This window comes from Ruditapes philippinarum, unplaced genomic scaffold (assembly GCF_026571515.1).
Source record: "Ruditapes philippinarum isolate M1 unplaced genomic scaffold, ASM2657151v2 ctg468_1_1_1_1, whole genome shotgun sequence".
Taxonomy (NCBI): Eukaryota; Metazoa; Mollusca; class Bivalvia; order Venerida; family Veneridae; genus Ruditapes; species Ruditapes philippinarum.
The window spans coordinates 375,093-628,074 of record NW_026857880.1 but is presented as its reverse complement, the minus strand read 5'-3'; the positions used below and the strand labels follow the sequence as shown (position 1 = coordinate 628,074).

At 32.7% G+C, this 252,982-nt stretch overlaps 16 protein-coding genes and 1 long non-coding RNA gene across 19 annotated transcripts; 10 read left to right on the top strand and 7 right to left on the bottom strand.

Moving 5' to 3' along the window:
* Nucleotides 1–1,463: 1,463 nt before the first annotated feature.
* On the bottom strand, nucleotides 1,464–9,618 carry LOC132751376 (uncharacterized; the record flags this gene model as incomplete). The annotated part of the gene is given in 7 exon segments (XM_060741539.1): nucleotides 1,464–1,804; nucleotides 3,701–3,896; nucleotides 4,270–4,412; nucleotides 5,639–5,903; nucleotides 6,541–6,707; nucleotides 7,292–7,391; nucleotides 9,428–9,618. Coding segments are annotated over 7 exon segments (1,242 nt in total), but the record flags the coding sequence as incomplete, so codon positions are not given.
* A 10,743-nt stretch (nucleotides 9,619–20,361) lies between these two features.
* On the top strand, nucleotides 20,362–28,875 carry LOC132751366 (fibropellin-1-like). The gene is made up of 15 exons (XM_060741529.1): nucleotides 20,362–20,445; nucleotides 20,762–20,837; nucleotides 20,990–21,085; nucleotides 21,388–21,501; nucleotides 22,147–22,260; nucleotides 22,506–22,619; nucleotides 23,018–23,131; nucleotides 23,803–23,916; nucleotides 24,177–24,290; nucleotides 24,662–24,775; nucleotides 25,707–25,817; nucleotides 26,256–26,369; nucleotides 27,269–27,364; nucleotides 28,105–28,170; nucleotides 28,745–28,875. Exons 1-15 carry the CDS (start codon nucleotides 20,362–20,364, stop codon nucleotides 28,873–28,875), a joined length of 1,572 nt encoding a protein of 523 aa, XP_060597512.1.
* A 310-nt stretch (nucleotides 28,876–29,185) lies between these two features.
* LOC132751375 (CUB and sushi domain-containing protein 3-like) lies at nucleotides 29,186–30,664 on the top strand. Its single transcript, XM_060741538.1, has 2 exons — nucleotides 29,186–29,306; nucleotides 29,745–30,664. Exons 1-2 carry the CDS (start codon nucleotides 29,207–29,209, stop codon nucleotides 29,975–29,977), a joined length of 333 nt encoding a protein of 110 aa, XP_060597521.1. The 5' UTR covers nucleotides 29,186–29,206; the 3' UTR covers nucleotides 29,978–30,664.
* Nucleotides 30,665–36,357: 5,693 nt separating this feature from the next.
* LOC132751357 (organic cation transporter protein-like) lies at nucleotides 36,358–43,752 on the top strand. The gene is made up of 10 exons (XM_060741521.1): nucleotides 36,358–36,543; nucleotides 37,698–37,917; nucleotides 38,569–38,672; nucleotides 38,921–39,075; nucleotides 39,817–39,985; nucleotides 40,269–40,499; nucleotides 40,958–41,181; nucleotides 41,785–41,966; nucleotides 42,278–42,429; nucleotides 43,308–43,752. The coding sequence occupies exons 1-10, from the start codon at nucleotides 36,401–36,403 to the stop codon at nucleotides 43,399–43,401; spliced, it is 1,674 nt and encodes a 557-aa protein (XP_060597504.1). The 5' UTR covers nucleotides 36,358–36,400; the 3' UTR covers nucleotides 43,402–43,752.
* On the bottom strand, nucleotides 43,480–52,768 carry LOC132751358 (uncharacterized). The gene is made up of 2 exons (XR_009628673.1): nucleotides 50,166–52,768; nucleotides 43,480–49,870 (listed from the first exon to the last, which is right to left on the bottom strand). It is a non-coding gene; the product is annotated as an uncharacterized LOC132751358 (long non-coding RNA).
* Nucleotides 52,769–54,814: 2,046 nt separating this feature from the next.
* On the bottom strand, nucleotides 54,815–82,012 carry LOC132751355 (probable C-mannosyltransferase DPY19L1). Its single transcript, XM_060741519.1, has 21 exons — nucleotides 81,734–82,012; nucleotides 79,811–79,835; nucleotides 79,343–79,430; nucleotides 77,280–77,417; nucleotides 76,127–76,247; nucleotides 75,412–75,505; nucleotides 71,922–71,979; nucleotides 71,114–71,205; nucleotides 70,599–70,671; nucleotides 69,774–69,878; nucleotides 69,005–69,091; nucleotides 68,424–68,480; nucleotides 65,431–65,511; nucleotides 64,397–64,498; nucleotides 63,842–63,913; nucleotides 59,739–59,837; nucleotides 59,156–59,275; nucleotides 58,620–58,794; nucleotides 56,336–56,435; nucleotides 55,878–56,003; nucleotides 54,815–55,043 (listed from the first exon to the last, which is right to left on the bottom strand). Exons 1-21 carry the CDS (start codon nucleotides 81,903–81,905, stop codon nucleotides 54,887–54,889), a joined length of 2,142 nt encoding a protein of 713 aa, XP_060597502.1. The 5' UTR covers nucleotides 81,906–82,012; the 3' UTR covers nucleotides 54,815–54,886.
* A 93-nt stretch (nucleotides 82,013–82,105) lies between these two features.
* Nucleotides 82,106–100,273, top strand: LOC132751356 (protein SPMIP7-like). The gene is made up of 8 exons (XM_060741520.1): nucleotides 82,106–82,777; nucleotides 88,159–88,223; nucleotides 88,960–89,051; nucleotides 89,720–89,858; nucleotides 92,215–92,282; nucleotides 92,917–93,066; nucleotides 93,760–93,873; nucleotides 94,922–100,273. Exons 1-8 carry the CDS (start codon nucleotides 82,246–82,248, stop codon nucleotides 95,061–95,063), a joined length of 1,302 nt encoding a protein of 433 aa, XP_060597503.1. The 5' UTR covers nucleotides 82,106–82,245; the 3' UTR covers nucleotides 95,064–100,273.
* Nucleotides 100,274–103,068: 2,795 nt separating this feature from the next.
* On the top strand, nucleotides 103,069–108,321 carry LOC132751353 (uncharacterized). 2 transcript variants are annotated; one of them, XM_060741515.1, is made up of 6 exons: nucleotides 103,071–103,224; nucleotides 103,559–103,618; nucleotides 103,981–104,127; nucleotides 104,756–104,857; nucleotides 107,118–107,304; nucleotides 107,712–108,321. In XM_060741515.1, the coding sequence occupies exons 1-6, from the start codon at nucleotides 103,222–103,224 to the stop codon at nucleotides 107,786–107,788; spliced, it is 576 nt and encodes a 191-aa protein (XP_060597498.1). In that variant the 5' UTR covers nucleotides 103,071–103,221; the 3' UTR covers nucleotides 107,789–108,321. The 2 variants fall into 2 exon arrangements, with proteins under 2 accessions (XP_060597499.1, XP_060597498.1); XM_060741516.1 differs by lacking the exon at nucleotides 104,756–104,857 and having other exon boundaries at nucleotides 103,069–103,224.
* Nucleotides 108,322–111,361: 3,040 nt separating this feature from the next.
* On the top strand, nucleotides 111,362–115,134 carry LOC132751354 (uncharacterized). Its single transcript, XM_060741517.1, has 6 exons — nucleotides 111,362–111,401; nucleotides 112,471–112,536; nucleotides 112,959–113,108; nucleotides 113,398–113,499; nucleotides 113,763–113,949; nucleotides 114,539–115,134. Exons 1-6 carry the CDS (start codon nucleotides 111,399–111,401, stop codon nucleotides 114,601–114,603), a joined length of 573 nt encoding a protein of 190 aa, XP_060597500.1. The 5' UTR covers nucleotides 111,362–111,398; the 3' UTR covers nucleotides 114,604–115,134.
* Nucleotides 115,135–117,891: 2,757 nt separating this feature from the next.
* On the top strand, nucleotides 117,892–128,555 carry LOC132751350 (uncharacterized). Of its 2 annotated transcripts, XM_060741512.1 has the most exons (8): nucleotides 117,892–118,117; nucleotides 122,930–122,989; nucleotides 124,402–124,441; nucleotides 125,321–125,386; nucleotides 126,671–126,820; nucleotides 127,107–127,208; nucleotides 127,475–127,661; nucleotides 128,166–128,555. In XM_060741512.1, the coding sequence occupies exons 3-8, from the start codon at nucleotides 124,439–124,441 to the stop codon at nucleotides 128,231–128,233; spliced, it is 576 nt and encodes a 191-aa protein (XP_060597495.1). In that variant the 5' UTR covers nucleotides 117,892–118,117; nucleotides 122,930–122,989; nucleotides 124,402–124,438; the 3' UTR covers nucleotides 128,234–128,555. The 2 variants fall into 2 exon arrangements, with proteins under 2 accessions (XP_060597495.1, XP_060597496.1); XM_060741513.1 differs by lacking the exons at nucleotides 117,892–118,117; nucleotides 122,930–122,989 and having other exon boundaries at nucleotides 123,883–124,441.
* An 8,831-nt stretch (nucleotides 128,556–137,386) lies between these two features.
* LOC132751352 (uncharacterized) lies at nucleotides 137,387–145,988 on the top strand. Its single transcript, XM_060741514.1, has 6 exons — nucleotides 137,387–137,508; nucleotides 140,947–141,012; nucleotides 143,673–143,822; nucleotides 144,290–144,391; nucleotides 145,031–145,217; nucleotides 145,647–145,988. The coding sequence occupies exons 1-6, from the start codon at nucleotides 137,506–137,508 to the stop codon at nucleotides 145,682–145,684; spliced, it is 546 nt and encodes a 181-aa protein (XP_060597497.1). The 5' UTR covers nucleotides 137,387–137,505; the 3' UTR covers nucleotides 145,685–145,988.
* A 2,443-nt stretch (nucleotides 145,989–148,431) lies between these two features.
* Nucleotides 148,432–150,799, bottom strand: LOC132751365 (uncharacterized). Its single transcript, XM_060741527.1, has 3 exons — nucleotides 150,782–150,799; nucleotides 149,834–150,082; nucleotides 148,432–149,406 (listed from the first exon to the last, which is right to left on the bottom strand). Exons 1-3 carry the CDS (start codon nucleotides 150,797–150,799, stop codon nucleotides 148,432–148,434), a joined length of 1,242 nt encoding a protein of 413 aa, XP_060597510.1.
* Nucleotides 150,800–155,966: 5,167 nt separating this feature from the next.
* Nucleotides 155,967–160,078, top strand: LOC132751374 (uncharacterized). The gene is made up of 6 exons (XM_060741537.1): nucleotides 155,967–156,084; nucleotides 157,417–157,482; nucleotides 158,064–158,213; nucleotides 158,652–158,753; nucleotides 159,062–159,248; nucleotides 159,659–160,078. Exons 1-6 carry the CDS (start codon nucleotides 156,082–156,084, stop codon nucleotides 159,691–159,693), a joined length of 543 nt encoding a protein of 180 aa, XP_060597520.1. The 5' UTR covers nucleotides 155,967–156,081; the 3' UTR covers nucleotides 159,694–160,078.
* Nucleotides 160,079–164,845: 4,767 nt separating this feature from the next.
* On the top strand, nucleotides 164,846–177,901 carry LOC132751364 (putative amine oxidase [copper-containing]). Its single transcript, XM_060741526.1, is given in 4 exon segments — nucleotides 164,846–166,070; nucleotides 166,126–166,955; nucleotides 174,358–174,565; nucleotides 176,522–177,901. Coding segments are annotated over 4 exon segments (2,319 nt in total). The 5' UTR covers nucleotides 164,846–165,077; the 3' UTR covers nucleotides 176,810–177,901.
* Nucleotides 177,902–186,655: 8,754 nt separating this feature from the next.
* Nucleotides 186,656–197,195, bottom strand: LOC132751349 (putative amine oxidase [copper-containing]). The gene is made up of 3 exons (XM_060741511.1): nucleotides 195,129–197,195; nucleotides 187,545–187,752; nucleotides 186,656–187,214 (listed from the first exon to the last, which is right to left on the bottom strand). The coding sequence occupies exons 1-3, from the start codon at nucleotides 196,994–196,996 to the stop codon at nucleotides 186,924–186,926; spliced, it is 2,367 nt and encodes a 788-aa protein (XP_060597494.1). The 5' UTR covers nucleotides 196,997–197,195; the 3' UTR covers nucleotides 186,656–186,923.
* A 5,747-nt stretch (nucleotides 197,196–202,942) lies between these two features.
* Nucleotides 202,943–204,631, bottom strand: LOC132751373 (insoluble matrix shell protein 3-like). The gene is made up of 3 exons (XM_060741536.1): nucleotides 204,474–204,631; nucleotides 203,823–203,959; nucleotides 202,943–203,390 (listed from the first exon to the last, which is right to left on the bottom strand). The coding sequence occupies exons 1-3, from the start codon at nucleotides 204,504–204,506 to the stop codon at nucleotides 203,141–203,143; spliced, it is 420 nt and encodes a 139-aa protein (XP_060597519.1). The 5' UTR covers nucleotides 204,507–204,631; the 3' UTR covers nucleotides 202,943–203,140.
* Nucleotides 204,632–208,059: 3,428 nt separating this feature from the next.
* Nucleotides 208,060–227,244, bottom strand: LOC132751363 (failed axon connections homolog). The gene is made up of 9 exons (XM_060741525.1): nucleotides 226,932–227,244; nucleotides 224,720–224,763; nucleotides 223,738–223,819; nucleotides 222,554–222,686; nucleotides 212,134–212,266; nucleotides 211,397–211,602; nucleotides 209,872–210,071; nucleotides 209,343–209,462; nucleotides 208,060–208,681 (listed from the first exon to the last, which is right to left on the bottom strand). Exons 1-9 carry the CDS (start codon nucleotides 227,236–227,238, stop codon nucleotides 208,599–208,601), a joined length of 1,308 nt encoding a protein of 435 aa, XP_060597508.1. The 5' UTR covers nucleotides 227,239–227,244; the 3' UTR covers nucleotides 208,060–208,598.
* Nucleotides 227,245–252,982: the final 25,738 nt, after the last annotated feature.

Genomic DNA, 252,982 nt, shown 5'->3' with positions numbered 1-252,982 from the left:
TTTTAAGGTTTTTATTTTTTTCCAAAAAAGGTAACTCTGTAAACCCTTGTTTGTTTTTTAATTTAACTTTGTGTGAATTATGACCCCACACTTTTTCTATTGCCATCATAATTTCCCCTCATAAATTTAGGGTATTGGGTCATTTTTTTTATAAAAGTTTTGGGTCATTGTGACTGTAGATTGTTATTTTACTTATTAAAAAAGAATATAAAATTTTAAGAGGTTTTGGATTGAGGATTGGTTATTTGTATGTTTTATTCATTTGTTCTTTATAGTTATAATGTCAACTAAATGAAGAATTATAGTAATTAAATACAGTTGTGGATTTGATAAAAGTTATTTTGATAAATTTTTATTAGAATTCAAGATGGCTGAGCATGTTCTTATTTTATAGTTATTCCTAGAAATCACTGTTTCTATTTGTTATGAATTGATCAGTTGATAGAATATTAGATTAATGATAATCAAGGAATTGTAATATCTACACATGTATAAAACTATTTATTTCATGATAGTAGGGAATGTTTGAGATTTATACTTTCAGGGCTTGATGTGATATGATGTGTATGTTGCATGATGTATGATACATGGTGTTTGATGTTGAGTTAGAATTATATATAGTGTCCTCTACAAATTAAATTCACGAACCAGTAACCCTTAGTTTTGTTCTTTAGTTATACAAGGCAAAAAGACATTTGGGTCACAAAAGTACTTTGTGACAAAAACCACAACAAGCCTCAACTAAAGGTCATTATTCTACCTTTCCAGTTTACCTCTCCTTAGCAGTGCTTAATTTTAAATTCACAAATATAATTGTCTACATAGGTTTTGAGTAGAACTGCCAAATCACATACAAAGCTTTTGAGTAGAACTGCCAAAGCACATACATGGGTTTTGAGTAGAACTGCCAAAGCACATGCATGGGTTTTGAGTAGAACTGCCAAAGCACATAAATGGGTTTTAAGTAGAACTGCCAAAGCACATACATGGGTTTTGAGTAGAACTGCCAAAGCACATACTAGTAAATGGGTTTTAAGTAGAACTGCCAAATACATACATGGGTTTTAAGTAGAACTGCCAAATCACATACATGGGTTTTGAGTATAATTGACAAAGCACATACATGGGTTTTGAGTAGAACTGCCAAAGCACATCCATGGGTTTTGAGTAGAACTGCCAAAGCACAAAAAGCAAGATGTCACAGTAAAAAAACTTTCAACTTGTTCGGGAAGAAAATGTGTAAGCAGCCAGAGCTCCAAGTCAGTAGAGCTGCAGAAAGAAAGTTGGAAGGTTCTGGGTTTAATTATAAGCAAAGGTGCACATTTTTCTCACTCTGAGTGACATCCTAAGGCATATATGAAGGCTTCTAAATAGATCATGCCTGACGTTAGCTAAAATTGTTTTAAAAATAACTCACAAGAGAAAGCAGGTATAACAATGATAAGTATATATTCATTACATACTTTTTCAATTTGTTGTTCTACAGATGTTAATGAATCTTGCACTAACACCAATCTATTCTTTTCTTGTTTAACTTCTATTTCATGTGTGTAGCAATTCTTCTCATATTCTGTCTTGTGCTCAGTTAATTGCTTTAGCTTCATTTGAAGCTCTTCAATCTCCAATTCTATTTCCTCCTCTTTCTTCTGTATGCTGGCCACCTGGTGCTTGTCTTGATTCAGTTTCCGTGTAAGTTTCTGAACATTTCTGGAAATATTTTCAGATTCTTCCCGCAAAATCTCTTGCCTAGTCAACAAATTTTGGTACTCTTCCTGGTAATTTTTTCCATGAACTGAACTTGAAACTGAAAAATGCAACACATCTCTCATAGCTTAACAAAACAACATGAATAAAATGGAATACAGTATGGAAAAGAGTTGTGTCAAGGCAAACAAGGGCTTTCACACAGACAAATCTCTTGAGAATTGCAAGTACTAATAATACAACAACACCAGTCATTAAGTGTATCAAGGGGAACAATTTAGTAAAAATCAATGCTAGAGTTATGTGTCTTGGTAAAAAAGTTGGTTAGACACCTACAATTATGATGCTGATATTGTTTGCAAAGGTTCATGTGAACTGAATTTCCATGCAGTATTTTGACAAGTGTTAGCCAATGCAAGGGTCTGTAGTACAAAAGATTTGTCTGTTTTTCTTCTTTAGTAAAGCTAAAACAATAACTGTCGGAGGACAGAAACGCTCGACTATTCAAAAAGTTCTCACAAGGGTATTTCATCGAGTATAATTAATGCTTACTTACATGAATACATAAAATTGTCCGAAAAGGTACAAAGGCTTGTTATTAAGATGTTTTATCCAGGAATTCGAAATCACTGCTTTATTATTATGATTCCATAAAATTGTCCCAAAAAAGGCACAAACCCTTCAGTAGTTATGGAGATACCAGCTTCCAAGCAAAGCCTTTACCAAGAATTTCTAAGCTGAAAAAGGGGCATAATTATGAAAAAAACAAATCAAGAGTTATGGGACTTATGCCAATCATGTTGGATAATAACAGCAAACAAGTATGTGAAGTTTCAATCCATTCCCTTCAGTAGTTATGGAGATACCAGCTTACATGCAAAAACTTAACCAAGGATTTCTAAGTGGAAAAAGGGGCATAATTATGCAAAAAAACAAATCAGAGTTAAGGGACTTATGCCCAACATGTTAGATAATCACAGAGAACAAGTGTGTGAAGTTTCAATCCATTCCCTTCAGTTGTTATGGAGATACCAGCTTACACACAAAAACTAAAAACTTAACCACAGGGACGCCAACAAATGGGTGACTGCATTAGCTCGATTATTCTGCAAAAAGTCGAGCTAAAAAACTATATGACAGATGGTAGAAAATGTCATTCCTATTAAATTATTCACAACATTGCTATCATAGCTGCACATTAAGAGCTATAGATGGCAATGGTTAGAGCATTATCCTCTTCTCATGATCTATTTTCTTTTATATGAAAACTAGGAACACTACTGTGCTAACAAATTTCAAGACTTGCATTAAATACAAAAAGCAAATATGACTTATGAAATCAAGCTCATTTCATACATAAAATGTGCATGTCACATGATAAAAGAGTAAAAAAGCCATGTTACATGATTGTTTAGAGAACATTTCATCAAAAAAATGATTGTATAAAGAGGTTTAACATGTGTTTGACTCAGTAGGATAATTATAATAATTATTATGATTTGCTTGTTTTCTGTTTGATTTGGTTAAAGTCACACAGACACAGTATAAGTCAAATGGCCTGATGTTCCAGCTTTACTGGTGGAGGAAGACCTCACGTGCCTTTCCGTGCATTATTTCAGGCATGAACAGGCACCGGAGTAGAACACTGACATTTCCTTAGCTAGCTGGATAGCCTCCTCACATGAAATATTCCAAAGTTCCTGTTGGGATTCGAGCCCAAAGGAGTGAGGGGCAAGAAGTTTGACCTTAACCACTCGCCCAATTCCTACTTTTCATGATAAAGATGGCTAGCACATACACATGGTTAAAGACAAAATGAACTGTAATAACTCTGTTAACTGAAGCACAAGCTAAAGTTCAATCTGAAAATTTTAATTTGAAATTGCAACATCTTAGCATGTAAAATTCCAAATAATCCAATATTGTGAAATTATAGAAGAATACAAAATGAGAAATACGATAGATATATTTAAATGATTTTCTTTCTTTCACAAACCTGTTGATTTTCTAGTTGTCTGTCTATGTGTCTGTTTGGTATGAAAGTTGGTAATTATTTGTTGCAGCATAATATTGAGCGTGCTGGACTGAACAGCACAGCCACATATTGCACAAAATTTAGTCTTCTTACTGCATGTGCTACATAATGTATGACCACATGGTATTAACAACATTGGGCTTGCATTTGGTGGCATCTACAATGAAATATAAATATAACTGGTAAGACATTTTAGTTGTTGTTAAAAATTATAAGAAAAAATCATTTTTGAAGCTGGTATCAAATAAATTGGAGTAAATGTGATTTTGTCTTGAATTTATTTTTGTGATATGTGAAAAACAGTTTTATATTTACAATAATTTAAAAACTGTTTTATGACGGGAATGACAAAAACGTTTTTACTACTAAAAGAGAAGAAACAACATAAACTTGGCTAATATATGTACATGTTTTTTAGTAATATATATATATATAGCATATGTTTAGCATTCTTGTTAAGATACGACAAAGAAAGACAAACCAGTAATATGTTAACCTGTTCAATTACATTTCTTTACTATATACATTACCATTAGTTTTTCACAAGTTGGACACACATGACTGGACAATTCTTGTTCAGCTGGTTTATCCATGGAGGTTTCATAAGTGTAATCTATATGAGAGTTTCTCTTGTAATCACTGTTTGTTTGTGCCAGATCACCTTTCACTCTTGCTATAAAACAGGAGAAAAATAATAAATAAATCACTAGTCATCCTGCAAATATGTTGCCTCTATTAAGCTTATACTTGTACTTGTTTACTGTATAAAAGAAATAAATTAATTATCATCAACAATGATTTTATACTAAATAAAATCACTGTGTCAAGTTCAGATGCGAGGATTTATATTTTACTGCATATCCAATGACAAAGAGTGATTTCACATGTATAAATTGATAAAATCACTGCTAGGGATGTAATATTTTGATTCTAACACAACATCAACAAATAAATGCTGCTATACATGTATCTGATTTCAAGCAATATTGTGCCTTATTAGTTTCCAAATTAATTTTGGCATATCACATTTTTAATGGTTATATCACATGTATAAAAATAGATCGTTAACGGTGATTTTACTGCATATTTACACACACTTTTGGTGCTTCAATATAAATGCAGGTTGTGCTTGAATCAGATTGTGCTATCATAAAGCTAAGATTTCTTTTAACATAACTCAGAACATGCTGAATTTCTTAAAATAGGGATATCAAGATGAAAATTTGAAGTTGGTCAGCAAACAGCACAGAGCCTGGTCAGACTGCATGGATGAACCGATGTGATTTAACGGAGATGAATTCATATATAAATCTAATAGTATCTAATAGTTATACATGTTTTCATATCCATTTCCATAATCATCAAGATATATGAAATAATAACATGTGATATTTGTTTATATTTATGTTATCGTAACTCAAGTTTGAACACAACTTTTTGCGTAAGCAGAACTTAGGTATTTATTTGCGTTTCACTTTCTTAGCTAGGCATTTGCGTGAGTTTAAACATACTGTAAAGCTCACTTATAGCTGGTGTAAATTGAATGATCTGTTAAGTGAAACGCAATTAACATAAATTTATATTTTGCATAAGTTCAAATTTAGGTAAAAAGATATGCAAAACTTACAGAATGTTAATGAAACACTCGCCTGTTTAAAATAAACTTATAACATTGGCTAATCACTTTCAGTTTCAGCAGGGAAATCAGCTTATGATGCATTAAATAATGCATTTCAGTGAGTAAGTAAAGTTGCCTGATCACTGTTATTTGTTGGTGTGATTTTAAACTGAACCCAAAAATTAGATATAAAGTAGTATGAAATGACAGTTTAATGGTAAAGAAATTGACTGCAATTTAGTCATGTGAAGGTATTGATTATTTGATAATTAAAACACTACCTATTATATCGTCAGCCCTTGAATCAAAGTCATCAGGTGATAGTAACTGTGCTGCAGTAATCTCCCCTGTTTCATCATCACTATTCCAACTAGGATCAGGGGTAGCAAACTCTGGTGACCTTGTACTTGGAACACGTAATACATTAACACTGGCCGAACCTTTATGGTCCCTGTATGGCTGGTCATTGTAAAGATTGTCAGAGTATTTATCACTGTTATATAGATTGTTGTTATGGTTGGTATCTCTGGGTGGGGTGTCATACACCTAAAATTATAAATTTACTATTTCAGTGTACTGATAAACATAGCATGTTGTCCCTTTGAGGTTAAAGTTACTTAATTGATGAATTTATTAACACATCAAGTCAAATTATATAAAATTATATTATTACATATTTTTATATTATATTTTTTAACTCTATAAGCATTTAATTCAAAAGTTACAAAATTCTATCATTAATTTTATAGTTCCATATCTAACATTTATTTTGTATAATTCAAATCTTATATGATGCATTATTTTTTTGATCCTGTGAAATATTTAAATTGCATCTCAAGAAAATAACTGAATTCAACTTGTGTAAAAAGTGGGTTCCATGTGTATGTTATCACAAAAATGGTTTGCATGAACATTTTTATTTAACAATGAAAAATATTTATTTGGTAATTTAAATCTTGGGATGGAACATAAGATTTTAACACTGGATTATCATTGGGTATGAGTTTACAGCATAGAGAGTTATTAAATTAAATTTGAAGCATACAAAATATATATTGGATATAGAAGAACAAAAGTCTGAGAAAAGTGTATGTAAAGTATAACCTTATAGTTTCCTAAACAATCAAACTAAAATAAATTCTGTATGAACCAAAAAGGTAGAGAAATAAATTGCAATTAATACCTCAATATTTCCTCCTGACTCTTTTGCCTTCAACCAATTTTGAAACTTTGCCTTTGATTTGTTTGATGACATCAAGTTTTTGACAAGTGATTGTGTATCAGTTTTAGGTGGTTTCTCATGGAATGAAGCACTTTGTGATTTAGTTGTTACTTTTTGTTGAGTCCCTGCTGTAAAAACACCACAGATATTGATTTCCACAATAAAATGTCATTATAATTTACATTTTAGATGTAAAAGACATTTGAAGAATAAGTGTGTAAGCATTTGGTTATTCAGGTCATTAAAGAAATATTTAAGTCTGCCAAAAGCTTAAGTCTTCTACTTTAAAATTCAAGTAAAATATATACATATGAGTTCTAAAGTAATCAAAAACTTCTAAAATGTTTAAAAACCAAAGAATTGTCCTCAAACTTTATTTCAAAAGTGAAACTATTCAATATTGTAGTAATATCTTTTTTTATTTATATAAATTAAATAAACTTCATATAAAACTCTCATTAGAATTTCCCTTGATATTTTAAATATGCAATGCTATATGAAATAATAAGTATAAAATAAATACTGTATATAGTTTAATAAACTGACCATCCCAAATAAATGCTCCCACCTTGAGTTATTGATACAATACATGTAGTAGTTTATTGTAAATCCAAGGAAATAAGTACAATTTTAACAGTCAGGAGGGGGGGGGGGGGGTGGTGGAGGGTTCAGGGGGGGAGGGGGGATTTATTTACAATAATCCAGATACTACCTGATTTAGCAATGCTGGAAGTTTCTCTGCCTGGACTGTTTCCATGACTTTCTGCTCTCTGTTTCATCCAGTTTTGCTGACGTTGCTTGATTTCTTTAACCTTTAAGATACATAAGATATAGTAATATATAAATAGGATCATGGATGTATCATGTATGTCACGAGGGTAGTTACTGACATGTTAAATGTATTGTTTGTACATATGTCTTATGTATTGTGTCATTATATGTCCCTGTACTTTTGTCAATTTGTTATATAGTATGTGTATATCATATAATAATAAATCATCCTATCATTTGCATATAACTTTTTCCTTTTGCTATCCTATTCACTCATTGCAACATGTAACTCTTAATGTCATTCTATAATCCCTAACAACTAATTTCTTCTAGACATATGTGTTTAATTTTTGAGGCATGGAGGAGCACATGACCTGTTTTGGTACATGGAGTAGCAATTGTGACCTGTAAACCATACTTGATTGGTTAATCAACATTGTAAATTTCTTTAGAATAAATTAATAAACTCTATACTTCATGCACATATGGTACATGTAGTTTCAAATCAGAATACGAAAGAATATTCAAGTGCTATTAAAACACTGTTTTGGTACATGGAGTAGCAATTGTGACCTGTAAACCATACTTGATTGGTTAATCAACATTGTAAATTTCTTTAGAATAAATTAATAAACTCTATACTTCATGCACATATGGTACATGTAGTTTCAAATCAGAATACGAAAGAATATTCAAGTGCTATTAAAACATTAAAAGAATTAAATGTAAACATGAAAATAGTATTGTAGTCTGAGTATCATCAAAACGTTTGCAAGGGAAATCTTGTACGGTATCTGTATCTGGACGATCAGGGTGTCCTACTAATCAACACTTTCTGGTTTCTGGTCTTTGATGGTCACCAGTCTCCAAAGACTTTCATCTATTGATCAATTAAATTGTCAACTATAATATTCTAGATACAAACGTTTTTTTTTCCGAACAATTTTGAAAACAGTTAAATAAGATATCATTAAGTTATTAAAACTTTCCCAGGCAGAAAACCTTTTAAACTTGTTTACCTTTGGCATGTCCAATCATTTCTATCATATCTTAATATTCCTCGACCATGTTTACATTATATCAATAGTCAGTGATTTTCCAACTTATATAACAGACTCCGAAAAAAGACCTCTTCCCAATTGAAATTTTCTTTAAAATCATGAAGTTTTCCCAAAAATCTGAACTTAAACCAGCTTTCTTACTTCCCAAATCAGCAATTTTAGCGATAATTTTTCCCAAAATCAAGAGGCTAAGGCCTCTTCCCAATAAAGTAAAAAAAATCACTGATAGTATGTCTATGTCTGTTGCGGTTAAGCAAATGTCAGAGCACCTTTACCAAGATTAAATAGCCACACTTGAGATGCCTAGATCATTTGCTAAGAATGCCCAGTGAGACAGTATTACACTAGACACCACCATGAAAAAGGAAGCCAGGAAGACCTCGGACAACCTAGCGGCAAACCCTCCAATGGGAACTTTAAGAGCTCTGATACACATGGGGACAAGCTAAGCTAGCATCTGGCAAAGGACAGGGAAAATGATGAAATCTTTTTGATGCCTTATGTCCCAGCTGGGATGAAGACGTAAGTAATGCTTACGTCTCTGCGAGGGGTTTGACATTAAAGTGGATTCCACATGTCCCTGCGAGAGGTTTGACATTATAGTGGATTCCACATGTCCCTGCCAGAGGTTTGACATTATAGTGGATTCCACATGTCCCTGCGAGAGGTTTGACATTATGCTTATAGGATTCCACATGTCCCTGCGAGAGGTTTGACATTATAGTGGATTCCACATGTCCCTGCAAGAGGTTTGACATTATAGTGGATTCCACATGTCCCTGCGAGAGGTTTGACATTATGCTTATAGGATTCCACTGGAAGAGAGATATTAGTGCCTTTGGAAATAAACTTATGTGTGTTAAAAGAAAATGTTAAAAAAATACATTTTATGTTTAAAATCAGACATTTCTTTTGTTCCAATGTTTGCAAAGCTGCGTGCTGGGATTCCTAAGGCTATGCCTGAAAAATTATATCCGAAATTTTATACTATCCGAAACCATTAAGTATGTACAAACCTTTTCTCTTATTTCTTGTTTTTTATTCATCGTATTCAGCTATTTCCTTTGAGGAAATCGTCTTTGATTGTAACTTTATATTATTCGGCAAATTATCGTAAAAAAACTGGATGTATAAACCGACTAAGCTCTAAATTTAAGAATAAAATATTTGTCACCAATGTAAATAAAAGGTCGACAACTCTGTAGGCATCCGGATGACTAGAAACACGAAAAAGGAGCTTTACACGAAAAGAACGTAGCATTTGATATCGGGGTATAATAATGTAGTGTCGTTCGTGGAAGGACAAATTCTATATTGTTAGTTTATTCTATAAAGAATAAAACCTGTAATAGAACAAATATCAATAAAGTTAATAACCTAAATCAATATCTAAATATCTAATTTCTAAAACAATAGAAAAGTGGGAGTTGGAGTGGAGTTGACCTGCAAGTGTCAAGTTATCTACGTCACAAAAAGGAAACATCCCAAACCAGTATTACCTTCATGGAGTCCTATCAGAATCGGTTACCTCAGCTAAATACCTAGACATGGATATATCAGAAACCCTTAAATTGGATGCCCACATAAATTTAACAGGACATCCAAGAAAACAAACCAAACCTTAATTGTGATTCCTAGGCAGTTCTTAACGTAAAGATTAAATCCCAATCCAATAAGTCAGTTGTTTACCAGACGTTAGTCAGACCCCATGCAGCTTGAATATGGCTCTGAAGTTTGACTCCCCCCCCCCCCCCCCCCCCCCCCCCACACACACACCAAAGAAGAGCAGCTCGGTGGATCAAGCTAGATTATGGTCAGACCTCTAGCGTCACGGAATATTAAGCTTAACACATTAAGCTTCGAAAACTGAAACTCAGACTTCAGATGCTAGATTATCCCTGTTCTACAAGATTCACCACGGTCTGGTTGCTATTCCTAAAGAAGAATATTTACCCCCTCTCACGAACATATATATATATATTTGTGTCAAGAATATTATGAAGTTGAAAATTTTAAGTTTAAATGATTTTTGAAACATTGTTATTATATATCTTATACCTTAAATTTGGCACAGACACTGGTTGAAGGCTCACTCCTCTTTAATAAAATATGATAAATTGAGCAAAATAGAAAATGGATGAGATCATTTAATTTCTTCTAAGGAACATAAACGAAACTTCAAAATATGAATTAGAATACAATCCTCCCATCGGGACCAAGTTTGATAGCCAGAAAAGTTCCTCAACCTGTTTCTTCTTAATTATGAGAGTTTAAATGTGTCACAGGACATATCTGCCTGCATCTGACCCAACTTCTAAGATAAGCCATTTAGAATCGGAGTACATAAAAACTTTAATATCAGCTCATGTATTTGACTTTATTATGATCGTAAACAACATAATATGTCTCCATTTTATTCAAAAGAATTTCCTTTTTTTATTCGAAAATAAAGGTTAACAACATTAAATTACTTTAAACCTTATGCAGTCATTGAAACTCAACTATAAGCTCTATTAATCACTAAACCAATATGGTTGTTTATTTTGAATAAAGTGGACATAGTTGTTTAGCTTGCACGCAGTCTGCGCATAAAACATCAAAATTAGTTAAAAATTTCTATTAAATTGAACTGCTTCAATAGATAAAAGATAAAAGAGTTGCAATGAAGACATCCCATTAATATTTTTATAAACCGTTCGAAATAGATGTTTTGTTATTTATATGATTAAATATAATCTACACTTTCAACAAAAGTCCTTATAATTTTCAAGTTTAATATCCGACAGAAAATCTAATAAACGAAAGGTAAACGACTGATCATTCACTGATTTAAAAGGATTTTAACCTTACTTTATTAGTGATTTTATTTTGCATATGAGCAACATCTGTTTATTTTTTTTTATGATAAACTTAAATCACCAAAGCGTTCAAAAAAACCAAGCAAAATACAAAGTCAGTATTGAAAGTCAATTTTTTTGAAAAGAAAAGTGTTCAGTATTGCTCAGTACTTGTACTTTTAAGTGATTGTGAAACGCGTTCACAGGACACAAACTTATCTATTTTTTAAATGACTTCATTTAGACTCAAACCCATGATTTCCGGCTTCAAAACATACGCATTAACCAAAAAACAGCATAACCCATAAAACAAATATGAGCCGCGCCATGGCAAAACCAACATAGTACGTTTGCAACCAGCATGGAGCCAGACCAGCCTGCTCATCCAAGCAGTCTGATCAGGATCCATGCTGTTCGCTATCAGCTTCTCTACTTGTAAAAAGGTTTGTAAGTGAACAGCATGGATCCTGATCAGACTGCGCGGATGCACATGCTGGTCTGGATCAATGCTGGTCGCAAACGTACAATATTGGTTTTGTCATGGCGCGGATCATATATTGGTAACCGAAGTATTATAGTAACATCATCAGGACATATAATATAACCATTGACATAAAGCATTGCAACTAGAAAAGGATACCAAAGGGAAAATGGCACACGGATAACAAGTAAAAGAGGGGAGTCACATTTAATTCAGAGCTTACATCTAACCGCAACATTTTTGTATCTTTATCTTGAAAATTAGTTTTACTGGAGAGGAATTGATATTAGTATTGTTTAACTTTTTTTTCCAATCCAGTCTGAATCACATTGTTGTGCAATGTTTGTAAATGTCATTTTATGTACAATTTATTAAATAAATAAAGTTTAAACTAAATTTCCTCCTCTGAATTCGGTTGATATCTTTAATGTTCATTTGATACAACATGTCTTGTTTTTGACGAAATATTTTAAAATGTGTTATTTAAGCATTATATTTTTTTTTGAAAATAAAGCACGTGTTTGTTTTGGGTCAATAACCATTTATTGATACGTTAATTAGGAAGTCTTCCAAGATGTAAATAACAATATCATCACATATGTTTTTTCTTCTTTTTTTTTCATTACCAGTAAAACTTAACAATTTAAACACGCTTGTGGCTGTCGGGTAACCTTTAAGAGTTGGGGCATCAGAATTTCAGCCACCGTTTTTCCCTGCGTGATCGTAAGAGGCGACTAAATGGGTTCGAATAACTGACGTCTATGCAATTATTAGCTCCAGCAAGTAAGGTGGTTTTTTTTACCCCGGTGATTTTTTCAGTGGTTAGCCATTATCATCTTTCATGTTTCGGCGCCATATGCCATGCATTATGTTGGTGCGCTGTAAAACCAAACCAAACAAATAATAATTAAAAGTATATAATATAAAAAAATAAAACAAACATGTATTTTAAACAATTGTCTTCCATCGATTCACACCATTTACATTTGATTGACGATATAACTTATATGTTTTATAGGTTATATGGCCTTTTGGTTCATGTGTATGTTTAACCCCTGAGATTATGTGTTTGAGTCTCAATAATGTCACGTCAAAAGAAATAGATAAATTCATGTTCAAAAACACTTAAAATTACAAGAACTGAACAGTACTAAACAATTTTCTGTTGTAAATGACTTTCAATATTGACTTTGTGTTTTGCTTGTACTTTTGAACGTTTTGGTGATTTAGATAAATCATGTATAAAAGATATTAAAACATATGTTACTCAAAGGCAATAATCACAAATAATGTAAGGTTAAAATCCTTTTAAATAGTTGAATCAACTGCCGGTTACAATTTGTTTAAATGATGTTCTGATAGATATTAAGCTTGAAAATTAAGGACTTTTGTAAATAGTGTAGATTATGTTTATAATAATTGTTAAGGTAGCACTCCACACTAAATTTCAAGTTTCTGCCGTCAATGTCCTACAAGCAATATGTCTGATAAATCTGATCCCAAACTATTTCACCGAGCATGCTGTTTAAAAGCAAGGTTTACAAACAATGGCGGCCTTGACATCTATAATTATCAGCATGTGATTTCTAACCATGTTTTCGAATTTGCCAATGATCATATTACATGTCACAAAAACAGATTTGATGCTGAAAATGCATTTGAAAGACAACCAGTCATTTAAATCCACAATAGTCACTATATCCATGAAATCCTCCCTGGCCATTCGTAGCTGTGGCTTCATTTAGTGTGGTGTGCTGCCTAAATAGGAACACATCTACTTAGAACTGTTCATAAACATATTGGTGTGATGTCCTCATATTATCTTTACCAACAATTAAATTTAATCATAAGTCCAAACCAATTGTGAGGTTTCATGCGCAGACTGTGTGCTAGCTAGTCAATCATGTCCACTTGATTCCAAATAAACAACATTAACAACCATATTGGTAAAATAATTGATAGAACTTAGTTGAATCCCAAGGACATGATAAGATGAAACGAGATTTAGGGTTGTTTAACTTTATTTTCGCATTAAAAAGGGGAAAACTAATTTGAATAAAATGGAGACATATGTTGTTTACGATAATAAAGCCTTGAGCTGATGGTGTAACTTTTTGTACTCCGCTTCTAAATGGCTTACTTTAGGCCGATATGTCCTGTGACACATTTAAACTCTCATAATTAAGTAGATATAGGTTGAGGAACTTTGCTGGCTATCAAACTTGGTCCCGATGGGTGGATTGTATTCTTATTCACATTTTGATGTTTTGTTTATGTTCCTTAGAAGAAATTAAATGATCTCATCTATTTTGGTCATTTTATCTTATTTTGTTTAAGAGGTGTGAGCCTTCAACCAGTTAGTTTCTGTTTCCTATTTAAGGTATAAGCTATATGAATGACAATGCTATTTAAACTTTACTATATAAAACTTCACAATACTCTTGACACAAATACCTAAAAAATTACTAATTTGTTTAATAAAATAGTGTAAAGTATAAGAAAAGAATGAACATTCTTCAGTTCTGCGTTAGACATATAATGCATTTAATCTATTTTTTTGTAAATATGGTCATATAAAGGTTTCTGCATTTTTTTCACTTTTGATCCTTAAGCTAGTTCTATCTTAATTATTTTATTTTTCATGAAAATATTGACTGACAAACAAACACAAGCCGTTACGTTGTTTTGATCTTCAATGAATATTATATTAGCATATTGCTCACCATGTGTTCAAAACCGGATAAAATGACAGAAATTTATTATAAAAAATACATAAATATACTTGCTTTGTATGAGTTTATGAAATGTTATAATTCAATTTCTTGATCAATACTGTTGTTCTGAAAGTTAAACGAAAACATGTACAACAAAACTTTCATACTAATTACCTTTGGACCAACTGCTCCTGAAAAACGTACCTTGACATAAGAAGCCTTAGAAGCCAAAAAAGTCATAATCTGTATTGGCACAAAATATTTCTGAAAGTCTTCGAGTGCCCAATAATCAGTCGCAAACCAACGAAATGTACTTCTGAGAGTTACCAGAAATATGTTATCAATCCATTCCTACCACAATCCTGGAAGTCTTCGAGGATGTCAGTCATAGGCGGAGACGCAAACCAGTGAAATAGATCTAGCAACAAAAACAACAATTTCAGAAGCAATTGTTTTATAAGAGGATGCCTATGGAGTAATGATGACGAATATTAACTCTGTATTTAGGAATGCCCTGCTACATTTTTCTGCCAGCTCGGCATTTCAGCAGAACAATTTTATACTTGAATTAAGAATGCCCTGCTAGTTTGCTCAGCCAGCTCAGTATTTAAGCAGGTCATTTTTGTACTCTGTTTAGGAATGTCATGCTAGATTGTTATCCAGCTGAGCATTTTTACACTATAATTTAAGAATGCCCTGCTAGATTGCCTAGCCAGCTGAGCATTTTAGCAGGACATTTTTACACTATATTTCAGAATGCTCTGCTGTATCGTCTAGCAAGCTGAGCATTTTCACACTATTTTTAATGATGCCCTGCTAGATTGCCTAGCCAGATGAGCATTTTAGCAGGGCATTTTTACACTATATTTCAGAATGCTCTGCTGTACTGTCTAGCCAGTTAAGCATTTTCACACTATTTTTAATGATGCCCTGCTAGATTGCCTAGCCAGATGAGCAATCCAGCAGAGCATTTTGACAATATATTTCAGAATAGCTCTGCTAGATTGTCTAGCCAGCTAAGAATATTTGCACACTATATTTAAGGATGCCCTGCTAGATTGCCTAGCCAACTGAGCAATCCAGCTGAGCATTTTCACATTATATTTCAGAATGCGCTGCTAGATTGCCTAGCAAACTAAGCAATCCATCAAAGCATTTTGACACTATATTTCAGAATACTCTTCTGAATTGCCTTGCCAGCTGAGCATTTTTCACACTAGACCGGAATTTGGGAATGCCCTGCTAGATTGCTGAGCCAGCTGCGCATTCCAACAGAGCATTTTTCACGCTATATTTAGGAATACCCTGCCCTGATAGATGAGTAAGCGAACAGAGCATTTTTTACTTATTTATAACTCTGAAATGCCCCGCTAGATTGCTGAGCCAGCTTAGCATCATAGCAGAGCATTTTACTCTATATTTAGGAATGTTCCGCTAGATTGCCTAGCCAGCTGTGCATTCCAACAGAGCATTTGACTCTATATTTAGGAATGCACCACTAAATTGCTTAGTCAGCTGAGCATTACAGAAGATCATTGATTTCCCTATATAAATGGTAATGCCTTTTTGCTTAGCTCATTGTTCACTGCTGAGAATTAATGACTTTTGTTAATAGTGTAGATTATGTTTATCATAATTAATAAGTAAGAACACATCTACTTCGAATTGTTCATAAACATATTGGTGTGATGTCTTCATTTTATCTTTAACAACAGTTAAATTTAATTATAAGTCCAAACCAAAGGTGAGGTTTTATGCGCAGACTGTGTGCTAGCTAGTCAATCATGTCCATTTGATTTAAAATAAACAAAATGAACGACCATATTGGTATAATAATAAACATGATAAGATGAAACGAGATTTAGCGTTGTTAAACTGTACATGTGTATTTTCGCATAAATAGAGAAAAACTAATTTGTATAAAATGGAAACATATGTTGTTTACGATAATAATGTCATTTACCTTTTAAATATCTAGTAAAAAAACTATCCCATTTTCATTCGTTTAACTTTAAGAATTTCCAAAAACGTTATTCGTATACCATAATCTACAAGAGGAAGAAAAAGAACCGGAAATAAAGGTTAGGTTGACTCCCGGTAGAGCTTGAACCCACAACTCTGCAAAATCTGTATCCTCACCGAAAATGATCATTCTTCAGTTCTGTATTAGGCATATAATACATTTAATCTCATTATTTGTATATATGGTGTGTAAATTCATAAATTTTACATATGTTATAGATAGTTTATAGGGAACGTCTTAAAATTTATATAGAGATTCATCCTTGATTCCTGCACTGTCATATAGAGCTTTTTGTCTTTAATTTACTTTTGATAAACGTCCTTAAACAAGTCCATTTTTTACTTTATTTTCAATAATTTTATATGAACATATTGAAAGACAAACAAGCACAAGCCGTTACACTGTTTTGATCTTCAATGAATATTACATTAGCATATCACCCACCACGTGGTGAAATAAATAAGTAAATATATTTGCTTTGTATGAGTTTATGAGATGTTATAATTTAATTTCTTGATCAATACTGTTGTTCTGAAAGTTAAACGAAAAATGTACATCAAAAGATTCCTACTAATTACCGTTGGACCAAATGCTCCTGAAAAACGAACCTTTTGACATGAATTGAATATTAAAATAAACATTTACCAATTGTGCTATACAAAAGTCCTTCAACAAACACTTTCATACGTATTGCTATCCATCTTATTACTTCAAGCCGTTAGTACATAGTTAATCATAGACTGTTTTTGATCAATGTTGTGTTTCTATAAAGAGAGAAAAAAACAGAACCCCTAAAGAATGCCCATCACGATATAATTGAAAATGTTGCAGGCTCGGTTTCATTGAGCCTGTTCATGGACGATAGTGGTAATTGCAAGCTACTGTCACCAACTCCTAGCACCGCTAAAGCAGAATTCAGCATTTAACATGAACTCGTAAAATTTTGAAGTTCAAAACATCCTTAAAAATGTTGTGATCGAATGGTCTAAGACATGCAATTCTAAAGTTGATAACCTTGTTATAAGCATCACAGCTTTATGTTTACCTTTACAATGCTTTGTATTTGAACCTTTTGGTTTTACTTGTTTCGTTTAAAATTAAGTTATTTAGCAAAGAAAAAAACAAACAACAACTACAAATCAACATACTATTGATTTAACACGATAGTAGAGTGACTTCAATAATTACAAGTATTTCACATATAAAAATCAACAGCTGTGTTCTTTATAAAATGTGTTTCTATTTCTATGTTAAAAACAAAATATTTGTCAAAATTTGATTGGACGATATAGTAATAACAAGGTTTGTCAAGACCTTGAAAATAAACGAATATAGAACCTATAATGAATGATTGTTAACACCTGTTTCAAAGTTTGCTTAATAAATACTGATGACTCTCTGGTGTTATTATCTTCTCTTCGCCTTGGCGGAACAAGGGGTAAGTCTTTACTTAACAGAAATTAAATTAATTAAATGGGATTTTTCATCAAGCTTTGGTATAGTGAATATTTTATATCATGTAGAGGATATTTGTTTGGACAAATTAAGGTAAGTAAGTTTCTTTTCAAAGTTATTTTTTTTGTTTAAATATTAATTTTATATTCAAAATAACATCTATTGTCTTAGTTTCGAAAAACTGACAACAGTTTATGTGATAGAGACAAAAGATTGTTCAAAGTCATTTCGATAACTTTGAGAAATTCTTGACAAAAAAGTTAAGATAAATCATGATAACAATAAATTGATAGATAAATATACACACATATAATGAGATGGTTTAACATGACTTTATAATATTTTTTGACGCAAATACAAACAATAAATATGTACCATTTTGTTTATATTGTTAAAACCGTATGTATTCTGTTGTTCAGGCATTAAAAATAAAAATCTGAATTAAAAAGTTTAAGAAAAGATAAACTTTAACTGACTATACTATTTTGATTAAAATTAATTTCTTTCATTAAACATAAAAAAAGAAAAAAAGATCGTTATAGATGGCATGCTTATATTATATATTTAAAAACTTCATATCTTATTTCAAAAATCTTGAAATTAAATAAAATGAAATGAAGTCAGAAAAAAGTGTTATATAATTATATTATAAGTTTTGACGTTGAATGTTTCATGACTTAGTACAATCGTGTACAATATTCTGAATGGTAACCATAGGGTATAAACACTATATGTGCATATTGTAAATCACACTTGAGTGTATCAAATATCACCTTGTTATTTGTTTTACAGAAACTTAAAATATAGATAAATTAATGAATGATAGAAGACATTGAAATTAAGAAGAAGAATAAGAAATATAAAAACGATGTGAAGTTTCTAGATAAATCTTACCTTCACATTATTATCAGTTATTTCTTACAGAGTGCAAAACCTTTAAACACATTTTGAATTCAAAGATATTACAAATTTATCAGTAAATATATTTTTCCTTCGCCTAAAATAAAACACAAGAAATATTAAAGACAAAATTTAAAGAACTGTCCTTTATAATGTGATAATTTTTTATCACGGGCGACGATAAACGTCGAGATTTAATTTTCGAATTTTGTAATGATTCGAATTTCTATCAAAGTGATTTGTTTCTAAACCGTCTTAAATTAAATCTGTTATACACGTGTTTTATATGGTCCGGTATATATAATATGAGACAATCGGTTATAATAAAACTTATATTAATAACGTATCAATGCTTAATTATATAGCATGTGAAACAAAAATATAGTCAACATACTAGCAAACTAACTAAAAAGAAGAAATAAATAATATGATTTTTAAAACACTTACAATACACACATGGGAATAAAAATTAAAAACTGATAGAATTTGCAGTGCTCATCAAAAAGTCTTAAAGACGACTAGACTAATTAAACAAACAGAACAAAATGAAACTTTAATTGATCTTATAAACGAATGATAAACAATTCTATTTAAAGTCTATAAAACACAATTCAGTTGCGAGATATAATGGTAATTGTATAAGTGAAATGCAAGAAGCTTGTGTCATCTAGTAGCATGGTGAATTTTGCATAATCGAAAGAATTTAAAAAACGAATAACATTGTTTTAAAGTATAAATCCTCTTGCATACAGACACTGTCTTTTTTCTTTTTACAGGCAGATAGTATTAAAGTATTAACGATTTCAAGTCTAGTTTGAAGGATGAAGGCACACCGCTCTTTCTCGTGGAAATTTTTAAATTTTCGCCATTAAAAAGCCCGCAACACGGTTTTTAAAATGTTTCCTGTTCGTCATTCTTTTCAATACTTTCATTATTAATTCTGCTTCAGATATGGTTTGATGTGAGGTAATGAAACCTTTATAACGTCTCTCAACACCGGATTAAGCACTATTCAATATTTAAATTACATAAACAAATGTAATAAATGACGACGAAATATTATAACATTGTAATGACATGCGAGGCTACATTTTACAACAGAGATATTGTATATAAAATGTTATTCTGGATTGGTCATTTTTTGTAGTTGATATTTGATTTAGTTATAATAAATTCAGAATAAACTAGGACATGGAAATATTGCTTGCGTTATGTTTACAAAAAAAGCCCAGTATATGAAAAAAGTAAAGTATTACAACAGATGCACTTTCTTTGAATAAAGAGAATGCTGAAAGCCAGGAAGAAAGCATCAAAGAAACAAATAAGCGTCAATGTAATGCTACGTTTGTGAGCGGTGTCGAATACCCATGTTTGATTGTGTAACTATACCCATTTTTGATACGTCGTGTCATGCTTTATAATGATGCTTTTATTTAATATTTTAAAATACCGCATTATTCATAGGATGTGTTCGAACTGTCATTTATCTTAGATTTATAAAAACATTAATTTTTTTAATTTCCAGATCAATTTATGCGTAATGGCGCTTTTTATATCAAAGGCAGACACGTCATTTCTATCGAAAGGGAAACCTTATGTAAAGAATTGCGACAGCAACGATGAGGTAATACTTAAACTGAAAAATAATTATCATTTCGTTTCATAAAAGCATTAGCAGTTGAAGTAGAAAATCAATTGCTTTAACTTGATGCTTATGATTTAGTATTTACAATTATCTTATTTTGAATTACAACTGTAGATACTTTTATGTTTTGACATTTAATTTTAACATTTTTTAATGATGCTTACAGTTTGACTTTTGTCTTCTTATTAAAAAAGTATAATTCACAAACTATTATAAAATATTGTTTGTTTTGATTTCTTTGTAATTGTAGTTATTATATTGCTGAGTTATTTGTTGTTCAATAAAAAAATTTCAGTGTCCAAACGGGACTGCTTGCCTGCTTCCAGGCGCTGTCAACGCAAATCCTTCAGCACAGAGAAAGTGCTATATGTGTAAGTTGATAAAATGTTCCATTTTTAAACATGTTTCAATCATTTTTTCTTATCAATTTCATTTAGACAACCAACTTTGAATAAACGCTTTTTGACTGCTGTTTATTATCATATGTGTTGTGTAGTATGCAAATGTGATTAATATTTTTCAGGCAACTGCACTGAGCAGTCCCAGTGTTACTTTAGCCACCATATGATGTTTTGCGATTGTTCGGGAAATGGCTTCACAGGAGTGAACTGTGAAATTAGTAAATAAAATCATTATCAATATACCTTTTAAAGAATTGAATTTCAACGTCTTTTAAATGTTCTTAGTGCTGTGCTTTTAACTTGCTTTTAAATTTTCGAAGTGTCACTTTTCACTCGTTTAATGCAAATTTACATACATTTTATCTGCAAATTCTATAAAGTGATATAAGAAATGCAATGCAATGCTATCTACGTTAAGGTGTTTAATACTATATCAAAATGAAACTATTAAGAATGTGTTGAAAAGATTCAACATTTAGTATGTGTTGATATGTTATAACATATTCTATCTGTATTACAGATATAGACGACTGTTGTCCAATGCAATGTTTGAACGGTGCAACATGTGTTGACGGAATAAATGAATACTCATGCATATGTGCTCCGGGATATAACGGCACAAATTGTGAAATTGGTAAGTAAATGTTTTACTTGTAACAACCGAAAATGGAGTTATAGCCAATGCTGTAAGACATCTGGAGAGTCATTGCCGTAGCTATGTTAGTCTACCTTATAGTTGATAACAGAATAGCCATTATCATAATAATTTATTGCGATCATTGAATTTGCCTATTATGACAAACATCATCCACTTTTGTCTATTTATCAATGTATTTTACATTAAATTAAGCTCATCTAATCGTTAAATAGCTTATATTGCTTAGTTTTACTAAGATAGAAATAATGAATTCTGCCGTCTTAAAAACTGGAAGAATAACACATTTCAAATATTATAAAAGATACAGAAATTAGAAGAAATATGGCATTATTGAAAAATGACACAAACATCAAAACTGATAAACGTTTCAGGCTTGATTTGAATGAGTCTTGACGGTAGATGGAAGAGCAAGCTACCATCCATGGTTACTCCATAGCACCAGCTCATTGGTTCAATTTACAATGGTATTTTATTTTTAATTAAGAAATGACCACACGGCGGTTATCAGTGACGATTCCATGAAAAGCGGCGTATGGTCCACATGCCAAATAACGCTTGTGTCCTAAACGAAAAATTTTGTAAACCTGATATCAAAATTGTGTATAACTTTTGCTGTTTTAGATATAGATGAATGCATGAATGGTCCATGTTTGAATGGTGGAACATGTAACGATGGTGTAAACGAATATACGTGCACTTGTGCCCCAGGATTTACTGGAAACGATTGTGAAATAAGTAAGTTGACATTTTACCTTATATTTTGTTAATCTGAGTTCACGAATGGTCTTAAGTGTATTTAGTTTTAGTTAGTTTTGGACGAATGATGAAAAAGTGTCAAATGAAAATTAAATTATATTTTTAATTTGTTGGTTTGATGTTGAACTTTAAAATAATCAATTGTTTTGTAATTTACATAACTTGTGGGAAAACAAAAGAAAATGATGTTGTCTACATTGATTTTATTATCCATGCAATTATAGACATAGATGATTGTTCCACTGGCCCATGTTTAAATGGTGCCACATGTAATGATGGAATAGATGGATATACTTGTACATGTGCTCCTGGTTATACTGGTTACCACTGTGGCATAGGTCAGTTGTGCTTTTGTTTGTTTTTTTAGAATAAATCAATTATTGAGCTAGACGAAAATTTATAAGTAAAGCGTATTTGTAGGAAGTGGTAGTTGCTTTAGAGAGCCCGGTTCGATGAAATAATAAATTGTCTTTTAATTAATTAATTGATATGACAAAAAAGACACTGTGCTTGTAATCTTGTTCATTTACCAAATATCTACCAAATATTTTACAGCCAACGATACAGGTAAAGAACTGACAGAGTCCGTTGTCATAGAAGACATACTTGATTTTAAGTTTATTTTCCAAAAGTATATGGTCTTATATCGCATATTTCGAATTGCACATTTGAGGTTATTTGTTTATCGGTTTGTATGAAGTATTTTGATTGTTTAGTCTATTATTACCCTAAACAGATATTGTTGAATGCTACCCAATGCCCTGTTTAAATGGCGCCACATGCAATGATGGTATAGATACGTTCTCGTGCACGTGTGCTCCTGGTTACACAGGCACCACTTGTGAGATAGGTGAGAAACGTTTTGGTCATTACATTTATAGATTTTTGCTGACATTTGAAGGATTTTCCTTCAAAGACTCTACCGTGAGATAACGCAGAACACTACTCTGTTGTCATGAAAAGAAAAAATATAGATTAACTGTGACACGAACAAATATTGTAAAGTGTATAAATCTATATATCTGCTACAAAAATATTTTCTGAATTTTGAAAACGAGTACTTTCAAATTGCTTCTACGAGAAAGCTATGGTGAAACATGTATATTGCCTTTTAACAAATGGCGCAACCACGAATTCAACGCTAAATGGTAAAAACCATATATTCAAATGCTAAAAATAGCGGCAAAATATTTTGTTGTGGAACATTTAAAAAAAATATAGTATTCTTGAATGTTAAATTACAGAACACTCTTTGTTATATTTTTTTTGAGAATCGACGGTAGATGTAAGAACAAGCTACCATCCATGGAATGTCATTAGCACCTGCTCATTGTTTCAATTTATAATAGTATTTTATTTTAAATCAAGAAACATCAGCAGATATTATCACACGGCGGTTATCAGTGACGCTCCCATGAAAAGCGGCGTATGGTACACATGCCAAATTACGCTTGTGTCTTAAACGAAAAAAAAAAAATGAAAACCTGATATCAAAATTGTATATAACTTTTGCTGTTTAAGATATTGATGAATGCATGAATGGTCCATGTTTGAATGGTGGAACATGTAACGATGGTGTAAACGAATATACGTGCACTTGTACCCCAGGATTTACTGGAAACGATTGTGAAACAAGTAAGTTGATGTATTACCATAAAATTAGGTAAAGATTTTGTTCATATCAGTTCACGAACGGTCTTATGTGTATTTAGTTTTCAGTTAGTTTTGGATGAATAATGAAAAAAATGTTAAATGAAAATTAAATTATATTTTTAATTTGTTGGTTTGATGTTGACCTCCATAATAATCAATTTATATGTAATTTACAAAAAAATGTGGGAAAACAAAAGGAAATGATGTTGCCTACTATAATTTCATTTTCCATGCAATTATAGACATAGATGATTGTTCCACAAACCCATGTTTAAATGGCGCTACATGCAATGATGGAATAGATGGATATACTTGTACATGTGCTCCTGGCTATACTGGTTACCACTGTGGCATAGGTCAGTTGTACTTATGTTTGTTTTTCTGGAATAAACCAATTTTCGAGCTACACGAAAAATTACAAGTAAAGCGTATTTGTAGAAAGTGCTTTAGAGAGCCCGGTTCGATGAAATTATAAATTGCCTTTTTAATTGATTGATATGACAAAAATATTGTGCTTGTGAGCTTGTTCAGTTACCAAATGTCACGAAATATTTTTGTGGTACAGAAGTGACAGTTTCCGTTGTCATAGAAGACATACTGGATTTTAAGTTTTTTTTCCAAGTATATGATCTTATAGCGCATATTTCGAATGGCACATTTGATGTTATTTGTTTATGATATTTGTATGAGGTATTTTGATTGTTTTTTCTATGTTTACCTGAAACAGATATTTTTGAATGCTACTCAATGCCCTGTTTAAACGGCGCCACATGCAATGACGGGATAAATACGTACTCGTGCACGTGTGCTCCTGGCTACACAGGCACCGATTGTGAGATAGGTGAGAAACGTTTTGGTCATTACATTTATAGATATTCGCTTACATTTGAAGGATTTTCCTTCAAAGACTCTACCTTGAGATGACGCAAATTATATACATGTATATATATATAACTTTTGCTGTTTTAGATATTGATTTTTTAGATATATATATATATATATATATATATATATATATATATATATATATATATAAGTAAAATCTCTAACTTGCCGTATATAAGCAAAAAACGCTATTTAAAATTTGCCGTAGCTTTCGGCCTTGCGGCCTTCTTCAGCAGCATTTATTTCACATACCATGTGAAATAAATGCTGCTGAAGAAGGCCGCAAGGCCGAAAGCTACGGCAAATTTAAATAGCGTTTTTGCTTATATATATATATATATATATATATATATATATATATATATATATATATATATATATATATATAGCAAAAAGTATATATATATATATAATAATATATTTCATTAGATATAGCTATAATCTAGGTAGTTAACATATCACCCAATCAATCAATCAATCAATCAATCAGTCAGTCAGTCAATAAAAACCATTGATCAATCAATCCATCGAGTAATGTTTATTTTTGCGCAAATTACATACATCATGTTATGTTCACATTTCGTAAATAACTTCTTGCGAAATTTTCATGTATTGAAGTCTTAAAGGAATACCAGTTTCTTGTAATACCCAACGCTACAAGAAAATTTAGCATTTATATTTCACATAAACAAAAAAATACATCTAGACAAATATAATGTTGCGATATCGACGAGAGTTTCTCATATAAGATGCAGGAACTTGTTTCGGAACCGAGGTAAAATAAATATGTTTCAATTTGTGTATTTGTAAGACTTTTCTCTTTACGAAAAAAAAAAAAAAAAACGTTTTTGAGTGGATGATATATTTGTTTCATTTACTCCATACAGATATCAATGAATGCATCCCAAATCAATGTGTTAATGGCTTATGCACTGATGGAATAAATCAATACACATGCACATGTGATCCCGGATACACTGGCATTAATTGCGAAACAGGTTTTTTCCGCATATATATTCTGTCTTATGAATAAGTGGCCGATGGCCATTATTATAAGATCACCCGACTAATAGGCCTAGTTCTTAACAGTCAAACAGTTGATTAATTTATTAATTCATTCATCCATCAATTCGGCAATAAGTCAGTCAAGACATATGTTTGGCCGGCAATGCTATCCGCTGTTCATGTTGTTTTTTTCCAGACTGTATTAGGTACCACCCCATTTCAGTATTGTTACTATAATAAAAAGATATATTTATCATTTAATAAGTCTTTGCATGAGGAATATTAAATATCTTTTAAATGACTTTTAAGATTAATGATTTCTACAAAATACAATAAATATGAATTTATTTCATACCGACACAGCTTGACTTAAAATGAATGTTCCAAATAGTATGGTTTTAAAGGTTAGATTCTATTTACATGAATTACAGAAATCAACGAATGTATGTCTCAACCGTGTTTAAATTCTGGGACTTGTAATGACCTTGTTAATGGATTCACGTGTACATGCCCACAGGGATACACTGGTATCGTGTGCGAAGTCGGTAAGTTTCAACTTATTTGGAATAGCTTAAAGGAGCTCCACTATGGTAAAAATCCAAAAACATGAAATATCCCAAAGATACTTAAAACAGTAAAATTTCCGAAAGATTCCCAAAGTGTCATTATGCCCATCAAAGAGTATATAATGAGTGGACAGGTGAAAATCAAATTTAGATTTAATTATATTTTGACATAATGTCTTTTAATATCATAATTCACTTTGCATGAACGATACTCACATTGCCTAAGGAAGGTTTTCTTGAAATCCATCGGAATTTACCTGTAACATTTTTTAAAAGAGTGGAGCAGTCTGTAGGCAGATTATATTTTACGCAATATTTTACAATATCAACTGTTTGTGGATTTTTGCACAATTTTAATCTGGTTTGAGTGAAAAGTGTTGCAACTGTTGTGGTCATTTTTCACAATGAAAATAACTATTCCTGTAAAACGGAATTAGAGAACGATCTGAAATTTTGCACACAAGTCATCTGTTCAGACCTACATCAAATGGTACACAAACCTCGAGAAAATGTGTCCAGCTTTTGTATGTCAGAAAACCTCAATGGAGTCCCTTTAACAAAGGTTTGAACCCAGATAAGCTTTTGTAAAACTTAAAATGTATCATTAAATAATGATTGTTTATATCACTTTCTACGCACGTCATTCTTATTTTATGTAAAATTAGCTTAAGCTGTATTTTTGAAACGAGTTCACGACATTGATTTGATTTGTACTTGATTGACGTCAGAATCTGAAGAAAAAAATGAAAAGAGTTGAATATATATACATGTTAATTAAATGTTGCTTTATCATATGCTTAAGTATGATACATCTAAGAATCTCTGTACCCCAGGCACTTATGAGTCAATATGAAAAATTCAATTTATTTCTACTTTAGATATACTAAATGACTGCAATCCATGCTTTAATGGCGGAACAGTTGACTATAACTGCACGTGTGCCCCTGGCTACACTGGATCCAATTGTGAGATAGGTAGGCGTTTCCTTTGTTTAAAAATGCAGTAACTTTAGAAAACCGATTGTTTGTCATTGTCACAATAGCTTTTTTTTCAATTATTTATGGATAAATTATAATCCGTTCATAAACATTATATCCATATAATGAGAATTGTATCAAATTATGTATACATTTTACAGACACAATCAGTGTAGATTTTTCCCTTTAAACTAAGTTAATGATGATTTCTAACCCTTTTAAACATGCAAAGCTATGGTTTAGCCATGGATAAGATTATTTACATCCATTCTCATTGGTGAATTATTTAGAAATAGAGATTTGGACTTTACCTCCTCAAAGATGATGAGCTGTGTAAATGTCTTTGACCTATGTATTGGCATCTAGTATAACCGTTTTAACATTTCTTAAAATTGCTCGGACTCACTCGACAGTGAATTTATTTTTGCCATTGATTTTATAAAATTGCATAGCGTTTTGTTATCGTTTTGGTCCTTTTAAAGCTTATTCTTGTTTTCCTTTTTTTTTAAGCTTTCACCATTCTTAAATGGCATAACACAAAATAGTTTAACGCATATGCACACACAATGGAGATTATATTATCTAAGCAGATACTAGCATATTAGGGTGAAAAAATACACCTGAAATTTATTAAAAATAAATAGTCAGGAAATGTTAATTTAGCGGAAAACTATTATCAAGGTTCATAGTAAATTTGCAAATAAACAATACCGATCTTAGTTTTTTTGTTTCCATAGATTGTGTTAATCAGCCTACCTCATATTTGTGTTGTAATCCCGGATATGTTGATGCAGATTTTCCACGTGAGTACTGTTAAAAGTTTTACTTAAATAATCAATAATTACCTTGCCATAACAAATGATTCAGGAAATATGTTTGTTTCAATGTAGAACTTCTTTTATTATCAATAAAAAGTTTGCTGTTAAACTCACCTTTCAATCGCTTTTAAAACAAATCCAAGTTTTGCATTACATTTGTACATGACGCCCATGATGCATGAATACTTGTAAGTTGAAAATTTATTTCCAACAATAGTAGGAAATTGCTCTTCCTATTTATAAATTTTCAATGAAATAAGACAAAGTACATACTTAGGTGCATTGCTGAATTACTTGATGTTGTAACATTTGAATATTGACACACTATACCTGTATATTTCTTGACATGTTACAATATGTTTGATAAATATGTTCTAATGTGTTTCACTACGTCACAATATTTAACATCATACACTGTATATATATATTATGATATTAACAAACAATAATATGCCACAATAACTTAATTTGTCACATTTTGTTCTAAGGTGTCTCAATATTGAAATGTGTCACAATAAGTTACAGTCAATGCCATTAATTCTTATATAATTACTTTTAGTTCAGCCATATACATGTATAGTACTAGGATGTCAAAGTGCAAGTCAATGTACATGTACACCAGGATACACTGGGCCTTTTTGCAAAAGTAAGTTAAATATAACTTTGTTCATGATAACCAACCTTGGATGATTTTATTGCTGTTTTTCTTGTCTTTGATTATTGGTACAAACTAAACAAAAAACTATGAAAATCAAACAACAGAAACTGCAGAGTACGATACGGTAGTCGAGGATTGATCTAAATATTCGAATAACTCAAATTGGAATTTTATCATTTTTACGAGGACCAAGAAGATGAATGTTTTAGTTCAAACAAACATCGTTCCCAATAAACTCAGAAAGATAAAATAATGTACAATGATGTAATTAAACCAAATGTTTTAACGAAAACGCCCACTCTGCGTTTATGCACCTATATTTCACGTCCCCGGGCTCCCATTCGTTATTTTCAAAATCTAAATATGAGATGGAAAATCATTGCTCCACCAGGCAAGAGGGTCAAATTCTGGATCAACGACTTTTCTATCGATGAAGGATTCGATTTCTTCTACGTTCACGATGGTGAGAATTCAACTTTATTAAGCTTATTTAAAAATGGATCAAACTGTATGGTCTAATAAAGTTCTCCAATTCGTAATGTAAAAATATTCTTTATCTAAATGCTCGCGTATTTTTTTTATTATTACTAAATATATATGTTTCACAAATATGCCTAAAATATAACATTTAGATAGCCTGATATATTTCACATCTAAATGATCACACATGCATGTAATATTACAGTGATAATTACTAGGTAGTTTAGTTAAATGAGTTGGGGTATTTTGTTATTTTATGTTATGTTACATGTTTTTTGCAATAATTGAATCGGCCACATGTTTTTAAAACGTGTATGCAAAGAATCACATAATTGCCTCTTAAACTACAAAACAAGTGTATTTTTCATGGCAGCTTAACTTAATACATGAATTCAATTCCATCATGTTTTTACCTTTGCAGGTGATTGCTATGGCTCTCCTTCTACCTGCTCCAACCTGGGAACATATACTGGAAACACCATTGACTTCTTCTACCACGAATACGCTCATACCTATTTTAACTACCGTGCAGATCTTGATGCAACTTTGTCAGCACCTTTCATAACTTCCTCGGAAATTGCCACACTTACTTTCACTACCGAGGGAATCATCGCAGGCTTCGGATTTAGAATTGTTTACATGTATATAGATTAACCGTTTTGCTTTTCTTTGCTGAAAATGTTATTTGACTTATAATATCCAATTTTATCAAAAAGAAGATATTATAACTGTAAATCAACTTCCTTGGTACCTAACAAGATTCAAAGGTACCATGTATCTGGTTAGGTACCAATCGTTTTGCAAATGGAATTGTTATTGTGTATCATTTTACATATCAAATATAATATTTGAGATTTGGGTAGCATTTTTAAAGGTCACCTTTCATTTCTTGGATCTTGATTTAAATTGTATGTTCTTGTATCTATTATTTGTAAAATTTGGGTTGTTTTATCTTATAGTCTTTTTCATATTATGTGGGGTTTGTATAGTTTTAGTCAGTACCACACACTGTTTTAGTGAACGAGAATATGCCCTTTTGTGTCTTCCATTGTGAACATATGTATGGTTTATCAAAGTTTGATTGTAAATCGCTATTAATATCATTGGTGTGAGACCTTTTATTCATTTAATAAGATATCGATGTTTTGTCAAGGGGCACATATCAAATACTTCTGAATCGAGACATTTTGATCAAATATAATGCATATTACAAATTCAATTGACTTCCACCCTGGGTATTCCAATAACATATGTGTATAATATATGGGAAAAAAAGACAATAAATTAAAAAAAAAATACAAAAAAAAAAATAAATAAAAACTTGTTCTTTTATTTTGTGGATTGTTTTGAGGTAATAAAGGTATTTCTTTGATTTAGTGTTGCTTTGTTGATTCATTTCATCATCAACACCCATTGTAGCAAAATAAACAGACGAGATGCTATTAAATCAAGCTACCGATCCATTTTATTTTACAGTGTCTACTCGTTGAAATCAAAACCAAGTAATACGTGATATTTGAAGAAAAAAAACAACTTTTGTCTTACCTGAAAACAGTTATTTAATCTTTTTATCTTCATTATCAATTTTCAGAAACATGTTCTGTGCCTTATTCAGAGATTTACATTGACACTGTTCAATAAAAAAAAGAAATAATGGCTTCTATGCAATTGAAACCAAAAGGCAAGGACTAACATGTTCTAGACTTATTATGGTCAAGCATCGAAATCACCCGAACATCCCTTTGTTGGCTGTAAGCTCCTCTCCTACTTCTAAAGGAAAGCGATCGCAAACAAATGTGGCAGTAAAAATGTATATTTCTAAGGTTTTCACTCCAAGTACATTTGAAGCAATACTGGGCCAATTTATCTGCCTTTGTGCATACAAAAACATGAACATTATGTCTGTTTGTTTGTTTTACGGCGGACCAACGCAGTAGATCATTTATCTATCGTCAGGTGTAACAATTTCATAACAACACCAGGTTTCAGAAGACCACAATTATGTAAACACAATTATCCTGGATTACTACAAAGGAAAAGACATAGTATGTGGAGGAAAGTGTCTGATTATTATGATAGTTTCTTTAATATTTCCGACGTGTTATTTATTTCCTAAATAACATCTAACTTGTCAGATATGTTAATAATATGTTAACAACAACAACATTATCATTATCATCACCAATAATTATAACAACATCAACATCGTTCTCATCAGTTAACTTATTTTCTTGAAACTACATTTGGCAAAGAGAAAATCATTATCAAATAAAGTAATTTTACAACTGTATTTATTGAAACGCACGGTACTTTCACGAAAAAGGTAATTAAGATAAGTTATCATGTGCAATGATATAAATGGCACTTAATCGGTACACACATAATTTTACACATTTGTTTATCAATATATTTATAAAGCAATGATATGTTGAAACACAGATGAACATGGGAATACAAGAAAATAATAAAAAAAATCATTCAGTTCTTGTGTATTGTTTATGACACAATTAGCATGGATAAAAGGGATTATACTATTCTTATATCTGCTAATGAAGATATATGAATATAGGCCTATTTGAATTATTCAGTAAACCTTTATATTCAGACATGACTCTTGTGACATACCATAATACTTGTCACCGCTTATGTTCAGATTGTTAATAAACTTTAACTTATTATCAAAATGATTTAAAATATTTTTGATAAAGTCTAACAAACATTCAAGTTTAAAAAAATGATTATTTTAACCAAGATAAATGCTTATGTCGTGAATTTTTTTTTTTGAAAATGTATTAACAAGTATTATATTGTGAAGTGAACAAACAGTAATTTACACATTACAAACGACACTTACAATACACGTATATTGCATAACAACAACTTTAAATAAATAGAAAATAAAGAAAGAGATCATTATATGGAAAAAAACTTACTGCGTTACTCACGCAACTGCATAAGACAAACACTAGAAATGTGGTGATAAATACTACAAATTCATTCATAAATCGCACATTATATGTAAATCATTACTTGAATCTTAAATCTGTTTAATTTTTACCTGTCTTAATATTTTTGTACATTCTCTTAAAGTTTGATGGTAAGTTCTTGAAATATTTTGGCTCATCTTTAATACACAAACAATATACAACTTGTATGGAAACTGTTTGTTGTTTCATTATGTTGGATTTCAAATGTATTTTAACTGTAAAAGGTCGAACTTTAAAATTCTAAATGAATAATTTTTGAAAATAAAATCCATCTGCAAAATTAAAAAAAGGGTTTACCCCGGGTTTAAAAATTTTCTTACTGTAGAAAAAATTCGTTACTGTATTTTATTTTTCCCCCACTGCGTTTTTTAAAACCTTTTTTTACGAAAATTAGTTTTTAATACATGTAATCAAGCTTGTAAAATATGGAAAGAAGAACGTTTCCGACGATGGACGAAATAAACAAAGAATCTAAATTTAATGCACGAGAACTAACGAAAAGTAAATTTAAACTGGCGGTTAAGATAGCGCTGCTCCGAAATATTTGACAATTCATAAATATATTATTTACTTGGACGTTTTTGTGGTTTGTTTTGTTTGTTTTGTTTTCAAGTATTCTAGAAACTTTAAAGAATGTAGTTTTTTCTTGTTAGTTTTTATCTGTATGCAATTAAGTTTTTAAGTGACGTTAAACTTTCCATAAGTTTGTACACCTGCTTGCTTTCTGAATATGGTACTGGTCATGCAGTCGGTAAGCCAGCTTATTCTTGTTTAAAGTCATACAGATGCATTGAACATTACAGTGTATGTAGAAATTGCCACTTAGTCCAGGTCAAAGATTCTAGTCAAAGAGTAGATCACACTAACATCGGCTTAATTCTGTGTGAAGTTTGACAATTATGCAAATGAAATACTTTTTAAACTTCTGTTCTCGGTGATAAAAAAAAATAAATGATCAGCATGTGGTCAAAATCAATATTAAAAAGTAGCGACTCGTTTACGATGGATGATCTAAAATAGTATCTTTTTACTATCAATATATCAAACAAACTATTACAAACAAAACAACATCAAAACATAAATGGAAATATGAACAAAATATTCTTGCCAAAATAAATCATTCCATGAAAACTACACACAAAACAAAATAACCATTGTGGTGTGTCAGGCGCATGGCCATGCCGATTTTGTAATGTCGTTGACATTGTTACGTTGTTTACTGAATAACCCATGTGGACTTTTCTGCTGAGGTTACGCAGCACTAACGCTGTAATTATCATATGATGTTTTGTTAGCTTTATTTGGTTTGGGACAACATCAGGTGCCCTTGCGTGCATTATTTCAGGCGCCAATGGGACCATGAGCAAAGCAGCACGTTCTAAGTTATGAAAACTTTATCACATGAAAAAAAAAAAAAACCATTACGCTCGAATCAAAGCGGTGCCCCGGGGGAACCCCTCTTTTAAAATTTCTTTGTAATTTAAATATAAAATATAACGTACACCCAAAGTTAAATTAGGTCAGTTATTATAAAAAAGGTAACTTTTTTAAATTTAGTCTAAAATTTTTTTATCTATAAAGTTATTGCTTCTTTATGAAGATAGAACTGATACCTTTTGCTTTATAAAGACCAGAATCAGCTTCATTTGTACTGTCATCTGACTGGTGAGTGGATAAAAAAACATGTGGATTATAAATAAATATAAATTCTACACGATCGTAATTTGTTCAGCAAGTATTATTTGCGTCGCATTGTAAACAAATATAAATTATTCAGTAAGTAGAATTTGCGTCGCATTATAATATAAATTATTCACGATTGTATTTTGTTCAGCAAATAGAATCTGCATCGCATCGCATCAATTGTATCATAAATGAAATGTTATCAAATAATTTACATCATCTTTATCGAGCTTAGAATTTTTACTTTTTATGTTTGTTATTTTTTATATTTTATTAAGGACAGTGAGTCCTACTTTTTGTAAATATTTTTTTACAGATCATATATAATTTAGTAGTTAGAATAACGTAAAGTCATACACACGATCAATTGGGAATTTCGGCCCAAAATTAAAAAAATTTAAACCTTTTTTTTGCGATTTATGTTTTTTTTAAAAAAGCCTTGGGCATTGAACCCAAATCTATTTGTTAAAATGATTTTAGTATGAAATTTCGCCCCGCATACAGAAAAATTTTAATTCGTTAATATGTAAGTAAAACCTTTGTTTGTTGATGATTTTTTAAAGCCTTAATTTTGTTTAAATGATGTAAATACCCAAATTTGATATTCAGGTTAACAAAAAAGCCCCTTGTTAAAAAACCCCTGAAACGGGGATTTTTCCAATTGTATAATTTATGAAGGAATTTAATCATTATTTTAAAATTTGTAAAAATTGAATTTTAATTTACTTTTTGAACTTGGAAAGTTTTATTAATGTTAAAATTGAGTCTTATATTTGTGAAATGATTTCAGGTTTTTAGATAAAAAAATGTGCTGTAAAATTATGTGTGATTGATTGATTGATTTTCTGAAGACCGGGCGTCAAGAATAACCTACGAAAGTGCAAGCACTTATTTCCAGTATGGTCCTTACCTCAGCAGACTCTAGAGACAGCTATGAGACACAAGGGAATCCGGGAACAAGTCCCTAGCTCTAATTGAATAGATTCCTTGGTTCTTGTACATGCCCAGTGTATAGAAACTGATACATGCGAGGATCACCTGGATTTCGTACAAGTAAACCTCTAGTTAGGTGGGAAACACTGAAAGTGTTTCAGAAAAATCCCAAGGGTGTTACCCAGGATCGAACCCGGAACCTCAGGAGTGACAGTCAGTGATCTAACCGACTGAGCTATCGCGCCACCTAGTTTAAGATTTCTGACAGATTACATGACCGTGTTTTAACCGTTGCTTACCTAGAGACTCGGGTTCTATAGGCTTGTAGTCATACATTCAGGGTCATTAGACTCATATAACCTGTTTATATAACTTTCATTTGTGTGACGGTAAGGTGACATAACTCGGAACATCGAAAATATCTTATTTATCACATGCGCACTTGATAGTTGAATCATTTTGATGCCCCCTGATAACAAGAATATTTTGGATGTCATGTATGCTACCCTGGCAGGTCTACTGTTTTAAAATGTTATTCATTTGAACCGTCATTCATAAAACAGGAAATTATACCTTACGTGCAATTAAGTGTGACAATATAATTAGTTATATATCACTAAACTCACACGTTGAGGACGCATGTCATTAGTTAGCTTTATTTTAAAGAAAATTATCAGTAGAAAATAGGTAAAAAGGAAGCAAGAAAAAAGGAAAACAAATTCGGTACATCATAGGCAGAGTAAGGACTATCTGGAAGTGACGATGTTGCAGTTATTATCATTATTTACAAGCCTTACTTGTTTGTACTTAGTAACTTATCAAAATCTCGTTATGCCTCAGAGATTATTTTGTTTCTATTTCTCAAAAGATTTAAATGTTTAGTGTACTTTTATACTTTCCAAAACGTTTCTCATAGGCCAATCACCTGAACCATCTTCTTCGTATTTTGCCCTTGGAAATTAGTATAGTTATAGTGATTCATTGTTTTGTATGGAAGGCAAAATACTATTTTGTACAGAATGCCTTTTTATGACAAATCGTTTTACAGTTGTCGTTACATTCCATAGGCTACAAGTATCTGACATCCTCTAAAACTATTATTTAAACGTTGTAACATTCATGTTTTTATTTTCTAAAAAGCTACTTCTTTAGAAAGGGCAAACGGAATTTTTTTTCAAGTTTAAATAAATGTTTAATTTTAAACATTCAGTCGTTTCTGAGGCATATTGTGTCTATTAGCATGGATTAATTAAGTTGATGTTTACAGTTCTGAACTCGTTTCATTGCTTCAACGACATTGCCTCATTAAATCAGCATAACCCATTGAACAACATACGACCTAGAGATAACCTTTGGGAGAGAAAATAGTTTACACATAGATAGTGCAAACAAACATGTGTAAATCTAGTCAAAGATGTCATTGTAAGTATGTCACACATTGGGGCATTTAAACAGTTTGTTACAGCTTGAAACGATGCAATTTGATTTGATATACGAGGAAATAGGGGACTACGGGCGTTATCAAAGATGGGTTGTATGGACCTCAGCGTCAACGGGATTTTACTCTGGACTTCTTATACTTACATCATATTTTGTACTGGCTGTTCCGGAACATAGGTAATACTGTGAAGTCAGAATTTATTATATCAGGTATAGACGAGTATAAACAGATCAATTTGAATATATTACATGCAATAAAACTGTATCAACAGATTTTGCATAAAAGGAACGAGGTCAACTGAGGTCCAAAGTACATTTGTATTTATAAAAATTAGTTTTCTTACATCGATGAGCTGGGGAACTAAAAACAGAAAGCTATAATTTAAAAGATAATTAAGAAATATACACAGAAGTAAAATGAAAATCGTATCTGTGCAATTTGAGGAACGTTTTTAGATTTTGGGTCATTTGTCCTAATTAGCATAATCATCTTGGAAAAACGAAGTGAGCGAATGATTTGAAATTTTGCACAAAAGTTATTGGTCTAGACCTAGATCAAATGGAACATTAACCACGAAAACTTTCAGTCCCGTTATTTAAAAAAAAAACTCAGTGAAGTGAGTCACTTAGATATATTTTAAACAAGAGCCCATCTTTAGATTAATAATCGTCATTAAAGTTATATGAAAAGGTTAAATGACTTTTCACTTTTTGATTGAAGCAACAAAATTGTTTATTCAATTAATAAACCTATGAATCCATTTCAATTTTTCTTTAAGATGTCTCCAATATGGCTGCCAAAAACAATAAGTTTGAACGAAAAGTATGTTTAATACATTCACAAATTTTTATTGAATTTAGCTATTTCATTTTTTCAAATTTGTTGTAAATGTGTTTATTACTAATAAAAATTTACTTAAAATGATGTGTTTTACCAAAATTGCTCTCAAAATAGCCGCCAAAAGCACAAGAAGTGTATTAATTGTCATGTATAAATGTATAATCTATATACAAATACAATGCAGGTTACATCCTAGGAGACACAATCTTTACCCCTGCCAAATAAAACATGATGTAATGAAAAACAGACTAGGTATACCTAAGGTGCTTAGACAGCTCCAAGAAAGCACCAGGACCACCAGAACTGCAGCCTGGCTCGATTGCTTAAGGGTTTGGTCAACCAATCCGCTCATTATTTTTGCATTATCACACAGAAATACCCCACATTCTACATCGCAATTATCGGAATCGCAACGTTAGTCTTGAGAAAGATCCAATTGTATACAGCGCCAACAAACGCGTTGATTTAATTGCTTTCTGTTTCATTAAAGATGTGCAATTCCGGGCTTGGAGAATGATACGTTTGAGATACAAAATGACTATCATCGTGAAATCGTCAATAGAACAATACCCCTGGCGACACCTAGCGACGATTTCTACTACGATCAATGTCACTACAGGCTTGTTAATTATGATGGCCATGACATGATTGACAAATGTAATAAATGGGTCTATGACAAGTCAAAATTCACGACGTCTCTTGCTGCTGATGTAAGTACATGTATTTGAAGCAATATGCATTCCATCACAGTGCCTTAAGAAACAGTTACCCTTATACCTAAATTTGTCGTATTCCTGTCGTATATTGCAGGTGTTTGGGAGCTCGATAGTATGTTAAAACTAAACTTCTTAACAGTGGTAAAACTTCAATGTTGTATGTAAATATCTGCGTCTTTGTTTTGCCAAATTTATCAAAATTATTCTAAAAGGTTTTAGGCCAAAGGCAATGTCAACACCTTTTGGTTGGGTTTAACGTTGCACCAACACAGTATTGTTCAAATGGCGGCGTTCTAGCTTTACTGGTTGCAGAACACCTCGGGTGCCTCTTCGTGCATTTTTTCAGACACGCATGGGCATCTGAAATAGAACCACCTACGTTCCGTTACTAGCTTGCTAACTTCCTTATGAATCCACATTCCCTGTTTTTGTTTAAGTGTACATGTGTATTGTTTGTCAATGGTATACATTAGATTACATTTAGAGTACTTTGTCCAAACGTGTTTTGTAAGAACTCACATATCCTTTAAACATAACGAACGGATCAACGCTTACAAGACTGTGCTAAATACTCGTAAACAAATAACATGTTATGATAATTTATGAAATTGTATGTTTATCCTGAAAATTATAATTTAATTTTAGTTAGATATGGTTTGTGATGACACCATACTGAAGTCCAATGCACAGATGGTAAACTTTGCTGGAATATTTGTTGGTTCCCTTCTTACTGGCGTTATTTCAGATAAGTAAGACATTTGTAAAAAAACAAATCATTAGAAATTTCGTTCGAAAACAAGGAAAACAGTAATAAATGCATAGTGCAATTTTATTGTTGATACAAACAATGCAATTATACGACCAAGTTAAAACATTGCTGTACATCGATTTGGTTATAATACATTTAATGCGCGACAGATTTATCTTTTAAGTAAAAGTATATTACATACTTTGTAACCAAGAAACCGTTTATATTAATAAAAGAATACTGTTTCAGATTTGGACGGAAGCTTACAATGTGCACGTCGCTTACTCTCATTTTTGCATGTTCTCTTGGTATGGCATGGAGTCCAAACTATATTGTTTTCATCGTTCTAACATTCCTTGTTGGGTTTTTCAATGTTGGACAGTGGATGCCTTCATTTGTTATACGTAAGTTTCAGTTGTGATTTCCATTGCACACAAGCTCTTATTGAGACTTTAATCAAAATATTATGAAAAAAGTGGCTGTTAGAAATGGGAATTGTCTCCAACAAATAATATTTCTCTTAATCGAAATGGGAGAATATAAATATATTGAAATCCTATACCAGTAACATACAGTAAGATCTATACACTTAAATATCGTACATGTATTGTGAAATAGTCGATTGTTTGGAAAATATTTAGCTTTGAGCAAAGTTTATAGCTTTGGTCTCATGGTATCCAAATGGTCGACAAAAGGCATATGAGAGTGCAAAATTAAACCACATGGAAGGAAAAAATCCCCATGGGAGTGTTAAACCCAATAGGGATTTAAAAACCTCCCAACGGATGCTCATTATGCCTTCCTAGCACTCGGTTTCTTTTCTACATTTCTGAATTGTAAAATAGAATTCTTGTTTAACTCCGAACGGCATGGGTTTTTGTGGCCAAATGTATTCCTGAACTGCATTTAGAATAGTTAAAGCCATGTTTGAACAGTCTGGATTAGAAAAATAAATTTAAAAGCTGTTCTATTCAAATTACTTCTGATGCCTATAACATTATACAAAAAATGCAATATAGATAACTGTTGACTGACGCTCGATGTGTTTTCTTTACCATGGTTGTTTTATAAAGAGTTTCACTATGTTTTTGCATAACCATTACTTTTCATTCATTGATTTACAAACATGATTTATTTTTCGTTAGGGGTCGAGTTTGTTGGTCCACCAGAAAGACGATTTGCCGGATTTTTAGATTCCTTTTTCGCTTTATTTGGTCGCGTGGTTCTGACCGGTATGGCCTTTTACATACGAGATTGGAAAACGTTGCTGATAGTTGCCTCACTCCCAGGAATCCTCTACTTGCCGTTTTGGTTGTACGAAAACAATTTATTTTCATAAGTTTGTTATATTTCATTATATTTATAATAAAGGTAAAGGCATGTAGGTGATTCTTTTAAAAGATATTTTTTGGTTCAAAATGATATGATTTCTTTAACTTTGTTTGTGCGTTGAATAACAAAAAAACGTTTGATATGAATAAACTGTTCTAGTTTACCGTTCATACCTCTGAACCTATACATTTAAATGAGATTAAATGTAAAATAAATTGTATGTATGCCATAATGCATAATTATCTGTTTCTTTGCCGACTTTTAGAAAACAAGTGTTTCCCGAATCTCCGCGTTGGTTGTTTTCCCGCGGTAAAATTGAGGAAGGCAAACAAGTAATATACCGTTGGGCGAAATGGAACAAAATTCATCTACCTGACAGATTTTTCGAGAAGGTTCTAGCTGAGAAAGAAGAAGAAAAACAAGATGAAGGGAATTTGTGGAATTTGTTTTCATCCAAAGTTTTGGCTATACGGACTACACTGATTTTTATAATTTGGTAAGACTAGTAATAATAACCGATGTTTGTAAAATAACACATCCATTAATCGTTCCTTACAAAGTATCAGATTATTTTCTGCATAAAACAATTGTTTATAATTGACAGCACAACTTATAGGTAGAATTGTGTTGTTGTGCCATATCCCAAAGGATATCGTTAAATATCACAAATTATGGAATCATTAAAGGGCCTTCCAGTAATGTGGGAGAATGTCTTTTGAAAGTTATAAACACTTGTCTTTTTGACAAAAATTCATCTAACTAAAAACTTCAATGATTTTGAGAAAATGTGAAAAAAAGGTACTGGTACATCCATATACCACTTTAATTTATAGTTTTATACCTCAAATATTCTGTAGCTCTTGCAGCGGAAGTTTTCAATTCGTCTTTAGATATATTATTAAATCATACCTTATACGCTCATACATACTCATACTTACAACTATTTTATTTCAGGTTGAATGTTTGTTTAGGATACTATGGGCTTACATTTAACGCCGGTGATTTGGGAAGTGACCTTTATCTAAATTTCTTTTTACAAGCGCTTGTCGAGATACCGGCACTTATAATTTGTATTCTGATACTTGACAGAGTAGGGAGGAAACCCGTCTTGGTCGGTAGTATGTTTCTGGGTGGAACGGGTTGCCTAGCAACGATATTTACGTTGATTTATTTGCCAGGTGAATACTTATTCTTTATCTTTGCCGAGAGAAAAGGAAATTTGACAAAATAGTTTGTACATGCACATTCTCTTCAATCCGAGAAGACCATAGACACCTTGGTTGTGTCCATTAAATATATGTACAAGTTCCTTAATACTCCTTACTGTTATATGTTGAATTCATGACATTAAGAAAATGCGTTTATTACGAACACGTGAAGCGATTATTCTTTACCGATGTTTGACTGAAATATTTGTAAAGTTGCGTTCATCTGTACAAGAACTGTTTAATCTACATTAATTTGTATCAAAAGCTTCAAGAGCTGTGAAACCATGTTGCCCGACTAGAAACCGAAGACAGCGAAAGTGCATGCAATATACTATTTCACACAGCCATTTAAATGACTTAAAAAAGGTCACATGTTATAGAACCTTACATATTATGATCTCGGTTGTTTCTCCTTGAATTGAGATATATCTCTATCAGTTGCAGAGTACTGGAAAAAAAGAATGACATATCTCGGGTGTACGTCGACAATAATTTGAGTTTCTACCAATCTTAAGCCTCAATATCAATAAAAGTTATCTTTAAATATTAAAAGAACATGTTCGATCATTTCAGATAAGCCCGTTGCCACCACGATATTTGCGTTGGTAGGTAAAATGGGACTGGGTGGCGGATTTACTACACTGTATGTTTTCTCCGGTGAGCTATTTCCAACCGTTGTGCGTAATTCCGGTCTCGGTGCAAGCTCTTGCATGGCAAGAATTGGAGGGATGGTAGCTCCATACATTGCCGAATTAGTAAGTAACTTTCAAATACGAGTAAGTATCAGTTATATTTAAGTCGTACTTCTGAGTCACATCAGAACGTCTTGGTGGTCAACGGTAACTGATTTCAGATAATAAAAAAACAACAACAAAACAAACAAAAAAATAAGAAGAAAAATCAAAGGAAATAGTGTGAAAAACGAAATGATTATGAAAATACATAACTGAATACTATTTACTCATGCATGAAGGTTTTCCACATTTATGTAATCGTATTAAATTGGCAATACGACAATAGTAAGAATGTATTTCTGTAGCTTTAACAATTTTTACATCAATTTTAGGACAGTTTTGTGGACGGCAGGTATGGCAAAGCTCTGCCTCAAGTTGTGTTTGCAGTCTTGTCATTTGCTGCTGGAATAGCTGCATTATTTCTACCGGAAACGTTGAACCGGTTTCTTCCGGAAACGATCGAACAAGGAAAAGATTTTGGAAAGTAAAAATAGTTTTTCTTTGCTGATTCGATTGTGATCTCACTTCAAGTTTCTTCGGTTTTGAACTACATTTAATTCACATTTACTAACCTGGTACATAATTATTATATTTTATTTCCAAAAAGTTGTAATTGTCAATCGTATCCTCGTCTAAACGGAAACGATGGATTTGATTTTTAGATAAAAACCCCTCCCACCAAATAGTTAATTCTTCGATTATCCTTATTCCTCCGAAATGAAAAGGAAAACTGCAACGAACGTTCTCAAATGTATTTACATCAGATTCTAGTCTTATTTCTACTGATCTAAATATACGGGTCACTTTTCAGAGTGACGTCGGTATACTGACGTCATAACTTACGTCAAGAGTCCGCCTACGTTCTCTTTGCAATTACGTCATTTGGTAAAGCATTTAAAGTGACATTATGCCCATCAAACAGTATATAATGAGTGAACAGGTGAAAGTCAAAATAAGTTTATATTTTTGCCACAATTTTATAGTTTACTTGCAGGAATGATAAATAACTCGTGTGACCCCGAGGAAATTTCAATCAATATCCGTTATAAATTACCTGTACATTTCAGTAATGTTCAGTTTATCAAAAGAGTGGGGCAGTCTTTTTTATATTTTAGTAAGAATTCTATTTTTTCTCAAACATTTTCCAATATTAACTGTTGGTCAATCACCATTATAAAAGTCAATCTTTTGAAATATATAATCAATTCCACTCAACAATGGCAAAATGGGCATAATGTCACTTTAACAGCTATCGTTACTATAATTCTTAAAATCAAGTAAAATCTTGTCAGACGGCATTTTCTAAAATTAAACATTTACTTTGCTTTGGAGTACTAAACTTCAATTTGTGTTTCCTTTCAGAGAAGACAACGATAAGAAAGCAGTGGACAAAACCGAGGTTATTAATATTAAAACAATATCAGAGTCTACAGACATACAACACGGAACACAGTGATATAATTGTTGTCTTGGAGAGGCCATTAATTTTGATAACATGATATCAACTTTATCAAAAAATGAATAACACTAAAGATTGAAAATAAAATATTTTTATTTTTTATTGTTGACAACATCATGTGAACAAAAGTGGTTATACTCTATATAGTTATGTTAAATGCATAAAGGTAAGGCAAGATCTCAAATGGTATTATATAAATATAATTAAACACTCATAAAATATTGTTAGATATTAATAATAAACAAACGCTGTTTCCATATATCGTTACTCTTGCATTGTTTTTATTATCTAATCTAGCATTTGTTTTTCGTTGGGGTTTTACGTCGCTACACACTTTCCAGCTTGGTGGAAGAAGACCTAAGGTGTAACATCAAGAGTAGAAAAACCGACGAATCTAGCAACTCAAACTGGTACATAGAGCTATATACAAAAGCTGTCCTATCAGAAAAATGCCTGCCAAGAAAAATGCCCGCCAAGCGCATGCTTTCAGCTGGTATAAAGACAGGCAGTAACTCTGTAAAACATTCTGAACTGTATTGTAAGGGAAGTAACTCAAATATTACCAAACAATATCAAATGTCATACACTTGCTGTTATCAAAACATATCCTCCTTACATATTGTTTATCAGTAAAATGATAAATATATAGAAGTTAAACATTACAATACAATAAGTAACAAGGAAAATACAGACAGGTGCTTTAATTTAGTGCCATAGATAATTAGATATGTCACAAGCTGCCGTGTGTTACATTGTACATTGTATTACCTTTCGTCATGGAATTTATATATTTACACACATATCAGCAAAAACAACATAGACTGTATTCGAACCATACAAAGTGAAAACTTCTTTTTTTTAATTCAAGCATATAAATAACTGAAACAATAGGAATATATAAGTTAAAGCAATATAAAATATGTAAATAATACAACCAATAACTCTTTAACAAACAGATAAACATCAAAATAGTTATATCATATAACTAAATCACTTTAAACAAAAGATAATTAACTATATAAGAAACAAACTATTTGGTAATGAAATTTTGGCATATGCTTTTAAAAGGAAGTTAATTTTTTCTCATTTCCAAAGCTTTAATTCCTAAAGGGAGATCACTGAGGCAGTTTTGGCATGACGAGACTGGGAAAAATATGTTTCCGATATTTGTATAACAGTTGCTTGGACAAGCAGTTAACCTGTATGCAAATTTTCAGATCATTTCCCCACCCCGTTTTTTTAGCATAATCATTTTTAATGACCCTAAAATGAAAAGCATTGCAATGCATTTCACTCAAATAGGTTTTCACTCAAATTGGGCAAAGTAAGAATCCCACAAAAATCGATATCCCATTTAATACTGATTATATTTCTTTATTACCCATTGCAGATTTTTTGGTAAGTGCAGCACAAGATCATTGTAGGAATTTTAAATCATATGTTTATAAGACTTTTTACATCAGTGGAACTCTTTAAGACCAACTTCCATTGCCATAGCAACATTATATAAGAAAAGTACGTGACAGCATCTGCCTTAATGTTAAAATATCTGGTATATTTTATATTATCATGCACTACATGGCTTTATGATAAGAAATCATGTTTTACAATCTTATTTAACAATGTTACAGTAGTTAAAATACACAAATAGTTGAATAGGAAATTACTATTCTATTCCTTATCAGAAATCATATCTGTTTTGTTTTTTTTAATTTCACAAAATTTCTCAAACTAAACAAAAAAGTTTATTTTGTTAAAGAAGTTGTCAAAAGTCAAAATCAGCATGGACGCTCGCATAGACTGTAATAATACTTTATTTTATTTTGGTGCTGTAATATTTGAATTTTTACCCCTGAAAAATAGGTATTTTTTTTAAATTTAATTTATTGTAAGCAATATATAAAGCATCTACAGTTTCTATGCTAAAGATGGTATAATTGAGGTTTAATAACATTATTTCTGTTTAGCTTGCTAAACATAATCAGATAGAAATACTCAAACAAAATGCTGTTCTATTCAAGATTGTCATTACGTGTATATAATAAATTCTATAAATATACATTCTCCCTATTTCTACATGTATTTAATGCAATAACCGATAAAGGTGTACCATTAAATCTTAAGCAATTAACCTAGTATAAGCTACTGTACAAACATAGGATTACTAATTACTCCAATTATTTTTAACAGGGAAATAATAAGCTTGGTTTGTACCTTCACTTAAGCTAATTACGACCCACCCTTTCCCTCAAAATAACCAGAAACTTTTGAGTTCTGTATAACTACAATTGCCAAATTTAAATGACGAATAGTGATAAAATAAATTATCTATACAGTGAGCTAAATGGTGTACAAAATACATGTATATATACAGCTATAAAGCTTACATATATATTAACATATTTATAGAAACTAATATAACAGGTTAAAAATAACAAAAACAATTAGAGTGACTAGACAATTAACTTAATAAATTTGATTATAATAATAAAAAAATATAAACAAGATATGTTTGTAAAACATGTATGCCCCCTATCAGCAGCCAATTAGTCATGTGATAAGGTTATTATGCATGACTTCTGACCCAGTGATCAAACAATTAATAAGGGTTATAAAGTATCTACTGGTCATGACCTTGACCTTTGACCCCTTGACCCAAAACTCAATAGGGGTCATCTGCTGGTCACGAACAATCATCAAACAAAGTTTGAAGTTCCTAGGCCTAGGCGTTTTTAGTAAATTGATCAGAAACTGTTTTTACCTACAAGGTCAATGTGACCTTGACCTTTGACCCCTTGACCCCAAAATCAATAGGGGTCATCTGCTGGTCATGACCAATCACCATGCCAAGTTTGAAGTTCTTAGGCCTAAGGGTTCTCTTATTATTGATCGGAAACCGTTTTAACATACAAGGTCAATGTGACCTTGACCTTTGACCCCAAAATCAATAGGGGTCATCTGCTGGTCATGACCAATCACCATGCCAAGTTTGAAGTTTCTAGGCCGAAGCGTTCTTTAGTTATTGATCAGAAACCGTTTTTACTTACAAGGTCATTGTGACCTTGACCTTTGACCCCTTGATCCCAAAATCAATAGGAGTAATCTGCTGGTCATGACAAATCACCATACCAAGTTTGAAGTTCCTAGGCCTAAGCGTTCTTGAATTATTGATCAGAAACCGTTTTTACTTAAAAGGTCAATGTGACCTTGACCTTTGACCCCTTCACCTAAAACTCAATAGGGTCATCTGCTGGTCATGACCAATCATCACACAAAGTTTGAAGTTCCTAGGCCTAAGCGTTTTTAGTTAATTGATCGGAAACCGTTTTTACCTACAAGGTCAATGAGACCTTGACCTTTGACCCCTTGACCCCAAAATCAATAGGTCATCTGCTGGTCATGACCAATCACCATACCAAGTTTGAAGTTCCTAGGCATAAGGGTTCTTAAGTTATTGATCGGAAAGCATTTTTACGTACAATGTCAATGTGACCTTGCCCTTTAACCCCTTAACCCCAAAATCAATAGGGGTCATCTGCTGGTCATGACCAATCACCATACCAAGTTTGAAGTTCCTAGGCCTAAGGGTTCTTTAGTTATTGATCGGAAACCGTTTTTACCTAAGAGGTCAATGTGACCTTGACCTTTGACCCCTAGACCCCAAAATCAATAGGGGTCATCTACTGATCATGACCAATCACCATCTCAAGTTTGAAGTCCCTAGGCCTAAGGGTTCTTTCATTATTGATCGGAAACCGTTTTTACCTACAAGGTCAATGTGACCTTGACCTTTGACCCCTTAACGCCAAAATCAATAGGGGTCATCTGATTGGTCATAACCAATCACCATACCAAGTTTGAAGTTCCTAGGCCTAAGGGTTCTTTTGTTATTGATCAGAAACTGTTTTTAATTAAAAGGTCAATGTGACCTTGACCTTTCACCCCTTGACCCCAAAATCTATACGGGTTATCTACTGATCATGACCAATCACCATACCAAGTTTGAAGTTCCTAGGCCTTAAGGTTCTTTAGTTATTGATCGATAACCGTTTTTACCTACAAGGTCAATGTGACCTTGACCTTTGACCCCTTGACCCCAAAATCAATAGGGGTCATCTACTGATCATGACCAATCACCATACCAAGTTTGAAGTTCCTAGGCCTAAGGGTTCTTTTGTTATTGATCAGAAACCGTTTTTACCTACAAGGTCAATGTGACCTTGACCTTTGACCCCTTAACGCCAAAATCAATAGGGGTCATCTGATTGGTCATAACCAATCACCATACCAAGTTTGAAGTTCCTAGGCCTTAAGGTTCTTTAGTTATTGATCGGAAACCGTTTTTGCTTTCAAGGTCAATGTGACCTTGACCTTTGACCCCTTGACTCCAAAATCAATAGGGGTCATCTACTGGTCATGACCAATCACCATCCCAAGTTTGAAGTTCCTAGGCCTTAAGGTTCTTTAGTTATTGATCAGAAACCGTTTTTGCTTACAAGGTCAATGTGACCTTGACCTTTGACCCCTTGACCCCAAAATCAATAGGGGTCATCTACTGATCATGACCAATCACCATACCAAGTTTGAAGTTCCTAGGCCTTAAGGTTCTTTAGTTATTGATCGGAAACCGTTTTTGCTTTTAAGGTCAATGTGACCTTGACCTTTCACCCCTTGACCCCAAAATCTATACGGGTTATCTACTGATCATGACCAATCACCATACCAAGTTTGAAGTTCCTAGGCCTTAAGGTTCTTTAGTTATTGATCGATAACCGTTTTTACCTACAAGGTCAATGTGACCTTGACCTTTCACCCCTTGACCCCAAAATCTATACGGGTTATCTACTGATCATGACCAATCACCATACCAAGTTTGAAGTTCCTAGGCCTTAAGGTTCTTTAGTTATTGATCGGAAACCGTTTTTACCTACAAGGTCAATGTGACCTTGACCTTTGACCCCTTGACCCCAAAATTAATAGGGGTCATCTACTGATCATGACCAATCACCATACCAAGTTTGATGTTCCTAAGCCTTAAGGTTCTTTAGGTATTGATCGGAAACTGTTTTTACCTACAAGGTCAATGTGACCTTGACCTTTGACCCCTTGACCCCAAAATCAATAGGGGTCATCTACTGGTCATGACCAATCACCATACCAAGTTTGAAGTTCCTAGGCCTTAAGGTTCTTTAGTTATTGATCAGAAACCGTTTTTGCTTACAAGGTCAATGTGACCTTGACCTTTGACCCCTTGACCCCAAAATCAATAGGGGTCATCTACTGATCATGACCAATCACCATACCAAGTTTGAAGTTCCTAGGCCTTAAGGTTCTTTAGTTATTGATCGGAAACCGTTTTTGCTTTTAAGGTCAATGTGACCTTGACCTTTGACCCCTTGACCCCAAAAATCAATAGGGGTCATCAACTGGTCATGACTAATCACCATACCAAGTTTGAAGTTCCTAGGCCTTAAGGTTCTTTAGTTATTGATCAGAAACTGTTTTTGCTTTCAAGGTCAATGTGACCTTGACCTTTGACCCCTTGACTCCAAAATCAATAGGGGTCATCTACTGGTCATGACCAATCACCATCTCAAGTTTGAAGTTCCTAGGCCATAAGGTTCTTTAGTTATTGATCGGAAACCGTTTTTGCTTTCAAGGTCAATGTGACCTTGACCTTTGACCCCTTGACCCCAAAATCAATAGGGGTCATCTACTGGTCATGACCAATCACCATACCAAGTTTGAAGTTCCTAGGCCTTAAGGTTCTTTAGTTATTGATCGGAAACCGTTTTTGCTTTCAAGGTCAATGTGACCTTGACCTTTGACCCCTTGACCCCAAAATCAATAGGGGTCATCTACTGGTCATGACCAATCACCATACCAAGTTTGAAGTTCCTAGGCCTAAGGGTTCTTTAGTTATCACTCGGAAACCATTTGGTCTACGGACCGACGGACCGACAAGTGCAAAGCAATATACCCCCTTTTTTTCAAAATGGGGGCATAATTATATAAAAGCTATACACGAGCACCTAACACTTAAATTAATAGCTAGCTAATCTAACTTTACAATTCGATTCTTTTACCTAGGATAATTATGTTTTGTAACATATTTCAATTGTGGTATGTGACCTTGTATAATTGTGTTCTGTAACTTAAAATGATTGAGTTTTATAAACTATAGTACAAATGTATGATTGTGTTCCGATCATTAATTTGTATTCTGATACCTAGTTTGTATTTTGAAACATAGTTTGTATTCTAAAACCTATGATCTACCCTGTGTTCTATAACCTACTTTGTATTGTGAAACATGCAACCTAGTAAGTGTTCTGTAACTGAGTGTGTGGTGTGTTCTGTAAAATAACTTGTGTTCTGGAGTCAATAACCTTTTTTGCTTTTCTATGACCTAGTTTGTGCAATGTAACCTATTTGGTGTTCTGTAAACTATTTTGTGTTCTGTAGCCTAGTTTGTGTTCTGAAACCTAGTATTTAGTATGACCTAGTTATGTGTTCTGAAACCTAGTATTTAGTATGACCTAGCTATGTGTTCTGAAACTTAGTATTTAGTATGATCTAGTTATGTGTTCTGAAACCTAGTATTTAGTATGACCTAGTTATGTGTTCTGAAACCTAGTATTTAGTATGACCTAGCTATGTGTTCTGAAACTTAGTATTTAGTATGACCTAGTTATGTGTTCTGAAACCTAGTATTTAGTATGACCTAGTTATGTGTTCTGAAACTTAGTATTTAGTATGACCTAGTTATGTGTTCTGAAACCAAGTTTGTGTTTCATAACAAAGTTTGTGTTCGTATCCTAGTTTATGTTCCATTATCTAGTTTGTATTCTGTAACACAGTTTGTGTTCAATAACTTAGTTTGTATTATGTTACCTAGTTTGTGTTCTTCTACCTCATTTGTATTATGTAACCTGTAACTTGGAAGCTGTTACTAATTGATGAAAACCCTAATAGCTCCTCTGTGCATTTATCAACATTTTCAATAATTATTATGAACAATAAATATGAAACATTTCAAAACAAGAAAAAAGAATCATCACCAAAATTTAATTAAGAATAAAAACAATCAATAGATATAATCAACATTACACCTTTCCCAACAATTAACTTTATATACAAACTAAACACTTCTCCAAAGTTGGAAGACAACACTTTGGCATTTGAAATATATATATATATTCAAATTATATTATGACTTTTATACTAAATGTATGAGAAATAAAAGCATGTTTTATTTCAAATGTGGCATCAACACAATGGATGAAGCCCTTAAAGCATAAAGATACAGATATGTTCTTCAATGACATCACAAAACTCCAAAGGGAGCTAATAGAAATAGTTGACTAAAATACTTACAGTTTTTGATAGTCAAACAAGAACAATGTGCAAAGTGAGCTAATAGAAATAATTGGCTCTAACATTTACAGCTTTAGATAGAAAAATCAAAAACAATGTAGAATATTTCTTATAATCATATACAACTCATACAAGAGGTATGGGCCTTGGTAAAATCTGTGAAATAATGATTGAAGTTTTAAGAGAATATGTTAATATCAATTAAGAATTGAAGTTGCACACACAATCAAAACCAAGTGTTGCACCTATTGTCTAATCAATTATTGGCAAGTGTTATACCAATATCTATTGGCCGATATAAGACCTGGGGTGTCTAACAAGACACATTGAAAAAAAGACTTCAAGCTATAACTTAAATGAAATAAACTAGTTTAGTATAAAGATAATTTGCAACACTTAACATTTATATATATATAGCCTTGTCTTAAACCATATTTTATAACATAGATATGTTTGAGCAAAGATGTTAAAAAAATTCATCTGTAATATGAACACTTTAAGAAATTATGCATTTTTTATTTTTAGAATTAACAATAAAATTAAGAATATTACATAGATTCAAATTTCATATCACTTAAAAATAATCAACAATACTATTAAACAGTCATTAATAACATCTTTGAACACATATAACTAAAAAAATTTTTATCAAACACTGGAAAAAAAATTGTTAAGTCAAGTAGACTAAAAATATATATCAGATATAAATTTAAGTAATTCTGATATGTTTTCTGTTTATTTTACAGAAGTTATGAGATCAATGGAGGCAAATTTTCAGCCCAAAATCTCTATATTATTACCTCTTCTTGTCTTACATAAAATAGTAAAAAAAAATTGGAGACAGCCTGAGATTATGGCACAGTTTGATTTGATTTGAAAAGGTCATAATCCTTATATAGCTAGCACATGTAGCAGAGTTGATAAAGTATATAGGACCCCCTTTTTTACTAGCGTAATGTTTCCATTTAATGGCTTAATAACACTTCAGTGCCTTTTGTTAATGTGATAAATATATTTATGTTTGCTATTATTATAAAAAAAGTAATCATTATAAATGTTTGATGAACACAGTTGATAATGTAACTAAAAATATAAATAACTATCTTCTTGTTAAAGGTATATAAACAAATCAAGAACAGGAAATAAAATGGTATTTTTGAACGTTAATCAAGTTACTAATAATGTCTCAAACCTAGAAAATAATTAAACATGATGAATATTTTAACCATAAAAACAAGATTGCATTTGAGAAAAATGCTATGCCACCGCATTAATACCTAAGCTCTAGGCCTTTTGGGCATTTACAAGAAGGTATTTTAAGTTTTTGAAGCCTTGTACCTTGTACCTACAGACAATAAGATTTTTTTATTTTTTACTATATGTATAATTATATTTGAAAATCAATGACCCCCGGGGCGGGGGCAATTTTGACCCCAGGGCTATAATTTGAACAATCTTGCTAGAGGTTCACTACACAATGTTTCATGCAAAATATCTAACCTCTAGCATTTGTCAATTGCTAGAAGAAATTTTTTTAAAGTTTTTACTATATACATATAACGAAAACCAATGACCCCCGGGGCAGGGCCGATTTTGACCCCAGGGCTATAATTTGAACAATCTGGGTAGAGGTCTACAACACAATGCCTTATGCTCTAGGCCTTTTGGGTCTTTACAAGTAGGTATTTTAAAGTTTTTACTATATGTACATATAGTGAAAATCAATGACCCCCGGGGCGGGGCCGATTTTGACCCTAGGGCTATAATTTGAACAATCTTGGTAGAGGTCTACCAGGCAATGCCTTATGCAAAATATCTAAGCTCTAGGCTATTTGGGTCTTTACAATAAGGTATTTTAAGTTTTTACTAGATGTACATATAGTGAAAATCAATGACCCCGGGGCAGGGCCGATTTTGACCCCAGGGCTATAATTTGAACAATCTTGGTAGAGGTCTACCAGAAAATGCCTTATGCAAAATATCTAAGCTCTAGGCAGTGTGGGTCTGTACAAGAGGATTTTTTTAATTTATTCTTATCATTTCTTTTGGTTGCCATGGCAACCAGATTTCTGCATGGAATCAAATTTTTTGAACAACTATGGAAACCCTTCACCCAAGGAACAATCCTGCTAAGTTTGGTTGAAATTGGACAAGTGGTTTTTCACAAGAAGATTTTTTACGTTCACTATATAATCTAATATAACAATGACCCCCGGGGCGGGGCCTATTTTGACCTCAGGGCTATAATTTGAACAATGTTGGTAGAGGTCTACCAGACAATGCCTTATGCAAAATATCTAAGCTCTAGGCTATTTGGTCTTTACAATAAGGTATTTTAAGTTTTTTACTATATGTACATATAGTGAAAATCAATGACCCCGGGGCGGGGCCGATTTTGACCCCAGGGCTATAATTTGAACAATCTTGGTAGAGGTCTACCAGACAATGCCTTATGCAAAATATCTAAGCTCTAGGCCTTTTGGGTCTTTACAAGAAGGTTTTTTAAATTTGTTCTTATAATTCCTTTTGGTTGCCATGGCAACCAGATTTCTGCATGGAATGAAATTCTTTGAACAACTTTGGAAGCCCTTCACCCAAGGATCAATCCTGCCAAGTTTGGTTGAAATTGGACTACTGGTTTTTTCACAAGAAGATTTTTAAGTTCACTATATAATCTATATAACACACACACACACACACACACACACACACACAAACAAACACACACACACACAGGTGAATCGCTATATGCCACCGCATCGCAGATGCTGCGGTGGCATAATAACTTAATATCCATGTTTAGAATGAAAACAATACCCTTTAGAACATGATTTGTAATCAATGCTCCCAGGTTGTAACACAGGGGCCTCTAATACACAATACATGGATAATGATAAGACGTAAATATGCTCATAATAAAAAGCAGCTTCATGCAATATTGCAAATCCTATAAATATATTGCTGTTGATAGAATTATAAGGATGGAATCTTTGATATTTGTACATTAATGCAGTAACAGCTGTAAACTCAAACACTAAAACTATATTCTTTGTTGTGTTAAAGAAAATTCCAAACCATTGACAAAAAGTTATTCATCTAGAAAAATATGGAGATAAGCAGAAGAACATAATATCATGAAAACTTAATCGCAATTATTAAATCATAAAATGCATAAATCAGATCTGAAATCAAACACTGAGAAAAAATGCAAAAGTTACTGATTATTATAATAAGCCAAAAAGTCAATATTCAAAGATTATGTAACCATGAAATCCTTCAAAAAAAATCAATATACACCCTTTCCCTCTATCATAAAAAATATATCACTGTGGAAGTAGAAACCATGTGAGAACAATTTACAGTTATCAAGTGTTAAATCCATATATGATCTATGAAAGTTAAAACAAATCACAAAGGTTATCACCTTTCCTCAACATGTACTACAGTTTATTAAGCATTTAGCAACCAAGATGACATATGCAAAATCTTAGTTCTTTAGATGCTTACCTAATTATCAAAATTTGCAAGCCATTTTCTTGGATCTTAAACCAATAACCTACTAGAACCAGAACAGATTAGTCTTTGCTACCAGTATAGAGCCTAGCCAGGCAATCCACAGAGTCTGACAAGCTCTTGTACAGTTTGTGGCTCGATGTATACATATACTTTTATATCATTTAAACCCCTCAGATTATGAATGGACTGTTCCAAATTCAAAGCAGGGCAAATCCATTACACATATTCAGCAGATTAAAGGTTAAAATCATACTAACAATATTAAGATCATGTAATAAATTAAATTTTCGAGGGTTGTCTTTAGAACTGTTGTAAGTCCTTCTTTATATCATATAAATTACTACAGTTTTTTCAGTCAACCCTCTGTGTCTTTTCTCCAGATGAACTAGTGGAGGAATACACAAGGTGACCACTCATGCATTACAACAGGCATAAGTGGGCATCTGGATAGAATCACTGACTAATCAGTTTCCTAACATGAAAAAATCTGTAAATCATTAACAATGAAGTAAAAAAGTTTTACTAAAACTTACTTCACTTACTATTAGGATCTTAACTTTACAAACTTAATGTCATAACAAGATATATTCTACTTCAACACTTTAAGGACTTGATAAACATTATTCTTGAACACCGTTTTAAAATGTGGCCCAGGGTTGTCTTTCATTTTAGTACAAGCTGGAGTTGTCTCCCCTCTGTTTTCTTCATCTTCAATGTCCCAAATCTCTGCCATGCTACATCCTTGTCTGTAATGGATTAAGCATTTGTGCAATGGTTAAGTTTATAATCTGCTAATGAAAATATTTGAAAACTTCTTGAATAATTTTATTCTACAGCCATCTATATAAACCCATACTGACATCTCATAGTTAATAAATTGTTAGTAATTTTATTTTGGTGGAAAGTCTGACTGATATAGAATAAACTTCATTCCAGGAGGAACAATATATCTGCTGATGGACCTCCCCATTTCAGGATTTTTTATCATCATAGATGGCAAGAATTAAATATTTAGTTTTCAGTGTTATGCCCCTTATCTAATATCCGCACCTAGTCAAGATAAGCAAGTATTTCAAGTTTGAATAATGGGCTTCAATAAAGTTTTTTACATGACAACCACAACAACCCCCAAAATAGCTTGTTTTTTTCTTTGAAACAGACAAGCTAAAATTGTACAACATGCAACAACATATTTATGTTGTGCCCTAGAATCAAATCCATAAGCTTCACAAAATTTGAAAAATCAACCTTTAAAGCAAACAAAGGTTGTCAGTAAGACAACATGCTTGACAACAGGCATTTTCAGAAACTAGAGCCTGTATAATGTAGTTCAAAAAGGGCCATAATTCTGTAAAAATCCATGTCAGAGTTATGGCCCTTGGTCAGTGACCTATTATGCTCTGAAATAAGGGTGTGAAGTAACAACCCATTCTCTTCAGTAGTTTTTGATACACCAACTTGCACCCAAAAACTTAACCAAAGTGTGATGCCGATCCAACACATATAATATCTTTCTCTTTTCTCTGAATAGGCAAGCTAAAATGGCATAGGTTATAAATGGTACAAGTAAATGATCATACCTAGATCTCCGAACACACCATGAGTCCTCTAGTATAGCATAGTCAGCTTGTAAAGCTAGTAAATTCTTCTTCACTTCAGCTAATGGTTTACGACTGTACATAGTATATACTTTCTTCGTTCTTTCTCTACAACAAACAATATAGCAATACTTAGTAACAGGTCCAAACAATTTGATTCTTCTTTTATTTTTCTAGATAATGTTGAACTAGTCATTGTTTTTGTTAACTTTAAGACAATTGATCCTTTATTTCCTTTTTTTATTTGCTGAAAATGTAAACTATTAGGATCCATGTTTTTCTAAAAGGGCATGTTAGACAAAAGTCATGCATTGTTTATTTCATTTGCAAAACCTGGCACAATAAAGGTCTAAAGAAGTTTACAAAAAAAACACAAATCATTCAAATTCATATGTCCACTGCCAAGAAAAGCATGACAAAATTATTAATATATTAATTACCTGAGACCAGCATCTTCATAATGTGGATGGTTTACTATCGGACGACCTGTACACAGTTTAATTGTTGCCATGGTTGGCATAGGACCAGCAAATACAGCATCTGTAACAGTAATTCAATATGAGAAATCATTTTTATATCTTAAATCATTATACACCAATTTCATTAAAGTACAATTTATATGTACATCTAATTAGGTATCTATGGGCCAAGGTAGAACCAATAACCAACATATAGCTAGCAGGATAGAATGTACAAAGACATTCTATCCTTTGTTTGGTATTCAAACCCAAAATAAATTAGCTGCAAGAGGTACTTTTATTACATGTTTTGCAGTAGATTACTGAATTATAACGGTTAATTATATTCTGATAATTTCACAGCAATGATTACCAAATATAATTTCACAGTAGCCGAACTATATTTGGCGTAAAAATAAAATATTTATCATTAATGAATGTTTTTTTCAGCGGAAATGTAGTCAATCATAATAAAAATGTACGTGATAACTGTAGTTCGTAAATATTTACGAACGTTGTGCTGAAAAACATCTAAAATCTAAAAATAATCATGGAATTATATTTTGCTTCAACATTGTGACGTCATTATTTAATGACGTCATGAAGATAAGAGCATGACGTTACGCGGCAAAAATCAGTAAAATGGTGTAAAAATCGTTAAAAATCATGAAATAAACAGAAGATCAAATAATATTGCACTCGTGAACCCCAGCTATTATATTTTCACTCGTGGTTAGCCACTCGTGAAAAATATTGCATCTGGTGTTCACTCCGTGAAATATTTTTCGATCTTACACTGAAACAAACAAATATCCTCTATGTAATTACTCTTAGCTAATGGAAAATAGGTTACACTCATGTAACCTGTGCAGATCAAGATCAGTGGGCAAACATGTACTTTCTGATCATGGTCTGAATTGTTAATTCTAAATCAGTACAATATTTTGAAATTACCCCAAAATGATGAATGGATTTGTGCAGATTGAAAGATGTACAAGTCTGTTTAAGATAATTAACATCGTATGGATTAAACAGTGTTATTTATTACAGAAGTGCTTGTCAACGTTTAAGAAGAAGAAAACATATCTCACTAATTCAGGGACAGCAAAATTAACTGTCAATATTGCCCAGGCTTTTCCCCACGGCCTGTACCGATATGTGAACTTCTTCCAGAATAACATAATAAATATCATAGGGACACATAAACAAGAGCTGTCCGTAAGACAGCGCGCTCGACTTTTTTATTGCTTGCCAATAAAAAAAGTTTTTGCAGTAAAAGGCAATACAAGAATCTCTGTATTTTTAAAGTGAACTAGTTGTTTGATACCCTTGAATATTACAGCAATGTTTATATGACATAATTTATGGTAAAGTGAACAAGTGGATAGGAATGAATTTTTTTAGATTTTTTAAGTTTTTTAGTGCTTGCCTATAATACAAAACATTGACAGTTAAGGGCCATAATTCAAATAAAATCTTTGACAGAATTACCTTCTCCTGGACATGTTTGGGAATCATGATTGTAAACAAGTATTCCAACTTTCAAATTAATATCTCAAACAGTTCAGTCAAAAAGTGGACTGGTACTAAAAACTTAACCAAGATTCTAAGTCGATAAAAGGCCTTAATTTTTAAAACAAAATCCTTGACAGAGTTACCTTCTCTTGCGTACAGATGGGGGTAATGATGTGAAATAGCATTAAAAGTTTCAAAGCAACATCTCAAAGGGTTAAGGCAATAAGTGGATTTTACCCATATTCAATGTATTTTCTAAGTCAAAAAGGGGCATAATTCTGTCAAAAACCTTGACAGAGTTATGTCCTCTTGTCTGTTGATGAAGGTCGTGATGGTAAACAAGTATGGTCAGTTTCAAAGCAATACCTCCAATGGTTTTGAAATAAAGTGAGGTGGTACAAAAAACTTAACCAAGCTCAATACACTTTCTAAGTCAAAAAAGGGCCATAATTCTGTCAAAAACCTTGACAGAGTTATGTACTCTTGTCTGTAGATGGAGGTTATGATGGTGAACAAGTATGGTAAGTTTCAAAGCCATACTTGTAATACTTCTGAAATAAAGTGGGGTGGTACGAAAAACTTAACCAAGGTGTGACGCCAACGCCGACGCCGGGGCGAGTAGGATAGCTCCCCTTTTCATAGAAAAGTCGAGCTAAAAATTGCTTTAAGTGAATCAGACAAGCAAGTTTAAATTGGATTTTGACAATTATTAGTGTTCAAAACTGCTGAATCATGTAAAACCCAGGCATACTTGTAGGAGTTTTAGCTTTCGTCCACTCAACAAGCTCCTCTAATGGCATATTACTGAATTCTCCCAGAATGCTCCACTGATGTTGAAGGTTAGAGAGACCCTGAACTGTCATACCTGCCAGTAAGGCAGTCAATATGGCATATTGTTTCTCTTTGCTTCCAAGCCAACCAAAAAACTGAAAACAAACATGATATACCTTCATTTAAACTACAATAGGAAAACTGTAATACTGACTGATTACTACCATGATGAAATTGTAAAATTGATAAGACCTGTGACACAGAATAAAGTAATTTATAATACAGTTCATTCTCTCTTGGATTTGTTAAAGTAAAATAACCTCTGATAACTTTGTTTCTAAAGTCTTTTCGCCTAAAACATCGTAATATTTAGATGAGGTAAGTTCTAAATCCAAAGAAAATTAACAAGGGACACAGGATAAAGAATGAACCACATAAAATGTATACTTTTAATACATAAATTTAAGAGCATAACTGTAAAAACATGTTACTTAATAGTAAAACACTGTAACATACCTGTCTGGAAGCTAGTAATGATGTCATAAGGCACAGATGTGGTGTCCAGAACAATTTTAATCTCATTATAATAACAGCCATCATAGTAAAAGCTATCAGTTGGAAGAAATGATAAACAACCTGTAATTGAAAAATGATTTAAATATAATTATATAAAATACATTTTAAATTCTTTCCAAATTTGCTTTTACTTACAGATTTTAGTTAGAGCGAATAAATTACTATAACATATATACAATCAGTTCAATAAAAACAAACGTTTTCTTCAGCTTTTGACATTTTGTTTTCTTCAGAAAAAATTGATGTTTATAAAGTAAAAATGATGCAATGCCCGTTTAACTATATGCTAAGTGAAATGTGACGTTAAAGCAACATAAAACAGAACCTTTAATACAGCAATATACAATACAATATACATAGAATATGGATCTGCACATTTGATACAAAAATATATTTTTTTAATATTTTTTTTATATAAACATATTTGAAAATCAAGGAAAACCTACAGAGGCTTTAAATTTAAATGATTAAGTGATAATGGACATACTAAATAACCATGTAAGAATAAAAATTTTGGTATTACCTCAGCATTAGGTTTACTTCTATTAGGAATATCAGTTTGCAGATCTTTGCCAGGTTCACTGCTTGTTTTAACCCAGGCGTTATATTCTGTCTTCAACAACTGTAATATATATCTATGTATTCAATTATGTGTAACTCATGTTTGAATATCATACTAGAAATGTGTCATCATGCCACGGATGCCCCAGCATGCAGCCAAAATTTCAAATGTTATAATATTTAGTTCCAAATTTGTTTGCACAAATTATTTTTTTCATTCTAAGTTCAAAGCCTTAAAACTTTTCAATGTTAACAATGTTCAAGGCACTGAAATTATTCAGTCTTAACCTTTTGTAAATTGCATATTGCATATTTGTAGCCAACATAATGGCTATATACATTTCCACAAAAGTATGAGTGCTGAAACTGAAAGTTCAAAATTTTTCCAACATTCAGGAAAGATAAGTTTGTCTAAAATCATTGAACCACGACCAAATTCAAACTTAAACTGCTTATTCCTAAGATGTATCTATATTATTTTCAAAGTGAAAGGGACATAACTCTGCCAAAAAATCATCGAACCATGACCAAATTCCAACTTGACCTACGCATTCCTTTGACATATCCATATGTCAATTTTGAGTTGAATATGTAACACTGTTGGGTTGATAATGAACAGAAACTGTAAATTTCATATCATTTTCAAAGTGAAAGGGACATAACTCTGCCAAAAATCATTGAACCATGAACAGATTCGAACTTGGTCTGCGCATTCCAAAAACATATCCATATGTCAAATTTGAGTTGAATGTGTAATATTGTTGGGGAGATAATAAACGGAAACTGAAAATTTCATATTATTTTTAAAGTGAAAGGGGCATAACTCTGCCAAAAATCATCAAACCATGACCAAATTTAAAATTGACCTGCGCATTCCTTTGACGTATCCATATGTCAAATTTGAGTTGAATGTTTAATACTGTTGGGGAGATAATAAACAGAAACTAAAAATTTCATATTATTTTCAAAGTAAAAGGGGCATAACTCTGCCAAAAATCATCGAACCATGACCAAATTTGAACTTGACCTGCGCATTCCTTTGACGTATCGATATGTCAAGTTTGAGCTAAATGTGTTGTACGATTGGGGAGATAATGAACGGAAACTGAAAATTTCATATTATTTTCAAAGTGAAAGGGGCATAACTCTGCCAAAAATCATTGAACCATGACCAAATTTGAACTTGACCTGCGCATTCCTTTGACGTATCCATATGTCAAGTTTGAGTTGAATGTGTTGTACCATTGGGGAGTTAATGAACGGAAACTGAAAATTTCATATTATTTTCAAAGTAAAAGGGGCATAACTCTGCCAAAAATCATCGAACCATGACCAAATTTGAACTTGACCTGTATTTTCTCATGACATATCAATATGTCAAGTTTGAGTTGAATGTGTTGTACCGTTGGGGAGATAATGAACGGAAACTGAAAATTTCATATTATTTTCAAAGTAAAAGGGGCATAACTCTGCCAAAAATCATCAAACCATGACCAATTTCGAACTTGACCTGTATTTTCTCATGACATATCCATATGTCAATTTTGAATTGAATGTTTTGAACCGTTTGGGAGATAATGAACGGAAAATGAAAATTTCATATTATTTTCAATGTAAAAGGGGCATAACTCTGCCAAAAATCATCGAACCATGACCAATTTCGAACTTGACCTGTATTTTCTCATGACATATCCATATGTCAAATTTGAGTTCAATATGTGCAAGGGTTATTAAGATAATGTACGGAAACTGATGATGACGGAAGGACGGAATGACGGAACAGGGTAACACTATATGCCCCTGCCATTATATGGCGGGGGCATAAAAATGTGGGCAGATCAAGAGCTATACAACAAACTGCACACTCGACTTTCTTAGTGTTTGATAATAAGAAAAGAGACATATCTCTGTAAAATGGCTAACTCAAGAGTTATGGAACCTAAGCCCATCTTGTTTAAGAATCACAGAGAACAAGTGCATGAAGTGTGTAAACTTTCAACCCATTCCCTTTTTTGAGATACCAACTTCCACTCAAAAACTTAACTGAAGTATGACACCATTAAAAGAATGTGTACAATAGCTCTCCTTATTCCTTGTAGTTGAGCGAAACAAGAGCACTGCATGCTGTGTAAAGCTTGTCTGCTAAAACAATGTATGTTAAAAAAGAGCAAAATCCAACAATATAGCTTTCAGATTGATAATCTTTATCAAACTGCTGTGATATGTCATGATAAGCAAGCATTCCAAGTTTCACATTGACATTTTTAACATAATCAAATTGTTTCAGTAATGGGCTATATGATTGAAATACTGTTGGAAAAAGGCGTAAAATGAAACAAACAAACAAACAAACAGTAATGGGCTACACTAAAGGTTTTGCATAACAACAACACTGCCACAGCAATCATGATAGCTGGCCTCTTTCTTTAAATAGTCGAGCTTAGAGCTGAATTGTGATAAAAATAGGTAGAGCTCCAGTTTTGTAGCTTTAATTTCAAAAGATGTTGTGCTTAAGTGTTACTGAGATTAATATACACAACACTAAAACTGATTCTGTAATCATCCAAATAATTAATATGCAGATAATTTTGACAGAGCAGAATAACTTTATTAAAGTATCATCTCAAATGGTGCATATACAACAAACAAGAGGGCCATGATGGCCCTGAGGTCGCTCACCTGTATATAGCCCCCCCCCCCCTCACACACACACACACACCCATAAGAAGATGTTTCATGCTAAACATCTAAGCTCTAGCTCATTGGGCTTTTTAAAAGAAGATTTTTTTAAGTTTTTACTATACACATATAGTTAAAAACAATGACACCCCTGGGGCGGGGCCAGTTTTGACCCCAGGGCTTTTATTTGAACAAACTTTGTAGACACTTACTAGAAGATGTTTCATGCTTAAGATCTAAACTCTAGCTATTTGGGTTTTTTTTAAAAGAAGATTTTAAGTTTTTGCTATACACATATAAGGAAAATCAATGACCCCCGGGGCGGGGCCAATTTTGACCCCACAGCTTTTATTTGAACAAACTTTGTAGACATTCATTAGAAGATGTTTCATGCTTAATATCTAAACTCTAGCTATTTGGGTTTTTTCAATGAAGATTTTTTAAGTTTTTGCTATACACATATAAGGAAAATCAATGACCCCGGGGCGGGGCCAATTTTGACCCCACAGCTTTTATTTGAACAAATTTGGTAGACACCTATTAGAACATGTTTGATGCTAAATATCTTAGCTCTAGCTCTTTGAGTTCTTTAAAAGAAGATTTTCTAAGTTTTTACTATATGCATATAGGGAAAATCAATGACCCCCTGGGGCAGGGCCAATTTTGACCCCAGGGCTTTTATTTGAACAAATTTGGTAGAAACCTATTAGAACATGTTTGATGCTAAATATCTTAGCTCTAGCTCTTGAGTTCTTTAAAAGAAGATTTTTTAAGTTTTTTACTATATGCATATAGGGAAAATCAATGACCCCTGGGGCAGGGCCAATTTTGACCCCAGGGCTTTTATTTGAACAAACTTGGTAGGCACTCATTAGAACATGTTTCATGCTAAATATCTTAGCTCTAGCTCTTTGGGTTCTTTAAAAGAAGATTTTTTAAGTTTTTACTATATGAATATAGGGAAAATCAATGACCCCCTGGGGCAGGGCCAATTTTGACCCCAGGGCTTTTATTTGAACAAACTTGGTAGACACTCACTAGAAGATGTTTCATGCCAAATATCTAAGCTCTAGCTCTTAGGGTTTTTCAAAAGAAGATATTTAAAGTTTTTTCTTTCGGTTGCCATGGCAACCAGAGTTCTGCATGGAATTAAATTCTTTGAACAATTTTGAAAGGTGACCACCAAAGGAACATTCCTGTGAAGTTTGGATGAAATTGGCCTGGTGGTTTATGAGGAGATGTCATTTAAAGTAAAAGTTTACGGACGACGGACGGACGACGACGGACGGACGGACGACGGACGGACGCCGGACGAAAAGCGATCACAAAAGCTCACCCTGTCACTTTGTGACAGGTGAGCTAAAAAGTTATAGAAAATTTACTTACCTGATAAGTAACTGTTACTAGGACTATCAACACAGCTGGGGCTAATAATGTTTTCAAGATTCTTCCAGGAGTCTGTTTAAAGAAAAAGAAAACATTACCATGAAGGTGTTAACATTTTAATCAATGGAACAATTAACTGTCCAAGTTCCTTGATTAAGTACATTAATTTGTTCACATTTTAATAACAGATATATAATAATTTGATCAAATTTTATTTATAGGTTCAATAGTTTGTTCACTTTTTATTTATAGGCATTATTTATTTTGTTCACACAGTATTTGCATTATTTTTTATTTCATGCATGTAATACAAACATTGCATAGGTTTTAACTATGATAGAAAAATATATTATTGAGCTTATTTCTGGATATATTTGAATTTAATCTTGACATAACAATACTTGATTGAAAGAAGCTGGGGAAGTCCATCTAAGAAATTTCGCAGGTTAACATTTTAATATACTAAATGAAAGGTCATAGTGGGAGAAAAAATAGATCTACATAATTTGGCCCAAGGAAAGTGCTATACATATATAAATCAAATTCCATATATACCTCTGCCTCCATAAAGTCAAACTCTGCTGCACAAGTATACAACATCGTATGAAAGTTTTTAAAATCTGAGAATTTACTTCGGAATATATCCCCAATATGAGCCTGAAATGAAAGAAATTACATTCTAAGTTTCAGTAGGTTTTAAATCTTAAAAATATATTCTAAGACATAAATTCTACAAACATGTGGAAGAAATATAAAAGAAGTTACTTTAGTGTATCCAATGAAAACGCTGTATTTCTTAAAAATTGTGTGTGTTAATTTTCATAGAAGAACAAAAGTCGATACTATATCAAATTCCGTTCATAGTCGCCATCTATTTTTCATAGTACTTCATAGAACCGCGTAGTGCCGTAATTAAGTGAATAATAATAAGGCCAAATAAAGCTGGACACTAAGTATGTCGCTATCGCTCCCGTCAAAGTTTCTAATTTCTGTAGAACAGCACGGATGAACACTAACATATACGTAGAAAAGCTCTGTAGATTTTTTAATGAAACTATAAAATAAGCAAAACTAATATATATATAATGTATATCATTTCCATCAAACTAAACTTTCTGAGCTCATGTTTATTGTGGATTGATGTCAATATGAAGGATTATGTCCACTATGAGCATGTATCATATGCCATTTCGGTATTTTCTCTAATAATGAAATAATGATGATAAAGTGGGAAAAAACCTCTATGATCACAAAATGTTCAAAAGATAAACAGACGGCCACAGTTTGTTATATTTATTATGAAATTATCTGAAATTAGTTGATATTACCTGAAACAAGTCAATATTTCCTAATTCACTAAGCCAGTAATCCTTAGATTACTAGTCATGTTAACTAATTGACCACATGAAATTTAGAATGTTATTCATCCCCTGACAATAATAGTATTAATCATTACACCACCTTAAAACAAGGGGAATTGTACCTTTAGAAATGCCATTAAGCAAACTCCAAAGTCAAGACATACATGTATGTCATGCAATCAAAATTTTTCAGAAATACAACAATTTTGGACTAGTTTTAATACTTACATCATCTTCTATACTAAACAATTTTGCAACAACAAACTTGAATCCAACTGTCCCTACACCCAACATGGCTCCTTGACTAATCTATAAATAAATCCAACGTAAATAATTCAGATTAAAATAATGCAAATGCAATATAAATCACATACAACGTCTACTTTTAGTAAGAGACCACTAAATGTATTTTTGAAGGTTTGTTTTGCTATCAACAACATGTACTACATACCTTGTGTAACTTTCAATGATTAAAGACAAAAAATCATCCTGCACTATAAAGAAATGAAGAAAAGATCACAAAAAAACACAAAGCGCCAAAGAAAAAGTTACAACAATTCCATGTAAAACTGTGGTATGTTCCATACTTATTGAATTCAATATACTTTCCTCAAAAGAAGCAAACAAACCTTCTTTCAATAATATGTCATATCAAACAATTTTTGCATTCAAATTAGTAATACAATACTAAAAAAAGTACCAAAGAACACTAATTTATACAACACTACTCTGATATCATGATAATCTTTAACAGTGTAACAGTTGTGCATTTCTAAACTGTTTATTATTCAATGTAGTGAACAGGAACTAAAATTATATATAATATTCAGTTTCAGTTTCAAACAAAGTGTTACGATTTATATACTTCAGCAAATTAAAACAAGAGGGCCATGATGGCCCTGAGGTCGCTCACCTGTATATAGGCCCCCAACCCCCACCCCCACCCCTCCAACGTTGCAGGGCCAATTTAACCCAAGGGCTTTTATTTGCACAAACTCGGTAGACACCCATAAGAAGATGTTTCATGCTAAACATCTAAGCTCTAGCTCATTGGGCTTTATTGAAAGAAAATTTTTTTAAAGTTTTTACTACATGTATACACATATAGTTAAAAGCAATGACACCCCTGGGGCCGGGCCAGTTTTGACCCCAGGGCTTTTATTTGAACAAACTTTGTAGACACTTACTAGAAGATGTTTCATGCTTAATATCTAAACTCTAGCTATTTGGGTTTTTTCAAAGAAGATTTTTAAGTTTTTGCTATACACATATAAAGAAAATCAATGACCCCCGGGGCGGGGCCAATTTTGACCCCAGGTCTTTTATTTGAACAAACTTTGTAGACACTCACTAAAAGATGTTTCATGCTTAATATCTTAACTCTAGCTATTTGGGTTTTTTCAAAGAAGATTTTTTAAGTTTTGCTATACACATATAAGGAAAATCAATGACCCCCGGGGCGGTGTACCAATTTTGACCCCAGGGCTTTTATTTGAACAAACTTGGTAGACACCTATTAGAACATGTTTCATGCTCAATATCTAGCCATAGCTCTTTGATTTCTTTAAAAGAAGATTTTTTAAGTTTTTTACTATATGCATATAGGGAAAATCAATGATCCCCCGGGCGGGGCCAATTTTGACCCCAGGGCTTTTATTTGAACAAACTTGGTAGACACTTATTAGAACATGTTTCATGCTAAATATCTTAGCTTTAACTCTTTTGGTTCTTTAAAAGAAGATTTTTTAAGTTTTTACTATATGCATATAGGGAAAATCAATAACCCCCTGGGGTGGGGCCAATTTTGACCCCAGGGCTTTTATTTGAACAAACTTGGTAGACATCTATTAGAACATGTTTCATGCTCAATATCTTAGCCATAGCTCTTTGAGTTCTTTAAAAGAAGATTTTTTAAGTTTTTACTATATGCATATAGGGAAAATCAATGACCCCCCGGGGCGGGGCCAATTTTGACCCCAGGGCTTTTATTTGAACAAACTTGGTAGACACCTATTAGAACATGTTTCATGCTAAAAATCTTAGCTCTAGCTCTTTTGGTTCTTTAAAAGAAGATTTTTTAAGTTTTTACTATATGCATATAGGGAAAATCAATGACCCCCCGGGGCGGGGCCAATTTTGACCCCAGGGCTTTTATTTGAACAAACTTGGTAGACACTTATTAGAACATGTTTCATGCTAAATATCTCAGTTTTAACTCTTTTGGTTCTTTAAAAGAAGATTTTTTAAGTTTTTACTATATGCATATAGGGAAAATCAATGACCCCCCTGGGGCGGGGCCAATTTTGACCCCAGGGCTCTTATTTGAACAAACTTGGTAGACACCTATTAGAACATGTTTGATGCTAAATATCTTAGCCATAGCTCTTTGAGTTCTTTAAAAGAAGATTTTTTAAGTTTTTACTATATGCATATAGGGAAAATCAATGACCCCCCGGGGCGGGGCCAATTTTGACCCCAGGGCTTTTATTTGAACAAACTTGGTAGACACCCATTAGAACATGTTTCATGCTAAATATCTTAGCTGTAGCTCTTTTGGTTCTTTAAAAGAAGATTTTTTAAGTTTTTACTATATGCATATAGGGGAAATCAATGACCCCCCGGGGCGGGGCCAATTTTGACCCCAGGGCTTTTATTTGAACAAACTTGGTAGACACTCACTAGAAGATGTTTCATGCCAAATATCTAAGCTCTAGCTCTTATGGTTTTTTAAAAGAAGATATTTAAAGTTTTTTCTTTTGGTTGCCATGGCAACCAGAGTTCTGCATGGAATTAAATTCTTTGAACAATTTTTAAAGGTGACCACCAAAGGAACATTCCTGTGAAGTTTGGATGAAATTGGCTTAGTGGTTTATGAGGAGATGTCATTTAAAGTAAAAGTTTACGGAAGGACGACGGACGGACGCCGGACGGACGAAAAGCGATCACAAAAGCTCACCCTGTCACTTTGTGACAGGTGAGCTAAAAATAAATTCAGATTCTGGTCATATAGCAATGTTCCTATAGGACTAAGACCTAAAACACATCCAGTGCATTATATGAGACAAAAGAAGGCATCTGAGTAGAACCACCAACCTTCCTAAGCTAGCTGAAATGCTTTCTAATATGAAGGAATTCAAAGATCCTTGCACAGAGGTTCAAGATCAAACTGTTGTTTTAAGTATAATTATGTAATAGAAGCTAAAGGTATAATAATTACCTACCCATATTAAAGGGCGTATACGAAGAGTCTCAAGCACTGGTTCTATATACACTATACTCTGAAATAGTAAAACATTAAGTTTATTATTCATTATTCAATCATAAAAACTAATATTCAGCCAAGGTTTTAAGTACATGTGTACTAGATTATCAAATACCCAATTTTAATACAATACTTTACATCTTTCATTCTAAATAAAAATGAGGCTTGTTTACACCACGATTATGATAATTTGTTTATTTGATTTATAATTAAAGGCTTTGAAACTTTTAAAATGTCAGATATACCTATCTCATTACTTTGAAAACAAGGGAAATCAATGTTTATCATTTCTGCCTCTCTAGTGAATGTAAAGAGATTGTGAAATATAGAAGGCATTTTGTGATTATGAATTTACTTTGCACAAAAGTCACTTGTTTTACACCTTAAATAAGTTAAAACAAATTGCTTTTTACTTTTAAAGTTAACATTGCTTTCCCTTATTTTCATAGAAGAAGTAAAAAGAGAGACAGAACTACATGTACTCAAGTTTTGATGACAAGATAGGATTTTGTTTATTTAGGGAGAATGAGGAATACTTACAGTAATTGTCAGCAGACCAGAGAAAAAGAATGAGGTCAATAACATCTCGTTGCCAAACAGCAGAACATAGCTTACAATAAACCCACTCTGCAAAGCAATAACAAACATGATAATGCACAAACAAGTTAATTCATCAATCAAGCCCCCAACCCTTTAGGGCAAGGGTATTTAAAACAGAATTATCACATTTCGCAATCTGACAGTCTCCTCAAGATGGGTTTTTCATTTTGGTTTTCACACTGTTAGGCTGAGATGATGCAATTTCTTGCATATCAGACAGGATTATCTCTGTTTACTGGTGCTAGAGAAACCTGTCTTACACCCCCATGTAAGACAAGTTGCGTGCTTTAAATGACGTCACTGTCGCGCACCTTTAATGAATGAATTGCATTTTTAGGATGACGTCATTTACTGTTATGAATCAAAGTTGTAAGTTCTTACGCTACTATAAGAAAAAAGTGTGTAATGAGATTATCAGTTTTGGTAATTTCTGTTCTGAAAAAAAAAAAGATATGTAATATGCAAGAAAAATAATAAAACACAGGCTGTTGGTACAGACAGGAATATCTAGCTCTTGGGTAACTGTTTAGCGGAAACTCTGCAGAGCCTTGTTACCACCATAAACTGTTACCCTTGAGCTAGATATTCCGGTCTGTACCGGCAGCCAGTGTAAGATTCTTATATTCATATTACTTTAGTTTAGCATTATTTACAAAATCAATTTTAATTTACTGTTTAGTAGTTCCATGAATTGCATATGTATACATACCCCTATTCCAAGTAGAAAAACTTTCATTTTACGGGATCCAATATAACCTAGCACATATGTGGCAAAAACTGCAATCATTTCTGTTAGTAGGGCGAATTGAGCAAACTGAAAATACAGCCGAAAATTTGTAAAATATAAAATACCAAATATATGTGGGAAAAACATATAGGCTGCCATAAATATTGTTTTGGAACCTGTTAATCTAACAAATTTATTTTCTTAATCATCAGTATTTAAGAATACATGTAATTTATTGTTTAAAACACATCTTAAGACTGTAAATGTCAGTCTAGAATTAACTTTTTTTTGCTTTTTCTTCATTTATATTGTTTATATTCAAATAGTGTCATGTACTTCAGATCTGTTTTATCCTTTTCCAGGGTGTTTGTTTTGCATCACATTGGATATATGTCTTGCACAAAAAAACCTTTATTTCCTTCACGTGTGAGTGCCATTTAAATCCACTTTAACACAATTTTGGCAATATCTCAGCTGTCCCATCTACCTGGAACTTTACTGAATAACTAACCAGTAATTGATGATTTCACAACTTATCGTACATTTTTGAATTAACAGTGAGAGACAAATGACTATTTTACTCAACGTCTGTGATCAATTTTTATATAAAAAATTTCACCAAGCCTGCAGATCAAAACAAGCGACTCTGTACTATAAATATCAAGCTCTTCTCATTGAGTTAATTGGTAGACAGCTTCGTCACTTTATTATAAAGCTAACAATAGCAATAATATAACTTCTAAAAAGGGTAGAGTGAGACAGCCTTTATCATTATTCTTACAATTATAATAAAATACTAATGTTTACCTGCCATGGTAACATGAATAAAATGGTTGCTATGGCAATAGGTAGACTGTGTTTAAATGTTGGCGCTGATGTCCTGAAATGTATTACATAATGCCAATATTGCTCAAAATATGAATTAAACTTATTAAAATTTAGATATGAACTAAGAGTAAAAATTAGTAATTTTATAGAATGTATTGTTTTTTTTCATTACCTGTCAATTAAAACTGCTTTACATTCATTAATTGCAATATTCACTTTTTGCTGTATTTCACATTTTATTATTATGTGTAATATTTATTGATAGTTTGAGCTTCATTTATTAGGCATAATTTAAGCATAATTATGACTTAAAGAAATAAAGAGAAATAAAAAAATGTTTATTTACTCTGTAAATGTACACACATTGCAAAATTTTTACAAAACAAAATTATCAATGAATCTAAAATTTACTTTTTTTCTCTCAAAGACGTCATAATTACAATGGTAAAAAATATATATCATAAACATGCAAACACAATAGATCAATGTTATACCTGAGAAGATGGGTGACTAAAAACATCTGAATGACAAGAAACGGGTAGGCAAAACTTTCTCTTAATGGTGGTGTCCACTGTACTCTTGTTGCCTGAAGAAAGAAATATCACTTTTAATACCAGTACTTGTTTTTTATGAATTATCTTTCAATAACATTATTTATGCCATCTTTATTTTTCTTTTTATGTTTTGACTTCATAAAAAGTAAGCACTCAAAATTGAATATTGAAGAGTTTTGCATTTGTTGTTTGCAGTTAAATAATAAAAGTATTTTGATGTCAACACACATTGAAATAATGATGCAAAGACTGCACTACTTATCTAACTATAAGATGAATGAGAAAAACTAGAAGTCAAAATCTGATATTCAATTTATTCTCCTATAAAAAACCAAAATGGCTTTAATTAAATATGTATCTTTATTACAAAGAATTCACAACACTACAATGCACTAGTGGAATGCATCTTTAAGAGTTCCTGAAAATTTATGAAATAGTGAAAACAATGCTTATCTTGTACATTCTGCATCAAATTTTTTGTTATTGTTCCTAATAAAGAAAGTCACATGACAAAATATATTCTCAAAGAAGATTATAAGAACATTCTTATATTCTAAAATCTTATCACAAATTTTGTTATGACCAAATTTGTAATATTTATCATAGGTCAATAACATGTTCACCAAAATAACATAGCTTTCCATTGTGATCTGTTGACAACATTCATGTTACAAAACTGTTAAGATATTGTTGACATACATACATGTACATTTATACACATAGAATTATGTAAGTGTAAAAACCATACCTCGCCGTGATTAAAGAAAAATGATGCCACTGTTAGTATCCCTCCAAACATGCTTCCACTGTAAACAAACAGTCAAACCAACATGTAAACCCACTATACTAAATGCAAACCAGATTGTAATCACACTTTTCAAAATCCCAACCCATTTGTGATCAATATGTTTTAGAATCAAACCAGATTGTAATCACACTTTTCTAAATCCCAACCCGTTCGTGATCAATATGTTTTAGAATCAATCCAGATTGTAATCACACTTTTCTAAATCCCAACCCGTTCCTGATCAATATGTTTTAGAATCAAACCAGATTGTAATCACACTTTTCTAAATCCCAACCCGTTCGTGATCAATCAGTTTTAGTTTCAAACCAGATTGTAATCACATTGTTTTAAATTCAAACCAATTCATCATCAAACTGTTTTTATATTCAACACCGATTGAAATCACACTGTTTCAAAGTCTAACCAGACTGTAGCAAAACTGTTTCAAATCAAAACCAGTGTATAATCACACTGATCTAAATTCAAACCTGGTTGACATCACACTATTATTCATTCAAAACAGGTTGTAAATTCAAATCTGAATGTAATCACAATGTTTTAAATTCAAACCAGGTTGTACTCACACTGTTCTAAAGTTTAATCATGTGTTATCCCACAACTGCAAACTTAAAACACATGTGAAACATTTATCATAAATAAAACTCAACAATATATGTAACATCACAACCTCAAACTTTGAACACAAATAATCCCACAATTTTTAACCTAAAACATATAAATAGTATACAAGAAGGGCCAAAATCCTCACTAGAGGGTACGTAGTATACAGTTATTTCATGGGTGTTTTAGGATCAGTTAAAACTGTTGCCCCGACGTATCAGCGTTGACATTTGGAACTTTTGCCAGAGGCTACTATGTTCTTAAACAGACAAGAATAGTTTAAGCTGTTTTTTAGAGGACTATCAAAGGACCATTCCTATTGAGTTTTATAAAAATCTACGAACAACCAGCGTGATACCAATGGCACACCTTGAATCCTTACTCAACAAATAATGTACAATTAAAATTTTACACTTCAAACAATTATCTTATATTGTATTCTGATGGTTTAAAATTAAAATATGGTGTCATATTACTAACAATTAAAATTTTAAGTATAAAAAACTTTAAAAAATAAAAACTTTGTAAGCGGACAGTAATCAATCAAAAACTTATATAATATCTTTTCCCATGATAAAAAGTTTAAAATATTCATACATGTAATTAAATTTAAAACATATATTGTCACCCAGGTGCAGTAATGGGTTAACTCCTATTGCATTTTTATAGGAGTTAACCTGTTACTGCACTAAGGTGACAATAATAATCCCATATAAAACACATACATGTATCATGATTTTTGTCAGAATTAAATTCTACTTAAAAAAAATCAATCCCACAAGTTTTATAAATTGTAAAAAGAAACACAAACAAGAGCTGTCCGTAAGACAGCGCGCTCGACTTTTTTATTGCTTGCCAATAAAAAAAGTTTTTGCAGTAAAAGGCAATACAAGAATCTCTGTATTTTTAAAGTGAACTAGTTGTTTGATACCCTTGAATATTACAGCAATGTTTATATGACATAATTTATGGTAAAGTGAACAAGTGGATAGGAATGAATTTTTTTAGATTTTTTAAGTTTTTTAGTGCTTGCCTATAATACAAAACATTGACAGTTAAGGGCCATAATTCAAATAAAATCTTTGACAGAATTACCTTCTCCTGGACATGTTTGGGAATCATGATTGTAAACAAGTATTCCAACTTTCAAATTAATATCTCAAACAGTTCAGTCAAAAAGTGGACTGGTACTAAAAACTTAACCAAGATTCTAAGTCGATAAAAGGCCTTAATTTTTAAAACAAATCCTTGACAGAGTTACCTTCTCTTGCGTACAGATGGGGGTAATGATGTGAAATAGCATTAAAAGTTTCAAAGCAATATCTCAAAGGGTTAAGGCAATAAGTGGATTTTACCCATATTCAATGTATTTTCTAAGTCAAAAAGGGGCATAATTCTGTCAAAAACCTTGACAGAGTTATGTCCTCTTGTCTGTTGATGAAGGTCGTGATGGTAAACAAGTATGGTCAGTTTCAAAGCAATACCTCCAATGGTTTTGAAAAAAAGTGAGGTGGTACAAAAAACTTAACCAAGCTCAATACACTTTCTAAGTCAAAAAAGGGCCATAATTCTGTCAAAAACCTTGACAGAGTTATGTACTCTTGTCTGTAGATGGAGGTTATGATGGTGAACAAGTATGGTAAGTTTCAAAGCCATACTTGTAATACTTCTGAAATAAAGTGGGGTGGTACGAAAAACTTAACCAAGGTGTGACGCCAACGCCGACGCCGACGCCGGGGCGAGTAGGATAGCTCCCCTTTTCATAGAAAAGTCGAGCTAAAAAACAGACTTCATGTAGATACAAATATTTTAAATTAAATGTAAGACGTGCAATGATTTAATCACAGAGTGACATTTTACTTTCAATTAAGTATAAATTAGAAACATGCCAAGATTTTAAGCCCAGGTGATCTGATCTAAGTGAAGTAAGAAGTGAATAAACCAATAATAAGTGAAATTTTCAGTACCAGCATTCAGCTTAACCCTTAACCTTCCAATTTGCCTTTACCATCAGTACAGTGCCAGGCCAGCCTGTACATCCCTGCAGTCTTGTTAGTTTTTCTATTCTAATATGTTCTTCTATGACATTAAAATCCCTTAAACTTTCAATAGAGCGATCAGTCTTAATTCAAAGCTTAGCAAATTATTCCATCCTACAAAGTCAGCAAGTTTTAATCCATAACCTGCTGAATTTCTTAAAATGGACCAGTCCACCTTTCATTTTAGAAACTGTCTATTATCAATTCAAGGGATATCAAGTTGGAATTTTTCAGTCAGTTGACCAACAATAAAGAGCATAAATATCTAGGCTGGCCTCACTCTGAACATGTGGCAAAGGCTAATTGTCTTTGGCTCAAGCAAGATTAGGGTTGAGAAAATCATGTATCCCATACATCAAAAGCTTGAACAAGTTTTGGCAAACTTAGGTAACATGACATTATCATGTTTCTATATATACAGACCAGACTTTGCAACACTACAGGAAAACTTTTGAAAAAAACAAAAATTGAAATTTATATATAGAAATGTTATCATTAATATAAAATGAAAACTTGTTAATTTTTCTTATCTTTTCTTATTTTTCATAGATAAATCATGCACAACATTTTGTAATGATAACAGGCATTCTCTTAAATTGATTGACATGTTTGTTTGGCAAAAATTACAGTGACTGACTGACACTATGCTATACAAAATTGCTGAAATTTGTCAAACATTATCCAAGCTTAAGACGAGAGTATCACCTTCAGATAAGGACCTTATAAATCAGAATCAATCAGCACAAATATTTCCCAAAAGTTTAACACCCACAATGCAGTGCTACACTTACCTGAGGTAGGTGCCGAACAGAAAGAATATGGACATCATCATTCCATTCAATATGAACACATGTTCCACATAGAAATATGACGGCTCACCCAAACCTGAATGTACAGTATTTGGTTTAATCATAACATGTGTACATCAAATACATGTTTGCTATGTAATTGCCTCTCTTTTAAACGTCGGTAAAGAATAAGAAATCAGAAGCCTATGAAAACCAGAAATAATTTGTTTTATATATGTATTACTTACATGACTAGATAAACAAAATTATCAATCAACTGTTGATTATATGTCAATTTGTTTTAGATCGAATGTGTTTTAAGATATAAGATTGTTGAAATACTCTTGAATCTGTTCCTAGAAAAAACAAGTACTACATGTAAAGTTTTTGCTCATGGAAACAACAGCTTGCCTTTGACAGGGTTTGAACCTATGTGGCTAGCAATCCTTAGATGTTAGCCATGCCACCACTAATATCCCATCATTTATCTACTCTTCCTTAAAACTGGTAGTTTAGTGTAACTTATCGCTTATGTTACATGAACCAAACCTGTAACAGTGGGTATGTAAGTAAACAATTTTTTTTTATAAATTATTTAGCATGCAAAACATTTGGGTTTTTATTAATAAAGTACCCACACATGTAAATTTTCATGGGTGACCTTTATGCATATGGAGAATAACAAGGAATGGAAATTTTATTGATCTATTCAACAAACCTTCGCAACTTTGGACGGGACTAAGACCTTCTCCACGATTTACACGCCAACACATTTTTGTAGGTCTATTAAATGCTGCATTAATAGCTTCATATGCTCGATAACCAATAGCTAAAGCTACCTACAAAACACAGATATGACAAATATATCTAATTAAATATAGTTAGATATTCAATTTATAACGGAAAAAAGTTTAACTTATGATTCACAGAATGATGTAAATAAATTCTTCTTAGATTTCTGATATATGTACAGTATATTGATCAGAAGATCCAATTAATAAGATTAATGTGATACTTCAACTTAAAGTTATTTAACTATGAACAAAAAAATTATGTAAAATCAAGTGATTATTTATTTTCTACAGTTGATAATATGATAGTTTTATGATATTAGTTATAATGATTTTTGACAGGTTATATGGCCCTTTATAAACTATTGTTTGGAAATATAACCCAAGCCACTAGGTGAGGGTTATATTGCAAACATCTGTTTATATAGGGCCATATAACATGTCAGAAATATTTATAACAAATTTATAAAACAGCAAATAAGCATCTTTTTTTTAGAGAAAAAAGTGAGATTCTTCGTAAATTAACAGCAGCTGTGTATATAAAATTTTATAATATGTTACAATTATCCATTGCATAGCAATGTTACAAACATGCAGTATTATAAGAATACATGACTGTATATTTATCAATTATCTACTGTATATACTAATTTAGAACAATTAATGGTTGAACCATCTAAAGCAATAGATATTTAAATTAAAACTAAATCCAAATTTATTTCAATAAAATGACAAAACAAGTGGATTTTTAAAACAATTCACATGTAACTTTGTCTGGCAAAATTTCTTTGATGGAAAAGTCAAAGTCCCCTTCCCCAAGTTTAAATCAATCTATGTGCCCTATGGTGTATTATTTTAAGTTATCAAGCAGGTAGATACAAGTAGAACCACATACATTACAAGCTTGTTGAGTTGCCACCTCACATTAAATAATTCAAGTTCATGACATTGTTGGAATCCAAAGCAGTGAGAGGCAACAGATTTATATTCAGTGACATACTTGATGTATGAAATACCTTAACTCTCTGCCATGGTGGCCCTAATATGATACAATAATGAATTCCGGTGAGTTCAACTTACCTCTGGGTATAAGTTAAATCTTTTAAGAGTATTAATTGTGAGAGGAAACTCTGTGATGTTGTCATTCATGACCTGGTATAAACCATCTGTAAATGTTGGTGATTCTATCATAGTCTTGTAGTAAGAGTAGTACAGACCCTACAATATAAAACAATATTCTTTAATCGTCACTTGAATAGAAGACTCGTGTTGATAAGGATACAGAGTAGCATTTTAGTGGAATAAGGTATTTCGAAATCAAAATACTATTACTTTGCAGCCACATATGCAGTCACTAGGTCTGATTTTTTTCCACAAGTGGAAATGAAAATCCCCCCCCCCCCCCCCACACACACACAAAGGAGCATTTATAATGCCTGCAAGCACAGTCAAGCAGAATTAATTTTTCCCTCCCCTCACCATGATGCAACTTTTCCATTTCCATGATCTTGCCATCATTTCATCCCCCCAAAAAGCACTGCTTTGTAAATATTATCTTTTACCACCTAAATAGAACAAAAGAAAAACCAAAAACCAATTTTTCAGCAAGTATGACATAATTACAAAAAAATTTGGAAAGGAAAAATGCAATTGAGCAGAGTTTAAGCCAAGAAGACTTTATAAAATATTAATCCATGTAAATAAATTATAATAAACACTTGGCTAGAGTTAAAGCAAAGAGCCTTTTGTAAAATATTAATCCATATAAATTAACAAACAAAATAAACAAGCATCTGTTAATAACCTTGAGGTCATAGATGGAGACAACGTTCAATAATTATGTTCAGAAGAATGCCATTACTGTTATTAAACATGTAACATGATCCGAACATTGCATGCTCCCAGTCTGTTAAAGCTACATTTAAACCTATCATGTATCAAAGGTGTGTGAAACCTACGCCATACCCTTGTCAATAACAATAGTTTAATCTCTACATCAAATCAACATACATCAACGATAGCATTGTAAATTTTACTAGATATGAATCAAAGAGTAATAAATTATACAATTAAGGATATTTACTAACAGTTTTAAAACAAAAACCTTTATCATTAAAAGATAACCACAATAGTATAACCAGTGAAACATAAAAATAAACATCCATTTAAATACATGGAATGTTAATAAACATTTTGGTATTATGACAATTCTTTAATTATTTGTTGTTTTCTTTTCTAGTCAAAAGGCTTATTTCTTTAAAATAATTCTAATTAGTTAAAAAATACATTTGATGACAGTAGTTAAAATGTGGCTTAAAATAAAATGTATGTGAATTTTTATGATCGAAGATTCATGAAAGAAGTACATGTATCTAGTAATTTATTTTACAATTTAAGAATTCAAATGAAAAGGTTTCTTATGTTCTTCTAGTGTATGCAAGACTTGAGGCCTTTTGGTATTCTAATCTAAAACTATTTTTTTCTACAAATAAAAAGGAAAAAATTGTTTAAGTTAAAATATCATTAAATTGTTTGTTTTTGTTTTGAGACTATGTTTGTACAATGCAATGGTGAGCCATTACGCACAGATATATCCAAATTCTGCTTGACAATTGAAAGCATTTGGAATAATGTGAACCATAACAATTAGGTAGGCTCTGAATCAACGGTTTCTAAGCCATAAATCAAGTTATCTATGCTCCATAAATCAAGTTATCTATGCTCCATAAATCAAGTTATCTATGCTCCATAAATCAAGTTATCTATGCTCCATAAATCAAGTTATCTATGCTCCATAAATCAAGTTATCTATGCTCCATAAATCAAGTTATCTATGCTAAAACTTAATCACTTAAAAGCAAAGTTTTTGTTTGGGAAATATAAGTCAGTTTTTCTGGAGAAGGAAGACCATAGAAGCCCCTCATTGCATTATTTCAGGCAAGATTGATACCAAAGAAGAACCACTGACCTCTAGCAAGCTAGCTAGACGGCTTTCTAGCATCATAAGATCCAAAGTCCCTGGCAGTGTTTAAGCCAACAGCAGTGTGGGCATTGTGTTTAAAACATATTCAGCACTAATCTATGCATGGTCCAACTGTAATTCAAAAATATCTACTGAAATTGATGAAAATCTGTAAGCATACCATTTCTGTTCTAAAGGCGAGCTCTCTCTCTAGTGTTGACAGATGGGAAAAATGTCTATCTCTTTCAAACATATTAGCTATGTGATTTCTGAAAACAAAATGTAAAAAACATTTACATATTAATAATATCAAAAAAAAATATTTAGTGTTCACAATCGAGCTTAAACATATTCATTTAAGCTCCATAAATCATTGCGAAACAAATTCTTGATTCTTTACTCATACCTGTCATTTATAACTGATATTAGATAACAAAATATTTTCAGTGTGATTGAAAGATATACTTAATTATAGTACATCAGCACAATATATGCAACTTCTATTGTCAGAGCAAAATTAACTGACTTTGACAGGAAATTCCACAGTATTACAGCAAGTTATAAATACTTATAAATATAAGCCAAATCCAAGTATTCAAGTTCAAATATAAATATGTTTAATAATTTTTGATAATAATAAATTATTTACCTGTGACAAAATCCAATCACCAAAGCTGCAAGATAAAGAATAGCTACTCAGTACAGATTAAATTTAACTTAAATATATATACAATCTGACATCACAGTTTCAATTCATAACAGAAAAAAAGTGAGTTACAGAGTTAATTAGCCATAATTCAATAACAAATGTTTTTTATCACAGTCATTTGTAACCTGCTGGTATTAATATTCACATGTTGGAGAAATAAAATTAGCAAATCTTTTCTTTGACTGAGGTACAGCTGTCATCGTAAAAATGATATCATTTAAAAAAAAAATTATTAATTTGAACAAATTCATATTATTGGCTCACTAGGAAGTTGGCTCATTAGGAAGTGGCTAGCCGTACCGGCCAGTACGGCTAGCCAAAAGTTCTAGCCATACATGAGTCACGTACTGCTAGTCTGGACACACTGCATTGTCTAGTCGTACGGCACTTTTCAAAATTATATGAAAGTCGAAAATGCATATGTTTTTTATGGTTTGAACGAGGATTTTAACCAGGAAACAGCAATTGTCTTCGTATTTTTACTTTTTTAGAGATGTTGGCTAAATACAGAATCATATTGATCGTTGTCATCTCCAGATGGCGTGTTTAGGTGCAGTTAAATAACATTGTAATATATAATTATTATAAAGGTCCTTTTTTGGTTCAATAAGTTTAATTTTCAACACCTTTAATAATGAAAAAGCACTGAAAATAATTGTTGTTGTGTTCTGATAATTGCGTCAATTACTGACAGTAGAAGTTTGTCCATCATTATACAGTAAGGAAAGTTTGCATTTTCCGTATGTGAAATGCATTCTAAAAGTCCTAATAAGTCTCTGTACTATAGGCTTTAATTTAGGCTAATTGATTTTGATTTTATGTTCAAAATTTATCTATTTAAAAATACAATTATAGCAATTGCTATAAGTTGCTCATATTTTTTTCAATGTCCCAAACATGTGAACTTTTTTCAATGATCAAGTGGGAGATTTTTCTTCAAAAAGAGGGAGATTTTAGAATTTGCAATAACCAAAGAAGGAAGTTCTGAAATCAAAAATGGGTAGATTTCTTGAATTTGTAAAAATACCCCTTCTTTTAAGAAAATTCTTTGAAAATATGGCTGCAGAAAGTGGTAGTCTCCCGCTAAAAGTGGGAGATTTCACATGTATGATGTCCTATTTATTTATTCATTCCATTCTGTTCATGCCGTTATGAAACAAGCTTCTTTGGCCGTTATGATTATTCATTCCATGTGCTTAAATTTATCAACAAAAATTGATTTAATAATTCATCTTTATTACAAAAAAAACAACAACAAATCTTATATAATCATAAAAAACAAAAACATTATAACTTAAACTATTTATTATTTAATCATAGTTACTTTGCATACGCATATACAATGTACTTTGTATAGTGCGTTATGTCACTATAATTGACACTTTTATTGATAAAGTTTAGGGACAAACGCAGGTCCTTGGTTAAAATCCTTGTTTCAAGACGCAAAAGAACATATGCATTTTCGACTTTCATATAATTTTAAAAAGTGCCGTACGGCTAGAAAGTATACAGTGTGTCCAGGCTAGCTGTACATGACTCACATACGGCTAGAACTTTTGGCTACTTCCAATAACTTAATTTATGATAGCTCTTCATTATGGAGACAACCGGATCTTTCAGTGGTGCTTATTGTCTCAAGTGTAAAGAACCATTATAATTCTTATTCAGGAAGAAAAATAAATTTGAACTTCAGGAAATACTTGCAATTATATTATTTATTGAAATAAAAACAAGTTGTCAAAATTCTTCCAATAAGTACAAGGGAAAGTTAAATAAAGTTTTTATTTTTTAATTCACGACAAGCTATTATAATTATGATAGACAGAAGAACAAATAAGTCGAGTAGAAGAAAATGATGCCTACCCAATGCAAACAAGCAAATCTTGTACAGTACTGAGTTGGCATTCCTCTTAGAATGTTCATCATCTTTTGACTTTGCTTTCCCGCTTAATTTTGGTCTATTAGTTGCTTTACTAGAACTAGATTTTCCATTTGAAGCATCGGTACTTTGGGCATTTCGTTTCTTTGCAGCCATTGTTGATGTCGTGTAATTGACAGATGACTGGTTCTCCGATCGCAATATACAAGGCTTGTCTGCGACATAGTAATTGTAAAACTGCAAACCCGTCTAAAATTCAATTAACCATTTCCGCTCGTTTCAACACGCACCTGCTTACGGAAAATACCTTATATGGAAGTTTCCGTCGTGTCTCAGGGTAACAAGGAAGTTTACACCTGTTCGGAAAAGTAATGGTGTACAGGGAATAATGTATAAAATTGCATTGGAGATTTAATGGCTAAACTTAAGTGACAGTTTTAGATTTCCATTAGATAAACTTGTATATGCTAGAAAATTATACTTTTTAATCTTAATCATGACAGAAGTAATTTCTTCAGGCCCTGTCTTAGCAGATTCTACTTTTAGAAGTAGACCACATTTTAAAACCTATCTTTACACTGATGCAAATGCAGGTGGTCATGCTGTGCATCAGATTGAGGAAAAGAGGCGCATACGGCACATGAAATTTCCCTCATTAACTGGTCGCCAGGATGTAGACTCTTTTCAGGAAGATTTGAAAAACATATCATTTAAAAAATGGAATGATAATGGGGATCATAGGGCTGAAGCACCATACCGTAGTTACGATAACATTGTTGACCCTGTATCAGGTTTTGTCAGTGCTGGTGGGGATGTTGATCGCAACACGGGTCACCAGAAAATTAAATCTTTAGTTCAATTAAGTGATACTCCTCAATCTGCACCGCCCGTAGCAAAAGACTCGGATAGGAAGAATGAGAGGGCTGCGCCCCCTGAGCTGCGTCGATCCAATACCTATGAGCCAGGTGCACCCTCTGCATGGAATAGCAGAAAAACATCTGACATATGGATAAGATCACAGCTAGGTGGTGGGTATTAATATATTAGATATACTGTTGTATTTAGTATGCACATTTGCACATCTTTATAGAATTGATCCCAGTTTTAATAATTTTAAGCAATTTTTAAGAATTCTATTCATTTGTTAAGACTGATTTACATCATAATTTAAAGTGACAGATTTGGGCTGACACATAACATACATGTAGTAACACTGTCTATGCTGCAATGTTGATTTATATATAATATTGGCTGTTTTGATTACTAATTAATACAAATCACGAGTTTCACCAAGTAGACAATTAATGCTAAAATTTAGATTATATTGTCTGTTTTTGATACTGATATAAGCAGACAAGGTGCCACAAGATACATGTAGCTCTAATAAAATTAAATATTGGGTAACATCAGCATAGACAAAAAATCAACACAGTCCTCAGGGAACTTACAAATTATTTATTATGTGTATGATTTTGCAATTACATTTGAAGCTGAAATTTTTATTTGCTCTTTTACTTCAATTGTGCGTGTAAGTAAATATGTATCACCTTGGCGAATCTGAAATTATTTTAAAGAAAAAACACCTCATAAATAACTATGGCAACAAATGTTTTTAATGATATAAAATTTAAGGTATGAGCCTCCTAATGGGCACTATAAGGAACTATAAAATTGACAACATAGGTCAGTTATATACCTTAAAAGACACAAGAATGCAAAATTTAAACAAAGTTTACCGTATGGTTTGCAAGTTAGGGAGATTTTTCTAAAGTAAAACTTGGCTATTAGAAGGGCTCTTTTTTAGAAATTAGAAACTCTAATTATTCTATTATATAATCATTATGAAATAATGTTTTCCTATAGAAAATATTTTAGAAACAAATAATAGCATTCAGCTAACAAATGACCCATCAAAATTATTGTTTCTACTCAAAATGTTTGAAATATGTATATAAATGTTATCCTACCCCACCCATTTTAAGTAGTTGTTTGATCATTTGTCTACTTGGAGGGCCTTATTCAAAATATCCCTAAAATTTACTCAAATCAGGGGCTGTTTTCAAAGTTTGGATAAATTTTCTTAAAAGTATATTGGATGCACTTGTCAAATATAAAATACTTTTACCGTCTTGTTTTTATTTTATTAGACTTTGAAAATATCAGGTACCATATTTTATAATAAATTTTGCACAATTTAGAAAAAAAAATACCAATAATAATCTTATAATTTAAATGAAACACTTTTTTCTTATCAAGAGTGATCTGAGAGACACAAAAAATGATCAAAGAAAAAAAAAAAAAAGAAAAAAAAAGTTGCCTCTTCTGGGGCTTGAACCAGCACCCCTCAGTTTCAATGCAGTTGACAGTAGTTCTAGCCTATTTGAGTACTCTTCAAAGTGGAGGTAATGCATTAGGTGGCTCATACCTTAAATGATAAATATCAGATGTATCAAATATTTCACAGTTGCACACAATCAATACATGGTATAATCTGATGTAGCAATGGTCTATTGACATTTTAAGAATTCACAATAGCAGTCTAATATATTCAAATCAATTATTGAACCATCTTTAATTTACAGATAGAAATATACAAAGTAAAGTGTTTTGTTTTGGTATTTATTGTGATCTTATATCTTAAGTAGGACATGCAGTATCTGTTGTAAATTTAAGATAATGATTTACTGGTAATATCAATTTACCGTATGTATAATTGCAATAAGTTTAGATAAATAATATTTGAATTCATAGTTAGATAATGATCTCCAATTTAAGATTTATGATGTCTGTGGAAGATAACAAATATTCATTCATCTTGTTTTATAATCATGTTTTTAAATCAAAGATTCAATCCATCTTATTAAATATATAATATTAGAAGGGTGTGAGAAGCTATTTTTTAACTCACACTCAAAGCAAATTGAATATATTTCAGATTAATCTTAAAGTTTTAAATTTTATAGCATTTATCAGTGCTTCAATATCATGAATATACTTGGGGGCGTGAGGGATGTTGCACTTATTCATTATCCCTCATGTACAGACTCAATCAAACCGAGTCTGCAATTTTCAAATAATTTTGTTGTGATTAATGCTTCCAAGGGATCACAATGATTAATGCTTCCGAGGGTATAATCACTTTGTTTCCAGTTTTTAGCTCGACTATTCAATAAGGATAAGTAGAGCTATTGTAGTCACCCGAGCGTCGGCGTCGGCGTAACCACTTATGTTAAAGTTTTTGTAATAGTTCAAATATTTTCAAAGTCCATTGACATATGGCTTTGAAACTTTGCACACTTGTTCACCATCATGACCCCGACCTGTAGACAGGAGAATGTAACTGTATCAAGCATTTTGACAGAATTATGCCCCTTTTTAGCTCGACTATTCGATAAGAATAAGTAGAGCTATTGCAGTCACCCGAGCGTCGGCGTCGGCGTAACCACTTATGTTAAAGTTTTTGTAATAGTTCAAATATTTTCAAAGTCCATAGACATATGGCTTTGAAACTTTGCACACTTGTTCACCATCATGACCCCAACCTGTAGACAGGAGGAGGTAACTCTATCAAGCATTTTGACAGAATTATGCCCCTTTTTCGACTTAGAATTTACGTTAAAGTTTTTGTAATAGTTCAAATATTTTCAAAGTCCATTGACATATGGCTTTGAAACTTTGCACACTTGTTCACCATCATGACCCCAACCTGTAAACAGGAGGAGGTAACTCTATCAAGCATTTTGACAGAATTATGCCCCTTTTTCGACTTAGAATTTACGTTAAAGTTTTTGTAATAGTTCAAATATTTTCAAAGTCCATTGACATATGGCTTTGAAACTTTACACACTTGTTCACCATCATGACCCCAACCTGGAAACAGGAGGAGGTAACTCTATCAAGCATTTTGACAGAATTATGCCCCTTTTTCGACTTATAATTTATGTTAAAGTTTTTGTAATAGTTCAAATATTTTCAAAGTCCATTGACATATGGCTTTGAAACTTTGCACACTTGTTCACCATCATGACCCCAACCTGTAAACAGGAGGAGGTAACTCTATCAAGCATTTTGACAGAATTATGCCCCTTTTTCGACTTAGAATTTACGTTAAAGTTTTTGTAATAGTTCAAATATTTTCAAAGTTCATTGACAATATGGCTTTGAAACTTTGCACACTTGTTCACCATCATGACCCCAACCTGTAAACAGGAGGAGGTAACTCTATCAAGCATTTTTTTTACTATCAAGCACTAAGAATAGTCGAGCGTTGCTGTCCTACCGACAGCTCTTGTTTGACTTAGAATTTATGTTAAAGTTTTTGTAATAGTTCAAATATTTTCAAAGTCCATTGACATATGGCTTTGAAACTTTGCACACTTGTTCACCATCATGACCCCAACCTGTAGACAGGAGGAGGTAACTGTATCAAGCATTTTGACAGAATTATGCCCCTTTTTCGACTTTGAATTTACGTTAAAGTTTTTGTAATAGTTCAAATATTTTCAAAGTCCATTGACATATGGCTTTGAAACTTTGCACACTTGTTCACCATCATGACCCCAACCTGTAGACAGGAGGAGGTAACTGTATCAAGCATTTTGACAGAATTATGCCCCTTTTTCGACTTAGAATTTACGTTAAAGTTTTTGTAATAGTTCAAATATTTTCAAAGTCCATTGACATATGGCTTTGAAACTTTGCACACTTGTTCACCATCATGACCCCAACCTGTAGACAGGAGGAGGTAACTGTATCAAGCATTTTGACAGAATTATGCCCCTTTTTAGCTCGACTATTCGATAAGAATAAGTAGAGCTATTGCAGTCACCCGAGCGTCGGCGTCGGCTTAACCACTTATGTTAAAGTTTTTGTAATAGTTCAAATATTTTCAAAGTCCATTGACATATGGCTTTGAAACTTTACACACTTGTTCACAATCATGACCCCAACCTGTAGACAGGAGGAGGTAACTGTTTCAATCACTTTGACAGAATTATGCCCCTTTTTTGACTTAAAATTTACGTTAAAGTTTTTGTAATAGTTTCAATATGTTCAAAGTCCATTGACATATAGCTTTAAAATTTTGTACACTTGTTCACTATCATGACCCAAACCTGTAGATAGGAGGAGGTAACTCTATCAAGCATTTTGACAGAATTATGCCCCTTTTTTGACTTAGAATTTACGTTAAAGTTTTTGTAATAGTTCAAATATTTTCAAAGTCCATTGACATATGGCTTTGAAACTTTGCACACTTGTTCACCATCATGACCCCAACCTGTAAACAGGAGGAGGTAACTGTATCAAGCATTTTGACAGAATTATGCTCCTTTTTCGACTTAGAATTTACGTTAAAGTTTTTGTAATAGTTCAAATATTTTCAAAGTCCATTGACATATGGCTTTGAAACTTTGCACACTTGTTCACCATCATGACCCCAACCTGGAAACAGGAGGAGGTAACTCTATCAAGCATTTTGACAGAATTATGCCCCTTTTTTGACTTAGAATTTACGTTAAAGTTTTTGTAAAAGTTCAAATATTTTCAAAGTCCATTGACATATAGCTTTGAAACTTTGCACACTTGTTCACCATCATGACCCCAACCTGTAAACAGGAGGAGGTAACTCTATCAAGCATTTTGACAGAATTATGCCCCTTTTTCGACTTAGAATTTACGTTAAAGTTTTTGTAATAGTTCAAATATTTTCAAAGTCCATTGACATATGGCTTTGAAACTTTGCACACTTGTTCACCATCATGACCCCAACCTGTAAACAGGAGGAGGTAACTCTATCAAGCATTTTGTTTTACTATCAAGCACTAAGAATAGTCGAGCGTTGCTGTCCTACCGACAGCTCTTGTTCGACTTAGAATTTACGTTAAAGTTTTTGTAATAGTTCAAATATTTTCAAAGTCCATTGACATATGGCTTTGAAACTTTGCACACTTGTTCACCATCATGACCCCAACCTGTAAACAGGAGGAGGTAACACTATCAAGCATTTTGTTTTACTATCAAGCACTAAGAATAGTCGAGCGTTGTTGTCCTACCGACAGCTCTTGTTCGACTTAGAATTTACGTTAAAGTTTTTGTAATAGTTCAAATATTTTCAAAGTCCATTGACATATGGCTTTGAAACTTAACACACTTGTTCACCATCATGACCCCAACCTGTAAATAGGAGGAGGTAACTCTATCAAGCATTTTTTTTTTACTATCAAGCACTAAGAATAGTCGAGCGTTGCTGTCCTACCGACAGCTCTTGTTAGAATTATTGTGAAAATTAGATTAGAAATAAGATATAAGTATCAAATTGAAACATTAAGGGTTAATATTGGTAAAAATAATCAGTGATAATATTATTATAATCATTTGCTAATCAGTATATTCTTTTTTCTTTACAAAGGATGGACAAGTGCTCATGACCCAAGACACCCTCCCAAAGAAGCTTTGGATATGAGAAGAGCAAAGGTTTACACTGTTTTTCTTTATCAACTTTGTAAAATAAACAACATATTTACTATCATTATCAAACCGATCACTGTATTCACAATTTTCCTGGTTTGAAATTGTCCACTCTCTTTTTGTGAGAATAAGAGATAATTATCAATATCAAAATACTAAATTGAAATACTTGGTGAACTGTTAACACAGTCACATACATATACATGATGTACATGTAGCAGGCCTGATCTACTGATACATGTAACCGTTTATAGCCAAGTTAAACTTAATTCACTGCTTTTGGTCAGAAAGATAAAATCCATTTATTTTCAGTCATCAGTTTTTAAAGCAAATATTTCAAGATGCTAATAAAATGTAAAACTATGAAATATGTAATTAGTTATTTATAAAAAATGAAATGATTTTGTTTAGTTGTATAAGATGATGCTTGGCACATTCAATATCTATGTGAATGTCTTGAGCACTTTTTAAAATGAAATTCTTTTACTATTAAACAAAATAAGTTTTCTTTCTATTTTGTTATATGTATGTTACAATGTCAAAGAAGGAGACATTGAATCAATTAAAGATTAAAATTTAATTTTGAAAGCATATGATATGTCATGTTATTATTTATTTGCTATTATTAAATCCAGGATCTTTCTTCAGAATCTGATATTATTTTATCTTATATTGGATCATATATTACAATGATTGTGAAAGATTTTCCATAATCAACTTTTTAATCTCCCTTTTATTTCAGTCAATGTTTGTAGAAAAGCCTCCATCAGAACAGAGCAAAGAGGGCCGTGATCATCTTGCAATGAAATACCAATATAGTACTTCAACTCAAAAGTAAGTTAACTGTCGTTACCTTTGCTTGGCACCCGGAAAAGCTCTTTTCAGGGCTATGTCCTTTTCTCATATTGTTCTGGTTTGTCCTGTACATTAAGTTTCTCATGCACAATTACCTATATTTGGCTCAAAATTCATATCTTTTGCTTATAAATTGCATGAAGTTAAATTGTCGCCACTTTTGACCTTCATTAAACATAGACTTCATACATGCATATTTAACTGTGCAGGCTAGTTAATCAAGATTGATTTAATCATGACCATAATTTAAGTGTGACATATTATATTTTAAATAGTTCTTAAACATTATTTATTTTAGCTTGTTTGCTTTGGAAATACATTTGTACAGAAACACTCAAATTGGTTCCTCAGGACCCAGTAATTACTCAGCAATTAGTGTAAAGTGTCTTGCTCAAGGAAACAATGGCTTGCCCCTGACTGAATTTAAACCCATGCTGCTAGCAATTCTTGAGATTACTAGTCTGAATTTTAAAGTTATAAATTTTAGAAAAAAATATAACCTTTTATCTATAATTAGAACTTTAAAAATTGGCTTGCCCTAACTGGACTTTCAAACCACATGACTGGCAATTCTTATGACATAACTACATATAATCTGAATTGATAGTTATAATATATCGAAAAAAATATAATTTTTTATCTATTAGAGCTTTTGAAGAAGTGCCATGGGATACAATGTTACCTCCAAAGCAGTGGGCACCAACCTCGACACTGGAGGAGAGACCGGATATGATCTCACAAACATATACCTTACATAGATATGATCCCGCTGCACAAGAATGGCAGGTAAGATATGATCTCACAAACATATACCTTACATAGATACGATCCCGCTGCACAAGAATGGCAGGTAAGATATGATCTCACAAACATATACCTTACATAGATACGATCCCGCTGCACAAGAATGGCAGGTAAGATATGATCTCACAAACATATACCTTACATAGATATGATCCCGCTGCACAAGAATGGCAGGAAAGATATTGATCTCACAAACATAAACCTTACATAGATATGATCCCGCTGCACAAGAATGGCAGGTAAGATATGATCTCACAAACATATACCTTACATAGATATGATCCTGCTGCACAAGAATGGCAGGTAAGATATGATCTCACAAACATATACCTTACATAGATATGATCCCGCTGCACAAGAATGGCAGGTAAGATATGATCTCACAAACATATACCTTACATAGATACGATCCTGCTGCACAAGAATGGCAGGTAAGATATGATCTCACAAACATATACCTTACATAGATATGATCCTGCTGCACAAGAATGGCAGGTAAGATATGATCTCACAAACATATACCTTACATAGATATGATCCCGCTGCACAAGAATGGCAGGTAAGATATGATCTCACAAACATATACCTTACATAGATATGATCCTGCTGCACAAGAATGGCAGGTAAGATATGATCTCACAAACATATACCTTACATAGATATGATCCTGCTGCACAAGAATGGCAGGTAAGATATGATCTCACAAACATATACCTTACATAGATATGATCCCGCTGCACAAGAATGGCAGGTAAGATATGATCTCACAAACATATACCTTACATAGATACGATCCCGCTGCACAAGAATGGCAGGTAAGATATGATCTCACAAACATATACCTTACATAGATATGATCCCGCTGCACAAGAATGGCAGGTAAGATATGATCTCACAAACATATACCTTACATAGATATGATCCTGCTGCACAAGAGTGGCAGGTAAGATATGATCTCACAAACATATACCTTACATAGATATGATCCTGCTGCACAAGAGTGGCAGGTAAGATATGATCTCACAAACATATACCTTACATAGATATGATCCCGCTGCACAAGAATGGCAGGTAAGATATGATCTCACAAACATATACCTTACATAGATATGATCCTGCTGCACAAGAGTGGCAGGTAAGATATGATCTCACAAACATATACCTTACATAGATATGATCCTGCTGCACAAGAATGGCAGGTAAGATATGATCTCACAAACATATACCTTACATAGATATGATCCTGCTGCACAAGAATGGCAGGTAAGATATGATCTCACAAACATATACCTTACATAGATATGATCCTGCTGCACAAGAATGGCAGGTAAGATATGATCTCACAAACATATACCTTACATAGATATGATCCTGCTGCACAAGAATGGCAGGTAAGTCCATTATAACCTTCACATTGAACCTGTTCAGTTATTTGTGATAAACAGATTATTTAATCTAATACTTAAAACATGTATACGTATGTGATAAAGTATTCCCTGTTCCGTGTGATCATTTATATCCTTTATAAAACTTTGAAACTCTAAAGGAGTGTGATCTTTTAATTCCTTTAAGATTTTAAACTTTGTTAAATCCAGAAGAAGGCATAATATGCTGATTTTTCACAATGATTCATAGTTATTCATACTAACTACAAATGTACCTTAATTGATTGCTCAATACAACTGTGGTTTGGACATTGATCACTAGGCATTTTGAATTTTATTATGTTTACACCTGGCTGTAAAAGGATGAATGAAGGTAGCCAAGTGCATGTTTTCACCAGAATCCTTGTTGTAGATTTGGGCAATGGCTCATGAATTGAGTCAAAGATAGCATCTTTAAAGTTTTATTCCAACTTCAATTCTTAATGCTACACAAGATATTCTTTATTGATGTTACTCTGTAAATTTGGTATTATGTATGCTAAGGTGTGTGCTTATTGTTAATGTTTTACAACATGTCCCTGGATGTCATGCCTATTTATTATCACTTGAGTTTTTCATTCTCTTAAACATAAAGTATTGGTCAAATAGGAGAACATGCTAATGATAATCAAGATGCTCTACATTGTATAAGATGACACCTTCAATTTCTTTAACATGTTTAAGCATTCGGAATTTGATATTCCATACATTGCGGTATGTAGATGTATGTGGCTGAGTATACTTCAATGATACCTTTAGGCAGTTTATCATTAGCTGCATGAATGACTTGAGATTATTGTTTGCCTGATGACAAAGTGTAGAGCAATTACATCTTTGAACATACACATGGCATGAAATTTGATTATGCATTTATTTTTTCTATAAATAGTAAACATAATTCATGATATTTACAGAATGCAGGTAGATCATGGGACTGGTTTCAGAAAAGAAATGCTTACTATAAGACTGCTCCTATTGTTTTGTAAGTTACAAATCCTTTTTTTTCTTACATACACAGTAAGCATTCTGCATTTGTAGTATTATAATTATCCATTTATTTCTGATTATGTGTAATGCTTATTATTGACCCTTTTTAAATTAAGATTTTAGTCTTAAATCACACTCAATTTTATAATGATGGTTTGAATAGAGATTTAGTAGCTTAACAAAGTGTTGTCTTGAAAATCAAAGATTGTACTTATTAATTCTGCACACACAAAAAACAATTTGAATAAAATCATATTATGCGAGCCTCTGGCAAGCATAATATATTATTATATTCACAAGTTCAATAAATTCAGTAATAAACCTGCACGGATATAATATTTTATTTATCACATAGTGAAAATAATGACTGTTTAAAGTGAAAAAGAGTCATTTTTCATTTGCGCGCTAATAGTGTAAAGCTTACATTTAGTTGTCTTTACATAGTTTTCATGATGCAAATGACATCACTTCAAAATATATGCACGGTCGTGCAATACCATTTGCAGTACCCGAATTGTACGGAGCCTTAAAAGCGTCATTTGTATGTCAACATTAAATATTGCAAATCATTTTAGAAACCTAGAAATGTTAGGAATATAACTTTATACATGCGCTTTTTGTATATGTAGCTGTAGTCAGCCACCTAGGAAACAACATATACCAGGGTATGGAGGTGGTGTGGGGGCAGTGAACCTGGAGGAGTTGGACAATGCTAGTATAGAGTTCAAACCTTTTACAGTGAAACGGGTCAACATACCACGCTATAGTGAAACATCACAGTAAGTTCTTCCTTTTGATTTCAGTATTTAAGTCCCATTTTTTATGAAAGTCTGATTTATTTTGAAAAAATTTATATAAGTACAAATGTACTGTATTTTATTCACAAAAAAATGATGAAACACCACATTTATAGATTGATTCAGGCCTAAAACCAGACTGCTAAAACTATACAGAATGGACATATCTCTCATTTCAATTACTTGTTACTTGTATTGAAATTAGTCTTTGAACAATGTGAAAATTTTCATTTCTAATGCTCGTTACTTGTCATGAGATTAATTTGAGCCATGCCATGACAAAACCAACATAGTGCGTTTGCGACCAGTATGGATCCAGACCAGTCTGTGCATCTGCTCACTCTGATTAGGATCCATGCTGTTCGCCATCAGTTTCTCTACTTGTAATAGAGCTTGTAAGCGAACAGCATGGATCCTGATCAGACCGCGCGGATGCTCAGGCTGATCTGGATCCATGCTGGTCGCAAACCCATTATGTTGGTTTTGTCATGGTGCGGCTCATTTCAGTCTGAATATCGCAAATTCCTATTTTGGATGGATGTTTAAATCTAGACAAAACCGTTATTTTGTAAGGAAAATTTTAAGGATAAGCACTGTGAGAGAAGCAAACTGTTCAGACCATGTTCAGATATCACATAATCATATTTATAAATGTATATATTTTTTATATTTCAGTAAACCAAACATACCTGGCTACCAGGGTTGTACACTATTTAGAGGACAGTATGCCCCCGCTCACAGTGCACCTCACCCTCCAAACAGTCAGGCCACTACTAAACTTGTTCATAAGTATGACATTTTTCTTTTTCAATTTTTTTTGCAACTATTTTGCTCTTTTGTCTAGGCATTATAGGTATCATAAGTTTAACATTAAATTTGTGGAACTGTGAGTGATATGCCATTACAACCAGTATAGAGCAACAGGGTCGGTACATAAAGTTTTATTTTTAGCCCAACTATTTGAAGAATAGGGAGAGCTGTTATACTCATAGAGGCATCAGCTTCAACCTAGGTTGTTTTTGCATGCAAGTTGGTATCTCCAAAGCTGAAGGTAATGGATTGAAACTTCACAAACTTATTTGAGAGAAAAATAGGAGGTCATTGGCCAGGGACTATAACTCCATAACTTGGATTTTAATAGAAGTATGACCCTTTTTGAACTTATTTTTTTTAATTATCAAGGCTCTGGTGTTACTTTCAAGCACAGAGAATAGATGAGTACACTGTTCTGACATTCTAGTTTATTTTGATATTGAAATCTCTTACACATTTGATAGTCTGTTTCAAATTCAAAGCAAAACACATCAATATCACAAATTCGAAAGGTTAAGGGCAAACATTTTCTATGTTGTTGTTGTTTAGCTTGTTTACAGGTAAAACATTCTGGTTGTTGAAACCATTTTGATTCTTTTTTCTCTTTGAGCTAAACGCTCAGAATTTGAAAGAATAATTTAAATTTCGTGTTACAGTAAAACAATTTTGGTAAACGTTTAAAAAACAGTTAGTTCGTAGGGAACAGGAAGACTTGGTTGTATATAAATTTTGATAAAGAAATTTGAGTTGTCTCCCTTTAAGTATAATTATGATTGAAATGATTTTCATAAATTTTGAATAAACACCTTGAGCAAACAATATTTTATGAAAAACAGTCAACTGTAGCTGTATATTTGATATAAAAGTGAAACATGCATGTGGATAAGTTATTATGATTAAAGTTACTTTCAGTAAAAAAAATTTAAAGTATATTGATTTATTTTCTTAGACTTGTATTTCATATATCAATAATGGTCATATAAACATGAGCACAATTTTATATTTTCATCATTAAATGTTACAGAGAGAAGCCAGTTACGGACTCTGCCAACCAAGGATACAACCGCGGGGGTAAGATGTCAAAGATGGTCACTCTTGTACCTCCATGTAACCCTTTCAATCAAATCAACAAATTGGAAGAAGTCATTGCAAATAAGGTGGACTAAATATAGAAAAATGTCTCAATATATTTTGTTATTTCCTTTGTTTTACTGTGATGTTGTTTTACCTGTTTAAAGAAAATAGACATTCCTTGAAACCTCTGGACATAAGTTGATATACAAAACATATGAAAGCTGGAGAGCCAGTGTTTTAGAATAAACTCATACACAGATATGGAGACTAGTCTAAACCTCTCTCATCTGATTGGCTGAATTTGAATATTCAAATTTTGAATTTACCAATCATATTGTACCATTTACAGACTGGTTCCAAAATTTTGAAACATTTACCCAGAGAATCAATCATTCTGCACACAGTCATTTAGTCTGTTTAACTGTATATCAAAATGGTTACTTCTTATGAAAACTGCCATTCAAATTTCACTTACAGCATTAAACACTGTCTTTCATCCATTTAACTTCTATGCAGTTACAAATGTTAAAGATTAATAAACATAAATACTTACTTTTGAATTAAAGATTTTTTTTATCTGTATAAGCTCAAAAGTGATGCTAGTATTAAAGAGTGTATTTAGATATTTTTGCTTGCTGCCATCTACATTTCGTACATTACATTCATAATAGAATTAATTTCGGGTAGATGGTTGGCCATTTTCGCTTTTAAAAGGAAATTCAAATTTTAATCGCAACGATACAGATTCTGATAGCTGAAGTTCAATTCAATGATTCAATGCATGTCAGGCCACAAAAAAGTCTTGTTTTGGTTTTCCCTATGGTACTCATTTTAAATGTTGATCATAGACTTTTGTTTTTCCTTTCCACTTTCCTTTAAAATATGTATTTGTATACATAAAATTTAGGACAAAAAAAAAATGATTATTACTACCCCCCTTTTTAGAGACCAGACACAAAACAACTTTTTCGTGTCAGTATTAAACAAAACATTTTTACAGCATTACAATCGATCAAATAAGTTCTTCCTCTGTGATTTCTTTCTTATTGCAATGTAGTTTTTTGGCAATAAATTTTTAGAGGAAGGACTTTCTGATGACCAATAATTTCTCATTTAACTTTGTGTCAATTCTGTTATCTTCATACATAGGGTTTCTCTATGTTGCCATTTGTTTTATTTCATACCAACATGAGTCCTGCTCCTTATGCCTATTATGAATGTTTCCTGTGATATATGGGGGGCAAAATTTGTATTTGTGTTGTTCATTTGTAAAGATTTACCAAGCAGTATTGTGTATAAACAAAATGGGTAAGCATTATATGATAATAGATAGTTATGAAGTTACAGATATCATATGTAGAGCAATAACTGAAACGAGATATTTCATCAGTATTGGTTCAATAAGATGTGATAAACAACATCTACAAGGAAAGGCGGCATTCATTGAAAGCAATAAGCCTAAGTCCTGAAGCCTAAGGTTGGGAAATAATTGACAGAGAAATTTAGTCATTATTAGTTTTATTAAGTTAAACTTAAAAATGGATAATGTTAAACATTGTAGTTCATCAGTATCAGCTTATTTCAGTTTGAAAAACAGGTAAGACTATAAAAAAAATAGAATCAAAAATAAATCAGCAGCAATGTCTGACTGTGTTTTCAAATTGGGCAAGCTTCTCAGTATTAGATTTAGAATCAAAAATGGGTAAGCAGTAACAATAGTTCATCAGCATTAATCTAAATTAAGATTATAAAATCAAAACTATCGAATGTATAATTATTCTCTATATTTTTATATATATTTTTGCACATGTGTGTTAACTAAGCACTGGTGTAGGAATTACTTGCATCTTGTGTTTTTGTATTTTTTTTATATTTTATAAGATTGGTTAATAATGATATATATTTAGATAGAGAATTGGTTGTCTCCCTTGTTTTGAAGTAAAATTTTACATGCAATGTTTATTACAATGACTGAGTCATAAATGTGTTACTGTTATTTTATATACGTTTTGTCTTTGTTGTGTTTATATATAATGTTTATAATATCTGTTGTTGTTTTTATTTTTTCTCAAAACGCTGCAGTGTGGAATGAATGGAAGGAATTGATATATCATTGTTAAATTGTTGTAGTTTGTACATGATACTTCATTATTGTAACATTGGCAATTTCGTGAATCAGTCACAATTTACAGCATTTGATTGGTTAATTTTAAAGGTTACTTTGAAGTTGACCAATTGAAACGTTGCTCTTTTAGACTGATGAATCCGCCATATTTTACAACATTTGATTGGTTATAATTTTAAATGTGAATTTGAAATTGACCAATGGATACATTTTTAGGGACTGGTGTACTGATTCAGTTATACAATTTGTAAGGCTTATTAAAGCAAGTTTTAGGTATTTTAAAGAGCAATTACACAAAAAGAAAAAATAGTTTTGAAAGATTATGAATTTGAATCTGTTTTTTTTATTTGAGTAAATCCGTTAAAAAGTACATGATAGTTAATTAAGATATATCTATTTTTTTAGAATTATGTCGACTGCTCTTATTAGTAAACACATTTAAAGAAACTTTAAGATTAATAAAAAAAAATTATTTGAATATTGAAATTAACATAAGTATTTGTATAAAGATATTTTATTGCATAAATGGCGTTGTATAAACAAATGATGTACGTATATGTTGTTATAAGTGTTTTTGCAAAATAATGAACAGTATTTCACCTTGTGTTGTAAAATGCACTCTAATTTTGTAGACAAACAGTTTTTACATTTACGGTTGTGCTTTTTTATAATCAATGTTGAAGTTTTTACACCAACAATATGTTAATATTATATTTTATATATTCATAGACTGATATGAGTTGTTTTTATATATTTTTATACATATCACTTTCTTATGTCTTAATCATTCATAGCAAGGACTGCTTGAATACTATATTCAAAGTATTTTCTAACCAGTTTGAAATAAATTCTACACTTTTCGGATTTTCTTATCAAGTAATTGATACACTTTTCGAGTTAGACTTATGTCTTTTCGAGTTAGACTTATGTCTTTTCAAGTTAGACTTATGTCTTTTTGATGCACACTGTAGAATTTTTTAATGAAGATACCATTAGTCTGTACAGAAACTTGATAATAAAGTCACTAGGTAGTTTGACTTTCATAATCATATGCACAATATACTTAAAATGTACTGAATGGCTAATGTATTGTTAGTATTTGCTACTTTGGTAAAAAATCAACTTCTTTTGACAGTACATGTCAAGGGAATTTGGAAGTTTAAAGAAACGTACTTCAATATTTTCATCTGATAAGTTAGCACACTTCTGCAAAATATATTAGATAAAATTTACTGACTAAAAAGTTAAACAATAATATTTACCATTTGATATTTGGAAAAAATAATTAGATCACCATTGTTTCATCCCAACCTTTTGTCTGCTTTCAAAATTTAGTTAGTGTTCTGAAGCTAAAGGCTGTTCAGCTGCATCATTGAAATAAAACTTTGATATGAAAATACACATTTTTTAGTCCCCTACCGGTTTACCGGAGGGGACTTTAGGTTTACCCTCCGTCCGTCTGTCCGTCCGTCAGTCCGTCCGTCCGTCTGTCCGTCCGTCAGTCCGTCCGTCCACAAAACTGGATCCCGCGATAACACAAAAAGTACTGAAAATATTTTAATGAAACTTGATATATGGATAGATGGCAGTATGGAGATTATGCACGTCTTTTTCATTTCTTCCTATGTTGAAAATTCTGGTTGCTATGGCAACAAATAGACTGAAAATATGGCAAATTTTACACATAACCTGGATCCCGCAATAATGCAAAAAGTACTGAAAATATTTTTATGAAACTTGATATATGGATAGATGGCAGTATGGAGATTATGCACGTCTTTTTCTTTTCTTCCTATGTTGAAAATTCTGGTTGCTATGGCAATAAATAGACTGAAAATATGGCAAATTTTACACATAACCTGGATCCAGTGATAACACAAAAGTACTGAAAATATGTTTATGAAACTTGACATATGGGTATATGGCAGTATGGAAATTATGCACATCCTTTTCTTATCTTCCTATGTTGAAAATTCTGGTTGCTATGGCAACAAATAGACTGAATTTCAAGATTTCTGATTCTAGTTATTAAGTTTTTTCACTATAAGTTCTTTATTTCTTAAGGTATTTTCTTCAAACTTTAAATATAAGTTGCTTGTAATCAACCACATCATATATGACAAGGTTTACAACTCTAGCACAAAATTTATCAGAATTACCTCCCTTGAACTTAAAATTTTCATGAAAAAAAATTGTTTTTTTTTTTTTAATAACTTCTTTTTCTGAATGTATCTACTTCAAACTTCATATAAATGTTTCTTATTATCACTCAACATTTGTGAGTGTTCAATACTCTAGCAAGACTATTTCCAGAATTATGCCCCTTTTGAACTTTTTTTTTGAGAAATTGGTAATTTTTACTCCAACTTCTTCAATCATGATAGGATTTTAAAAATGTTATATTTTGATAACAGGGATGTTTAAAAAATAACTTTAGAGTGTCCTCTAGTCCGTCTATCTGTACATAAAAACTGTTTCCTGTGATCACTTTTAAAGAACTTTTTCAACAAATTTACTTAAAATAGGAACATAAGTGAATGGCCAATGGCCCTTCAGAATATTGCTTGGGCTCTTACCGGTAGGGGACTTATGGATTGCTTGCAATACTATGATAATTGCTTGTTTTTCATTGTTATGTTTTTTATTCCCGTTTAAAACATATTGTTAGTATTCTGTTATGCTGTTATACATCACATATTTTTGTTGTGAGTTACAATTATTCTGTGATAATACATGTCAGTATTTTTTTATTGTCAAAACTTGTTATAATGGCCTAGAATATATTTTAAAATAAAAATCTCCAATTTCACATTTTTTTCTTGGCTTTCTGCCAAATTAGGGAAGATGTGCAACTGTTACATTAATGTCCTCTTATGTGTAAATCCTGCACTTAGTTGAAAATCTTGATCATTTCTTTAATTTAAAATTTAAGTGATGTTAACATAAAATAGATTAAGATTTTACTTTGTGCTTCATAAACTTCTGTATGCATAAAGCAATGCGCTACATAATTAACATTAACGACTTAAGTTTAACTATTTGTACATGTAATTGGAAATACATGTTTACACCTTTTTGCACCCATGATTTTATGTTTGAAGAAAGTCTACCTTGGATTATGAAAATACAATATTGTGAACAGAGTGAACTGCTTCAATAAATATCTTCTTAACGAAATGTTTCTTGTTATTTTTACATTCACCAGACCTGTTGAAAACAATACATAAAATCAAAATCAGATCTGTGACAAATTGAGGTTAATTTTTGCATCAAAAATTAAATTTTTGAAATGGGAAGATTCTCCAGGAAGAGTGAGCGCATGTATGGATAGGTAAGAATTGCAGACTTTAGGCTTGATTTGAGTCTGTTATTGAGATGTATAGACAGGCGTCACTTCCCCTCACACCCCCTAGCACCGACTTGTATTGGTTTCAATAGTCAAGGTGAACAAGTACAAGGTAGCAGAAAGCTTTCTGGGTTTGTGTTTGATAGCGTCCAATTTTGGCGCTCAAAAGTAATTTTGGCGCTCAGAAGTAAGGTTATATTTTTCGAACTGGTCAGTATGGTTAAGTGTAATTTTACTGACAGGCGTATTCTGTTAATGGTTAAACAACAATATATGCTTCAATGTAACAGTACTGCAAAGTTGACCATTGTATTCACTGATACGTAAGCAATGAATATGTGATCCATGTAAACCACTAAAATAAGTGCCTCTTGAATAATAGTAATTTAAACGTACCGAAATATTTTTTGTAAAATACATTTGCAACACTTTTTTATAATTCATTCAAAACAACAACAAAAGCGAAGTATTTTGTTTACTGTTTATGTTTTAAAACAATTAGCACACAAGTATCAAGTAGTGGTTTTCAAGGACTTGTTTATTTTGTCTTTTTTGTTTTTGATTTTGTTACTGTGATATCGACTTTTTTATCACGTACATCTATTTAACTTGACATTTTTGCAAATTTTACAATGATTGCTATAAAGAGTTTTTATTGTCCTCTTTCTAAATTACCACTGTATAACATCAGACACAAGCTTTCTTTAGTAAATTACGTTTTTTCCTTTATCAAAGTATCGAGATTATGATTCTGCAACGTATTATCGTCTGTATCAATAAAATCTAATTGTTTAAATTGAAACCTAATTAAACGTAAAAAGCTTAAATAAATATATTTTATCTCAAATGCGTCTGGACTAACAAGATCTAATATTTCTCACATAAGTCACGTGGTCGTGTTGCGTGTATGTATCGAACCCACAACTCCTGAGACGTCTGATAACAAGCACACTTACAGCGATATAATCGCTTCTTGTTGTTATTAGCATAAACTTTTGATATAATTCATGAAACACCACCACCACAACAACAACAACATTAACAACGAGGACGACGACGGCGACAACAAAAACAACAACAACAACAATATTAATAATATTAATAATGGCAAAGATAGATTCAATAATGATAAGTTATTTTTGTTTATAATTAGCCAATGATACTTTTGTCCGCATTCTGCCTTTGTCCATATTTTTTTCTTCCTGATATGAACCAAACGTTTATACTGATATCCTGTTTTTGTTTTTTGTTTTTTTTCCGTCATCGTTTAAAAGGCATCTAAACAGAAACATGTTTTTGTTTATTTTCTATGGCAAATTTTATCAGTTAATATATTTAATTAAAGGCACGTTAAGTCTCAGAAATGAATATAGTAAAACTCAAAATAAAAAAAAAAATCCGGCAAACACGTGTTTTATAACGTTGTCATTAATAGTGGATTTAGAACATGTAAGTTATAAAAGAAAATAGCGCTGAAGATAAAATTATTTGTGTCAAAGGCATAATGTAAAGAAATGGACAGAATGACTTTGATTTCGATACAAAATACTAAACCATAATAACTTTGCTAGTTGCGAGAATACAAGGAATGCAAAACAGGCGCGCTCAGCTATTATGGTCAATGGGTAACATTTTGGAAACTGTAACAGAAAATCCAAAATAGAATGCTTTTGAAAAATCGCAAAAGATTGGTATATCGTACGCTTAATTGGCCTATAAATATATCTTATTAATATGAATTGGAAGACCAGACATTGACAATGGGAATATGTTTAAAATAAATGCCAAGATCTGCAAAATGCCATGTTTCTGGCAAAAAGCTCGTTGTTATAAAATTAACCTAGGCAAAAATAGTATTAATTGTTAAACATATATTTCTGTACAGTCATGCTTTGAAATATCACGAAAGTGTGAATGTCAGGTATAACAATTAAAATAAGTCAATTTGAATTATTAAAACTTTCCTTATTTTTTCAACCCCACCAAAATTATTTAACTGGGTGAAGAGAAAGGTGGGGGGGGGGGTATTGGGGTCGGGCGATACGATATCGTCGGACATAATTTAATTTCACAATTGGAAATTGCATTTTGACATAGTTATGCACCTTTATAACTGTATACTGTAAATCGTTCTAAAATTTCCATTTAATCTAATATTTCCGAAACCACACGGCAATTACTTGACAATTTTTGTGTATATAAAGTGTCACAATCATGTTCAGAGGGCAAAGTACTGCATTTTGACATAATTATACCCCCCCCCCCCCCCCCCCCCGTTTCACTAATGTTATGTCTGCTATATCATATATAGTTACTGGACAAGCACTGGACAAGCATGGGTAGAGAGATTAAACAACACAACCGTTTGGTTTCTAAATCTATTTACTAATGATACTACAGAGAGGTGATGCCAGGTGAATTTAGGCGGGCTTATCAGCTAGTGGCTGAAAGTTATATTTATTGAGCATCCGCTAATGTCGCCCGTGTCACATATAAGACACCATAGTGAACACTACTTCGTTTTGTATGTTTTGCATCTTGTAGTTGCAAAGTAACATTGTTTTTTTCATATGTGATACACTGCATCTTTGACGTATACAGATGTGCATCAAGTAGATTGTTTATTATGTTCTGGCCAGTCATGTGACTTGATGTCTGTAAAAATATATATAAGTACAAGGCTAAAGCAATCACACATATATTACATTATATTGATCCTTATCTATCCGAGGATTGTTTATGTAGTGAGGAATCATATACATGAATATTAAAATTAGATATGGTAAGCTGTGCATATTTGATTTGTTCATTGAATGTTTATTGCTAAATTTAATCATATTTCAAACAGTTTTCAAACAAACTATAAGATAATTGTATTTGAAAGTGCTTAAAACCGATAAATTAAGTAACTGACATAGATTTATACATGCCATAAGGGTACACATTTAATTTTAAGGTCTAAATATCATTTTGTCATAAAAACTACATAAATAAGTGTTGTTATTTTTTTAATCATTAATCTTATTAATCTTTCTTTTCAATTCTTTCAATTGCTGGCTATAGACGGTTACCTAATTATTTTGTTATACTTAAAATTGGCTTCAAATAAATTTCAGGACTCTACGAAAGTATTTCTTTTTGCCATTCTCACGGTGACAGCAAGAGCATTCCCAGAGGTAAGGCCTATTTTTTCTAAAAAACATTGTCTTAAGCACTATTTAGACAAGGCACTATTCAAACATGACAATATAATAGAGAATGAATTAAACCTATACGAGTATATCTTCTGTTATACATTTATCTATCACGACCTTTAAGCTAGTGACTCAGAAATGAGTAGCTGATTCATTCGGTTCGATGATATCACTATGCTCAAACAAGGCTGCACCTTATCACCAACCTTGATGTTTTATTTGAGTACATCTTATGAACAGACTTCATCAAACCGAATCTGCAATTTACACCGTTTATACCTCTTGTTAGGGTTTGCTCCTTGTCAAAATTTGCTTTTGCATTTCAATACTTATCTTATCTTCAGTTTCACAGCTTCGAGTCTCATTATGGAGGAGAAGTGATTGCTGTTGAAGACGCTGTGTTTGACAAACAAGAACAATATGCGCTGATAAGAATAAATTCTCTGTCAGATATAATTATGTCAACCATCAATTTGCATGACTTTCACTCGGTATGTTTTTCAAAATAATACGTAAAATCAGTCAATTTAATTATATTCACGAACGCTTTTACATACTTGTCTTTACATTCACTATTGCTCTAATCGAGTGAGTTTTACTAATGGTTTGGTTAAGGATAATTTAATTATTATTTTGTAATATATACCATTGCCCACCATTATGCAATGGAAGAATATGTTTGTGTTGTTGGGTTTTAATTTACAGAAACACTGTAAAGGTCATAAGGTCGACCTTTTAACTGGTGAAGGATGACATCAGGTGCTTTATTCCGAACCACAGTAAGCTTGCTGGATAGTTTCCTAACAATAAAGAAACCAAAATCTTTCGCGGTATTTGAACCCAGGACCGTTAAGGGCAAACTGAAAGAAAAAAAACGTTCCAAAATATAATACAGTACATTAGAAATATCAAATTTATTTTCGAATTTTGTTAAAAAAAATAATAACAGGTATGCCTTTTTTTATACCAACACTATTAAAAGGCAATTCTCTTGTAAAATAGGTATTATCCACAATACTGAAACACTGTAACACCACTATAAACAATATATTATATCGGATGATATAATTATACGATTTTCATGAAAACATGTGTTTACTTTCTGAATTCTTTTAACAGAATTACACCGCCATCAGGAATGACAAAAGCCAAAGATGTAATATCTTCCATACACGACATACACTTGGTGAAATGATAGATATGTATAATACATCAATGAAAGTAAATATATTTCATTTTTTACTATTCTATACATTATAAGAAAATATGGGATACAATTTGCGTCTCATTCAACATCAATTCACTTGACTCAAAGGTTTTTTGTTGTTTTTACTCTAATTTTTACATAGTTTTGGTCATATCTCAGTCCACCTTACTGGCTTTCCCGGATAACAAATCGGTAATTGTTCTGCAAGAAGCTTACTTAAATAGGACCAGATGTCAGAAACAAATGACCATTAGGCTCAATGTCTAAGATCATTTGCCATGGAGAAATTCCGACTTGCCCGAGGATCGAACCAGCATCCCCTTGTTTACAAATTTATTAATTTCCCTATTGAGCTAAACGAGAGAACGAAAACATTATATAATCAAAGCACAGAAGGCGCTGAATTTGTTTGGGTCTCAGAATGTAAGAAAGGTGCAAGTTGTGAGATTATATGTATAGTGCCATCAATGCTTTCCAGCGTTTTAATTGTACTAAATTGGCTATAAGACTAATTGCAACACTGATATTCAATCCAATGTTTATTTGACTTTAACAATTTGAAAAAAATGAGTTACCTTTACTGGGATTTGAACTCCAGACCTCTCGCTTCCTAAGCGAGCCCGAAAACCCTTCAGCCACGGTGAATTTATATGTGAACGGGCTGAAGAAACCCATATTATTCTAAATTAGGGCTTGTAACGACTTTAACTGTTGTTTAACACAGATGTAAATAATCCTGGAGCTTACTATAAGCATTTATATTTATAAAGAATCAAAGGGCTGCAAGTTCTGTGGTATTTTCTGATCTTTGCAATCTAAATCAACTGTATATCTGTATGCATTTTCCTGTATAGGTTTATTTTTATGTATTATAGTTCATTTTGCAAGGCACCAGAGTTTGATACATACGGAATTCTGCATAACTAGAGTTGCATCAAAAAATCATTTATGTTCATTTTTTACGACAGCCACACTTTATCCTTGCATATCATGGCTACTTCCTTAACAAAAACACTTAAAAAAGAATTTAACAAAAAAAAAAGTTTCCTCGACTGGGATTCGAACTCCAGACCTCTCACTCACTAAGCGAGCGCGTTACCACTGAACCACGGAGAAGTTACACACAAAATCTGAATAATATCAAGTCATTCTAAATTTAGAACTTCCATTGCATTTCGGGTTTGTAATCCTTATTAATTTCGAGGTATTTTGTTCAGGGTAAACCTGTTGTTTAAAATTGAAGTAAATATTTTAGCGAAAATCCTCTCGCCCAAACAGTCCGACATGTAGAACCTATAAATTCCACTACTCGGTTTGTGTAGTATTCGGTAATAAATAGTATTTTCATTGATAAAATCATATTCATCCGCGTAATTTGTAATTGTGCATTTATTGACAATTCTATAAGCCAACGCTATTGTTTAACTTTAAATGCGTTGTAATTTGTTGGATACTTGTAACAAAATAAAATATTTCTTTCTTTTAAATCGCTAGTTTTAAGCTGTTTTGAGAACTACTTGTTGTTAGGTTTGTCGTAAACTTCTGTGTCAGAGATTGAATGTCCGCTTTGTATTTAGTTATTTTCGATCAGAAAATACAATAAAACAATATTAGAAATCTTCGACCATTCGGGAATTACATTGCTTGAAAATTGATGCGCCTGTCTTTGACCATCTTTACGCAGTGATCTCCCCTGAATTTTTCGGCTTTAGTGTACATACAAAAGGGAAGTAACCGCTTCAAAAAAAGTGGACTACTTTCGGCATTTGCAATTAACAACATTAGACTCTGAAATTTCGCTACCATTATTTGTTTGGTCTGACGACCCAAACAAATAAAAATTAGGAAAAACTGTTTATATGTATACAGTGATGGTGACTGTAAAGAACATAATTATGTTGTGGATTAAAACATGTTTCTCGACAGAACATAGAACAATTGGAGGATAATATTTATTAATGTAAGTGTGAAGATGAGATACGCGTTAAAGTAATGTTCCTATGCGAGTAAATGTAATGTACATATGCGAGTAAATGTAATGTACATATGCGAGTAAATGTAATGTACATATGCGAGTAAATGTAATGTACATATGCGAGTAAATGTAATGTACATATGCGAGTAAATGTAATGTACATATGCGTGTAAATGTAATGTACATATACGAGTAAATGTAATGGTGAGATACGTGTAAATGTAATGTTTAGATGCGAGTGAATGTAATGTTTAGATGCGAGTAAATTTAATGGTGAGATACGTACATTATCATTTCAGAGAGATGGATTCTACGACATTACACAAACATTTACCTGTATCTCAAATGAGATTGTCCCGACATCAGACATATCTCGTTTTGGAGAAAAGATTGCTGAATTCTGTAAAGATGACGACGTTGTGTTCTCGACACGAAAATTCCTAAGTAAAAGAAAGCGGTCAATCAGGACAATGTCTGTAGCTGCAAGTAAGTGGAGAAATTTAATAACCTATCTTTATTTGCAGAAACGTTTTAATTCTGAGATTTCTTATTATTTCAAACATGATTTGTTCTCTTACACTTCTCTCTTAACTAATTGTTATATGTGAACTCGCATATTTTAGATTTTAATCTTATTTATATCGGATTTTCTTGCATAATGAGCCGCACTGAGATCAAAAAGCCTTATAACATAAGTTATTGGTTCAGACGTTCATTAAATGGTACAAAATATCATGACGTCAAAGTATTTCCAGTCACGTCATTTCAGACAGCCTTAGTGGAGTACCTATTTACTAAGATAATGAATTAAAGTAAGAAGATATATGAATATTTGTTATTTTGTTGAATCTAGTAGATACATGTTACACTGATTTGTTTCTCCTTTATAACAGTGAACTGTGGGTTTTGTATTGGAAACTGTAACTCACGACCAACAGACCTATCACAACCATCAGACGATAGGAATTAGATAATGCATTGACTAAAGTGAACACCTTTTCCTAGAAACTGTAAACATGCAAATGTCAGAAATGGTGTATTTCTGCTGTCGTGATATGTATATGATTTCAAAGGAGACTAGTCATAAACAAACATCTGTTTTCCGCCCGTAAGCTTTTTGTTTTCACCTTATTTTCATTAAATTAACTTCATATCCCGGTATTCGTGCGGTATAAATATATGGAACAAATGCAACCGAGTGCTTTTTATGTCTTCCAGTGCCAAACATTAAACGTTTATGAAAGACTTATTTAAGTCTTTATATTTTTCATTTGCCTTCAAAGAAAAATAAAATGCATTGCACTTATGTTGTTTACAGATAACTTCTACCAAATACTTGCATAGCTTTTTGCTCTTAATATAAAACAATCATGTTATTTGTTATGGTAAGAGGTAACAATTGAGGCATATTTAAAGTGCTTCCGGGACATAACAGTAAATAAGTATATAAAATTGCATTTCTTTCCGCTTATATTTTGACCGAAATAAAGATGTAAATAATTACTTGCCGTCTGTCTTTAATTGTCAATATATTTTTGCACAAGGCGTATAAAAAATGTCCCCTCTGCATTTTTAATACGTATTTAGAATAATATACAGTATCAAACATTAGCGGACGATTTTACTATGCAAGGGATTTTATCAGGTTTAATGTTCGCATAGCTTACAAAATAAAAAAAAATACAACTTATAACAGTTTACATTTTTTTATATATAAATACAACATAAAACAGTATGCAAAATACGGAAGAATAACAATTTACAACAGTGTACAAAAAGTATTACAATTTACAATAGTTCACACAATACAAAAGAATAGAAGAAACAAAATACACAAAACAAAAGTATTATAGCAGTATCAACATCCTGTAAGTTACCTACAAGATTACTCCCAAGGATATAGAGCAACTGAAAGAATACTGAAATTTCGATAGCTTACTCTCATGAACATATGAGCTGCGTCACGACAAAACCAACGTTATGCGTTTGCGACCAGCATGGATCCAGACCAGCCTGCGCATCCGCGCAGTCTGATCAGGATCCATGCTGTTCGCTATCAGTTTCCTTTCTTGTAATAGGGTTTGTAAGCGAACAGCATGGATCCTGATCAGACTGCGCGGATGCACATAACGTTGGTTTTGTCGTGACTCGGCTCATATTGCTTATAAATAAAGCATGCTTACATTTAGGAGGACTGACAAGATTGATCATTGCATATTTAAAACCAACAGTCTCTTGTTCCCAGACTATCAACAAACTTATAACCAGAGAGTAATTTACCTGTACAGTACCTCACCTCTGATTTTATTCATGCCAATTTTATACAAGACTTAAACAATTAAGCCTCCACAGTCTCCAAAGATGTGTTTACAATCACTTCTAATTTGTATGAGCAATTAAACGAATGTAATCAACACCATTTCCATTTATTTGGTGCCTTTTACAAATGGACTGCTTATAATTTACACAAACATAACACGGTATAAAAACTATTTAAAGGCGAGATGTCTTGAGAGAAATGATATAAAACAAAATAACGGAGATAAACTCGTAGATGCGTTTTGCAGTGATATAACAAAGTGTAATATATCTTGTCATATCAAGACCCATGGAACATGTTAACGCAATTTTAACTCGCCAATACCAAAACTCATTGGAATCAATGATCACCAAACACTCGAAAAATATTCAAAATTAAGTATGACCGACTTTTACATCTACAACAAAAAACTTAACGCCTACTGAAAATGTTAATACCTACATTCACGGACACCATGACTCGACAGTTAATTGGAATTTAGGGGCGTTAAAGCTTAAATGTTTAAACATGACAAAAACAAGGAAAATAATAAAAATAAGGATGATCATACTGTCAGATTTTGTAGTTGATACTGACGAAAATAGAGACAAAATAGATCGTGAACTTGATCATCCACACAGTGACTCAAGTTTTGAACTTAAAGTACAGTGCATATATATATAGGAGTGGATTTCTATATGCATGAATAGTCCCCTAGCGATATTTTGCAAAATTTATTATTTGTAGAATTATAAATCTGATAACTTCAACTTAGGGTACTGACAGAAAAATTCAAGATGGTGTCCATGATGACCGCCAAATATCTAAAAATTTATTATTTACTCTAAAATTTTCAATTAAAGGCGCTTTAAAAAAAAATTATTTACCTTTTGCACAAAATGTTAGTCAAATTGCAGTTGTAGTATCTATTTGCAATGTTAAACAAAGAAGTGAATATATCAATACACATATTAGATGAATGGATTAGATTAAAGATGTTCTTGTCTATTTCTGCTATTTTCATTATAACAGCGTGAAATATAATATAGGCAAAACATTCACAGTAAACTAATCATTAGGAGAGAAAAATGTGTTTATCCCATTTAACAATTTAAAGTATTCAAACGAACCCGTTTTAAACTGACTGACTTAAAGTGTTTTTTTTTTCCTTTTGATAAAGAGATAGCCGTTTACGTTCAACCGTATTGTTCTGTATTCATATGTTATTTTATTGAAACGTAAACAAATATACAAACATCCTTGTCCAAAATTAAAGTCTAGTTACCCTATATCTGGATTATCAGAATCTTGGTTTCCTGTAAATGGCGGAAGAATGAACAGTACAAGTTACAGAATTGTGATTTTTCTAACCTTTTTTCTATTGTTACGAGAACTTGTTAAGGGCAGTAGGCCTATGAAAAATATTATTTGCTTCGTGGTGCTGACCTCGTACAATTAGAAGATACTATTTCATAATAAATTTATTATTTTTATGACACAAAAGGCATTGGTGCTATATTTAATAGGTTATTAAATTGTAACGTGACAAATATGTCACTTCCCTGAAGTTGCATAATTATATCATATAATGAGAGCATATAAAAAAGAAAACACATTATCAACAAATAACCAAAACTAAAATTTCAATTATAGTAATAATAAGTAGAAAATAAATGAAATAAAATTCTGAAATCATTTTGTCTTTACATTATAATACGAAGTCTAAAATTCTAAACGTTTTTGATATATCTATTTCTCAAATTATTCGAAAGGAAAGTAGCATAAAGTATGTGATTAAAGGTTGGGAAACTGATTGGAAAGTTTGAGTACTAAGGCTTAGGTACATTACAATGAATTTGGTTATTCTGGTCACTCGACACTTCTATGAAAAAGACATAATCATGGGGTAATATCATAACCACAAATTTGACAAAACATTTTATTGTTTATTATACGATTTTTGTTTTGGATCTGTTTACATTTGTTTTTCTTGCAATCTGGGAGGGTGTTAAAGCAAAGGTATTTCAGGATTTCAGTTGGACTGTTTACTCACACTTGGATGATAGGAATCTCTTGACCTATATTAAATTACTAACCAAATATGTTAGCAATTTTGTAAACAACACCTGTAGAAAAACTGTAGCTGATTATATGGGCATAGATCATAACATTATAACAACATACTGAATGGTTTTGGAAAACCTATAAATAACATCGCATCATATTTTTTCTTCATTATTCAAGTTCCTGCTGTTAGAATAAAGCAATTACAAGACAAGCAATGGTAAGTGGAATTTCTACAAATTTTATTTTAGTCTTAATTGTTTAAAATAAATCATGATTTATTTAAACATAACTGTATGCAATACTTTTAAATTATCCACATTATATGCGATGGTTTGAAAAGAAAACAAAAGATGTACACAGTTTACACAAGATTTGTTTTGTGAGTTTAATAGTAACATAAATATCGTTCTTGTATTTGCAAAAGAAATCACTTGATAAAGGGTCACAAGAGTTTAAATTGACACTAAAGGTGCTCATTGATTATGAATGAATTACTATATGATGTTAATTACTAACAAATAAATCATCCTAATTGTAGATAAATGAGTTCAAACTTCATTTTACATATGTATTAAATTCACAGACAATATGAAATAATTAAGTCTTATTTTATAAGCATCATGTCAAGTTTCGAACTTCATGATATTTACAAGAACATTTAACATAAATATATACACCTGGAAATAAGTTAAGCACACCCCGGAAATTTAAAATTGGTTTTGATTGACAGCACTATCAGGAGATGGCGACTTAATTGAGCTAAGAAATAGTAATTTGATAAGTAGTGATACCAAAGTTATAAACCAGGACATTTATTAGTTAAGTTTATTCATAACCAAATTATTGAATCATAAGCAAATATGTTGTGTTATTTTACCAGAAATGTAAGTGTTTATAAGTATGGTGGTGGAACGTTTACAAAACATGTACTGAACGTTTTTTTGGGGGGTAAATGTTGACGATGATGACGACGATGTAATCTTTAATGACATTATGTAGCCAAATTGTAAATAACGTGTGTAACCGTCATACTACCAGTAATGCGTCTAATGCGATTATGAGGTAAATTTTACCATTCTTGGTGCAGAGCTTGTTCCAGTCGTTGCAAGTTGACTACAGGTGGTTCGTACCATTGCCCAAATAAAATTTAAAAATTCAGTTGTCGTCATGTCAAAATTGATGCAAAATGCCGGGGGGTTTACTTATTTCCAGGCGTATAGTTGCAAAAAAATTCACATTGTCATTTCAAATTTATTTTGTTAAGTAATTCTTTGTTATATTCACAGGAAAACTCAAGATATATCATTTTTGTTCTTGTCTGTGTTATCTTAAGGATCGAAGCAGTACCAGAGGTGAGTTCATTTTCCAAATATTTTGTAATGTTCAGATAATCATCTAATCTGTTCTTAACAGGATTTTTTTTGTTTCAGAACAACTTTAATGATGTTAGAAACGGTTTAGGCATTGGTATCTTTATCAGAATCAAATTTATACAACACTGAAACTTATCAGTAAAGTGGCATCCATGTTTACATTTAAATTCATGATTTCACAATGCATTTATACTGCAAAGAGAAATTCTTTAGATATTGAATAGTCCAAAGCTGATTAACTACAAGATGAATTAAGGCAATATTTCATGATAATGTATTAATCAAAAGCGGCGTTTTTTTTTTTAAAAGGTACTTTTGTATCATCCGGAAATCAACCTCTTAAAATAAAAGACGTGACTTATGGAAACGATAATAGCTGCTAATATTTATACTTCTTTCAGTATCGAAGAGTGGTAGGACACTTTGGAGATGCTATAAGGGCCTACGAGGATGTGATGATTGACGAGGAAGACGAACTTATAATAGCAACCGTCGCCAAGGTTACATCCAAGAAAGTCACGCCATCTATTGCGTTCCATGACTTTTCTGTGGTATGTTTACATGTTAATTTAAATGTTGCATATTTGCTTCAATAAGCAACTATATATGGTATGTTCACATACCAAAAAATTACTTCATAATCTATTAGATTAAATTCCTTAGAGAATATTTATTCAAAATATGTCGTACCATTCGTTATTTCTAATGAACAGAAGAGTCCCATCTCATTATTTTGTTCCTATAACTCTCTCTAGAAATAAAAACAACAGCAAACAAAACAACCTTTCTATTTAAATCAAGTATTTATTTTGAGATTTAAAACAAAGTATTACATTTTAGGGATACAGTGTCATTAAACTTGTTGAGAAAGGCGTTTGTTACATAGAGAAAACTAGGCATTCAATGGAATACTTGAAGGATATTCTTTACCAAGCAGAAAGAGTAAGTTGCAGTCTTTGTCTGAATATAATCAAGTTGACTTTGATTGTAAATGCATAAATAAGTTTGTTATGAGGTAAAATTTTTCGAACATCAAAACATGATCGGAACAATGATGACCATACTTGCCTTTTATATCGGGCCAGGTTATCCAAATGAATATTGTAGATTTATTTGCTAAACAAATAGTAATTTCAACTTCTAACTTTATCAATCAATTATTTGTATGAAATGTTTTTGTATCAACACCTTGTGCTTTAATTCAGGACAATGGTGACTATGAAATCAGGCAGACATTCAAGTGCACGTCAAAGACGTTTGTAGAACCGTCAGAGGTGGAAATGTACGGAGAACGGATAGCTGCCTTCTGTAAAGATTACGAGTCGGTGTTTGTTGAGAAAGACTACACAATGCGTAGTAAGAGAGCAACCCAAGCGTTTGAAGAACAGAGTTGTATGTATCTTTTTGTCTACATTGTATTTGTTTACTTAGATTTGTCACTTATATGACAAATTCAATTAATGTTTAAAGTTAGGACATGACTTTGGTTCACTTAAAACAGCTTATTACTTTTCTCTTGATACTTAATAAAGAGAGAAAATGATAAAGCAAACTATAAACCGGTCACTCTCATGAGAAAAAAGAACATGTACATTTATATTTATTATGCATCGAAAGACCGCGCGTAATAAGGCAAAATAAATTCCACAGAACGTAAAAGTTATCTTTCAGAGCATGTTATTGTAAAAGAATGTTTTCCAATCCATATATCTTATGATCTAAAATGATACGTGCTTTTAAATTTAATCAATATATTATGTTTCAAGAAATTTAAAAGAAGATCCTGAAATATATATACAGACATTTCATACATGAATATTGATATAATTTTCGCATATGGAAGAAAGATAATTTATTTTGTCATTGTTATCAAATATACTCCTTTTGTACCTGGCGTCGTTTAATATCTCTTATTTTGTTATGGATGAATTTATTTATGATTTTTGCAAATGTCTTAATATATTGTATAATTGCTTTTTAGTGTGGTGCTTCATTTGCAAAGGAAGTTGCAACGACAATCCTCCTCCTGAAAAAACTTTGAAATAAACATACACCGACAGCCGACAGATAATCAATAATTAGAAAAAATAACAATGTTACCTTTCTATCTTCATTATCAATATCATGCAATATTTTATCGTAATTAAATAGCTAAATAGTGTTTTTTACATGCATTTTTGTCAGCTTGTTACCAAGCAATAACACAACAAACTCGAAATTGTTAAATATGTTTGTTGAAAAGTCATTGAAGACAAATATATAAGAAATGTGTGTGCACATCTCCAATAGACAGACCTATGGTAACTTGTCCATGACAGTTATGTTTTGGTCCAAAGAAGAAATATTGTGTTTTATTATATACTTATAAATGAAATATTGAGAAATATTGATGAAATAAATTGCGTATTTTTATTTCCATTATTTCCACTGTAAAAATTTATTTTTCACTGCAGTGAAACATATTTTCCGTATTTTCACTGGTGTCTTGCCGGACTACTTTCTTTTAAATTCTGCCAGTACACAAAATTTAAGGGAAAGTCTTTCAAATTTTATCGCAAAAAAAGAGAAAATGTATATAATAAACAGAAAATTCAAGTTTTTTCTATAAATACATGATTTATTTTCATCTTGTGGCATGAAAATTACCATATTTCACTCGTGGCTACCGCCACTCATGAAATATTTATTTTCATACCACTTGATGAAAATAAATCATGTATTTATAGAAAAAACTTGAATATCCTCTATAAATTGACGTGTATCGATCTTGCAGTGAAATAAATAAAGCGAAACCTTAAAAGTTGTTTTGTTATTTATCATGTTACAAGTATTATAATTGTATTAAAACAGAACATAACGAAATTCATCTTACATGGTAACAGAAAGTATATTCAGCTGTATTGTTGCCACGACACATGCTGCAATAATTAAATCATATTATAATAAGTAATAATATTAAGAGTTTACTAGTATGTCCGTCTTTAATATATTAGTTCACCTCCATTAGTTTCGACTGTTTTACATTAAACAATGTCATTTACGTGGTTGGCAATATGTTTTTAATCTGCCTAACAATGTCCCACTAATGTCATATAAGAACACAAAGATGCTTTAAGTTGCTTTTGTTTAACCATTCATTTATCTCGATAAACACTATCAGTGCCTACAGAAAGTAGGGCAACAAAAATTGTAACAAGTGATAGAAAAGTTAATAAGACGCTAATAAAAAAACTTTTAAACACACGCCCCTCTTTAGCTGTTTCATTTGTTTATTCCTTTCTTTTACGTCTAAGTATCTATTGCTAGTCATCTTGTCAATTTAGTAAGGGCTACTTTTATATCTGTTTGTTTTATTATTTAAGGTGCCAATCTAATTATGAAATTGCCTACACTTATTTTTTTCATTTTTTTTTTCATAATGTTGACTAATGATTCAGCAAATGATTCCAGATTTAAACGACTTTGTATCCCTATGGCCATATTTGGTAAAAAATGATCGAAGTTAGTCAATGAAATATGAATACTGCTATCGTCTAGCCCGTATAAATCAAACAAACTCCCATAATTCGTACTAGGTAATTAACGAATCAATTACTGTATGAATGTCCGACAAATCTAGACAATAGAAATGAATTTAGAAATAGTAGTATGAAGAAAAAATTAAAAATAATAATATTTATTAGTCTGTGTTTGATTTGATTTATACATTAAAGGCCGTCTCTTATGTCTCTGACAACGATGTACAACGATGTAACATGTATCTTATCTTAATGATAGAAACCTTGGAACAAGTTTCCGCATAAAGCAGGGCAATAAATAAAATAAATTAAGAGAAGGTAATAGTCAAAGTATAGCTTTTCATATCTGTTACTTAATAATATCCGAGATCTAGAATGAAACGAAAATTTATATAATAAAACGTGAGACTGATTTCTCAACAGACATAAAATATGTATTCAAATATGCGCCATATACATATTAAAAACAATAAAAAAAATTTGATTGTTACTAATCGTTTCTTTGCAGTGAACGACTCACTGACAGCTGCAAGGTCCTCAAGCGCACAAAGCGTGTGACTTAAGTGCAACGAACGTCCTTTTTGCGTTCAATGAGCGTCATTTGACCGTTTTCCTAACGTCCATGCATATTTAAAAACAAGAATCATTTGATTTTGGGCTCCCATAAAGAACACCTACTATGGAAAATACTGAAAGATTTAGTTTGCTATATATGCTTGCTATAGCCAAGTATCAAGTAGATGTACTGTACTTAAACACAGCGGAACACATCGAGGGAATTCACACGCAGAGAAGAAGATCCCGACGAAGACGACCAAAGTGTTAGAGTAAATCAGGATTATATAAAGGGAATACTCTTCTGGCGTTGTCAAATAGTAAGACGCACGCTAGTTATGCGTTCGACACAGTGTCACGTTAATCACACGCCAGATGTGTCAACCTGAAAAACGTTGACCAGAAAGTGATGTTGTGACGGGCCGTTTATCGGCGTAAGTAAAATAGTATTGTAATATATTAATATTACTTTTAAGAAAATGTTAGTTATGCATTTTGTTAACATTTTTGCGGCGATTACTATCTTCGAAAGTTGGCAATACAATAATTCCAATTATAATAATTAAACTTATTAAACTTATTATTTGTACACAACAACACATGTTATGACAATGTAAATATTATGTCCCTTCGTCAATATGATTGTATTCCTTAAAATCTACTACGTTCAAATACATGTTTTGTTCGTTTTAACAAAATTCTTGTTATCGATCCTTTTGAAGAGGACGAACGACAACTCTATTTGGGGATTGTTTTTGTGTAAGGGACTACAATACGTCTGCTTGTAGCAAAAGCATCAAATACAATACGCTGTCCAAACTTTTTGAAAATTCTTTCCATAAAATTATTTGTATAGTCATTTACCATGAAATCGTAACTAATTTGCTCAACTGACATGTAAACTTAAGTCTCTTCAAGTCTTCAATTGCCGATACATAATTTACATATAAAACATTTGAAATAATGATATTTTTCGTCAAACGTTTCTATAGAACACTGAACATATACCTATATATAGGGTGTCTCTGTTTTGTCTACTTCTTGGAGAACCTTTAAGTTTCAGAAGTATATTTTCTCCCTTCTGACTTTATTGATCATCAAATGAATTTATTCAAATATTATAAAATATATATTAAAACAGTTTCATATATCGCGTCATTCAAGTGTCTATTTACTGTTATTTTCAAAATCATACAAGTACTGCAGTACTAGTTTTTGCTATTGCACTCTTGACATACATACTTTGCCCCCTAAAGGAAGTACATTTGTACTTTGATGATACATTTTTTGCGCAGTGAATCTGCATTGAAGGTCACTTGGACACGCGTTACACACGCGAAACAAACCAGCATGTGCATGTGATTAAACGGTATCGTATAAATACAGTGGAAGCGCGCTCTGTTTTTATATTTGCCTTGTTGCTGTGTCATCACATTCATCGAAGAATCGAAAGCAATTCAGAATAAAACCGACGAAACACAAGCATGGTACGTAAATAGTTGATAACTTTAGTTTGATATTCATAGTTTGTAAATAGTTTTACTTGTAATTGTAGGCTCCTTATTTCAAAACTTCGGAAAACACATAACGTTCTTTCTATATTCTTATCAAAGACAGTCATGGCGTAGATGATTCAGATATAAAATTTGATGACCTATATCGTAAATCAGGAAGTAGAATGGTTTTTGCTAGATTCGCACACTATGCTGACCGAAAAGCCATTGTCACAGCTTTTCGCTCAAAAAGAAAGTCAACTGACTTGCCGTTTCGTATATCAGAAGACCTTCCCCATAGAATATCATTAGCAAGATCCGAATTATATCCATTTTTTAAAGAATGTCTGGACTCTGGCAAATCAGCATATTTTAAGTATGATAAACTGATTGTTGATAATGAAATTTACACATATTGCAAAGACAAAAAGTGTCCCGTTTCTGTTAAAAAATAGGAATTCGGCCAAAGCCCAAAATCGTGTAAATATGACAGTTTAAAATTGTGTTCATTAAATATTCAAGGATTACGTAAATACAACAAACACAACGAATTTATTACATTTTGCAATAAATATGATGTCGTCTGCATTTGTGAAACTTGGCAAACAACGCATGATAACTATGATAATTTATTACCTGGCTTCACAAATTATGATTGCCCAAGAACATCAAAATGTTATCGAGGCTCAGGTGGAGTATCAGTCTTTATAAGGAATGAATTATGTAATAATGCCATTGTTAAACGTATATACCCGGAATTCAAAGAATGTATTGTCCTTTATATTGATAAGCATATTGCAAAATTAGAAAAGAGTATTGTGTTATTTTTCTGCTACGTTGCACCGGAGAATTCACCTCTTTACCAAGACACGTCGGAAAACGGTATAGATATCCTTTCTCAAAAACTGACATGTATTATCTCAAACCTTGGTGATGTGTCCCTCATTGTAGCTGGGGACTTAAATGCTCGAACCGGAAACCTAGAAGATATCATAATAGATGACGACATTGATCACGTATTTAACTCATGCACAGATTATCCCGGTGACATATTTGATATGAACAGAAAAAATCGCGATGAAAAAAGCAACCGTTACGGTATATCGCTTATTGAAATGTGTTGTACATTAGGGATTCATATTCTTAATGGACGTCTATTTAGAGATACAACCGGGAACTTTACATGTACAGCAAATGGAGGATTGAGTGTTGTTGACTATTTTATTGCGTCGACCGACATATTTGATCGTATACAAGACTTTAGTGTTGAAGACTTTGATTTATCAGATCATTTTCCGGTTACCTGTGAAATTCTACTTGATACTGTAAACGTGAATTCAACGGAATTTCACTCATTTCCGAACCTTTATGAACATCAAACGTATAAATGGAAAGAGTCGCTCAGAGATACATTTATACAAAAATTCACACCATTATTTGAAACCTTTTATAATGATATTATTCAAGAGGAAAATATCTACAACACATGTACAACTTTTATAGACCTATTTAAAATCGCCGGTAAAAACATGCTTTTAAAAGTATATAAAGGTAAAAACAGAAGTCTGGAGGCACATCATGAACAACCGCGTTGGTGGGACTCGGAATGTGCAAAGATGAAACAACTGAAATATAGCAGTTTGCGTAAATTTAGACGAACACAACATAACATTTCCTACTTAAGCGAGCTATTTTCTGAAAACAATCAAGTTTTAAATAATCAAGATATATTCAATAGTCTTTATGATAGAATAGATGACACAGATCTTGATTGTGACGTCACAGACGACGAAATCATGATAAGTGTTAATTCCTTGAAAAATAATTGCGCTACAGGAGTGGATGGAATATGCATAGAATGTTCAAAGGTACTATATATTTAACAATACCATACTTGAATAAATTATTCAACAATATACTACATACGGGACATTTCCCACCTACCTGGGCAGAAAGCATTGTTACCCCAGTACACAAGAAAGGAAATAAATCCGATCCGAATAATTACAGGGCAATTTCTGTAGGAAATAGCTTGAGTAAAATTTTTATGAAAATCCTCGCAAATCGTTTGACCAAGTGGGCAGAATTGAATAACATTATAGATGAATGCCAAGCTGGTTTTAGGAGTAATTATTCAACTATTGATAACATTTTTAATCTTCAATCTATAGTACAAAAATATATTAGTAAATCAAGAGGACGATTATATGTGTTTTACGTTGACTTTCTTAAGGCCTTTGACAATTGTGTACATTTCAAAATATGGGAAAGTTTAGAAAGGAAGGGAATATCCCCTGAAGGCAGATTTCTAACGTTATTCCGAAATATTTATTCTCAACTTCGGTCATGTGTAAAAGTATCAGGACCTACGATGAACGGGCTGACTGATTTCTTTCAGTGCGCCAAAGGAACAAAACAAGGTTGTGTGACGTCATCAATCATTTTTAACCTATACATAAATGACCTTGTGAAATACTTAAATAATAAATGTCAAAATGGAATCACTATCTCACAACATACAGGAGAGATGTATTGTTTATTATTTGCTGATGATGTCTCCAGTATTGCACACACGGCTATAAATCTCCAAAGACAAATAAATGAAATAAGTAATTATTGTGCTGAAACTGGGATGTGTATAAACCTTGATAAATCTAAGATAATCGTTTTCAGAAATGGCGGTCCACTAAGACAATATGAGCAATTGATGTATAATGAAAATGAAATAGAAGTTGTCAATTGTTACAAATACCTAGGAGCATACTTTACCCCGAAACTCTCATGGACTAAAACGAAATATGTACTAGCCATACAGGCGACCAAGGCTGTTAATGTTATTTATGCTTATCAGAAACATTTTGGTTATTTTAGTGTTAATGATGCTTTCAAACTATTCGATGCTATGGTAAAACCCATTTTGACTTACTCATCAGAGATTTGGGGATATAACACATCTCGACAGATCGAAAATGTGCATATATCATTTTGCAAAAGGATAGCATGTTTAAATCAAAACGTTAATTGCAAGTTTCTTCGCCCTTACTGAATGCGGACGCCTTCCAATTAGTGTAACATATATGTCTAAATGTGTTAAGTACTGGCTGAAATTAACGGAAATGCCACAATATCGGTTACCAAGACAATGCTATATTATGCTTAGAAACTTAGATGAACAAGGACGAATCACATGGGCAACTCATGTTAAACGCATGTTATTTCAATTAGGCCTTGGTTACGCATGGACAGCGAACGGAGTCGGAAATGTTGATACATTCATGCAAGTATTTAGGACACGAGTCTCAGACTGCTGTAGACAAGAGATAATGTCTGACATTAATTCATCGCCTAAAGCAATTAGTTACAGAATTTATAAAACATCTATTACTGACGAATGTTATTTGTCACTGAGTATGCCTTATAAATATAAACGCGCATTAGCAAATTTTAGATGCAGTGGCCATGACTTGAAAACTGAAACAGGAAGGCACTTAAATATTGAGAGAGAATTTAGATTTTGTTCATTTTGTGTTAAACGTAATGCGTATGTTGTGGAAAATGAAGTGCATTTTTTGATTGACTGTCAGCTGTACAACGACCTTAGACACAAACACTTAATTTTTTGTAATTGGAATGTGATTCTAAACAGTAATGAACGCTTTAATACTATAATGTCAGATACAGCGAAAGACAATATTAGAAAACTGGCAAAATTTATCTATGAAGCAAATAGTTTAAGAAAACTTCAATTAACTGAACACATTTAAACATATATACATGTATTGTAATGTTTTTAATTTATTTATGTGCCATGAATTTGTTGAAACGACCGTTTCTCTATGTAACCAATTACCTTTATGTTTAAATATTATATATAAATTAATAGTTACCTCTTCAACACTGATATTAATCATATTGGCATTTGTACATTATATATTTAATTAATATTACCTTTATTTCAACTTAAATATTCAATTACCATTAAACTAATTCATTGTAAATATACTCATAACTATGTATATTATATATATTTATATCTCACTCTTTGTTAAATTAAAATTCTGAATGTATTTTGGGCTGAAGGCCTTATATTACTAATAAACTCATTGTCATTGTCATTATCAAAATTCATATATTAGATTTCAACTTCTTAATTAACAAAGATCATTCTTAAAACTGATAATTACTGATAACATAAACCAACACACTACTAGACCTTATAGTTCAAGAAAGAAATTTGACAAAAAAGTCCATAAAACCTGCATTTCTTTGCAATCTACTGTGTTTCTAACGTGGAAACCGGTATAAATAAAAAAGTAAATTATGTTTTTAACATATGTACGTGTGAAAGAGAGGTCTGCAAACATCAAAATGACTTGCGTTCCGGATCATTGATCCAGATAGTGTCCTTTGCCATCACAAGGTAACCTGGATGAAAGAATCACTTCATATGATAAAATGTAACCCGATTGTGAAAAATCGCTCTGTCTGTTTTTGAAGCAAAACGTTAAAATGAACGTTTTTAAAGCGTTTGTATGTATATAAAGTGAGCTTTGAAGAATTAGCACAATGAGAGATTTTTTGTTCTTATGGAGGCGTGCTGTTTTAATATTATCCTGCAGTAATCAAAAGTTTTCTACCTTTGTTGTAACAATTAATTGAAAAAATAGAAGAAAATGCTATCTAGAATCATGATAGATTAATCAATCAAATGATATGTACATAAATGTATTTTAAATTATAAGCAGTATAACTAAGTAAATAAGGATAAACAATCGATTATTAAGTTTCATTCTTATTGATTTTCAGAAGAAGATAACAATCGTAGCTGTGTTTGCTTTTCTTTCCACAACAAAGGCTGAACCAAAGGTAATCTTTATTTTTACAATTCAAAGAACAATTTATCACACATATACAAGTAAACAACCGAATTTTTTTTTTCGCTAGTCACTTTCCTAAAAATGTTTTTCTTTTGCTTTTCAATATAAATTGATAAGCTGCTTGCAGCAAGAAAACAAACGGGTTCTAAATAATTCATAAAGAAAATAAATTATGCTGTATTGGTAAACAGCAAGTGATATTGTGGCATTTATATCTCCATATTAATTTTAATTTCTTTTACAATTTTCTTTCAAACACCCATTTCATTTTGTAATTTGCATTCATTAGAAGAGAAAAAAATGTGTTCACCCTATTTAACAATTTAAGGTATTCAAACGAACCCGTTTTAAACTGACTAACTTAAAGTTGTTTTTTTTTTCCTTTTGATAAAGAGATAGCCGTTACGTTCAACCGTATTGTTCTGTTTTCATATGTTATTTTATTGAAACGTAAAAAAATATCCAAACATCCTTGTCCAAAATTTAAGCCTAGTCTAGTTACTCTTTGTCTGGATTATCAGAATTATGGTTTCCTGTAAATTGTGACTTTCTAACCTTTTTTGTGTTGTTACATGTTCTTGTTAAGGGCAGTAGGCCTTTCTAAAATATTATTTGCTTCGTGGTGCTGACTACAAGTAGAAAAAACTCTTTTATATTTTTTATGACACAAAAATCATTGATGCTATATTAAATTCCAACGTGACAATTATGTCACTGTCTAGACTTCCCGAAAGTCACATAATTATATCATTAAATGAGAGCATATTATTATTCAAAAATAACCAAAACTAAAATTTCAATTATGGTTATAATAATTTAAAGATAAATAAGATAAAAATATTTTTGTTTCCATTCTGATATCATTTTGTCTTTACATTATAAAACGAACTCTAAAACTCTAAAAGATTTTGATACATCTATTTCTCAAATTTTTCGAAAGGAAAGTAGTATCAAGTATGTGATTTAAGTTTGTGAAACTGATTGGAAAGTTTGAGTACTAAGGATTGAGTAAATTACATTGAATTTGGTCATTTTCGTCACACGACACTTCTATGAAGAAGTCCTAATCATCGGGTAATTTCATAAGCGCAACGTTGAAAAAACAATTTATTTTTTATATCACGATTTTGTTTTGGACCCGTTTACATTTGTCTTTCGAGAATTTGTGTAATCTTGCAATCTTGGAGGGTGTAAAAGCTAAGGTATTTGAAGGTTTCAGTTGGACTGTTTACTCACACTTGGATGATAGGAATCTCTTGACGTATTTTAAATTACTAACCTAATATTTTAGCAATTTTGTAAACAATACATGTTGAAAAACTGTAGCTATAACATCATACTGAATGGTTTTGGAAAACCTATAAATAACATCGCATCATATTTTTTTCTCCATTATTCAAGTTCCTGCTGTTAGAATAAAGCAATAACAAGAAAAGCAATGGTAAGTGGAGTTTCTTTAAATTTTATTTTCTTCTTCAATTGTTTAAAATAAATCATGATTAAACATCACTTTATTAAATTTGTAAATGCAATACTTTTAAATTATCCACATTATCCTAATTGGAGATAATGAGTTCAAACTACATTTTACGTATGTATTAAATTCACAGACGATAAGAAACAGGTCTTGTTTTATACGCGTCATGTCAGGTTTTGAATTTCATAATATTTACAAGAACATTTAACAGAAATATATACACCTGGAAATAAGTGAAGCACACCCCGGAAATTTAAAATTGGTTTTGATTAAAAGCACTGTCATGAGATAACGACTTAATTGAGCTAAGTAAAAGTAATTTGATAAGTAGCGATACCAAGATTATAAACCAAGAAATCTATAAGTTAGGTTTATGCTTAATGAAATGATTGCAGCATAAGGAAATGTGATGTTTTTTACCAAACATATTAATGTTTATAAGTATGGTGTTGGAACGTTTACAAAACATTTACTCGTGGTTATTGTTGGAAAATGTTGACGATTGCGTAATCTAAAATTACATTATGTAGTCAAATTTTTAATAACGTTTGTAACCGTCACATGCTCGGATAATAGCCTCAACCCTTCTCCTCATACTACAAGTAAGGCGTCTAATGCGATTTTTAGTAAAAGCTTGCCATTCGTGGTGCAGAGCTTGTTCCAGTTGTTGCAGGTTTTTTTTACAGATGGTTCTTACAAGTTTGCCCAAATGAAATTAAACATTCTGGTTGTGGTTATGTCAAAATTGAGGCAAAATGTCGTGTGTGCTTAACTTATTTCCGATAAATTCACATTGTCATTTCAAATCTATTTTGTTACAGTAACCGTTTTGTGTATTCACAGGAAAACTCAAGGTATATCATTTTTGTTCTTGCCTGTGTTATCTTAAGGACCGAAGCAGTACCAGAGGTAAGTTCATTTTCCAAATATTTTGCAATGTTCAAATAACCATCCAATCTGTTGTTATTAAGATTATTTTGTTGAAGAAAGCATTTATTGATGTCAGAAACGGTTTAGCTCTTGGTATCTGTATCACTATCCATTTTTTGCAACTCAAAGACTTACCAGTAAAAGTGCCATTAATGCTTGAATTTAAGTCACGATTTAACCATCATATTAATTGCGAAAAGAATGTCTAAAAACGTTTAATAGTCCAAAGCTGATTCCCTACACGATACATTAAGGCAATATTCCATAATACTTTTATCGAAAGCGGCGTTTTGTTCAATTAATGATTTTTGACATTTGATAATTTATATATATACTGGCATGCGAGCAGTTCCCGTACAGAAGCAGTACCCGTATTTTTCATTTAAACGCTTGATTTTTACTTGCATTCTTCAAAAATTCATTTCAAATTAAGCAGATACATAAACAAGACAAAATCTAAGTGTCAGTTCGGTAGTACGTATAAAAAGTCTCATTTTAAATCACTTCCACCTGTGCGTCGTCAAAACGTGACCTTGTTTTCTCTGGGGGATTCCGTCCTTGCGCGCATGCGCAAAAATACTTACACGTGAGGCTTGTTAAAGGGTTTTCCACTAATACCACCTGTTTACAGATAAGTAGGCAATGTGATGAAAACTTGTTTAATTATCAGAATTTTGACCAATATTACTATATAAAATAATTTTATGGCTTTGATACGTAAAATATCATGCATACAAGCATGCTATTGCATGTGAATGCGTTGGGGTAACGGTACCGGGTAATAGATACCCGCGTTTAGTCTACGCTCTATTTCCTGAATTACATCTATTTATCTCTTAGATAATGGTCTGTTCAACAATTGTAAATGAAAAATAGGTCCGATATAATAAACTTATATAATTACAATGGGTTAGATTTTATGTACGGGAACTACTTCTCTTCATACAAAATAATGGATAATTTCGGTACCCCATTTGAGGCCTCATAAGTAAGGGTTATTCTATGTTTAGAACATGATGGAATTTCCATGATTTGTGTTACGAGCCGAATATTGATGTGTAACATTTAAATTTTGGTGAGTGATCGTAATAAAAAATAATGTTTAAGTAACTATGATTTTTGTACGGGAACTGCTCGCATGCCAGTATATCTTTTTTTTTAAATACAACATTGACTTTTGTATCATCCGGAAATTAACCTATTATAATAAAAGACGTGACCTATGGAAATAATAATAACTGCTAATGTACATCCTTTATTCAGTATCGAAGAGTGGTAGGACATATTGGAGATGCTGTAAGGGCCTACGAGGATGTGATGATTGACGAGGAAGCAGAACTGATCATAGCAACCGTCGCCAAAGTAACATCCAAGAAAGTCACACCATCTATTGCGTTCCATGACTTTTCTGTGGTATATTTACATTTTAATTTAAATACTGCATATTTGCATCAATAAGCAACTATATATGGTATGTTCACATACCAAATGATTACTATTCATCAATTAGATTTAATTCCTTAGAGAATATTTCAATATACGTCGTACCATTCCTTATTTCTAATGAACAGAAGAGTCCCATCTCATTATTTTGTTCCTATAACTCTCTCTAGAAATAAAAACAACAGCAAACAAAACAACCTTTCTATTTAAAGCAAGTATTTATTTTGAGATTTTAAAACAAAGTATTACATTTTAGGGATACAGTGTCATTAAACTTGTTGAGAAGGGCGTTTGTTACATAGAGAAAACTAGACATTCAATGGACTATTTGACAGATATTCTTTATCAAGCAGAAAGAGTAAGTTGTGAAATTTAGATGCAGTTCTTGTCTAAATATAATCGATTTGACCTATATTGTGTATGCATACTAAGTTTGGTATGTGATAAATAGCTCGAACATTAAAATAATCGGAATCATAATGACCATTCTTGCCTTTTACATGGGACCATGTTATATAATTGAATATTTTAATTTTATTTGCTACACAAATGTTAATTTTAACATCTAACTTTATCAATCAATTATTTGTATGAAATGTATAGACACCTTGTGCTTAAATTCAGGACAATGGTGACTATGAAATCAGGCAGACATTCAAGTGCACGTCAAAGACGTTTGTAGAACCGTCAGAAGTGGTAATGTACGGAGAACGGATAGCTGCCTTCTGTAAAGACTACGAGTCGGTGTTTGTTGAGAAAGACTACACAATGCGCAGTAAAAGAGAGACTATTGCTTTTGAGGAAGAGAGTGGTAAATGTCTTTGTGTCTACATTGCATTTGTTTACTTAAATTTGTTACTTATATGACATATTCAATTAATGTTTAATTTTACAAAAAAAAAATGAATTTGGTTCACAAAAAACTTAGACTCGAATAGGATCATTATTTTCTCTTGATAATTAATGAATTATTTTCTCATGATGGTTTATTAAGAAAACAAATGATGAATCAAATTATAAATCGGTCACTCTCATGTGAACAAAGTATAATAAATATATTTATTATACAAGATAAGATGAAATAAATTACACAGAACAAAAACGATATTTTAAGAGCATGTCAATGAACAAAAAGGCCCCAGACATGATATAATTTTGGCACATTGACAAAAGATACTGTATGTCGTCTGGTTAATCAAATATACTCAAATGAGATAATAGTTTGCACCTTGTTTGATAAATGTCTGTTTTTTTGTTTAAGAATAAACTTATTTATGATTTGTTAAAATGTCTAAATGCATTTTCTGTTTTTCAGTGTGGTGCCTAATATGCAGCGGAAGTTGCAACACCAATCCTCCTAAAGTTTTGACAGATAAACGATGATTACAAATTAACTATGCTACCTTTCTATCGGTCATTGTAAATATCAACTATTGCAAGTAAACAGTTGAATTGTTTTTTACTGTATTTTTGTATGTTTGGTACCAAGCGATAACACGAGAAACTCGAAAAAATTTATTCTATTTGTACAAACGTCATTAAAGACAAATATTAAAGAAATGTTTATGGACATCTTAAATCGATAGACAACGTGATTTAACAATGGTTACATGTCCATGACAGTCATGTTTTGCAAAGGAGAAATATTGTTTTAAATTTACGTGTATTGATCATGCAGTGAAATAAATATAGCAAAACCTTTAAATTTTCTTATTATTTATCATGTAACAATTATTATAATTGTATTAAACAAAACAAAACGAAATTCATCTTACATTGTAACTGAATGTATCTTAAGTTGTATTGTTGGCACGTCACATGCTGCGATAATCAAATCTTATAATAATAAGTAATAATATTAAGTGTTTGTTATATGCCTCTTTAATATTTTAGTCCACCTCCTTAAGTTTCGACTGTTCAATGAAGAACAATGGCATTTACGTGGTTGGCAATAATTATGTTATTTTTTATCAGCCAAACGCTGACCCACTAATGTCACATAAGAACACAGAAAAAATGCTTTTAGCTGCTTTCGTTTAACCAATAATAAAAAAGGTTTTTAACACCTACACGTCCCTATTTAGCTGTTTCAATCGTTAATTCTTTTCTGTCACTCGAGAGTCACCTTGTCATTTTAGCGGGGGATTACTATATCTGTGCGTTCTATTGTTTAAGATACCCCCCACCTTATGTGAAACAATTATCAGTTTGACAAATGATACAACAAATGACTCCAGTTTTTTAAACGATTTTGTATCCATACCGCCATATCTTGTAGAAAATGACAGAGGGAAGTCCGATTATTCTGTACAATAGAAATAAATTTGGGAATAGTAATAAAACGACGAGTTTGGAAGAAAAACTAAAGTCTGTTTTTGATTGAATTTATACATTGAATGCCGTCTCCAATGCCTCTCACAATATCTTATCTTTATTATAAAAAACAACATTGAACAATTTTCCGCATCAAACAGGACAATAAACAAATTTAGAGAAGGCAATAGTCAAAGGAGAGCTCTTAATACCCGGTACTTTAAATATCAGAGTTCTAGAAGTAAAAATGTATACGCGAGAAAATTGTACATAAGGAATAAACATAACTGTGAGACTGATCGTTCAGCAAACAGAACAGTATGTCCAATATAAACCCCGACAAATACAATTCATCACATACACTGTCCATAAACAAGTTAAATCAAACAATGCCTGCAACATTTCAATTTTCCCCGAATATATTGCGTTGAATTTCTTTTTTTCCCTCTATTTTGTTGAAGTGAGATCAGGTGAAGAAGATGCTATAACTGTGGATACTTTATGCCAAAGCAAGTTAAATGATTCGTGGTCGTTTAAAATATGTACAGCAAATATACATATAAAAGCATCTCTATGATAGACAAAGTCGAAAGGGTAACATATAAAATGTCGAAAGCAACTTTTCGCATTCTGAATAAACAGCAAAAAAATAAATAAATAAATAAAAATAGGAAAGAAACAAAAATAAATGAATAAATGATAAAAATAAAATGAATAAATGATTTTAAAAAATCGTCACACGCCCTTTATGTGTTACACTTGTAAAGGTAGCCTGCACTTTTTTGCCAACACAACTGCGTTTGCTGGTTCATTGTCATATTTATAACATTTCTGAATATGCCCTGTAAATCGTAGTCTTTCTTTGTTTCTTTTCATTCTACCGGTGCTGTATAATTTATTTAACAGGAACGATAACGTTGTTATAGAAAGTAATTTGCATTTGATCCATTTTTAATTAACAACGTTCTGAAGAATTCATGAAATTTCACAAAAAAGCGCAATGATTCTTACGAAAGGTATTCTTACATACATGAAAAACATGAACGTTGTCCAATGCAAACTTTATACTAGCCTTTTAAGGAGGACTGATGTTCTCTAACAAAATTTATAAAATTCCTTATGTGTGTCTTTATCATTGAAGTTATTTAGATGAATGATTTCTTGTTGAGCTACTTTCCGTCATTCGAGCTAAGCTAAGGCAACGGAGAGTATTTCCCGTCTGATGAGAAGCATTACTTTGGCGATTACTGAATTGTTTCCATAATCATATTGACGATTCTCAAAATAGTAATAACTTAGAAACTTTTATATTTAATACACTTGCATAATGTAAAGAAACAGAATAAAATGTTTCGGTGATAAAAATACTATTCTGCTACAATTATATTCATAGTGATCCAACCGTAAGGCAAAGGCCTTTTACATGAATAATAGTTTCAAAGGAAAAATACAACGATGTTTTACCATATAGTATTATGTATTTTGAATAATTCTTTTAACAATCGATTTGTAACTACAAACAGCAGATATATATCTTTTTATTTTATGCTTTTCAGTGGATTACTGATTTATCCGTGAAAATTATATTTGATAATTTCACAGTGAAAATTATCAAAATATAATTTCACTTTTTTCAATGGCGAAACTACTTTTTTAAGATTTTCCCCATGTGGTACCTCAATTTTATTTTTACTGACAATTCTGTCAGGCTGTTAAAAGAAATAGCAAAGCTGAAATAGATAAATAACTTACATGTCAAAAGTAATAAAGAGAGAAAACTTACTTCTATTCCTTCAAATTCCAATCACCAAATTTCGTCTCTAAATTTTTTTGTTTCGTTTTTACAGTCTGAAATATACATTCCTTCCACATGCAAAATTGCTCTTGATGACATTTGGGCATATTAAAGTATCCTACGAGCAATAACTGCCGTATGCTTTATGAAATATTGAATAGCATTGACAGCCATCACTCGTAAAATAAGTAAAACAACCCAGCGTTCCTTAGCAAGCTTCCAAGTTTTCCATTTTCCTAGCTCCTTTTCTGAATGTTTTCACTTCTGTCAACACTTATTTTTTGTCTGTTACAATCCTCAAATAAGTTTTCTTTCTTTTAAAAAGGTGTATGACTAACAAACCCAAATTATATCCTTCTGAATCTTACAGAATTATTTTCCTCCCATGAAATACACAACTTTAAAAAATGGCTGCCGCTTACATTTTACAAAGCCAGGTCTAATATAAATTCGCAGTAAGTAACAGAAATAAGGATGGATGGTTGGACTTTTTCTCCTACAAGAATTGTTTGTTTTTATTATTAAAACAAGCGATCATTCATTTTTTTTAAATAAAATGAATAAATATCACCGTCATTTAACCTTGATTGGCGGACTTATTTTTCAGCTCAAGACTTCTTGTTTTAAATGAGAAATTCCGTCTAAATGGGGCTCTCAATGGGGGAAACAGATTTTAATATTAACGTTAAAATTATAGAAATTTCGTTTTAACTTGTTTTTAAGCATAAAATAAAAAGAAAATTTGTCTGTTTGTTGTGTAAGATGTAATTTTATTTCATCTCGTGAACTTTAAAAACAGTATTCTCACTCGTGGCTACGCCACTCGTGAGAATACTGTTTTTAAAGCCCACTCGATGAAATAAACTTTCATCTTACACACAAACAAACAAATATCCTCTATATACACTGTACCATAATAATATTCTGTGGAATAATTATACTTATTCCGGAAATTTTGAATTAATGTATTTCGTTTTAATGAATCAAAAGGATACACTTACTTACAGACTTAATGAAAGAAAACTGTGTATATAGGAAGTCTCAAGATTTACTTTTACTACAGTTATTCAATTGAACCAAAGCTACTTATATTATTATTCTAACTTTGTTTTATTTTTAAAATAGACCTAATGATTTTAATATCATTTGCTAATCAAATGGGAAATAAATGGGAATAATGATATTTCACAAAGTAAAATTGTAAATTGTCGAACCAACACACTATAGAATTTCATTTACATTAACTATATCAAACTTGATACGTTTTAGGTTTCAGTTTACCTGTTACAGATTTATGTACAATGTATATGTAAAGAAACATATATTTAAACAAAGACTTCAAGTTATAACCCCCTCTTCGCGCAAAAGAGATAAAATCACTGTGACAATAAATCTGAAAGGCATTAGAAACATTTATGCTTGACTATAAACATTAATGACTAAAATGACAAAAACAATTTAATATCACTCCATCCATCAATCTACTCTAAGTATGGTAGGTTAATTCGACGGCAATATTATTACAATTTTTGTGTGTGAATTTATAATTATGTTACTTATTTGGCTGGTGAAAATGGAAAAGGCCGGTTACTCTCTATTTAATCCGGAAATGACGAACATGGTAGATTTTACAGCCGCCTAACAGCACTAAACATATCTGTAAAATAAATGGTATACCTATTTACATTTTGAAGATCGTTTTTAGAATGAAGGAAGTTTAGGCTATAACAATAGCAAGGAAGATAATATATGATACTAGCACATTTTTGTTGTTGATTCGGATGACAAAAGGAGCAAATAGATAGCAAAATAGTATTCTATGGTCCATTTTAAAATCGTGATATTGGTTTAAACATATTTATTTAAGCTCGATTGCGAAACAAGTTCTTGCAACTTATATTAACCACTTTCGAGTCCGCTTCCTGGAACCAACCAGTACTGGTGTCGTATGAAGAAACATGGTCTAATCTAATCGTGATATACTTTTAGCACTGTGCATTAGGCGGTTTCTGTATAAATAAATAATCCAATAATCGCATCCCCCCCCCGCCCCTTACAAAAAAAAAACTCGAAAAAAAGGGAAAAACTTTTGCTTATATACAAACCTATCATTTTGTTAATTCAAAAGTGTAATTTATTATTGCATTGACGTATGGAAGGTCAGGACAGAGTAAATGATATGATTAAACACTTCTTTAGACTGGGACTAAAGCAGAGAGATGTTTATTTACTTTTACAAAATAACATTTCGCTTTAACGAGACTAATGATGATGATGATGATGATGAAGATGATGATGACAATTACTATTATTATTTATTATTTCTTGCATTGAGAAACTTTTTAAAATATAAATAATATTTGAACATGTTGAAGAAATGATCGCAAACAGACGGAAAACATTGGAGTTTTGTTTAAAAAAAAAATAAAATAAAAGATTATAAACAATAATGAGGGCACAAAAACATCCAAAGGAAACAACAAAGGAAACAATACTTCACAATAGAAAAAAATGTGTTAATCACATTTAAGAATGTATGGCATACAAACAAAGTAATGTTAAAGATGAAGATAAAGATAAAGATAAAAAGGACGTTCTTCAAGTTCATTCCAATTGTTTTGATCTCATAAAAAATTTGTGTCTCTTTTTATTTAACTTTAACAGTAAACAAAAAGAGTTTTCAAACTTCCTCGTCAAAACTTAAAGTCACGTAAACATTTATTTTAGTGAAGTTATTTAAAAAAAAATAGTTATTATAGATAACTTCAGCAATCTAGCTCTGTCATTGTTAAAAGATAAACATAAATACATATCTCATAGACAAAGAACAACAGGAAAACAAAGCGTGTTATATGTGAACGGCGTAAAAAATATTGGCAATAGAGAATCTCCTATTTAACTATTTATGGTGACGGATTTGTGCCATTTTGTATTTTTGCTCCGGGGGGGGGGGGGGTCAAGCAGAGAAAAACAAGAACATGCAGTTTAAGTATCAACCATATATGAAACGGTACCTCTAAATTTGAATCCGTAAAACTTCTTTGTATTATATAAAAAATTAATGATATTTTCGTAAATACAAACTTTATTGTATTAGTTACGAGGGTTATCGCAGAAGTGAAAAAAAACGTTGTAATATTAGTAATTATGAGTAAATTCAAAAAAACATTTTACTCCGCGATGCGACAGTCGACAACATAAAAACATTTCAAAGTGATCACTTTGTCACTATTATGTGCTTTCGCCTTTCTCTTCGCGTGACATTAGACGACAAATGAAATTGTGACCACATTGACGTATTTTCGCTCCGCGGCTAGGGGAAGACAGGCGAGGTTGAGGAATCAGGAAAAAAAGGAAACTATGACAATATGACCACTTATTTTCGTTTTGCTCACAAAAATACGACATGGCACCAGTCAGCAATCATATACACAAGTTCCGCATAAGAGCCATAGATTGTGCGTTTTTTAGGTTAATATAGGTAGAGCTTTAAATTCATAACATCAATACGTCAGATCATGTTGATCTTTACAAGGCAAGCAAGGTTGCTATTATTTTCAAACGACAGCGTTGGTTACTAAGAGAAATATAAATACCGGCCACATAACTTTCTGTTAAATCCTAGAAAGTTGTCAGATTTATAGGTCAGTATGATGCAATGTTATTCAGCAGCTCTAAAAATGTAAATATTTGAATTTGTCCTTATCTTACTTAATAATAAATCATATCCTGGTCAAAACTTGTCCCATTATTTTTAATATATTCCAATGAAACAAACGACAAGTTTAAAGTAAAATATTATACTATTAGGTTCTTAAAAGTTTTATTTTCAGTTTTAATATGTGCATGACAGCCTGTAACAACGAAATACTTCTTCGTAAAAATACAATTATTTAATTAGAATAATAAAATAGAGCACATTGTAAACTTAATTACCAAAATCAACTACATTATAACATTAAAAATAATTGTTCGATTTGGTTGTCATTTTATCTAAGTATACAAATACTGAAGTTTTATTGCCCAAGTGTGCAATAAACTTATCTCTCCAATCATTTCAAATGATAGTTAATGTATCATTAAAATTTATGAAAGTGATTATAAAGAAACAACTAGAGCTTATATAAACAAGGCCGGCATAAATGTATCTTTTTTTTTTCTATATTTTTTTACATACATAGTTTGTACATTGTCCACAATCAATATGAAACAAACATAGACATGCAATGACTAATGATTATTATACCCCCAAAAACGAAGTTGGGGGGGGGGGGTATATAGGAGTCACCCGGTGGTCGGTTGGTCGGTCGGTCGGTCCAGACGTCCGTTGCATTTTCCTTGTCCGGAGCATAACTTGAAGACTAATGGTTGGAATTCAATATAGCTACAAACAATGGTCAAGCACATTGAGAGGAAGTGCAGTGCACAAGAACCATAACTCTATCTTGACTAATTACAGAGTTATAGCCCTTTGTTACTTTTCCTTGTCCGGGGCATAACTTGAAACTACTGGTGTGAATTAAAAACAACTTCATACAATTGTCAAACACAATAAGGGGAAGTGCAGTGCACAAGAACCATAACTCTATCTAAAGTAATTACAGAGTTAATGCCCTTTGTTACTTTTCCATTGCTTTCTTTTGTCCGGACCACAACTTAAAGACTAATGGTTGGAATTCATTATAACTTCATACAATGGTCAAGCACATTTAGAGAAAGTGAAGTGCACAAGAACCATAACTCTATCTTGACTAATTACAGAGTTATTGACCTTTGTTCCTTTTCCTTGTCCGGGGCATAACTTGAAAACTACTGTTTAGAATTAAAAACAACTTCATACAATTGTCAAACACAATAAGGGAAAGTGCAGTGCACAAGAACCATAACTCTATCTAAAGTAATTACAGAGTTATTGCCCTTTGTTACTTTTCCATTGCTTTCTTTTGTCCGGACCATAACTTGAAGACTAACTGTTGTAATTCATTATAACTTCATACAATGATCAAGCATATTAAAAGAAAGTGCAGTGCTCAAGAACCATAACCCCATCTTGACTTATTACAGAGTTACTGCCCTTTGTTACTTTTCCTTGTCCAGAGCATGACATGAAAACTACTGGCTGGAATTCAAAACAACTTCATACAATGGTCAAGCACAATAAGGGGAAGTGCAGTGCACAAGAACCATAACTCCATCTTGACTAATTACAGAGTTATTGCCCTTTGTTACTTTTCCATTGTCTTTTTTGTCCGGAGCATAACTTGAAGACTAATGGTTGGAATTCCATATATCTTCATAAAATGGTCAAGCACATTTAGAGGAAGTGCAGTGCAAAGGAACCATAACTTCATCTTGACTAATTGCAGAGTTATTGCCCTTTGTTACTTATCGTTGTCCAGCGCATAACTTGAACACTACTGTTTGGAATTCAATACAACTTCATACAGTTGTCAAGGACATTAAAAGGAAGCGCAGTGGACAAGAGCCATAACTCAATTTTGACAAAATACAGAGTTACTGCCCTTTGATACGGAGCATAACTTAAAAGGTACTGGTTGGAATTCAAAACAACTTCATACAATGGTCAAGCACAATAAGAGGAAGTGCAGTGCACAAGAATTATAACTCCATCTTCAGTATTTATAGAGTTATTGCCCTTTGTTCCTTTCCCTTGTCTTTCTGGACTTATTACAGAGTAATTCAATAAAACTTCATCAATGGCCAACCACATTGAAAGGAAATGCAACATACAAGAACTACAACTATCTTTAATTTCCCACAACCATAACTCTATATTTCAATTCTTTTACAAGGTATTCTGTTACTAGTAACATCCTCATTTCCGAAGCAGTCTTGTGGGGGTATTAATCACATTTAGTGATAGTTCTAGTTTGTTTAGTAAAGCAGATAAAATTGAGGATTATAATAAGCCTCCCTTCTGTATCATTACATGCTGAACAAATGGTGTGACAAAGTCATCTAAATAAAAAAAAATGAACACTATGATAGGTTTCAACATTAAGAAGTAAAAGAAAACCATAATGGTCATAGGTAATTATTGTGCTAATTATTCACGATTTATAAAAGAAGAGGCCTGGTCATTTGTTAGCCATACACTCGACGCCTTTATGAAGTCGTCACATTATTCAAGATGTGAAGTAATATCATCAGCAATTTTTTCTATAAGATTGATTGTCAAATAATTAACATGTTAGTTTCTGAACGGTATTACATTTTCTCCTGATACATTCGTATAATCTTTAAGAGTATAAAAGCTAAAGAGTTCATGGTTTAGGTAAACTGTTGTAAAAACTAAATTAGTATTTTGACCTAAATAATTTTGCTAACCTTACATAAAGCAGGTTTGTAAATGTCCCTGTTGTGGTACAGTAGTTGCCTATATGGTCATGAATCATAAAACTGTAACATCATCACACTGAATGGTTTTGGATATCCTATAAATAGCCGCGCTTCCTATTACTTCTATCATTCAAGTTTTCCACCTGTAAGAAAAAAAACTTTAACAAGTGTACGAAAAGGAAAAGCAATGGTAAGTGGAAATTCTACAAAGTGTATTTGCATCTCACATTGTTAGTAAAAAATAATGTGTTGACATTACTGAATCAAAATAGTGATTGTATTGTGTTTATATTATCCAACTCATGTGCGATTGTTGAAAATCAAGATTTGTGTTTCGTATATTCACTGCTTCATATAAATAATCGTAACATAAATATTATTATTATTGTGTAACATTAGTAACATAAGAAATATAGTTTTTTTTTAATTATTTTTCAAACTATCTCTACTGATGCAACATTACAGAAAGTTGACATGGCTTTAACCATAATTCTTATGGGTAAACAAAATACTACATGTATTCTAACTACTTAAGAGTTAAAGCAAAAATCCTATTCGGAGATAGATTTTGTATAATCCTGTACGAAATTTTGGCACGGATTCTGGGCGGAATTGGCACGGAATTGACACGGAATCAGTGATTTCTGGGCGGACCAGGAACGGAAACGCAAATTCCGTGTCATTCTGTCTCACAAGAAAAATATTTTGTTCACTTTTCTGGGCGGAAAACTAGAAAAATTCCGGCTGGAATTTTATTTGGAGCAGAATTTATGCTTAAACATTTCAACTTGGACAGAATTTTCAACTTTGAAATTTTCTTGGGAAGGAATGGTCTTCACTATGGGCGGAATTCTATACTTAAACATTTTTCTTGAACAGAATTTCACATATAAGATGTCTAAATCATAATTGTTAACTCTTGTTTTTGCACTTGCAGACAATGAAATTTTACCAACTGTACTTATTATTTTTGTTGAAGCATGATACTTGACCAATAATTACAGGTGTATTTTTAGAATAAATAGGGTTATTTTTTAGACATTAAAATATGCCTAAACAATGTTTTTAAATATTGTGGCAAATGATATATTGTCAGACTAATTTAGCAAATATTTTTTGTACTGAAAAACAACTGTAATAATCTTAGTGTAAAACTTGAAAACATTCACCTCCAAAATGCTTAAGTTTATAAAAAGCAACATTGAAATAAGAATGCTGTTTAAATTTGAATATCAGGACAGCCACAGGACAAGATAGTGTGCTTGCCATTTTAAACTCTTAAGAAATCATGATTTTGTTATAAAAAAATAAACAAAAACAAAACAAAAACATTGCATGAAATAATCTCATATAGTATGCCCTTTTAATCTATATAGAATTGATCAGCCAATTATGCCCAATAATTGCTTTCATTTAGGTAAATAAATACTACAATATATATCCACTGAGATTTTTCACTACACAGATCAGAGCTCTGATAAAACTCAACTGACCAGCAGTTTCCCACCATCTTAAATTCTTTGCATGACTAATTTACTCCACTGGTCATTCCAACAGATCAGGCTGTTCCATTGAATTATTTTGGGGAGAGATAACATTATAAATTTCATATGCAGAATTTGTCTAGGACATTGCAATTTTTTTTTGTTTAGAAATTTGTAATGATTTTTAAATTCTATATATATATCTATTTGTTACTTGAATTTTTGTTACATTCAATGAATGGAGGTTGAGATGATGAGTAAATTAACCCTGTTTTACATAATGATTGACCTGTCCATGCAGTTATACAGTTGTGAATTTTGAATTCTAAGATATCTGGGTCAGCAAAAAGTGTGCAAATAACAGAGGATGTACTTGATATTTTAACAATTTTGGAGATATACTTTTGTTTAAGATCTCAAAGTGTTTTAGTATTGGTATGATAAATAAGTGTGAAAACACGGGACAAGGAGATGAACAACATAATCAGGTAATTATAAACCTTTAGTTACATTAATGCTGAAACAAGTTTTATATCAAACTATCAATGGTAGCAAACTAAAATTTGTAACAAGAGGTCAATGCTGTTTTTATATTTTCAACTTCATACATTTGTTTTTTTTCTGATAATTGTTTTAAATCTTTGTTACATGTTTAATGGCTGTAAAATATAAATTATTCAATGATTCTATATAATGATTGTGTGTATTGTATAAATTAATAGCATGTAGTAGATCTTTTTCATTTCCTGGAAATTAAACAAATTAAGTCAATTTGATTAAATAGGAATAAATGGTACAAATTCAGAAGTTTTGTACAGCTGAACAGGGTCATCATAATCATTTATTATTTTACATGTATGTGTTGTGTTTCCAATGGAACAATCTAAAATTACATTTTACACTCATATTTTCAGACTGGGAGTTAAGTGCTGACTGTGAGATGCAAGGTGTTTCAATAAAGATGTGCAGTATTAATCCTGAAAAGGTATATTTTTAAATCTCAATACTTTACTATTCAACATCTTTCCTTGAAAAAATACATAACCAGTAATAAATAGTGTCACAAATAAAGCAGTTAATTAATTCTTATACAGAGCAATTCTTAAACACTTGTGCACTGAAATAAGATACTGCGTAAGCTTTAGTATTTTTGAATATGCATAAGCACTGTTAATATTTAATACTGTTGAAACATAAAATTTGATATTATCAAAAAATATGAAATATAACTGCATATATTTATGCAATCAAACATAATTCATTACTACATTTTTGTTTAATTAATTATTAATTTTATTATTAAAGGTGAGCACAACCACAAGAAGTTCTTGGAAACACAGGCAGTGGACTTAAAACAGACATCAATTAAAGAAATAGTAATTTAAATAATCAGAAACATTTGAAACAAATTTATGATTGAAACACTCTCAGCAAAAAAATTGCAAAAAAACAAAGTGTTGGATTCTAAGAAAACCAGTACCTACCAAAACCTGCAGGTAGAAAAAAACTGTTTGTGTTATAGTGAATGTATGGTATTCTTTTCTGTATTTGGACTAAAGGATATGTATTAAATTTTGTGTGAAAGAAAATTTAATGTGATACATTACTGATAATTTTATCCCAAAAAAATGTGATCATGTTAAACTCATAAAAATTCCGCCCCCGTGAATTCTGTCCCAGAATTCCGCCCAGAATTTTGTTTGACAATTCCGTTCCAAAATTCCGTTCCGAAATTCCGCCCAGAGATTCCGCTTCAAAATTCCGCCCAGAGATTCCGCTTCAAAATTCCGCCCAAAGATTCCGCTTCAAAATTCCGCCCCAACTCATTTGCATATTTCGTCCCAATTCCGCCCAGAATCCGTCCCGTTTCCGCCTGGAATCCGGCCGGAATCCGTGCCAAAAGCAAATGGTTTAACACTTGTATATTTGGGGGAGAATTTAAATTTCTGGGCGGAATCTGCCATTGAATTCCGCCTCATTTCCGTGCAGAAAATTTCGTACAGGATGTAGCGATTTGAGCGATCAAATCAAAATATCAATGTATTAACTATTTAAAGCTATGTGAATATTAAGATTTTTATTTCTATGATTTTTTTCTTATAACTACTAGTATGATTGTAAATATTTGATTGTTGTATTTGCAGGAAATTACTCAATGTATCTTTGTGGCGCTTGCCTTTCTGATTTTAGAAACAACTGCAATACCCGAGGTAGGTTTACTTTAACTTTACATTGTTATCCGATAATATGATGCTCCCTTATCCTAGTACATCGATTGGTACACAGTAGTAGACCTGGTATACCTGTTGTTTGGGTAATTTATTCAGTGTTGAATCAAACAGATGCAGAAATATCATCAAAGATTAGAAATATAATAATAGTGTTTTCAAGAGGTATTTCTTCTGAAATTGAAAATATTTTAAACAATTTAAACAATACAATAGATTTGTCATAATACAATACAACAATTATTAATTTAGTTAAAGTAACATATACTTGTATATAATAAAATTGTCGAAAGAACTTATTTTACAGATAAGTGTTACATTTCGTCGCTTGAAAAACGTTTTGTTCTAAGTGCCAATTTGTTGTTTTGAGAAAAAAGCATGTAAAGATTTAGTATTGCATAACTTTTTTATTTATTGTCGGATTTTGAAAATTTAAAAACTACTAAACGTGATTTCGAGAGAACATCTCAATATCGTTAAATATATGTGGATTTTAATATTCCCTTGCTTAAAAACCTTAAAAAACATTTCGAGATAGAACAGTCCTTGTAATTTTTTTTCAAAAATTGTTAAAATCAGAGTGTTCAATGTGACTTAGAACATTATGTCTTTTAAGTTGAATTGGTTTATACCATATAAAACAGTATGTTTTATCTTTAAAAGGCTGCCAAAAATGCTCTGGGCTAATTATCCCTTGATTAGTTGACTTTGACACTACATTATTTCTTAGACCATATGTATCTAACTACATGAACTATGACAATCGAAATCTTTTTAAAATCCTTAATTCCATTACATTATTAAATGACATTTAAACAAATAATTCAAATAAATAAAGATAAAATACCCACATAAATTTTATAGACATTTTATCTATTTTTATAACTTTGGCTATTACAATTTAATACATTCAAAGTAATTCAATGTCTGGAAAAAGAATATTATACCCGCAAACGGGAATAGAAAACTTTCAAATCTTATAGAATGCTGGAAAAAATCTTTCAAGATTTTTTTTTTCATGAAAATTCAAAAGATGGTTAAATTCAAATTCCTTCCAAAAGTATGAAATAGTAGTAATTATTTTGTTTTGCGCCTTACACGTTCTGTTTATGTTGGTAAGAAGTATTGAAGGTATGTAAAAAATGTTTTTATAACTTAAGTAGGCAATGAAAACATATCTGCTAGAAAAGACCTAAAAGGTGGAGCAGGCATGACTTATATTTGAAAAATGTCATATTAAAAGATTGTTCGTGTACAAAACCATTACAAACATAATGCTATATAAATATTCATTAGAAATTCAAAGACAAATTACAAGACAAACAAAATATACGTATAAGAATATTTTCCTCCTTCTGTCTTTGGTATAAAATGTGTTTACTTTAAAGCAATCGATTAGTTATATAACATTAACGCATTCGAAAACATATATTATAGGTAAACGTATAATATCTATAAATTTTCTGAAAGGCCTTTTTTGCCCCAGAAATGCTTTTATCTTAATCTCTCAAAAGCCTGATATTTGGAGTTCTGTTATAGTTTCCAAAATATTCCACATTGGTCAGTAACCTAAACCATCTGATGCTTTTGTTTCATATTGGCAATGAGTACAGTTACAGTCATTAAGTATTTTGAATGGAAGTAAAAATACTACACTGTTGACCTTTAGCTACTTTTATATTAAAACATTTTTCATTCATAGGTATATAATTCAGGCGAAAAGCATCTAGCATGCTGTTTATCATTACAATTTTTTAAACTCTTATGTGTCTGTTATAAAGATAAATAATTGGATGTGCCTTTAGTTAAAAAAACGTTGGAACATATAACAATTTTCTTTTTTACGAATTTGTTTGATGAAATTGTATGATCACAGTTGTTTCTATCCGAAAACACACATCCGAAATTACTTTCAAATCATGATCAGTTTTGCTTGTTGTTTAATCACATGCAGTAAATTTATAGGACTTAATGATAAAATGTAAATGATTGGAGGTAATAAATGAATACATAATACCATTCAATACTTATATTTAGTATTGATATATGAAATAAACAGAAAACCATCTAACTCAAAATTTTTCGTACAACATGGCGGGTGTCCTGTATCACGTGATTTTATGCTATGTTTTGATACGATAATTTTGGATTTAGAACAGTATGTTGCATATATCCCACAGGTCACGTGACATTTATCGATGATATGATTAGTCCAGTAAGTTAGAACAGTCTATTTATCAAGACATACTAAATTTGTGGAGATAGAACAGGATGGTTTTGTTGTAATTCATTTATGAATCTCTGAAGTACTAATATAACATGCCAAGGAGATAGAACAGTCCATTACGGACAAAATTGTGTATTTAATTTGTTTTTGGAACATTGGGAGATAGAACATTACAGTTTTCAAGCGACGATTTGTTTCAGTATAAGCGCTTCAATGAAAGAAATGATTCTTTTTTTATTATTAAAAGCAATCTTTATTTTCGGTATGTGATGAATAAAATGTTAAATTGGTGTAAGTCCATTACTGAATTTACTGAAGTCGATGAATAAAATAATATTATTCCCGCCAAAGGGCCTCAAAACAGAGTTTCATCAAAATCGTTCAATAATTAATTATGTTATGTTACATTAACTAGTATCGAAGAGTGGTAGGACATTATGGAGATTCTATGAGGGCCTACGAAGATGTGATGATTGACGAGGAAGACGAGCTTATTATAGCAACCGTCGCCAAGGTTTCATCCAAAAAAGTCGATCCATCGATTGCATTCCATGACTTTTCAGCGGTATACTGTATATTCTATATACTAGTTCATTACATAATAAATTATATAAACTGAGCAAATAATGAATTTATTAATTACGTATTTTTAATGTATTATTGATATATTAAATAAAGTGTGATCTGTATCATGAATTCTACACTTTTATATCACCAGTGTACGACACTTAAAATTAATTCAAACTTCAACTTAAGTTTGGAAATAAACGGCTGTAAGTGTGATGTGGGGCATATATATTAAGCCGTTAAATTCATTGTTTGTGATGAACAAACTCAAATCTCATTAAAGTCATGTCCTAACTGTAGTTCCACCTTTCGCAACGGAGCGAAAACGATGATCTGATTTTTTTTGTCAATTCATTTCTTATATTTTAATCATTTTTCCCGTAAAAAGGTTCTATTGACATACTTAGAAGACAATATTTCATTTTAATACTCGAAACACACTGTTTTTTTTTGTTCAATGTTCAGGGATACAGTGCCATTAAAGTTGTTGAGAAGGGTATTTGTTACATAGAGAAAGCTAGACATTCCATGGAATATTTAAAGGATATTCTCTACCAAGCAGAGAGAGTAAGTTGTGGAATTTAAATCCAATATGTTATTACAGAGCTTTATCTAAATATAATATATTTGACCAAAAGTATTGTTTTTGATTCAATCTACAAAGTTAACAGTATAAATGTTATTTCCATAATCTAATATTTAACACATTGTACGGAAAACAAAATAAAATGTATGGAAGAAAATAATTATGATGCTGCTACTTCCCGTAAGTATAGAATAAAAGTCTAGCAATCATTATTCATGCACCATTCGCTCTTAAGGATATTTTTATTTTATACTTATTTCTTTCATTATTTAATACTTTGGAAGTATTCTTTTTTCAAATTCAAGCACCAAGACATCAAATATAGATTTATACACATTAAATTGTGTACCAGTAAAAATCGTTGAAATTCGATTATCATAACAAATCTTTTTTTAGGTAAACTATTCGCAAACAATATATTTTAATATATATTTTATTATATGAGGTTAAAACAAAGAAACCGTTATGACCGTATATATGTCTTTTCACATCGAAAACGAGATCATGGCTAATTGAATGAAGTCAATGTGATTTTATCAGACAAGCATTTTAATAATATTTAAGATATTCACTTTAACCTGTATACAAATCGTGTAATTGTAAATATGGTTTAAATTCAGGACAATGGTGACTATGAAATCAGACAGACGTTCAAGTGCACGTCAAAGACGTTTATCGAGCCGTCAGAGGTGGAAATGTACGGAGAGCGGATAGCTGCCTTCTGTAAAGATTACGAGTCGGTGTTTGTTGAGAAAGACTACAAAATGCGCAGTAAAAGAGAAACGCTAGCTTTTGAAGAGAATAGTCGTAAGTGTATTCGTACTTATATTTATTTACTATATGTATATTTAGCTCATACCGTTATAGAACAAAACCCGAAGAAACAAACAAATAGTTATCATAATAATAAATATGTTGTTTTCCTTAACCATTATTGTGCGGATTAAAGTGAAAATAAACAAAGGTCATGTTTTTTAATACTTTTCAAGAGCATGCCGAGGAATGAAAAATGAGGATTCTATTTCCCTGTATATCATCATAAATATATATCTAGTTAGCTTCAGCAACTGGTAAGATACCTTCAAATATCATTCTTATTGAATAAATAACTTTTTATGGCTTACCCTTTTCTTAAAAGAATCCAGAACTGTAATATGTCCGTAGCTAGTGTACCGTATTGCAACGTTTAAAACGAAAAGACCGACTTCTAAACATTTTTTGACGTTTCATTTTCAGTGTGGTGCTTCATTTGCGGAGGGGATTGCAACGCTTAAAAGATCGTACAGTTAATCTGGAGGAAAACAAAAGTTGCTATCAAATGTAAAAATGAGAAATAATTATGATGATACTATATTGTACATTAAAATCATAGGTTAAAAAAACTAGTTTCGTTTATGTTAAACATTATACATAGCTTTCAAGCGTATGCATTATGTGATTTCCAAAAATCAACTTTTGTCAACATATTCTTGTTTTCATTTTTCTTCGCAAAACATTGTATACCATATCTTTTTATTGTGTACCGCTCAAACTTTGATAAATCATTCTTATAACTTTTAAGAAGAACTATTCTTACATGTTGACATGCTTGAAATGTAGTGCAATAAACGAATCAAAGTTTTTTTTATCATTATCCTTATACAAGTTATATTTTGTACCTATTCATACGTTCGAATCCCGACAGGGACTTTTGATTCCTTCATGTGAGTAAGCTATCCAGCTAGCTTACGGAACGTCGGTTGTTCTACTCAGGTGTCCGTACGTGCCTGAAATAATGCACGGAATGGCACGTGAGGCGTGAGGTCTGCCTCCACAAGTAAAGCTGGAACGTCGCCATATGACCTATACTGTGTCGGTGTGACCGACCGTAAACCCAAGCAAAATAAACAAACATACATACAAAACTTATTAATACACAAACATGGTATATATTGTTAAATGCTTTCATGCGGTATTTTTTTCAATGATCCATGCTGCCATACTCAAATAATATTTCATAGATATATGCCATAGTGTTCATCATCGATTACACACATGCCCTTGACAATAACCTAATAGAGAGTGTATACCTTCAGCTTTGTATTCTCAATAATTTATAAATAGATCAAAAGTCAGATTTATGAATATCTTTCCACTTGTTATTTTGAACAAGCAATATTCAAAAAAGAGATATTTAAAAAACTTCATGTCTGATATTTATACAAACATAAATACAGAAGTGTTTGACAATGGCAAAAAACATTGTTTCTAAATAATTTCACGAAAGCTAGAACATCCGAAAATGAAAGGTACTTACCATAAATTGCATTCATGTTACAAAGAATTACAGGTACGTTGGTCTTATCACGACCGCTTTCTGTAAAAATGTTTACGGGTAGACGTCTGTAAAAATGTTTACGGGTAGACGTGCGGTATTTTAAGAGAGCGTGCATACGATTTAGGCATGAAGAGTGTACCATTGTTGAAGATATAGAAGATGCGGTGTTTTTAGAAGTTGAAAAGGCATACAATGTATATATACACTTAACTGACGATGCCATATAGAAGTCTATATGCAACTTAATTAATATATATCTTATATTCTAAACGGAAGATCCAATTATTTCCTCCATAATCTTCACAGTTGTCTTTGTCAGAGTATAGAAGTCACTGGATAATATTTTGGTATCTGTAGTACCTTAATCAGATATATTTAAGCATAACTGCAAAGTGGCTCTTACTCGGCAGTAATTAGTATATACTTAGCCGCTTTTTTCATGAAGAGACCAGTGCTGACAATTGTAATTGGCATATTTTAATTAACCAAGTCAGGTGTTTCTAACACTGTAGCAATGTGAGGATACTTTCAAATTTATTACATAGATACTAGTAATACATGTGGAGCACGCAGAGACAAATGATTACACAGTAACAGTAACTTACAATAGCCAGACAATCATATTATTATTGTCATCATAAAATTTAAACTTTTCCTTAACGGTAGTTTGACATTATCTAAAACGCTAATTAACTACGTATATTTCACGACGCACGCTGTTCAAAACATTTGTAATGGCAATATACCATGTCATTAAAAATCGTATCTATACTTTATACTTAAGAATTACAGTGTCGGCTTGTGCGTCTAGAAAATCTATGTCACAAATTCCACTCTTTATGCTTTATGTTTTTTTATCAAGCCTGATCGCCCACAATTATTCACTTGAAGGGTCCGGGTAATTTAGAGGGAAAAACATACTTTGTGATCGGAATTAAATAAGAATATAGTTTTTTGACGTTTACTTCAAAAAATGCTATATATATCAGTGTCAACATGTGTTTACATATACAAATGTAATTCGGCAAAAACATGAAAGGCAGAGTAGAACTTTGGTCTCCCTGGTTCAATCCTATATAAGAAATGAAGAATCCGATTTCTGAAAGTTAAACCAAACACAACTTTCCACTACCGTGCGCATTGATTTGAAGACTTGACCAGATTTGCCACTTGCGTTTTTTTACACAAAATGTTTTGAAACATGCTTTCTATATAATCAAATCATTGCACTTGAACGATATACTCTTCATACTTAATTGATGTAATTCGAACTGTTCTTAAAACAGTCTGTAAGATGAATACACAGCTGGATTCGCCCTGTAGAAAACAAATCTAAATTGTTTATAATATAACGTCTCTTATTTGGTTGACTTTTAATTCAGTAAATTACAACAAGAACATGTATCAACGTTTTTACCACGGTAGTTAACTTCACCATTTACGCCCCCTTTCGGCGTTATAAGAATTCAGTAATTACTATTTATCAGGATTTTGCTACAATGACATAAACCTTTCTCCCGTTAAGCTATCTATACCTAACATTGTTTTATAATTTAAATGAAATATTAAAAAAATCACTGCGCTTTCCAAATTCCTTTTTATAAAAGACATGCGCTTTCCAAATTCCTTTTTATAAAAAGCATGCGCTTTCCAAATTCCTTTTTATAAAAGACACTATAGTATAATTCATCGCCAATTTCATTATTAATAGATTTCAAAATGAATACATTTGTGAGGATGTGATCGTGAATAAAATGCATTTGACACGTGGTGGGTTACACGTGCACCGATGAGTGCTGCCATCAGTTCTAGTCTGGGTAAAGTTATCTCTTTTACAGGTGCGACTCTATTCTTTGCAAATACAAGGGTAGATGTATGACCGGAAGTAAGATACGCTACATCACCATAAGCACGTGCACTTGCATCAACAAACACGTGTAAATTAAAATCGGCAGAATTTGCTGTATTTTCAGTGGTGGGAAAATATGGTCTCTGGAACTTGGTCTGAATTACGCTGTTCAGGTCGATGCTCAAATCAGCCCAGGTGTTAATGATATTAACCGGAAGTGGTGTGTCCCAATCAAATTTCTTCTTCCATAGGTCTTGAACTAGTAATTTGGCGCGTACAGTTACTGGGCTAAGCAATCCTAGGGGGTCATATAATTTTGAAGTCTGTTTGAGAATAGAACGTTTGGTTGTTCTCTCAGAGTTTACTATCGTGCGCTGTACAAAGGACATCTCGTCATTATCCGGGTCCCATAACATTCCTAATACCTTGACAACTTTATCCTTGTCCAAGACTTTTTCAGCTACTGCGAGTTCACATAATTTACTGGAGTTTGAAGTCCACGATCGCAGATTGAATCCTGCTTCGGACATGAGAGTACGTGCGTAGCGGAAATAGTTAAGAAGATCCTGTTCTTGTTGAAAACTTGAAATTACATTGTCGACATACAGGTCTCTGGTAATTATATTAGCGGCAGGGTTACTTGCATTCAGGGTCTTGTGTTTTAGTAATGTAGCATTGAGAATAAATGGGGAACATGTGGCTCCAAAAAGAACAACTCGAAATCTGTATGTCACAAGCTGGCTTTTGGGATCTGTAGGGTCAGATAACCATAGAAATCTGGTAACATCTCTGTCATCTTCGTGTAGACCGACATGTGAGAAAGGCTTTCTCTATGTCAGTTGATACTGCATATCTACCAAGCCGAAATCTTAACAGAAGGGTGGTTAGATCATTCAGCTCTGGAGGTGTGGATTCAAGGCAATCGTTTAAACTTGGACTTCTTTCTGATTGGCGGCAACTACAGTCATAGACTATTCGTATGGGCGTTGTTGTGGAATTCTTTTCAACTCCATGATGTGGTATATAATGCACGCGTTTTTGCTCTGGAACTTTCGTCTACTCTTTCAATGAAACCTCTATTTTCTTGTTCCTGTATAATATCGTTATATTTCTTCAACATTTGGGGCTTCTGACTTAGGCGTTTTATTGTACATTCTGTTCTTTTCTTTGTAATGTTTATAGTTTTGAAGGGAGGGTTTGATGATTCTGTTTCCATTGGCAACTTCGCTTTGTAATTTCCGTCTGAGAATGAAATACACGATTTCTGGTACTGTTGTATATAAGAAGAGCATCGGTATCTTCACAGTCTCCTTTTGAAACACCCATTGATTCTATATCCCAAAATCGAGTGAGGTCTGTCGTTTCAGATACGTGGGTTGCTATGACTTCCATAACATTGGAAGGTGGATAACTACTCTCTACATGAAGTGGGCCGGATAAGAAGTAACCAATGCGGGAACTTACAGCAGTGGGTCCATCACCTCTAATAATTTTGTCGCCAACTATCTGCCAGTAAAAAATCAGCACCAATTAATAGTGATATATCGAATGTGGTATCCATGGTAACAGGGTGAGCAAGTTTGAGTCCTTGTAGATATTTCAAGTGTTTGATGGAGTTGCGATATACATTATTGATGGGCTTTGCTATCACGGGAACAATCAATACTCGGATTGGGATTAACATTCCGTCGTCTGCTACTAAATTTATAGTTGTCGTATTGAGATGTTGAACGCTGTGCGCTGGGTCGCCGAACGCTGATAAATGTATAATATCTGTTCCATCAATATTCAATTGAAGTTTATCGGCTAACTTTTGGGTGATAAAAGATCTTTGGGCTCCTTCGTCCATTAGAACATTTGCTTCTGCATATCGTCCATTAGCACAAACAGGGGCTGTCGCAGTTTTTAATAAAACATCTGACTGGTGGGTTTTTGAAAATAATATAGTTGTATCACCGGCTTCAATATTAGTACTCCGGTTACGTCAGACTGTTGTGTTTCATGACTTCCTATGGCGGGCTTATTTGGGTAGTTCTGGGGAAATGTCGATTGGGAATGGCTGCATGTACTAGTATGATGTTTACCATGACACTGGCGACAACGCGACTTGGACGGACATCCAGACACTTGGTGACCTTTACTTAGGCAGTTAAAACACAAATGTTTTATCTTTATAATTTGAATGCGCGATTTAACATCACTTACTTTCTTACAGTCTCCCATATGTATTTCATCACAGTAAACGCACTTTTTCTTTGAATGCTCAGTCCGGTATAATGACTTCCGGTTGTCTCTATTTCGTGCGGCGGTTTAAAATGATGCTGTTGGTATGAATCTTTCCTGTTTAGTGTTCTGTGACTCTCCCGCTTCCATAATTTCAATCTCTCTGTTTAGTGATTTGCGTAAGTCTGGAAGCGTCCAACTTCCGGTAACATGTTCCCTAGCTAAATGACGTCTGGTTTCAGGTGGTAATCTTTCAAGGATTATTGGGATTAATAGATTGCCATATGTATCTTGTAGTTCACCTAATGATTCTAAACCCCGGATGTTTGTCTCAAGCATATCGTAAAATTGACGTAATTCTCGAATATCGTCTGCTGGTGTTGGTAACTTCAATAATGTCTGCATATATGCGGAGGTGATTTTTTGTTTCTGTCCGTAGCGCTCTTTTAATAAACACAATGCCTGACTGTAGTTTGCATTCGTTAACGCGAACCCATCAATAGTTCTTGCAGCATCTCCCTCTAGCAATGACTTCAGGTAACTGAATTTCTGCACGTCTGTTAAACTGGGATTGTTGTGCACTGATGATTCAAATGAGTCCCAAAATGTCTGATACGTCAAGAGATAACCACTAAATGTCGGCATAGAAATTGTTGGCAACTTGTGATGAAATGAATTAGACAGAGGTATGCAGGTTCTGTCTCTAATGTAGTCCATCTGCTCGCCGTGATTGCTGGATGATGGTTCTGTTCGTGACGAGTGGTTGATATTGTCTCTGTCTACGTCTCTTACGGAATCTGATAAAACCTGGAATTTCTTATATTTCTGTAGTTGACGTTTTACACGAATGTTGTACATAGCGGTTTCCTTCACCTCTACTGCTGTATTTTCTGTATCAATCTTGTTTAAAATGTCTGCATCAGTACTCGCCAAAGAAAGCATAATGTTTTCGATTGTTTTTATGAGAAGTTGAACATCTTCTATATTATTTTCTCTAATTGCATCTTCGATTTCCTGCAAATGTTCTGCTATAGTAGCTCTGTGGCCCTCTCTCACTGCTTGTAGTTTATGAAGATTCATGGTGGTTTCGGTTCACGGCACCATAAAATGTGAGGATGTGATCGTGAATAAAACTAGGCGTTGTGTACGGTTCGTTTCCTTTATTCAAACTGAATGTTTACATACATAGGAAATGACGTTACGTTTAAAACATAAGTAAACAATTCGCGCAAAAGCGACGTTACGTAACGTCGCGCCAAATCTACAACAACATTGTTCAATTGCCAGGACGAATTGTCTTAAAAAATGATGAAAAGCGACCAGCACATTCACCACACAGTGAGGGCGTTGGCGGTGACACACTCGTTCGCCACTCAGTTTGATGAATCATTTTCTATAATAGTGAACAAAATTGTGAACTAAGTAACCATTATAGAAAACTGTTGTCAGTGAAATGGTAAAAAATATGAGGTGATGAATTAAGATTATATGAAAAAAGTAAGTGTTTCAGCTTCTCTTCCTTTCTCGTAAACACAGCATAAGCCTTTCCACATGCAGAGTGCTTCACCACCGCGCTACCTGCAATGTAGCACATTCAATGCTGATGGACAAACAAAATCGTTGTTAGTTGTGTTATCTAAAAGTGCTTAATCACAATAATGGATTTTTATCTTATTGTTTACATAAAACGTTCTTTTGAAGACTTCTATAAAAGTTACACTTCTTCATAAACCCTCATGTACAAACTCAATCAAACCGAGACTGCAATGTTCATGTAACTTTATTGTGATTAATGCTTCCGAATGATCACTTTTGTTCCACATTTTTACATAAATGGTTCCAGTCTGATGCATACCCTTTAGCTAAAATATGTTATGTAGCATTCATTGCCTATTAGACCTGTATGAAGAATATATTTATCATTCACTCTGGTAAAAATGGCACTACCCTGGGCCGGCCCCTTCGCTTAACATTGAATGAATTTGATAGAAAAATAAAATACAAAAATCCTCTTCTTTACTATTATTCGTGACCCAAGTTTATCATTGGTTTACAACAGTTATATAAATTACAGTGCCAATGTCAGAATTCGACCTACCATAGTGATCACATACAAATTAATATCGATTGATGAGAAAAATAATGTTAAGAGCTTGAATAATTGACATATAATAGTGTCAAGTGAACTCCTACAACGCCATATACATTATGTCCCTATGTGAAACCATTCGCTGTTGGTTACATAGCTTACAACGTACGTTATCTTCCAACCAGAAACTATAATGACAAACATGACTATAATCTAAAAACCTTTCTAGCTAGATATCAAGACCCGTCACTTATCATTGTGTTTCTATTCTTTTTTTTTAATTCTTTTTTTTTTATTTAAGATTTAATTTCAGTATGAATAGAAGCATGTCACTGATAAAATGCCTATCAAACTTTTTACCATTTATGTTAACTATACGTTCCATATTTTATATCAGGTGTATTTCGTCAAAATACATGCTATAACAATTATTTTGTATAAAACATACATATATACAATACAGTACAGTCTCAAGACGACGCATCGATTTCGCACGTTTTCTAATGTGCGTGACTCAAGGCGAAATGAAAAAAAAAACGGCCTAATGCAATGACGGTTCCGTCAAAGTATAAAACTTACATAACAATGCACTCGCTAGTGGAAAACATCAAACAAGCACTTTTTTCTTTTCATGAAATATAAAAACCGAATCGCGTATTACCAATATACATGTAAACTTTTAGTAAGAATAGCGTTGGTGTACCTTTTTTCATGCATTAATATCTGCAGAAGACCTAGGCTTATTTGAATCCCTCGCCGCCCTGCGGTTTCTTGTTATAAAACACGTCGTTGTAGTTCGGAGATTTAGATTTCCGTTACATTTCGTGAAAACTAGAAACATGCTTCCATTGATATATTTATGCTTATGTTCATGATCATATATTTGTATGGACAGATTGTTTATTGTGTTCTAGAAGAAATATGGCAGCAATGTTGAAATATCAATGTTCATGTTTACAATCGCAGCATGTTGAAATATACAGTTACGCTACCCCGCAAAATGAACTTAATCATAATATAGACATTAAAGTTTAAACAGCATACAAGTAAGCAAAGTATCATGTATTGTCAACATGTGTGGATAAGATGCATAATATTAAGTTTTTAGTTTTTTTTTCATCTTACAAAGGCCTCCTGGCAAATTACAGCATAAGATAACTAACATGTAATGTAATGAAAATACAATGAGTTGATCACATCTCTGTGACTATACCATATAAATAAGCACTATATTTCAATAGACAAGATAAGCAATTTGTAAAAAGTAGACAGGCCTTGTAAAATGTTGTACATTAATAACATTCCGTACATTACTTTATCAAAATATTAAGGATCAATAAGAAAAAAAATATATTAACGTAACATGACCACCTTACCCGCAAAAATAGTAAAGGAAGTGACGTGTACCATATCTAATTTTATAACGTGCAATTTTTAAAATTAAATCTTTAGTATGTTTATTTATAAAACACAGACGAACTTATTTCTAGCTTTAAATTTTAAACACTAGGTGACAGGACGGGTCATGGTATGACTGTTAAATGCTCAATTTAACTTTTGGTGTACATGTATTATCTTACAAAGTCTCATTTTTTATTCTTTTTGTATTTAGTCGTATATTGTCTCAACAGAAACTATTTCTCTTAAAACAAGACAAAAAAGAGATGAGTATTACAAAATAAAACCTTTTTTAAAAAATCATTGTAACTTCAAAGCACATGCAAGACGGTCATTATAAAACATTTTGTCAGTTCACATATCGTGATCACCAACTTTGAATGTCAATTCGGAATGGTACGCCATGATACGTTCAGATAAAATCATGTCTTCTTCTTGTTTATTGTATAAATTTAGAATTCTTGTTCATTCTCTAGATAGGAGATTAAGAAGAAAGAATAGTTAAAGCCATTCATTTTTGAATTCGTCCATGTAAGTACCAGTCCTAACTTGTTCACGCCGTCACAGTCCTTACCTTACTTATTCACGCAGTCCGGATCCACCTCTTCTTTATGTCAAGGTCCAAGTAAAGTGGAATAGCCGATAAATTACGTTTTGTACGCCCTTTCAAAACTGGATATTTATCTTTTGTTACCTATTACACTTTTGTGTAAGATTTTAGATTTTCATTTTTTTGTACTTCAGTGCAGTTTTGGTTATGAAACGTACGAGGTCGATAGGAATTCTTCCACATGTATCTTGTTCAAGCATAATAACACTAATTTCGCCTGTTGATAAATCACCATTTACTCAAATTTAAACAATCGAATCAATGTCTATATTATTAATAATATTATGTTTTTGAAAAGAAACTGCCCTTCCGGCTAAATGATGGTGATTAATACAATTATATGTTTCAACCATAACGGGAAACAATTGTCAAAAACAGGCATATGATAAAAGGAAATAAAAAAGATAAATACCTGAAAATAATCATATATATAAAATATACAAATAAAAAAGAGAAATAATACTGTACATATAAGAAAAGATAATACAATATCAAAATCAAATAAACTGTAAAAGCAGTGAACAAATTCATATATTTAATTTGATAGATAATTATGCATAAAATATAGTCGACATGTATTTCTCCATAGCCAGAAATATTAATAATCATGTCATATCTTTCCAAATTAATTATTAACTATTCATTTTTCACCTCTTAAACCTTGATACTTTATTGATAAGTTATATCTTGTCTTGCTAGCAATTTCATTACAGATTCAAAATGTAATAAATTTAATTAAATGTTTAATTATCACTTTAAAACTATTATGGTTTCATTTTATATATCTTTTTACATTAATTTTATTCATTTATATTTCTTATAATACTAATTGCATATGTTTTCAAATGTAGCATTTGTTACCCTTTCCAAAAGAAATATCAATTTATATACGCATCTAGAAAACAAATATCTAAGTGCAGTCACTGCAATACATGTAATTTCTTTCTTTGTTCTTTCTAAAGGGAAGTGCACGTGCAGCAGTATTTTGCTGATTCATACTTTTTGCGCAGTAGATCTGCCCTGAAAGTTATATGGACAATGCAATACACGTGTGACACCCCGGCTGGTTTATGGGATCAGACGGTTGTGTATAAATACCGTGGCAGTGTGCTCCGCTAGCATACTTGCCTTGTTGCGTTGTCACCGCATTCACTGAAGACAAGAAAGCTATTTTACAACAGAAGAATGGTAAGTGACTAGTTGCTAGTTTATTTTAAAGTAAGTTTTGTAATTCAAAATTAATATTTTAATTGAATTGTAGTCTTCTTTTTAATGGAATTGAAATGCACATATAATAAAATACTTTTTTACAGATTTTACGAAAATATTGTACAAAGATATGTAGAATTATATAATTTAAGAAAATTCACTATGTGAAATATTGCAATTATTTTAATACCTACGTGATGTTACTAATCTTTTCACATTTAACTTGAATAACGCTTGATGTTAATATGTTATTTAACAATTGACTGTACAATACGGGAATATATTTGGACGAATACACAGGTGGAGAAACCATGCTGGAAGAGACGCCATGCGAGTCTTATATGATTACTAAAGCTGTGTATGAGTGTAAATAACTTATAACCGTATTGTTCCTGTTCAATGTTAACTTATATAAGTAGTTTATTATTAATATCACTCATATTGAGAAAACGAATATGTGACCTATCATTATCTAAATATAACAAAATGCTAGGTACATTATTTTAAGTTCAAATACATTATACGACAATCAGTTTTGCTTTCGAAAGAGGCATTCAACGTTCTTAGAACAATATATTAGATACACTTGTTGTTTACGGTTTCATTTGACATGACAGGGGATATTTTATCGCAGAGCTGATAAATGCTGAATGGTATTTAGATCTCTGCATTGATCAATAGAAAATAGAATTGAATACTGTAAGGAATAAAAGGTTATTTATAATTATACCTGAGTCACTCTAGATTAATATCAAACAATTTATGAAGTAGCTTTCCCATGTAGTCTGTCATGTGGTATTTATAGCAAAATGCTTGTCAACTTTATAATTATCGTTATGTCCTGCTCTGGACTTACGCAGGAACCCTCTTCAAATTCGTAATTTAATTATTTTAGAGCGCATGATTCTTATTTTATCAAAATATCTTACCATTTCTTAAATGCAGCATTGAACGATGTGTTACTACTATTATAGGTTTATTTGAAACTTTCATCTGTCATTATGGTATACATGGTATTTGTGATCTTTTTATGCTAAATATGTTCAAATGTTAAAATGTTATTTGAGATAAGCAAGTTTAAATGTTCCACATGTAAAGTGATTCAGACAAGAATATACTTGGTGTTTTATGAAACAAAAATATGAATAAAGGTATGAATTTATTAAAATCGTTAACATTACTGTACTGTTAAAAGCTATAAGAAATAATCTGACACTTGACTAATTCAAGATGCATTTTGTTTCTGAGAATATGTAAATATTACAATAAAGACTGAGAGAAAATCTAAATATGTGCTTTTTATTTTCATAGGAAATCGCAAAGTGTGTCTTTGTGGCTTTTGCCTTTTTGATTTTGGGATCAAATGCCGTACCTGAGGTAAATTCGTTGAATATTGTATATTTAGTTTTGTTTACATTATAAAATGCGTTATTTGTTTACATCATTATTTTCCTTGCTAAGCTTTTGAATCATATTTTCTTCTTCATATTTTCAACTTTGAATGTATGCTAAATTTGATACGTCCATAAAAGCGTTTACAGACTTAGATATAAAAAAATAAAAGATTTTTTTCAGCGATCCGTTAAATACGCATTATTTCAAAATATGATTGTAGCCTCTTACAAACAATTTATTTTTAATAGAAACAGTCATTTTGATTAACACTTTGTTCTGAGGTAGCACTTTTGACGTTTATCAACAGGCCACTCTGTGACCGAGTAGTCAAATTCGCCGACTTTTGATCACTTGCCAGCGCTATAAGCTCGAATCATATTACTATTTGGATTATTCATGCGAGGGAGCTATCCAGCTACCTTAAGTTAAAGAAAGAAAAAAAATGATATTATACATACAATAAGATTTTGTTTTATTTAGTCGGGCCATATCATTCCGAAGAATTTATGTTATTATTTTTTTTAAATATTGAAACGATGAGTCAATGCATTTGTTTTATTTAGTACCGGAGGGTTTTAGCCCATTATGGAGATGAAGTTACAGCATACGAAGATGTGATGATTGACGAAGAAGCAGAGCTAATCGTTACAACCGTCGCCAAGGTTTCATCCAAGAAATTCACGCCATCAATGTCATTCCATGACTTTTCTATGGTATATTAACATTGTATACTTTGAAAATGTTTGATCAAAATGTACCAGAATGCTTTAACACATTTTGATGCGTATGTACAATACCTTAAAAGCAATTCAGTTTATTCATACTATTATGTCTTTTCTCGAGAAATACTTTGAATAAATAGCCGCAGAACTTATTTTAGTTGTTAAATATTTCAATCAATAAATACTTGGTTACTTAAGTGATTTTAAATAATCCAATTACTTCTAGTGATAACTGAATAGTGGTTCAACTCCTTCATTGATGATTGAATATTGGTTAATCATGTACAACCACTCAAATGATTTTTTAAAAGACTATATAAAATTTAGTATGTGTTTTATTGTCCATGCTTTATTTTCAATTCTGTTGTGAAATTCCTTTTACAAAATTTTCACTTAATGATTAATACACATGTTTTGTTCAAATTGCAGGGATATACTGTCAATAAACTAGTTGAGAAGGGAGTTTGTTACATATCGAAAAATAAACACTCTATTGAAACTTTGATAGAGGTCCTCAACCAAGCAGAAAGAGTAAGAAACACTATCATTTCAAACAGTTCTATATGTATGCAATCGACATTTTCATAATGGTATGGAATTATGATGAAAAGGTTTAAGCAGTAGCACTTTTTATCCAGTAAAAAAGTTACATATTCATAATGTGACCATAATGTGATTAAAATGGCAAATTACAATGACAATATCTGACGTTTTATACAAATAATATAACTGCTAATTGTAGATTGATACTATAACAATTTTAGATTGTTTCTATATAAATGTTCTTCAAACTTATTCATATACTACGAAATATACCTAAATTCATTTATTATATTCAGGACAATGGTGACTATGAAATCAGACAGATATTCAAGTGTACATCAAAGACATTTGTCGAACCGTCGGAGATGCAAAAGTACGGAGAGCGGATAGCAGCCTTCTGTAAAGAGTACGAGTCCGTGTTTGTTGTAAGAGACTACAAAATGCGCAGTAAGAGAGAAACTTGGTCCTTTGAAGAGAACGCCAGTAAGTTTTTCATATTTTTATCAGGTTTGTTGCTAATTTGCCGCAAGAAATGACATAGATGGCTTTGGTGTACATAAATGATTTATATCACAAATGATTTTTATTTCAATGTAGCGTAAATATTTTGTTAAGTTTGTTTAACAGATGAAACATCATGATATATGCTGCCAATTTAAATGCAAGGAACGCTGGCGTATTCAGAAATATGCATTTACGTGATCGTGCAAATGTATAAAGACTTAAATATATTTCTATGAATACCACGAATAAATAGTAATAGTAATCTCAAATTAAATGGATTAAGTAAGACTTATCTAGTATTTTTTCAATATCTTTAACACTACATGAAATTTTGTTAAAGACACAATTACAATGTCTAAATGAATCGTTTATTAATTATTTTTTTACAGTTGCATGTAATGTTTGCATTGGAATTTGTGGGTAAATCGCAGTTGTTGGAGAAAAAGACACATTTATATATGTAAAGATAAAAGAAAGTGTTTTGATAATGACAATCATCATCAGCAGTTGTAACATTTATCATGAATGTACTATATAAAGCCTTTCAGTGATTATTTTCCGTTGTCTTGTTTAATGGTCAATTCATCTTTTACTTCTCAAAACATAACAAACGTTGTAGATGTTTTATACATCTTTATACATCTATAACCGACTTGAAACATTGTATACAAATAGTTCTACTCTATGTTAATTCAATACGGAACAAAATAAGCTTTAGACAGTTTATATAAGCTTAAACACGAAATGATTTCTTTATGTTTACATGTATCGAATATGTAGTCCAATAAACATAAAACAACTTCTTTCAATGTCGTCTTATTGTCTATTCTTACACAATAGAAGAAACAGAATCCCTAAAGAACGCCAAAAACGGTAAAATTGAAAATGTTGCAGACGGGCTGTTTACGGACGGTAATGGAAAGGGAAAGTTACCGTCCACATATCCCACCTCCCTAGCAACGGCAAAAGCAGAATTGGTGAATTTTGAATTAAGAAACATCCGCAGATGTGTTCATACGGCGATTATCTTGAAACGTTCAATGAAACACCTCTGTTCCATTCCATGAAAAGCGGCGTATGATCTACAAGTAAAAGGATCCGTTTGCCTTAAGAAAATAGAATTTTGAAAGGTGATCAGCTTCTTAATTATTGTATATAAAAATTTTATCTCGCAGGATCAATAGAAATTCTATATGAAACAATCCATGCAACTACATGAAATGATATCTAAAGTTTACTCGATTGAGGTGTTTATTGTTTGTCTATATTACATACTCTCCTAAAACAATACCAAATTGTTGACCATCTATCATTCCTTCTGCAAAGATGTTTGATATGCCTTAGATAATTTAGAATAGAAAACCAAACTTTAAAAGTGAAATGTCTGTTAATAGTCCACATATCCGGATGATAATATGTATTCTTGAATTTTACATGGGAAATTAAAGGAACGTCGAAGCTGACATCACTACAATTAGACATATGTACAAAGACATGTTGTTCCATGTTAATAATAAGAAACGGCAAAATACTTTTATGAAGTCGTAATTTGATTGCTGAATATTCCTGACCGAACATTTTGAGTAATAACAAAACCATCACACAATTTAAATATTAAACATGTATTGGTGCTATTTGAAGGTTCCAGAATATTGTTGTCCTACCTGACCGTAAAGACATATTTGAATTTAACATATTCTATAAAAACTGTTTCAAAAATTATATTTAATGTGAAGTTTTGCTTTTAACCTCGCCTGCAGTGCTTATTGGTTAGCTTTTACGTTCGTTTGTAACAGTTGTCCATCTAACGTCCGCTTGTCCGCCCGATGTTCACAATGTTTTGTACGGCTACTTCTCTGTAAACATTTTGCAAAATCTGATAAAAACTTCATTTGAAGTTTCTAGCATGTTTTATTAATCAAAGTTTTTAGAATTCTTCGATTCATAACATATATCATTAGGTCACAGAAGCTAACAAATCTATCTTAAAATAGCAAATCTTTGTCTCTGGAAGCTCATGTGAATCTGTGAGGTTATAATACACATATATCATCCTTGTTTCTCATCGGTTCAGGGGCTATGATAAAAAGTTCAGCTACTTAACTTTCTCATAATTTAAAGATTGTCAATTAGGACAGAAAAAAAATACATGAATATTCCTTCGTCTACGATCTAGCGCTATCGACTTCAAATGGCGGAAAATATAGGTCACCACAAGGGATTGCAGGCTTAACAGTTACCCGACAGCTATATATTCCTTTATGCCATAACAGTCGGCGCATTATCCTTTTTCATTACTATTACATAGTTATACATGTAAATTATTCATCAATTAGATATTACGAAAACTTATGTTTATCACTTTTCCTTTTTTATCATACCTTTGTTCCAGCTTAGACTTTACACAATATTATTCATTTATCTAACTGTTGATAAAGGATTCATGCATTCTCTTAAATAACTTTGTCTTAGTTATGCATATAAGTTTGAAGTATGTCCCCCAAATAAATAAATGACAAGAATTTCGCTACCATACTATCAAAGGTATCACAACAAAGTGGTTGCATTATCAAATCATTGTACATTACAATGTAAAATAACGTGACTGTTTGCCAACATTTTCAAATCGGATGATGGATAAAATATGCAAACTTAATATTAGAAACATTTTATGCATGTTCTTACCTTTTTCAGAATGGTAGTTAACTTTAACTCTATATGTTATATTGAAAATCTTGACTTATTTTAAATGAACTATTTCAAAAAGAATAAAGTATCTTCTTTTCTTGATAAAAATCTCTTTCCACATTTTTACAACAATTACGTATACCCTATTGCTTGTCAAGTCCGACATGGTCACAAAGGGCTGAACACATTCATCTTTTCCACATCCTTTTATAGCAGTCTTGGTCACAATGCTATAAAGGCATCTTTCTTCTTTTGTTTGTTAAAAGCTATGTGATATAATTTTTTATTTTAAACCTACAACTATCTCAAAATTGAATATGAACTTCTATGGCATCTACACATGGAGGACAATGATCCTTTGCTCTACGCAGATTGCGCATGCGCGAGAAAATACTACACCCGGTAGATTTTAAATAACAACGGACCTCGTCGTAAAAAGTCTGTAGATGAGTCTTCTGTGTTGTTTGACCGTAATTTGCACGACTTTGAGAAAATCTTCGTTATTTTGTTTCTTCAATGTTCTCGAAAATCCAATTATTACTAAATTTCTAAATATTTAAGTTGTCTTTTATTGTTACAGTTATCTCTAATGTTTTAACGCTGAAATGTTGTATTTTGAAAAGGATTTTTAAATTTGGGAAATGCCCCCTTAAATCTTTTAAACCCCCTCAAAAATTACAAAGAATGCAGACCGTTTGATTGATCTGTACTAAAATAATGGTTAAGTGAACATCCCTCACCCCCCCTAGCCCCCGCCTGAGCGGTCTAAATTTTAACATTAATGGCTACATAATATCCAAAGGGACAGAAAATAAACAACCTGAATGAAGTACGGGGGCAACTTTTTACTGCTGCCACACGGCACTTGACACCTGCTGTTGTGAAGTATAAAATTCTGGAAACAAAGTGATCCCTCGAAATCATTAATCCCCTCAAAATTACAAGACTGATGACAGTAAATATGAAAATATATTAAATTAAGGCAGGTAAATGTATAGTGCATACAAACCGCTATTGTGGAGTTATCCTTCTTGAAAGCAAGAATGAAAATAAATAACATAAATATATACAACGAACAAATATACATGTATATATGTATATGGATATTATTTATTTTATCATTATTTTTTAAAATGGAATAAAATGTAATAGCCCTTTAAATACTGAGTTCCTCGCTGTAAATAAGGTTGTCAAACAGTAGCCTATTTTATATCCTTTATTCATACTTTTTTTAGGCCATTGTTGCATTCTTCACATCAATTTAGCTCGCATCCTTGCATATAAAACTGAACGTGCTTTATGAACATGGAAGGAAACTTGCATTAACGGATATAATTATGCGCGCACGCATCGTTGGCTGGCTGCAACGAGGGCCCCCGGATATTTCATTATCAAATCATAAGTTTCAAATGACATCGTCTTAAGAGAAACTTCCCCCACAAGGATGTTTTTGGTTTGAAATGCATCCTTGAAGCTTTTCATAAAAATGTGAACATAAAACAACAACAATTATATCAAGTGACCTGCTTTTATAGAGATGCAGTTGGGGATGTGTGCAGTTTAATAGCAATTTGTACATCCCATGATGAAATGATAGTGAATGATTATGTTGAAATGATGTGTGTTTCAAGTGTTGTTTTTCCTGTCATGGGTTAAATAATTTAATATTGAATATTTGTTGAAATTTTCTTTTCTATATGCTTAAATTGTTGAATTTTTATAGAGGTAATTTTGAACTTTCACTGAAAGCAAAGACAAATATTTTAATGTTATAGAAAATTTAAAATTTACTTTACGTAATGACTCTAAATGTATAACAAACAAATTGTAAGAAAATAAAATATCGACATGATAGATTTTGGGTCATCAAAAGTTTTATGTTTAGGGTCAGATAACCAAACAAAGTTTGATGGTGGCACGATTATATTTTCACAATTTTTATTTCAGTCTTGAGTCTTCTATCATTATAAATTTAAGAAAATTCCCTGAGAAAGTATTTTTTTTTCTTCTTTGCCTTTTTAAAAGTTAACTTCTCACATAAATACACTTAAGTATATACATATACTAAATAATCCATAAAATACAGTCATATAGCGATTTATAAGTACAAGTATCAAGATGCATATCGATCTGGGCCAGTTTGTAAAACACGAGAAATAATTGTAAAAATTAGCAAATAAAAAACAAAGAGCGTGTGCAGTAACAAGCACATGTATTACAATTGGTAGCAATTTTACCGTTCTACATCATAATCCAGATGCACGTCTAACCAACTCCTAGATAATTTTTCTTAAAGTATAAAGCTTGTTTACATAGATGAGACAAAGGGTTTGTTTGTTTGTTTGTTTGTTTGTTTCATTTTACGCCTTTTCCCAACAGTGTTTCAGCCATATAGGCGGATAGTTTCCTAACCATTGTTCCTGGAGAGTTACACCAGTACTAGACTACCTTCCTTCGTGCTAAACTACCACAGCATCTCCCGGGGATCGAACCCACGCCAGAGAGGTAACTGGATTAGAAGTCCTCGACTCTAACCCCTCGACCACGGAGGCGGTTAAAGGTATAGAAATTTGCCGTGATACAGCATATATAACCACATACCACGAGAGCAAATATGTTTCTTTTACATTTTATTCATTTCTTCCACATGTATAGGGAATTTTCTGACTTGTGGTGTACATTTTATTGATCAATTTCATCATAAATGTCAAGAAAACCCCCAAAACAAACACAAAATAAAAAAACAAAAAGCCTTCGATTTTATGAGTTAATTATATACATATGTTACGATAACAAAAGAATAAAAATGGCGTTGCCTTAACGACGATCTGTTTGTATAAATAGAAAGTTTAAATATATTGTAATACCAACGTATCAATCGAGATAAGAAATTTATAATCCTAACAACCCATGAAGTAAACGCAAATGCGCCTGATCAATAGAAGTTAAATCCGTCGAGATAAGCTTGCATTTTGCAGACAAACTCAAGATTTATTTTGTAGTGTCAAGGATAAAAGTTGATTTGATTCTTATATAATTCTGTAATTCGTTGCATAAGTTTCATAAAATGACTTTCATTTGATGCTTGACATCCAAGTAGCAAATTGAAACTAATAAATTATGGGTGCTGGTAAAGGCAAGAAAGGAGAGTCTGTCATTCGTATTTTAATAATAACAATAGTAATTCTTGGATTGACATGCGTTGGTCTGCTAATTGGCTTGCTTGTGGCTTTACGAAAGGAAGGTGACGAGGATAATGGAATAGTTCCTTGTTCAGTAGATGACATATTCAAAGAGGAACACGATCCTGAAGTACCAGGAGTTTTCGATGACCTTACGGACACTGAGATTAAAGGACTAAAGAAATACTTATATGAACAATCAGGTCTGGATTTAGTGCTCCCGTCAGGAAATAAGAGCAACGCCAATTACGTATTTGTTGCTGAGCTTCATCTCCCTAACAAGACATCTGTTATTGCTCATCTGGATAACAAAGGGGAACGGCCACCTAGAGAGGCTAAAGTCATTGTAATCCGTGGAAAAAGTCCGAATAAAGAAATCAATGAGATCGTTGTCGGACCTCTCCCGACCCCGACAAAACATTGGCCGTTACCAGGAATCAACGCATCTTTGCCGTATTTCTACAGACCAATGACGGAAGCTGACTATGGTTCAGTTACACAATCAATAACTGATCAAGTTCACGAACGACTTGGGGATCTAATTCAAACATGTTTTGGAGCCAAATTAAAAGACTGTGGAAATAAGTGCATTGGATTTTATTACGCATCATCTTTTTCGCCAGCGTCGAGTGGTGAGCAAAAGAGAAAAACCTGGTATTGGCTGACATATGCTGTCGAATATTATACTCTCCACCCTGTTGACTTTACCGTGTTGGCAGATATCAAAGACACTAGCGTTGATATTGAAGTCGTTTGGTTTAAGGGTAACCAGTATAAATCGATGAATGACCTTTCTTCGTTATTTAGAAACAAAAGTGTGAAATGTGTTCCACAAGCATTTCCTACGGTTGACAAAAAACTTTTCACTACTCTTCATAGGAGAGGGAAAATACCTGAAACAGCTAAAAATAAACGGCAGCCCTGTTTTTGTTCAACCTGACGGTCAACGATATCAGTATCAAGGAAGACATGTGAACTATATGCAGTGGTCATTTGATTTTCGGTTTATCCACATCTTTTATGGGCCACAGGTATATGACATTAGATTTGAAAACGAACGAATTATTTATGAACTAGGTCTCCAAGAGGTTTCAGTATTCTAATCTGGACACAGCCCCCAGCAACGGTTTTCCGACTATATGGATTCCGCTGAACTTATAGGACCATCTGCACAGGGGCTAATTCCTGGTGTAGATTGTCCAAATCACGCTACATATTATGACACGAAGCATATTACAGAAACTTCAGACCCTGCTGATGTAACAAAGAATGTCTTCTGTTTATTTGAATTAAATACAGGAGAACCACTGAGAAGGCATCATTCTTACTATGAATCCGAAGGTAAATTCTACGAAGGCATGGTGAATGTGTTTTTAGTTCTCAGAACAATCGTAACGGTGGTTAATTATGACTATGTACTCGACTTCCGGTTTTACCAAAATGGCGTCGTCGAAGTAAAGAGCATGTCTACAGGCTATGCTTTGACTAACGCTTTCTCAGAGATGGAGAAAAAATATGGATTTCAGTTACATGACAATATTGTTGCGAGCTTTCATACACACATGTTTCATTTTAAAGCCGATCTGGACGTAAAAGGTCAAAGCAATAGATACGAAACTATAGATATTAAAACAGAAACAACACCAAATGAATTTTCTAGAAAAATCAACTCTACATACAGTCAAGGATATCTTGAGAAATCTATAAAGCGCAAAGAGAAAGATGCAGCTTACAAATTTAATTTTGAAACACCGAAATATCACATATTCTATAACAATAAGACAAGAGATACATACGGGAATCCTTCAGCATACAGGTATATTTCGATTTTTTCCTTTTATTATCACATCGAAAACGAACATGAACACCCCAAACATGTGCACCCCAAACATATAATTCCCTTTTTACAAAGGCGAACCTTTTAAGAATTTAAAAGGTGGACACTCCCCTACTCCACTACCTTGAGCTAATTTGCCGTATATAATAGAATGAATTTCAAGCCAAAACAAAGTTCGACAGTATAATGCCCTATTTTTGTCATAATTTCCAATGTCCAAGAAGCAATCACATAGATGTTCTTGTAAAATATGAAAGAAGAAATTGTGCATTTAGACAACGGCAAGTCAGTTTCAACTAGAAACATTTATATCCAACTTTAGTCAGCATAAAACAAGCTTCGGACTGTATTCCAGAAAGGTTTACTTACTTGATTTTCACACTCACTCACTCACTCACTCACTCACTCACTCACTCACACACCGACTTTTAATTCCTAAGATAACAACGTTCGTTGAAATGTTTTCTTACTTAAACATACGTATCTTGTATAAGTTGACGGTATAATATATATTATAATTCTTTTTTGCATAATCTGATTATATCTAAATTGTTATATCTACTTCTTTATACATTTAAACTGTACGAGGAAGTTCTAAAATAGAGATAAATAGAATCCCTAAGGAATGTCCAAAACTGTAGAATTGAAATTATTGCAGGCTCGGTTTGATTGTGCCTGTTCATGGACAGTACTGGAAAGTGCAAGCAACTGTCCATATCCCCTAGCACCGGCTTAAGGATTATTGAACATTAAAACATGTAATGTTTTAATTTTGACACATCCGCAGTTGTATTCAGGGGTGTTCATGTGGCAGGGGTCTTACAGATAAGCCAGTCGGCGATCGTTATCAGTTTCACGCTAAGATGTCTGCAAAATCCGCCATTTTGTTCGTTCTTAGCATAGTGTCAATAAAATGCTACAGTAGAAAAAAGTACTTGCAAATAAAATGAGAGAATATGCAATGAATATTTTATGTGAAATTATCCTACCAAAATATTTCTATGAAAGCTCAATGAATTAAGATTAAATATTTAGATACATCTGCTTCAATAACATCATACCTGATCACGGTTTTAATCTCACCGTCTGATGTATGCGAAACTTATTTTGAAGTGAATAATATTGCGTTTTATCACGAAACATATCTAATGAACAAATATACATATAATCATATATCATACTACAAAGTTACGCAAGGGCAATTTTCTCATTCAATTTCAACAATTTATGCACAAATGCATTATATATAAGTGATCTCGCATATAAAACCAATTTATATAAGATAAATTCATTAGTCACTTAAGTGGTATAATAGTTTCCTGTAAACGTCGGTACCGTGTTTTGTCTAAGGTTCTGAATGACCGGGTCACGTGAATCAGTAGGCGGAGCAATTTCTTCTCTGGCGTAATTTCAAGAGAAGATAGTGAAAGGAGAGACAACTCCTTATACCATACTGCAAATACTTCCAATATGTACTGAAGAGTTACCTCTCAATCTATGCTTATTTACAATATAACAATTGTCATATTAGACGCTGGGCTAGCATAACCCCCCTTACCCCCCCCCTGGGTATTTTTGTACACCTACATAGTATTGAAGCTTAGGGTATGTGCTATCGATTGGCACTTGTTGTTTAGCTGAAACGTTTACCATGAATCCAAGAGAACAAGTTGATTATCTCCCCTTGAATCATATTTTTTCTATATAAGTTTTATAAGATTTTTTCATATATCTTCTCTATGACAGAGTAAATTTGTGATCTAAACATTATTTTGAGAATATTTTGAGTTGTAAATATATGTTTTATGTTTTATACAAAAAGATTTAAGTTTTAACATAAAATAACATAATTAATGGTGTCCGCCATTTTAAAATGGCCGCCAATTATTGAACAGATAAACAATTCATAACAATATTTAATGTGTTTAAACCAATTCATACATAGTTTGATGTAATTATTAATTATATATGATATGCTTAGTGAAACTAACTCTATTCTAGGTAGAATTTTAAATGTTCTGCTCTTGAATATTATTTCAATTTTATAGAGATATGAACCATAAATATTTGGGGTCGATTTGAGCTGCCTTTAGTTCGATAAGATACTTTTAATTAAATTTCATGCAATTATTGACTTTTTGTCCTCTCTAGAAACTTAATATACTGTCACTTATATGAAAAACAATTTGAAAAGTTGGTAGTTGACTTGTCTGTTCCGTTCTCTTTCTGTATATCCATATGACTATATTGAACTGTATAGATGACCCGCACCACAATGACTATTTGACAGAAAGGCTGCTCGTTGAGTTCCACCAAAGGAAACTGTTCTTACTCTTATTTTATTTAAAATGACTTAAGCCTTTTGTTGGTAGTTTTTTATTATTATTAGAATAATAATTGAGATTAATGTATTACATTTTATTATCATTGTTACTCCCCTTTAAAAAACATTATAAAGTTACTTCCCCTATTTTCATTGCGCAATTAGAAAAAAAAGCAGAAGTATAATAGTATGCTTCTTCCTTAAAATCAATTGTTTTAGAGTGATTTTGTTTAATAAATCTTTATTGAAATGCAACACAGCATATGACAGCATAAGACACTGATGAATCATTTCGGACATTGTCAGTCATACTCTCAGATTTTGGAGTTGGAAACTGTGTAACAGTACTCTTGATCGGGACGGGACATTGTTCTCCTTGATGCAATTTCTGCAAAAGCAATTTGATAACAAATTTGTGCTGGGACCATTTCCATCTAATCCATCTAAATAACAACCCATACTGCACACGGAATTGTTTTTTCAAGAAAGAGGCCAGCCGTAAGATGATGATGATGATGACACTAAAAGAGAACAAACATCCACTTATATATCAAATATACAGGCGACTAAGGCATGCACTGTTAAATACAATCCTGAAGAATTGGCTGAATGCTTAATTACTGAGAAATAAGAACCATTTATCAATACTTATAAGTTTCAACAAAGGAAATGTTTCGGGTTTTGCTGTTTCATCTGACTATCTCTGGTTCATGTGTACATGACAAGCAGATTGTTCCAAGTTGGGCTGGCTGGATCTCTCTAACCTCTGAGTTGCAAGATACAGAACAGTACATGTCTACCAATGTACTTTAATTGCCCAAAGTACAAAAAATGCAACTGTTCAGAAAATTCTAGAAATTTCAAGTGTTTCAAGAGCTGTAAACCAACGATACGCATTTGTGACCTTTGATTTGGCTGCTGCTAAAAGGCATATTCTACAGTATGAAAAATCCGACCAAGTACAGTGATACTATCATACATTTAGGGGATTTTCGTTTGCTAGGTTCATTATACCTAGGGGCGATTGGCAAACGGCTTTGTAGAAGTGGTTTCTCAGAAATCCTGATAGAGAAGAGTGAATGTGTTAATGTGTTTACAGTTGAAGCTCTCGAAAGATTGCTTTTTGAAGATTTTGTAGCAGCAGTTATCCAAGTCCACAACTCTAGTGCATTGGAAGATATCAACCAAGCAATAAATGTGCTAGCTGAGAATCAAAGACATGAATACCTTGAAGATGTGTTAGCTAATGATTCTGTCATTGTACTTTACAAGAGGTATCAAGAGTTCAAGGAAGACATCGGAAAAGGTCACTTAGGGAAGACAGCACAGTTTTGAAGGGATTTATTGTTATGATTTGGCTGGTTCATCGTTTTATGAGAGCAACAAATTATTATGATCTTGACCTATACATATCAACATTATAAAATATGCTACAATTATTCTTTGCATATGATCATCAAAACTATGCAAAATATCTATTTGTATATGTTCTTATGTTGATAAATTGATTCAACACACCGAATCAAGAAAGCTTTTTCAAAATAACGGATTCAGTGTAAGCAGATCCAATGTGCCTGGCTCCGTAATGCTGTTAATATAACTACTGAGCAAATAATAAACAGATATGCAAAGTCTCGTAGAGGCATAATAGGATTCAGCAGCTTTGCTGCCTACTACAGATGGAGTCAAACACAACACTCGAGAGCCAGCTATGTTGAGGCTACATTCCGCATGGCCGGCATTTCAGCGGATTCTTCTACACACGTTGATACACAACCAGCAAATATAGCTGCATTTGGAAAAAAAAATGTCACGAAACTCAATGAATCAATAACTAACTTTATGAATCCATTTGCAACAGATAATTAGGATGTGTGTATTTGTGTAAGTTTAGGGGCTCCTGCACCAGAGGAGATCGAAAAGTGTCTGTTTGATGCCAACAGAAATGGACTTGAAGCACACAAAAAGCTCGCCCAAGAACGTCTGGTTGATAAAACTGTTAGTTTTTATGCTCCACTGAAGAAGCAAAACTGAAAAACCTTTGCCGATACAAAGAAAGTTAAGAAAGTGACATAAACCCAGAAACAATCTTGTTGAAGTTAAGGCCGCTGACAATGTCTTCGGTCAGCTTATCATGTTATCAGAAGAAAATGACATTATCCTTGAAAAGACCCTTACATACCCGCTTGGACCAGTACCTGGGTCTCTAGCTACAGCAGATAGCTTACCAACAGAGACTGACAACGCAAAACTAATGCATGATTTTGAAGGCGCCTTTACACTGAACAGAGGCCAGGTAACAAAAACATAATATACATATATCTTCAAGCACTTTCTTGTCTCCCTTCAACCCTTAAAGACGCGCTGAAAAATATTTTGAGATTTAACCAAAATGTGAGCGTGCAGACTTTGTGACAGATACGTACAAAGCAGAACTATTCAAATCTGCAGAAAGGTCATGAAGATGAATGAGTGATACATACCTGATAAAATGCAACAAAACCAAAGTGTTGCAAGACTTGAAAGGTTTTATTTGTAATAATAATAAAAATAGAAAATAATTGATAAGATTGATATTACAGGAATTGTCTAAAGATAAATATGCCGGGAAATTGGACGGAAGGAGAATCTTATGCTCGTGAAGAGACATGTGTATGCCTCCAAAGTAAAGATGGAAAAGTAGATTCCAGATCTACATATGTCTCAGGAGGAAGCCGATACCAGAATTATGCTACATATGTCACATACGGCTGAAAATGATGACAAAGCAATAATTGTACGATATCCTGATACTAATGTTATGATATTACTTCTAACGTAAACACAGTCTATCAACAGATGAATACTATTTGACACTGGTGTGGCTAATAATAATAGAAGACTATTGAAAGTAAATAAAACTATTGATAGATTATGAGAAGATCTTTGCAAAGCATTGATTGGGCTACATAGTTTCACCGGATGTGATACCACGAGCCCTTTTTCATGAGGGGGGGGGGGGAAATTAAAGCCATAAACATTTTTTTATATATCCTGAATATATACTTATAACCAGTTTTCAAGAGAATGGGCAAGAGTGTTGATATTCAAGAAGATTTCAAAATTCTAGAACAGTTTGTTTGCATTTTATAAAGGAAAGACAAATAAAGTGACAAAAATAAGTTGCGCGTTGACATTTTCAGACAAAATTTTAGACCGAATGCAGACATACTTACAATTACCTATGTTATTGACTTGCGTTCAATACCACCATATCTTTCCACACAAAAGATGCATATTTTTAGATCAAATTACCAAGTATTTGTGTGGTGAAATGCCATTTGTCAATTCCCAACTATTCCAAGTCCAGATAAATATGGTCGGAATACTGGTACAACCGGAGGTCTCACATATACATTGTACCTGGACAGAGGAAAATATACTACCACCATCATAGTTAATAAAAATGCTAGTGAAGTGTTAGAAGATGATTAAAATGAAGGTGATCTAGATGAAATTGAGATGGAAATTTATATTGATGTAATTTTCGAAGAAGATTTCGAGTAATAATTAATATGTGACTAAAAAGCTGTATTGCAAAACATTAGAAGGGGAGGGGGGGGGGTAATTTATATTCTTTAATAGCATTATCATTAACCCAAATTGAATAACAAAAAGTCTATTTAACTTCTATATTATTTATACAAACAACTTTTTATGATTAAGTGATGTTTTGCTTTTTTTAAAACAAAACCACAAAGTTTATATAAAAATGTTAATAAAATAAGAGGAAAATGGCGGCCATTTTGAATTTGGCGGCCATTTTGAAAAGTAATAACATCAATTTATTATGAAGTAAATCATTTTAGAGACCTTGTCTATGATCTAAAACAAAAACCACATAACAATTCATTTTGTTAAAAATCAATGGTTATTTCAATTAGGCTGTTTATTAAAAAATTGTGACAGGGGCAGATAATTCACATTGGCTTGTGTCTTAATGGTAAACGTTTCAGTCAGACAACAAGTTGCAAATGTCTTCCTATATGTTTATCTTTAAAACTACATGGGTCCCATAAAATACCCAGAGGGGGTAACCTTTTCCATTTCCAGCTCATACTCTATATGTTTAGCCTATGTAGAACGCTATTTGCCACCCGTAAAACCTCAAAGAACATTTTATCTTAATAACTTAAACAAATTTAGAGAAGAGAAGAATACCACGCTTGTAAAGTACATCACAAAAACAATGCTCGTGGTAATAAAAATCGTCATAATATTCGAGCCATTTTGATACAATGTATTACGGTTACTTAAAATATACAATATAGCAATAGAAGTCATGCAAAGAAAACCTTATTATTGACATTGGTATTATAATTTACACTAATATCTTTCTTCTTAGTTGATGTAATTGTAAGCTGACCTTAAAAATAATAAAAAATTCAAGATGGTCACAATTTATTTTTCTCTGCAAAACTCTTTTCACATAAAGAATTTGTACACAATACTTTTCCAGATCTCTCTTCTTCTACTAAATTTACTGACCCATTAGAGCAGAAACAGTAAACAGAGCGAAACGGAGATACTGTGTGCACTATTTCCTTCCTTCTTCCTTCCTTCCTTCCTTCCTTCCTTCCTTCCTTCCTTCCTTCCTTCCTTCCTTCCTTTCTTTTTTCCTTCCTTCCTTCCTTCCTTTCTTTCTTTCTTTCTTTCTTTCTTATTTTTTGTAGAACATATCGCGGTAGATAAACGTATACAAATTGTGTACAAATTATGATAAATGTAGTATCTGGCAGTGTTTGTAGCACTGTCAATCATTACGACATTTCATTTACCTTATTTGGACATTACGTTCTACTTAAAATATCATGACGTCAACAAGTCTTTTCAATACCGAAAATATATAAAAACCGTACCATAGTAAGTAGGAATTATTGCATTTTCATAAAATTGTAAAATGTAAAAAGTGAATGTTTTGCACTGTGTTGGTTTTCTCATGTCGCGGCAATATTTTACTACAAAGGATAAAACAAAACCAAACAAAAATATACTTGACAACGTTTCATTTGATTTCAGACTTATCCACAACGGTATGGTAAAGCAAATTATTCCAGAAGGTCATAATAAGGAACCAGCTATAAGTTGGGCGAGGTACCAGCATGCTGTGACTAAACGGAAAGACACAGAAGCTCATAGCAGTTCCATGTACTCCATGTTTGATACAGATAACCAGGTTGTCAACTTCCAGGGATATATAAATGATAATGAAAACATCATGGACGAGGTTTCATTTTAATAATAATAATAATAATAATAATAATAATAATAATAATAATAATAATAATAATAATAATAATGATAATAATAATAAAAAAATAATAACAATGTTGTTGTTGATGATGATGATGATGATATCGATGGTTGTGGTGGTGATGATGATAATAATTATGATGTTGATAAATTATGATGATGATGGTGGTGGTGATGATGATGATGATGGTTGTGGTGGTGATGACTGTGATGATGATGGTGGTTTTACTGATGATGATGATGATGATGGTGGTGGTGGTGGTGGTGGTGGTGATGATGATGATATTGATGATTTTGATGGTGGTGGTGATGATGATGATGATGATAATGATGATTATGGTGGTGGTGGTGATGATGATGATGATGATGATGATAATGATAATAATAATGATAATTATAATGATAATGGCAATGCAATAGATTATATATAAATATACTCGGTAGAAAATTGATAATCAATTTTTATGAAATTTCTTAGGCAATTGAGTAACGATTTATAACGCTTTTCATTTTGGGGTCAATTTGCACAATAAAATTGATTATACAATTGATTATTCCTTGGAATACGGAGTACATGTAAAAGAAAAAAAAATTGTACACGAGTTCCTGGTCAATTAGGGCGTTGATTTTCCTCGTTCTTATAGCATACGCGCAATTTCGTATTCTTTCGTGTTTATGATAGTATAGATTTGCCGAAAAGAAGCACAGAAAAATATTTTCAGTCCCTTCATGTCTAGAAACCTCCAAATATATTCCTGACATTAACAGTTCAGAGTGTGATAAATGGTGACTTGTTTTATCTGTCGCCTGTATAATGTGTAAGTCAAATTGTCAATTACATTTATCTAGAAACCCTATTTAGACCACCCCGACATAAGGACAGCCCGCTTTTAAAACCGATTTATTTTCATGATATGGCCATGCCATGCACAATTTGAATCCCGCTATTACGTCCACTAATGTCAGTCCCAATTCTTCATTTCATTATTTATTTGACTCCACTATTAAAAGCCACTTATGTCTCAGTAATCCATATTCATTTTTTCTATTTCTTAAGAAATGTCAGATAATTATGTGTTTCATTATGATTTAAATAAATAGTATATTTTGTGCATGTTAAATGTTTAACAAGTGAAGAAAGTACATGTAGTGTTGCATGTACAATAGTGGGTCGGAACTGTAAGAAAATACCAAAGAGATAAAATTGTTTTTGAGAAATAAAAATGACAGCATTTCTGAGGCATAATTGGCCTTTAAGTCCACTGTCAATCTGATAATACAAAATATCTTAAGAGCACAACTGTGCTGAATACCAATGGCATGACCAAACAAGGATTGAACAATGTTTTGTAATGATGCAATGTCTGAAAATTTATTTCAGAATGTTTAAATATTACTTTCGAACCCAATCTATTTTCAATATTTTTTGCCCGTATCGTGTACATTACCATTTGGTATAATTTGTATATATACTGTGAAACTTTTGTAATTACAATGTGTTTAAACTAGACATAAATCATTTCAAATTGTACAATGTCAAGTGACTGACTTATTTTATTTCCAAATTAAACGGCGTATTTAATGTTATACATTAAATCTGATAAGAGATCCAACAGTTTGAATACTTTTATCGTTAATGACATTTATTACTCTGCGATCATGGGAAAGATCATTCACACTAAACTGTCCAAAATATGGTACAATAGATAAACAGTGTCCGAGGGAAGGTCAAGTTCAAGATTTGGTTTAAGTAACTGGTACAGAATGAATTATTTATATACTTTATCAAATATTCTTGTATAATTTAAAACACTTTTACAGTATAAAATAACTATATATATTTATATATATTTTATTCTTTCATAGTTGTGTTACACATGAAAGAGATAGATTTAATGTGGAAACTTTCTACTTTTAATACTATTTTCAGGATCTTGTTCTGTGGGTGACACTAGGTGTTCATCATATCCCACACAAGGAAGATCTGCCTCTTACAACTACAACGGGCCTCTCACATAGCTTCATATTACAACCTTATAACTACTTTCCAGAAGACCCAGCTATGGCCTCACCTAACGCCGTACGAATAGAGCCGAAGAATGCCGGAGTTTATATAGAACGATATGGAACTCCTGATGAATCAAAGAATACCTGCGTCCCCAGAAAGACAAACTTTGAAAACAATATCAAATCAAATGCTAAACTGATTTTCGAATAGCATTCGTAATCTTTATTTTTCAAATATATACAGATGTAGTTTATCTATATGTACATTTTAAATACTAATAATAAATACTTTCATATCAATATCAATATAAAACTACTACGTAACTAAAACATGTATTATCTGAGTAAAATAGCTACAGATGACTGTCCAAGGTAAGATTTTTTAAGATTGCACTTAAATTTACAGTCATATCTATGCCCAAATTGTTTGTTTTTCTCAAAAGAAATATGTTCAAACTTCTTCACATTTTAATTTGTAGTAAAATTTTAAACGGACGAAACAAATTCTGATTCATCACATAACTATAGTGTCATTGTTCCTTTAGCAGTTTCAGAATATTTTATTTCAAGCACTATCATATTTATCAAAGGACCAGAAAAATATACAATGGAAAAGTTGCAATATAAATATTTAAAGGGTTTTGTACAAATAAAGGACATCTTAAATAATTGGTTTCCAATATCTGGTTCAATAATATTTACTTGCCCTAAATGCGATTTCTGTTTCGTGCGCCAAAAAATGTACAATGTATGAACAGCAAACATGAGGAGTTACAAGACTATCAAAGCATTTCCTAGAATATTCACGGAAATAACCCTTATTATGACTTGTCAAATGTTACAGAACGTTGTTTATAAACGAAAGTGTTATCAAATTTTTTATACACCCCTTGAATAGCAAGACATACCAAACAAAGCTATGCCAAATGGAGGCGTTATTCAGCAGCATTTATTCTGGAAAAAATGTTATTGTTGTTGTTGGATTTTTCACCGCACAAACACAGTATAGATTATATGGCGAATTTCACTTTCCAGTACGTTGCAACATTTACAAACGTTTTCTGAAATAACTATGTTTATCGCAATACTAGTCAGGACTATATTTGCATATCTTCAGACAATATAGACAAAGAATTCAATTTCATTGGGTTATGCTTTCTTAATATTTTTTTCTGTTCTCTTGAGTATTTCAGGTTCATTTTGAATAGTAAATAAATGATATTCAGATTCTTGAGGTGTATAAGGAAAGGGTAAGGAATAGCTAAGAATAATAATGTGTCTGTAATATCAATTATTTAAAATATGTTTTTGTTTGTTTTTGTTTTGTTTAGTTTAAAGGCACATCCAACATAATTTAGGTCATATGGCATCGAAACAGTGAAGATGATTTTAGTTACCATCGAGTGTTACAAACTTTAAGTAACAACAGGGGTAAAGACCATTTCACATGCTGGTGCTAAGAGATGTTTAGACTCCAGTAGGCTCCTCGATCACGCAGGGTTTAAAAGTGGTCACAATTATTCTGATACCTCAACCCTTATACGCAATCCCTCGTCTTCAAGGGGGTTATAATACGTCTAAGAAGATAGAACGAAAATTAAAATAACTTTATTTACAAATTAAGTACGGTATTATTGCAGGTAACTGTCATTGTTTGAACTGTTGCAGGCATGAACGGTGGACTGGTTATGGTGTTTTCCTCCTAGGATCGAGCCCTTCTAGGATAATGATTATGTTTTTGCGTAAGTATTGCTAAGTTTAAGGAAATGGACCCGGGAAAGTTTTATATAAGCTACAGACTTTCTCTACAGCAGAACTTAAAACACATTTAATTATAATTTGATATTAAGTAAAATGACATTATGCTCATATTTCCTTTGGATGAATGAACAATAGATCTCAAAAAGTTGTCTTTTCTGACGGTGATTGACCAACAGTTGATATTGAATATGTTTAGGATAGAATATACATCTACCACCTAAAATATCAAAAGATTGCCGAATATAGAAATACAATTTCCTTTGGCCACATGAGGTATTTATCGTTCATGTAAATTATATTTACATAAATTATAAAAATGATGGAAAATCTGGCAAAAGTGTAAACTTATTTGGTCTTAAACCTATTACCTCACTATTTAACCTTGGATGTGCATAATGTCACTTATGTTTAAATATTCAACAAGTTAAATGTTGATGCTGCACATCAAAGAGGCCGCCAAATGATGTGAACAGTCACATGTAATCTTGAAAATCGTTCTCTATTACAGTTGAATATCCGAAGCACTAATAATTTTTTCTCCATGTTCTTGGTATGTGCTCGTTGATTAATAATTAAGTTGCATATGTTTGTGAAAAAGAAGTACCTAATGCATAAATGCACAAAGTAATGCCATGTCTGAAATCCTGAAATGTTTATCTGTTGCGACGAAAATTGAAAAGTCTAGTCGAAGCAAAATTAATTGGATAACAAGTAAAATTTAAATGATTGGTATACTTAAATTAAATTCAAGATAAAGACAGGGGTAAAGAAAAATACCTTCGTTGGGCCAAGAATATGTTCATTTAAATATTGATACGAATTGCATAATGTTCGAATAATTTTGAGGACGAACTGTTCTGTTATTTTACAAATAGCAAAAATATGTCTGTAATAACAAATAATAGTTTTGAATAAATTGTTAAATATAATAAATTAATCAATTTTTAGTTACGTATTGTTTTCTTATTTATTAAAGATTAAACTACTTGATTAAACACAAGCCTGGAATATAGGTATACAACCACTAAATGTAATAAAAAAATATAGGCAAAAGAGAACAATCGTCACAGAATCCTTCAAAATAACCTATAGTTAATATTTGTGATACATTTTAAATTAAACGTATTTTGTTTTCACTCAGTTACCCAGTTTTATATCTTAAATGTTATATATTTTCATGAATTAGCACACGTTTTGTCTGTTTTGCCCAAAAAATTTCCGTTTTGCCTGTATCGCCAAAAAAATCTCCGTTGCGCATTTTAGTCATACCCCTGTTCCCTGCCCGAATTTGGTTCCCGTTATTAGACTCTGAAACAGTTACTTTATGGTTGAGCTAAGCGTGCTTTCTTTACGGTTGAGAGAGAACCGCCTTTCTGATAGTGGGCGTGGTTTAGTCTTTGTAACTTGCATCCTAATGTTGTAGGGAAGTGGTATTGAGTTGTCCTCGTTCCCTGCGCCCCCCCCCCCCGTCAACGAAGGCTAAATGCTAGCATACAGAGCATCATATTACATTTTGCGACACGTTAAGGCGGAGCCGTACTACAATAGAGGCGGAGCAAATGAAGTGAGTGACACTGCCTCAGTCGTTACCTCTCTCAACCGTTAAGTATTAGAACGGTCGACTATAGACTGGCTCCTATTTCCTTTAAAACAACATCCACGGAAGTCAGTGTATGCTTAAGCGTCGCAGCATATGTGTGTATACCTCGAAATAAACGAATATCATATGACATTAGATATATGTCCCGGCACAGTGGTATTTTGTCTGAAAATTAAATAAATTTAGTGACAGCAGATGACAGACAGATAGACCTGATGTGGAAAGTACCTCACAAGAGCAACGATAACAAAGAAGAAAGGTGAAAGCCAGTCTTAATAAAATTAGAGAAGAGTAGTTATGTAATTCTCCCTCGCCCCTATCACCTGCAAACGCAGTATTTAATCTTCAATATCTTATTTTTATTATAAAACATAACCCTTTCCCCCACACACAGATATACAAATTTAATCAGACTGACTTTAACTAACTAACTTCATAAAGATAAAAAGAATAAACAAACTGGTTCATTTGTTCAATATTTGTTTCGAAGGAACTGATATGTTGAATTTCAATGGCATTGCAATTGTTTTCTTAAAAAAATGCTATCCATTCAATTAATTACGGATGGAATCAACTCTTCAAACCAACTTACATGCAGATATTTCCTTGACTTCCAGGTAGACAAGCCCATCATCCTGTTCTCCCTTCTACAAGGACAAACGGAACAACAGTTTCTAACATTATGAGTATCTTGATCATCTTGAAAAAGAATCTCGCTCGACTATGTCTCTAACAAACGTTACTCAGATATTGTCTCTCAAAAACTACTATAAAATTTTGGCAACTGTAAAAGTTTTAGACGAAATAAAACAAAATAACAATAATAATATTAAAATGAATCTCTTTTTCACTTCAAGGGAAGTGAATGATTTAGATTACAATACTGGTGATTCATTTTAATTCTAACTAGGTTTTCCAGTGGATAAACCTGTATTTTACAATGATATATACCACGGGCCCATGGGAATATTTACAACAGTTTGTGAATTTCTTTTGATAGAGTCGTATTCTTGGATAACTTATATGTTCGACTCATTGTATTGTACACACATTCTTTTATGTAAATTAAAAGAAAAACAGGAATACAGTTATGTGCGTTATCCTTCCACCTGCTTTACTAGATTATTTTTAAACAGACTTTTAAACATCGGATATTGTTGTAGTAACTTGATTTGATCATCTGGACACGTGTTTCACTAAGAAAAGATCAGATCGGGATCAAATGAATCTGATTTTATTTTCATTGTTTTATAGTACTAAAATTTATCGTGTTTTGCTAGAATTAATTGGTAAATATTCAAAATGTAAAAAAAAATTGCTGATTTGCAAAGAAACCAAACTAATTTGGGATAAAATCAACAGGTAACAAAACAAAAACAAAACTATTCGGATCAAAATAAGGATCAATTTAAGGATCAGGATCAATATTTGGATCAACAGTAAAATGCCCGTATCTTGCCAAAATAACAATGAATTTATTCTAAAAGTTCATTAACTTGCTATAATTGCAAGTCCAGTTTTATCAAATTAATATTTATAATTTAGTTATTTAATCTATGAGGATTAACTATGAAGAATATGAGAGTTTTAAATTTGATCCTGATTTTGATCCTGATCCTTAAATCTTTGTGAACACGGGGCCCTGGTGGTAACATGTCGTGTGTGATTTTTTTATTTAGTGTCCTGTAGCAAATTTCAGGGTTTTGTTATATGTTCGTGAAGTTGGCAGCTAAGCAGCCTGAAGTTGGCAGCCTAGCAGCCTGAAGTTGGCAGCCTAGTAGCCTGGCAGCCTAGCCGCCTAAAGAAAACTAAGAATATAACAACATGAAAACAATGTTTGTACTATCCTGCTAGGCTGCTAACTTCACAAATTTCGAAGCGTCAGAATGAAAAAAATATGTTAAGATAAAGTTCAACATCTTAAAAAATAAAGATCACGATATTGAAAAAAGGCGTGGAATGATCTAAAGAAGTGCTACTAATGAATTTCCGACTGTTTTCATGTTGTTCTATTCTTAGTTTTCTTAGTTTTCTTTAGGCTACTTGGCTGCTTGGCTGCCAACTTCAGGCTGCTAGGCTGCCAACATCACGAACATGTTTTATGTTCGTTATTTAATCCTTTTTGGCACTCAGAAAATGACAATGAAAAACATAATTTATGATAATTATTTATCACAATTCCTTATCACATTTTTTTCTTAAATGAGATGATTTAACTTTTATTGAAGATATAACTTTGAATACCCCCAAAAGTACAGAAATAATTATCGTTCTTTGAACACAAACGTAGTTCAAATAAAAAAAACTAATAACCAGAGCGGGTTTGTTAAACACAAATGTCCCCTGTTCAGATTCTTGTCAGTAATATTTTCAAAAATACCAATTCAAATTTACCCATTCACTCAGCTATGGACAGAAAAATGGTATCCCTTAAATTGTTTTTAAAAATGAATAAAAATTAAACAAATAATAATAATAATAATAATTATAATAATAATAATAATAATAAAATGTAAATAACATAGTCATGCCGTTTTGTAATTCTGAAAACATATAAGTTGGCAAGTCTTTGCTACGGCTTGTGATTAAGTTGAAAAATATCAACTTTATCAAATACAAATATATATGGAAGACTTTACCTTGAACTCAGTGACCCCAAACTCCACCCAAACCTTAAAGACCACTTCCTTGTAAAAATCAAACATTGGTAAAAAATACAAAGTTTGTATAAAAATGTTTAAACGAGAGCTGTCACTTAAAAGTGACTTATAATGTCCCCGAAATGAAGCTTTGACATAAAATTATCTTATATTTGTTATTGAATATGAGTCTGAACAAAATGAAGACCAGAAAAAAATAACATATGAACGGCAGCAGGGAAGTTCTGAAACGACATATACAGCTATGATTTTGACAATTATTATTACCTGTCTTTTTTCAGATGAAACATGGTTAAGTAACTGCATTTACTTGTTTGTTGTGTGGATCAAGTTTCACTTAACATTTCACAAGCGCTGACAAGCTTATTTTACTTGATAATTAACCATCAAGGGGCCATACCTTTGCATAAAAAAAAAAAAAAACAAAAATTCAAAAAAAAAAAAAAAAAAAAAAAAAATCAAGATACTATGCACAACTAGGCAAGGATACAAACGACAAACAATCCTGTGAAGTTTCACTTAAATCCCCAAGCGGTTTTGGAGATGTAGCGTGGAAAAGCTTATTTTACTAGAAAATTGACCATAATTGTGCTAAAAGAAAAAAAAGCGGAAAATAAAGACACTATGCACAACTAAGCATTGTAATTAACAAACCTGTGACGTTTCACTGAATTCCCCCAGCGGTTTTGGAGATGGAGCGCGGACAAGACTACCGGGCGGACGGACGGAAGGACAGAGGGACAGTGCGATTCCTATATACCTTCCTTCGGAGGAATGAGAAGTACGCGATACAATTGTCTATTTTGATTGTTCGAATAAATTTGAATAAATGCATGATCATGAATGTTCTGGTAAACTGTAATTTACAGTAAATATCTGGGAAAAAATGTCATACATCGGAAGCATTTAAATCAGCAAAATTACATGAAAATTGCAGACTCAGTTTGAATGAGTTTGTACATGAGGGATAATGAAAAAGTGCAACATCCCTCACGCCCCCTAGCACCGGCTTGAGCGGTAGTCAATTCTCAACACTTAAAGTGGCACGATGGACCAGAAAAAATATAAAAACACTGAAGTGAAGTACGGGGAATCCTTTTACGGCTGCTATGCAACACTTGACATTTGCTGTTCTGTTGTATAAATATCCGAAAAAAAAGTATGCCAGCCAAAACTATGAAAAAAGACGATAAGAATTATGCAGCTTACAGTGCGCGTGGCTGGAAAAATTGATAATGTACGGAAATATTTATGTTATCTAACAAATTAAAAAAAAAAACAAAAACAAAAAAAACAAAAAAACAAAAACACACACACACACACACACATTTGAAAAAAATAAATTAGTTCACTCTTCTTTTCTTTAAAGATTAAGTACACATGGTTGTGAAAATGTGGTTAAATTAGCATTATCTTGATTGTTGTTAACGCTTCTTTGCATCATATTATATTATTAAATGGCTTTATAATTATAAGACAGGGACATTTTAATGCGCCAACCATACCGTTTTTACATTTCAATCCACAAAGCGTTCTTTGGTTATCATTAAAATGCTTTCTCCATACTGTACCCTTGTGCCATCTTCTACATTTTATTTGATGTCCTTCAGACTCTTGACTCTTACCCACTGACCCCTTACTCAATCTAAACACTATGCAAGATATCTTCCTACCAAATAAGAAGACATCTGTACATAAATAAAGGCTATATGTACAAACGTTTAAAAATCTATTTTAAGCACTGGTGACCTTGACCCCACTGACCCCTAACTCAATGCAAGGATGGAAATTATCATCCTTTCAAATATGAAAAATATCAGTGAAAATATAAACTTTAAGGCTATTTTAGCAAATGCGTAGAAATCTTTAATTGGTGTTCTTGCCCTTATTCAATCGAAAGGAAGAATAGCATGCTAGTTACCTTTCAACAAAATATGAAAAACATCTGTCGATAAATAAAGGCTAAAAGGGCAAAAGTGAGAAAAAAAATCTGTTTTTTAGCATTAATGACCTTGACCCAACTGACCCCTTACTCAATCCAAAGAAAGAAGACCATGTTAGTTAGCACGTTATCTTACTACTAAATATAAAAAATACAACATCAGTCAAAAAGTAATTGCTATATAGGCAAACATGTAGAAATCTATTTTTGGCATCCGCGACCTTGACAAACTGAACCCCTACCTCAATCAAAGGAAGAGTATCATGTAAGTTATCTTTCTGCCAAATATGAAATACATCTGTCAATAAATAAAAGTTGTATGGGCAAAAGTGTAAAAAACTATTTAAGCACTGGTAACCTTGACCGAACTGACCCCTTACTCCATCCAAAGGAAGAGTAGCATGCAAAATATTTTCCTATCAAATAGGAAATACATCTGTCAATAAATAAAGGCTGTACGGGCAAAAGTATAAAAGTCTTTTTTTTAGCACTGTTGACCTTAACCCAACTGACCCCTAACTCCATCCAAAGAAAAAATATCAGACAGACAGGCAAGTTAGTTTCCTACCAGATTTGAAATACAATTGTCAATTAATAAGGGCTTTATGAGCAAAAGTGTAAAAATCTATTTTTAGCACTGGTGAACCATGACCCGCTGACCCCTACCTCAATCAGAAAAAGGAATACCATGCACGTTATTTTCATCCCCCGCCGAATTTTTGAGTTATTGCCCTTTGTTATTTTTCATACTTTTTGTCCGGTGCTTATCTCAAAAAGTATTTGAGGTATCAACTTGAAATTTCATAGGTTGATATATCATATTAAGGAGGAGTGCAGTGCACAAGAATGATAACGATACCCTGAATAACTTTTGAGTTATTGCCCTTTGTTATTTTTCAAACTTAAATTTTGTCCAGAGCATAACTCAAAAGCCTTTGAGGTATCAATATGAGACTTCATAGGTGGATAGATTTTACTCAGGAGGTGTGCAGTGCTTAAGAATGATAACTCTACCCTTCACAATTTTTGAGTAATTGCCTTTTGTTATTTGTCATACTTAATTTTTCACCTAAGTGGAGCATAACTCAAAAAGTCTTTGAGATGTCAACATGAAACGTCATAGGTAAATAGATCTTATTGAGTAGGAATGCTGTGCGCAAGAATGATAACTCTACCCTTTATAATTTTTAAGTAATTGCCCTTTGTTATTTTTCATACTTTTTTTCCGGAGCTAATCTAAATAAGTGTTAAAGGTATCAACTTGAAACTTGATAGGTGGATAGATCTCATTGAGGAGGAGTGCAGCACACAAGAAAGGTAACCTACCCTGCAATAGTTTTTTTTCAGTTATTGCCCTTTGTTATTTTCAGCCATCAGAATTCACATTGGTTTCAAATCTGTTATCACTTCGGCATCAGTTTTCATTACCAAAAGACCTCTTTAAATTGAATTATTCTGCTCTTCTACATATATATTTTTCCAATGAGCAAACACATTCGGTGGGGGATGGCAATGTTAACATGGCTCTTGTCCTACCAAATATAAAAGGCATCTTTACATAAATAAAGGTTGAATGGGCAAAAGTGTAAAAATATATTTTTAGCACTGGTGAACTTGACACAACTGACCACTAACTCCATCCAAAAGATAAGACCCCAATTTTATGTTCCTACCAAATATAAGAGACATCTGTCAATAGAATAAGGTTAATACACCTGTAAAAAAGTAGCATTCTATTTTTGACATAAGGGACCTTGACCCAAATGAACCAGAACTAAACCCAAAGAAAGAGGACCCCCTTATCAGTTTGTATTAAATATGAATGACATCAACTAAAAATAAAGGCTGTAAGAGCAAATATGACTTGTTTAAATTTGTTTTTTTACACCAGTGACCTTGACATTGACATTAGAGACCCTTACTCCATAAAATAATTAGAGGACCGTTTAAGGCATCCACCTACCAAATATGAAAGATATCATTAAATAAATAATTAGGAGATATTTAAGATAAATCCAACTTGCCGGAAAACCATATTTTCAAAGTGATAAAAGGGTGGGAAAATGGATGATACAGTTATATAACTTGGCAATATCTGATAAGTAAGTGTGGTAATAATGATAATAATGAAGCCATTAGTATAGATATTTATATACAACTTGCCGTTTAAGGTTAAACAAATATTCATTTTCTAAGTGCTGAAAAGGGCAATAACTTGGTAAAAATGATGAAGTCAAAGTTATGTAACTTGCCCAGATCATGTACTTTGTGTTGATAAGTAAGTGTGTAAAGTATAAAGCCATTAGTATAGGTAGACAGACCAACAGACGGTTCAATCACTTTATGCCGGGGGCATAAAAAGTTAGTTTTCAAAAATGAGTTCCGTGTCTGACTTAATTTTGTTTTCAAAGTTTGTTTTTCTAGGGACGCAAATGTTCTTCGGTTCATATGACATGCCATATCGTTCTATGTAAACTCCTGAATTCCTTGGCTCTATTCGTACAGCGTTTGGCGAGGCCATAGCTGGGTCTTCAGGAAAATAATTATACGGTTGTAATATGAAGCTTGGTGAGAGGCCCATTGTAGTTGTCAGAGGAAGATCTTCCTTGTGAGGTATGTGGTGAGCACCCAGTGTCACCCATAGGACAAGATCCTGAAATAAACAGTAGAAGAAATCAGAAAAAAATCCAGTGTTGAATATTAACTATAAAAAGTTCTATATACCGAGTTACAAAATAGTCGTGAAATCAATACTTTTAGTTTACAATCCTTGAATCTATTTTAAATCGATTGTGTTGGAAGTTATAAGCTTATTTAACCACTCTCGAATCCGTCTTTTGTAAACAGTACTATGCAATGAGTGTACAATTTATTCATGTAATAAAAGTAGTAAGTGATTTAGTATAAGCATCCTTTTATCTCTCTTTATGGACCAATTTATTTTTATCGTGAGCATTTGATTAGTGGGTATTATTTGACAAACCTCGTCCGTGATGTTTTCATCATCATCTATATATCCCTGGAAGTTGACAACCTGGTTATCTGTATCAAACATGGAGTACATGGAACTGCTATGAGCTTCTGTGTCTTTCCGTTTAGTTACAGCATGCTGGTACCTCGCCCAACTTATTGATGGTTCCTTATTATGACCTTCTGGAATAATTTGCTTGACCATACCATTATGGATGAGTCTGAAATCAAACGAAATGTTGAACGAAATGTTGTATGGTCTCAAAGATAAATCTATCTTGTATTAAATTATTTCTGTGATACTTTCGGTGTTGTTACCACCTCAGATGTCATCTCGGTAATTCTCTTCCAGTAAAGATGAGAAGTCGACATATGACCTAGAAAAAAGTGTCGATGTGACTTAACTCCACCCCACCTCTTCTCCCCCAAACAGTTTATTAACTCCGGACTATATATATAGCTATTCGCACTTGATCATATCTTTCTCAAATGAAAGAGGGTCTGGCGCAATTTGAACCGGAGCGATAAAGTGCGAATAGTTCGGAGTTAAAAAAACTATTCGACCACGACTGCCTATTGTATGTTTATATAATACTACGTTTTACTACATTTTCGTTCAGCTTATTTTTAATGTTTACTCCTATTCGATTAATACAATTCGGTATTGCACGTTACAGATAAGGCCACAGCGTAAATACAGTCGTGCCTATTTCTGAACTCGATGATTTAGGAATTGTGTCTAATTTTTTTTGGTCAAATTTAACTGAATCGACAATATATTTCCAAAGATTGACTGTAATGAAGGTGATTGATCAACGGCTGATATTGAAAAATGCATTGGATAAAAAAATCTGGCAAAACTTTCGGTAATGTAAAGGTTAATAAATAAGGTACACACATAAGCATATACATGGATTTCGGCTCAACAGCTCAAACATGTACTAAATTTATAAAAACAAATATGCTGAATGTTCCCGGGATTGTTTCCATTACTTATTTTAAAGACCAGGTTTGTTTCTTCTATGCGCACAATTCTTAATAAAATAAGATAAAATGTAAATAAAGAAACAATGTTTAAAAGTAGTAAACAATAGGACATATCCTTATCAAAGTTTCAAATAGATCTGTTTGTTTTGGTTTAGCCTCTTTAGAAAGGTTATCTAGCTAAATATTTGCTGTATGCAGTTTACAAAATGAATGTTTGAATTTTGAATAAAAAAGAAGATTATTGTGCATGCACGAAAGCACTAACTTCGTTCCCTGTATTTAAATATGTACACATGTTTCAGCTAGTTCAAATAAAATTAACAAGGAAAAGAACATAAAACATGACATATTGAACAGTAGACGCCAGCATACTAGTTTGTATTTAAACTCATCATTGTATAACCGTTCAGTTCTGTATATTCGTACGAGTGAGATAAGAGAAATCCACTCCCGTTGTATCCTCTTTATTACTATGTGGGTAGGCTAAATTAAATTCCATGATTTATTATAGGGCCTATTTTATATGGATCTACTTAACTTTAAAATATGTAAATAAGTTTTATCGGCAAAATATATACGATAAAAGGTTAGATGATATCAAAGCTTGAGTAAATCATCCTTATATCAGGCAAAACCCATATGGAAATATTTGCCCTTTAAACTTTCATAGATAAAACTATTTAATATCTGCACAAGCTAATCTGATAAACGACCAGGTAACTCAAGAAAATTTGTTACAATTCTCATTAAAACAGAACGGAAGTTGTATCTTTAATCTTTGTATGATTTTAGAACGACAAAATAACCAGTGGAATTGAAAATATTGAAGCGCTGGCCTTAGGTTTAAGTGAAATAAGTACAAAAATCAGTTAAGATAAATAAATGTAAAAACTAGATGTTTATATTACAGAGCTTTCAGGCTTTTGAATTGTCTATTTGACAACGACCGCTAATATAACAAGAATTTGTAACAGAGTTACCAACGTCCCCCGCCTCGGGGAAGTTTTCTATGAAGCATAAAACGGTGATATTTCAAAAAATTGAGGTATGGATCTCAGGATTTTTAGTCCAAAATTATGATCAATGCTAGATCTGCAAATGCAACAATAAATTTATTAAAGAAATAAAATGAAACACGAAATTTAAAAATCTATCATGTTTAGCTTTAACCTCTAAGTGTGACTTTGACATTGGAAGTAGGGGTGCAGGTGTTGTACATGACATATCGTCTTATTACAGTTACTTTTTGTGCCAAGTATTTTCAAAATCCCTTGAACTATGAAGAAGTTATAGATCGGACACAAAATATACCCTATAACAGACTATGTTAATCTTTGACCTCTAAGTGTGACCTTGGAGGTAGGGACCCATGTTTCGCGCCTGACATATCGTCTTATTATTGTGATTGTTTGTGCAAAGTATTTTTAAAATCCCTTGATATGAAAAAAGTATTGACTGGACACAAACTATACCCTATAGCAGACTATGTAAATCTTTGACCTCTAAGTGTGACCTAGACCTTGGAGGTAGAGGCACAGGTGTTATTGCATGACATATCATCTTATCATTGTGACTATTTGTGCCAAGTATATTCAAAATCCCTTGATCTATGAAGAAGTTATGTACGGGACACACAATATACCATATAACAGACTCTGTTAACCTTTGACCTCTTAGTGTGACCTTGACCTTGGAGGTAGGGGTGCAGATGTTGTACTTGACATATCCTCTTATTATTGTGACAATTTGTGCCATGCTATTTAAAAATCTCGAAGAAGTTCTAAATCGGACACAAAATGTAAACATACTATGTTAGTTTTGACCTCTAAGTGTGACCTTGAACTTGGAGGTAGGAATGCAGCTTTTGCGCATGACTCATCATCTTATTATAGTGACTATTTGTGCCAAGTATTTACAAAATCCTTTGATCTATGAAAAAATGTTATGGACCGGACACAAAATATACTCTGTAAGAGACTATGTTAATTTTTGACCTCCAAGTGTGAACTTGACCTTGAAGGTAGGTGACCGGTTGTTGTGCAAGACACATTGTCTCATTACTGTGAACAATTGTGGCAAGTATTTACAAAATCCCTTCAAAGATAAGAAAGTTATGAACCGGACACGACATATACCATCAAATAGATAATGTTGACCTTGAATAAGCAAGTTCGACCTTGACCCTGGTGGTAGGGGTCTGGTTGTTGCGCGTGACACATCGTCTTATTATAACAAACATTTGTGCCAAGTAATTTCAGATTCCTTTGATAAATGACAAAGTTATGGACCGGGCACGAAAGTGTGACGGACGGACAAACGGACGGACGGAGCCTATTTCTATATCCCCATTTTTTCTTCGAAACGGTGGGGGACAAAAATGTGTACAGACAATAAAGTTTAATGTTGTGACGCTTTACAAGCCATAAGACGAAATCTATATTATTTTGCAAATTTTACATTTATTTAATGCTTAAAGTCGAGTAAATGATATATAGGATAAAGGAAAATTTATATTCAATCATTTACAAGATTTAATATCAAATCGGTAAAAAAACATGGAAATCGAGAGTAAAGTCAATGTATTTTCAGTTAAGTCTACACATAAATCCTTTTTGGTTATACAATACATTTGTATATGAGATGCTCACGTCACACAAAAAATGGCAGAAGTGAAGGGGGCAGAGAAAATACTTACATTTTCCGGCAATTAAACATGGTATACAAAACATTCAAAACAAGTAACAATTCACACAATACAAACACTGGAACGATCAGTGGGCAGTTTAAACCGGTTTTAGGCCCGCCAAGCCTCACTATTAGCCCAAAAATGTTACCATATGACGAGACAGTGTAAATAAAATGAATCCCCGCCAAGTGAAATTCTAACAAAAGTCAAGGATACATTAGACGAAATAAATAAAATAACAAGAATAAAGATCAACAAGGCAAAGGCAACGTTCACAGGACGCCGCCCTCCCGACACACTCAAGCAGGGCACTCAGAAGGCACCAAACAAAAACCCGGAGCGTACACAAGGGCGAAAGGATTGGGACATGCAATGCGAAACAACATAAACAAAAACGGGCCCATAAGGGAATTTAAAGGGATAAGGGCTGTAAGGGTGAAAAGGTGGGAGAGGGGGGGGAAGAGAAAATACCTACCGTTAACGACAATCCACCAAGACAGACATCACAAAACATGTAAGCATCCAAAAACAAGTAACAATACAGACTAGAAAAACACGTGAAAGAACACAAAGGGATACCGCCGGTAGTTAAACCACTTGGGAGTTTAAACCGGTTTTATGCGCTCCAAACCTCACTCTTAGCCCCAATATGTTCCTGAATGACATGAAAGTGTAAATAAAATTAATCCCCGCAAAATGAAATTCTAACAATGGTCATTGTTACATTAGACGAAATAAATAAAATACTTACAAAATTATGTAAATATGTAGAAAAAGGTTCAGCCTAATAACCATTACCAAAGTACTCGATGCCTTAAATGAAGGTAGAGCAACAAGAAAATCACCTACAAGGGCCTGACGAAGCAAGTCAGAAGACGAACATTAAGTCAATTCAGTCCCAAAGGGCTTTAAGAACTGTCCATCATAGAGTCTCCCACTTGGTCCGTCATATGTAATCAAAAGAGGAAAGCGTAGCGTCCTATTGTAAAAGGGTTGAACACCAAGCATACGGTATGCCTTAAAATAATTGGGTCATAACCTCTTTAAATAAACCGTTTGATAATTTAAGTGAAGACGGCAGAAAAATTACTATGACCCATGATCCTACGAAGTTTGTAAACCACATCTCCATAGAAATCAGGTTTGCCAATACCTAGTCGTAAAAGAGTTTTTAAATTACAATAAAATTTTAAAACTAAGTCTGAATTACGATGGTAAAACTTTGTAAAATATTTACGCAATTTATGATAGCGATAACCTTGTTTAAGAAGTTTGTTAGTAATAAATAAAAAAATGCGTTCATTAAAATCATCAACACGACTGCACGCCCTAGCAAATCTAATTAATATGATGTAGCATGAGGTACATCTCCATCTAAATGTGGATAGTTAACAATATTAAAATCAAAATCATCTCTTTTATCGTAGATTTAAGTTACTATAGTATTGTTAATGATAGAAATGTTTAAATCTAAAAAAGATGTAATAACGTCTGAAGTGTCAGTTTTATTCAATTTTATTCAATTTAAGTTCACTGGGATATATTTTAGAAACCAATTGATCCAAATAAGGATTATTCATGCTAAAATTATCATATAGGTAGCGGGAAGTGTTGTTAAATGCATTTATAATATCCTGATGCGTAGTAGGGGAAAGACTTAACATAAAATCCCTCTCATACCAATAAAGAAATAAATCAGCTATCAGGGGGGCACAATTAGTTCCCATTGGAATGCCTATTATCTGTTTGAAAACTGTATTACCAAATCTGACATAAATGTTATCTAATAAAAAAGAAAGTGCTTTACAAACTTCGTCACAGGTCCACATTGTATATTGTTTAATGATACCATTGGTAAAGAAAGCCTTCTTTGAATTGCAAGCAAGAAACGTGACCTGTTCTCTTGCAAATGTTTTTTTGAATTAAAGATAATAATTTATCATTTATAAGATTATGTGGCAATGTTGTATATAAGGTAGAGAAATCGTAAGTTCTTACAGATGCAGCTTGATAATTCTTAACTTTAAACTTATCTAAAATTTCAGTTTATTATATCAAAATCACCAATAATTATATGGCCAAATCCAAGTTACAGAATTTAGAATTTTTACAGTCTCAACTAGTTGGTGTATTAGACTCAACTTCTAGGTCGGAGACAATTTTGTTATAATTGAATATGATTTTTCTGACAGGTGTTTCATATTTATAGCAAATAATTGGAATCTAAGAGTTTTTGAAATATTTAGGAATAGCGCCGGTAACGCGTTTATCTCGAAAAATACTAGGTAAATCGATTAAATCAATACCTTTGTTTAGAAAAGTAACTTTAAAGGGAGACACAGGCAAAATTTTCATTTTCTTAGTTTTGAATTTTTCATTCATTATTCTGTAAATTTCCTCAAAATGAATATATCAGACAGTCAAAGGGACAAAACTTTTCTCCATATAAAGAATAAAATGGTGGTTTCCTAACTTGACCCGCGTGGGTCAGGTTAGAGCGCTAGCATTTCACAATAGTTGTCAAAGTGAACTCTGGAAACGTTAATGAACATGTCAAATGAATGACTTAGGCTTGTTTCAATCATACAATATCCACAATATCTGTTATTGTAACTTCAAGGGTTTGTTCAAGTCACCTGACTTGTTTTAAAACTATTTGTTGATTATATTGGCGTCTAAATTTTGTTCAGCATATATAGATATATTTACGCTTAAAACACAAAATATATAGAATTTAAACAATAATTCAAGCTGAAACTCCATGAAAAGTCATTTAAGCGTGATTTGAGTACATAAGATCATTTCAATATTTTTGTCATTATTTTGCCTGAATATCCCTTTAAGAATGTGCCTGTCATGTTCAGCGGTGGTGTCGATATGAGGTCTTAAAATATGCTGTGTAAAACTTTGTATAAGGTAGGCTGCAGTATAAAAAGGGTCAGTTTGGATAACTATGTTATCAGCTTCTTCGTCTAAAGTTTTAAGATACCGAAGAGAAAGAGAAGTTAGACCTGATAACATAGCATGTTTACCCGAATTAGTCAAGATGTTATTTAAATCGGAAACAGACATAGTAATTTTTAATTTACGTTTAATGTTACCATTTTTACATATTCCATGAGATCGAGATTTCCGCTTCCGTATGTTACGACTAAAACAATGTCAATACTGGGATCTTTAGAAATATTACCATGTTGAAAGATATTGTCATTAAGGCCAGGTGGAAAAGGGGTTTGTAAATTTTTAAAGTGTCTGGCTTTCACTTTAAAACCAGACGATATATCAGAATCGTAAGCAATTTGTTCCACTGGTTGAATTATTTCATGTTTAAAAGAATGGCCAATTTTTCTAAAGTGTTGATATAAAAGAGTCGTAAATTTGCTACGATTTCTCATTTTATAGAAGTGTTCTCGGAATCTAATTTTAAGAGAGCGTCCTGTTTGCCCAACATACTGAGTGCCGCAACCGGGAACATTTCATGTTAATACATAAATAAAATTGAGTTGACTTTCAGTCTATATTCAGAGTTAAAAATTGTATTAAATGTTCTGCCATTAAACACATAAATGAACATGTCAATATGTACAACAAGGTACAGCCTAATGACCAAAACCAAAGTACTCGATGTTTTAAAGGAAGGCAGATCAACATGAAAATCACAAATAAGGGCCCGAGGACGAAAATTAAAACAAATCAGTTTGAAAGCTTAAATAACTGTCCATCATAGTGTCCTCCTGATCTGATCTTTGTCCTTGCACTTTTAGGTTTTCGTGTTGATTTGTTTGTTTGATATATCTTTGTTTACAATTGTTTCTGAAATGTAACTTTCTAAAAACAGAATTATGCCTAACATATAATTAAAGCAAACGCTTTAATTATGACCGAGAAAAAGCATTAAAAAATTATATCAAAATGATTATATACCTGTATGCTGGAGGATTCCCGTATGTATCTCTTGTCTTATTGTTATAGAATATGTGATATTTCGGTGTCTGAAAATTAAATTTATAAGCTGCATCTTTCTCTGTGAGCTTTAAAGATCTTTCAAGATATCCTTGGCTATATGTAGAGTTGATTTTTCTTGAAAATTCATTTGGTGTAGTCTCTGTTTTAATATCTATAGTTTCGTATCTATTGTTTTGACCTTTTACGTCCAAATCGGCTTTAAAATGAAACATGTGTGTATGAAAGCTGGCAACAATATTGTCATGTAACTGGAATCCATATTTTTTCTCCATCTCTGAGAAAGCGTTAGTCAATGCAAAACCTGTAGACATGCTCTTCACTTCGACGACGCCATTTTGATAAAACCGGAAATCGAGTATATAGTCATAATTTGCAACAGTAATGATTGTTCTTAGAACTAAGAACACATTCTCTATGCCTTCGTAGAATTTACCTTCGGATTCATAGTAAGAATGGTGCCTTCTTAGTGGTTCTCCTGTATTTAATTCAAATAAGCAGAAGACATTTTTTGTAACGTCAGCAGTTTCGGAAGTTTCTGTTATATGCTTCGTGTTATAATATGTAGCGTGATTTGGACAATCTACACCAGGAATGAGCCCCTGTGCAGATGGTCCTATAAGTTCCACGGAATCTAAGAAGTCAGAAAAACGTTGCTGGGGGCTGTATCCAGAATAAAATACTGATATTTCTTGGAGGCCTAATTCATAAATAATGCGTTCGTTTCCAAATTTAATGTCATATACCTGTGGTCCATAGGATGTGGATAAACGAAAATCAAATGACCACTGCATATAGTTCACATGTCTTCCTTTAACTGTATATCGCTGACCGTCAGGTTGTACAAAAACAGGGCTCCGTTTATTCTTTGCTGTTTCAGGTATATTCCCTCTCCTATGCAGAGTAGAGAAAAGGTTTTTGTCAACCGTAGGAAATGTCTGTGGAACACATTTCACACTTTTGTTTCTAAATAACGAAGAAAGGTCATTCATCGATTTGTACTGGTTACCCTTAAACCAAACGACTTCAATCTCGACACCGGTTTCCTTGATATTTGCCAAAACAGTAAAGTCAACAGTATGAAGTGTGTAATATTCGACAACATACGTAAGCCAATACCAGGTCTTTCTCTTTTGTTCACCGCTCGATGCAGGAGAGAAAGAAGATGCGTATAAAAACCCTATGCACTTGTTTTCGCAGTCTTTTAACTTGGCTCCATAACAGGTTTGTATTAGATCTCCAAGCTGTTCATGAACTTGGTCAGTTATTGATTTTGTAACTGAACCATAGTCAGCTTCTGTCATTGGTCTGTAAAAATAAGGCAAAGATGCATTGATTCCCGGTAGAGGCTTATGGTATGTGGCATTTGGTAGAGGTCCCACTACCAGCTCATTTATCTCTGTGTTAGGTTGTTTGCCACGAATAATGATGACCTTTGCCTCTCTTTCCGGCTGATTCTCTTTGTTATCTAGATGTGCTATAACTTTTGCCTTGTTAGGGAGATAAAGTTCAGCGACAAATACGTAATTTGCGTTGCTCTTATTTGCTGATGGGCGTACCAAATCTAGCCCTGATTTTTCATATAAATAGTTTTTAAGTCCTTTTATCTCATTGTTTGTAAGGTCATCGAAAACTCCCGGAACTTCAGCTTCGAGATCTTCTTTGAATATTTCGTCAATTGAACAAGGAACTGTTTCAAAATTCTCGTCACCTTCTCTCCGTAAAGTCACAAGTAGGCTTATAAGCAGCCCAGTGCATGTCAACCCAAGAATTACTAAAGTCACTATAAAAACACGAAATGCAGACGCACCTTTCGGACCAGAATCCATTACCTTTTAGTTTTGATATTGCAAAGCCAGTACATAAAGTGATATATATTAAAGTCATATATATGTCACAGTTATGTAACATCAAATTCAATGTAAACTATTGTTTTATACTGGGCGCGACTAAGTAAATCCGGAGGTATATATGAACAGATTTAGCCTTTACTGATATTTCGCTATTTGTGTTTATTTTATTATGGGTTGTAAATTTTTTGTATGTCTTATCTCGAAAGCTACATTGGTATTCATAAATTTAACCAACACACATGTTAAACAGTTTTACTCTTAAAGATCCTTTATGTTATGTAAATATTTACAAAAAAATATCAGAAATGTTTGATTTGATGGTAAATGCGATAATTTTACGAAGAAATTATCAAAAATAAAATGATTCGAAAGAATCTTCGACTCTGACTTTGTCTTTCTAAATATAACACAATGGTACGTCACCAGTGACACATGATCGGTCACGTTACCCACAAAACAAACATGGATGCCAAAGGTTTTTTTCCGACGATAAGTATGCGACTAATTACATTCTTACTGTCGGTATTGTTTTAAATTTATTTGAAAACTATCTATCTGTGAGTGACGTTGCAATTTTTGTATAAACAAAAGTTCACAAACTATTTCTTAATAAGGTAAAACGGGTTTATTAGAAGTGTATATCTTACAAAATAAGAAATGGAATTTAAAATGTCATGATGACAAAAGTTTTTGAAGTCATTAGGATGCGATACAACATAGATTTACGAGTTCGAGCCTTAAAAGCTTTCATCTCTTTACCTATTTTTTTCAATTTTTACAATAGATGCCAATCTATAACACATGGAATATGGCAAATGGAATATGAAGGTACATTTGATATAATATCTTATATTTTTCATAGACCGGTGATAATTATTTTTATCTTGTGTAGTATATAGTAGTCATAATACTTGAGCAGTGAACGAGCATTTCGTGACAACTGAACTATAGTTGAAACAATTTGTGTACTTGTATGCAGTATATTTCTAGATATGGCTACATTGAAACAAAAGAAAATAGTTAAATGGAAAGTTGAAAAGTTAGTAGAAAATAGCACAACAATAATAACCTTTACAAGAAAAAAAAAAACAACAACAAAATAACAAACAACAAAATAATAATTATTTGATTGTAAAATACGAAAAATATGTTTCACTGAAGTGAAAAATAATTTTTACAGTAAAACAAAACGGAAAATGAAGATATCAATAAATTTTCACTATTTAAATTGTAAGTATATAATCATTACAAACAAATATTTTTGCGAAAAGTACAATCCGAACCATATGAAATGTCTTCAAAATGTGAGGATTGAAGTGTCGAGGAGAAGAAGTGTCTTGTTCCCACAATTAAACAAGTACTATTTTAATTTATTTTAGTGATGTTAGATTTGTGGGAAGCATTTTAATATTTACTCAAAAATTTGTTTAAAATTCTCCGTCTCACAAATTCCACGAGGAGGAGAAAAAAGCCTACATTAGGGCCAACGGTGGTCACGCGCGTTAATAGCACAACCTATGCACATTGACATCAACTGATATTCAAAAAGTCACTAAAACATTCCTTCATTGTCATTTTTGAAAATCGCCCCTTATGTCTAGTGACCTCAACTTTGACCTGTATTTTTAAGGAACCCGTTATCGACACTGTTACAAACTCAAAGAGATCATAGCTTTCCAATAAATAACATTTACATACATACATTATAATTATTCTTCTTTCCAAGATGACGTTATAAACATCATACTCCAACATAAAGTTTTTTTTTGTTCAGTTAGTAACGAGAGATATTGTTATTTTTTGGAAACAGTCAGTGTGACATACGAACACGTGCTTAATCATGATATTAACTTATTTAAACACCAGAAACACAAGCCGTTAGAAATCAAATCTGAAGTAAAACTTTAAAACTGACCAGACAACCAATGGCATAAACTGGAGAAACGTCATAAGACGCGTCGTTTCAGTCCAATTCGAGAACGGAATATCGAAGGGTCCAAGACATACCAAATAATCACTCACACTAACATACTATCGTGGAATATAGGCGGATTAAATAAACTTAAGTGCTTCTCAGTTAATTTGACATTTTTGGCTTATGCGAAACTTATTATTACAGGGGGATAAGGTAACTTTATAAGTTCACATACTCATTTTGATCATGAAAGAACCATGTTACCAAATACCAAGGATAGCAGCGGGATGTAGGTGATAAAATATAAGCAATATTATTTATAAAAAGCATAGTTAATATCTTTTCAAAATTGTGTTGCTTTGTTGAATAACTTTTCAAAATTTTACCATAATGATTGTAATGTTAGCATCATGTTTAAACATGAATCTCAATAAATGTAATTCACTTTTAAATGTTATAAATTTAGAAGTACCATGTAAAAATAATTTTGTATTTTCGTTGTTCCAACCATAAGTTAGGCATAGACATAGGCAGACAAGAATATACCAAAAGATTGTATACAATTTGTCAAGATAAAACATATATATTGTGACTTCCACGCTCTCTTTATAATGTAAGAACGCGATAACTATTTATTCAATTTATATTTTGGTGGAGAAACTACATGATTTTTATGTAGAAATAAGTAAACGTAATTTAATCACATGAAGGAATCGAAGCTTGTGTTTTATGTGTATGTTTAATGGAACGTATCAACGAAAATGTATATCATAATGAAGATTATTTGCATATTTACCTAAATATCGGGAAAATTATATACATATGTAAATGGACGAATGAAAACAGGTATAATAAAGTAAAAAAGTATTATTGATAAGAGACATTGCAGTGAAGCTTATCTCTTGCCCGAAGCTGTATTAAAATACATTCTTAAGACTTAATTGTCATTTAGATAACAGTATCAACAAATGAATATAGAAAATAGAAATGATTTTTGCGCGGATTTTTGACATTGAATAATTTTTGTTTAATATTTCCAAACGTATTGACTAAAAGCATCATGTGACCCTTTTAAGCAAAATTAATGCGCATGCGCGGCGTTTATTTTTTTATTATAGTTTGAATGACATAGTGTTATTTGTTATAGGTTTGATATATGATTTACGTAGTGATAAGTCGAACACGATAACGTTTACATTAATCAGTCGTAACATCATGACATAATGAGTTGTTCAAGTTCTTCAATTATTACGTTTTGCATTATTATTGTAATGTAGAAGAATTAAAGTGGATATAGACAAGTAAATGCGAGTAGCGTAAGGGTCAGAAAGTTCATGAAGATCTCGGGTTATGAACATGGATTTTCGGGTTCGAATCTCTTATTGTCACGTAACTTTTCATTTTCTCTTTTATAATGTTTGGCACAATTTAAAGTTAAGCTTATGATGGTTCAGCAAAGTTGAATTATTTGATTTTAGAAACAGTATTATCAGTTTTATTCTGTTTTAAACTCTGAATTCAATTCGCCACAGTTTTAATAATTTTGGCTCATTATACTGTATATGCATTTTCTTCCATTGCTTATTTATTACCCTAATCACGATCACTGTGTCGTCTTATACTTAACCTGTTGATCGCGAATATGTATATAACTAAATGTTCTCAAATAGCATTGTGTGAATGAAATTCACGGGGAACTAAATCAAGTTCGTTGTAAAACAACCCTAAAAACAAACAATAAAAGGACAAAATGCCTTTTTCATGATTCGAACCAGGGTTTCTACACTCACAAAGCGGACACTATACCAAAACGCCATTATGCTTAACACATAGAAAATTGTTGATTGATTTGGAGGTTAAAGATTTAGGCGATAAATAGTATGCTTTTATATCAAAATTATCGACCCCCTTGTTTGTCAAGATGTTAATACAAATAATAATAATAATAATAATAATAATTACTACATTTTTATAGCGCTCTCCTCAAAAATAAAATGTTCAAAGGCGCTTTACAATGGAAATATATACATTTACAATGACTTTAAAAAACAAACAAAACAAAAAATAATAATAATAATTACACACATATATGTATACATTTATAAAATATAAAATACCCCATGATTAATCTAAAAGTCTAAAACTCAGTCGATCATACGAAAAAATAAAAATATGTACATAAAAAATAACTTAAGACTTGAAAATAAAATATAGAGAAAGGTTAAAACTATTGAAATTTAAAAAATACAAATCAAGACAACAGTAAACAGATAATGAAAGGAATAGCGAATTCGGGATGTACGTAAAGTAGTGTGATCTTGACGCTCACGAGTATTATAACAACTGGGATTAGAAGACGGCGAAAAAGGAAAAAAAAGGAAAAGTCAGATTATTTATATTAGACGTGTATTGTAACAAAGATATTGGGGAGATAGTATCTATGAAGGGTGCTTTGTTTATTTGAGTAAATATTTAATTAAAAATATAGATAATCATCGATGACAGAAAAGGAATTTTAGTACTCACTACGTTTTTACTTTAGCGAATTTATAACGTTATCACAATATCTAATTTTAAACATGTATATTGATTTTTGTTTGGTTTTTACGGCGCATCAACATAATTTGGGTACGTCATATTGCGCCGAACAGGACAGATGATTTTGGCTATTTTCGTGTGTTACAAACATAAGGCAACGTCAGGGGACAAAACCACCTCAAATGCTGTAGCTATCAGATGCATAGAATCCATTTATTCCAATCCATTTAGCCGCCTTTTAGATAACGCTAGGATAAATGGTGGCTGAGATCCTGATGTCTCAACTCCCGACAATCCTTCAGCTTATAATATGATTTAGAATTTAGGGCGTAACAGTTAAAATAATTATATTTACAAATTAAATACGGTATTAATTCAGGTCTTGTCCGAACTGTTGCAGTAATTAGCGGTTGCCTGGTTGTTATGGTGTCTTCCACTTGATCAAGGCATCGCAGGTTCGAGCCCTGCTGGTATCATGCTCATTATCTTAAATGTTGTTTAGTAAGAAATAAACTCGGGAGAGTTTCATATAAGCTAAAGACGTTCTCTTCTGAAACAGCAGAACTTGTAACGCACTGTAAATTTGATAATTTAAGTGACATTATAATCATATATCCTTAGGCAAGTTGAGCTGAATTACAAATATATTTCAAAAGATTGACTGTTATGATTGTGGTTGACCAACAGTTGATATTGAAAAATGGTAATTATAGAATATAAATCTTCCTAAAATAGAAAACGATTGCTGCATTCGTTTTTATAAATCGAATATTACAAATTAATTCCGATGAATATTTTTATCAAGTTCCTTGTTATCTATTTGTTATCTTTCATGCAAAGTAAACAAAAACACTGGTGTTATTATAGCAAAATGTAAACTTATTTTGAGTTGAACATGTTCCCCAACTATATAGCCGTGGATGAGTTAATGTCACTCTGGTTTACATATTCAATCAAAGAAAAGGGTAGAATATCCTTAGGGATTACTGATGCCCAATGTCTATTAACTATATCACGAAAGTTTGATCTATAACTGACCGTTTCCAGGCGTCCCCCTTTGTGTTACACAAGTATGTCTTGTTTACTGCTACAAGTGTCTTATGTACGGTGACATTTGTTGTGTCCCTTCGTATTTAAGTCGTCAAAGGTAGTCCCATTCCCCAGGGGTTTTTTACCCTTCAATTTGTGCCCCGCCCACTCGGTCATTTTCTCCACACCCTCATCCCTGCTCACACTGTTTGTTTAGCGTTGCTCATTTTATGCCAATTTTGGTGCTGTTGCTAATGGATGCTGTTGGGCTGCGTTTCGTATACGTGGCCCACCACTATTGATCTAATATTATTTTTTTTATCATTTATTTGAAGCCTTACTGAGTATTCTAAAATACCTGTACAACTGGAAAGACAAACTTTGTCAAAAGAAGAAAAAACAGACGAAAATGGCATATTTGAGAATACAATATGCATTGATATATTTGTGCACCATTTTACTAGGATCTGGATTTGACATTCAACAACAAACTAAACTTGTTTTAACGATAATTACTGTTCATGGAAATATACCAAATAAAGATAATTTTATCTTTTCATGAAATAATTTCACAAACTTAATGCTTTTTTCCGTGTATATATTCAGTCAAAGCCAATTTAGCAAAAATGTAAGACAATCTACGCGTGTATTTCAAACTGATAATAGCCAGGTTGGTTGGACGAAGAACAACTGACGAGAGGATGAATATCTCTCAACTCCCAGGGTATACGTTGTGATAACACCATGCCCTGGAAACATCCTACTTCCTTTAAACGACATCCACGGAAGTCAGTGCACGCTAAAACGTCGCAGCATATGTGCGTATACCTCGAAATGAACGAATATCTTATGTCATTAGATATATGTCCCGGCACAGTGGTATTTTGTCTGAAAATATAATAAATTCAGTGACAGCAGATGACAGAAAGATAACTCTGAAGTAGAGAATATCTCTCAATAGCAACAATACGAAAGTAGAAAGGTATTAGGGAATATTAATGGTTTAATTCTCTCATGCCCCCTATCACCGGATTACACAGTATTTAATCTTAGTCTTTTATTATAAAAATACCACCACCCACTACATACAAGTACGTGCAGATGCAGATTTTATCAGATTGATTTTTTACTAACTAAAAAATAATACATTTTAATAATAATAATACAAATGGGTTCTCAGTGCTTCAATATTTGTTACAAAGAAACTGATAAATTATACAGAATTCAGAATTTGTATTGCGTTGCAATTGTTTTTTGCGTAAATAAATTGCTTTCCATTCGATTTAATACTCCTGCAATTAACTCTTTAAACCAACTTACATGCAGATATTCCCCTGGCTTCCAGGCGGCCCAGCCCAGCAGCCTGTTCTCCCTTCTACAGGACAAAATGGAATTACCGTTCCTAACATGACGAGTATCCTGATCATTTTGAATGGCTGAGGATCTAGGTCTCTTGTCTGAAGTATTGTATTTAAAAAAAAATCACATAGTGTCTTCCAATAGTTATACAAAAGCATGTGACACAAACATTAAACAAATAAAATTATGATATCAATTATGATGATGATTAATAAAGTTATTCTCTCTTCACTTTAAGGAGTATTTATGATAATTATTCTTGTGAGGATACATTTTAATTCTAACCTGGTTTTCCATTTTATTATTAAAAGAAAGTACATGATATAATTTCCAATTTTAAATGTACCAACTTACAAATGTGAATATTCCGGTGAAATAAAATTAAGTTATACAGTTAAACATATTAACCAAGGGCAAGTTTACAGTACGCGACTCCGTGTACGGCAAAATTGAAATTGTATTTAATTTCTTATTATATTGAACGAACTGGAATAAAAAGAACAACTTCACTACTTATTGTATACACATGATTGCGTAAATGTGGTATACTTATTATATTGATTAACATTTTGATTTTTCTTTAACAGAAAACTTAAATGTCCTATGTCTTACCTTATATAAGATAATTCCAAAATGTTGACGCATACAACCTGCTGCTTCTGATGTAAACGCTGTTTTGCATCATATTATATAAAAAGCTTCATATATATAAAACAAAGAGTGACATTTTAATGCGTAAACCTTTTCATTGCACAATAGAAAGGCGACAAAAAAACCTATCTAACGACACGAAAAAGTTCTTTTACGCCATGACTTGATTAAAGTCTCACATTATCACGGGGAGGAAGTGTTACACGAAGGATGGAGTTCTTATGATAACTTGTTTGGAGTTCTTATGATAACTGTCACGGAGTTCCTGGAAAACGTTACGGATTTCTGTGGAAAACTTTTCTATATACTTGAAGAACTCGCTTAAAAAATGGTTATTTTTAACTTTAAATGGGGAGTTTGAGGTGCTAAATTTAACTTTGATAATTAAGCTTGCCCTACATATTGTATTTTGTTTCAGAAAAAATCTTTTAGTTCATATTTTGTCGCCTTTTAAAAAAAATCTGGTAGTTTTTAGACAAATTACCAAATTACTTGCTAATTCGTACATATTGACCTTTTCATTTGTGATCTTCTTCGTTGCTATACTTAATTACCTAATTATTATGGAGAGTTGCAAACATTAAGCCCAGGCTAATAAATTTATACCCGATTTTTCAAATGTTACGGAGTTCTTGCGATAACTCAAAATATGTCCTGGAGTTCTTATGATAACTTTTGTTACTGCCAGTGTGCTTTTGTGCTTAATCGCGGCACGTTTAAGCGTATTTTGTAAGTCAATAAGTGTGTAAATCATTATGAAGCGTAGTACGCTTATCATTTGCACAAAAATTTGGTTATATAACGTTGGTTTTGGTCGTGTTTTAGTTCCTAATTAAATTTGTGCGAAATCATATTGACAACGAATGCACTAAATGTTTCTATGTATACTGTTCGTCAACAAAAGTTTTATGTCATAAGTTTCCGCAAATGCAACATTGAGGCCATGTGGCAAAATTAAAACACGATCATTCAATATATATCTGGAGAAGACATGAAACTGCGTTGGTGTACAGTCTACATAGGATAAACAGGTGCTAAGCTATCTTCAGGAACGACCGCCTCCGTGGTCGAGGGGTTTGAGTCGATGACTTCTAATACAGTTACCTCTCTGGCGTGGGTTCGATCCCCGGGAGATGCTTTGGTAGTTTAGCACGGAGGAAGGTAGTCTAGTACTGGTGTAACTCTCCAGGAACGATGGTTAGGAAACTACCCGCGCCCATATGACTGAAATACTGTTGGGAATAGGCGTAAAATAAAACAAACAAACAAACAAAAATCTTCAGGAAAACCTGAAATAGCGGTCACCTGTATTTAGCAGTAACATCGGATGGCTTAAACCGCCAAGGAAAAATTGTTTAAAACTTACACTTTTTTTCTCAGTTACATGTTTTAAGCAACCGCCTTTCTAAAGCAGACAATACGTAGGTGGGCTTCCCTCAAGAAGCGGCTAAGTAAATTGTATCATTATATACCATGTATCGTATATCCTTCACACCCATGCACCCGAAATGTATGATCTTTTCATGCATAAAAAATCAACCGATTACTACCGATCTCTTCGACAGATTTGCACGTGCCCTACGGGTTCGAGCGAAGGAAGTTCGACAATATATTTTTGTAATCAATTACAGCAAAAGTTGTTGCAAAATTTCCACTAGGAGAAAAATGTATGCAGTAATTTTCCGAAATATGGAAATTGCTGTACGTCACGTGATGCTACATTGGATTTAATAGAGAATAAACGGCATGAACTTTACGGTGACTCACATATCTTATTGAAGACTTACTTTCTATCGTCATATCATTGTCATAGAACTTTATACGTTTCTATGACAAAAACTGATACCTTTTAGAAAGAATACATAAAGACGACACCCACCTCATTACATTTAGATAAAGGTAGTCCATACTACCTCCTATTTTGCTGAAAACCATTTACATGCATACCGATAGGTTCTCTCAAACTGCCAGGAATAATGTATATATGACGAAATCATGCTTGAGTATTAAATTCAAAGCGTATTTTTATCCTGTAAGTAAATGCTCTTCATCAAGTATGTTTACAGTCATTCCAATAAAATATTAAACACACACACACACACACACACACACACGCGCACGCACGCACACACGCACGCACGCACGCACGCACACACACACACACACACACACAAAGACCAAAACAAACAAACACAAAGAACGGAGGTTAGAAAAATATCTCTTGAACTGAAAAACACGATCAAAACCAACGTTATATAACCAAATTTTTGTGCAAATGATAAGCGTACTATGCTTCATAATGATTTACACACTTATTGACTTATAAAATACGCTTAAACGTGCCGCGATTAAGCACAAAAACACACTGGCAGTAACAAAAGTTATCATAAGAACTCCAGGACATATTTTTGAGTTTATCGCAAGAACTCCGTAACATTTGAAAAATCGAGTATAAATTTATTAGCCTGGGCTTTATGTTTGCAACTCTCCATAATAATTAGGTAATTAAGTATAGCAATGAAGAAGATCACAAATGAAAAGGTCAATATGTACGAATTAGCAAGTAATTTGGTAATTTTTCTAAAAACTACCAGATATTTTTTTAAAAAGGCGACAAAATATGGACTAAAAGATTTTTTCTGAAACAAAATACAATATGTAGGGCAAGCTTAATTATCAAAGTTAAATTTAGCACCTCAAACTCCCCATTTAAAGTTAAAAATAACCATTTTTAAGCGAGTTCTCCAAGTATATAGAAAAGTTTCCACAGAAATCCGTAACGTTTTTCCAGGAACTCCGTGACAGTTATCATAAGAACTCCAAACAAGTTATCATAAGAACTCCATCCTTCGTGTAACACTTCCTCCCCCGTGATTATCTTACTAGGTATGACGAAAGTAAATTATAAATGAAGTTTCGTGTGTTTCCAGCGCTTCAATTAATAACCGTCATCATTGTGTTGAAATTCAGATTCAAGGTCTGTTTACGCGCACTAGCTTTCAATGTATCACTACACTTTCGGCATGACTTACTATCACTAATGCTAAACACACCACTGCGTGTTTATAGTATAAGTTTGGTCATCTTTATAAGCCGGCATACTCCAAAGGGATACTGCTCAATATCACATATGAAAAACATACCTTGAATCCCACTGTGCTATAATGCAGAAGTTGGTATGAATATTTTGAGTAAAGGCTAAACAACGTGTTAGTTTTTCATGACCTATATAATTATAAAATATGAAGCAATATACCACTATATACTGATAGCAATATTTCAAAACATGGTCGTGTAGGTACACGAAAGTGCAAGGAATAAAATAATAACACAGTTTTGATAATCCATGCACAGGTCAATATCTCAATTTAAAGAAAACCACATGAAACACGTAATCAATTATTTATATTATCAATTCAAATTTGAAATCTGAAATGAAGTGTATCAATAAAACTAGAATATTGTGTTACACTATAAATATTAAAATAAACATGCTGAAATAAATTGCTATTTTTGCACAGCAAAACAAATTACAACCATTCACTTTACGTACAAAAATTCTTACATGACATATAACCGTCTGCACGATATTTACGTCAAAGTAAGACTGGTATTTAAATAAATACTAAGAACATTAATATTCCTGTTAAACAAATTACTAGGCAACACAAATGCATTTGTAAACAATTTATGAACCTAACAGATAAATTGCCTCCGCACGTTAAGGAAAAACAACACACTATAAACACGTACACTTAATCGATTTATTGCTTTTATCAATTTCACGATGCCATATAAATCATGCAATAGATAACATATTTTAAAGCTAAACACATGATACATTTATTTTTTTACATTTAGCATCATTTTATTGGCAGTCTTGTAATGCACGATTGTAATCTATAATCTGGACAGTACAATTTATCATTTTAGAGGATATTATAGAATAATTATGTACTGCCTGAACGTGTCGTGTGTAGAACATTATCAGACAACACTATCGTGTCGAATAATTTAGGTGCGTCCAGACGCTATGGGTTGCCTTTCATTTTTACAAGAACAAATATCAATGACTAAGAGCGCCAGCTAAAATCTTGGATTGTCCCAATCAGGCCAATAATGATCTCGTATTCTGTCCAGGTATTTTACAACATTAGATATTTCACCATCTGAAAATATAGAAAAGCAAATATAACAGACAAAAATAGAATAACTAAAGTACCAACCTGGTTATGCCACTGGAATCGGTTCCATAGTAAAGGCCGTGGTAAAGGCAATTCCCTTTCAGACTACTAAATGGTACAAAAATGTCATTACAATGAAAACGTAATTAAAGATAGATCATAACTTGAGAACATTTGTTTCGAATGTGTATACAATTTTCAAATGGTACATAAAAACATGTTTTAAAAATCGCTTTTTCATAGCTTGCTTGTGAATAAAATCCACAGCTTATCGGATAACTCTATCGTTCTGTACATTTTTTCTTTTCTTAAATAGAGAAAAACAAAATTCCTAAAGAACGTCCAGAGCGACAAAATTAAAAATGTTGCAAGCTGGGTTTAATTCAGCCTGTTCATAGAAAGTACTGGTAAGTACAAGCTACTGTCCACGCCCCCTAGCACCGGCTTAATCAGAATATATCCTCAGCCAATACATGCTTTAATACAAAGAAGCGTCTTCCGGGGCCAATACATGTGCTTTGATATAAATAAAATTGAGCTTATCACATTACAATTAAAGACTCTGTTTCGCTCGACCGAAGTGTATTACATATGTGAACCCAAAGATTGGTAACAATAGGTAATTTGTACTCTAATAAATGTTTACCTTCAAAAACCTTATAACATGGGCATGATTTAGGGGTTAACCATCTCATCTGAGATAATATACCGAATGCAGAACAGTCCACGGTGCTCATTTTGTCTCCGAAAATGTACTGCCTTTCCCCTGAAAGCAACAAATCAGTTATAAGTTGAAAACCAAATTCATAATGTAACATTGTTTAAATATATAATTGATCAATAAGGCCTTTCATCTAAATCATTTTATTCGTCATGATATTTTTAATCTTAGACATATTGCTATTTCTCTTATCATGCATGAAATAAACGTAAAATTGTACAAAGACAGAACATTTTCCTTTTTAATAAAAGTAAAACCGCATGTCCCATCACCGAACAATTTAAAACAGATTCAATAGACTTTTCATTTTCATAATTAAACTATGAAACCTATGATTACTCTGAAATTTTATTTAATAAGAGAAAAATCGGTATCTGACTTTGAGTCAAGACATAGAATCATGTTTACCTGAAATAACATAAACTCTAGAAGACCTAACAACGCAAAAAAGTACCTAAAATATCAGAAAACTTTCGTAAATTTGAGACTGTTATTTCCAGAATTTCCTCCTCGCTATGTCTTCCTATTCCTGCTGTATATGTCATATTGGCTACCCAGACTTTAACCGCCGACTTCTCATCTAAAGGAAAGGGTGAAATACCATCTTGAAATGTTTCTTCTATAAATAAAACCCAGGTCCATTGCACACTTATCCTGCAAGTGAAATGAAAGAAAATATTGAATGCGTCCGTGTAGATTGAATAGAAAATTATTTGAACTCTTTGAATGAAATCGTGTAATTTGCGGACCTCTGGCGAGTATAAAATTAGTATTGAACGAGTTCAAAGAGAAATAGCATTGAATCTACACGAATATAATATTCTATTTATCACATATCCAAAATAAGAACGGTTAACACTTATAAAGAGTCATTTCCTTTGACGAGTCTATAGTGTAACGCTATCATTTGCGTTAAAAACAAAGCGCGCCATGTTCACATTTAACGCAAATGACGTCACTTCATTGCGGTAGTGAAATTTAGTTTTTATTGTATGGGTTTTGTGATAAACATGTTTTTCATTATAATACATGTTTGTTTGTTTTGGGTTTTACGTCACGTCGACACAGTATATGTCATATCGCGACGTTCCAGCTTTACGGGTGGAGGAAGACCTCAAGTGCCCTTCCGTGCATTATTTTAGGCACGAACGGGCACCTGAGTGTTCTTCACCGACGTTCCGTAAGCTAGCTGGATAGCTTCCTCACATGAAAGAATCCAAAGTCCCTGTCGGGATTCGAAACCACAGCGGTGAGGGGCAAGTGATTTGAAGTCAACGACCTTAACCACTCGGCCACGGACGCCCCAATAATACAGGTATAATGTAGATAAGTTGAGTATTTCATATCAATGGTCAATCAATTCATTTTTTTACTTCAAATTTATTAAAGCGTGCAATATTAAAACCATCTAACGTACGTTTTTACAATATGAAAACAGTCCACAAATCGGTGAATATAGGAGAGTATCGTATATTTTCTGAAATTTTGGCGGTATTTTCATTTTCACAAAAATATACACATGTGTCTTTCTGTTAGCATAAAACTTGCAAAAGTTTTAGTATGTAAAGCTTCTATTTTGCAATTAACACACTGTAGGTTTTATTCAACTATCACTGGTAAGGAATCATTTAAGATTTATTTATGCTAATCAAAAAACATGTGCGCTTTTGTTAAATATTGCCCATGATCTCACTAGTGCATGAATTCCTCATCCCATTTCCGTATTGACTGTGAAAAAAAACTGTAATATTAATGTATGTTATACTGTCAGATAAACACAGTTTAGCATTTTATTATCCCTGCTCTTACGTAAATGTAAAATTACCATATCTCACCAATACATGCATTCCTCCTTGCCCATTCAAGAACACTGCAATTGAATGCACTCATCTCTGATAAGCACATAATAATCACAAGCATTGTTTGTGCTAGTCAAAAGTCAGGAGACTGTGCAAATGTAAAAAGAAACCATATCTCACCAATACATGAATTCCTCGATCCATTTCTGTATTGCCCATGCTAGCGCTTTCTCTTGCTTCGAAAGATGAGCATCCATATCCACATTCAACTCCTTGTTTAAAAACTCTATAATCATCTGAGAGTCGCCAAGTGTAACATCATTATATTCGATCCAAGGAACTTTCTGTTTTGGACCTAACTTGTAGTTATCTATATTGAAGTCAGACTGACGAAAACAAAAAATAAATATTGATTCTTATTGTAAATACATACACACGGTCACTGAGGAATTAAAACATACTTTTTATGCATATCATTATAACAGATGACACATGTTTCAAATATACTATATAGCAAAAGCAACAACAGCCCACCCCTCCCCGCCCAACCACCAAAAAGGGCATCAACAAAACAAATATTTTCACTAACTAAAAGAACCTGACAATTTAAACCTGTGACTTTAATCGCGTAATAGCTCAAAAGTAGTATATAACGCTGTTATTTACATTGTATATTTAATATATATGTTCTGCTTCTTTTCATTGTTGATCGACGATGAGCTTGTAATGCTTAAGTCAAATAACCTATTCGTTCTGTTCTGTTCTGTATATTTATTACATTATAGAATAGTGACTTTAAATTATCATATCTACATAATATATATCTTAAATTAAAGTTAAAATATAATATAAAATGTACATTATAATATTAACATGATCAATCCAATACAAATCTTACAAAAGTAAAATATATGTACCTTGTAAGGTAAATTGTGAAATCTTAGATATGTTTCAAGTTTCACAACAAAATGACTTGTGTCCGGTCCTGTAATACCCCTACCTAATGGATGAAGAATTACAACATCCCTTGGATAATCTATGCCACATATTCTGTAAACAATGAAAAATGATCAGCATAACTTTAATTTGTAATATATTGTTTCATAGTTTAGAAATTTTAAGGGTAGAAATAGTTGTAATATCCTGACGATGTAGTTACGATTAAGCCAACTTCACTCATGTAAATGATTCTATTTCTATCTGATAAATCTTTCTATTTCTATCTATTAGATCTATACAATAAAAAGGAAAAAAAACATGTCCGTGAAGTACGCGGGCTAACGGGCTAGCAGTCTAGCGGGCTAACAGTATGAACTGAGCGGACTAGCAGTCTAGCGGGCTAACAGTGTGAACTGGGCGGGCTAGCAGCCTAGCGGTCTAGCAGTGTGAACTGGGCGGGCTGGCGGGCCAGCGGGCTAAAATCTAAAACTTTATTGATTGAACATAAAAATGTTATAATACATTACCTGGCAGTGTGAAGTGGGCGGGCTAACAGTGTAGCGGGCTAGCAGTGTGAACTGGGCGGGCTGGCGGGCCAACGGGCTTAAATCTAAAACTTTATTGATTGAACATAAAAATGTTATAATACATTACCCTGGCAGTGTGAAGTGGGCGGGCTAACAGTGTAGCGGGCTAACAGTATGAACTGAGCGGGCTAGCAGTCTAGCGGGCTAACAGTGTGAACTGGGCGCGCCTAGCAGTGTAGCGGGCTAGCAGTGTGAACTGGGCGGGCTGGCGGGCCAGCGGGCTAAAATCTAAAACTTTATTGATTGAACATAAAAATGTTATAATACATTACCTGGCAGTGTGAAGTGGGCGGGCTAACAGTGTAGCGGGCTAGCAGTGTGAACTGGGCGGGCTGGCGGGCCAGCGGGCTTAAATCTAAAACTTTATTGATTGAACATAAAAACGTTATATGATACATTACCTAGCAGTGTGAAGTGGGCGGGCTAGCAGTGTAGCGGGCTAGCAGTGTGAACTGGGCGGGCTGGCGGGGCAGCGGGCTAAAATCTAAAACTTTATTGATTGAACATAAAAATGTTATGATACATTACCGGGCAGTGTGAACTGGGCGGGCTAGCAGTGTAGCGGGCTAGCAGTGTGAACTGGGCGGGCTGGCGGGCCAGCGGGCTAAAATCTAAAACTTTATTGATTGAACATAAAAACGTTATAATACATTACCTGGCAGTGTGAAGTGGGCGGGCTAACAGTGTAGCGGGCTAACAATATGAACTGAGCGGGCTAGCAGTCTAGCGGGCTAACAGTGTGAACTGGGCGGCCTAGCAGTGTAGCGGGCTAGCAGTGTGAACTGGGCGGGCTGGCGGGCCAGCGGGCTAAAATCTAAAACTTTATTGAATTGAACATAAAAATGTTATAATACATTACCTGGCAGTGTGAAGTGGGCGGGCTAACAGTGTAGCGGGCTAGCAGTGTGAACTGGGCGGGCTGGCGGGCCAGCGGGCTTAAATCTAAAACTTTATTGATTGAACATAAAAACGTTATATGATACATTACCTAGCAGTGTGAAGTGGGCGGGTAGCAGTGTAGCGGGCTAGCAGTGTGAACTGGGCGGGGCTGGCGGGCCAAACGGGCTAAAATCTAAAACTTATTGATTGAACATAAAATGTGTTATGATACATTACCGGGCAGTGTGAAACTGGGCGGGCTAGCAGTGTAGCGGGCTAGCAGTGTGAACTGGGCGGGCTGGCGGGGCCAGCGGGCTAAAATCTAAAACTTTATTGATTGAACATTAAAACCTCATGATACATTTCCTAGCAGTGTGAATTGGACGGGCTGACAGTGTAGCGGGCTAGCAGTGTGAACTGGGCGGGCTGGCGGGGCCAACGGGCTAAAATCTAAAAATCTTTATTGATTGAACATAAAAATTTTATGATACATTACCTGGCAGCGTGAAGTGGGCGGGCTAGCAGTGTAGCGGGCTAGCAGTGTGAACTGGGCGGGCTGGCAGGCCAGCGGGCTAAAATCTAAAACTTTATTGATTGAACATAAAAATGTTTATATACATTACCTGGCAGTGTGAAGTGGGTACTCAAGGTCACTTTACGGTCTAAACTTGGTCACGCTTCCTTAAAATCAAGGTTTACTATGTCAACTTTTAGAAATGTCATTTCCGCGCCCATAACTCCAGTTTTTGCAAAAGGGGATAGAAATCAGTGATATACATGTATACTGTGATATAACACAAGTGAATGATTTGTTGGGACTTCGGTATGTAGGGGGTTCCCTTCAGAAAGAAAATTAAAAATAACACTTACAATTCGCTCCTACATAAACATGAGTTATTGTATGGAAATGACTTTTCAAAGGTTTGACTTGGTGATCTTGATTTTAACCAAACTGTGAACAGCTGTTCATGTAGTTAATTCTTTTTTGCTATTGTATGCAATATTACAAAATAATGCAGTTATATAATTTATCGTACCCAAAATGTTCCTTTAATGAAATCCGTAATTTTGAAACTAGAAGGCCAAGTATTTTTATTGTGTTGAAATGTTTATTTCAGGACGATATATCGCCAGATCTCCGAAAGCAAGTGGCGCTCGAAGTAATGGGAGAAAACCTTTAATAAGTGGAAACTAATCACAGTATTAAAAAAGGGAACGAACGCGACACAATATGAAAATATTTCAGGCTCGGTTTAATGAGCCTGTTCATGGGCAGTAATGGAAAATGCATATTACTGCCCACGCCGTTTAGCTTCGGGTAGAGCGCAACTCAATATTTTACCAATAAATAGTAAGAACTACTGTGATACTACTTGTGTCAGTTAGAAGAGTTTCAACATTAAACACATTACTTGTAATTAGATTAAGTTACATTAAACTGATCCGAATAAAACATATATAAACATTACTGAACAAACATTTGAATCTAATCTGTAGGTGACGTCGATTTGAAGTTTGTATTTTTGGTTCAAGAGCAAATGCATATTATGTCCTCTAAATTGCTTTGTTGATATGGGGGCAATTTATAAGAGGAACATATCGGAATAATGTTTTTAACCTTATTTTGACATTGATTTTTGTAAGTCTAGTTTGTATATGGATTTTTATGACTCCACGAAGTGGGAGGCATATAGAGTTGCACTCGGCCATATGTACGTCCGTCCTTCCGTCAGTCACTTTTGTCCGGAGCATATCTCAAAAAAGTATTTAAGGTATCAACTTTGAAAACTTCATAGGTGGGGTATAGAATCATAATGAGGAGGAGTGCAGTGCACAAGAATAATAACTCCACCCTGCATAATTTTTGAGTTATTGCCCTTTGTTATTTTTCATACTTTATTTTTCTGTCTGAGTGGAGCATAACTCAAAGTCTTTGAGATGTCAACATGAAACTCATAGGTGGATAGATCTTATTGAGGAGGAATGCTGTGCACAAAGAATGATAACTCTAAATTTTTAAAATTTTTTTGAGTTTTTCCCCTTTTTTTTTTTTTTCAAAAAGTGGATAAACTTAAAACTTCTAGGTGGATAGATTCATAGAGGTGAGTGGCAACAAAATATAACTCTACCTGCAAAATTTTGAGTTATTCCCTTTTGTTTTTTTAGCATCAGTTTACTGGGGTTTAAAATCTGAAATCACTTCCCCCTTCTTTTTTCTTCCCCAAAAGCCTTTTAAATTGTTATTTTGCCTATACTTACATTTTAAAATGAGAAAACACTTTTGGCGGGGATCCCTGCTAATGGCCTTGTTAAGAAAATATTTTTCCTGCGCCATTTTCTCATAGTTTATGGCCCCTTTGATAAGTTCAGTAATAAAATCTTGTGGCATCAGCTCTTCATTAACTCCCTGACCGATTTCTTTTAAACTTATACAGAGGATCAAGCAGGATTTATAGATGATTGTAAAGAAAATAATTTTTTTCCTGCTGCCATTTTTACCAGACTTATGGCCTTTTGTTATTGCCACTCATAACATTTTATGCCATAACATTTGTGGCATCAACTTCACATTTTCTACTTTGCTGATTTTCTAATAAACTTGCACAGATTGACTAGACATTATGTGTACATTGTTGTAAAGGATTTTTTCTTGCAAGCATTTTCTCCAGAGTCAATACCTTTTCTTTATGTTAGTCATAAAATTGTATAGCACTTACTCCTCATGTACTAGTCATGATCACCACTTGTTTTTAATACCTGATGCAAAAGGTTTGTTACACATGTTGTTGCAGCAGTGGGAGCATCAGTGTCCTGAGGACACAGTCTAGTTTTAAATAATTTTTTGGAAACCATCTTTTCGTTCTTCGTTTAAACTTTATTGAATATAAATTAGAATTTGAAAAGTTTTTCTTGAAACGACATCATAAGTTAAAGCAATTGTATCTTTTTACGTTGTACTGTGTAAATTTGAGTTTTATTATTGAACTACAAATTTTCGTTAGCACTTAATCTGTAGCGGATATTGTCATTTTGTTTCAATTTTTTTGTTTTGTTTCCAAACTGTAATGATAATGTGATTTTGAAACAGAAGCTATATGACACTATTAACATCATTTTCAACAACTTCTCTGCATAATTTTATTGGACAATTTAACTGTATAACATAATGTTTTACTTTTAAAAAAACTTAACTTTTTTAACCTTATATTTTCGGTATTATCTGTAATTGATAAATATCATCGTTTACCTATAGGTTGAAATAATTGAATTTTGTAGCACATATGCATGTTTTTATAGCTTTTTAAGCTTTATGGGCAAGTAATTTCTTATTTTAACTAATGTCTATTCGAGTGTCATCCAGAAATTTTGATTGACAGTTGTCTAATGCTAGTTATATCAGAATTAGGGATATCTTTTGCTTCTAATAAATACATTTAGTTTATGTGTCTCTCTCATATGTTGTAATCAAAGTGCATACAATATTTTCATTCAAGGTAATATTTATCTATATATGCATGGCAAATTTGATCAAGTTATCTTGATTTGACTGTATTATTGATTTCTTGTTTAAATTATGTTGTTTTTTTTTCTCGAAAATCTAAAATCATTTTAAAGGCACACACCTAAGAACAACAAAGAATTACCATAGCATCAAACGCTAAGTTACTGTCATTATATAAATGGACAATTTTGCAAATATGTTGACAAAATTTATTCAACAATTGTCATTCATTTTTATATTTTTGAAAAATTTATCTAACGTTTTATCATGTATTGATTTTCATGTTTGTTCATTCGTTTGAACTAATGTATTATGCACATCCACGATACATAAACTTTGTTGGCTTGTGTATGTATTCAGAAAATTTTTTATGTTGCATGTTGCAGTAAGAAATGCATAAGCTCGTGAAAAAATTTCGAAATTTTCGAAAGGTTTATTAACCACAAATACTTTTCCTTGACATTTCTTGATATTTTTTGAAAAAATAACTTTTGCATAATAATTGAGATTGTTAATAAGTTAGGTTATTGTTTATTTTTTTAATTTTAAAACTGGAACTTATTGCAAGCCACGCGAAGCGCAGCATAAAGTTCTATCAATCAATTGAAATATAATACGATAAAAACTGGCATTTTCTTGTATTTCTTGTATACGCCCGTATTGAAAAATGGAAAAATCAGAATTTTGATCACAGAGAAGCAACTGTTGCCAATCGGCGCAGAAAAATTTTTTATTAATAAAAAGACGACAAAGACTCTTATGGTTGATATTTTTTTAAGCCTTAATGCACGTTTTCGGGGAGTTTTCATATGAAGCATATAGGCAAAATTAAAACTGTTCAATAGAATTTCTTTAAACTTGGCATGTTGTTAAAATATGATAACAGAAACATTTTAAGCACAAAAAGAATTTGGGGTCAAACCGTTCTCGTTTTTTTGAGTTTATATCAATAGGCCGCCAACAATAGCCGGTTGATTCACGTTCGGTGCCTGGACACTAGAATCAAATACTCAGTGGTTGGGGCAGTAAACAGTGTAGATTCCTTGGGGCAGACGGCGCGAATGCGCACCGGACTGATGTGGAATCTTCGATGTTCGCAAAGGCTGAGTATACTCGTCAAAGCAATTAAATTAAGTGTTAATGTCCGTAGTTTGTTTCAGCCTGCGGGATTAGGAGTTTTAAAAAATGTCTTGATTTTGCTATTAAAACAAAAGATGGCCAGTTCCATAACCATCCCTGGTTGGTTGCAGACCCAATGGTTTTAAATTTAATACGGAATATTTGACAGGAGTGACCCCAGAAAAATCTCTCCCCTGGACTGAGAGTCCGGTATATTAACCAGTTCGCCAAACAAGTTGGCTCGAGTACAAAGGTTTTGGTTTTAAATCCTTTTGTAAGTCCATAACTGTGCCTGTTTCTTTTGCCTGATGAAAAAACGCCGACTTCAGTAATGAATCATGAACAGCGCCAGCCCTCTCACTTCACACTTCTTAGAAATGTAATCATGAGGTTTTCATATTGTCACACTTCTAAGAAAATATTATCATGAGTTTTCATGTTGATTACAATTAAGTATTAAAGTTTAACCCGCTGGCCCGCCAGCCCGCCCAGTTCACACTGCTAGTCCGCTACACTGCTAGCCCGCCCACTTCACACTGCCAGGTATGTATCATAACGTTTTTATGTTCAATCAACAAAGTTTTAGATTTAAGCCCGCTGGCCCGCCAGCCCGCCCAGTTCACATCTGTTAGCCCGGCTACACACTGTTAGCCCACGCCCACTTCACACTGCCCAGGTAATGTATCATAACGTTTTATTTTTCAATTCAAATAAAGTTTTAGATTTTAGCCCGCTGGCCGCCAGCCGCCCAGTTCACACTGCTAGCCCGCTACACTGTTAGCCCGCCCACTTCACACTGCCAGGTAATGTATCATAACATTTTTATGTTCAATCAATAAAGTTTTTAGATTTTAGCCCGCTGGCCCGCCAGCCAGCCCAGTTTACACTGCTAGCCCGCTACACTGCTAAGCCCGCCCACTTCAAACACTGCCAGGTAATGTATCATAACGTTTTTTATGTTCAATCAATAAAGTTTTAGATTTTAGCCCGCTGGCCCGCCAGCCCGCCCAGTTCACACTGCTAGCCCGCTACACTGCTAGCCCGCCCACTTCACACTCCAGGTAATGTATCATAACGTTTTTTTTATGTTCAATCAATAAAGTTTTAGATTTAGCCGCTGGCCCGCCAGCCCGCCCAGTTCACACTGCTAGCCCGCCACACTGTTAGCCCGCCCACTTCACACTGCCAGGTAATGTATCATGAGGTTTTAATGTTGAATCAATAAAGTTTTAGATTTTAGCCCGTTGGCCGCCAGCCCGCCCAGTTCACACTGCTAGCCCGCTACACTGTCAGCCCGTCCAATTCACACTGCTACGAAATGTATCATGAGGTTTAATGTTGAATTAAATAAAGTTTTAGATTTTAGCCCGTTGGCCCGCCAGCCCGCCCAGTTCACACTGCTAGCCCGCTACACTGTCAGCCCGTCCAATTCACACTGCTAGGAAATGTATCATGAGCTTTTAATGTTGAATCAATAAAGTTTTAGATTTAAGCCCGTTGGACAGCCAGCCCGCCCAGTTCACACTGCTAGCCCGCTACACTGTTATAGCCCGCCCACTTCACACTGCCAGGTAATGTATCATAACGTTTTTTATGTTCAATCATATAAAGTTTTAGATTTTAGCCCGCTGGCCCGCCAGCCCGCCCCAGTTCACACTGCTAGCCCTTTACACTGTTAGCCCGCCACACTTCACACTGCCAGGTAATGTATCATGAGGTTTTTTTAATGTTGAATCAATAAAGTTTTAGATTTTAGCCCGCTGGCCCCGCCAGCCCGCCCCGTTCACACTGCTAGCCCCGCTACACTGTCAGCCCGTCCAATTCACACTGCTACGAAATGTATCATGAGGTTTTAATGTTGAATTAATAAAGTTTTAGATTTTAGCCCGCTGGCCCGCCAGCCCGCCCCAGTTCACACTGCTAGCCCGCTACACTGTCAGCCCGTCCAATTCACACTGCAAGGGAATGTATCATGAGCTTTTAATGTTGAATCAATAAAGTTTTAGATTTAAGCCCGTTGGACAGCCAGCCCGCCCAGTTCACACTGCTAGCCCGCTACACTGTTAGCCCGCCCACTTCACACTGCCAGGTAATGTATCATAACGTTTATATGTTCAATCAATAAAGTTTTAGATTTTAGCCCGTTGGCCAGCCAGCCCGCCCAGTTCACACTGCTAGCCCTTTACACTGTTAGCCCGCCAACTTCACACTGCCAGGTAATGTATCATGAGGTTTTAATGTTGAATCAATAAAGTTTTAGATTTTAGCCCGCTGGCCCGCCAGCCCGCCAAGTTCACACTGCTATCCCGCTACACTGTCAGCCCGTCCAATTCACACTGCTAGGAAATGTATCATGAGTTTTAATGTTGAATCAATAAAGTTTTAGATTTTAGCCGCCGCTGGCCCGCCAAGCCCGCCAGTTCACACTGCTAGCCCGCTGCACTGTTAGCCCGCCCACTTCATACTGCCAGGTAATGTATCATAACGTTTTTATGTTCAATCAATAAAAGTTTTAGATTTTAGCCCGCTGGCCCGCCAGCCCGCCCAGTTCACACTGCTAGCCCGCTACACTGCTAGCCCGCCCACTTCACACTGCCAGGTAATGTATCATAACGTTTTTATGTTCAATCAATAAAGTTTTAGATTTTAGCCCGCTGGCCCGCCAGCCCGCCCAGTTCACACTGCTAGCCCGCCACACTGTAAGCCCGCCCACTTCACACTGCCAGGTAATGTATCATGAGGTTTTAATGTTGAATCAATAAAGTTTTAGATTTTAGCCCGTTGGCCCGCCAGCCCGCCCAGTTCACACTGCTAGCCCGCTACACTGTCAGCCCGGTCCAATTCACACTGCTAGGAAATGTATCATGAAGTTTTAATGTTCAATCAATAAAGTTTTAGATTTTAGCCCGCTGGCCCGCCAGTCCGCAAAGTTCACACTGCTATCCCGCTACACTGCTAGCCCGCCCACTTCACACTGCCAGGTAATGTATCATAACGTTTTTCATGTTCAATCAATAAAGTTTTAGATTTTAGCCCGCTGGCCGGCCAGCCCGCCCAGTTCACACTGCTAGCCCGCTACACTGTTAGCCCGCCCACTTCACACTGCCAGGTAATGTATCATAACATGTTTATGTTCAATCAATAAAGTTTTAGATTTTAGCCCGCTGGTCCGCCAGACCGCCCAGTTCACACAGCTAGCCCGCTACACTGTTAACCCGCCCACTTCACACTGCCAGGTAATGTATCATAACATTTTTATGTTCAATCAATAAAGTTTTAGATTTTAGCCCGTTGGCCCGCCAGCCCGCCCAGTTCACACTGCTAGCCCGCTACACTGTCAGCCCGTCCAATTCACACTGCTAGGAAATGTATCATGAGGTTTTAATGTTCAATCAATAAAGTTTTAGATTTTAGCCCGCTGGGCCCGCCAGCCCGCCAAGTTCACACTGCTAGCCCGCTACACTGTTAGCCCGCCCACTTCACACTGCCATGTAATGTATCATAACATTTTTATGTTCAATCAATAAAGTTTTAGATTTTAGCCCGCTGGCCCGCCAGCCCGCCAAGTTCACACTGCTAGCCCGCTACACTGTTAGCCGCCCTCTTCACACTGCCAGGTAATGTATCATAACGTTTTCATGTTGAATCAATAAAGTTTTAGATTTTAGCCCGCTGGCCCGCCAGCCCGCCAAGTTCACACTGCTAGCCCGCTACACTGTTAGCCCGTCCACTTCACACTGCCAGGTAATGTATCATAACATTTTTATGTTCAATAAATAAAGTTTTAGATTTTAGCCCGCTGGCCCGCCAGCCCGCCCAGTTCACACTGTTAGCCCGCTATACTGCTAGCCCGCCCAGTTCACACTGTTAGCCCGCTAGACTGCTAGCCCGCCCAGTTCACACTGTTAGCCCGCTAGACTGCTTGCCCGCCCAGTTCACACTGTTATCCCGCTAGACTGTTAGCCCGCTAGACTGCTAGCCCGTTAGCCCGCGTACTTCACGGACAGCCTTCTCGAATTTGCACTATAATTATTTCAACTATAACGTAATGATTTTACCATAAGCACAATATTAAATACAGATTTTTTTCTTCTTCTTATGTCAATGTAAACAATACGTACAATGAATGTAGCAAATAACAGGTACTAGAAACAAACAGATTCAATGTGGCTGCATCAATTTTCGAGAACAATGTTTAGATAACGCACATTTGTAAACTTGAGACTTTCTTCAAACTAGTCAAATTCACACAAACTTCTAGCTAAAATACCACAGTAAAGATCATGCCAATCCCATTTCAGCACTACGCACTTCTCATCCAGGTTGTCCGATGGTTCATCTATTCCCCATTTCACATAATGATCAGACAGGGGTGTACCGTCTTCCCAGTGAAATATTCCTCCAATTTCTTCACGCGATGCTCCTATCCAAGTTTCAGTATGGTCTGAAATTATATAACTGGATTTTAAAAATCTATGTTAAAAATTATAACAAGTGTTTTAATTAAAGGAATTTCATGCATCAGAAAGTAATTTGTTTCTTAAGAAAGGGCAACAATGAATTTTACATTAAAAGATAGTTTCAAAAATTCGTCGACTTTCTTTTGTTGCGCAAAATATGTTTGAGATATTTATTTGAAATTCTTACACTGCTTAGAAGAATCAATAAGAAATAATAACGGAAAAAATCATGTTAGTAGCTTCTTATATTAAAACAATATCACAATAAACACACGTCGGCTTTTTTTTAACATAAATATTATAAATATTTATTTCATTTTCATCGTGTATATCAAGTCACGAATAGTTTTGCTAATATGTCGGGTACACCGAATATCAAAATCTATAATATAATATATACGATATTGTATTTCATGGTACGACAAAACTCAAAAGTCAGATGGAATGATCTTGAAAAATTGTCATGGAAATATTTTTGATGATGTTTTAAGTATAATGTCTCGGCAACCTATGCGCTTATTCACTTCTGTCAATTTGATGTACTATTAAAGATATTGGTTCATTTCCTTTACCGGCCTCTTAATTGCACAATTTTGCAATTGTTACGAAACTAGTTAATCACTTAACATTAAGCTGGTAAAATGATAAAAGGATGGCAGTTGTAGGCACTAACATGCATTTATTTCCCGTTATGATCTTTTATTTATTGAAAAAATTAACTAGTTACGTAACTAGTTAACCACATAACTAACTAGTTAATTAAGAGGTTAACTAGTTACATAACTAGTTAACTTCTTAATTAACTAGTTAGTTATGTGGTTATCTGGTGGCAGAAATATGCCACCATATTGAATAGTTTAATTACTAAAAAGAATCCGAACTCCTATTTGACATGAGCAACTGATTCACGGCCTGTGCCCTTGACCATTAGGTTATGTACGTTAAAATGTGGAGGTCAATATATTTAAACTTTACCTGGTCATTTATATGAAAATAAAATAGAAAAAATATGATATTAAAAGAATTCACCATTACCTAATACTTGTTCCTCTATATATAGTTCTTCCTTTTCTGTTGTAATGTCTGCTAAATGTCCCCCTAATCTCCAACAGTGTAACTAGAAAACAATGCCATAACAATCAATACTGGTATGAAATTTTGATTTATTACTGTCATCATTGCTTACTGAATATTTTACACATTGATTATGTTGATATGCTAATATCACTACCCATACTGAATTTGATTTGTTAAAGGGAGGTAACTTACAAACAGATAAGACCTCTAAATGAAAGTAATGAAGAAGTTTTAACATCCATTGTTTGACAATATTGAGCTGAAACATGTAAATATTTTTCAGCAGCCGTAGTTCTCAGAAGTAAAATGATACGGTTGCACAATGGTTTATGAAATACATAGAAACAAATATATGCTACGAGATGAAAACAAAGTTTTAAACCTTAGCTGCAAGTTCATGAACACGAGACTGCTTCACCTATTACTAGGCGATCAGGAAAAAACTACATGTACAACAACCACAAAACTAACTGAAAGAGGTGTATACATATAGTATATAACAGCAATTAAAGAAACAATATTCAGTATCAAGTAAATATTACCAAGCAATGTAATAACTTTTCCGTTCCTGCTTAGTACTGTTTATGTATTGTATACACTGCATGATGAGTAGGTGATAAGCCTTTACCACCAGAATCAAGCTATGCTATACTGCGCATCAGAACTCTTTTTAACTAAGAATCAATCAGTCCTGATTAAAAAGATGGACAACTCCGTTAAGGATCGGTACAATGTATATGTTAAAAAATTATGCTGACACTAAAATGTCTGGTGGCGCGGTTTTTCAAGGATGACATCAAATGTCTCTCCATGAATTATTTCTAGATTGCTCCCACATAAGCTATTTAAATTGCTAGATAACTCATGATTGAAATAGTTCTATAAACGAGCATAATTTTCAATTCGTTAAAGAATACAAAGTTAGATAAGCGATGCTTACCCGTGCCTTGCTCCATGTTTTCGCTTCAGTCACTATCATGTACGCTAAAAATGAAACATATACGAACATATGAAACATTCCTGTGTGGGTAATTATAAAAAATATCTTTATTACCAAAATCATCTTCATTATATTGAAATGCAAACAGCTAAAATGAATTGTTATTATTTCGCTGTTTTCTCTTTTTCCTTTATAAGGTGTAATTTAGGGTAACGTATAGACATATAGAAAATAAAAAATATATAATAAGATAATGTAAGTTATTATTTGTATATGTGCCTGAACACTATTTACAATAAACTAAGAGCACTACAACTGAAGAAACAATTTAATAGTTTACAACTGGTACAACTGGTAAGATATGTTTAAACGCAATTGCGCACCGGAAGTAACAGTTAACACATTGTTGATAGAAAAAAATATGTTTAATCGGAAAAATGCACATCGGAAGTAACAGTTAACGCATTGTTTATTGAAGAAGATATGTTTCAACGGAAATATGCACAACGGAAGTAACAGTTAACGCATTGTTGATAGAAGAATATCTGTTTAAATGAAAATGCGCACAACGCGCATTGTTGATAGAAGTATATATGTTTAAACGGAAATATGCACAACGGGAGTAATAGTTAACGCATTGTTGATAGAAGAATATATGTTTGAACGAAAATGCGCACAACGGAAGTAACAGTGAACGCATTGTTGATAGGAGAAGATATGTTTAAACAAAAATATGCACGACGGACGTAACAGTTTACGCATTGTTGATTGAAAAAGATACGTTTAAATGGAAATATGCACGACGGAAGTAACAGTTAACGCATTGTTGATTGAAAAAATGTTTCAACGAAAATGAGCACAACGAAAGTAACAGGTGACACATTGTTGATTGAAGAAGATTTTTAAACCGTTTCTTAAATGGGTGGAATTATACCTTCAAAACGTGTACTGATGTTTAGCAGTCTGGTATGAAACATATGGATTTTAAATTGATAGCAAAAAAAATAAATAAAGATTAGATTGAATTTAAACTCTTTAAGTCACGAATGGAATGTCTTTTTATTACAAGCATTACAGAGGAAAAAAGCACAATCTTTGTAATATCAGCTTTTACTTTAAGTATTGTAAAATAGGTTTTAGGAAAGTATTATAACTTCCCATTAAACTCTGCTGATCTATGTTTATATGTCGTGAAATTGTCCCTGTATAGAATTTTAGAGAAACATTAAAAGTTGTCTTAAAAGGCATAATTGCAAATGTTTAAAGTTTGGTTTGATTGAGTCTGGTCAAGGACTATAACTGTAAATAAAATCTACTGTCAATATACCGGCTCAACCAGAATACAACGATTGTGATATTTTGTAAATATGCTCTAACAACGGTTGCGAAAGGAACTTCAATTTGACACTTAAGAGTCATTATATTTAGAAAGATGTCCAAAGGACGTTAAACGGATGCACAAGGGCAAATTCTGCATCCTCACTATCCAAGAAGTAAGGACATAAACAGGCGTATGGGCTGTAGGTCAAATTAACAGAAGGTCAAATAATACGTGTGCCCTTAACGTGAAAACTAAAGTCAGAACTAAATAAAATGATAGAATTTAAAGAGAGAGAGAGAGAGCTATAATTTACGAAGCCTGTGTGTCACAGACAGCTACAAAAGGAAATATTCAAAAAAAAAGGAAGAGAAATGGGCATCGTTAAGACAAAAATGGTTGAACAATATCCTTTTTGGAGATTACTGGAACGAAATAACAATGAACGTTTTCTAATTTCGTTCACCGTTTTTGTCACCATTAACCCAATTTTATAGAAATACAATAAGTTCCAGGATTATCAAACTTACTCTGCCTAAAATCTTAAAGATATACGATGCTCATCCTTGTGTAAAATACTTTTTTCTCAGAAATTTATTGAAATCTATGTTATTTTACTGAATATATCCAATTTGAAAAAAAAAAGAATGAATAAATTATTATTATTGGAAGCTGTGTGCCGTATTACAAGTCAAGTAAAATTGGCCTTTTCTTAAATAAGCTACACTATATATTCATATTGTAACCACCTAGTGTGTAGAATTTAAAACACAACATATCTACTTTGTTTGAAGTTAAAATATGTTTATTTTATTTTTACAAAGACACTGTGTAGCAATTATGATTTTTTTCAAATATGAAATTTAAGCTTAGTATATCTTTAAAATTACTTACTTTGACGTCTGAAGTACTTCATTCCGTTTAGAGATGGGGCCGATGAAGAAGTAAGAAATTCGTTATTGCACCCTACACAGTGCATATTAGCTTCGTCGTGGAACACGCCAAAACACGACGAGCTATCAGCACAAGTTTTCAGACACTGCATTAAATTCAACTTATCGTATTCAAAACCCTTATCCATTGTAGGACAAGTATACCCGCTCAAATCGGCTTGTTTTGAAAACTTTATGTTCCGACACGCTATAGGTAAAACAAAGCCGTCTAACACAAATAAACATATAATAAAGCAATAGTTCTGCATGTTGTCTTTGCGCAAACTATCAAGTAATTACCAGCAAATCAATTCTTTCAGTTGCTAAATATTGACAAGAGGGACATGATAGCGCTGGATATCTCACCTTAAACATTTCTAGAAAAAGTTAAAGCGAGTAAGGAGGTCACGTTAGGTTCGTCTTGTTTTCCAGAGTGCACAATTGTAAAAAGTGATCCCCAGGGCGTGGCAACTTTTGTAGATGACTTCTTGACAATCAATTGGTAATGCTGCATGCCAGATATCTAAGGTCTTGGAACTGGATTTTCACAAAAGAAGATTATTTAAAAAATAACCCGTGGCAGGGCCAATCTTGACATTTAACTTGACATTTAACTTTATATGTCTATCTTAAACAAGTGACCCCAAGAACGGGACCAGTTTTGACCCCAGGGGCATGACTTATACATCTATAACTTTTGTAGAAGTCCACTAGGCAATGCTACTTGCTAGATATCTAATCTCTTGGCATTGTAATTTCAGAAAAGAAGGCTTAAAAGTACTAGTATTTTCTTTTACATGTCAATTTAAACTAGGTGAACTTCACGGCGGGTCAGTTTTGACCCAAAGGGGCATGATACTTGTATATATATAACTTTTGAAGAGGACCACAAGGTAATGGTTCATGCAAAATATATACGCTCTTTGCATTTTCATTTCAGAGAGAGCATTGTTAAGACTTTACAAGTCTATGCAAAATAAGTGACACCAGAGTAAGGTCCATTTTGATCCCAGAGGCATGACTTATATAATTTTATAGAGGTGTACTAGGCAATGCTATATGCGAAATATCTTAGCTCTTGGCAGTGAAGATTCACAAAAGGAAGGTTTAAACGATTTTTTATTTTTAAGCCCATATAAACTAAGTGACCCCTGGGCAGGGCATGATATGTATTACTTTTGTGAAGGTCAACTCGAAAATGCTACATGCTAAATAATTATGCATTTAGGCATTGCAGTTTTATAAAGGAAGACAAAAATATATTTTCCTATTTAAGCCTGTGTAAATTAAGTGACACCTAAGGCCATTTTTGACGCAAGGGGCTATGGAGGGCGATCGTTGCCAAAATTCCAGACATGTAATGTGTTCCTTTTGAAAACTACTTTTGAAAATGCGAACATGTATGTCTAGCATTTTTGATTGCATTCGTGCACAGCAAATGATATGCCTCTTAATCCAATCTTTTAGTTGAAGGCACCCGCTTTTAAATAACAAGTTAACATGTAAATCTTATCAACTGACCAAACACACATTTACAAGTTCGTATCTACCATTGCATATAATACATAAGCATGTTTACACACTTGTAGATATATATCTGTACCTGAAAAACACAAATGAAATGTAAAACTCGAATGCAGAAAATATAATTTAATAAAACGTGTTTCCAGTCGTAGAACTACAACAGTACATTTACACAGTTACATGTATAAAATGACAAAAGTAGATTCACAAAGTTAAACGATTTTAAGTCATGCATGACGCCCCGCCCCTCTCTGAGTATTTACGATCTTCTATCACGGAAATGTACGGACAGGTATAATACCCGTCGCCTCTCTCCTATTTCTCAATAAAGTGAAGGAAAACACGGCGTCCATTCTAACTTTTTTTATTTCTATAAAAAGTCCAATATTATTGGTATCAAATGAAAGATTACTCCATAAGCTTTCTATGAGTGCCTCGGAAATAAAAATGAATTAAATAGATGTATTGAATTTTTCGAACGAATTGGTAAGAAAAACACGGCGTTCCCTCCAAACTTTTTTTTTATTTCGTAATATATTTTGATAATTTTGGATTGAAATAAAAGTGTGCATAATACGATTTATGATATATAATTATATAATGCCTCAAAATAAAAATGAATTAAATCAAAATGAATTAACTTTTCGTTAAAAAGTTTATCATGTTACTTTCTGTAAAATAGAGAAAATAAGAATCCCTAAATAACGCTCAAACGACAAAATTGAGAATGTTGCAGGCCCGGTTTGATTGAGCCTGCTCATGGACGGTAATGGAAAGAGCAAGTTATCGTCCACGCCCCCTAGCACCGGCTTAAGCAAAATTCAACATGAACTGGTACAATTTTGAATTTTGAAACATCCGCAGATGTGTTAATATGGCGATTATCATGGAACCTTGAATGTGACACGTAAGTGCCATACCATGAAAAACGGCAGATGATCCCCAAGTAAAAAAAAACAAAACACACTCTGAAATTCAGTAAGAGAAACATGGCGCCCCCTACTTACTTTTTTTTATTTCTTGGTCAATTTTGATAATTTTAGAATATGATAAACAAGATCATCAAGGAAAGGCGGCGTTGATAATTTTAGACTCAAGTAAAAAATTCTGGAAACAAAGTGATCCCTCGGAAGCATTAATCACAACAAAATTACATAAGAATTGCAGACTCGGTTTGATTGAGTCTGTACATGAGAGAAAATGAATAAGTGCAACATCCCTGACGGTTCATAGCACCGGATTGAGCGGTACTCAATTCTCAACACTTAATAGTGCTTAAGAATCCTTAATGAACTTTCTAGTGATGCCTTAAAAATGAAAATTAATTACGTAGAAGTATTAAAAATTTTGTTTCTAACTTATCGTTGTTTATTTTTTTTCTCTTAAATCCACACTCATATATTCGAAAAAAAAATAACGTCGCTTACTTTAGATACTTTATTCAAAAAGGAAAATGAATATTGAATGAAGTTAAGACCATAAGTTTTGAACAAGTATATTAAAAATCTGTAAACAAAGTGATCCCTCGGAAGCATTAATCACAACAAAATTACATAAGAATTGCAGATTCGGTTTGATTGAGTCTGCACATGAGGGATCATGAACAAGTGCAACATGCCTCACGCCCCCTAGCACCGGCTTGAACGGTACTCAATTCTCAACACTTAATAGCGCTGGCATCAATGATCCCGAAAGACCAGAAAAATATAACAACACTGAAGTGAAGTACGGGGCAACTTTTTACAGCTGCCACACGGCAATTGACACCTGCTGTTGTGAAGTATAAAAATCTGAAAACAAAGTGATCCCTCGGAAGCATTAATCACTACAAAATTACATAAGAATTACAGACTCGGTTTGATTGAGTCTGTACATGAGGGATAATGAACAAGTGCAAAAAGGTTTTATTCATACTGAAAATACCTTATTAAAGATTGTACATATGTGCTACAGATAAGTATTTTCTTGATTTCGGAAAGGAAATCTCGGTGGCCGCTTTAAAATATACTTGCATAGTTTTTGTTGAAAATGAAATATGTGCCAATACATTTTCAATGATACCAATAAGAATATTGGATGGTTTTTTACATTATCAATAAAATTACTCCCTTGAAGATGGTCATTGTTTCCCCTAAAAAGTTCCAAATCGCCGATGTTTCTCAGGAATATATGATAAACAAGATCAACAAGGAAAGGCGGCGTTCAATGAACGCAGCCCCACATGACCCAGCAACAAGAACAAGTTGCAAGAAGCCCAGGCGGACCCAAAACAAAACACAGGACAGGACACTAGGCAGAGCACGGACAGGCTAATCACTAAAATGATAAATAATTTGTAACTGATAAGAACACGATGTTAAATAATAAGGTAATGCATAAGTTATCTTCATCATAAATGGTAAAATCAGCAATTTTCAAGTGATGTTGCTAGTGACAAAACTTTTGTAACAAATGTAACATATATATGTTATGAAAAATGCCGTATGTTGTCCTTCAGTTTTATTTAAAAATATGGGAGAGGCGCCGTTTTATACCTGTCCGCAATAGAAGTTCGTAAATACTCCGAGAGGGGCGGGGCGTTATGCTTGACTTAAAATCGTTTAACTTTGTGAATCTACTTTTGTCATTTCAACATGTTACTGTGTTAACGTACTCTTGTAGTTCTACAACTGGTAACACGTTTTCTTAAACTCTATTTTCCGTATTCGAGTTTTACGTTTCATTTGTATATTTCAGATTTATAAGTGTGCAAACATGCATATGTATTGCATGCAATGGAAGATACGAACTTGTAAATTTGTTGTCGTTTTAGATGTTAGGTCAGTTGTTACGATATATATGTAAACTTGTTATATAAAGGCGGTAACCTTCAATTAAAAAATTGAATTAAGAGGTATACAATAAAAATGGTAGGCATACAAGTTCGCATTTTCAAAAGTCATTTTAAAAAGGAACACTTTACATGTCTGGAATTTTGGCAACGAACGCCCTCCATAAGGGGCATACTTTATATTAACTTTTGTAAAAAACAGAAGGTGATGTTATTTGCCAAATATCTATGTTCTTGGCATTGTAGTTTCTGAGAAGAAGATTTTTAAAGATGTTATTCTTAAAACCTGTTTTAGCTCATGTGACCTAATTATATATATGACTAGTACCATTTTAGCTCACCTGTCACAAAGTGACAGGGTGAGCTTTTGTGATCGCTTTTCGTCCGGCGTTCCTCCGTCGCCCGTAAACTTTTACTTTAAATGACATCTCCTCATAAACCACTAAGCCAATTTCATCCAAACTTTACAGGAATGTACCCTTGGTGGTCACCTTTGAAAATTGTTCAAAGAATTTAATTCCATGCAGAATTCTAGTTGCCATGGTAACCAAAAGAAAAAAACTTTAATTATCTTCTTTTAAAAACCCCAAAGAGATAGAGCTTAGATTTTTGGCATGAAACATTTTCTAGTCAGTGTCTACCAAGTTTGTTCAAATAAAAGCCCTTGGGTCAAAATTGGTCCCGCCCCAGGGGGTCATTGATTTTCCTTATATGCATATAGTAAAAACTTAAACTTAATATTTCACTTGAGGATAATGATCATTTCTGTAAAGTTTGGTCAAACTTCACCCTGTGGTTTAGGAGGAAATGAGGACAACGATGAACGACGGACACAATACTAACACAAAAGCTCACATCTGAGCAATTTACGCTCAGGTGAGCTAATAAAACGCACCATGATCGCAAAATTTTAATTGAATATAATTAACTTTAAACCTTTTAAAGTGCTATTTGTATGCAACAATGACAATGTTTATTTATTACCAGTAACAACCTGACTTCATATGAATATTTTAGATACCCTCTAGTATAAGACCGGTTTTGTGCAATTACTAAGGGCAATCTATAAACATAACAGTCTCTTTTTAGCATCCTATTATGATTTATGATCGGTAACGGACATCGAACTTGATATTCAAGCGGGGGTCGTCTCGAAAGCATTTAACTTTATAATATCTAGTTGGCCCTAGTGTAGCTTGATATTCATTTGCAATATAATAAATAACTTTTTTTCCACAAATTTATTAATCGAAACTCGAACTAACACAAAGTATATGGTTTCTGATTTGGTACACTTTGTGCGTTGCGTTGTCGATAACGACAACACAACATATATCGTTATCGCCTTTTCGTCTTGCCGCTAGCGAAACGCGCCAAACGGCGCGTTGTCGCACTGTTGTCTTTTCGTCCTGTCTCTAGCGAAGCACGCCAAACGGCGCGATGTAGTGCGGCGCGTAAGTGCGATGTCCACCTGTCGCTTGACTTCTAAGCCAATCCTCGATTTGAGCCGAGCGACAATGTGACATCGCGACAACACGCCGCACGACAACGCACCGTTTTGGCGTGCATTGTTAGCGACAGGACGACAAGACGAAAGGCGCAACACGACGCACAAAAACGTTCTGAATCAGCCAAAATACATACACGATACTGTCGAATATTCCTGTTAAAAGCTCGTCATTTTAACTGTTGCCGTGCGTTCATCAGTCGTATCTGAAGTTTGGAATACAAGCTACAATCGGATGTTTATTTGGATATATTTTATCACCAAGTAGAAAACAGTCGTCTGGGAGTTCCAATTTGGCGCATCAAACAGAACTGTTGTGCATAATAAAACCGCGCTAAATATATCTTCTTTTTCTGTCGGCACACTGATAAAACATAAATTATCATACGTGCTGTAACACCGAAACCACATCAAGTAGAACTCTATTCTGAATTGATAACTAACGAACAGAATAGAATGAATACGAAGCTGTTCGTTAGATCCAAAAACGTTTTGGGTGTTTCGCCTGTCACCTCAAATATGGTTAAGTTTTTTTATATGTTTCAATATTCTTGTGACATTTTAAGACAATTCATGCATGTACCAATTGTGACTTCTATCTTCATGAATTATATATTTGTAAAGTTATTTATACCTTGAAATAATGTATTTTATTATGTTCCAGGTCCATGCCCGAATAATTGCTAATGGAACAATCGTTTTCGCTATATTGATGAACATTTATATACACGTATCATATTTTTATTAGTGAAACTATATAGTACATCGATCAATCCGAAGTAAATACTTTTTGTTTACTGTAAAATGTTAGTTTATATTTCTTACAAAGTTTTAATGTACGATTGTATATTATCTTGAAGTTTTACAAAGAAAATCTGCATCAACATTCTTAGTTTCCAAAATGATACTCTGTGGACAATTACCATAACCATCTTTTTTCTTCTATGATAACTATGCTTTTAAAAAAGATCTACAAATACATGATGAAATATACAAGCGAATAATTTCTTATTGAAAATCGTTTCTCTGTATTGATGAACATTTGTGTTAACGTATTGTATTTTTATTGGTGAAACTATAAAGAATATAGATCAAACTTTTGTCAACTGTAAAATATAAGGTTAGATGATTTAATAGAGAAAGTTATGATTTTTTTTATGTACGATTATATATTATCTTGAAGTTGTACAAAGAAAATCTGCATCAACATTTTCAGCAAAACAAAAGAGGAAATATACAAGCGGAAAAAGAAACTCTGCTGGTGTGAAATGTTCATGTATCGAGCTTTACACAGGTAAGTTTTCCTGTCTGTCATTGCAGGGGTAGTTTGTGCTCTGAAACAAAGGTCATTTTTGTTTTGGCTCAGCAGTCAAGCGCAAACATGTATATATCTGTCGCCTTAAACCTGTGTAAAAGCATAGCTTTCATAACAATAAAGCAAAAAAAAAGCACAAAACAAGCCTTATTTCGAAAAGCGTCTTCGATACGCCGGGTCATGCAGAACATGAGGTGGATACGCACTTGGTTCAAAGCAAACTTGACAAAATTAATACCGAATCATGAATATTAATAACGCCCGCACGTGTATTTTCTTCAGCAAAGTTGGTTTGTATGTTATTTTGAATTTTTTGAATATGCACAACTTAAGTGGTATTTTGATATTGAAAATGTTCATTATAACTACGTATAAAAGATTCGCTAGTATTTTCTTTATTAATGAAAATTGATCTTCTCCAAACATTTGATGATTGTTGATATAATGTTTATATGTTAATGTCATACACTGTTCGTTACTTTGCATGTTTTGTGTCCTTATGGGCTTTCAAGCCTATTGGAATAAAATCTCTACTGTCTACTGCCATTCAAATCCATCTAAAATCATACAGCATGTATAAAATGAACACCGCAAGCTAGACCTTTAACTTTAAAGAACGTGTCTATTTCATCTCTTCTAACTCTCTCAAGAGTTCAACTCTTGATCCTTCTTAGCCTAAAGTAGCCCAATCTTTGTGATTCTGGACACTTAAAAAGGGAAATGTCAGTCGTCATTTAATTGTGTATAATCTGGATATATTTATGACCATAACTATTAAACACTTATTTATTTAGGATAATATTATTAAATAATTATGTATTTATTTTGGTTAAGATGAAAGAGAATAGTCAAATGTGCATAAGAATTGATATTCAAAGCAACTATTGCCAACGATATATAAATTTAAGATAAATACACACATGCATTAGATCTGAACCGTAGTATATTGTGATATACCATGATCTATGTAATTCTTTTGTCTTATTATCTTAAATTTCATCTAATTGACATAGGTATTCTGTCACTTTTTTGTCTTAAATATACATTTAACTAACATAAGTATTCAAAGTTGCGTCCATGATGGCATAGCTCATCAATACTGACGAGAATGATAAAATTGTTCAGACAGAAAATAAAATGAAAGTTAGGCATACGCGTTCATGTCCATTAGCAGATCAAACTATGTAAGAATCACATAAAAAGCAACTGATAAGATGTTTATTTATTTTTTTCCATCATTTTGACAAAATTGACTTAATGGATGCCGAAAATCCTTCTTCTAATGATCAATTATTGTCAACTATATTCTCAATACAAACGATTTTTTTTCCAAACATTTTTGAAAATAATTAAATGAAATATCTTTAAATGACACATCATTAGATCATCAAAAATGTCCCCGCAGGAAACTATTCTAACTTGTGCAACTCTGTTATTAAACAAATAGGTAAATCTTAATCTTTCACAATGCTAAGGAGAAAAAATTCAATTATCTCTACTTGACTCTTTGGCCACTATCATTGATTACTATCAGAGTAAAAATGTTAAGAAATATATTTATTAGTACCTATTCTATTACAGACCAGCTGATATACTTTTCACATTGTTCGAAATTTTGCAGACTTGCAATAAAAGACAGGCAACGCCTTTATAAATTGCAAAATTGTTTATCATTACTATTGCAATATTTCCTCCGGTACTATTCCACTACAATATATTTGTAAAGATGTTGCTTTGTCAAATGCCCCTAGCCTCTTGCCGACCAATGATTGTAATTCCGAATATAGATGCTCCTAGTTTTCCTTTTAGAGCAATTGGATACCACAAGTTACTGTGTCAGTGAAAGTATTAGTTATAATTTATTAGTTATATTACTGAAAGTTTGTAACGTCACTTTCATTGGCAAACCGTGGAGGCGGCTCGGGTTTCCAAACACTCGTTTATACAGGGCCGTATAACCTGTCATAAATATTTATAACGAATTTATAATACAACAAACTTCCTTCTTTGAGAAAAAGTGAGATTTCCTCATAGACTGACAACAGCCGTGTATATGAAACTATTTAATCGTCTCGATTATACAATAAAATGAGACGATACAAACATGCAGTATTTTAAAAATCTAAATAAATGTCACGATTTATAAAATAAAACAACATTACAAACGCGTAGTATTATAATACATATTGTAGGAAAAGGTATGTAAAAATTAGAGCTAAATCTTCGTTTCAGCATCGAGTAAGTCAATTATTATCCTAAAATCCAGTTAAATTAATTCATAAGAATATTGACAATTAAAATTATTTCTAAAAAGTTCAGCAGTAAATTCCGATTTTTGATGCAAATATGTTAAAAAAATATTTCCTGTATGTCTGGATTGCTAGATACTATTCCTTTAGAACACTTGAAATGAATTGATGGTTTATGATACCTTTTCCCCGTTCATCTTAATTATTGGCTTCATCTAAATCAACGCTCCGGCAATGTACATATAATTATGTTATTGGACCAGTAAAAAAAATACAAAAATCATTATTAAGATTTTTTTGCTTCAAGATAACAGCAAGTCAACGTATAAAATCTTACATCTATGGTTTTAATTATAAATAATTCCGGTATCAGTGGATGCAAAAAAAAAACAATTATAAAGATTTTGATACAAAAGACAATGTTTTTATGACAAAAAAGTATGTGGAAAATTTTATTCCCAAGCTAAGAAATTTCAGCATGATTTAAAAAAAGCAGATCAAACATATACTGAGGAAATCCTAAATTATCCCTCATCACGTCTGTCAGTAAAGACAATGCTTTATTGTATTAGAAATTCTCTAATGATATGCCCAGACAGAGCTTTCGTCTCTCCTCATTGCATGTTTAATTTCTTGTAGGGACGAACTAATTTCTCAATACTAAAAAGTAAGGGAGAATGAAAAGTAGAATGTAATTAATTTCAACTTGGTATGATCTTACAATTTGAGGGAATATAGAAACATTTTGAAGATTGAAAATGTGGATCAACAAATTTCTTTTTGTCCCTGAATTAATACGATTTATTGAGGAATATAAAGTAATCTGCTCTTTCAATACCTACATTACACGGCCAATAGCTGGACAACAAGTTATTTTTCTGTAAAAATATTGTTGCAGTAACTTAAAAAGTCAATGTTATATCAGAACAGTTTGAGGTGATTGTTTCATTTATTCAATAATGCCATACTTTGTTTTGTTAAACACCAAATAAATCTACAAAACATAATTCGATCTCTTTTGCTTCACTTCTGAATGTCTTAAATTCATTAAATTACAACTGCATAAGCTGCAACACTTCTTTTATTATATTGATAAAAATTATTCATCCCTTTCTGAGTATGAATATATACATTTACTACGTACGTGCACTTAAAACGACGGTGAATTTTAAATAAATTAAATTTTAAATCTATACTTTCTTCATTATTTTATTCTGGCTACGCAAACACCTATTGAAACGTTATTTACATGTATAACAAATAATTGCATCTTCATTGCAATAATTAATACGTACGTTCTTTGGCAGAGTGTGAACAGAAATGTACGTTCACTGGTCAATAGCGGGGTATATGAAATGGATCATATGTCCGACGTTCTCTAGATATCACCTGTGTACAATTGTAAGATGTTCAGATTCATATAAATAGTCAACATATAAAGTTGATACACTTGTAATAATGATCAAGCCTGATGCTAATTGTTGAAAGTATGGTTATTATATTTGACAAATGTTGTACCTCAATAATATTGATTAAAGAATATGTTAATTTATATAAGACATGGCAATTATCATACAAATATAGAAATCACCAAATCAACAGAAAAAATGGTGACATAAGTTAACGGCTGGTATTCCATAGTTCAGTGATGTATGTCCATTTCAGTTTTTAAAAAAATCAACAAGGAAAAGGAGGCATTATTCTGCAGAAATGGTAAGCATCATTTTAAAATGGCGTTCTTTCATGACAATATGAAAGTATACCAAGTTTGAATAGCTTTTATAGTTTGAGAAAACGCAGGACAAAATATACAACGCCGATGAGAGGGTCATTTTTCTTTGAAAAATGTGGCAAAAATGTTCGTAGTATGTTTAAAGCATGCAATAAAAGCTAAAAGCAGATAAAATTGGTAAGTTTCTTGCTATGATTTCTGCCAGGATGGTTTCGAAAGAAATTATATAATCAGATGCATAACGATAAATGTTTGCATGTATAATGAAATTAGATTGGCGCTTTGACTGGAATGAAGCATATTTTCTTTAGTATCCGGTATACACTTCCTTAAAAGACTCGGATGGCACCGAAAATTTATGTATTGATTTCATTACTGGAAACTGACATGGAGGCACACCGTCTCTTATTGCTTTCGTTACACTTAGATTTTTTTGGCACCGTATTATTAATTAATCAATGTAGCCTTTCCACGTTAAGTGTTTGTCAATTGTCATGCCTAGGAATTTAACAGTTTTTTTGTTGTTTTTTTTTTTAATTTAATTTAACATTTCCTAACATCAATTTAAGAATATTTTTATAATTAAATTCATTTAATGCGTTTGTGTTTAAACGTTTTTCAATGAATACTTGCTTTTTATTGTATTTATAACGAAGCCGGTCGTGTTACTCCATTTGTCAACTTCATTCAACAATAACCGCATTTTCTTAAATGCCAATTGTTTAGAACCAGAAATTACCAATGGGACAGAATCATCTACAAATTGTAATGCTAGTGCATTTATTGTTTCATTCTGTGTAATAAATGAGTTTATTGATTCGCTAAAGGTATTCATAATAAGACTAAATATTATTGGACTCGATACACTTCCCTGGGGGATGCATTCACTGTTTCGACTATGAGCCGTTAAATTCAATTTTAATGTATCTTGTAGCAAGAACATATTTTATCCATCGAAGCATGCGTCCTCTTATTCCTATTTTGTCTACGTAATCAAAAGCAGCTACAATCCATAACTTATTAAATGCATAATTTACTAAAATGCGTGTTATCGTTGAATATCCTACAAGCGAGTCCGTTTCAAGTCGAGTGAGATTATCAAGCAGATCGCCGGATATTGATTAAACGTAAATATTTAGAGGATTGGAGTTTATGTAATTTCATGTAATTTTATATTGCCGTAAAGATCATCTGAATGTTATGAACTGTTACTTCATTACCATCTGATAAGGCCTTGGTAAAATAATAACTTCTTGTTTATGTGCCGTAACATGAGTGACAGGTACTGTTACAGGAAATACGCTTCTGTTATACAGCAGTGACAAAAAAGCATGCATGGTACTTCGTTATTTTACCAAACTTTTATCAAATTCCATTTTATTTTATCTTAAGATAAAATGACATCTGAAAGCTATTATGTAGTGTTTGATTATTATCTGACAATAACGTGATTATTTAATAAATGTCATTTACATCTTGTTACATGAGTGACATTTTAGTCACCGGTAAGACATTTCTGTTACAGCAGTGACAAAAATATGCATGCATGATACTTTACAATAACATCAAACTTATATTAAATTCATGAATACAAGAAGATACTGAATGTAAGTCATTCATCTTATTTCAAAATCCAAGTATACTGCCATAGTTATTCTCCCCTAGTTTTGTTTTGATAAGTATTTCTTAAATGCTAGTAAATGATCGAATGCATGGTTAAATAAGATTTCTGAAGAAAGTTTATAGGGAAAAACAGTCATGAATGTTAAAATTTACAAGTACATTCTGCCGACATAAAACTTTTGACCGAGTTGAGTTACAATTATGTAACGACTAACAACTTTCTACTTACCCACAACTTTCATCTTAATTACTAGTACTATTTGACCTATAACGACTACTGTCATCTTACTACTGACTTACAATTTTCATCTGATTCAGAACTTTCTGCTGACTTATCATATTCTGTCTGGTAAAAGAAATCTATACCGCTTATAAAGTATAAAACACATATTTTAAACTTCTGCAGTTATTTCAAATTTTGAATTACAATTATATATATAAAAGTTATAATGATAGCAGAAGCTACATCCCCCTAAAAGTATCATTTAGTTTGCAAAATCACTTACTAACAATTTTCATTGATGCTAAACGCTTATACTGTAACATATTTGTCACTCGTGTAACAATGTTTAAATCTAGGAGAAGCAACCTATCAAATATCTGTGAGAAATTAATAAATAAGTACTTAAAACTTTTATTAAGATAGTTTATATACAAAGGATATGGTCAATTTTGGCATTATAATTATAACATAAGTCTATAAAATACTGTAACACATTTTTTCTATACTGTAACATAAAAAAGCAGCAAAATGAGTATTAATTTATAGCGTTTGTTATAAAAAGTAAACCATTATTTCCCCATGTTACTATTTAGCTACCTCTCTTTATATTAGAGGCTTTGTCTGACTTTAATAGCTTAGGCTCATTTATTACTGTTACTAATAATGATTATGTTACAGGAGTGACGTAAATTTTAGGGACAGATTTCAAACTTTAAAAAAATAGAAAAGCTGTTGTAAATGTGTGTTTTACATCATAGTTGTTTGGCGTATACATAAACTAATGCAAAAAGGTGTGTTTTTGACAATAAAATTGTCAATAGATTTGTAAAATTTTCACAATTGCTGTTATTTTTGTATGGGAACAGCACTAATTGGCACTTCTAATTAAAATGTTTGAATGGTTAATATAACCGTTAATAAACTGGAAACTGTTAAACTTATGAGATTGCAGCTGACATTTCATGTCCATTTGCTTTTTTAATAAAATCTCTTAAATATACAAAGTTTTGGTCCGAAATATAGAATTACTCTATAACGTTTTTAGACCTCGTATATAGCACATCGTACAATCAAAACGGTAGACAACCGTTTAACGCGTCGACAGCCGTACTGGATTGCGCCAAATTTCAGTGAGATTTCACTGACATTTCACCAAATTTCTATCATTTTGATAATTTTTATGCATTTCGGTGAAATTTGTTGTGTAATATGAGGACATGGAAGGAGTTCTTTGCCAAACAGATGATGTCCTGATATTCGAACGGACAGAGGCCTAACAGGACACTAGACTTAGGACAGTTTTGTACAAACTAGACCAGAGTAATGTAACACTGAATGAAAATAAGTGTGTCATAAAGCAAAAACAGGTCAAATTTGTTGGATACTTAGTAGGACAAAATTGAATCTCAGTAGACCCGGACAAGGTTAAGGCCATAAGAAATTTATGTCCTCCAAAAGACATACATGGGGTATGTAGTTTTATGGGAATGGTCAATCAATTTGGGAAATTTTCTCCATCTTTGGCAGCGGACTCGAAACCTATCAGAGATCTGCTGAATACAAAAAAAATCAATTTTACTGGGGTTCAGACCAACGAGAAGCTTTTGATAAAATCAAGTTTACTTTGACCAATACTCCAGTGTTAGCTCATTATGATCCAAATAGGGAAACTGTTCTCATGACTGATTCTTCAAAATATGCTACCGAAAGTGTAGTTCTTCAGAGACGACAAGACAATGGTGACTTTAAGCCAGTATCATTTGCGTCAAGGGCATTTACACCCACAGAGGTTAGAGACAGTGTTCTTGAAAAAGAAACACAAGGTGTAGTTACTGGGGCTGAACGACATAGTGATCTTTTGATTGGAAAACATTTCCATATCAAAACTGACCATAAAAGTCTTGTTAGTCTTTCAGGACAAAAGGACTTGAGTGATCTACCGGTAAGGGTACAAAGATTTAGAATGAGACTGCTAAGATACTCAATAAGCTTTGTGCCTGGAAAATTGATGTATATTTCTGATTACTTGTCGCGTGCTGAATGTGACACCTTAACATTTACTGACTATCAAAATTGTAATTAAACCGAATTGTATGTTGACTCAGTTGTCACCAGTTTCCCAGCTGCAGAAAAAAGGCTGTAGGAAATGAAATCAAAACAAAAATCTGACTATGTATGCAGCAAATTAATTGAATATACCTATAATGGGTGGCCTAATACAGAATCGTGTGAAATAAGTACTTAAAATTGTATAAACCTTATAGGTCAGAAATTACCGTGAATAAAGGTTTGTTAATGAAAAATGACAGACTTATTATTTCGACAGACATGAGACTAGACATTCTGTCTAAGTTACACCAAGCTCACCAAAGCATTTCTTAATATAGAGCAAGGGCAAAAGAATCAGTTTGGTGTAGATATCTACTCCATTTCCTAAAAGAAGTTGGTCAAGATTAGGTTCATATCTTTTTCATCGACGCGGACATACATATTTATTAGTACTAGATTTCTTTTCACGATATACAGACTTATCAAGACTTACGTCAACGTCTTCAGTGGCGGTAGTTGAACATTTCAAGTCAATATTATCGAGACATGGCCTATGCGATACCATAGTTTCTGATGGAGGGCCGCAATACACCTCTGATATATTCTGACAGTTTTGTATGAAATACGGAATCGAACATGTGACAAGTAGTCCACGATATCCCTTAGGGAATTCAGAAGCAGAACGCGCTGTTCAGACTGTAAAACGCTTATTGTCTAAATGCGACGGCCCTTATGAAGCGATGATGATCTATCGTGCGACCCCATTACCGCAGAAGAGTTAAAGTCCGAGTCAAATGTTATTTGGTAGGCAGATTAAAACAACTCTTCCACAAGCACCACAAAAACTGCTACCAAACAATATTAACTATAAAGTACTTAAAAACAGAGTGTAAACATACCGTGCTAACGCTAAGCAAAGTTATGACAGAAAAGACGTGCACAAAATTTGCCTTCATTAAAGGATGGGGACGTAGTACATGTAAAAGACATGAATATAGAAGGTAGGGTAATTAAGAAAGCTTCGCGACCACCATCTTTTATAGTTGAGACACCGACATCTACCATTTTAAGAAAGCGCCGTAGTTTAGTAAAGTTGCATAAACGAGTTGACTTTGATAAGGAAATAGATATTCCTTTCCACCTCAAAAACTTTATTGTCTACAGTACCAACTAATTCAGTGTCTAAAAGTCGGTGTGCAGGTGTAATTACTAGACCAGGCAGGCTGAGTAAACCCCCAGATAGATTAAATTTGTAATGTTGTTCTTGGTTTTTAACAAATGATTACATGTTGACAGGATTTAATGATTATACAATAATGTGTGTTTAAAAACATAATTGATATTTAAATTACATTTAACATTTTCTCACAGAGTTTAAATTTGTTGTTAATGAAATATTTGAGGTAATAAATGACTTTAGTAAGGGGGTGTTGTGTAATATGATATACTCTCTAGTCACGTGGGTTTAACTCAGTGTAGATTTGTCTCTCTGATAACAGTTTGATACAAGAAAAGCATTGATGCAAAGCATCAAAGGGCGTCCAAGCAAGAAATGCAGCAAGTGAAGATGAACTAGTACACATATGATGACAAGATATTCTTATAAACTACCAGAAAGTATATCACTTATGAATGAGAGGACGAAAGACATTGTTCATTTATGAACTTTGATTGGCATGCTAGAGATTAGAATATACTGTTATTTCTTATGATCGTGGTTATTAATAGCAATGGATATACATGTATGCAATCATTTATAATCCATATGTGTAACGCATGATCAACACGTACCACACATTTGTAATTGTCCCTTATTATGTTATCGCTATTAGCGAAGACCCCTTAAGGTATCTGTTCACACTTTAAGTTAGTAAAAATATGACACTGGTTATATTACCATGTTGATCATGTTGAGCATAATTGTTTATTATACAATAATTGTAATATCTATTAATTTAATTAAAAAAAATACAAATTTATGAATATTGTTTTCTTTTATTCTTTTTTGTGTTTTATGCGCTATTTTAATACTGAGTTTTTTACTACTCTTTTTTTATTAAAATTGTACAATAAATCTTAAGAATTCAATTGTCATATTGACCGACGATTATAAGTCAAAGCTTAACTGGAAAAAGTCAGTAAATTATGGTTATCTTTCAATATATAATATTGTTTATTCTTAAACCATGTACATGTACATTGTATTTTTCTTTATCATTTTTTAAATTATCAATCAATTGAATAATTCATAAAATCTAATTTGTAACTTTGAATAATTCCTCGGCATCTTTACTAAACACGGATAACAAATTAAATAAAATGTTTCAAAGTTGATAATGTCATTTTAATACCATAAAAAATGTACCTTTTTCTCAATTATTGTACATATCACGGATTTATATTACATATAAATCCGTGTACATATTTATTGTTTTTATCTCATATAGATAAAATGAAACATGCTATTGTTGTTGTTTTTTTTTCTTCTAATTGTAACGATATCAAACATCTACTCCAAAACCGGGAGAGACCGGACAATAAACGTGTGGTACTATTCGCTGGTCACTAGTAAATCCTGGTCAAAATAGACCGGGAGAGACCGGCATTTACCGATAGGAGTGATAAATAGATATACAGTAAATTCTCTCTATTAAGACCACTAGCGGGACTGACTCAAAGTGGTCTTAATAGTGAACTGGTCTTAATAGTGAATAAGTCACTTAAACAGTTGACGAAATCCAACTTAACTTAAAGTATACCTCAAATAGTTTTATGCTGATGGTACATTTACTTAATTAAATGAGTAAAAAGAAACACAACTTTTTCAAACAAAAACATTTTTAATGCATGGTAATATGAAACATCATTAATATAATGTAAATATTAATTATAGTTTCCGCTTTAGAGGAAAAATATGAGGTATTAAATACAGTTATGACTTTCATGATGATTTATACATTAATACATATCGACATAAAGCACACATGAACTGATAATTTGTTGTAATTAGCATTTTTTTTTACCGTACTTGCTATAAATTGTGATGCACAACAAGCAATTTTAAATGCTATTTAAACTGTTTATGACATCCTAATTACGCCGACAAATTAATCGTTTCTCACACCATAGTAGCTTAGATTAATTGGCCAGAAGTGGTTTAAACTGATCATGTTACGCTTGAATGCTAAAGATACATCGTAAAACAAGCGTCTAATCAAATATTAATGACCTCATTTGACCCGGTGTATTTGTTTACGCCAGAGGGAAATTACGACAATTAATGGGGGCAATAAACACCAAAGTGATGTCTGCCATTATGTTGCATGGTCGTTACAAGTTAATGTTTTGATACGAAAATACACACAAATGTCTGACAGAAGTGGTCGTTATGCCGATTAGAGACGTGGTCGTATACTGGTCATTTTCTCAATGAATAAAGAAGGCAAATATTTTGAACTTTTAAAAAGTGCCCGTAATACTGGCGTGGTCCTATTTGTGGCGTGGTCGTTAGGTGGCATTTTACTGTATCTATAAATAGGTTTTTGGAATATTTAGGTCATCAACTGATCATTCTAGGATACAGTACAACAATAACATACCATGATAACCGACGTGTACTACAAAATGATAAATAAAAAAAACCGAAGAGCGCGATTATGACGGAAAAGTTATTTTTATTTCATTTGAAAATGTTTGCATTGCGAAAATTCATTGTAACATATCGCGACACATTCATTCTTAATTAATAATCAAGCACCCTCATACCGATCGGAATTTTCGGCTTTTATTATGACCGACTTAAAGGCTCGAGAAGTTGCTGTCGCCCTTTCACAAAATCTGATTTCATTCCATAAGAGCGCCGCGCTTCGGCGCGGACGCCAAGAATGCTTTAACATGTAAACATATGCTCTAGTATTTATAAAACTTATATACTCGTATATATAACAGTGTTATGGTTATAACTGACCATTGGTTATTCAGATAATAGTACAAAATCTCCTGGACATTTGGTGAAATTTCACTGAGATTTTCACCATTTTGGTGACATTTTCACTGGGGGCGTATTTTGACTGATAATTGACTGATAACTTAAAATTATACAACTTGTTTCACCTTATATATTGAAGGGAAATTTTTACAAAATACAAACCTTTATAAGCAAAAACTATGACAAAACCTCTTTTTAACAAAAAATTTAAACACCTTTTTTTCACACCTTACCCTTTAAAGAAAAAACATGGGGAAAAAATTTTTTCCCCAAATAATCAAGGGGAAAAAAGTTCCATTTAAATTTACAAATAACACCAAAATAAAATTTTTATAAAATACTTTATAAAACCCAAAATTTATTTTTAAAAAAATTTCTTGTTTTGACATTAAGACATTTTAAGAAAAATGAATAAAAAATCCCAAAACCCAAATTCCTAAAACCCTTAATTAATAATCAAAGTAAAAAAAAAAGAAGACCTCAGGGCCCCAAACTTAAGGGAGGACATCATAATAACAATAGCAATTTTTCAAAACATAATGACAAAAAATTTAAATTTAAAAACCAAAACAAGGGTCGAAAGATTGCTTTTTTGGGAAAATAACAAAAAAAAATAGCCCGATGGTTACACATTTCCGCCCTGTTTTAAATGACGTCCTGTCATTGTCTCGTCAAAATAACTCCGCTTCAACTAACTTACTAAAAATCTATTATAGTCATAGATTGATAACTAACTACAATAAACATGTATTGTGAATATATCAGACACAATATGATTCTCAATATGATCAACTCCCTTTATTTAAAAAATTGTTTGTACTTTAATGCCAATGTACTTTAAAGGATAAATTAAATGTACTATAAATTTTAAGGACAAAGTATGTAACGGACAATGTACTTGACAGACAACATACATAAAGAAACATACGTATACACTAAAGTAATATGTACTTAATAGAATGTACTTTAATTAACATTCGAATATCTCCCCTTGCTTAAAAGAAAATGTTCCCATGTAAAATGTCATTATGATATATCTCATAAGAACATTGATATAATATTTTTAAAATAATAATATCAAAAGTTTTTATGATTTGTTTTGCACTTATTCATTATCCCTCATGTGCAGACACAAAATCAAACCGAGTCTGCAATTCTTATTTGGTTTTGCTGTGATTAATGCTTCTGAGGGATCACTTTGTTTTACAGATTTTTAGGTTTTTTATATTATTATCATCAAACCTGAAAAGCAGTTCAAAATTTGTCTATATCCATTGTTTGAAGTATTCCTGATCGTATTAATGTCTCCAATGCTCTGAATATATTATCATATGGTATAGTGCTGATAGTGCTTGTATTCACAATTCCATACATTTTAATATGAAAGTGAAATAGTGTTGTGTAAAACGCTGGAATTTGAATAAAAATTTAGTACTGGAATCTTGTGTGAATAGTACTTAAAAAGTAGTGCTGTGAAATTAGTGCTTGAAATTAGTGCTTGTGATGATAGCGCATAGTGCTTGAAATAAAGAGTTGTGCTCTTTTGACGATAGTGCTTGAAATGAATATCAGTGCTGTGTTGTTCTATTGTCATAAAAGTGTTTGAAATTATAAGCAGAAAAAGTGTTTAACAAAAATTTTTCTGTGAAATATATGCTGGAAATTTTTTTTTAAAAAAAAAGTAATTTTAATAAGAAAAATTACCTGGAATTACTGCTGAATGAATATTAAAAAAAAAAAAAAAAAATGCTATGAAAAATTTTGAAAAAAGTGCTGCAAATTTTTTTAAATTGGGAATTTTTTGGGAATTTTACAAAAATTTTGAGGAGAAATAAAAGATTGGGTTTGTGCTTGAATATTTCGAAATAGTCCTTTACCTTAATTTTTTAAAAAAATACTAAAAGGGGGCATGGGGGGTTTTAAAATTTTTTAAAAGGGAAAGTACTGCAAAATATACGTGATTTTAAATAGATTTAAAAAATTCATTTTATACTAAGTTTTAGGGACCCCCTTCACCGACTTTACAGCCTATTACCCTGGTCATCGGGCTACTGGTATCTATCTATCAATCTCCCTGGGGAGTCTTTTAACTTCGCTTAGTGCAGCCGACACTTTGGCGAAACGGAATTATACCACCCTCGCAGGTACCCATTTACACCTGGATGAAGTGAAGCAATCGCAGGTAAATTTCTTGCTCAAGGCAATTAGCAGTGCCCCTGGTGGGGTTCGAACCCGGGACCTCTCGATCCCTAAGCGCGCGTCCTACCGCTGGACTAATGCTCCTTAACATATTGTGAATTGAAAGTACTGAAATAAAGTGTTACGAATTAGTGCTTGAATCATTAGTGCTTTGGAATAGAACTGCATAATAATACTGTGGAGTCAAGGTGATGAAATAAGTGTTTAGAATTAGTGCTTGAATAATTAGTGCTTTGAAATAGTACTGAAAATAGTAAAATAACTCAGAATAACACTTGGAACTATAGTAAGTGATAACTCTTATAGAGAGACGTTGACCTTAACTTAAAATGGATCCATCAAAGGAGTTTGGAGCGGTTGGAGGAGAAGAAATGGAAGATACTGATAGAGAGAGCTTGGGAGAAATGAAAATAAACTTTTTTGAATCCTTCAGGGCTTTTCATATTGAGCCATTTATAGAAATTCCAGATGATTTACGGAAATTGTCGGGAGGTCTGAGAGGAGAAAGGAGTTTGGTGAAGATCTGTTTTGGCTAAATGAAGTGAAAGTGTTTATTATCAATTAACCATTGACAGACAGAATGGTTTCATCTGTCAGTTCTTTTTTCAATACAAGATAAGAAGGAAATAACACCTTCAATTACAATTCCAAAAACAAGACTGACAACTAATCCAATGGAAACACCTCGGACAGAAACAAAACCTACAGAGAATGCATTGCTAACACCACTTAAAGATTTGTCATCATCATATTTACCAGATATTTCAATTACAACAAGTAAACCAGCATTTGTACGGAAAACACCAGGACAATATCATTTCCCAAAACTGTCAAATTTTTATGGAGAAGAAAACAAAGGCGAAGTTACCTGGGAGACATTTAAATTCGAAATTGAATCGTTAATGACAGACAACATGTTTACAGAGGAACAGATCCTATTAGGAATAAGAAGAGCTGTAAAAGGTACAGCAGGAGATATTGTCAGGAGGTTAGGGACTGGAGTAACAGTACCAGAAATCGTACAGAAATTCAACAGTACTTATGGAAACATAGAAAGTCGACAAACCATACTTAGAAAATTATATGTTTACACACAAGGTTTCGACAATGTTAATACTTATGCCTCAAAAGTTGAAGAGTAACATACACAAGCAATACAACTTGGAACTATACAAAAAGATGAGCGTTTACTACATGAAGCATTAGATCAGGGACTTAATGCAAAATTTAGGCACATCGCTCAAAATAAAAGTAATAGAGAAAAACAGAATCCCTAAAAAAAGCCCAACACGTCCAAATTGTAAAATGTTGCAGGCTCGGTTTGATTGAGCCTGTTCATGGGCGGTACTGGAATGTGCAAATTACTGTCCAAACCATCCTAGACTACGTTCGCATCAAGATGGAACTTAGAAAATTCAAAGTAGACATCAACAATGTCATGTTACTCAACAAAGTAATGAAAGCCAAAGAGAAAAAGTGAACCGGAAGAGTTAAAAGACATAGATAGTTGAAGACCTTTCTGTTAAGATGGACAAATTTCAGAAAGAAAAAGAGCTGAAAAGACGGATTAACAACAACGACAAAAGTCATATTTAGGAGGTCAACAACAATGTAGGAGAGGTTACAGATTTCAGCAAAGAAAAGGGTATTATAGTTGATGGTATAGAAATGGGGGTTATCAAGGAAGAGGAACATATGTACAAAGAAGACCACTAGCATTCAAAACATTAATGGGAATTTGTTATATATGTAATTAGAAAGGATACATTGCAGGAGATTATCCCTAGAAGCCAACATAAAATAAGGATTTAAAAGAATAAGTGCATTTGTTCAGGGATCAAACAAGAGCACTGATCCAAAAGATCTCAATTTAGTTGGAGACACTAATTAGGCTGACATAATGATTATCAAACAACAGCTTTACTAGATACTGGAAATTGCGTCAGTGAAATTTCACATACATTTGTTGAGAATTTTTTACAAGACGCAACAGAATTTCAGCCAATTTACCATCTGTCAGTTCTTTTTCAATGAATGACTTTTTTTTTACCGAAACTTTGCATAACCTTTTTAACAATAATAAATTTTGAAAACGTTGATAAAATTTTTGAGTGTTTATTTTATTTCACTTTATATTTTTCAAGCGAAATACAGAGTAATTATAGTGAAATTAATGTGAAATTTAATTGGTTTACGACATTGAAATAAAGTTCTTGTTTAGCACGCACTTTTTGGCGATACATTGTGGCATCACGAAAACAACACTTGAAACGTATGTACAGAGATAAGGACTGAATGATTAAAGATATTGGTGTTTTCTTAGTTTGACCATTAAAATTTTCTATCACAATCGAGATAGTTACAGAACAAAATCCAACAAAAATTTGTTTTTAATTTATCAAATGTCGCCGTCAATGTGTCGGTTTGAAAATACAAAGGGAGCAAATAGGAACGGCAAATGCGATGTTGTGGCCTTCTTTGTTTATATAAGAGAAATCCCCGACAGTGTTAAAATTGTTATGCTAAATATCTGGAAAAAGTGATGCCTTGGAAGCATTAAAAACAGCAAAATTTCAGAAAAATTGCAGACTCGGTTTGATTGTGTCTGTACATGAGGGATAATGAAAAAGTGCAACATCGCTTACGCCCCCCTAGCACCGGCTTTAGCGGTACTTGATTCTCAATACTAAAAGTACTGGGCTAACACTAACAACATCGTAACTTTGTCATTATACACAAAGATTTTTTAACGAAGAACAAAAAACGGTGTTAAACTCCAAATAAACACTGGTTAGGGACTACATGTAAATGCGGCTGTTATTTTTACTCTCTCTATGATATAGTTAACATTTTACGACAACAGTAAAATGCATTTCTATTCTTACAATGTTTTCTTTTCATAATATGCTAAATTAATAGCTCCATAGGTTTGACATAAAATGTATATGACAAAATAGTGATAATAACGAATCCTTAAAGCACGCTTAAACGACAAAATTGAAAATGTGACAGGCTCGGCTTGATTGAGTCTGTTCATGGACTGTAATGGTAAGTGCAAGTTACCGTCCACACCCCCTAGCACCGGCTTACCCATTACTGCATAAGTATTTTGTGAAAATGGCTGTTTTCATTGAAAAGTCTCCCGTTACAAGTTTAAATTGTTATAAAACTATAAAGACTTGTTCAATACTAATCAAACTTGACACAACTGTTGACTAGAACATTGCCTTTGTTTCGCGTATATATGAGGTAAAGGGTTAAGCAGAATTCAACATTTTACATGATTTGGTAAAATTTGGAATTTCTGTGTTCATTATCATGGAACCTTCAATGTGACACTTCCGTGCCATTCCATGAAAAGCGGCCTATGATCCCCAAGTAAAAGAATGTGTGTGCCCTAAAAGAGAAAGCATTGGGCGAAACTAAATAAAATGGAATTTTAAAAGGCGATCAAAGGTTAAGTAGCCTGTATAACACAGATAAGACGTCATAAGACAAATTTAATGGCATGGCGTTCTCAATTTTGTCCGTGGCATATCTCCTGCACACATTAAGGAATTTTAATAAAACTTTATAAAAGTGTTCACCACTAAAAGAAGCTGTGTTGCGCACATAAACCAGTTTTCTAGGTCAAAGGTCAAGGTTACACTTAGAGGCCATTGAAAAACGGTTGTCCGGAGCAAAACTTCTACATGTTTGGAGATATTTCGATATAACTTCCCACAAATGTTTACCATGTTGAGGCGGAGTGTCGTGGGCAAAATTAAGGTCCTTGCAGCCAAGGCCAAGGTCACGCATAGGGTTCAAAGTTCAGATAAAAATCTGTATTCGGACCATTTAGTCATTATTTTAGGGATTAAAACACAAACGGCCATTATAATGTATCAGGGTGTTAAACATGTAATAAAGGTTAATATTTGCAAGGTCAAAGTCACCAAGGATGATAAAATATAGAGATTTTGTCGAGAGGATATCTCCTACACATACGGAGGGAATCTTATGAAACTTCATAGAAATGTTCTATTATGAGAAGCAGTGTCACGCATATAAACCAGGTCTCTGGGTCAAAGCTCAATATCACACTTAGAGGGCATTGAAAAACGCTTGCACAAATGTTTATCATATTAAGGCGGAGTGTCGCGTGCAAAATTTAGGTCCCTCTGGTCAAGGTCTAGGTCACACATAGGGTTCAAAGTTCAGATAGAAATATGAAAATGTGTATTAGGGCCATTTATTCTTCATTTATTGAGGGATTGAAACACAAAAGATCATTATCATGACTACCATAGCGAAGCTAAGATTTGTGCATATAATCCAGGTTCCTACTACTTAAGTCAAGGTCACATAAAGATGTCAAATTTTGTATAATGGGACCATTTAGTCATCATTTATTGATTGATATATTGTAACACAAATGACAACTACCATCACTGCAAGTGTGACATAGGTAATTAAGGTTAATATTTGCAAGGTCAGTGCCACCAATAAAATATTCAGATATTGTCCGGATATTGCCAAGAGCACATCTCCTATAATTATGCAAATCTATAATGCCCTTTGACAAAAGCTTTTGTGACAGGCGTATTTCACGACAATATTGCAATTGTTAGTAACTTACTTTCTTGTTCAGTAAATAGTGAAATGATCACAAATACATGTACATGTACTTATCTGGATAAAGTGTGATTCCTCGGAAGCAAAAGCCACTCCCGACTGTGATATATTTTCTTAGTCTAACACAATGATAATATCTATAGTAGAAGACAATACATGA

What these genes read in the sequence shown, in the direction of transcription:
- LOC132751366 (XM_060741529.1), top strand. Translation starts at nt 20,362, where the DNA reads ATGGCGCTTTTTATATCAAAGGCAGACACGTCATTTCTATCGAAAGGG. An exon ending in AGGAGTGAACTGTGAAATTA is followed by an intron (nt 21,086 to 21,387) that starts GTAAATAAAATC and finishes TCTGTATTACAG; the next exon opens with ATATAGACGACTGTTGTCCA. An exon ending in TGGTTACCACTGTGGCATAG is followed by an intron (nt 22,620 to 23,017) that starts GTCAGTTGTGCT and finishes TACCCTAAACAG; the next exon opens with ATATTGTTGAATGCTACCCA.
- LOC132751375 (XM_060741538.1), top strand. Translation starts at nt 29,207, where the DNA reads ATGAGATGGAAAATCATTGCTCCACCAGGCAAGAGGGTCAAATTCTGG. An exon ending in TTTCTTCTACGTTCACGATG is followed by an intron (nt 29,307 to 29,744) that starts GTGAGAATTCAA and finishes TTACCTTTGCAG; the next exon opens with GTGATTGCTATGGCTCTCCT.
- LOC132751357 (XM_060741521.1), top strand. Translation starts at nt 36,401, where the DNA reads ATGCAATTTGATTTGATATACGAGGAAATAGGGGACTACGGGCGTTAT. An exon ending in TACGTTGATTTATTTGCCAG is followed by an intron (nt 41,182 to 41,784) that starts GTGAATACTTAT and finishes CGATCATTTCAG; the next exon opens with ATAAGCCCGTTGCCACCACG. An exon ending in CTCCATACATTGCCGAATTA is followed by an intron (nt 41,967 to 42,277) that starts GTAAGTAACTTT and finishes CATCAATTTTAG; the next exon opens with GACAGTTTTGTGGACGGCAG.
- LOC132751355 (XM_060741519.1), bottom strand. Translation starts at nt 81,905, where the DNA reads ATGGCTGCAAAGAAACGAAATGCCCAAAGTACCGATGCTTCAAATGGA. An exon ending in GAAAGCTAAAACTCCTACAA is followed by an intron (nt 56,436 to 58,619) that starts GTATGCCTGGGT and finishes TTACTGTTACAG; the next exon opens with ATGCTGTATTTGCTGGTCCT. An exon ending in TATGAAGATGCTGGTCTCAG is followed by an intron (nt 56,004 to 56,335) that starts GTAATTAATATA and finishes TGTTTGTTGTAG; the next exon opens with AGAAAGAACGAAGAAAGTAT.
- LOC132751356 (XM_060741520.1), top strand. Translation starts at nt 82,246, where the DNA reads ATGACAGAAGTAATTTCTTCAGGCCCTGTCTTAGCAGATTCTACTTTT. An exon ending in TATAGTACTTCAACTCAAAA is followed by an intron (nt 89,052 to 89,719) that starts GTAAGTTAACTG and finishes TTTATCTATTAG; the next exon opens with AGCTTTTGAAGAAGTGCCAT. An exon ending in AAGACTGCTCCTATTGTTTT is followed by an intron (nt 92,283 to 92,916) that starts GTAAGTTACAAA and finishes TTGTATATGTAG; the next exon opens with CTGTAGTCAGCCACCTAGGA.
- LOC132751353 (XM_060741515.1), top strand. An exon ending in CAGCAAGAGCATTCCCAGAG is followed by an intron (nt 103,619 to 103,980) that starts GTAAGGCCTATT and finishes TCTTATCTTCAG; the next exon opens with TTTCACAGCTTCGAGTCTCA. An exon ending in TGTATAATACATCAATGAAA is followed by an intron (nt 104,858 to 107,117) that starts GTAAATATATTT and finishes TTATCATTTCAG; the next exon opens with AGAGATGGATTCTACGACAT.
- LOC132751354 (XM_060741517.1), top strand. An exon ending in GGATCGAAGCAGTACCAGAG is followed by an intron (nt 112,537 to 112,958) that starts GTGAGTTCATTT and finishes TACTTCTTTCAG; the next exon opens with TATCGAAGAGTGGTAGGACA. An exon ending in AGCGTTTGAAGAACAGAGTT is followed by an intron (nt 113,950 to 114,538) that starts GTATGTATCTTT and finishes ATTGCTTTTTAG; the next exon opens with TGTGGTGCTTCATTTGCAAA.
- LOC132751350 (XM_060741512.1), top strand. An exon ending in CGTTCCATGACTTTTCTGTG is followed by an intron (nt 126,821 to 127,106) that starts GTATATTTACAT and finishes ATTACATTTTAG; the next exon opens with GGATACAGTGTCATTAAACT. An exon ending in TTCTTTATCAAGCAGAAAGA is followed by an intron (nt 127,209 to 127,474) that starts GTAAGTTGTGAA and finishes GCTTAAATTCAG; the next exon opens with GACAATGGTGACTATGAAAT.
- LOC132751352 (XM_060741514.1), top strand. An exon ending in TTCTCTACCAAGCAGAGAGA is followed by an intron (nt 144,392 to 145,030) that starts GTAAGTTGTGGA and finishes GTTTAAATTCAG; the next exon opens with GACAATGGTGACTATGAAAT. An exon ending in AGCTTTTGAAGAGAATAGTC is followed by an intron (nt 145,218 to 145,646) that starts GTAAGTGTATTC and finishes TTTCATTTTCAG; the next exon opens with TGTGGTGCTTCATTTGCGGA.
- LOC132751365 (XM_060741527.1), bottom strand. An exon ending in ACAACAGTACCAGAAATCGT is followed by an intron (nt 149,407 to 149,833) that starts GTATTTCATTCT and finishes CAACTGACATAG; the next exon opens with AGAAAGCCTTTCTCACATGT.
- LOC132751374 (XM_060741537.1), top strand. An exon ending in GATCAAATGCCGTACCTGAG is followed by an intron (nt 157,483 to 158,063) that starts GTAAATTCGTTG and finishes TGTTTTATTTAG; the next exon opens with TACCGGAGGGTTTTAGCCCA. An exon ending in TCCTCAACCAAGCAGAAAGA is followed by an intron (nt 158,754 to 159,061) that starts GTAAGAAACACT and finishes TATTATATTCAG; the next exon opens with GACAATGGTGACTATGAAAT.
- LOC132751349 (XM_060741511.1), bottom strand. Translation starts at nt 196,996, where the DNA reads ATGGATTCTGGTCCGAAAGGTGCGTCTGCATTTCGTGTTTTTATAGTG. An exon ending in GGGAATCCTCCAGCATACAG is followed by an intron (nt 187,753 to 195,128) that starts GTATATAATCAT and finishes GTTTGATTTCAG; the next exon opens with ACTCATCCATAATGGTATGG. An exon ending in ATGAAAACATCACGGACGAG is followed by an intron (nt 187,215 to 187,544) that starts GTTTGTCAAATA and finishes TGTTTATTTCAG; the next exon opens with GATCTTGTCCTATGGGTGAC.
- LOC132751373 (XM_060741536.1), bottom strand. Translation starts at nt 204,506, where the DNA reads ATGCGTCAACATTTTGGAATTATCTTATATAAG. An exon ending in TTGGAATTATCTTATATAAG is followed by an intron (nt 203,960 to 204,473) that starts GTAAGACATAGG and finishes ACAATACTTCAG; the next exon opens with ACAAGAGACCTAGATCCTCA. An exon ending in AGCCAGGGGAATATCTGCAT is followed by an intron (nt 203,391 to 203,822) that starts GTAAGTTGGTTT and finishes TTATATTTTCAG; the next exon opens with ACAAAATACCACTGTGCCGG.
- LOC132751363 (XM_060741525.1), bottom strand. Translation starts at nt 227,238, where the DNA reads ATGCAGAACTATTGCTTTATTATATGTTTATTTGTGTTAGACGGCTTT. An exon ending in TATAGAGGAACAAGTATTAG is followed by an intron (nt 222,687 to 223,737) that starts GTAATGGTGAAT and finishes ATATAATTTCAG; the next exon opens with ACCATACTGAAACTTGGATA. An exon ending in ATGTTATAAGGTTTTTGAAG is followed by an intron (nt 208,682 to 209,342) that starts GTAAACATTTAT and finishes CTATATTTTCAG; the next exon opens with ATGGTGAAATATCTAATGTT.